A 243,793-nucleotide genomic window follows, 5' to 3' on the forward strand; every position below is an offset into this window, starting at 1 on the left:
TACACATACAAGCTTAACATCCTGCTAACCTGCATATTTTCAGTAAAATCCATAAGTACTTATACCGCCTATCTGTGCAAATTAATATTAACTGGGTTAGTAAATTGATGGTCTAAAAAAAACACTTTTCATTACCAAGGTGTCACACAAGAAACATCTCATGATGGGTAAAAGCAAAGAGCTCTCCCAAGACCTTCGCAACCTTATTGTTGCGAAACATATTGATGCAATCGAATACAGACATATTTCAAAACTTCTGAATCCTCCATTATGCACCATTGGGACCATTATCCGCAAGTGGAAGCAACATCACTTCGTCATCAACCGGCCATACACAGAAGCTCCTTGCAAGATTTCAGACCATGGCGTCAGAAGTGTAGCCCAAGAGCCAAGAACCACTTGGAAAGAGCTCCAGAAACACTTGTAGGCAGCAGGTGCCATCGTCACAGAGAAAACAAAAGGCAATGCACTCTATTACTCACGCTCACCCGCAAGACTCCATTAGTAAAGAAAAGGCATGTCGAAGCTCATTTAAAGTTTGCTACAACTCATTTGGACACACCTATGAAATACTGGGGGAGTGTAGTCTGGTCAGACGAGAGCAAAATTTTACTTTTTGGCTGTCATACTTCGCACCATGTTTGGAGAAGAAATGGCACTGTACATCACCCTTAAAACACTATACCAACAGTGAAGTTTGGAGGTGGAAGCATCATGGTGTGGGGCTATTTTTCATCGCATGGTACTGGCAGACTTCATATAATTGAAGGAGCGATGAATGGAGCCCGTTACTGGGAGATTCTTGAGAAGAACCTGCTGCCATTTCCTGTGTCATTCCTCTTTATTACACATAACTTCTTTGGTGGACTTCTTTTTATGTTGGGATTTCTTTATATGTGTGGATTTCTTACCAAAGAAATCAGAATAAGTTGCATTTTCAGTTGAGTTTGTGGAAACCACTTGAAGCATTTGTTGTGTTGAACTATTTCAAATGCTTTTGTGTGATTTGTTCATTGCAAGGTGAAATTCTGTAAAGTTTGACAATAAACCTGATTTGCAATTGGGGAGAATAATTTTGATTACGACTGTATTTGATGTTTTACCTAATCAACATCATATTTTTTGAAGATAAACGTTTATTTTGAAATTGATGCATGCAGTATGTTCCAAAAAAGTTGGGACAGGGGCAATTTAGGATTAATAGCCATGTGACAAGATGAAATAAGAAGGTGAAGAAACAGGTGAGGCAATCGTCTAATCATAGTATATAAGGAGCCTCCAAAAAAGGCCTAGTCTTTCAAGAGCAAGGACGGTTCGAGGCTTGCCAATCTGCCAACAGATGCAGCGAATAATCCAACACATTGAGAACAACATTCCCCAAAGACAAATCGGTAGGATTTTGGGCATTTCACCTCCTACAGTGCACAATATAATTAAGAGTTTCAAGGAATCCGGTCAAATCTTGGTGCATAAAGGGCAAGGCCGTAAACCAGTTGTGAATGCGCGTGATCTCCGATCCCTCATACATCACTGTTTTAAAAACTGTCATGAGTCTGTAATTGCTATCCTGACACGGGCTCAGGAATACTTGGTAAACCTTTGTCAGTCAACACCATTCGCCACTACATCCACAGATGCAAGTTAAGGCTTTACTATGCAAAGCAGAAGCCATACATCAACCCTGTGCACAAGCGCCACCAACTTCTCTGGGCTCGGTCTCATCTGAGATTGACAGTAGCACAGTGGAATCGTGTTTTGTGGTCTGACGAGTCAACATTTCAAATAGTTTTTGGACAAAACACCCAACGTGTTCTCCTGGCCAAAGAGGAAAAGGACCATCCAAGCTGTTATCAGCTTGAGGTCCAAAAGTCAGCATATGTCATGGTATGGGAGTGCGTCAGTGCGGGTGCTAGCATGGCCTGCCTACAGTCCTGACCTGTCTCTGATTGAGGATGTGTGGTGCATTATGAAGTGCAAAATAAGGCAAAGAAGGCCCTGTGCAGTTGGACATTTGAAGAAATGTATAATGGATGAACGGGGGAAAATTCCACTTGCTAAACTTAACCATCTGGTGTCTAAAGTGCCCAAACACATAATATGTGTTATTAAAAGAAAAGGTGATGTTACACAGTGGTAAACAGCTGACTGTCCCAACCTTTTTGGAGTGTGTTGTAATAATCAGATTTGAAATGTGTGTATATTTTCAAAAATAAATTAAATTCAGAAAGTAAAACATCAAATAATGTGTTAATAATGTTTTCAATATAGTACAGGGTGAATCGCATTTTCAAATGACTCTTTTTGTTTGCTTGTTTTTTGCATTTTCCATACTGTCCCAATATTTTTGGAATTGGGGTTGTACTTGTTTGCTCTATTACCTTCAGTGCAAAGCTTAAAAAAAAAAAAAAAAAGGTAACTTCAATCATACATGCAGCAGAAGCAGCAGCCCATAACCATAGATTCTGATGTGGCAAGATGACATTAATAGTGACATAACCTCAAATAAAATTATGTTGAGATGCTATCACAGTCGACTTTTGCTATAGGCTGCTGTCAAGAGTAAGCCTGTAAGAGACAGTTGAAACTTGACTATGTACAGTGCAGCAGCTCCTTTTGAGTGGTTTAAACTTTGATACAGCAGGTGTGTTTCCTGTTGCTAGCAAGGCACATACAGAAGCGCTAGTGTCATTTACCACAGTTTTCAGGTTTCAACGACATTTTTTTTCATTTCAAAAACTATTAATAAATAAATAAATAAATAACCTGACCTCCATCTAAGCCTATATATATATATATATATATATATATATATATATATATATATATATATATATATATATATATATTGATAGATAGATAGATAATTGTTGGTGTTATGAAAAGAGGTCATTAGAATTTCAATGGAATTTAAATGTATGGAGTTATGAAAAAAGTTCAGAAGGTTAACATTTGTTGAAAAACTAATATGAACAAGCTGCCACTGCTTAGATGCTTGACTACATTTAGAGTTATGAGAAAAATTCCCACTTCAATTTCATTTTCTACCGAACTACTCCTATAACCTGGTAGTCTGTTGTCTATGTATGATTTTAATAATTGGGCAAAGATAATTCTCTTCAGGCAACACTGTACTTTGGATTTCATCAAGCTACATTGGGAGGAGCAAGAAATAAAAATTCATTTTAATTGTATATGAATAAAGTTGCAAGAAGCAGGAAACAAATGTAAATAATTTTTAAAAAATAACTTAAGCTCAACCTTGTTATGAATTGTTATGAACGTGCCATTCTCAGACTATGTTGTGAAATCCTGCAGCTAAATAAACCAAAAGTTGAAGCCAGTCCCTGGAGCGCGTCCTGCTCCCTATGCCCTGCTGTACAGTCTTGGCATTTGGCTGAAGTTCTGCTTCTTAGTGAAGTACATCTCTGTGCTTGCTTCACTGCGAGATTATAAGATCCTTTTAAGCCATTATTAATTTATTATTAATATAATAAATTGTTTTGTGACTCAATACACTACTTAGCTGTTTTTTTTCTCCTGTAATATTTCAAGAATGCTTTAGGGTTGTTTCCAGTTCACAGCATGTTTTATGGGTCAGGCTGCTTTCCTGACAGCCAAGTGCTGATGAACTCATACAAACTAATTTTCCTTAAACAAGTCTAGAAATAACTCAGGCTTTTTGCACTCCCTTTATCTGTTGCAATACTCTTCTGCTGTCACAAGAGTGGCAACTGCTTGTTATCTACCTGCCCTTGTTAAATCTTAACCTACATGTCCAGGTTGTCGCTCTAACAGCCCCTGAGTCCCTGCATAACATCTTATCAATTTTTCAACTCACAATCTACCAGCAGAAGTACTCATTTATGCATGTTACACTTTGACAGGGACTCCCAAAGACAGTTAATACACCATGCACTTTTTAAGCAATCTATGTAGTCACTACTTTCTGCAAATTCTGTGCAATTTTAGACAACGCAATTTTCTATGCAACCACATACAACCCATTTAAAATAGAGCACACCTAGAACTTAAAGTTTAGAGTTTAATCAATTTGTTTATCTTTACTTTTTTCTCAACTTGTTTTACATACTTAAAACTTCAGTATCTTTTCTCTTTTATTAACATTTTCAAAATTTTAAAATAAATCCCACTCACCAGTATATATTCACTTTCAGAAGTTGAGAGCTGTGTGCTATTACAGTATGTGTTTCTTTCTGGATTCTTCTGTGAAACTGGCAGTATGAAAACTTCCTGGCCGCTTTAATGCCTTGGCTGTTCAGACAGGATCTGCGAATGGGGAGGTGTGGATGTCTCATTGGTTGACTTGCCTCCTGAAATTTAACACCTGCCCAAGTTTCACATGCTTTATGCTGACTAGGATATATATTATAGACATATTTGACTGCAACTGGCATGCTGCCATTTTAAACTTTTTTAATTGTTTGTGGTAGGTTTGTATATCTTAAATGTATCATTGTGTTGGACTCCACCAAATGTAGGCTTTCTTTAACAATAAGACATGCTGAAACTATGGAAAAGAACATGGTAGCTGAAGATTAAGGTTAGGGAATTTAATTCTGTTCTTTTTTAAATGTCACATGAATGAAGAACTTGGAAAGGAACTCGAAGCAGGTGCAAACTTCCAGAATAAAGGGTTACTGTAGTGTTGAATGCATAGTCATCACTGTTTTTTTATTAACTTCATTACAATAGCTGGACATCTTCTAAGCAATAACTGGGTGATCTTATAATTGGGGTGCTGTTTAGTACTTGTAACTTAAAATTGAAGGGGTTTTTTTGTATAATTTTCAACACCAAAGCTAAGATTTTATGATATATTTGACCATTCATAAAATGTGTTGACCAGGCAATCCCAGGCAACAGTCTCGGTTATTTAAAAGGTTACTTCCCTGACAAGTTTGCTGTTAACAGTGATGATAGTAAAACGGTTGACAGTTTTTTTTTTGTTTGTTTGTTTTTTTGTTTTTTTTAAGAGAATTAGTAATGACATGAAAACATTAAGGGAAACAATGGTTCATAGAGGCACACTCACCATCATCCACTTCAATAGGAATGCTATGGTAACTCAAATGAGCACTTTTTTACAATTGTGGTGAGCAGAAAAGCATCTCAGAATGCACCTCAACATATGAAAGTTTGGGGTGAATGGGCTACAACAGCAGATTACCTTCACAAATGGAAACCCAATTGTGGAAGTCCCCAACTAACTTTCATGATCGTATACATTTGCCTCAAGCTTAGACTATCGATCATGTACCCTCTACTTGCAGCTGACTAAAATGTGCAATCACAAACAGAAACATTGCCATATTCTCAACATTCTCAACAATTTGGCATGCAGGAAGTTATCACATTCGTCACACCATACTTTTCTTGTGAGACACGCCAAAACCACTTACTGTGTACTAAGTTATAAGTGTCATTGAATATGTACTGTAACACCAGAGGGAAAGGAACACAGTCAGCAAAAATGCATGTTATTCAAAATTTGGCTAAAAATGACATCAAATAACCAAATACAGGAACACCATCTGGAGACATTTTTAATTAAATGTGCTGGACTAGCACCCTGTCCAACTCATGATAAGCTTGCTAATTGGCTGATTATTTACATCAGATGTCTTGCCAATGTGTCATTGGGAAAACTTCTCTGTTGCCCTGCATTTGTCTGACTTTTTTAAAAACCCCTGGACTAGGACATTGTTGCCTTCATGACCTCGTGACCTCCAGGCTAAGTTTGTTTTGACAGCTAATTTATCACTGAGCACATCTCTATCCCATAATTGGTCAAAAATAAATCCTACCTTCATCCTGGCCAAAACAAGTAATTAACTCATAAAAAAATATTACCATGAAAAGGTCTCCTAAGTACATTACATTACAGCATTTGGCAGATGCCCTTACCCAGAGTGACTTACAACTATCTCATTTATACAACTGAGCACTTAAGGGTTAATGGCCTTGCTCAAGGGCCCAACAGTGGTAGCTTGGCAGTACTAAGATTTGAACTCACAACCTTCCCTTCAGAGGGCCAACTTCTTAACCACTGAGCTACCACTGCCCTTGCTATGTAAGTAACATTAAATAGAGCAGGATTTCTTTTTTTTTAATTAAGTAATTGGGAGAATTATTAAGGGAAAAAGATGAGTGGGGTTGGCCCCATTGGTCCAAATGACAATTGTGGATCTTATATTTTCCACTGACTTAACAAGCAAAAAATTGCAATGCATTGTTAAACTTGACCATTTGAGTGTGTAATTGCAAAATCAGCATAAAAAACACCCCACACTGCAAAGTTTAATAAAACCAAACTAGTTAAGCATTGAAAAAGCTGAATTTAACAGGACATGGTGTTACAAAAATGCTAAATGTTTCATTGGTGCATGAAAAATAACCCATCCATCCACAGTAGTGCTTATCCTACACAGGGTTGCAGGGAGCCTGGTGTGACCCTGTGCACAATCACACATATGTTCACACACTATAGACAATTTGGAGGGGCCAATCAGTCTACAATGCATGTCTTTGGGCTGGGGTTTGGTTGCCTGGTGGGGGCCCCCAGGGCATGGTGGGAATTGAACCCCCAACCCTGAAGGTGTGCGGCAAATGTGCTAACCACTAAACTACCATGTCCCTCTATGACTGAACAACAGAACACAATCATGCACTGATGACGGTCTAACTGACCAAAACATTTTGTATTTTTGTTTTCACTATTTTGGATTTCATTCCGTTTTGGAGTGCAATGAATTGGATGGAGGTTTTGATGTTATACTTTAAAACAAAAATCCAATTGTGATGTATACAGTCCAAGACATTACAGAAAAAATGTGGAGAACCATTACAGAAAAAAGTTGCTTTTGTTATGCTATAAGGGACATTTTTTGGTCAAAGGTTTGGGTCCAAGCATCACTGCAAATCAATACAAAGTCTGATCAGCTTTATGCTATCCTCTCATATTTCTATCACTGTGGGTTTGGTTTCTTCTGGGATGACCCCACACCATCCACTGGACATAAAGGTTCACTTAATGTTTTGATAAGGATCAAACACCATGAACATGTTGTGTACTATGTTTAATTTTTACTAGTTATCTATAATTATTACATAAGTGCATTTACTTCCTGGATTCTTCCTCACTCAATTAGACTATCCATTTTAATATAAGCCTATAACATATAGTAACCATGGCTTTGTAGTAGTTGTGAGCAAACCTTTGACATCTAAAGGAAACGATATAAACTCGAGAACAAGGCATCTATTGTTGTATAACTTGTCCCAGAGTAAGATATTTACAGTTCATCTGTGCTGCATAACTGCATTTTATGAATTTTTGAATTTTTATTTGTGCTTTATAAAGCTCCTCATCGTACATTAAATATATTTTAAACAGATTATGATTGTGAAGCAGAGTACCAGTAAAGGAGTTTTAGGATTGTTTGCCATTTGTTTTCAGTGTCTTTAATTCCCATGGAATTAACTGGAATAATTAGGACCAACCGTCTTTATAAAACAGGATGATAGAGGACAATTTAGACAATCTTAATAATGCTTCATGGAAAACGCTATTTACATGGTGTATGACATTAACTTGTTGCATCCATTTCTTATGACCTGTAACAACGTCTGGACTGAAAGAACTAATATTTGTAAATGACAAGACACTTTACTCAGTAACAGTTTGTGTTTTATGTCCATTTCAGTGCTCATCAATGAGTATACAGTAGGTCCCTTTGTTGAATTTTCTGTCTATTAGCTGTGTAGAAGCAAGCTTTGGGAGCAGAGTTCATTTAAACAACACATGTCTGACTAATAGAGCAGTGGCTTTGTATCAGTTTAATCCATGTGTCATCCTGCTTGTTTTCCCTTCAGCCCTGACATGCACAGCCAACTCGTAGCACAGCGTGTGCCACATCTCTGCGCATAGACTTGAATTGTCTGAGTGGGTAAGTTAATCCAGGGCTGCTGTATAAATGGGATACAAGCTTAACTAACAATATATAAAAGACAAAAGCCTCTATTTGGCATGATTTATTGATATAATTCTTATTGTTGGCAACTTGCCATTGCTCAATAGCAGCATTATCCTTCTGAACAACTTTTTTTCAGAAAAGTAATCAGGATTGGTGTGGTCTTGGAATTATACTAGTACTAAACCTTAATTGCACTCTTAAGTACTATTCGGATTTCCAGACATGTCCATTAAGTAATGTTGCCAGAGCAAGTATGGAGTAATTATGGTGATTCACACAAGATAAGTTATCTCTTTATATAACAGAGATGAGACTGTCTTCACAGTGTATGCATGATACATACTACATACACCTCATTTTAATGCAAACTTATTTTTTTTACATTTTTTATAATCACTTTTTGTAGGGCTTGTAGTCATGCAAGGTTGTGCTTGATCATTATGCTCATTATGCTCACATGACCAAAATACACTATATGGCCAAATCTGACCATTACAACCATATTTGTGGGTCTTCCCCAAACTGTTGGCACAAAGTTGGAAGTGGCCCAGGCCTGACTTAACATCAGTGCCTGACCGCACTAATGCTCATGTGGCTGAATGAGCAAATACCTACAGCTATGTTCCAAGATCTAGTGGAAAGCCTTCCCAGAAGAGTGCAGGTTATTATAACAGCAAATTGTGGACTAAATCTGGAAGAGGATGTTCAAAAAGCACACATGGGTGTGATGGCTTTGGCTGTACATTATGCGCATGTAGGCTGTACCTGTGCTTACCTAAAACCCCCTAGAATTCACTTCTCTGACAGGTCCTTTTAAACATGGTCTATATTTTATTGATGTAAACTTGGTTTAGTTTTTGTTTTGGCCATGTTTTAGAAGGTAAAATATGCCATAATCTTTCTAGATATGTAATTACTGACATGGTGGATTTAGATAGGACTAAAATTCAAGAGATTTTCCTTTTATAATTATAGTACATTACCCCCATCTTCCTGTGTTAAAAGTAATCTAATCCAAATATGGCTTTAGGGAATTTAGAGCCCTAAATGAATCTTTGGATGTCTCTCTGATGGAACATTTATGTTATAAACAAAAGTGTTGCCCAAGTCCAATCTTGGTGACCTACCTCTATGGATAGTTTAAGTTCAACCCTAATTTAACACACCTAATCCCTGTAATCAATGATTTTAGTAGTACTAGAATGTTAGAATTCTGGTAACATGGACTGGAAGGTTATATGTAGTATTTCGCTATTAAAAAGTATTACTAATAGTAGAGCCTTTTAGTATGCTAAGCACCCTTAATGATCTAATGAACACTTAAAGAACTGTTCAAGCCCACTTCTTAACTTATCTTGTAAGTTTATGTTCTTTCCTAAGACAATATTTATGAAAGCTGAAGGTCTAGAATTGGCTTTCTTCCTATATTCCTGTAATTACGGTATGCAAAGAGTATTGTTAAAAAGGAGGCCAAAAACACCCATCCCACACAGTAACATTTCAGAAATATGGGCCTTGGCAATGTTTGGCTTTGCCATCTGTGTGCACTGTCCATTAGTGCATAGCCAAGTGCTTTTGGTTTTCAGTATTGGTCAATAAACTGGTTGAGTAACCTGCTGATTCAGATCTTTCTTCAACAGTTAGACTGCAGGTGGAGGTGTGGCAGCATGACTTCTGGCAATATGAGCTGCCAAAGCTGCTCCCAGCCCTGAGGCCCCAGACTGTCTCCTCAAAAACAATCTGTTCAGCTACATCAGCAAAAGCTGGTTGGGCTAGATGTCAGCAAAGTCTTACATTTGCAAATACAGAAGTGTATAGACTTGTTTAGAAATGTTTTAGTTAATTAATGTGAAGTGAATCATTATTTCCCAGTAGAGACAAATTACTAGAATTTTCAGTTTTATGTGAGTCATCTGTCAGGCAAAATAAATGGATAGGGGAGGCTGTTAAACCTGAAGCCCTCTAGTAAAAGTCATTATCCTTGGTGACCTTAGTCAGTCTATTATGTCAGAAAAAGGCAGTAACAAGCCAGTAATGGTCTCGGGAAATTGTGTACTTTTGTAAAATATCACCAGTGAGAAATGGTGCTGTACACTGTTTTCAGGATTGTGCTTGAAAACTGTCAGATCTGAGATTGTTCAATAGCTCCATCTGCTGGACCTATATCCTGTTAGGCAACTCTTAAATGAATGGAACCAATGCACAGAATACTAGTTTCGAATAACTACAGACAACCTGACTGTCCCCTCATATATCTGAATACCAATGATTTTGTAAACTGTTCTTGACAGCTTTTAAATTGTTGGTTTAATAGTGACGTTATTGTTTAAACAGCACAGGTTGTGAAACAATAGTTGGTTTCTACTCAATAACAGCATGATCCAACAAGAAGTTGGAACATGCTGTCACAGTTTTGGCTTGCTCAAGAGTCGAAGAGCAGGTCATGTTTTGTGCCCTGACAAAGCCTTAGGTTGGAAGTTGCAGATAGATTCACTGACATTCAAGCAACTAAATAAATTCCACAAAAAACACCAACAGATGTTTCCAGATTGAGGTGCTCTAGCTGACAGTTCATCAAAAATAAATAAAAATAAATAACATTAGAGGTATAATTGAAACAATTTTCAACTCTATTCTGCAGTACAATTTGAATTCATAAGTGGTAAGAGCTATAGATAATCCCCATATCCTTTTAAGTCAGTTTGTTCCCTCTATGTTTATATGGAGAAAAGTCCATGCCAAAGTGACGTGATCATTCCACAAAACAGATAATGTGAAAAAAAAATACAGCACTGTATTGCTTTTCATTACTGACATGCAGATAACACCACTATGAAAAGCAAAGACCTTTATTACATTGCTCTTCCAAAAATTGATCTAATTTTTTTGTCTTGTTTTTGCTTTTTAGAATGGCTTTTTAAATAATTATTTGCTGACTTTGTGTCAGAATTGGATGTAATCCTCACCTGCACTGCATTTCAATTTTCATCATTGCAGTCGTGCCACATTGAAATGCAAACGGTGTCACCTCACAGGCCTAGGGTGTACTTGGGGCTGTGGTTGTATTTGGGAAAGAGGAGAAGGGCCTGAAAGTGTCATTTTCTAGAAGTAGTGTCCTTTATAGTTCTGTTACTCACTTGCTGTCTTTTAATTCCTACTGCACTGATTTTTGAGCAAGCTTTTTAGAATTATTACCAAAGTATGATGTGTTAATAAGACTGAAAATACAAACGCTCACAGCAGGACATAGGAGTTATGTCATGTACTGTAATGTGTTAGACTCAGGGATGTTATATCAAAAAGGAGGCATTTGCTTATGTTCTTTGAGTCCATAAAAAAGAACAAAAATTTTTTTTTGCTCTGGTGTAGAGAAGAGATGTAATGAAATGATAAGAACAACCAACATAAAAGTGCTTTGATGCAAATGATAGTGTCAATGAACGTAATACTATAATGATGGAGACAGAATACCAAGGGTTCTTTTTTGTTGTTGTTTTTTTTCTTAAATCAGCTTTCTGGGCCTACATTTCTACTATCAGGTCATATACACCCAAGTACAATCTACACAGGATAAACCTGTAAGCAGAAGTTATCTCCGAAATACATTGTTTTTTTTTGTTTTTTTTTGGAGAACACTAAGTATAAAATAAATTTCAGTTAGCATGTTCAATACTTTTTCCTGTGTCATTCCTCTTTATTACACATGACTTTATTTATGGACTTTAACATTGTGAATTCTTTATATTTCCAGATTTATTAAGTTAATACTGATGAAAATTTCATGTGAATAGCCTCATTGGAAATATATTTACTGAAAAAAAAGTTGACACATCCAATACTTATTTCCCCCGCTGTAAATATATATATATATATATATATATATATATATATATATATATATATATAAAACCGTGCCAATGCCAAAAACTTATAACCAACAGGTTACATATTTCTACATTAAAAAAAAAAAAAAATACAGTAAAGAGCAGTAAATGAAACAAAGTCAATATTTGACTTCTTTTTTTGAAAAAAAAAAAAAGAAAAAGAAAATTAAAATAGTAGTCTCAGGTAGAATTAGTGCAGTTTTATAAGGAAATGGGCTGTACGTTTTACTGAGCATCTTGCAGAATCAGCCACAGTTCTTCTGGAGAGTTTGACTTTTGCGCTTGTTCTTATTTTTGCAGCAAAATCCAGCAGCCTTCATTATGATTTTTGTCTGAAAAGTGTTATTTTATGTAATAAGCTGCTTCCTTTAATGGCATACCAACACTTTTTCTGTAACATTTAATTGTGTGCTAGAAAACTAATGTTTGGGAATCTAAACAGTTTTTTGCACTGACTTGATAATGTAGAAGTCATAAAACAAAAAAACAAACAAAAAAAAACACACTTTGTACAAAAATCAGGCTGCCTAAAACGTTTGCACAGTATATATATATATATATATATATATATATATATATATATATATATATATATATATATATATATATATAAATTCTAGTGCTTTTTTGTGATTTATAGAAGAGAACAGCTTGACATGGCAAGCCTCACATGTAATGAACCTTCTCCTAAACACAAGACAATCAGATAGAGTTACTCCTAAGAGCAGTTATTAATTTCATCAAACCTTTATAAAACCTTATGGGAATTTTTCAGCCTTTGAAAAGACTTCTGCAGAATAGAATTTTAAAGGGACTCAAAGGTCTCGACTCTCAATATTTTAAATTGAATGGTGCAAAAGGAATTATTGTATCCTCTTTTATAGAAGGATGAGTTGTGAAAGTGCTTTCTGTTCTTTGTCACTTTCAATGTGTTACGGCACATAGCTGTAATAATTTAAATAAAATAATTAAATAATCTTTAATAATGTAGCGTGTTCTGCTGCCCCCTCTGGCCTCTAAAGGAAGTACATCTCCAGACACCAGATCTTACAGGAAGGACTGGTTTTATTTGTTTTGTTTAACATGACACAGCAAACGGCAACAACAGCACTTGTTTTTGCACTCTGGTGTCAGACAGACTCATGGAGATATTAGTTATCTTACCACGAGTATATTATTTCTCCTCCATGACAATTAAACCTAGTAATTAATGAAGACAAGCAGAATTACCTGCATGATCAACATAAAACAAAAATAAAACTTTGCGCTTGATTTGATTCAGTAATAATGAAAAAACATTACATTAAAGAAAGAAGCAAAAAAAAAAAAAAAAAACATGAATGCCGCATTTGCTGGTAAAAAAAAAAAAAAAAAAAGGTAAAGCAACATGAAGACCAGAGGCCTCCACCCAGCAAAGTTTTGAGTTGACAAAACCAAACAAATCCAACCCAGGTTAATTAACGTTAATAGGTTTCGTGTCACTGGTTATCCACTTTCTCAATCAACCCAGGTTTTGAACTCTGAATCAAAGTTTACTCATCATGCTCATGCACATAAAGGCCAGATGGTTGCAGCAAGCAACCAATGGCATTCGACATGGAAAAAAGCAGGTGCATACTTTTTGGCTGAAGCACAAGAAATTATTTGCAGAAATATATTTAAACCTACACTAAGCACAGAAAGCAACACCATTGTGGCTGCCAAAGCTCAGGAAAATTGCTGTTGGAAAATGCAAAAATTTACCTTCATAGACTTTTATAGATATGAGAATAAACAGATTGAAAATTTATAACCCCAATATATTTCATGTAATTTCATTTAATATAAATGTATTTTTTATTAAATATTAATTATATATATATATATATATATATATATATATATATATATATATATATATATATATATATATATATATATATATATTAGGATAGGAATAATGCCACTACATGTACTGTAAATATGTTGGCTACCACTCGCAAAGAACCGCAAAGCAATACATACAGTTTGTGGTACAGTAAGAGTGTGGCTTTGGCGTGTCCGATTTTTAATTTGCAGCTTAAGAAGCCGCCATAGGAAAACTAAACCATCTGCCCAAAATCAATGTCTTTTGTACAGATGGTCATTGGGAAAAGCCAGGGGATTTTGTCTGTTCCTAAAAGTTATTTCCCTTCAAAGTGCCTTGCTTGTTATTTGCGCTCCACAGGATTCTCCACAAACGGTGAAGCCATCACTACAAACACTAAATGATTAACTTTGATGCGTCAGATTTATATCACTTTGCTTACAGCTGATTGGACCAATTTGGGTTTGCTATCTTTTACCCAGGATAAAACCTGCTCCAGAGGAGGTTAGCCATGTACTGTAAGTTACCTTGGCAATGAAAACCGCTTAAAACCAATCCACCTTGTTGAGACGAACAAAACCGAGTTTGCTCAAACAAAATGCAAACTTACCTGGGTAGGTAAGTTTCATGCAACATGCCTCAGAGGGCAGTCTATGGGAGAAAAGCAAGCGATTCTGAAGTTGAGAAAAGAGGGCACATACAGTAGCCAATACAACAATTTAGAATGTCCTGAAAAAGAAAGAAACCACTGATGTAACAACCAGACATCAGACAGATTGGCCAAGGAAAACAATAGCAGCTGATGACAGAATACTGTGAGAGCTGTGAAAAACAACAAAACAAAAACAACAGACACTGACATCACCAACAACCTCAACATGGCTGGGGTTAAGCTATCACAATCCACCATTTGAAGAAGATTTTGAGAACAGACATATAGAGGCCATAGTCCAGGGGTTCCCAAACATTTCCAGGGCAAGGCCCCCCAAATGGCATTAAAATTTGACCGAGGCCCCCCTTTTGCAAGATGTCTTTAAAACACATTAAAAATACAGACTTCTGAATATTTCCCCCCTTTTTTTTTATTAATAATTACATCTTACATCTTTACATTACATTACATTAGGAATTGATTGTGTGTGTGTGTGTGTGTGTGTGTGTGTGTGTGTGTGTGTGGTTGTCTGAGAGTGAGAAAGAGAAAATCATGTATTTATTTATTTTTCACACCAAATTGTTGAGGCCCCCCAGGTGCCCCCTGGTGGCCCTCACTTTGAAAACCACTGCCATAGTCTACTGAAAACCACTCATCAGCAGTAAGAATTGGAAGGCCAAATTTGGAGGAAAAAAAAAATACAGGGATGAGCCACAAAAGTTCTGGAAGCCAGAGTAACCTCTACCAAACTAATGAAAAAGTGTGCAGAAAGAAAGGATCTGCTCGTAAGCCAAAACATATGGTCAAGCATGGTGGACGTACTGTCATGGCTTGGGCTTGCATAGCTGCTTCTGAAACAGGCTCTATAATCTTTATTCATGATGTAACTCATGATGATAGCAGAATAAATTCATGAGGTCTGGTGCTACAATGAAGTCTACAAAAAAACTATTTCTACTAATTTATATTGCGTCCAATCTAATTGGGAGCATATTCATCATGCAGCAAGAGAATGACCAAAAACACACCACCAACACAACAAAGACTTCATCGGGGATAACAGTGGAAGGTTTTAGACTGCCCAAGGCAATCACCAGACCTTAACCCAATTGAGCAGCATTTCACCTCCTGAAGAGGATACTGAAGGGAGAAACCCCCCAAAACAAACAGCAACTGAAAGAAGCTGCAGTACAAGCCTGAAAAGGTACTGCAAAACAACAATGCAACAGTTTGATGATGTCAAAGGTTCACCGACTTGAAGCAGTTATTGCATGGGATATGTAACCAAATAGTGTTATTTACTTTCCATCCATCCATCCATCTTCTACCGCTTACTCCTTCTTCAGGGTCGCGGGGGAACCTGGAGCCTATCCCAGGGAACATCGGGCACAGGGCGGGGTACACCCTGGACAGGGTGCCAGTCCATCGCAGGGCATGTTATTTACTTTAATTTACTATATTTATTTACTTTCATATATTGTTCCTATACTTTGTTCACCTAAAAATTTGGTGGTCTGCTACCAAAGGTGCCATATTCTAAGTTGTATAACAAATCTAGATGTAAATATTAAGAAAAGAAAGCTGAATTTTCTGATACATCATCATATTTACCTTTTTATCCTCAGTGTATACCAAAAAATGCCTGTTTCACAAAGCCACGTTCGCTGGCTACACAGCTAGTGGTATTTCGGTCTCAACAAGGTGGATTGTTTTTTTGCAGGTTTTATCACCATGGCAACTTAAACTTCCCGTCTAACCTGCTCTGGAGCAGGTTTTATTCTGGGTAAGAGAACTCAAATTTAGCACAAAAAATAAATAAATAAAAAATAGCCAGTTCAGGTATTTCATGTGTTCCAGCTCAAGCACACCTGGTACAACTAATGAAGACCTTGGTTAGTTGCATCAGGTGTGCTTGAGACAATACATATTTTGCATATTTGTGCTTTGTGAGGGATTCTTTGGGGGAATTTGGGGGAATTACTTGAATCATTCATTGTTTTTGAACTATTTCAATTGCTTTTGTTTGATTTGCTCATTGCAAACAGCTGAAAGTCTGTAAATTTTGATAATGAACCTGATTTGCAATGGGGGTTGAATAAGTTTGATTGCAACTGTAAATTCTGTTACACTCTAATATTCTAAATGTCTTTACCATTCTATTAATAGTAATAACTCATCAGTGCTATGTTAATGTTATGATGTTATTATGATAAGAACATTGAAAAATACAGTGATATGTTTCCTTTTGGGGAGGAATTCATGAAAATCTACTTTTATAATTAATAGAATACTACATCAAGATTTCAGAAATGTATATTGTAATAAGATACTTAACAGGTGACTCATGTCAAACCAGTGGTTTGAACACCAGTCAAACTGTGGATCATAAAGAGTTAACCCAAGTGACACTATGGGGACCAATGCTAAGACATAAACCTGGCCAGTACCCAGGGGTTTTCCATCCTAGAATGGTCCATATTGGTCAGAGGTACATGAAGATGCTTTGTCATATTAAAGTTCATGAAGTTACTTGTGGCTCCAGAGTCTATGAATGCTTTAAGGGAATGTTGTTGGCTCAAACCTCCTTTTTCAGATACTCAAAGAAGCTTTCATAATCTACACAGATGATGGGCTGAGACATAGCCCCCCCCCCCCCCAAAAAAAAAGGACTAGCCTATGCCAGGGCTTTCCCAGAATGAGAACAAGCTATTCTACTAGGATATGCGGGAATCCTGTTAAAAGATCAATGAGCACTGCGCCAGAAAACCTTGACATCCTTCTAGCCAGCCAACATCTCTGGAGAAAGTAAAAGGTATTCAGGGGTGTAGTGTGATGGGGCTGGGGGCCCCGGGACTGTAGCTGGTGCTGCCTGCTGCTAGGGTCTTTGGAGGTTCTGGTGATGATGTAGTATCTCAGAAAATATTTGGTTGTGTCTTTGCACAGCAGCTTCTTGTGTTCGGAGTTGGTTCGTGGCTCCTTGACTGGACACAGTCACAAGAATGCATTCAGTATGCAATAATTCTGCCTGATTAACCATGCTGGGGCCCATTTACCTAGCTCAGTCCTGCTCTAATGATCTTATCATGAATGACAACCCAGGTCAGCATGCAATAATAGGGTTTATTCACTATGTTTCAGGACTGATGAGAAACGTTTGGACCCATATGCAGATGGCAGGAATTAACTGTAGACCAGAAAGAAAAATCTTGTGTTTTAAATTAGTCTTGTGATATACAAAACAGAGGAAGCCTTAAAAAACAGAGGTGGGCAGGCAGACAAAAGTATCCAGAGAACAAACGGGAAAAAAAAAAAAAATTAAAAAAGAGCCAAGTGATCAGTCTGTATCCAAAATTCAAAAAAGAGGTTAAGTTAACAACCAAACATTCAAAAAGGCAAGTAACTGGCAAAAATGTATCAAAAGACTTAGCAAGGAACTGAACACAAAACAAGGTTTAAATAAACAGAACAAAGGCAAACATAATGTTTAATCAACAAAGGTGAAGATAATTAACACAAAAGGGTATTAGAAAAAGAAGAACAATGCTGCAAAATGTCCTCATCTAGTGACCAAAATAAAGAAATGCAGGCTGAGCACTACATGATTTAATTTTTTTATTATTATTATTATTCAGCCTATGGTGGACTGGGGTTCAAATATTTGTATTGTTATTATTATATATAGAATAAGCAGTAAATTTCATTTTGGATCTAGTTAAGATCAAATATTTACTTGATCATTTATGTTTATAGTATGTACCAACTTGCAAATTTTAAAAAATATATATGTTTGTGTTGACATGGAAATAGAGCCCATGATTACTGTGAAAATAAAAAAAAATGTTTTACTGTTAACTATTTTATGTTACTGTTTTTTTTTTTTTTAAATAAATAAATAAATAAATAAATAAATAAATAATACATTTAAAAAAGTGTGTAAAAGACACACCTAAATGAGATCCCAATTAAGCAAGAAAATGAGTTAATACGACTTTGAACCACCAGAGGGTAGAGACGATTTACATGACTCCTTTTTCCTCTTTCTTTCTTTCTTTCTTTCTTTCTTACTTACTTTATTTCTTGTTATTAACTATCTAAAGCAAGTTCCAATATTTACCTCAGAATTAACACCAGAGTTGTAAATTATGTAGATTTCTTTTTTAATCATGGATTGAATAAACAGTGCATATTTTCTTTATATTTAAATAAACATTGATGGCTCAGTGGTAACATACTCTGTAGTAACGGTTATGCTGCCCTTCAGGTTTTGCTTGAATAGGCGATAACCTCCTCTCTGCCAGCATCCCTCCTATGTGCCAAAATGGCCCCCAAACCAGTGTCTCTGGCACTATATACAGTGAATGGGCGCTGAAGATCGGAATGGCCAAAAACGGGTGGTGAGGTGAGGCAAGACTTTAATTGGTCAAAAGCTTGCTGACCCTGAGTTGTCCAGTGAAACCGATGCCCCATTTTTTTCAGTACGTTGAGGGGCTCAGCAATCCTGGAAAAGTTCAGAACAAACCGGTAATACTACCCTGCTAAACTGAGGACACGCTGATCTTCCTTCGTTATTAGGCATAGGGTAGACATGAATGCCTTCAGTTTTACTTTGGTCTGCTGAAATGCCTTTGACATTTAAAACATGTCCTAGGAAGATGAGTTCTTGAAGACAGAATTTGCTTTTCTTCAAGTTAATGGTCAGACCAGCAGTTTCTAATCTATGAAGTACAGTTTGGAGGTCATGGAAATGCTGGGTTATTGAAGGTGATTAAACAATGATATTGTCGATATACTCAAAGCATATTTTTCTCCTTAGGTCTCCCAGAACTGTCTCCATGAGCCCCTGAAACGTTGCGGGAGCATTTTTGAGCCCAAACCTTTGAGCCTGCAGGAGTGATGAAGACCATCTTGGCTTTGCTGTTGACAAAACACAATACAATCTCAAAGATCAGCGATAACCATTAAGCTTCCATTAAGCTTAAAACAATGAATAAGCACGGATAAGGAATAAACCAATGTGCGAATGGGAATGGTGTGGGTGTGTCTGAGTGTGTGAATGAGTGTTGGTGTGAGATTGCGGCGTCTGGGCACACTGACCGAATTGGCGGATGGGATGGCAATTGGAGAATGTAATCAGCCCTCGTCAGGCTCCAGGAAGGGAGGTAACAGGCCTTGAACTTGTCTTGTGAACAGCTCACCACGAACAGCCGTTCGTAGAAGTGCTCTGTGTCGCACTGGACTGCATGCACAGAAAGCATTAGGTCAAAAAGCGGCCGTCTCCCCACTCCACACGGTAACCATATCTTTTCCTCTCACTTGACAACCTTCTCACGAGCCAAGCCAACCTCGACTGGTGCCAGTCCTCTTTTCACCTCATAGGTGAAATAGGCCTCGCCTCCATTTCCCTTTCTGAAGTTAATTGACTTACTCCACCCTTTCCGTTAAAGGTAAAAGTGAAAAATAACCATTGCACATTCCGTATAGTTTACTGCACTGTCATACTGTGTCAAAAGTCAGCAGGTGAAAACCCCAGCGCTGCCAAGCTGCCACTGTTGGGCCCTTAAGCACGGCTCTTAATCCTGTCTGCACTAAGGGTGCTGTATCATGGTTGACTGTGCGCTCTAATCCCAGATTGTTAAAAAGAAATATATGCTTTTATATGTGATGAAAGAATTTCATTTACTGTAATGTATGTGGTATGTGACAAATAAAGGTTTCTTCTTGTGTTACCTTACCTTACTTGTTAACATCACTTAAGGTGTATTAATGCTGAAGTTCATTATTATTTGTTAATGTTAACTATGTTATACTAGTTAAAGCAACCTCAATGTAACATTTTACACTTTCCCTTTTAATTTATTTTTATTGATGACTTAGTGATAGATTGTATAACAAGGATGTCTAGTTAACCGGCTGGTTAACCTTTCTCACAGTACATTGGGCAAACAATTCACAATAACATTTGTACAGAGATAAAACAGCTTTTTTGATAGTAAAACACTGTGTACACCTGCCACAATTAAATTACAACATTCAAACCTAGTAGGCTAGGTAAAAAAAAATAATAATAATAATTATGACAAACTTAAAATTCTTAAAGCCCTTGGTGTCTTTGTACTTTCTTATGAGCCATTAATAAATTCTATACTGAACACGGGCACCCCCAAAACAGGTGGAAATTTCATTTTTGGCCTCAGATAAAAGGAGTTAAATTCATAGTATTAACTGATGTTTAATTTGGTTTGAGCAAGAAAATCATCGGAGTGTTCTGGACCCCTGCTAGAGTATGACTAGAGTTGGCTGCTGCTAAAAGTAGTCATGAAAAAAACAAAGTGAATATAATACATCTGTGTATAAACTATATAGTGGCATAAACCTGGGCATTCAGTCTAAGTCAGCACTTTCTTAAACAAGGCTCAATTTTTTCATATTGTAATTGAACTATTTGTCCTAGTACATGTACAGATTGCATAATTTCGCGTGAACATGTGGGGGGAATCCCTATGACTCAAACTAACCCCACCAGTGAGAGGTGGAGCAGAACCCCTGGGACCAAGATACATTTATTGAGCAGGTATTGAGCAACACTTCTAAGGAATCAGAAACTAAAGGCTGCACACACACACAAGCACACTCACACACACACACACACACACACACAGTTTCTCATTCATGACCCTTATCTACTGTTTCACTGAATGCACTGTAACCATACAGAAATCCCAGACCTATTTTTTTCATACTCTGCTATGGATTGCGATATGCAACAACAATCCTTAGTCAAGGATATTTGCATTTTAAGTCATTGATATTATTTTCCATGTTGCACTTTAGGGTTGTGTGTCATATAGAGGCGTGCATGACTGGCTAGCATTACTCAGTTCATAAGTTGTTCATCCCACCCACGATCTGTGGGGTACATCTTGACCTTGCAAATTATATACATTTTACCAGTGCCAGGTGGTCATGAAATTAGATGGGAGGCTAAAATCTAATATATATCAATAGCTTTACATTAAAACAAGTATATCTCACTGATGACATAATAAGAATGATATGGGACAACCGATAACACAAAACACACTCACATATGCAGTACCTACAGTACCTACAGGAAGACAAATAAGCATAGTGTATATATCAATCTACCATACACTCTCTTTGTTTGTTCTTAACTTACCAAATAATTAATGTTCTTTTTGTCCCAGTTATGGCATAAAAACATTACAACACTAAACTGAGACCCTACTTATCCCACACAATCTCAATCAGATATAGGCCCGTTCATGGTAAAATAATCTACCAAGTCATCATAGACATAATCATCTCTGTTGTGATTCACTCAGTTTATAGGTGCATGCATGACTTGTCATGTCTCCAAGACTCATAACGATAGAACTAATCTTCACGGTGTATCGTAAAAACACTGACCTCAAACTTCGTAAAGCTGCAAGTATATGAATCACCATGCAAATGTAACTGTAGTGCAGTCATAACTGGAAGTATAGTGCAAGTAGTTGCTTATTTAAAATGCACAAACTAATGAGTTGTTGAAATGAAATATACCATTTTATAATTCATTACACTCTTAAAACACTTCACACAGCTTGTAAGTATCTATCCAAAGGGATCTCCAGTGATGGATATGAGAGCTTTTCATATAAGTATGCATTAATAATAACCAGAATGTGATAAATGACAAATATAGACTTAGTTTTGACCTCAGTGCTGCAGGCCGTAGTTTGCTACAAAATCTACAAAACTACAAATAAGTTATAATATTATTCAACGATCAGTGTTTAGGCTACTATTTTATACTACAACTACTACTACTACTTAACCAATTACCAATTTATTGTTATTATTATTATTATTATTATTATTATTATTATTATTATTATGTTTTTAACTATAGTTAACAATTTGAAATAGCTTGGGGTAATCTGATCATTGAAGTTGCTTAGCAACCCGTGGGCAATGGAATATTAAAAGGCAGCATGATGGAAAATGTGAATAAAAAATATATATAGCATATAAATAAGCAGAAAAAACACAATTTTCAACTGTTTGGTGAAAAAAAAAAAAAAAAAAAAAAAAGAAAAAAAAATTTAACCCTAAAATACTCCAAGCCCTGAAATACAAGTTGTAATGTTATAAAGTTGCTGAAGTACTATGTCTTTATTTTGACCTGATATCTCATTATTTGACCATTTTGACATAATATTTCAGTATATGTCAGTATATTTCAATATATTATGTTGTTATTTCTATATTACATCTTGGTATTTCAATATATTCCCTTATTATTTAAATTTACATATATTACCACATCAACAATTTAGCAATAAGACTAATTTACTGAATTTTAGCTTGTAGTTTTTTTCCAACATATTCCGATAGTATGCAAGCCAGATGCTGCTTTAGTGGAATTCAGTTGACCAATATATATCTAATGATTAGTAATCCACTTAAAGTAAATACATTCAGATATGGTAAAGATTTTTACTCCTAACACTTAAATCGATTGTCATATTGGTCATTATTGGTTATATTGGTGACATTTTGAATTTTAAATGAAATAATGAGTTATTAGAGTGAAATAATAAAACAGCAGTTTAATGTACAGTAATACTTAATAACCATTCTAAGTGAATGTTGTCCACCTTTGCTGGTTTAAATCTATCATGTTAAACTTTTGGCATGTATTTTCCATTGTCATTACCTCATTTCACTTGGTGATGAGGCCACTCAAGAAAAATCCCTGAGAATAAACTTGCAGAAAGTCTCATTTTCTCATGAACTGGAAAAATGTCATATTTCCCATTCTGTGGTTCTATTGACTAGTAAATGGCTGACTGTCAGATTCATTCTCTCTCTTGTCTCTCTCTCTCTCTCTCTTTCTCTCTCTCTGTTCACACCTACACATTACAAAGAATTTCATATAGATGACTCTACCATTCATTCTACTTTTCGCCTTTTCTATCTCTGTCTCTTTTTTCCTTCGCCTCTCTCACTCAAATTGCAGATCACGCAACCACAATTCTCAGCAATGTGTTTGCCTCACTAGCATTATTGTGGTAACTTACATTCGAGTTTTGTCATTCATGCCATTTCTGCACAGTAAACAATCTAACAGGTATATTTAACCTCATCTATATCTATTATATACAGTAGAAAATACCCAACATTTTTGGTAAAGGTAGAATGGTTTATGTATAGTGGAATGTAGAAACACTACTATACTTGTATAACAAGGGTTCCACAAAGTTTTAGGAGCGTTTATGTATATGCTGAAAATGAAAATATATGTTATCTAAAGTGACACTCCAGATGTAGAAAAAACAACCTAACCCATGATACATCTGTCCCCTAGATTTCCCTAGTTTAAATATTAGGAAGATCCACTCTGGATGATGCGTTTTAGACGTGAAAATAAAATTTTGAGGACTTATTTGGTGTGCATAATTTTGCACTTGGAGTGGTACAGAATGTAGATTTTAGGAGTATTTTTCCCCACTACCTGACTCACTAGGTAATGCCATTGTGGTAATACTAGTTGTTCACTGCTAGAAAGATAATTGCTCTTAGATCAATCTCTCCACTGTAATTGAAGGCAACTAAAATGTTTTGTGACATACACCTTGTTTGTTTCCTTGGTGTTTGTGAAGTGACTGTGGATTCTTTCTGCATAGTTGTGCTTTGCCTCTCTGATAGCCTGACAGATTGGCTCTTGCTGTGCGGAGGGCAGCCTTGTCCTCAGATCTGAAGGCAGAGGCTCGGGTTTTCAACAGCAAGCACACTTCAGCAGTCATCCACAGTGTCTGGTTTGCACGTGTGGTGATGGTCTTGAAGGAAGTTATATCATTTATGCATTTGCTGATGTAGCCAGTCACTGATGCTGTGTATTCATCCAAGTCTGTGTTGTTATAGTATGTAGCAGCCTCTCTAAATACATTCTAGTGTGTGTGCTCAAAACAGGCTTGAAGTGCTGAGATGGCTCCCTTAGACCTGGTTCTCACCTGTTTCAAATCCCTAGGAATGAAAACAAATCGATCATGTGTAGGAGCACTAGAATCCGGGAGGGGAGGATTTTTACCCCCGATGGAACTGCAACATTAGGAGGACCCGCACTAGACGCAGGGTGCACGGCCGGAAATTTTTGCTGCAGCCGCTTATTATCAGTCTGCATCTGGGCTACTAGTGCCTGTAACAATTCCTGCGTACCAGTACAATCCTACCAACTATACGCCAGAATGTGGCGAGATACCACTAAGAGATACATTTATAGGTGAAACAATTGAATTTAAATCATAATTAAAATTTAACAAATCGAATTTGAACTGTAAAGAAACCCGACTATGCCAACCTGGGAAATTTGCCCAGAGGATTGATTGATTGAAACATCAAAGATTTGGTGTACAATGAAGGGTCAGAGACATGGGTCCAAGACAAAAGAGTAAGCACTTGATATTGATATTAAACATAGTTTCACGACATTAAAATCAATTTGTGTTCCCGATCATGGATCTACATCAGCAAAATGCTGGGCCATAAAACCGTTCACAGTGTACTCAGGATATACAATGAACGTGTCACATCTCAGCAAGCAATTAGCAAAAAATGAAGAAAGAAAAAAATTCAAAGACATGTAAACACAATGCAACAAACTATCACTCCAAAGAAAACAAAGGGCTGAGGTGAAAACATGACAATTAAGGCCAGAAAGGCTTCAAGAAGACCAGAAAGGCACTCTCAACCACACACGCACACACCTACTGAGTGTGACCACATAGAGTGTTTAACACAGGCCCACCACCATCTGCACATAGAGGAAGAGGAAACTTTCTGCGTACAGCCTCAGCTTCTGAAAGAAAATACAAAACACACACACACACACACAACACAACACTATTAAACATTAATGGCTGAAAGATATTGAATTATACACACTGTAAGAAATGTTGAGGGTGCATTCAGGCCCACACTAGGTGAACCACTGCACTAGAGTACTGCTGGAACTAATGTGCCACACAGGCCATGATGCAAAAGCACACAAAAGAAATGCAAATAACACATAATACAGGCAAACAATGCTTATACAAACAAAAATACAAATCTCATGTATTATGCAAAACATACAACCATCGGACAAAACAGAGCTCACCAGCTGAATGAACAAAACAAAAACCACCACGAAATCACACAAACTCAAAATAAACAAAAAAGACAACAATAACAAACACAAAAAGCTAAAACAAAAAAAAATGCTGTCATTATAAAGCTATTATGATGATAGAAACTGTAAACACAGGAATGGCAACAAACAGAACAGTGACAATTCCTCACATGCACACACGTTCAGTAATATGGGAGGGAAACTCCTGTTGACCTAGAAAAGAACACACATTACTAATCCATGCATTCTAATTCACCACTACACCCATGCCGAACAGACTTACCACTCAATGGAAATTAGTTCGGCATCCCAACTGTCATATCACAGCAAACAAGTGACTACATTTCCCATACTGCATGGCGGCCTACAAACATGGCTGCCATGGACTGAAATTCCCAGAACACTCACATTCACTCCAAATCACGCACACCTGCATCCTATTCACAGCACTCACAACCACGCTATATAAGAGACTTTTTGAACACTATGACTTCGTGAAGTATTACGCTCAGTTGCTTAGTCTCTGTTGTATTTCCAAGCCTTATCTCGTGTTAGCTTTTCTGGTTATAGACTTTGTTTACCCTGTTGACCTCAATTCTCTGCTCTGCCTAGTTTAGCCTGTTTGCCTGATCGTTTGACCCTAGCCTCCCTTGGACTTTGTTTTCTGCCTGATCCTTTGTACTTCTAATTGTTTGATTAAACAACCATACCTGCACTTGCTTCTGTCCTACGCCTAAATTACGTGACACCACCAAACATTCCCTGGAGGGTAGTCTTCGTACACGTATTCCTCCGAAAGCACAGTCTACTGACATAAGCACTCTGGGAATGCAACAACCCTTAATTCGCCTCCCCACTAGCAAAACACAACCCAAGTCACTACAAATAATTATAACCCACCTGAGGATGAGAGCCGTACACAAGGCTAATGAAAAGGATACACCGGAGAGGGTGTGGATGAACATACACTGCACTTCAGCGGATACTGCACTTGCAAACCTGACGTATCAGACACATTTACTTACACGCACACGTAAACATTTGGCAAAACAGCTACCTGTATTCTCACTAGCACCTACCCGTCATTGTTGCAGGAAGCACCATCCAAAGGTCAACTGGACATGATGCACATAGTATGGTACCCAGTGGAACCTTAAATACTGAGTAACCTCCACTGATTGGCCCGCAACCCCATCACTCATCATGGGGAAGGGAAAAAAATGACAGTTTGCCCGGCCACACTAGTTTTATGTCAGAATGCTTTAGTACATTATTTTAATATACTCATTTATCAGTTAATTCAGTGCTGAACAATTTTCACTAAGATAGCTTGGCAAATAGGACAGTGATGACTTAAAGCAGAAATATTGGAATTAAGTCTTCAGCTAGAGAATATTGCTACAATTATCTTCTTGTACTGTCAGTGGAAAGATCAGTCAAAGGGCACACTGTTAAAGAGAAGGAAGTCCAATCAACTGCCAACAATTACCTGGCAGTATATTCGATTGTTTAGTTATAGTATTCCTGTGGTGCAGTAGAGCAGTTACCTTAAATTTATTTTTATACCATAATTCAAGGTTGTTTTCGACCCTACTAGGGCCCTATGCACCATCCTACATACAGTGCACTGTACAAGAATGTCATACAACCATCTTAACTCTTCCCACTGGCACAGTTTTATTCCATATTTCACATTCACCAAACATATTTATTTGAAATATACAGTGCCTTCACTAATATTGGCACCCTTGGTAAATATGAGCAAAGAAGGTTGTGAAAAATTATCTTTATTGTTTAATCTTTTGATCTTTTGTTCAAAAAATTTACAGAGATACTCTGCTCTTATGTGTATCAAACAATTGCAAACCCAACAGAGGTTTATTTAAAAAAATCTTTGTTAAATATAGGTGTGCAACAATTATTGGCACCCCTATGAATTCATATATGAACAATATATTTGAAGTATATTCCCCTTGATATGTTTACTTTTTTAGTACACCTGGGTGACTAGGAAGAGGAAATTGTTCAAGCGTGACTTCCTGTTTCACAGAGGTACAAATTTGAAGTAACACATAGGCCAAAATCCCTTAGTCATTTATAACAATGCGTAAGACCAAGGAATATAGCTGTGATGTGTGGTCAGAGGTTGTTGAGCTTCACAAAATGGGAAGTGGTTATAAGAAAATAGCACAATCATTGAAAATCCCCATTTCCATCATCAGGGCAATAATTAAGAAGTTCCAGTGAACTGGAAGTGTTATAAATCAAACTGGAAGAGAACGTGTAACTATATTGTCTCAATGCACTGTGAAGAGGATGGTTCGAGTGGCCAAAAAATCTCCAAGGATCACAGCTGGAGAATTGCAGACGTTAGTTGCATTGTTTGGAAGGGTTTCAAGAAAAAAGCCTACTCTCATCCAAAAACAAACTCAAGCAGCTTCAGTTTGCCAGACACTATTGGAATTTCAAATGGGATCAGGTTCTATGGTCAGATGAAACCAAAATAGAGGGTTTTTTGACAATAAACACCAGAGGTGGTTTTGGTGCACACAGAGAGGTAGCCATATGGAAAAGTACCTCATGCCCACGGTTACAGTAAATATGGTGGAGGCTCTTTAATGTTTTGGGGCTGTTTTTCTGCCAGAGGACCTGGACATTTTGTTAGGATACATGGCATCATGGACTCTCAAATATCAACAGCTATTAAATGAATACTGGACTGCCTCTGACAGAAAGCTTAAATTGGGTCGTGGTTGGATCTTCCAGCAGGACAATGATCCAAAACATATGTCAAAATCAACACAAAACTGGTTTACTGACCACAAAATCAAGTTCCTGCCATGGTCATCTCAGTCCCCTGACTTTAAACCCATAGAAAACCTGTGGGGTGAACTGAAGAGGAGAGTCCACCAGCATGGACCTCAAAATTTGAAGAATCTGGAGAGATTCTGTATGGAGGAATGGTCTCAGATCCCTTGACATGTAAATGGTCTGCACTTATATAGCACTTTTGCCCAAAGCGCTTTACACTGTGTCTCATTCACACACTCATACAGCAGTGGTAGCAGAGCTGCCATACAAGGTGCTAACCTTCCATTAGGAGCAAATTGGGGTTCAGTGTCTTGCCCAAGGTCACTTCGGAGTCATGCGGGCCAGGAATCAAACCACCAACCATACGATTAGTAGACAACCCGCTCTACTACCTGAGCCACAGCCGCCCATGTATTCTTTAACCTCATCAGGCATTATAGCAGAAGACCCAGAGCTGTTATCTTGGCAAAGGGAGGTAGCACAAAGTATTGATTAAAAGGGTGCAAATAATTGTTGCACACCTATATTTAACAAAGCTATTTTTTATAAACCTGTGTTTTGTTTGCAATTTTTGATATCCATGAGAGCAGAGTATTTTTGTGATTGTTTTTTTAACAAAAGACCAAAAGGTTAAACAATAAAAACATTTTTTGTCACAGTCTTCTTTGCTCATATTCACCTAAGGTGCCACTTTATTAGTGGAGGTAACTGTATCTACATCTTGGTAATACAAGAGATCAGAGAAACCGGGGTATTGAATATTAAATAAAGACAGGCGTGTCATTTATCAAAGCATGCATTGAACAAGTCCTAAATGTGTGTGCCCATACACACAACAAAATTGGTATTTATCACATGTGTATACACAGCTGTAAGCAATATCCATTGATAAATCCTAAATATCCTAAATTGATGTGTTTGTGTACAGCCACATTTATATCTACAAAGAAATGCCCTCAAATTGTCATATATGGTAAACAAATTCACTTTAAAAAGCACAGTAGCCTGCTTGCTCTACTGCTTATTTCAGATGACATGGAACATGCCAAAGGTCTAAGAAAATGAACTTCACTGACAATGAAGTAAAGATACTGTTGCATGACGTAGAGCAAAATAAAAATGGAGGTAAGATGTGTCATTATTGAACTTGTAGCTGGTTTGCATAATCCCACATTGCATTTTACATTCCGTCTGTCATTTGACTGCACCTTGTGAGCACTGAAATCAGTTATTACTCTCTCAATTATGTTGATATGTTGGACAATATGTCATATAGAAGTTCCACATAGTCAGTTTACCTGCAATTACACTTTTCTAACACTAGGGGTTCTTGAATACAGATGGTCAGGAATGTGTGGAAGTACAGTCCCCTCCAAAACTATTAGAACAGCATTGCCAATTCATTTGTTTGTGCTATACACCGAAGACTTTTGTGTTTGAGATCCAAATATTGGCATGAGACAAGAGTTTAGGATTTTGCCTTTCATTTCTTGGTACTTAAATTTAGATGTGTTAAACAACATAAAACATGGAACCTTTTGTAAGACTACCCAGTTTTTAGGTGAGCAAAACTATAGGAACAGCTAAGTCCTTTGATGTAAACACTTAATATTTGGTTGCATATCCCTTGCTTACAATAACTGCATCATTCCTGCAACTAACTGACATCACCAAATTGTTGGTTTCTTCTTTTGTGATGCATTTCCAGGCTTTTACCACAGACCATTTCAGTTGTTGTTTTGTTTTGGGGGATTCTCCCTTCAGTCTCCTCTTCAGGAGGTGAAATGTTGCTCAATTGGGTTAAGGTCTGGTGATTGACTTGTACAGTCTATGATCTTCCACTTTTTCCCCCTGATAAATTCCTTTGTTGAGTTGGCTTTGTGTTTGGATCATTGTCTTGCTGCATGATAAAGTTCCTCCCAATTAATTTGGATGCATTTCTCTGTAAATTGTCCCTATAAACTTCTGAATTCATTATTTTGTTACCATCCTGAGTTACATCATCAATAAAGATTAGTGAGCTTGTTCCAGAAGCAGCCATGCAAGCCCAAGCAATGACACTACCACCAACATGTTTCACAGATGAGCTTGTATGTTTTGAATCATGTGCATATCCTTTCTTTCTCCACACTTTGGCCTTTCCATCACTTTGGTAGAGGTTATCTTGGTTCCAGAACTTTTGTGTGTATTTCTTTCTTTGGCTTTCTGATTCTTACTGCTGATGAGTGGTTTGAATCTTGTGGTATGCCCTCTATATTTCTGCTCTCAAAGTCTTCTTCAAAATATGGATCGTGATACCTTCACCCCTTCCCTTTGGAGGTTGTTGGTGATGTCACTGCCTGTTGTTTTTGGGTTTGTCTTCATAGCTCTCACAATGTTTCTGTAATCAGCTGTTGTTGTTTTTCTTGGCTGACCCAGTCAGTGTATGTTGCTCAGTACACCAGTGGATTCTTTCTTTTTCAGGATATTCCAAATTGTTGTATTGGCTATGCCCAATGTTTGTGCAATGCCTTTGATTGATTTCCCCTCTTTTCTCAGCTTCAAAATGGCTTGATTTTCTCCCATGATGAGATGTGAGTTTTGTCATTAAATGCCATACATGACTTCACATCAGGTTAGGAGACTGTTAAAAAACAAAGTGAGAACTTATTTCCCATTGTAAACTTATTAATTCTTTAAATTTTGACAGTAATTTAGTTTAAGTAGATCAAGTTATGAATGTAGAGGAAGCTGTGGAATCTTTCAGTGGAAATCGAATGAAATTTTTAAGTGCAATATTCTCACCTTTCACTTTTGGGGGTAACCAGAGTTTCAAACATGCTGTATTTCAGGTTCAGGACAGCTTGTAGTTTTCAGAACTATGTATAGCAGATAATGTCAAAATTTGATCAAGCAAAGGGTTTCCCAGACCACAACATATACATGTATGTATCTCCATTTTCCTGATAACATGTGTCTAGTTGAAAGAGATATTGAAGGTCACATTGTTTCTATCTATCTGTACGTCTGTGTGCACATGCATATGGAGTCACTGTTTCAGCAAAATTGTCTTACAGTTCTCACAGTGACTCAGCTACAGGTTTAGGTTGGGGTACAGGGCCTTAAATGCTAAACTGCCAGTAGGTTGCAGGTTATACTACTAATGAGGTTTGTAAAGCATGGCTTTTGAAATTACTGTCAAGACCTCAAACCCATGGCGGTGGTCTGTTGCTTTTCAAGTGACATTTCAGTCTGTGTGTCCTCTCTAGTATTATTCATAACAGCAAACACAGTTTGTTTTTTTTTTCATTGGAGAGCAGTCAGTTATGCCACAGTGAAGTTGCAGAGCCTGTATGCCTCAAAACATCATGGTTAGATGAGGTCTGTGTAGGCATTAGGACCTATTTTAATGGTACATATTAAAGAAGGGCATCTATAGCAGAAACAGAATAACACAATTTTTATTAAACAATACACTATATATATATATATATATAAATATATATATATATATATATATATATATATATATATATATATATGTGTGTGTGTGTGTGTGTGTGTGTGTGTGTGTGTGTGTGTGTGTTAGTGTATGTAGGTATGTATGTATGTACATATATCTCAATTTAATATTTCTATTTGGGGGAAAATGTAAAGAAAAATTTGCTTGTAATAATATTCCTTTTTTTATAGCCTTTTTAGACTCTAATTTCTATTGTGTTACCTAAATCATCGCAGTTCCTTTTAAGGAACAACAAGCATGTCTATATTTTCTGTATTTCCTTTTAAACATAAATTTGCCACCTCCACTAATATCTTATTAAAAAATACTAATATCTTAATACCTTATTAAAAAATACCCCTAGAACACCAAAAATCCTATCTATATGAGATTTATGCCATGACGATAACTCATAGCAGCTGTGATTCATTCAGAGGGGAACAGAGTGAGTGCAAATTCTCCATCAGGCCGAAAATCTCTTAGTTTGCCATTGGTACTGATAGTACAGTTTCAGGGTGCATCATGTGGCCACAAAAGCCGTTGAGTACAGTATGCAAAGCCTTTCCTCTAAAATGTTGGGGGAAGAGGAGTAGTCTGAAAAATCACTGGACCATTCAGATCAGGAAACATTTTATGCATCATATGGTCTATTGTAATGCATTTCACTTCTACAAATTGTGACCGTTCCTAATTGACTTTAAAAAGATTAAATCTGTAAAAAGAACTCTACTGAATAGCCATGGCTGGATGTAAATTAATAAACAGAATCTAAAAGTGTGTAATTTAAAATAGAGACAATATAAGTTGAGTGAATGGGTGAATTTCCCACTAATGTCAAATTTGCATTGCTTTCAGAAGCTGTTGCTGTTCTCTTTATCTTTTGTTTTATCTGTATAAGTTCAAGGTCATATCTCCTTAGATTGTAGCAGTCCATTTTAATATATAAGAAGTTAAAATGGTTCTCACTTTCTTTTGAAGAGTAAAGGAAACCAGTATTTGATGGTCATACCCTCTAAGATACTATTTCCTGTTAACTACAGCCTTATCATTTTTTTTCTCACCATCACACATCACACACCACAGGTATACAAACAGCTGATGAACAAAAGGAAAAGGGTAGCATAAAACATCTCACCTTTAGAGCAAGCTGCTTGGTCTAGTTTGCATTTTTGAGAAATGCATGCCACTTCTGCAATTTATTAAAATATATGTAGTCTTCATTTGTGTGTCTTCATTTTAAAACAAAAATGTATTTTAAAATGCAGTGTACATTACAAAGACATTCACCCCCAAACTATGCCAGTAATTGAATTAGCTACATTAGTCACTAGTCACGCGCTTGTGTGTGCGCGCGTCTGTGCGCGCTTGTGTGTGTGTGTGTGTGTGTTTGTGAATGTGTGTGTGTGCGTGTGTATGTGTGTGTGTGTGTGTGTGTGTTTGTATGTGTGTGTGTGTGTGTTTGTATGTGTGTGTGTGTGTGTGTGTGTATGTATGTTTTTGTGTGTGCGTGTGTGTGTGTGTGTGTGTCTCTGTGTGTGTGTGTCTGTGCGAGCATTCTGGTGCTCTGTGATGGCCCATCTCCGTCTCATTTTCCTGATGACGATGATTACACCTGAATTAAACACAGTAGTGAAAATGGTGCTATACTGTGTGTTGTACATATAATGTGTGGTGGCCTTTACAATGGGAAATGAGTTCGCACTTTGATTATAAGCATCATCCACATCAGTCTCTGTCTCATCAGCTTTGGTCACTCATGGCATTTAAACATGAGTCTCATTACTTCACTCGACTGATCATGCTAACACCGGTAGGAGAAAATAATATCTGATTAATTCAATCAATTGGCTCTCTTGACTAAATTTCTTGTATTTTTATTAGGTTATTTAAACATTTTTAGAACTTTGTCTTAGCGCTATTCTGTGTGTTCATAATGATGTGATGTGCAGGAGCATCTCAGACAATCACCTAATTTCAAACTGAATTTATCAGGTTGATGCCCATTTCACTATGACACATAATTATTCAACAATTCACTGTGTGAGAATTCACACTAGGCTTTAGACACATTTAGTCAGACTGAGTGTTTTTACAGCGGCGTTTGTTACATTTGCTCCTTACAAAACATAAACATTGCAGAAAGCCAAGCCAAGGTAAGCAAATAGGCTAAATAAAAAAATAAATATCATTATCATAAAATACATCTGTTTTCATGAACTAGAAATGCCGTATTATTATTATTATTGTTGTTGTTATTATTATTATTATTATTATTATTATTATTATTATTATTATTAATAATAATAATAATAATGTTGTTGTTGTAGTTATTAAACTGTATTCTGGCTTAGAAAAATAAATAATAATAATAATTAGTCTTTTAAGTGAGTTATGCTAATGCTTAAACTCATCGGCTAGTCCAGATATACATTCATCACTGTCATCTTTTTTATAAAGTTACTGTACTTAGTAAATACTTCACAATAGTTAGACATGCTAGAAGATAAGTAATAACTAAGGAACAATTGAGCAATAATGGGTTACAGCATCTTTGTTCTGATAAGACCATTCGCTTAATCAGGACTCTGCAATGCATACTCTGCAGTTACAATTGCTGATAAGACCAGAGCTGTAAAAAAAAATAGTCATGATTCTGAGGAAAAGCGGGGGCAAATTTTGTAGAAAGACCATCCTCAAAATGTACTTAGTTATTCTATGAAAGGTGTGTGTGTGTGTGTGTGTGTGTGTGTGTGTGTGCGCGCACGCATGTGTGTGTATACATGTATGAGTATAAATATGAGATGATGGGAGGTGAATGTAATGGGATGATGGCTAAAGTCACCTTTTCACAAACATAAAATTTTACTTCACTTAGTTTATTTTGTTAATTATTCAAGTTAAATTGACTAAGACCCATCTCTGACCCATCTCTGTTATATATATATTGCAGGCACATACACACTCACACATGCACATTCTTTTTCCTTCTGCTTTTAGTAAAACATTAAGCATTGATCTGGATCTAGATGTAGACGCTATGTCGTATATTATATCTTGTTATAATTGCACGTATAGAACTAGCTGATAAGATCTCACACACTTGAGGACTGGGCTGTTTTTAGATGAACAGGGGGATTTTAGATGCCTGTGTGAGGGAGTGTGTACTGTTTGAGGATCTCAGTTGGTTTCATTTGAGGCTCAGCAGGTACTCGCTTGACAGTTTTCCCTTTATTGGCTATTTTCCATCTCTTGACATTTTCAATTTGTGGATTGTTCATCTCAACCCGAGAGTGGGCAGCTAAAAAAAAAAAAAAGAAGTACAATGGTGTAATGTAGGTACAATTTAATGATTAGTATTTAAGCAAAGGTTGGAAAAGAATATAACTAGTGAAATCATGCTTCTGTTCAGCTAAAAGGATTGTGAATAAAATAAAACCCTTAGTTGTGATTAGAAATGTAATCTGATAACTGTCTAGCATATTATTGTGTGTTTTGTTTTCATTAAGCATTTTGATCCACCTCTACCGATTACTGTAGCGGTACATTTTGTTACTTTTACCTCACTTGTGTTACTTCTAACTCAACATAGCCATGTATAGCCAGGGTGAGACAGTACCACTTGCTCTCAGTGCCTTTCATACATTTTACACTCATGTATGATTTCTAGATTTTCATATTTTAAAAGCCATAAAAATGGGTTAGTGATGCTGCATATACACAATGGCCCAATCATTAGTGAGGCATAAGCAACAAAAAAAATAACCCATGGCAAATGATAAGTTGGAAATACCAAAAATGATTCATGACGAGTGATAAATAATTTAGAAGTTACAAAAATGACTCAATCCAAATGATAAATAAGTATGAAGTAAGAAAAATGACCAATGGGAAACAATAAATAAGTATGAAGCAACATAAATAACCCATGGGAAACAATAAATAAGTTAATAGAATAACAGAAACAAAATGTGACAAGTGATAAATAAGTTGGAAGTAACAAAAAAAAAATCAAATGATGCAATAAGTTGTAATAAATAAAAATGACCCATGGCAAACAGTAGACAAATCCTTAAATAATACGATAACACAGTAACCAGAGGAGTACAGTAGAGTTTAGTGAGTAACCAGAGACAGCTCACTAAAATGATAAATGATTATCCAGTCATCCATCTCATGACTCGTTTACTTTTAATTCATATACTGTACATTTCATCCCCATTCTTTTTATCAAACATTTGTTACTACTTTAAAACTAACCTTCTGCGTGATCACCTGAATGTTACTTTCACTCCTCATAACAGAAAGCACTTTTTGTGTCTAACCCACATGACGTATAAGCATTCAGAGTTCATCCTACTATAGCACAATGTATTACTCTTCACCATACAATTTTTAAATTGCTTTCATTTCTGTTTGTATTAATAACTACTATAACTACTGTATGTGTTTTGTCAGACACTATCTACTTCCTTCAGTTACATTAACAATGACTCAATACTCTAACTTTAGCTATGAGATGACTTGATCAGTTTATACAGATGTGCACCAAATGGACCAATCAGAGGCAGCTGGTGAGTGAGGGGAGGGGTAGGCCAGAGGTGGCCATGCTGTAACTCACCTACATTTAATCCTCCACCAGACTAATTTCTGGGTAAAGCCACAACACACGCGCATGTGTGTGCATCTGTACCGTCGCCCACTTCAGGACGTAGCCTGAACCTCGAATGCATCGGTAGGTCTTTCTTCTATCTATCTGCTACTTGTTAAGTGAAAAACATCAGCTTAAAAGCTTCCGCGCAAGTGTCACACTGATTGTAAATGTATGTGTGTGTGTGTGTGTGTGTGTGTGTGTGTGTGTGTGTGTGTGTGTGTGGAGAGCCTTAGTTTGCAGGCCTGGAGAGGATGTGTCATTGCTGAGAGGTTTTCCCCTTTTTACTTGTAGGCCTCTCTCTGTCTGTCTCTCTCTATTTATCTATCTCTTACTGTCTGGACCTAAACTTTTTTGCAGGTTTGATTTTCTGTAAAAAGTTGTCAACCTGCCAGTGACTTCTACTAAGAGCACACTGTGTAGACTTTGTTAGTCATTATAGGATGGCAAACATGCAGTATAGTCTACGTAGCGGTTATTATTACGAGCATCGTTATGTGTTTAGTGACAATTATATGTCAGTATTCAGCAGTGGACTATTTGCTCATTTGTATAATAGCCATGTTGTTATATACCGCAGGAAATTCACAACAGGTAAGTTGTCAACTAGTTTCTAATTAGCATTTTCAGTCATAGCTGTCATATGTAGCAAGTCAGTTTCTTAACAATTGTAGCGATTGTCATTTTTTTTCTATTGTTTCTGACATAACTAAACTTAGCATGCAGACTTGACTTAGCAAATGCTTGTGGAATTACTTGTTTTAGGAGACAGCAATGACACATTTGATGACATAAACATATCAAATTTTGCTCAAAAGGCTTCAATACATACCGTTGGAAGGTAGATCCGAGATCTGCATAATTATAATTCTTCATGCTGTTTATCATTGTTATTATTATTATTATTATTATTAGTAGTAGTAGTAGTAGTAGTAGTAGTTTTAAATAATTAGACTTTTTTCTTTTTGAAACTTTAAAGCAGCACAGGATTTCACAAGCTAATGTCATTTCCTCTGGACAGTTCACGTGATTAGTAAAGAGAATTCACATATTTTCAGCAGTTATGCATTTGTACATATTTTAAAAGAATGCTTGTTCAATAATGGCCTTATTAGCATTCACCACTTTCATAAAATCCAAGTCTGCATAATATATTTGTGCTAAATAAAGCATTACTTTTACCTCAACACGCTGTTTATAGCTTTTACAGTGGATTTTGAAAATGCATATCTATTTTAAATATGTATATGCCACTAGAGCAGATTAAATGTTTTTCTCTGTTCACTTCTGTTGGACTAATGAATTCAATAAGTAGTGTAATAAATAGTGTGTGTAAAAAATGCATTAAAGAGTATTTCCTTAGCATGCTTAAGTTACAGGTAAGTACAAAAAATGAATTCCGTTGGTTTCTAGAAAGAAAAAGAAAAAAACATAAAAATGTCATTATTTCTCAGTTGTTCTACATAACCCGAATCCTGTTTTTATTTAATAGTGTTGTTTTTTTTCCTCTGAAAACCCATTTCAAAATGACCTAAATATTTACCGCAACAGAGTTTAAGTCAGCAGTTACCTTTTCCTAACAATTCAAAAATTTGCATGACTATTTAAATTTTCCACGTAGTTCATTTATTTGAATGTGCCAAAGTTTCTAATGACCTAATAATTTTATTTATTGCATGCAAAGTATAAAAAGGATCAATCGATTTGCAGAAAGCAGCCAGGACTCAGTGGAATCAGAAAAGTCACTATAATTAAAAAATGGGGGAAAAAAGCACCACCAAAAAGATACCATCAAAAATGGTGAAAAAAAAACTTCATATGTCATTAGTAATGTAATTTGATAATCAACTACCATTTTATTGCGATTTTTGTTAGCTGTATCATTTAAACAAACATTTTTCTCAGTCTAATTAATAATGTAGTGTGAATATTTTGCTTTTTGCAGTTCGTTCATTATTTAGTGTGGTTAATTTTTGTTACTTGCACCTTAATTTGTTACTTCTGACTCTATCTAACAGATATGATTGGCCACTGTGAGACCGCGACACTTTCAAAATAATAATAAAGCAAAATAAAAAGGCTTTTACAGAAATGTCATAAGCTAAAAAATTTATAACCACAACACTACATTCATATTATCACCACATCTGAAGTCATCGCGACGCATTTTGTTGTAATGTTGTCTGACCATATTTATTATATAAACTGTAGTTACCTGGGCTAGCGCAGGTTTCTAATCTTACGATGTCTATTAAGATGCGCAAACATGTTACTACCTACATAAAATAATGCAGAGTTTGGTATCATTTGGTATGGGTTGAATTTGGTATGGAAAATAAGGTATCACATCACCACATCTACTTTCCACCGAATCCATTATCATGATTAAGAACAAACAGAGGGGGAGTGATTATATCTCTTGCATATGCTCTTTTACACATATTTAGCAAATTCTTAAAGATATTGAACACACAAGAGTCAGTAGGCGTAGTGTATTGTAGATAGCAGACTGGAAATGCCACTTTGAGCACTGAATTTTGATTTTGAAAATCAATTGGATATTTGTTGATGAGCGTTAATAATAAAGTATTGTTACTTTGTTGGAATTTCATTATTAAGCCAAGGGATCTACAGTATCTACATCGCCAAATGTCAAATGTTTTATTAACATTCTGTGCCATACACTCACCATACACTTTAATAGGAACACGTGTACACATGCTGTTATCCAATCAGCCTAACAAGTGGCAGCAGCAAAATGCAAGAAATCATGCAGATACAGGTCAAGCGCTTCAGTTAAAATTTACATCAAACACCAGAATTACAGGAAATGTTATCTCTGTGACTTTAACAATGGCATGGTTGTTGGTGCCAGATGGGTTGGTCGGAGTGTTTCAGAAACCGCTGATCTCCTGGGAATTTTACACACAACAGTCTTTAGAGTCTCTACAGTACGGTGTGAAAAACAAAAAACATCCTGTGAATAGAGGGTCTGCAGGATGAAACACTTTGTTGATGAGAAAGATCAGAAGAGAATGATAAGCACTCTTTACAATCATGGTGAGCACAAAAGCATCTCAGAACACACAACACATAAAAACTTGAGGTGGATGATCTGCAAAAGCAGAAGACCAGATCAAGTTCCACTCCTGTCAGCCAAGAACAAGAATCTGAAGCTATCATTGGCACAGACTCACCAAAACTAGACTGTTGAAGACTGGAAAAATATCAGGTGATTTTTTTTTTCATCTTTAACTGCCCAGTTTCTGTAAGCCTATGCCCACTGTAGCCTCATGTTCCTGTTCTTATCTGACAGGAGTGGCACCTGATGTGATCTTCTGCTGTTGTAGCCCAACCATCTCAGTGTTTGAAATTTTGTGCATGCTGAGATACTTTTCTGCTCACCATGGTTGTAAAGAGTGATTTTTTTGAGTTACTATATACTTCTTGGCATTTGCTTCTGACCTCTCTTCTCAACAAGGTGTTTCCACCCACAGAATTGTCGGTCACTTAAAGTTTTTTTATTATTATTATTTGTTTGTTCTTCACACCGTTCTGTGTAAACTCTAGAGACTGTTAAATGTGAAATTCCCAGGAGATCAGCAGTTTCTGAAATACTCAAACCAGCCCATCTGGAACCAACAACCATACCATGATTAAAGTCTCAGTGTTCACACCTTTTCTTTATTCTGATGTTTGATGTGAACATTAACTGAAGATCTTGACCTGTATCAGCCTGATTTTTTGCATTGTGCTGCTGCCCCATAATTGGCTGATTAGATAACTGCATCAATGTGCGGGTGTGCAGGCAATCCTACTAAAGTAGGTGGTGAGTTTACTTTAATATATAATTATCAAAAATAAATATTCATTGCTTATTTCCTGTTCCATCCCAGAACAGTGAACTTGACTTCAATTCTGAAGTTTCCATTAGTAGAACATACAGCAATTAGGGGTAGTTTTTATTTATTTATTTATTTGTTTTAATATAATTCTGACATATCGCCATGTAATAAAAAATTATGTACTAGTCGCCTCATCACACTGTTACTACAGTAGATGTATATCTTAACCAACCTACTGTATCACCATTATTTGTTGATCAAACAAAACTTGGTGCTTTGTTTTATGAGAAACTGTGTACAGGCATTAGTCACAGTTTCGCATTCTGAGGAGGTATGTGGCTTTGGTCCGAGTTTTAGAGTGAAATTTCAAAGATGATGCAAAGTGTGAGTGGTGTTCTCCGGCTGTGACATGGCTAGACATGTAGACAAACACCTCCTACAGTCTGTTTTAATCTGATGACACGTCAGAATGGGTGGGAGTTATGCTTATACAAAGGCAAGACTAACAAATTGTAACACAGTCATTTCTCCTCCTGGAGAACCTGTCTGTGTAGAACCGCAGAACTGTGTCTAGGTGTAGCTAAGCCTTTACCTATCCATAAACAGTCACCCTCCCCCAAATCCCTATTTTGTATTACCAGACAAAATATTCTACCAGACAAAATATGAGTTAGTGCTATGAAACATTCAGTAAAATATTAAGATCCCGTAAAGTTAGAGCCTTTCATTTTTTAATATAAATCATATGTAATTTGAGAGAAGGGTGTTAAGATTTAGCTAAGAAGCCTTAATTATGCAAAGAACCTCTGAAGAACCCCTGAAGAGCTTAGATGTATAATTTGAGAGAATGACATACTAGACACAGTATGAGTCATTGTTATAAAACATTGTAAGTTAAAGTTTTTCATCTCTAAAAATAAATGAATAAACGAATAGAACTCAACCTCAATGGCATCACCAGGAATGCTTCTGTCGCCAACAACTCTACAGACAGACAGACGGACGCATGGACAACCTGACAACGCAATGCCTGCACCACAACAAATAAATAAATAAATAAGCTTTGAATTGTACTGTATTTCTTGCTGTACCAACTTATACAAGCTCCTCACTAACTCGTTTTTAGCTTGATTGTATTCTTGCTCAAACCTGATCTACTTGCACTAGCATGAATATATCATTATGATGAACTACAAAGCACTTCTGTAAGTCGCTCATGACAAGAGTGTCAGCGCTGAAAACATAAACATAGATGTCTCCTAACTCCTCTTGCTTTTTTATTTCTTTTTCATTAGGTTGAATGGAGATTACCCAGTACACCATCCACTGTAATCACGTTCCCCAGAATTCCTCTTACATTCTCAAGAATTTCACTTCCCTTTCTGTGCTGAGATGATCCGAATCCACAACCCCCACCCTCTGCCGTTTTTGCATCAGACTGAAATGTTTCTGAGGGAAGGTACACTGTGTGACACTGTCCTCACTGTGGATGGTTACACTTTCAAAGCACATGCACTGGTACTATCCTGGGCCAGCAAGACCTTTGAACGCCAGCTAATCAACCAGAATCCAGCTAAAGGCTACTGCTGCACTGTTGATGGTGTTTCCCCACAAACTGTTAAGCAAATCCTTGACTATGTGTACAGTGCTTGCGTAGAAGTATCAATAGGGGACCTTCCAGATTTGCTCAGGGGAGCTCAGCATCTGGAGATGCAGTCACTTTTGGAGCAGTGTGAGTTGCAAATGGGGATCCAGGACAGGGTTAAAGGTAGAGAAGAAGAGAGTTCCACCCCCAAAATTAACGGAGGAGAATGTGATTCAAGAAAAAAAATCCCCTCTTCTAATGAAGTGTCTCTCAGTTCTTCTTTAGAATCTCCTTCTCTGACACATTTTGACCATGAAAGGTCACATCATGTCACGAGCCTGTCACCCCCACCACAGAAACCCCCCTTGTCCATAACCGTAGAATCTCCTACAGCCTCTAGGGAGCCCATTTCTTCCACCCCCTCACTGGCCCAGACCTCTTCACTCCACTGGCCCCCAGTAAACCCATCACGCCATATGGTCCTTACATATACTGACTTCATGGCATTCCAGCACATGGTGGCATGTTCATACCCCACACCCATGTACCCCTTCTTACAGCACTCTCTCCAGCTCCAGATGCCCTCATCTCTAGTGGGATACACAGGGCTGCTTCATCCTCATCAACATCTTCTTCGTCCTAGGCCTTTGGCTCTTGATAGACCACTTGTCCCAGAGGTCAAACAGAAGACTGACCTCATCAGTGCAGTGCTGCCAGGAGCGGCGTCACAGGAGAGAGAAAGGTACGATCACAGTGAGTAAGAAATGTGACTATGTAGCTCCCCTTTAAATATGTGACTGTGTAAAATGTAATCTTAAAGTAAAAAAACAAAAACAAAACACATATACAGGAATTTACCAGTAACAATTGGTAGCATTTTCTGTGACACATGACGCCTGTATTAACAAGTAATTATAAATGTGATTATACCTCTTTATAAGTTGGTATTGATTTATTGTAAGCATTTTTATAAATGCTAATATTTTCTTATGAATCCCTAATAATATAATTGATATGATATGTAATTCCTCGATATCTTCAAACCATGCATTAATAAAAGTTATCAGTTATAATTTCAAGTGCTATACTGCATATATATATGTAAATTAAATATGTAAAAAAAATATTTTTTTTTTACTTGTGGGTGAGTCCTAACCACAACTTATGTTACTGTATGAATATGTATTTACTGACACTGTCTTTCCAACAGACACATTTTCCTTAGCCTCCCCTCCACCTACACACAGTTAATCACAAATGCCATCATACATATAGACCGCCCATCTTTTATACATTATAGCAATAAATACTACTTGGATCATAAAAATTGATTTGATTACTTGACACTAAACATCTGCAGAATGTACACAGAACAGATGCTAATCAGCACTCCTACATGCTACTTGCTCAAACCTCACACAGACACTGTACATCAGTGTGTGAACCCTTGCACTGTACTGCCCACTCAGTTCCTTTGTGTGAAGTGTTATGGAGCAAAAAGTGCTATTACTATCGGGATGGAGAAACTGAGGGGAGATCCCTTCATTCCCCCTGATTACCCAAATGGCACATATGAAAGTCTCTTTTCATCTCCATCACAGCACTATGCACTGTTTCAGTCTCATTTTTAGCCACTATTTGTTTCTTACATGCATATGTTCATGAAGTGGTTCTCTGACAACACTTCTTTCATATCAATTCCTGATCAGACTGAATAAACAAGCAATAGCTGAAACAAATGAACCGCAATGCTTGTGACGGCATATTGTGAAATGAGATAGTAGGTCTTGCTTAAAATATCTACAAATAGCTTGGCAATGAAGCTATTAGTGTTGAGCAATATATTATCACAAGGTCTCACTGATGGCATAATAAGAATGATGTGAGCAATAAAAATTGTGATTTCTATTTTTTTTAAGTCTGAAAAGCCCTACTGCATTGATCCTATTTTTGGTCATACAAACAAAAATAATAATAATAATAATTGTGCTCAGACTTTCTACTTCTAATTTCTCATCCAAAGGCATTTTTGGGGGCGGGAATTATGATTTTTGCATGACGTTTGCATCCATTACACCCACGACTATATTTAACATGTGGCTTCTGAATCACTGTTGATAACATGTAATGGATGTGTTAGCAAAGTTGGCTGAAAAATATCTGGCAAAATGGCTGCAAAATCTAGGGGGCATTTCATTCTGTGTAATCACCTGACACGACTGATTGGCCGCATGAATCTACAATCTGGGCTAGAAAGAAATAAACCCGAGACTTGCTTTCTCATATCATTCTGTGTATTTCTTCTGAGCAATGGAGTTGCTGTTGCACTTGGTTCCACAAAAATCCAAAATAATCTGCCTTAAGACATTTGTTAACAGAAAAAAGTCATCCCATAACAAAATGTGGATTCCCATAACAAAATCTTTTTGTTAAAAACAGTCTATGTATTACTGCCACCCCTGCATAATGCTATTCCCGGTTAATTTCGTTATGTTATCTGATATCGTTTATCTTATCTGTCATTACTTTCTGAGAGCTGCATTTTTTGCTTGTTAGATAATTTGCCCACCTATTGAGGCTAAAATTAGTCAGGTAAAATATTTATTGCGGGTGGAATTTTTCCCCCGTCATTCTGTAGATTTTAATCTGTATCCACCTTCACCTAAGAAGAGGAAATCTTCTTACCACAAATTCCATGGCTGAAAATGAGTCACCAATGTTAAATGATAATTAAAGTAATTAATTTGAAAGTTAGTGAACTCTGACTAGGAAAAAAATACAATAAAAAAATATGAGATATTTGTGGCGGTCTGGGAAAAAATCATAATTTTTTTTTTTTTTTTTTGTGATTGAATTTGGCAACAGCCAAAAATTCATTGACCCTAATTCATAATTCTATTACTCAATCAACATTGAAAATGTTTTTATTTAGTCTTTTTAATGTTTTAGGCTATTTTCTTGCGAAGATCGTGTGTGGTAAGACAGGTAATAAACACTTTGGGGTGCTTAAAGGGTCTAAAACCTTGCAAGCTACGTGTGATTTCCTGACATAGTGAATCTCATGTTAATCAAGTTGTTGGATAGCTTCATGTCATAGCAATATTGATTTAGGCTCTGCTAATGAGATATGCAGATCTGATGCAAATGTTGCAAAATCATGCAATGCAATACTTTTTCAGTTATAAAATTGCAGATTAATATTCAAACTGACAGGTTTGGTCCTAAAGCTTAAGCACATCTTATTCATTTCTGTTTGGAAGGGACTTTGTTATTGTTCTCACACTGGTCACAATTAGCTGTGGTCAGTCCAATTGAAATATTATTATAAATAATAATACAACACATTTCTACATATTTAGTCGCCTCTATTCAGTGGCCTGTTTTGTCATTGTAGGGGAGTTTTATAGATTAATAAACAAAAAAATCCCTCTCTATTGTTAGTGGTATTCTTATATTCTTCTTCTTATTATTATTATAAGAATATAGTTATTATTATACATCTAAGACGTATAATTATTATTATATGTCTATCTGCTGGCCAAACGCATACCTAGATACTTTTTTGTGGGGGAAAAAATTCAAAGATGGAAGAGGTCTTGCTGCATTTAAACCTATATTTTTTCACTCTTTACACAGGAAGTCAAAAGTGCAGTCAGATAAGGAGAGCCACTGTAGACACTGCAGTAAGCCAATGGTAGAAAACTCCTGGAGACAGAGCAGCAGGTCAGCATCCACAGGTAAATGTTACATGTGTGTGCTTTGATTTCACACATGGATTCCCAAGCAAATAGATAACATCTTATAAACACATATTGTAGATGAATATTGTTTGCAAACTTAATGTACACTGAGGTGAGTAGAACTAAATACTGCACATTTATTTGGGTTTTATCCAAAGAGACTTAGAAATGATGTTTAATACAACAAAAGCACAAAGATGTTAAAGGAGTTGACAGTGAAGCCAGTGCTGCAAGAGTTTCATTACCTGATCAGAAACAAGTGTACGATAGTAGTATGAAGAATATTGAAAGTTGAAACTGAACATGATAGTTGCAGTATATGCTCATACTCTGGCATGCTGCAGACACTAGACGCAAAGCATTCAGTAGTTACGGAGTATGATTTTATATAGGTAGTATCATTTGGTGTACTATTTATAACAGTAGTCAATTCTCTATATTATTCTGCATTATACCACAACACCGGTGAATTCTATATTGTGTTAGGTCAGAAAGTTATGATGATGATTATTACTATTATTTTTCATAACAGCAGCCTGTACGGTAGTGCAGCTACAAATCACAAGTTTATTTAAATGCATGTGTTCTAATACGTTATCGTTTCTATTGTATCAACTGACAAAGAGTCTTACATTGCAGATAATTGCATAATCCAAGACTAAAAGTGAACAACAAAGAAAAACACTATTAAAGTTATTGAACATTAATATCATTATTGTTCTAACATTATTAATGTTATTTAACAAAGAAAAAAAAACATACATTAAGTTATATGGATATTTTTTCTTTAAGGAGTTTAATGTTTAACATTTATGGATAGAGTCTCCATTATCAGTGCTTTCTAGCACTAGGTCTTCAGACTAGCTGTTTTTTTTTTTTTTTTTTTGTTTTGTTTTGTTTGTTTTTTTTTGCTTTCTGACATCAAGAGAGAAAAAAAAGAAGCTGGTGAAGGAATGCCTGTTTATCGCTGCTATTACATAAGTGATAACTTGTTGCATGGATGTTCCACAATATTAAACATAACTATGATGGGATATGAAGTATGGCATGTTCATGAATACAAAAAAAAATGCAATTGTTGGCAAATATGGATATAAGAGGAATTAAATACTTGAGGATGTGCTATTATAGGAAAAGAATGAGAAAGAATCAGGTTGGAGCTACACTTCACGCATCACACCACCCTTTCGCTAATTATTTTCTAATAACAGTATGCCCCAAGTATTCCTTACTTACTTTGGTAAGTAATCTAAGATAACAGGCAGATTAATAGATGAACAGACAGACAGACAGACAGATAGATAGATAGATAGATAGATAGATAGATAGATAGATAGATAGATAGATAGATAGATAGATAGATAAAATGTTGTGGCTCTCTCTTGTGGTACATTGGTGAACTACTGCGGTTGTCTGACTGTAGACACCGTACAGTATTTTCCACATGCATTGCACACAACATGGAAACATCACAGACGTCACCTTTTACCCTCATTTCACCCTCAACTCTATGTGTGCATGATGGATAGATTGAAATGTATATAAACTTAAATTTTTGCAACAAGTGCAATTATACTTTCATACTTGGGGAACTTTAATCTTTTTGTTTTCATCGCTTCCTTTCTTTCTTTTTTTCTTTTTCTGTGCAGCATCCTGTGTGTGTGTGTGTGTGTGTGTGTGTGTGTGTGTGTGTGCGTGCGTGCACGCGCGCGCGCGTGTGTGTGTGTGTGTGTGTGTGTATACAAGAAAAAGAGAGGGAGAGTTTAAAAATAGGTGATAACTCGACAAAAAGTTTTATGTCATTCTTGCCATATAGTACAAATTTACGCCAGCATACATCCATATGTGCTTAGTTCTCAGAAACTGTCTTGGTATCTAAACAAAGACAAAAGTGTTAACCACATTTTTTCTTCATTTGAGAGAGGATGTGGTGTGTGTGTGTGTGTGTGTGTGTGTGTGTGTGTGTGTGTGTGTGCGTGGACACATGGAGCAGTACAGAAGTTTGCACACTGAAAGCTGACACAGGATGTACTTATCTAAAAATGGGCCCCTTAGCACAGCATGGCAGCTTTGGAATGTCACTTCCTAGTTTTGATCACATTTCACATTTAAACACTAAACTAAATGTTGTACAGTGTAACAAAAAGTGACCTACAAACGGTCATTATAATGCTATAATGCTAACCTGTGGAAAAAAATTAATCTATAATAATGTGAACTAAAAATTAGTTTGGACTCATGTACATACTCAAGTGTATCTTCACCATTTGAAGTCTGACTTTTAAACAATTCTTGTACAGTATGTAAGCTGTAACCTGCAACAAAATCCGAGGGATTCATACAAATTCATACTTTTTACAGTACCTACATATATACTGTATATTTTGTTCAGATATTCAAATGATTTATTTGTAGTTAATATGCAGATACTAAGAATGTAACCGAATATCAATACATCATTCAGGCTGACAGATAAAGTGCTGTAAACTGATACAAATACGAATAGAATTTTTTCCCCCCCCACAGGGCATCTGGTTGAAAACACAGTTGTGCACCAGACATGTGACAAAAAGCTTATGCGAGCTGGGGGTTTTTGCAGGCAAGCGGTCATTTATGAACCTCTTGGGTGTGAGGGAATGGTCAGATATGAAGCTTGCATGACGAAGAAAGTTGTGTTGGTATAGCATTAGCAGTTCGGTTTAAAATAAATACATGAATAAATAAAATCAATAAATAAAATAACCCTTCAGTTTTAGGCCACACCCACTTAAGGTTTAAATCCAAATACAGATATAGATATTTGGAGTACTAAACAGTTACAGATACAGATAGTGTTTCACCCCTAGTAGATATTATCACAATAAAAAAAAGTAATCAATCCATAACAGTGTAAACATCCTCAGTGGTTACATTATAGTTGGATGTATATTTTATTTGCAACTACACAAAAATTAGAGACATTTAATATAAAGCGGGATCAAAAAGTTACCATGAAAAAGATTGTGTTTTATACTGATATTTGGTTATGCATATTTGACATGCTGTTTTTAGTAAACTGTTCAAAACTGCAAACATGCAAGCATGCAAGAACTAATAGAGAGGTGAGGGTCAACTTGAAAAAAAAATCTGTGAAATAGATAAATAGAAAGTCTGATACACAGATAGCCAAATATACAGACAGACATATAGATAGATAGATAGATAGATAGATAGATAGATAGATAGATAGATAGACTGATATACAGATAGCCAAATATACAGACAGACAGACAGACATATAAATAGATTGATAGATAGATAGATAGATAGATAGATAGATAGATAGACCTAACATGTATCGTGTAAAGAAATAGGTTAGTTGAGAGTGGAAATTGGTGACAGTTGTGTCTGTTAGTGGATGACCACAATGACCTGCTTATCTTTTTCCACTTACAGTATATGCCGAAACAAGTCAAATGCATTTCGAATATATAGTATTTTAATGATCTGAAATTAGAGAGGAGAATAGTATAATGTATATACAGTGCTCAGTACACTGTTCTGCTATGAGCTGTGCACAGATACTTAAATAAGGTTAATTTCTTTCACACCGTTTTGTCACTTGATGAAGATGTTATTTAATTTCAAAGTCTATCATCAGCTGCAGTTGTAGCCTGAGATATACACACACACGCACACGCATACACCCACACGCACATGCATGCACACGCACACACACACAAACACACACACACACACACACCTTTTTGTCTCATATGCGGCCAGCTCACAGGAATGATGTTATTTCCACATCAAAGCACTGACATATCTTGTTGCGCTCGGAAACATTAATATGCTTGTGTTAGTAGGGGAAATGACCAGTACGTGAGTAAACACCTACCTCAGTTTGGGCGTGTTTGACTTTTGGAGATTGTGCTAGCCATGAGAGGCTGATAAAATAAAGTCGTAAATAGTTATAATGATACATTTTGATTATATAGCAAGAGACTTTCTGTAGTGTTTTAGGGTGCATTTTAATATTTGCTTAATAAGGAGTGTGTACGCAGATTACAATGTTTAATTTACTGTTGGGTGCATAGTTTATTATAGAGCCACTGATATATATATATATATATATATATATATATATATATATATATATATATATATATATATATATATATATAATTTTTTTCAAGGTGTGGTCACAAATGTGGTCACAAAGCTATGTTTCTTGAGATCTATTTTCTAAAAACTATTACATGTTAATATGAGTGAGAATTGAATAGGAAAATTATGGCCACAGGAACCTCAGCATGGAGATGAATGATTACACGTACACTTATTATTATTATTGCACATTACTTTGAATTTGGAATGACGTATAAAGAAATACTAAAGTCACTGGCATGGATATACCATTAGCCCATGTCACCTTAAACAAATTCTTAAAGTTTTAAAATATATATTTTTTTCAACTGTTGCCTCCAAATGATAAACTGGAGGCCAACCCTTTCATGCATGAATTATGTCAACCTGACTCATTTTCCTCCTAAATTGTTTTCATTATTCTTTGATGATGATAAAATTAAAAAAAAAAAAAACTACTGTGAAATGTACCATTATTATTTTTTACATGCATTAAAAAAGCTATTTATGTGTCCACTCAGGAGGACAACATGCATTTGTGTGTACAATAAATGGACTAATGATTAATGATTCAATTACTAATGATATGGACTAACGAACAGTCAGTTGTGTCAAAGACTACTGGACTATTGCAAAAACAGCAACAGTAACTGTAGTCCATTACCCTGAGAAAATATTGTATATATGTAATCAAACTATAATCAATACAATAATCAATGTACTCTTCTTGAGTCTTCTTGAGAGATTTTTTTTGTATGTCGGTTCTATTTTCTATGAAAATTGCCAACACACCCATGGTTCTAGACACTGCATGCAGAAGTGTTTAGTTTTTCGTACCTTTTTGCATTTTTGGCTTCAATGAGCTGGGTGCAGTGTTTCCCAGGGCTAAACCTGACCTCAGGAGGTGCCATGGTGCCATTCAGAGAAGATGAGATAGCACTATGACTTCCTCTTCTGCATGTCTCAGCAGAACCTGCTTTAACTAATACGCATGCTACAGGTGTTTGAAAATGCAGAAGATCTTTATTTTCCAATCCTGAATTTTGATATAGGTTCCAGGTATTTTCAGTGGTCACATCCTAAAAATGAAAAGCACTCAGATGTACCACCATTTGGTCTTGCGTCTATAGAGATACAGTACTTTGAGACACACTGGTCCATGAGATCCACTCCTCTCATATGTTTATTGTACAGCCTTACTGAGAATGTCCTTGGGATGTTCATAATTTTTTTTTACTTTCTGGCTCTATCTTTGGGCTAAATCCTGCAGACACTGTCCATCACAGGATGAAGCAATGTGAGCTGTCTAACCATCATGTGACAATGTTTTCACCATTGATTATAACAGAGGATGTACCTTTCCCTGTTCTTTGAGTTGATTTTTATACTTTAGGTTCAGCTCTGCTACCACGAGCCTGTTAATTTGGCATGTCCCTGTGCCATTGATACCCTGTCATTGCAATGTCTGAAGGAGTGGAATGGAACAAAAGAAACTGCTAAAGAACACCTTGTGATTTTTCTTATTTTTTCTTTCTTTCTGGATGTCATCACAAAGGTGTCAACTACATCTGCACACATTCCTAGTGCACTGACCTGACTATGCCCAGCTGCACCCTGGTACACCTCAGATCTATACATATATCCTGAGGTTCCTGCTCTCATTCACGCTGTCAAACCCCAGAGTTGGGGAGGCTTATTTGCAGAGGAAATATAAATAAAGAATAAGCATTTTCACCTAAATATACACTTATATTGTAACCTGGGTGTTAATTTGCAATATTACTAGGATACATGATGCCCAGTTTGGTGGACACATTGGCTAAGCGTAATTTCCTGCTTATTTTAAAAAAAAAAAAAAAGAAAGAAAAAAAAATGACACTTACATGGTTCTATATGTGACTTTTTGTGATCATGTTATATTTACATTGAAGGGACTTTTCCGGTCGAATGACTGAGCATAAATCCCTTGAGTACCTAGTGATTCAGAATTTGAATTTCCTTTGTTGCATTTACAATTACTTGCCAGTAGGTGGCGATCTATGGTGTTTTGAGTGAAGTTCACTAAAGAGGCTAGCATGCAACCTTGACGACGCAAAATCATGTCTTTTAAATCTCTGTCCACTGTAGTGACCACCAAAGGGTGAAGTATAACATTCCCACAATATATTAAGTTGTGGACCCAAGTTACACAGTGCATCACCACAACTTTCATATCTCATGGCCACAACATAAAAATGTATGGCCAGATACTTATTTTGTTGCCTCAGAATATTACCTTGTGGCCTTGTGAATATATTCATTCATGTTTACAACCATGATTGTATGTCTTCACTGATCACCCTCTCTCTCCCTTATTCCTAGGATTAGAGGAGCTTCTTCATGAGTGTAAGTTCTGTCAGAGGGATATGAGAGAGAAGCGTTCGCTGCGCTCACTAAGAAGGGGCCATGGAGGAGAGAAACCCTACCAGTGCAAACACTGCAACAAGAGATTCAGCCTGAAACACCAGCTAGATACACATCTCAGGGTTCATACAGGTACAGCACATGGGCACATATTACTTCATCATTCTAGTTATGTCTCTGGAATTTGTTTATACCACTACTCTCAAAGTCTCCCAAACTGTTCAGTTGAACTGTTTCATTTTCTCATGCTCATGTCCCAAGTGGTAGAATCCCATCAAAGGGAGATGGCATGATGTTTAAGTCCCGATGCAGCTACTCATAGGCAGGAGAAGAGGATTTCATTGGAATCGCTCTATCCTAAGACATTTATACCAACATTAGAAGTTCGCCAGGACTGGTATAGCTGGGGGTCTGAGATATAATAATAATAATAATAATTATTATTATTATTATTATTATTATTATATTCTTCGTTATATTCTTCATCATCATTATTATTATTATGATTATTATTATTATTATTAATGTATTTTTTATTTAATTACACCTGTGAACATCACAACTCACCATTATCATTGCAGTTTATAGCCTATTTGACTTGTAATTGATTGTAAGGGTTTAATCAAAATCTGAATAACTCTGAATAAAAACAAGTATCCTACACATGCTATCTTCTATAGGCGGAAATTTCAGGAACAAAAAAACGACTATGGCTCTACTAAATAGACAAAATATTATTGTACAGATTGAAATAACGTTCCTGAAATAAATCTGTGCTGAAGGGTTCTGTGAAATGTAATCCATGTCTACAAACATATTGAGAATCCCTGCACTAGATCTGTATAGGGAAGAGAGCAATTAGTGTGAGCAGATGCTCTGTGAATTAGTGACTTCAAGCTTATTGAAGCAAGCATTTGTTTGACCTCCACTAGTAGGCAGAAATTGTCACTGAAAAAAGTTTATAATTTAAGTTATCTCTAATAATAATAATAATAATAATAATAATAATAATGAAGAAGAAGAAGAAGAAGAAGATTATACATATACTCAACAAAAAAGAAATGTCATTTTTCAACATAATTTTGTAAAATCCAAATAAGCATTACAGAACTTTATTGGAAAGGGTTTAAACAATTTTTTTTCAAGCTTAAACAATTATTGCATATTCATAAACAATTATTGCACATGCACCTGTGGAGCAGTCCTTAAGACACTAACAGTTTACAGGCGGTAGGCAGATAAGGTCACAGTTTTAACTCAGGACACTAGAAAGAGAAAGAGTAGAAAGAGACCTTTCTGACTCTGAAAAACATCAGAAGAAAGATGCCTAGAGTGCCTGCTCACCTCAACATGCCATAGACCTGCTGCAGGGAGGAATGAGTACTGCAGATGTGGTCAGAGCAATAAACTGCAATGTCTGTAATTTAAGACACCCAAGACAGTGCTACAGGGAGACAGGAAGGACAGCAGATTTTCCTTGCAGTGGAAAACCATGTGTAACCATGTGTGCACTATGCCTTGCTGGAAGAGTGGGGTAACATCTCACAGCAAGAACTAATAAATCTGGTGTAGTCAATGAGGATGAGATGCACTGTAGTACTTAAAGTACTTATATATTTAAAATTATGTTTAATGCTGTGGAATGTCCATGGTGCAAGTTCATTCCTGTTAGCACTTACATTATAAAGCTATAAACAGTCATTTACACCAACTTCTGTCTATTGAAGTTAATAAGTTGCAGTCATTTCTCTCTCCTTCATTCACTCTTTGTCCAGGTGAGAAGCCATTTGAATGTCGGCTGTGTGGTCAGCGGTCACGTGACTACTCTGCTATGATCAAGCACCTTCGTACTCATGGGGGTGCCACACCATATCAGTGCACATTGTGTTTAGAGTTCTGCAGTAGCCTGGTCACCATGCAGAAACACCTGAAGAGTCATCCAAGTCAAGAATTTCCCCCTAACTGGAGCCTGAGCAGCACCTACCTCTACACCTGCCATACATAAGAGCTGGAACATTCTGACCAGCCAAACTCTCTCTGTGTCCAGGATCAAAGATAAAGAAATAAAAAAGCCATATTATATTATATTATATTATATTATATTATATTATATTATGTCATAGTATAGTATAGTATAGTATAGTATAGTATAGTATAGTATAGTGTGGGCATAAGAGCCATATGGCATAAGACTAATAAAGGAGTTATTTTCTAGAACATATTAAACTCCTATAGAAAAACATAAGAACATTTTTCACAATTGCAAATTGCAGGATTTTTGAGAAAACAGCATAATGTACATAGCATGCTATGTTAAATGAGATCAGTGTTCTCAGTTTATGGGTACATAAACCAAAAGGTGTTCTTAAACAAAAGTATTTACTGAAGTACAGTCTACTTACCACAATATCGTGATCAATTCAAATATAAGATTAAATATTAAGTTAGGACATTGTATATAGAGAAAGAAAGAAAGAAGGAATCTGCTGGAGTCATTAATTACAGTATCATGCAAAGTTTCTTAAGAAATGGGACAATGGGGATAAAAGTCCTTCATCAGCTGCAGCTGTGCAGACAAAGCACTTTTGAAAGCTATACGAACCAACTGAATTGAATATTTACAGTATATATTAAATGTATTTTGTGAATTTTGCTGCTTTAAAACGTCTTCATATGCAATTTATATGCAGTAGCTCAAAACCATCAGGTTAGTTTATTTGTCTTCATGAGACAAGCTATTTCTTTTATTATTTTATATTTCACAGCAGTGGCAGGAAGATTTTTCCCTATCCCACTGTTGCTTTTTCTTAGCACTCAGGTCATGCATGTGATATATTCATGGCTTTTACAATTAATGAATTAAAGCATTATAGTTACTACCAGAATATGTATTTGTGTTAAATTTGGTTCCCCATCATGTTAATCTTTCTTCTGATTGGAAAGCTGTTGCCCACTTGTAGTCATTGTTATTGACAATACAAGTCTGAGTTATATTTGTTCCAAGGATCTCGTGTGTGTAAAGTTGAATTCAAATATAAAACAAAGGAGGGAGAATCGACCCCATTCTAGCGCTAAGAAGCCTAACTGCTTTTCTGTCTGCTGCTTAAATCAGGTATATACATGTATTACACACATTAGCAACTACTTCAGTTGTCATTCATAAACATTTCTTCACGGTCATATTCTGAATATCTCATTTGTTCATGTCTATTAATAAAGCAATAAAAAAAAGTTATTATAAAATTTTACCAGCTTTTTTAACTGGCCATCACTACGGCCAGAGTAGTTGGAAGAAATAGCAGATTATTGGCCACATGCATTGTCTTCGTTGGGTACCAGAGTTATAATGTCATGCTGTGGCTGAAACCAGCATTTCTGCCATAGATGTTGATGCTGCAGTATCTTTATTAATGAACGTATCAAACTATCAGTTCTTGAAGATGTGACTGCACCCAGTCCAGCTCTGTGTTCAGTGAGGGCTCTCAAGCTATATTAGGAAGTGATGACTAGCTGGAGGGTCACTGATTATGTGCTTTGGGGAGCACAATAAAGAAGCTCCTCAGTCAGAGTTGTGCACTTTTGTGCTGTATGAAAAAAATGCAATTTAGATTTAGATTTATTATTATCCATATTAAAAATTTAAATAAACATTGCACAATTCTGGCAATTATGAGGTTGTTTGCATCTGGAGGCAGAAAATCAATAGAACTGGGAGCTGCTTGTACATCTTGACTATATGCAGCCACAGTTAAAGTGTGACGCCATTACGTGCCAGTGAATGTTGAAAAAAATTTTTTTTTCATATTTTTAGTTTTTATATTGCAATGTTTATCTCCTACCATTGCCTTTAACTCGCTGGGCAACACACCAGAGCAGTAGCTGGCATTGAATAAAGCTCCCTAGGCCTGACCTAAGACCTGAGGCCAGATGTCATACATCTGGTTATATTCATTCACAAATGTCTTTTTTTCACACCTCACTGTCCTCATAGTTTGTTTTTCTTGCTTGCCCAGCAAACTTGCAAGCTAATTGTTTTAAAAACAATTGATGTCATTCTGATTTTCTGAAAAGTTGAACTTACCCCAATTTTGGAAGCATTGTTTATTGTTATAAGTATGTTAGTTTGGTTAATTGACATGCCTGCTTTTTTTTTTCTTTTTCTTCAAATGTGTTGTATTGCTGAGAGCTTAAATCCATTTATAGAAGCAATTTTATGTCAATTTCATACGGTACTATGGAAAAAATTTTAGGTTAATGTAAAGAAAGTCTGTAAAGCAAAAATGTCTTCAAAAATAAGGGAATTAAACATTTTCTACATTAAAAAACATTACACTAAACAAAAAAAAAGCTATATTTAGTGTAATAATCCTTCATTTTTAAAATAAAATCACTGTTTCAGGTACATTTTGTGTAGTTTTATAAAGAAATTGGCTGGCAATCAACTTTGAGAACCTGCCACAGTTGTTCTGCTGCTGTTTTGTCTGTTTGCTTTTTCAGGCAATCCCTGACATCCAGAATCTTTTTTCTATTACATAGTAAGTTACTTTATTTACTGATATACAAAAATGTAAGTTTGGTTGGAAAACTAATGTTTGGAAATGTAAAATGTTTGGGGTTTTTTTTTACCCAATAATGCAGAAGTCATCAAATGAACCTCTAAGACAAAAAAAGAAATAGAATAAGGCTTTTGCATAGTGCTGTATTTCACAATGTTTTTCATATACACATGAGATTAATACTCTGAGGTCAAATATCTGTACCTATCATTGTTATGTTTATTAGAAACTGCCCTGACATAACTATGGGAATAACAGTTGCTACTGTTCTAGTGGCAACAAGTCTAAAAACACTAACAACACACATTATGGATTGTTAGAGCAATTAGACTGCTCTCTGGATAATATATCCAAAACACTGAGGACAAGTAAATGGACTTTAATGTGTATTATTTTCTGTTGATCACATATCTGTTGATTCTGGTTGTAGTTTGAAAAATATACAAGATAATACCATGACCTGGTTTTAAAAATATATGTTTTTGCTTGTCTCAACAGCCTTGCAATGTTGCTTGAATAACTAACTGTAGCACAAACAGGTACACGTTTGACACATTTATCTAAAGCAATATTCATAAAACAGAATCCAATCAAAGTACAAAGCTGTAAAAAGTTGGGATGACAAACATGTCATAAAAGACAGCAAACTGACCAAAAGAATGTGATATTTGCAACAAAAACTGCTTATACAATATTTAGAATATGGTGTGTTAAGGACAATGATCTGTATGTTAACAGAGCATTTTAAGCCTTTGGTTCAAGGGCCTCAGTGGCAATTATGGCCCTTTCAGAGGGACAATTAGAGCTACTTATAAGATCCTTCCTATTCACAGGTGGTTAATTCTAATACTCAAAGGTCTGTACAGATAACAATGACCATAGCATAATTAAATTACCTTCTAGAACTCTCTGGTGTTTTTTTGACCAAGTCACTGGCAACTAATTGAAGAACACTTAGTCCCACTAGGCCAGCACAACATTTTAGTCCAGTATGAGTAGTAAGTGATATACATGGCAACTACCACCACACAACAGCTTTTCAGTGAGTCACAAATGCCTCCCGAACCTATTGCTAGATTCCAATCGCTAACATACTTTCTCAAATCCATATTCCAATGGGTAAAACATTCATCCATCCATCCATCCATTTCCCATCCTACACAGGGTTGTGGGGGAGCCTGGAACCTATCCCAAGGAACTCAGGGCACAAGGTGGGGGTACACCCTGGACGGGGTGTCAACCCATCACAAGGTACAACTGCACACCCATTCACACACTACGGACAATTTGGAAATGCCAGTCAGAATACAACATAAGTCTTTGGACTGGGGGAGGAAACCAGAGTACTCGGAGAAAACCCCCAAAGCACAGGGAGAAGATGCAAACTCAGCACACACAGGCAGAATTCGAACCCCCAACCTCAGAGGTGTGAGGCAAGCATACTAACTACTGAGCCACCATGCCCTATTATTATTATTATTATTATTATTATTATTATTATTACTGCAGACATTATTTTGAGGTCAATAAAAATATCAGAAACCCAGGTCATTTAAAATGTCACGTCAAAGTGACTGAGTTGACGAAGTTTAGGGTTATTTTTTGTTTGCTTGTTTTTTTGTTTTTTTACATTCCATGGAAGCAATAGTCCAGATGGTCCCTGCATCTGTATGGGATTTTTTGTTTATTTGTTTCAACTGACATGCAGGTAAGCTGCTTGGCTACACTAAATTGCCCCTAGGTGTGAATGAGTGTATGAATGTACAGTATGTGCATGGTGCCCTGTAATGGGCTGGTGAATTATCCAGCGTGAAGTTTCTGGCCTTGCACCCAGTGGTACTGGGATAGGGTCCAGATTCACCACAACACTGATCAGATTAAAGCTGTCATTAAAGAATGAAAAGAATAATGAATTTAAGTTTCATGTTTATTGCTATGTGCAAAAAGAGTGCTTTAAGCATCTATATAAAATTAAATTCTTGTGACATAGTTTCACACTCCTACCCAGACACAGTGCAAAAATGATAAATGAACTCTCGCATAGTACAGTATATACATAGATATGCAATTCAAATTTTATAGCTGCAACTAGGCCAAGCAAAATACTTTATGCCCACTTTTATATTGCAGTGACCCCATAATATATGCTTGAGGCATGTTACAGGATAAATACACTTTTAACAACTAGGTATCAAAATCAATTAAAGAAAACAACCCACAATTGTCTAATGCCCCAAAAACTCCATGTTTTAATGCTATTTTTGTTCATTTTATATTTTGCATTTATTCCATACATTCAGAGTAAGAATTACAATAGAAAAAATAACTCTAAAACAAAAATACCTTATAGTTTGCCAACATCTTTAGGTATGTACTATATGTGTGTGTTCTAACTACAGTAAGAGTTTCACTTGCACACAAATAAAACTAATGAGGTTGTTTGAATAACCTTATGTCAAACAATAAAACAACAACATGTTCAAAGTCAATCTCAAGGTACCCCATCCCAATGGCATTATTAGCAACATTGTTTATTAGTAGATAATCCATGTACAAGAAACCGGGAGACTAAGAATAAGTCCCGTAAGGTCCCTTACAATGTACCTATGTTATTAGGACCTCATTAACGGAATTCCCTATTCATCTCATTAATGAAAAGCTTGTAGTAGGATGATGTAAGCATTTGCTAAAAAAAATACTCCAGAACACAGGAAAAGCAACACGATACAACAGAGGTTGTTAAGGACAGCTTTGGTATTCTGAAATTCATGGTTGTCATTTTAAATAGGTGTTTTTCTGATATCTGGGGGCATCAAATACATGTGTTTTTTAAGTCTTTCACATCCAAACCTTTATTTAATTTATTTAATTGTATGAATGAATGTGTGTGCATGTCATCCAAGGTGCATTTCTGCCTCAGGCCCAGTGTTCCCTGGGATAGGCTTTCAGATTCACAATGACCCTGCCAAGATAAACTGGTTACAGAAGATGAATGTATGGATGGATGAATTAATTAATTAATGAATAATTATCTGAATTAGGGCTGCACAATAGTGCAGTGGGTAATATTGCAACCTCACAGCTCCAGTGCTCCTGAGCTCAGGTTACTGTTTGTGCAGTTTAACATGTTCTCCCATTGTCAATGTGGGTTTCCTCTGGGTTAGTTGGTTTCCCTTTATTGACTAAAAATATCTACATTATTGGCTACTCTAAATGAACTTTAGGTGTGAATAAGTATGTGAATATGTGTCTATGGGGCCTTGCAGTAGAGTAGCATCCCATTCATTTATTCCCACCTTGTGTTTCAGGGCCCACTCCAACTTTTACTGAAGGTGATTATATGAATTATTGAGCACTTCTAACAAACATTAGTTAGATTTTAAGGAAAAAATGACATGGCACTGTAAGATTTTTTTTTTTCAATAAACACACTCCTCAGCTGAATACTTCATTTGTTTTTCTTACAGAGGCCTACTGCGAGCAGTTTTGCTTTAAAATTCTACTACTGGGCCTTCCACTGACAACTGAAAACTTGCATATATCCTAATCTTGAGAATCACCCAGTAGCCTTCCAACAAAGTCACCTAATTATATATGGTATAGTCACCTAGTGATATAAGATATACTTTTTGCAGTAAATGCAGCCACCATACAGTAATCTTTCCCTTTCTTCTTCTGCACAAATGTTGGACCATGCACACAATATGGAGCTACTGCTTAGCAGATTGTGACTGCAATTGGAGCTACAATTATCTTGTCTTACAAAGCTGGTCTTACAAATCTGTAGCAAGCATTTTTTTGTGTATTATGAGCAAATTTTGAAAAGCCACATTAGATTGGTTTTCATTTTACATAATTTGCGTGTATTTATCTATCACTCATGTTTTATTCACAAGGTTACCTCTATTAACTTGCACCATGTAGTTTTTACCCTCTGTTCAGTAAGTCTGCTGGGGTTCAAACTGGCTTTTCTTCCACATAGCAGACCATTCATTCTTTTCAATTGGATTAAATTTCCCAAAAGTCCATGCTACATAGAGCAGTTAGGTAAATAAGGCATTCTGTAACAACTGTGCTCATGCAGCCAGTGTCTGGATTACTTGGAAGCTGAAGATGGGCAAGAACTACAGAATATGATAACTAATTGTGGAGGCTGTGGCTCAGGTGTTAGGGCAGGCTGTCCACTAATTGCAGGGTTAGCGGTTCAGTCCCCAGCCCACATTCTGAAGTGTCCTTGGGCAAGACACTGAACCCCAAGTTACTCCCAATGGCAGGCAAGCACCTTGCAGCTCTGCTGCCATTGGCATGTGAGTGTGTGTGTGGATGGGAATGAGAAACAGTGTAAAGCACTTTGCAGAACCGCTAAGGTTAAATGGCGCTATATAAGTACAGACCATTTACCTCAGCATTGACCATTTTAAGGTTTTATTTTATTTTACCTTGTGTATGAATGGTGATGGCAGTGCAGATATAGCATGCATGACTGGCAGATTTAAAACAATGGTGGCAGTGAGCTTAACTGGAATATTAACCCAAGTCCTTTATCTGGCCCAAGTCCTGGACCATGTCCTGCAGCCTAACCAGCTTGCTAGTTGTAAATATCCAAGTCAGTGAAGACTGATAAGAGCAAGAAGCTCAGAAAGTATAGATCACAAAAAGACAGCTATGGCCATAGGTCTGTTGTTGATCCCTATGTAACATTGCTGGTAGTCTCACCAAATGCCCTATTTCTATATGTGCACTGCCTCAGTTCTGAATGAAGATGCACTAATGATGTTTTTGTCAGAACCTAAATACACTAGCCACTGAAACAATCCATCTAATCTGTAGAATTTCTCTTTGTAAGTGAGATGATTGACATCTCACTCCAGGTGGTGGCACATCTAAACCATGATATGGGATGGTCTCTATTAACTTGGTTTATATACTACATCAAGTGTGGTTAACATAGTATGCTCTGCCATATGCGTGCAAGTTAACCTTGCTGAATCTGCATTCTTTAGAACTGTAACTAAAGTGGACCCACAAAGGAAGATGCAGTTTTTGGAATCACAAAGACAACGTAGCACAACAGGCCATCTGGGTGCACCTGGTCCTGTGTTTCAATACCCACTGGGGTCTCAACCGCCTTCGGCAAAAGAGTGTCATGCCCTTGTAGGTCTCTGAGTGCCCCTTGTCTACTCTGATTCAGGTCTTAGATAGTGCACCCCACCATTAAATACTGGAAGGAGAAGGGCAAGGGCTGGTAACAGGCCACATTTTAACCATTTTTGATGTTACCACAGTAAATTGATCTATCACAAAATTTTTCTAGATGACTGTAACATTTACACTTAGAAATTTAGTGCTAAATGACAAACATAATGCAAAGTCAAAAGGTTTCAAATTTCTCCAGTGTGAAGTTCTCACAGCTACAAGGTCCCCAGTTTGATCCTGGGTCCAGGTTAGTGTCTGTGTGGAGTTTTGCATGCCCCACCTTGTCTGTTTTGGTTTCCACTGGGTTCTCTTGTTTTCTATAAAAAAAAAAAAAAAACAAGAAGATGGACTGGATACTCTAAACCAGGGGTCTTCAATTTTATCTCCAATGTGTGAGTTCAGACTTATATTCCAGCCAAATAGGAGGCACACTTGATGATTGATGGAAACCAAGATGAACTGATTAAACAAGTGAAATCAGGTGTGACTACAGCTTGGTTGTTTAAGATTGTGCCAGTAATCTGCACAACATTACCACAATTGTGCTTAAGTCTGGAAATGGTATTCTCAGAGTGAAGAGCAGTGTTCAGTTTTTGCCAAACATAGTGCTTTGTAAGAAGGTCAAAATGTAAAATTTTCGTCTCACCAGATCAGAGAATATTTTTCCACCTGTTGACTGAGTCTCCAAAATGGTATGCCATATGCTTTTTTACTAGACTAGTGTCAGTTCACCACAGTCAGCAAACTCCATTTCCCAGAACAAACCATGGCTGCCATGGACTGCGGCCTCCAAGAACATACGCACTTTGTCACATTCACAATCACCTGATGACTGATCATGCATACCTATTCACATTCATCCTCAAACCCTTTATAAATGGACTTTCACCCTGGATTCTTTGCAAAGTAAGCACTCAGTTTGTTTTGTGCATATAACTTTACCAAGCCTGTTTGTTCCTGATGTCTCTGTTCTGGTTTGAACTTGACTTAGTTTCTGATTTACATGCATTTACTTTGCCTAGTATATCCTGTTTGTTGATCGCTTGACCTAAGCCAGTTTTTCACCTTGATTTTGTCACTTATTTTGGAATTGACTGCCTAACTCTCATTAAAAGACATCTTATTGCGATTGCATCTATCGCAGCCTCTAAAATAACAAGTAGACTCTTTAAATGATAGAAAATGAATTATGTAGATCACAAATGTCCAGCCAGTCAATCCAAAGAATGTCTATGTTGCATGTCAAAAAAAAAATCTAGATTCAGCTAACAATTCATGGCTGAACATTTAGGTATAATTTCGTACAACTGAAAACTATTAAATTTGTCAACCATATATTGTTGTGGTTATAATGTATAAAATTACATAGGTCTATGCAAACCAAGTCCACAAGGTTGTGAAAACAGTGATACAGGGTAGCTATAAAAAAAAAAAAAAAGAAAAATATTACAGACAAATTGAAACACTATACTGTAAATCCTGTGTCAGGAAACAAGCATCGACAGACCTAAGTGGTAGCTTGTTTGTTTGTTTGGATACTCAGATTTTTTTAAGCAAAAGCATTATTTAGTTATTTCCAACAATCATTTAATTACTGGAAACTTGTTCATGAATTCAGCTGTAAATAATGATGGTAAATTTACATATGTTTATAGAGAAAATGAAACAGGGCACCATGGCATCACAGGGCATTTAAGCACCATGGGATGGCAAAGCAAGGGCAAATCTGTCCTGGGCTATCAAAGAGGGGAAGTACAACAATGCAGAAAGAATCCACAGTCACTTCTTAAATACCAAGGAAACAAAGTGCATTGGGCAAGGCATTTAGGCCATCACAGACTGCAAAGCTACACCATTTGTCTGTGATAGTGAAGCTCCAAGTTTCTTGGTGTGCACCACCAGCAGACTCCACAACAGTTACTTCCAGAAACAGTCAGTTTACTCAATATACTGCTGCCTTCCAACACTCAGCTGGGTTAGTCAAAAACCTAACCCAGTATGACTCAAAAAACAATGCACAACTGCACTTTATTATTTTTTCAACCAATACTGCTGCTATATTTGTTACTGCTATACTACAATCTTCTGAACGAGATGGTCATGTCGAAATCACAGTTGCCAGATTGAATTGCTTGTTAAAACCACTCAAGCTTGAAAACCTGCCCAGCTATCTACAAACCATCTCAAATTAAAGCCAAACTAAATTAAGCAACAGATCAATTGATCCAGATCAAATTAATTAAAAATAGCCTACCCATACTTGTGTGACATGAGCTGTAACACAGATGGAAATGTGGACATTTCATTGGTAATGCAAAATTTACCTTTCATAAAAAGTAAACATATTTACAAGAAACACTACAAGAAAAGTTGGAATTTCCTTAAAAAGACAAAAGGCAGGTGGAATATTACATTGTTATACAATGAAAGATGTTCAGAATAGATTTACATATTCTGATTATGCTTTGTCAAATTAATTAGGCTATTACTGGGTGAATGGGATCATATGAATTGAACTGTACTGTCTGATTTTATGTACTTCATTTTGCAATCTAATCAGATTAATGATTAATTTAATTTCTAATTGGTATAACAAGAACCAAAGTAGAGCCAAAGTAGGCTCTGCCATGAGCCACTCTCATTAGGTGGTTTGTTAAAAAATGTCAGCGTTTTTTAACAAACAACACTGTTTATTGTATTGTGTTTAATTTCTGAAGGGATCTGTAGTCCTACATGTGATTCTTTTTTCTTTTTTTCATTTTTGATTTGGAATTGAAAAAAAAAAGTTTATTGTTAATATTACTGTAGCTCTTAGTTGACTGCTTTATGGTGTAATGCCCATAACTCCAATGTATTCACTTAAAATCTGAGGCAAACTCAGTGTTCTCCAATGTTTCAATAAACATTCCCTGATATACTCTAGTGACACACATGCATCACGTACATGTTCTTTGGAGGACATACTTGCATATAAATGTACCATGCCATGCTTCACTCTCGACCTAACTAGAAGACCTGCATCTTTTAACAGGTAAGTGTATTATAAGTAAACAATAACTGATTGAGTGTTATTGAATAAGGAAATATAATCAGTACTATAAAGGTGGTGTTACAAAAATGGTAAATGAACACTAACATCAGTAACTGCCTTTCCAATATTTCTTTCTGACAGGTTTTAAATGGCACTTCAATTCTCAAATAACACATTTACTTTCAACCTCCAAATTGCCAGATTTGATGTCTCACCAGAAGCTGTTTATCCTGTGTTCATCACTGGATCTTTGTGCTATTTGTTTGCAGTGTTCTGTAATGTATCTATTTTAGCATTGATTGTTACTCAACAAAGCCTTCATAAACCAATGTTTTACATTATGTTCAGTCTTCCTCTGGCAGACCTAATAGGGATCACATGTGCTCTTCCCAGGCTGCTTGTGGATATTGTAAGCCAAACAAATATGGTCTATTACCCAACATGTGTCCTACAGGGCTTTTTGCTTCATTTGTATGGAGGTAGTGTACTTTTTAATCTGGCAGCTATGTCATTTGATCGTTATATTGCAATATGCAAGCCACTCAGATATAACTCTATAATGGGTCCATACACAGTTGGTGGTGTCATAGCTCTAGCTTGGGGCCTTGACATAGCCATGGTTGTTGTGTTATTTGCCCTTCAGGCAAGATTTCTAAAATGCAGGACTTTTATTGTTAATGTCTATTGTGATAATGTATCCCTGCTGCAACTCTCATGTGATGGTGATTTTACTGTTAACAATATTTATGGATTGTCTATAACTGGAATTATGCAGGTAATAAGTATGGCTGTTCAGATATTCTCCTATGTACATATCCTTAAGGTCTGCCTTCCTCAAACACAAACTGATGCTAGAATTAAGGCTGTAAACACATGTTTAGCACAGGTAATTTCATTTATTCTGTTTGAACTAGTTTCTAGTATTGCAATACTTTCATATCGTTTTCAGAATGTAGACCCCAATACACAAAAGATATGTGGTATGTTGATTTTCACAGTCCTTCCAGTTGTTAATCCAATTATATATGGAATTAAATCAAAAGACATTAGAAAAGCATTCTTCACATTGATTTATAAAAAACACAAGGTTGGATTCACATAACTATGACACAAATAATATTTGAATGTGCAAAACATTCAATTAAAAACTGTGTACTATACTCTGTTTTTATTTAGTAAATACACAATGAAGGGATAATTGCATAAAGCATACATTTTGCTATCCTAATTTGTCTTTGATAAAAATGGCAAATAAGATATGCTAAAAAACAGGTCTGTCAGGATACATGAAAACTGTCAGCCAAAGTAAGTAAGTAAAAGTAAGTAAGTAAAATTTATTTATATAGCACGTTTCACACAGCAAAGCTGACCAAAGTGCTGCACAGAGTAAGGAAAATAACATAGAAACAGAATTAGACCAAATAAAAACAGACAATGGACAATAGAAAAAATTTATTAAAAATTTGTTTAAACAATTAAAAATTTGATCAAAAAGCCTGGCAGAAGAGATAAGTTTTAAGCCTATTTTTAAAAGTGGTAATAGAAGGTGCAAGGCGGATGTCTAGTGGCAGTTGATTCCATAGACGGGGGGCAGCAACAGCAAAAGCTCTATCTCCCTTTGTTTTTAACCGGGAACGAGGGACATGCAAAAGAAACCTATCAGAAGATCTTAGACATCTGTTTGATGAATGTGGTTTAAGAAAATCCTCGAGATAGGAAGGAGCTTGATTATTAAGAGTTTTAAAAACAAAACAAAGTAAGATGAAAATGAAACAAATTGCTGTTTCTATTGCAGTCACATACATTAAATGGCTTTCTATTTTTTGTGGATTCTGATGTACACATTTACATATACACTAGCTTTTGACATAGAATTTGCATTAGTTATTGAATGGTTTTTCAGATTATGAAGGAGAAGTATATTAATTTTGACCACATGGGCTCTGGTTGGCGGTGTAGGGATACATATTGCAATTTTAGACCTCTAAAAAAAAAAAAGATCTATTTAAAATATGTTTAATTCATGTGTTTTTTTATTTTTCAATGTTACAATAAATTGTAGAATCATTCTGTCATTAATTAAAAAAATGATCATATCACACCTTTATTAATACTAGTTTACTGAAAATTATGTGAATTTGAGGCTCAGGTTATCTGCTTATTTTCAGAACTTTCACATCCAAGATTAAATGATGTAAACTTTTGAACAGGTTGATAGGTGTAAATTGTTATTATTTTGGCTTCTGAAAGGCACTTCAGAAAAAAAACTACTACTAACTGAAAAAAAAAAAAACACAATAATAAAACAAAATATTAACAATTTACACCATCCATCCTGTTCAAATGTTTACACCCCCTGGTTCTTAATGTATTGTGTTGCCTTCTTGAACATCAGGGAATGTTTGCACCATAATAGTTGTGTATGAGTCCTTCAGCTGCCCTCAATGTGAAAAGATGGATCTCAAAATCATATAGTCACTGTTGGAAAAGGGTCAAATATGCAGAAGATGCTGGAAAAGCAAAGAATATGCAGGACTTTGAGGACTGTTCTGAAGAACAGTGGGCAGTTTAACTGCTCAGGACAAACAAGGGACCCATGAAAAACTATCATAAAACAAAAATAGTCGTTGATCATCCAGATACTAATACACAGTATTAAGAGGCAAGCATATGTAACTGTTTGAAGTGGTTTATTTGTGTAAATTAAGTTATTATTGTGTCTTGTTGACTATATGTAAACATCTGTTATGTGAAATACCTTATGCCATGCAGTACTAATAAAAGACAAAATGCAATTTTAATGATATATATTTATATTTTAATGATTAACATTTTGTAGATTCTAACAGGGGTATATAAATTTATGAGCACAACTGTAGGTACAGTAACATTTTCTACATTTTCTACTTATTTAGAAGTCCAAATTATGTGAGGCAACCATGAGCACATTACAGCACTTCACTATTCAGTTAATAACTATTAGCTTTATTATTTAGGGTCTTCAACAAATATCTTCAAGACATTCCGTAACCAACAATAGCAAACCTGTGGCGGGTAACGCTGTCAACTCACTAGCCAATTTGGAGGGTTATGATTCACAAGTTATATTCTATCACTTTGCAGGCCATTGCTATGAGACAAAGCATTTGTGGCTTCAGCCTGCCAAAAAACATTTTGGGGAAGTTTAGCACAAATGCTCTACTTGTGAGCCACGATATGCATTAAATATAGCCTAATTGCACAGCATCTGTACATATCTGGCTTGCATGAACATGGCTGTCAATAAGCATATCTGGCTTACTCGAACATAACATGTCTAGTCATGTGGCAATACTTGCCTGGGGTAACCAACCCCAGTGTAAATAGGAAAGTCTCACCAAGCAACAAAGAAAATTTTGAATTTTAATGCCAAGTGGGAATCTGGGAGTGAGTGGATCGTGTATGACTCCGCAAATAACGGAACATATTGTGAGGACTGCAGGACATATGTTTTGGAAAAACACAAAACAGATCATTTTGTCATTGGAACCAATAACTTCAAAGTGGAGGCTGGGAAAGACCACAAAAATGGTAAAAGTCACCTCCAGAACTTAGCAACAAAACGTCTGGGTTACACATGTAATCTTGTTCCCTGAGAAGGAAACGAGACATTGCGTGAGCTTCATGCTGTGACCGGTATCTGAAGCTTTGTAACATCTTGCCTACTTATAGGCCTGCCGTGATCAGGTGACGTGGCAATTGAGCGCGTTGCGTGATATAAAAACTACACCTATGAACCGCGCTGTCAGCCTTTATTATCTGAAGCGAAGACACAATTCACAGGCCTGCCCCAGTATGATAAAACTATGCAATGTCTTGTTCCCTTCTCAGGGAACAGGGTTACATGGTGATAAATCAGCCCTCCGGCTTGAGACGATAGATCCCTGCTGATGGGAATCTCACAAAGAGTGCTGTCTAGCAGAGATATTATCTCTGAGAACCATATTCGAGCTGGCCAATAAAGTGTTACTAGCAACAGACATACAGTAGACAGTCTTTGTGAACTCTCGCTAGAACTTGTGGGAGCAGAGCGATCGGGGAAAAGCATACAGACGTGACCTCGACCACGTGTGCACCGTGGTGTCCAGCCCCAATGGTGCAGGAGGAGTGAGGGAGAACCACAGCGGGCAGTGTGTTGTCTACTCAGAGGAGTGTACATTGCACTCACTGACAAAAACTTTCCCTCCACCCAGAGAAGAATTAGTTGTGCCTCCCTGGTGGTTGATATATGAGACCACTGCTGTGTTGTCTGTCACAACTAACGCATAGTGACCTCTCAATTGAGGAAGAAAGAATTTCAGTGCTAGAAATATGGCCCGCATCTCTACGCAATTTATATGCCACCCCAGATGAGGGCCGCTCCAGTGACAGTGAGCTGAACAGCCATCTAAGACCGTGCCCCAGCCCATGAGGGAGATGTCTGCCATTACTGTCTTGCAATAAGGAGATGCATACTTTTCTTGAGGTTCAATCTGAGCCTCAAGCACTTCATGTGGGTGAGAACAAGATATCGATGTTGAATCACCAGTTCCCTGGATCATGCTAGAATTAACCAGTCATCCAGGTAGTTTAGTACACAGATGCCCTGGAGACGCAAGGGAGCCAGAATGGCATTCATACACTTTGTGAAGTTGTGAGGGGATAAAGCCAGACTGAAGGGAAGAACCTGATATTGGTATGCATTGCCTCCAAACGTTACCCTCAGGAACTTCCTGTGATGGGGTGATATTTCTATGTGGAAATATGCATCTTTTAGATCTATAATCACAAACCAGTCCTCGAAATCAATCTGTAGAATGATAAGTTTGAGTGTCAGCATCTTGAATCTGAATGTCCGTAAAGTACAGTTCAGATGATGCAGATCTAAAATTGGCCTCATACTCCCATCTTTATTGTGGACCACGAAATAATGGCTGTAAAAACCTCCCTCTCTCAGGAAATGGGGTATATGTTCTATGGCCCCTTTGTCCAAGAGGGATCTATCTTCCTGCACTAACGTTGGGCTCTGCTATGTGCTGATGACTGTAGTGAGCACACCTCTGATCCCAGGGGTTTGAGATCTGAACTGGACTCGTAACTCTTTTCTACAGTAGACAGAACCCATGGAGACACATTTGGCACTGCCAGACAGTCTTTTAGTGACGTTAACTCTTCCACATTCTGTTGTAGGAAAAGCATCAGATTTTCGTTGTCCTGTGATAGCTTGCTGACCAGAGAAGACTGGAAACTTGGAACAGCCTTGGCTAGGGGAGGCCCTACAGTTGTACTGTGGGCTAACTACCCTAAAAACCTGACGTCCCCTGATATGTCCCTCCATGGCCCCTCAGGACGTTCCTTCTTTGTCTGCTTGGCCTTTATGATCATTCTCAGATGAGGCTTATTAACAGGCTGCAACTGTGGCCACACGGTCTCCCTGGCTCTCTGCCGGGGAGGCGGGCTGTCACACTCGCCTTCTGTGCCTACCTCGCATAAGCGCTGGTGAACATAAACACGACACGACAGGGAAGTAACTGGCTGAATGTTACCGTATGTAAAGCTCAATCAGCAGGTCTGCTTGGTAGGCCTGCAACACTGCCACTGTATTCAGTGACCCACAAGCGAGACCCACTGCCACATAGGCCTTGCCAATCAATGCTGAGGTGGCCTTACATGGCTTGGATGGCAAAGCCAGCCCCCTAAATGACCTGCCATTGACCTGCCTCCTCCACCTTCGACACTCTGTATACAGTCAAGAATGGTGGTGGCTTGGTGATGCTCTGGGGTTGCTTTGCATCCACTGGCACTGGAAACCTGCAGCATGTGGAAGGCACGATAGATTCATTGAAGTATCAGGAAATCCTAGAAGAAAATGTCATGCCAAGGAAGCTGAAGCTTGAGCGTCATTGGACCTTCCAACAGGACAATGATCCCAACCATACCTCAAATTCCACCAAGGTTTGGTTGCATAAGAAGTCCTGGAAGATTTTACAGGGCCATCACAGTCACCTGACTTGAACCCCATACGAAATCTCTGGTGGTATTTGAAAAAGGCGGTTGCAGCACACAAACCCAAGAATATTACTGAACTGGAGGCCATTGCTCATGAGGAATGGGCTAAGATTCCTCAGGAACGCTGCCAGAAGCTGGTGTCTGGCTATGCATTTCATTTGCAGCACTACATAACAGCAAAAGGGTGTGCTACTAAGTAGTGAAGATGCTTGCCATGAAGGGGTTGAATAATTTTGGTACTGGAGAAATCCTTATAAGTTGCATTTTCAGTTGAATTTGGGGAAACCACTTGAAGCACTCGTATGCTTAACTATTTCAATTGCTTTTGTTTGATTTGTACATTGCAAATTTTGACAATAAACCTGATTTGCAATGGGGGTTGAATAATTTTGATTGCAACTGTACCTAGATACCCCCTAAAAAAATTAAGACTGAGACTCCAATTGTTCTGTGTATTTATTGCTCTGTGTATTTGTTGACCTGTCTATCTATTGTTCTGGTCTTTGTTTTTATTGCCCTGCACCCATCTCATGGTGTTGTGGATTGCACAACAGTTTTCTCTGAGGAGAATAATCCAAAGATACATAAACCTGAAAGCCTTTATAAAGGTCACTAAGAGCAACTCTCACTAGGTAGATGTGACAGTTTACCTAGTGGAGAACCTATTGTTCTCACTATTATGAGGAAAATGTAAAAATATTGTATTGTAATTATTATTTATATGCATATTATTTTTATGTCAATATGTGAGATGAACAAACTGTGAAAGGACCAAAAAAAGAAGTAAATATTTTAAATGTACAACTATTTATATATTGAATGTATTTATGTGAACCAGTATTATTATTAAACAAAACCACAATCAAAGTTTCAGTTATTGAAATATGTTAAAAGAGTATAAATTTACTTTAGTGCAGACAAATTACAGTTTTATATTGGTATATAATGTTCTCATTGTTTTTCAATTATATTTACAGAACTGAGAAACCCATGGCTATGGCTTCTCTTGGGAATCTCTACAATATATCATCAGTTCTGTTACTTCAAGGCTTGGAATTGCCTCTGGTGGCCAGTCTTCCTGCATTCCTCTTTGCCATGCTAAGCTATATGATCATTCTTTTCTGCAACTTTATTCTGCTGATCACCATCATTTTGAATAAGAGCCTACATCAGCCGATGTATCTACTGCTGTTAAACCTACCCATCAATGACATTGTGGGATCCACAGCCCTTCTTCCACAAATAATCAATGAGCTCATGTGGGACACCAGAACCATGGAGTTTTCAACATGTGTTACACAAGCATTCTTTATACATGTATATGGAGTAGGTGCAGTGTTGATTTTGAGTGCTATGGCATATGACAGATACATGGCCATATGTTTACCTCTAAGGTATAACACAGTCATGACCCATGGCCATATCATGAAAGTAATCTCTGTTGTATGGATTCTTAATTTTATTTTAATAGCTATACTTTTTTACCTCCTTCTGCGTTTGCCTCGATGCAAGTCTCAAATGACTCACTCATATTGTGACAACCCTTCTCTTTTGCAGCTGGTTTGTGCAGATACAACTGTTAACAATATCTATGGCCTCCTTATCACAGCTATCACCCAAATAATTGGAGTGGGACTTATATTATTTACTTATCTTCAGATTCTTGTGGCCTGTTTTAGAAACAAGAGGTCTGACACAAGAAGCAAAGCTCTGCAAACGTGTGCCACCCATTTAATAGTCTTTCTCATCTTAGAGTGTTTGGGACTGTTTACAATAATTTCCTACAGATTGAAAGACTTATCTTCAAGTTCCAGAAGATTTATAGGGGTTACCACCCTCATTTTCCCTCCAATCTTGAATCCAATAATCTATGGCCTTAAAACCAAAGAAATCAGAATGAATATTATGAAGTTTTTTTGGCAAAAGGTTTTACCCTTTTAAACAATGCCTGCTCTGGTTTCATAGATGATTTAAAAGATATGTACTCCTTTCTCTGTACAGAAATTTATCTTAGCAATCTGTTCATTTGTTTTTACAGCTAGATCTGCCAGCTTGTTTTTTTTTTCTTTATATCTTGAACAGATGTGTACACACACACACACACACACACACACACACACACACAACTCAGAGGAGCCTTAATGTTCTTCTGGATTAGCAGTGGTTTTCACCTCACCACTCTTCCATGGATGCCATTTTTGCCCAGTGGCTTTTTGGAGTCATGAATAGTGACCTTTATTGATGCAAGAGAGGCCTGTAGGTCATTTGATGTTGTCCCTGTGTCTTTTGTAACTTCCTGGATGAGTAGTCGCTGTGCTCTTGGAGGGATTTTGGAAGGTCGCCCACTTCTGCAAAGGTTCACTACTGTGCAGAGTTTTTCCATTTGGAGATAATGGCTGTCACTGTGGTTCTTTGGAGTCTCAGACTGATGTATTTCAATCACCTTCTTCCTCATCATTTCTGGAAATTCTTTAAATTTTGGAATAGTGTGTTACTGAGTGAGACCTCTTAAGCAACTTCATGCTGTTGAAATGTTATATTTAAGTGTTGATTTGATTGAACAGAGTTTGCAGTAATCAGGCCTGGTTGTGTCTAGTCCAGCTGAACCCCATTATGAATGCAGTTTGATAGATTTGGGGAATTAGTAACTATGGGGTCAAATACATTTTCATATAGGCCCAGTTGGTTCAATAAATAACTATCATTTAAAAACTGTATTTTGTGTTTACTCAGGTTGCCTTTGTTTTATATTACATTTTGTTTTCATTTCTGAAACAATTTATTGTTTATTTATTGTTTATAATATTTATTATTATTTACTACGAGATATAGACAAAAACAGAAGAAATCAGAAAATACTTTTTCACAGCACTGTACTTAGTGTATTCACCAAAGATATTTGGGTAAGATCATTAGTGTGATATACTATACATGGTTGAATGTTTCTATAATTTATGTGTAATTATCACTGTAACCCGCAGATGAACTAATTAGAAAGGTCACAGCAATGTCTGAAAATTGTTCTTCAATAGCCTCCCTCCTGTTTGTCATACAGAGATGTTATTACTCATTTATGATCAGGAATTCTAGACCCACTGTTTTTCAATGCTGTTGCCATTAAACACCGCTATACATGTGTTTAATGATTTAAAAGATATGTACCCTTACCTTGTATAATAATGTATCTTAGTAATTATTTATTTAATTTTTTTATTAAGTATTATCAAATAATTATTTGATCCATAAACAATATCCTTAGACTAGAAAATGATAACATTTAAAGTAGGGATGTCAGTCGATTAAAATTTTTAATTGAATTAATTACATGATGTGCCGATTAATTAATCAAAATAATAACAATAAACCGCATATCAATTTTGTCAGAGAAATTACCCCCTGAAAATGTAAAGCATTGAATAGACATTACAATATGATTCCACATAGAATTTATAACACACAAACATTTAGCTTGTATCGGAGGACACAATTCAAAATGCTTCCATCAACCCCATTACACCACATTAACAGCAATCTATGGAAATTCTAAGCAATTATGTATTATTTTTTTTCTTTCTTGTTTTCTTGTGATCCCGACTTAATTTTCTCATGATCTCCACATAAAATAATAGATCTTTTCTCGTGATTTTGATATAACAAAAAGCTGTTTTCTCGCTACATCTCATGCCTTGTCAATGGGATTGGTGTTGCATACATGTTGATGTCTTCGCCATCGCAATCATAAATGTAATAATTACACGCAGTAGAGATTAACTTTATCTCTGCAGTGAGAGAGTGGGGCATCCCCTTCTCAATTGTTGGACACTAATGTGGAAGTAGTCAATCACTGGAAGACACAGAACTGTTTCAACTTGAATGAGTCACTGATCAAAGCAAAAATTGCACTTTTGCTGCCTCCACAACAATGAAAACATATTGTTATGTTGAGTACACAGAAAAATAAAGCTGTGATCATGAGAAAGCAACTTTGTTATGTCGATATCAGGGGAAAATTAAGTCCAGATCATGAGAAAAAAAAAAAAAAAAAAAAGATATTAATAATGCATGGCTGCTTAGGGCTCCCATAGCAATCCATTTAGCTATCACATTTGATAGTCAGTGTGGGTTGTGCTAACTGTAGAGCTCACTAAAACATGCTTTAAGTTCAGGTGGAATTTCAGAATAGAACGGCTTCAAAGGTATGCCAATTCCTACTGAAGATGGTGCAAAAGACTTTTGTCTTATCAGTGCTTCCATCTGAATGCATTTTTAATTAAATTTTTTTCTTCAGAGGGTCAATCGCCGTAAATGAACGCATTAAGTCGACAGTCCTAATCTAAAGATATCAAAGCTAGTGGTAACACAACATGATATCTGTAATATAGGTATTAAATTATTTAAAAACATACATAAATGAATGAATGTATACATAAAAACTTTTCTGGTTTCCCTTTATCCCTCTCATTTTAAAAAAAAAATGTTTATTTATTATATATATTTTTTTTTACTAAGAATCATTATTCATTATAATGTTCATTCATTTAATTCATTAAAAAAAAAATTTAAAAATAAAATAAAATAAAAAACCTCAAGTGATGCTGAATGATATGACACTGCTTAGGACCAGCTGACAAACATTCAAGAAGAAAAGCACAACATTTTCAGGACAGGACAGTGCCTGTTTTAGGAAAATCCTAAAAAAATGTTCAGGACCAGAGGTGGGAAACTGTTCACTAGAGATTAGTGTGCACAAGCACTTGTTTAAAAGATGACAAAAAAAATCCCATAATATACACCTTAATTTATGCATTGGATTAAACTGTTACTAAGTTTGCTATGGTCATGTTTGCACTCTGAAAAGAGTATTCATTTGTCTCATGAGACCCTTACATAATTTCTGAACACTATAAAGCACAGGACATTAGTAGGGAAGAGATTAGGCTATACATTACATCACAGGATGGAACTCAGTTTCACCATGAATAATGAATGGAACCCCACTAAAATGGTAGACAGGTCTTAGCTTATAGAGTAAGTATTTATTTCTGAGTACACACATTAAATTAAGCTCATATTATGGTTTGCTAGAGTTATTGCTTATTCTGATAGCTGGAGGAGAGATCTGTAAATAACAATTAGTGTTTCCTTCTTGTACTACTAATGCATTGTAATAATACTACTTTTTATATTTTATTCAACGCAACAGATGGTGTGATGTTAACAGGTGCTATAACGTTAGTATCAGACATACTGCATATTTATTTATTTTGTCATTCATTATTTTTATCTATTTATTTAACTTTACCTGTCATGATAACTAACAGAAGTATTTCTTCACAGGTGGAAAAACTAATTTTATAATGACTGATTTATCTAATATATCTACTCTGACACTTCAAGGCTTCAATTTGCCTCCTGAGAGTATCGTCCCTGCATTCGTCTTTGCAACACTGGGATACCTGACCATTCTTTCCTGCAACCTCATCCTACTAAGCACCATCATTCTCAATAAGAGTCTTCACCAGCCCATGTATATTCTGCTGTTAAACTTGCCCATAAATGATCTTATAGGCTCTACAGCCCTGTTCCCACAAATTATTAAGGAACTCTTATGGGATACCAGGACAATACAGTTTTCAACCTGTGTTATTCAAGCTTTCTTTATACATATTTATGCAACAGGTGCAGTGTTCATTTTGACTGCTATGGCATATGACAGATATGTGGCCATATGCTGCCCTATGAGATACAACACAATTATGAGCAATATACACATAGTGAGGCTAATCTCCTTGGTCTGGCTCTCCAATATATTTATAATAGCTGTGCTTTTTATCCTTCTATTGCGCTTACCGCGATGCAGATCTTTTGTGACTCACACATACTGTGACAATCCCTCTTTGCTCCAGCTGGTCTGTGTAAACACAACTATAAATAACATATATGGATTGATGACTGTAGCTGTATGTCAGGTGATAACAGTAGGTCTAATTGCATTTACATACATTCAAATCCTTATAGCCTGTTTTAGAAACAAAGGATCTGATACACGTAAAAAAGCACTGCAGACATGTGCCACACACTTAATAGTCTTTCTCCTATTTGAATGTTTGGGCCTTTTCACAGTAATTTCCTACAGGTTAACAGATCTGTCCCCCCATTTAAGAAAATTCAGCGGAGTGGCCGCTATGATTTTGCCTCCAACATTAAATCCTATTATATATGGCCTAAGAACAAAGGAAATCAGGGTCAGAGCTTTAAAATTTCTCCACAAAAGGGTTTATACCTCATAAACTACACAGGCCTTAGCATGCTGTTACTAGAAACCTGCATGCTGTTACTAGTGGGTTTATACTCCCACTCACTTGTAAAAACAAATCAGTGGGAGTAGTTCTATCTGATTTTCTTTTCTTATTTGTTGTTTAATGAAATTCACCTACTTTAATAACTTTTTCAACTCATAATCAACTCATATTTTTCTATGTGCTTATGTTAATTTGCTCCTAAAGGATTCAATATTCCACAGAAGAAATACATTCATATCGTTCAAAAAGATTGTGCATTACTTCATTTACAAGTTTTTCATTTACTGCTGATGTACCTGGGATAAATCCCAGGCTTGATTTTGGGCCCTTAATCCTCTACTAGTCAGCTTCATGATTTGATTGGTTTCTGCTTCACTTAAAAGTCTTTTTGGATACATATAAATCTATATTTTTTTTTTACATATTGCTATGTTGTATTAACAGTGGTACGTTCGTTAAAGGCCCTGTATTGTATTAAACAAAATATCAGTTGATTTGCTCTTGAATCATTAGTTACTCAAAACAAAGGATGATTAAGTTTAAAGGGTCACTTAAAACGTGCATAGGATAGCAAGTAGGTAGTATTGCTGTCTCACACCTCCGGGGTCACTGGTTCAATCCTGAGCTTGGATTACTGTATGTGTGGAGTTGTGTATGTTCTGCCCATGTCTATGTTGGTTTCCTCTGGATTCCCCAGTTCGGCTATGCTCAATTGTCCCTAACACTGAATGAATGCAAAGCACTGTTCGGATGGGACTGGTTTTCCAGGGGGATCTTAGGGAAATTTGTGTTTCACAGATGTACTTCATGATTTTAATCCTGTCAAAATATGCCAATTCTGTGTTTTTCTTACACAACTGCTGTAAAAATCCCTGAGCAAATTACCTACTGTTTTTCGGTTAACTCAGTAATCCTCTGAGAAATCTAATCCTGTCCAAATGAGAATGTCTGTGATTTCTGATAATATATTTTTTTTTACAATGCTTTTCCTTGTGTGTTTTGGCCAACATGAAGTACCATAGATGCTCTTACTCACACATTTTTTCAGTATGAATGTACATTTTTTTGCTACCAGGCGAAGAAATAAAAAATAAAATCAATAAAAAGAGCCAAATCTCGTAAATTGTTAAGACTGGCCACTGTTATACCAGTGCAGGTGATTGCTCACCTTAATTTCTGCGCTCAATTATATAATGTTTCAATTACATAAGTAATCATGTCTTAATTTCATAGGATTTATTATGAGTAGCCAGTTCTATGAAATCATGTGAAGTTTATTTTTAGTAAGATTTTTTTTAATAACTCATTTTAATAAATGAAAATTAAATCAATAAATTCAGAAATTTTCTTTTTTAAAATTTAAAAGTACATATGCACGCATCCAGAGCAGGTGATCTTCTGCAATGCCCAGATGTACAAAACAGTGTACGGTAAATTGTCTGTTTGGGTTAACTTGTTATATTTTCCACCATTATATGTAAGGAAAATTAGCTGTTTAGATTTAGCTATCCATATTCTCTAGCAAATATGTAGGAAAGACTAGCAGATCAGCTCAAAAGGGGAAATTTGGCTAGTTTAGTTTTGATCAGCTCGTCCAGCAATAAGCTGAAAACTTATTCATTCATTCAAAGCGTATTCATTAATTATTCATTAGATATTACCTCTGTGGCCACCAGCAATAATACAGTGAAACATTATTTTAAGAGCATCGTAGCAAGATCTGCAATTCAAGGCAGTAGACATTTGAAAAGTGCATAAGACACGTATGTTTAAAAACAGACAAGACTTTATTAAACTATTCTATGACACATAAACTAATCTAACACACACATACATGCACACACACACACACACACACACACACACACACACACAAACACACATACATACATAAACAAAATGGGGTGAAAATGGCTTTTAACAGAGTGAATGAAGTTCAGAGTTTATAGCACAGTATGTTATTTCACAGACCATGACCTAAACGAACCATCAACTTATTAATCTAATTTCATTTCTTTAGATGGGCTTTAAAGTTAATATTATATGCACCAGTCTTAGCTAGATTCTGGGGTATTGCATTATTCCTCGTTATGTCATGGTGTTGAGGGGATTCCCACAATGGTTATTCACCATTGGTCTGGTCAGCATTTGAGTGGCGTCTCGGAAGACCAACCGGAAGGATGAACGAAACAGCGTCTAGTATGAGGGATGTTTGGAGAGCTGGTGGTGGCTCTGTCCCTCCCATGAGATGAGTTCTTAGTTGAGTTGAGAGATGCTGAGAGTGCCAAGAGAGAAGTTTGGAGAGCTTTTATTTGGTGTCGTTGGATTTGAACTCAAGCATTGTCTTAGGGTGGGGTGTAAGCCATATTCTCCACCTCTGATGTTAATCAGTCCATGTCTCTGCAAATGGATATTCCCACACTTTTCATGATCTGTGGATCAAACTTTGTTAGAAATATTAACCTATACATATAACAACATTCTGCTTGAATTTCCTTACTCTTATCCTTTAGGAAATCATGCAATTAACACACACATACCACATAAGACATATATTTAACTGTTGTTAAGTACACTACTAATAGTAAAGCACATTAATCATACTAGTACTACTATACTAATACATGCAAAATAAATGGAACAATTAGTGGCAACTTAATGGTTATAAACGTGAAGAAAATAGAAGAGAACATGGCAGAAAATAGGTGATTGCATTTGTTTTAAAGACGTATTAATTTTCACAGTCATTGTTTCTGTCCTTCCTGTCTCCCTGTAGCACTGTCTTAGGTGTCTTACATTATGGACACTGCAGTTTATTGCTCTGGCCACATCTGCAGTCCTCATGCCTCCCTGCAGCAGGCCTATGGCATGTTCACACAGGTGAGCAGGCACCCTAGGCATTTTTCTTCTGGTGAGTTAGTAGTAAGGTCTCTTTAGTGTCTTAAGTTATTGTAACTGTGACCGTATTTGCCTACTGCCTGTAAGCGTCTTAAGGACTGTTCCACAGGTGCATGTGCAACAATTGTTTATGAAAAACGTTGCTTCAACCCTTTCCAATAAAGATCTGTAAAGCTTATTTGGATTTTACAAAATTATTTTTAAAATACAGTCTCCTGAAAAAGGGGCTTATATATACACACACTTTTTCTTTTTATCTTGAACAGATGTGTACACACACACACACACACACACACACACACACACACATCAGTCAAAGACAGGGAAACATGTCTCTGTAAGATATGTGAAAAATTTATGGAGGACAGGTTTTCCAGCAAAGACTAGCAAGGTTGAAGACTTAATGCTACCCGTGTGTGTGTGTGTGTGTGTGTGTGTGTGTGTGTGTGTGTGTGTGTGTGTGTGTGTGTTATGAGGCCATCCCAAACAATGTTTTAATTAATATGAGAGGGTTGAGTTTGGGGGTAGTGTTGGGGGATAGAAACCATCATTAGCATTAGCATTAGCATTATCAAAAGCATTACACCTTTGTAATGATGATAACTATAGGTGTAGAAACATGCATGTGTGTGACTATATTTTTGTGGGCCAAATGTAATAACTAATATAGAGAAATGTGATGACAACCAATTTGGTACATTTCACCTGTTTGTGTGTATCTCACACTGTCTTTCTCCCAGTGCTCATGAGCATCATTTTCTGTGGGGGTGGGTGGGTATACCCACCATGTTTTGAAACAAATTTGCAACTAAGTTTGTTCTCTGTGTTAATGAGGGCAATGTTTGTAATCAGTGAAAAAAGCTATGGCAGTTCTGCTCTCTCGAGCATACTTATGCTGCGTTCGAGGCAACTCGGAACTTGGCGACTCGGAACTCGGATATTCCCACCTCTGACTCATCTCAAACACGGCATAAACTCTGTCAATGCAGCACGCTGTGTCATGTGTTGGAGCTTATCTGCCCATGGAGTAGGACGGTGAAATACAATACTGTTGACCCTGACAAAAAAGTTGCCTTTCTCCCTTATTTAACATTCATCTTATGAAAGCAATGTTACAAAATAAATTTTCTTCTCACAAAAGTTCAAGACCCTAGTCTGCACACACATGTTTAACAGTGTACATTCGATTTGTAGTAAATTGCCAACTAAACTTATTTAAAGAACAAGAAGTATCTTCAGAATATTTGACAAAGGATAGCTCTACTTATTTCATATAACATATATATTTACTTATCTTCACCATGGATCAACATAATCTGAGGTCTGGTCGTCTAAGAGGGCCGTCTATCAAGTCAAAGTCAGTTGTTCTGCATCATGTGGTAATCTGCCTGGATCCTAAAAAAATGTGTTAAATTGACTAAACTCCAGATTAAGGCTGACTTTACTCAAAATTACTTCTTGTGTTCTTTCATTATTAATTAGGAAACCATAAACTCAGTATATTCGGACATATTTTAAGAAAATCTATTCTCAGAAAATGAATTTAATGAGCCAAAAAACCTCAATCTGCTGATAAGATGGATGTTTCAACAAGACAACAACCCAAACATACAGTCAAAATAACTTACATGACTTAGCTAGCTTATCTACCTATCTATCTAACCTGAAACTCTTTGAAAATTTATGAATGATTTTGAAATTGAGAGTCAATCATTGGCTATAAATTTTGTTTCAAAAGCATGTCATTGATTATGCTTATGAATATGTGCCTTTAGTTATATTTATAAGACAAAATACATTATGTGTGCGAATTTTATGTGAATATATGCACTGGAGGTATATTTTACAATACAAACAAATGTCTAAATATTAAGATCAAATCCAAATAGATCAAATCTCAGTGCTGCCAGAGAGCCAACGTTAAGCATTTAAGCAAGGCCCTTAATCCTTAACCTGCTTTAATTGTCAGTTTGTATAAATATTCTGCCAAAGAAATAAATGAAAATGTAAATATATCAGCACTGGAATTTGAATCATATATTACTTTACATATATTACAATGACAATGTTATGACTGTTATTATAGTTATGTATTTAGAACTACCACTCTTCTGTACAGTACATTACGGAGTTGACAGCACAGATGAAGGAAAACACGTTAATGGGGATAACGCACTATGACATAATGTAGAGGTGTATCTAAACAAATTTTAATATCATGGAAGAGTTTTTTTTCCTGTAATTTAATTCAAAAAGTGGAATTTTCATATATTCTAGATTCATTATACATACGGTGAAATATTTCAACCTTTTTTTTGTTTTGTTTTAATCTTGATGATTACGGCTTACAGCTCATGGAAATCAAAAATCCAGTACCTCAAAATATTAGAATAAAGAATTTATAATACAGAAATGTCAGCCTTCTGAGAATGCACTCAATACTTGACTGGGGCTCCTTTTACACGAATTACTGCATCAATGCAGTGTGGCATGGAGGTATTCAGCCTGTGGCACTGCTGAGGTATTATGGAAGCCCATGTTGCTTTGATTTAAATTGAATTATGGAAAAAAAATTACTTTTCCATCATATTCTAATTTTTTGAGATGCAGTTGTATGTGCATAAATATGTTAATTAACATTAGAACTGATTTTTGTGGAGATGTCTGAGATCTTACAATTAATTTTTTCATATAGTTTATAAGAGTGTTTGGTTATTTTAAAGGAGTACAGTAAAAGGGAAAACATCATTACATACTGAATATTATAGTTTATAGGTTTTATATGATTATTATATACATTATTTATGGTTTATAGGATTTATAGGATTATTATATACATCAATTAAGAAACTATTAATAGTGTTTTGAAATAATGTTAACACATAAAATATCAAAATATTTTATGTATTAGGTTTATAGTTTAATCAAGTTATTAGTTCAGTAGTTCAGTAGACCTTGATCAACACAATGATGGATGTCGCCAACCAATTATGCATTTATTTTTACAAAATTACACCATCAGTGCTTATACCATTATCAGGAGACTTGTTAAATGTTAGTCTCACTTGACAACCCCTTTATGTACAGTAACATAGTAACACTTTTTTGTTGTTCATTAGGTTAATTATTGTAGCTTGTTTATGTGGTTGTCACATGCCATGGGCATCTCTCCTGAGCATGCCATCATTTCTGTAAACTATGATAATAACTCTTGAGGGAATTAATTGTTTAAAGAGTTATGTTCTCCAAAGAATGATATGAGATGAAAGAATCATATATGTAACTTGATCATGTCATGTTAAGAATGTAGTGCTAAACATTTTCTTAGATATTGATTGTGTACTACTGGTTTGACTAGCTAGATATTTAAAGTAAAAAAAAAATTATTATTATTATTATTAGTAGTAGTAGTAGTAGTAATAGTAGTAGTATACAAATTAGATTAAAGCTGTCTGGCTCATGTAAATGCTATACATCAATTTCTTGACAAAACCTTATGACAATGACTTTTATTCATTTATTAAAAGTTTACAACAGATTTATGTCAGCAATCACATATATAAGCCCATAATTAAGCCAGTACTGTTTTACCCCTCTATAGTATGGATTATGAAACCATTAAAAAAAGTTTTTTTTTTTTTCTACATAAAATACAATACATAAACATAATTCATATTTATTTTCAGATACAGACACTGTATTTCTAACTATCCATCCATCCATCATCTATACCGCTTATACTTTTCAGGGTCACGGGGAACCTGGAGCCTATCCCAGGAAGCATCGGGCACAAGGCGGGGTACACCCTGGACATGGTGGTATTTCTAACTACGTTGTTTACAAATGCAATATTATATAGCTACATAATAGTTCCATTATGGCCTAGTGTGATTCCTCTATAGTACATACAGTGGTGCTTGAAAGTTTGTGAACCCTTTAAATGTTTATATAAATTTGAATAAATATGACACAAAACATCATCAGATTTTCACACAAGTCCTAAAAGTAGACCAAGAGATCCAAATTAAACAAATGAGACAAAAATATTATACTTGGTCACTTATTTATGTTAAGGAAAATGACCTAATATTACATATCTGTGAGTGGCAAAAGTATGTGAACCTCTGGGATTAGCAGTTTAACTTGGAGGTGAAATTAGAGTCAGGTGATTTCAATCAATGGGACGATGATCAGGTGTGAGTGAGCACCCTGTTTTATTTAAAGAACAGGGATCTATCAAAGTCTGATCTTCACAACACATGTTTGTGGAAGTGTATCATGGCATGAAAAGAGGAGATTTCTGAGGACTTTAAAAAAAAGAGTTGTTGATGCTCATCAGGCTGGAAAAGGTTACAAAACCATCTCTGAATAGTTTGGACTTCACAAATACACAGTCAGACAGATTGTGTACAAATGGAGGAAATTCAAGACCATTATTACCCTGCCCAGGAGTGATCAAACAACAAAGATCACTCCAAGAGCAGCACGTGTAATAGTCTGTGAGGTCATAAAGGAGCTAGGGTAACATCTAAGCAACTAAAGGCCTCTCTCACATTGGATAATGTGATGGCAGGGTTGCAAGGAGAAAACCACTGCTCTCCTAAAAGAACACTGCTGCTCATCTTCAGTTCAAAGATCATGTGGACAAGCCAGAAGGCTAATGAACACTGCCTCCCATCTTCAGTTCAAAGATCATGTGGACAAGCCACATGGAAGGCTTATGGAAAATGTTTTGTGGATGGATGAGACCAAATAGAATTTTTGGTTAGAGTTTCAGTAAAATTAGCCTAAAATGCCTATCCAAGGCATACCCAAAGTAAAATTCAAGCTGTTTTTGAACCATTTGGAGGACATGCATGGTTTTGCCAATTATTTTAAAACATGATACTCAGAAGTTATTTTCCACAGAATCACTGTACATGCTACTGCTACTGAGTAATAGAAGTTTGAACACACCGAAACAGATGGGTTTTTTTTTTTTTTTTTTTCTGCATACAGATGCCTGCAGGTGACTACAGCTGAGAGCTATTAGCGGGAAAGCACAACTGGACCAAAGCATGAAGCATTTCCTAGTCCAGTTTCTAATTTGATAACAATACCAAATAAAATTAATAAGGGTGTGTGCATGTTTGTTTTTTGTTTTCTTTTACCAAAACCTTTCCAAAGGGCCCTTGTTAACAATGTACACATAACTAGGATAAAAAGGCTGCTACTCTTTCTACTTTTTTCTTATAATATCACATATCTACCAATCTAATGTATATTCATAATTGAAACTTTTATGCATTTCTGTGCCATTGTTTACAGAGCTTTACACGGCTACTTTTAAATTGCATTGTTGAAACACACCTGTGAAGCATGATCTCATTCTTTTCAGCAGTTCAGTGGCTATACAATAGGCAAGTCATCTCTACAGCCGGGAGCATTCAGCTCATGCAATTCACATAGGAATGGGCAAAGGAGCTTCTCTTCAGCACAGACACTCATTGGATTTTGAAGCCTATATGGAAGCCCCTATTGGTTCAAATGTGGTGTCATTCAATAGGTCACAGCCAGGGAGCCATTTTGAGATCTATCGATTAGGCATGATCACACGCATGTTGAACTGATAAGGAGAAACATTGATCTTCTGAGATCATTTGGAACGATGCAGCTGCAGTTCATGTGGATTTACTGATGTAAAATGTGTTTTGGACTAAATATTTTCACATAATTAGATTGTTGGACCTTTGCCAGTGTAACAAGACTGTTTTTGTTGGAATATTATGGATCAGTGGACTGCTATAAGGCTTAAAGGGTGAGCTGCCACTGTTTGTTTGTATGCTGGTGGTCTGACAAAAACGTTGATTGTAGCTGCTGTTGTTATTGTATCTTTAAAGGGTTCATATTGCTTGAATCACAAGATTATTAGTTTTCCAACAGTATATTGCATGGGTACATATTTACTATGTACAGCTGTATAAATGGCAAAGTTTTTGTAATAGCGTTGCAAAAAGTGTGTTTAAATGCATTATGCATTAAGAAGCATTATGCTTGGAGAAAAGAAAACACTGCATTCCAGCATAAGAACCTTATCCCATATGTGAAACATCGTGGTGGTAGTGTCATGGTTTGGACCTTTTTTGCTGCATCTGGGCCAGGACAACTTGGCATCATTGATAGCACAATGAATTCTGAATGGCACTAGAAAGAGGATGTGATCAGAGCCAGACTAGATCTCAGAGGTGAAAGTGTGCATGTTTCCTCCTAGCATTATAATATCCAGCTTTTCTCACATGCTGCAACCCAATTCTGTGCCTCCTACGTCATTTCCTTTTGTTTTTCTACCACTAGATAGGTGGCTTGGTCTGTCATTGGGGATTGATGTATTAATCGCTCCAGTGGTCCTTAGAAGGGTCTGCCAGTCATGACCCTTTGAGTCAGGTTTGTGTGCAGGTGGTGACATGTGGTGAGTTTTTGTGATACCCCCCACTTTTTTCAGAGTTCCATCAGTAGCAACGATGTAAACTGGGGCTCACAATCAGAGACCAGGTATTTGGGAATTACCCATCGGGTGAAGATTTCCTCCCTGAGAACCTTCAGGATCGTAGGGGTCTTGCTGTATTATAGAGGAAACATTTCTACCCACTACGCAAAGAAGTCGACAATTATCAGCAGGTAAGTGTTTCATCATTTACTGGTGGGGAAAGGTTGATTCCCAGGGTGTACCCAGCTTCTGGCACCTCGGTGGACTTCATGAACCTGGATGGTTTGGTATTTTCATGTTTGTATTTCTGACAGGTGGTACACAGTTTCACATCCTTTTGCACTGTTGGCCACGAGGCTACTTCCAGCACCCGTAGCAGGAGCTTCATCTGTCCTAGATGGCCCCCTAGTGGGCTAGAGTGGAAATAGTGTAGGAAACGTGGGATCAAGCTTAGTGGCACTATGAGTTGGTATTTCTCTCCTTGACCTTTTAGTGGGAGCTTCCTATACAGTATGCCTTGTTGGTCATCAAAGCTGACTAGGTGTTCTTTGATGTTGTAGTGTAGCTTTTAATTGTTTCACATGTCGATGACGTTCAAGTATGGAGCTATATCCATGGAGGGAAGTTTGAAGGCCCTTGTCAAAGCATCCTGTCCGGTGTTGAGACAACCTTTTCGATAGTGCACTTTGAAGGTGAATTATTGCAGTTGCAGGGTCCATCTTGTCAGGCGTGAGGAGGTCTTTGGGCAGTTGAACACCCAGGCCAAAGCTGCATGGTCAGTAAAGACCTCAAATCCACTCCTTCCAGGAAATGTCTCCACTTTTCTACAGCCCAGACCACAGCCAGACACTCCATCTCTGAGGTAGAATAATTACACTCAGTCCTTTTTCATGTCTTTGACGCATACGCAATAACCTTCTCACCCTTCTCAGATTGCTGGGTTAAGATGGCCCCTAGTCCAAGCTCACTGGCGTCAGTGTGGACTTAGAAAGGCAGGTCGGCAAAACCCAGAATGAGATTATGGTACCATCCTGCCAACCCCAAGAAGTACTGCAGAGACTTCAAGTCTGTTGGTACCGGATAGTCTGATACCACTTGAGATTTCTCTGCATCCACTTCGACTCCTCACCGTGAGATGATATGGCCCAAGAACTTCAGCTATTGTTTGAAGAAGTGGCATTTGTTTTCATATTGAGGGTGAAGTTGGCCTGGGTGAGCTTCTGCAGTACAGCACTGATGTCTTTGGTGTGTTGATTGCAGGTCTAGGAGTATATGATAATGTCATCGATGTATACGAAGCAGATCGTTCCTCTCAGTCTGGTTAGTACTTGTGCCATCAGATGTTGGAAAGTGGTAATTGTGTTTCATAATCCATATGGCATTTTCTTGAATTGGTATAGGCTTTTGCTGGTAATAAAGGCAGTCTTCTTTTTGCTCTTCTCCTCCATCTCCACTAGCCAGTAGCCGGACTGCAAATTCAAGGTCATGAACCAGGAAGCGCCTTCCAAGGATTCCAGGATGTCATGCAATATGGGCATTGGATAAGCATCCGGTATGGTCTTGCTGTCTACCTTCCTGTAATCGATACAAAACCGGTATGATTGTTCCGGTTTGGCACTAGAACCACAGGTGAGGACCATGGTGATGAGAAGGGCTCTGTAATGCCATCTCGTAGCATTTTCTACACATGATCTTCTATAATGTTCTTTTTCAATGGTGACACTCTGTACGCTCTGCTGTTTTCTGGTGCTTCATCCAGGGTGGAGATACAGTGCTTCACCATGGCAATCTGGCCCAGAGTATTGGACATGATGAATGTCCATGTTTCCAACAGCTTCCTGAGCTCCTGCTGGTAGTCAGAGTTCCACTGGGAAGAACACTGGTCGCGAAACCATTATTCCTTCAGCATTGAAGTCCTTAAAGAATGTGAAGATAATCCCCAGCACATAGAAACTCCGAGTTGAGCGTGCTCATTCTACTGTCTCTATGCCGGTTTATGTTTACTTCCGTAAACAACACATGCCGTTACGTGATGATATAACCGGAGGTGAGTCCACATAAAGTCTTGCGATAGCGTGAGCATAAAGCCAAACACAATGCTGATGGTGTCAGTCAGACAGTGCTAATAACTAACATGTGATATTAATTAAAAATTATTAAACATACAGGTATTTAAAACATGGACATTATGTGGCAATGCTACAAAGTGAAACACAAAGCAAGTCCACCTTCTGAATGGCTCAAAAGGAACAAAATTAGGGCTGTGGTACCACAGAAAAGATCATCCAGAGATTACAAGTTTGAATCCCAAAAATGCCACAACCATCCATGGCCAGTAATACAAGAGAGCTAAATTGGACCTGCTGTCTGGGTAGCATACTCTCTTCCCTGTCAGACACAGCAGCAGTATGCAGATGGGCAGATATCACTTTCTTCTAAGTGTGTTACATCCTATAATGCAGCATGTGCAGTAGTCTGAGATGCAGTTGACTGGGTTCATGTGTCTCTGAGAAAACTTACATTTTGTTTGCTGCCTTTTAAATTAAACATTTAACACATGCACTTGCATCTGTACCTCCACTGTGATACAGTACCTTTATTTCAGTGTAAGAACCAGTGTAGGCATACATGTACATATATAATAACAATAATATAATTGAATGCATGAACCATATATGGCCAAAGGATTGTGGACACTTGCCCATCGGATCCATACATGATTTTTGAACACCCCATTCCAGATTTAGTCCCCCTTTGCTGTTGTAATAATCTCCACTCTTCTGCGAAGGCTTTCCACTTGATTTTGAAGCGTGTCTGTGGGGATTCATGCCCATTCAGCCACAAGAACATTAGTGAGGTCAGGCACAGATGGCAGGCATGAAGGACTGGGGTGCAGCTGGCATTCCAGTTCACAAAGGTGTTCCGTGGGGTTGAGGTCCTGTGAGTGTTGGCCTTTTTTCAGCTTTACCATTAAGCACTAGCTGAAATAAATAAATAAATAAATAAATAAATATTAATTGCTTGTTGCTCCAATCCTGGGGCATATCATAAAGGAACTCCATAAAGTATAAAAAATAGTATTAAAATGTATAAAACCTATGTGCAAAGAGTCATGAAACCACGCTCACTCTCAAATCAGGACTCCTTAAATTAAATGTACCATTGAATTAATTTCCGCTAATTAATGGTGGATTGCACTAAAGAGTGACGTAATGAATCATGTCCCCTCATACTGTATTTGTACACAATCAATAACCCCAAGAAAATTATCATTAGGTCAGCTTCAACCTCTTCCAATCTGACTTTGTCCTTGGTGCCACAGTTATAGATTACCTAACTTAAATTAAGTTCAATTAAATTTTATTTATATAGAGAGGCTCTAACAATGGACATTGTTTACATAAATCTGGATGCAGTCTCTGGCATGATATGAGGAAGAAACTTTGAGAGGAACCTCAGATGGAATGCACTACAATTCTCATTGTTGTTGACATATCTTCCAAGATGTGCCACCTAGTACCACTAATGGGATTACCCTCAATCCCTCAAACAAAAGAATGTTTATTTAACTTTTTTGATTATTCAATCTTCCAGAACACACAGTTTCTGACCAGGAGCAGTAGTTCATCTCCTATTTATGGAAAGCTATGTTTTACGTGTGTCAGGCAATTATATGTCAGACTATCACCCACAATCTAATGTCAAGTGGAGAGATAGAATCAAGAGCTAGATCATTACTTGTGCTGCTATTGTAGTGATCAACAGGGAGTCAGGTCAGGGTGCATGGACTTGGACTGAGTATGTCAAAAATTTGTTAAGAAATGTGCCCAGATATGGATGTTGATATGGAGAACGTCTAGTATTTTAGGCACTTGCATTTGAATGCTTCTTTGCTCTATATATCAAGAAGAAACTTTTCTTTTGTAAAAATTTGAAGCACAAAGTAAAGTGACAAGTTCAACCGATCACATAATTCAACTGCTGGCTCCATGAGGTGATAGCTTTCATACATGATGTGGACTATACTTTAAAGCAAACATTAGACCACCAGTTTTAAGTGGACCAACGATCAATATCCTGTACTGCACATAGGTGGAAAAAATATTTCACACGTGACCAAATGTAATTGTCAGTGGCCTTGGGCTTAGAACAATGTATTAATGTTAAAAGTCCTTAATGGGGTTTATTATTGCAGTTAATAATGCAGTTATTTCTCTCACAAAATCATAAATATTCTATATTATTGAGTATATGGAAAAATATAGTAGTTACGTTCTTTTTTTTTTCTCTGAGGAGAAATAGTATTTTGCAAATGCTGAAACATGATTATCCTCTAACAATTATTTATGATCTCTGTTATATGAAGAGAAACATGACAAGCACATAGTGATCCTTTTCTTTTGCCTAAATGTCACATCAGTGAATATTTCTGGTATTGAATTTGAGCACAAAAATGATACATTTACCTGCTCATTAACTGGTTCAAAAATGTGTAAAAAGTAATGACTACTAAATAGACAATTAACCCTATTTATGGTGAACTGAAGTTCTTTATGCTCTAATTAGGTACTCAAGAGAAATGTGTGGTATAATTAGGTGAACTACTGCTGTTTCTTTGTTTGTACACACAGTAGCTAATTAATCCCAAATCACCATTTACCTTTTTGTCAACGCTTTTTATTTGTGATTATAACTGGGTCTTTTGTCCAGGTTCAGTGGACTAATTGTACTTTGATTGTAAGTCAAGCTTCTATTATGTATCGCATGTAATAGAGCATTGTAGGAAGCATTATATAATTTTGCTTTTCCTTACTTTGAAATGTCATGTGCATGAAGTTTTTTTTTTTTTTTTTTTTTTTTTTTTTAATGTTTAATGAAATAAAAATTGTTATTTTTCAAATGACTAGCACCAATAGCACAGATTCATTTGATAAAGGATTCCATCTAGTTGCTTACAATTCTTTGGGCAATAAGAACTACCTGATACAGGCAATGGCAATTATTTACCTGATTACTTTACTATGTAATTGTACCCTTCTCTCTGTAATCTGGATGAACTCCAGTTTACAGAACCCCAAGTTTCTTGTGGTTTGTAATCTCGGTGTAGTTGACATTGCTACAAACAGTGATATTATTCCACGGATGGTGCCTGTATTTGTATTCAACCTCAATCACATCAGTTTTGAATTGTGCTCCTCCCGAATGTTTTTCATGCACTTTTTTGGTGACATGGAGTCATTGCTTTCCTTTGCACTAACTTCCTATCAATACTAATCTGAGGATGGTGCTTATCATAACCGGGCTTTGGCTTCTGGTATTTTTGATTGAGCTTTACCCTGTAGCTCTGGCCAGTGGTATGTCCTATTGTAGATCAAGGGTGGTGCCAAGCTGTTGTTGTGAGCATGGCCAAGTTTACAAGCTAGCCTGTACTAGCCTGAAGAGATACTTCATATAACAGGAATATGGCAACTACTAAGACGTTAACTGTTCCGTATGGCGCTCTAACATTTATTATTTGCTCATATGTCATAGTGGTTGTGGTAGTGTTGCGAGCTGCATCTACAACCCAATGCTGGAAGGCCTTCAACACCTGTCTTACTCACATGGTTCTGGTGCTTATTTATTATATGCCAGTCATTTTGGTTTACATACTAGGGAACTTGCGATTAGTGCAATCAGTTGATCTTTTCACAACAATTCTGACAGTGTCCACTGCACTGCCGGCCATGTTAAACCCTATAGGGTTTAACAGCAGTGCACCGCTGCCTGATTAATTCATAAAATGAGCTCTGTGCAGCGAGAAAATAAATTGTTATTAATTATTTTCTCACGTACGTTCAGTATCTCTTCATAAATCCTTTGGGTCTTATGGAGTTGTCCCTCCAACTTCTCCACTGACCCTTGCAGTGTTTGTACCCGGTCCTTCAGGAAGGCGTTCTCATTCTTCAGAGTACTCTGAGTGCGTGCAATTGATATGTTTTTCAGACACTACAAATTACCAACATTAGTACATTGTTGTACTCCATACATGTTTATATTAGAAGTACAAATTAATGCAAAGCTTTTCTCACTTACCTTCAATAACTTGGCACCTTTCCCGTGAGTCTCACACAGCTGTTCCTTCAACTTCTCCATTGAGTCGTGCAGTGTTTTTTCATGCGCCAACAGAATGGAGTTCTCGTACTCCGGCTGAGTGTTGGACTCTAGAGCAATCTTATCTTTCGCCTCAGCTTCAGCCAGAGAGGACTGGACGTTTAACAAAAGATGTTATCAGCTTTATTTACTTAAAATAAATGAGTTTCTCAAATTATCATCCCAAGACAATTAATTTTCATTTTTGTTACCTTTTATTGCAAATACTTAATATCTTTATCCCAACATTTGACTCCGTTATACAGGTACATGCATTATGTGTGTAAACAAAAAGTGTGCACACACACACACACCACATCATAGCTTTTGAAACTGAACATTAACTTCCAAAGACAATTTTTTTTTATTCTCATAGTCTTATTCCACTTGAAAGCAGGCTGTACAACTCCTATCTAAAACATTCCAAAACACTGCACTGTTAGTGCTTTTTGTACATGTACTGTTAAAGTATATTTATGTTTAGCTTATTTTCTTTTGAATTTGTATGTCAGTTGTTAAAAAAAAAAATATATTTTTTATAAATCTCACATACTGAAAATGCTCATTCTGACCACTAGATGGTATATGTTTTTCCATCCACTTCACACACTGAAGGGTATACCATCTGTTCAAATCTGGTTTTATGAGTAGCTACTACACCTACAGGACAGCTCATTGAGTTTAGGGCTGTATTCTGCTAATTAGTAGCATTTGAGGAATAAAAACACTTATTGGAAAATCATCCACAACAGGGCAGTGTGATGAAGCAGGATTACCATCACCACCCCAAAGGCGGTCATTTTCCTTTAACAGCACATGCCCCTGCTAAACATGTTAGGTCCTGTTCTCACTTACATTACAGTAGCTATAAACAGCCATCCCCTCTTCTGCCTCGCAAAAGTTTATTTATAGGATTCAAAGCCAACCAATAGAGGTTTACATTAGTCAGTCATCCTATGCATAGATGTACTTTTTAATTCACCCACCCCTTATTTAACCAGGAAGGTGCCATTGAGTTGTACCCTCCCTTAAATCCTGATCAAGACAGCAACACATTTAAGTTTTACAGTAAATTCCCCCCCCCATTTGCAAGTCATGCTGGATTACAGCTATGAGTAAGCACCATGTATAAGCCAACATGTATTGAGAGTACATGCAAGATATCACGAGTGTAAATGTTACTCCAGTGATCACAACTCAGAACCCATCATAGATGAATTGTGCACAAGCTGAATGTAGCCTAGACACTTGAATCGAAACAGCCAGATTGAAAGTAAAAGATATTTTATTCTCCATCACTTTAAACAAACTGAGGTGAGGAGCTTTTGGTAAAGATCACACGTCCACTAGACACTACTCCTGAGGCATGAGGAGAGCCTTCTGCAGCAGCATCTCTTCCTAATGAGGGAAAAAGAAAGAGCAAATCCATAAGCCAGTCAAACGAAGAATCAAACAGTGTTGAGGTGGTCCACCTACTTCTTCTGGCACACGTTGGTTCACAAGAGTCTTGTGCAGTTGGAAGACATACAGCTGTACTGCAGTGGATGTAGAGCTGAGGAAAGACAAATTAAGCAGTCAAACCCATTTCATGTACAGCAGCATGTGCAAGAGCATAAAGAGAACTCCAGCCTTTACCGTCTCATCCATTGGATCCATAGATTCTGGATCCACAAATGTGAACATCTTCAGGACAAAGCGTCTGTAATGGGTAGGATACGCAAGTCCAGACATCCCATTAACTGGCATCAGCTTGGTCAAATAACGGTCATCCCTGTATGGGCACCTTTGGAATACACAAGGTAGTCACTTCCTGTTCAATACAGGAACTGGACTACACAAGCAGAAGACCTGTGAAGAACTTACCCATTCACCAGAAGATCCCACTGGGGAAGGCTGTAGGGGTTAGGGGAAGCAGTCGCCCAGCAGCCTCCCAAAACCAGGACAATATTTGGATCAGTTCTTCCCACCATGTGCACTTCAACATACACTGGTTCCCTCAGAACCTTAGTCACAGGGTAGTCAACAGCACTGTAGTATGAGGTAAAGGCTACTTCATCTGATAGGTGGCAGGAGGAGGACACGGAGATAAAAATCCTGTTCAAACCATTCACAATTCAGACTGCAGTCTAATATCCAAACAGGAGTTTCTCACCTTCTGCACACCCCTTTGCAACACAGTGACCATTTCCTAGTCTTAGTTCTACTTGGAGTGGTCCAGAAGCAACAATGGACGGAGGATCAGCATTGGCTGAAGGGTCAATAGCCAGAGTGGCAAAGCTAACACCTGAATATTTACACTGGAAGTGAAGCCTACAAAGGAAACAATAGTTCAGTACAAGCCTTAAAGAATCTTCTGCCATGAGTTTTAGTTAGCTTACTCATAGTGAGTGTCTCTGGTGATTGCGCCTCGGGGTCCAACTCCAACTTCATAGGAGGAGAGCATCCTGTTTTCATAGATCACATAACCACCTTGTACCTGGACAGAGTGGAATAGCAGAGCACACACCTTCCAGACTACTTAACAAAATCAAACATCTATTGGGGAACAATTAAACACAAACCATCATGGTCGTCCCACAAGCAGTTACAGGAAACTGGTATATAGCAAAGGCTGTATTCGAGTCAACAGGACTACAGGGTCCACTGTTTCCTCCCAACATGCTGATGGACTCCAGGCTTATCCTGGGAACTGTTGTATCTCTGGCCACCACCAGCACAAACTGGCCATCAAGGGTACACTGGACAGTCACTAACAATACCAAAAAAGAGAAAGGAATCAGTTAATCATTTTTAACAATCAAAATTCAGATAGGACTCCAATCTTACCCGTTTTCCCATAATAGCACTGTCGGCCATCAAAACAGCAGTTTATAGTGGTGCACTGATCACCGTTGATACCTGGTTCTCCACAAGGAACCCTTTCATAGTCTTGCACTTGGCATTTTGCAACCTGGCCAGGCATCTGCGGCTGCAAAGTGGGCTTCACAGGAAGCTGAGGAGCTTGAGGTGGCATTTTTACAGCTTGTGGAGATGCAGATGTACTGCTCACATAGTTGAAAACCAGAAAAAGCCCCACAAGTGCAAAACATACCCTTATATTTGCCATTGCTCCCAAACAGCACACACCAATATTGAGACAATCGGCAACAGTGGCCTTTTATTGTGTCTTTCGTCTTAATTGTATCTGGAGTCTCCGCCTACTCAACTAGTCATTAATAGTGTTCCAGCCGTGTCTCACCATTAACTGCTTTAATCATTGCGTTCATGTTAATGGCGGTCATTTTGAGAGGTGTTTGAAATAGATATTTCTTCGAGCTACTTGTCACATTAATTGTCTGTGAGAGTAATGTAATGCTAACACATGCAAGCCTTAGTTATATAAATTAGATGGCAGTTAATCAACAGAAAAAATACATCCATCCTTTTAATGTATGCATTTAAATTAAAAATAAATTTTTGTCTGAAGTTTAAATCAGTATTGTGAAAAGGTGCATAAGCCGAACATAAAATTTTAACATAAACCACAAACACTTCACATTTTAATTACTTCTAATGTTAAAAGTGCCGTGGTTTTAAAATGGCTAGTGCAGACATTATTTATTTCCTTCAATATTCACATCCACAGTATTTTTTTTTAGTCTTGACAGTGAATAGCTGCTTGTAGCTTAGGTTACTTTTATTTTGACAGAGATTTGTTTCCTTGTAGGGTATCAGTGTGAAGCTACAATCACAAAGATGAAGCCAGACAAAACTACAAAATAAAAGTTGCCCTGAACAACAAACTTCATTCAAAAGAGTATATATATATATATATATATATATATATATATATATATATATATATATATATATATATATATATAATTTATTTTTATTTCTTTTAAACCTCAAAGTGCCTTTTCATGTTGGTTAGAAAGTGAAATATCATGATTATAAATATATTTTATTAAGAGCAATGATAATATTTAATCTATGTGACTATTAGTAAACATGTACTAATGCCTCCATTTAGCAACTTTAGAATGTGTTACGGGTTCAATGTGATGGTTCTTTTATTTATATGGTTTATTTATAGATTTCTACCCAAGCAAACCGAGGGTTTTTCCTTAGTTCCATTTGCCCAAATGGAGGGACCTCTCTGGCCAAACTACAGGTTCTTTTAGTCAGTGTGAAGGTTCTTTCATGCTAGCAGAAGACTCTCCTAACTCCCAACTCCCAGAATAATCAGGGTTCTTTGTGTGGAGCTTAAGGTTCTTAGAGAGCTCAGTGTTATTCTGCCCAAGCTGAGGGTCCTTCTGCACAAATCACCGGTTTTCACATCCATGCTAAAGGTCCATCTTCCAAACTGTGGGACCTTCTGATCAAACTGGGTGTTTTTCTGCTCAAAATGAGGGTTCTTTCACCCAGTCTGAAGGTGCCTAAACCATAGCTAAGGACAGTCTCAGCATAAATCAGGGTTTTTCTGTAAAGCTTTTTCATCATGGATTCTTTCACCAAAACTCAGGGTTGTACCATCTCAAACATGCCCCATTTACATTCATAAAGCGATCTAGTAGAGCTCTAGTGTTCTGTATGGTTCTGATGAGACTATCGGGCAGCCCAGATGTGTTCAGATTGAACCACTCACAGGCAAGGCCTATAGTGCCAAAATCTCTGGGTGAGGGTGTAACCCCCCCACCCCCACCTTCGACAACAGGTCTCTGTGTAGCGGAAGAGACCATATATAGAGCATATATATGATCTCCACCAGCCGGTATTTCCCTGGCCAACGTGGAGCCATTAGTATTAGTCTCAATCCCTCCTCTCTCACTATGTGGAGATAGAAGATATAAGCCACTACCGTAGTTTTGTCCATTTGTATGAGGACATGATGCCCTTCCAGGAAGGGAAGAAAGTGTCTCAGCGTTAGGAAAACTGCAAGTATTTTCAGATAATTTATGTGGAGATTGGTCAGACGTTGACCCCATCTCCCATTTATTACAATGCCCTTGGTGATCTGCTTGGTTTGGACCCCTGGTGTGTTTGCTGCCCCCGTGTGTGTGTGTGCGCGCATGCGTGGGGTTCAGTCCTGCTCACTGGTACTGCTCATCTTCTATCGCTCTCATGTCCTGAAAGTCACAAACACACAAAACACAGCGGTCAGCACACATCTGATTTCATGTCTGGGTGTAAAAGTGTTTTGCGTACATTAAAGCACATATGAATTCTCTCCATCCGTTTCTGCCCCCAGACTGGCAGTAAAACTGACCAGTGACAGAGCGCGTGAACGCTGCAGCAATAACCGGCACTGACTTCCGGTTACAGATTTTAAACTAAAAGTGACGGTTACACTGGGATTTTAAAAAATGACAGCTCATGACATCTCTCTGTGCAAACGTTTGTACACCTTTAGTTGAAAAGAACAAAGAAATGTATAATAAACTCTCTCGCCTAAACTCTCTATTTAAAGCCACACCCACTCTGTCTGTCTGCCCATTCTTTCACGCCCACTCTGCCTTTCGCTCTATAACACACAAAGAACCAGAAAGTTCATTTCAGAGTCTCTCTCTCACACACACTCACTCTCTCAGTGTGTGAGTGCAAGAAAATGGCAGAATCCAGTATTTCAGTAGATCAGTTCAGCTGTCCAGTGTGTCTGGATCTCCTGAAGGATCCAGTAGTTACTCCCTGTGGCCACAGTTACTGTAAGGTGTGTATTAATGGCTGCTGGGATCCGGAGGATCTGAAGGGCGTCTACAGCTGTCCCTAGTGTGGAGAGACTTTCACTCCAAGGCCTGTTCTACGCAGGAACAACATGCTGGCTTAAGTGGTGGAGAACCTGAAGGAGACTAAACTCCACACTGCTTCTCCTGCTCACTGTTACGCTGGACCTGGAAATGAGGAGTGTGATTCCTGCACCGGGATAAAACACAAAGCCGTCAAGTCCTGTTTGGTGTGTCAGGCCTCCTATTGTGAAGATCATCTTAAACCTCACTATCAGGCTCCTGCCTTTAAGAAGCACAAGTTAGTTGAAGCCTGTGCAGAGCTCCAGGAGAAGATCTGCTCGATTGAGATCTTCTGTCGTACTGACCAAAGATTCATCTGTTGTTTGTGTTCGATGGATGATCACAAAGGCCATGATACGGTTTCAACTTAAACAGAAAGAACTGAAAAACAGGTGAGAACTGGACATCATTATTCTGTTAAAAGTCAAAATATATCTATTCATAATCTAATTTCTATTTAGTTGTGTGTGTGTGTGTGTGTGTGTGTGTGTGTGTGTGTGTGTGTGTGTGTGTGAGTGAGAGGGAGAGAGAGAGAGATACACTACATACTGTGTAACATGACTGGAAAATTTCCAAATGTGTTTGAAGTCTCATTTGTGAGTACACACCATCAACTAAATGACATGAAAAGTGATTGTGGAATTATAAAAAGTGGGGAGAACTCTGGGAACTTGAGTTGGACCTCTGGGTGGCTTCTGCTTCATGCTAAATAACCAGGCCCCAAATAACCTCATTTCCAAAACCCTGTATCTGTTGTTCTGGGTGTAGGAGTCCTGATCAGGGTTGAGGTGGATCTGGAACTTCTCCTAGTAACACCAGGCACAAAGCAGGAGAATTCATCCTGTAGGCCACCCTGGAGCACAATGCTCCACATTCACACACTCATTCACACCTGGGGGAATTTAATATAGCCAGTTCACATATCTGCATGTTTTGTGGGAAGTAGGAGGAAACCAGAGAACCCAGAGGAAACCCACACAACCATGGGGAGGACACACAAACAGTAACCCAGGACCCTAGAGCTGTGTAGCTGTACTGCTACCTACTACATCAATTGGGAACAACTAGGGTTCAGGCATGATGTTTATCACAACTTTTAGTTATTTCATAACCCCAATTCAATTTTCTGCAGGTAAAAAAGATTAATGGTGTAGTTCAGTACAGTGAATACTGCTGAATTCTGTTAATGTTTCTGTAACAAAAACAGCATTATTTCTGCCAGCTGCCATTTTCACACAAAACTAAGCTTATTATGTAACAAGTGCTGAAGAAAATATGAACATAGAAGTTACTTTGTTTTGGGTCTCTATTTTAGTCAATGTAATATTTCTAGTTTTAATTTAATTTCTAGCACTAATGCTTTTTTGTCCAATTTATTTTGTATTTTTATGTATATTCCTTTACTACAATCATGTAGAACATAAGCTCCTGATGCAGAAATAATGAAACATATTTTATTTGGTCTCAGAATGAGCTACAGGAGGAGCAGATGGAATCCCAGCAGAGGATCCAGGAGAAGCAGGAGAAGGTGCAGGAGCTGAAACAGAGTGTGGACACTATTAAGGTGAGGAGTGAAAAACCACACACATACAAACACACACACACAAATGGATGTCTAGAGGGAGACTCTTTTTTAACCTTTTCGTGCGTGTGTGTGTGTGTAACAGAGGCATTCACAGGCAGCAGTAGATAAGAGTGAGAGGATCTTTACTGAGCTGATCAGCTCCATGGAGAAAAAGCGCTCGGAGGTGAAGGAGCTGATCAGAGCTCAGGAGAAAGCTGAACTGAGTCGAGCTGAACGACTCCTGAAGCAACTGGAGCAGGAGATTGCTGATCTTAAGAGGAGAGTCACTGAGCTGGAGCAGCTTTCACACACACACACAATCACATCCACTTCCTCCAGGTAACACTCACTGTCTGATCTACAGAGCGTGCTGTTCCTTAAAGTTTCCTCCTAAAAGCTCATTACAGCAACAATAAATGTTCCTGTCTGAGATCACAAGTGTGTCCTAGTCTGATTCAGTCTGAGATTCATTCGTTCCTCTCCTACACTTTTCTCCTTCTCTATTATGTGTTTCCTCTCTGTAGAGTTTCGTGTCTTTCTGTGACCTGCTCATGTAGCCACAGCGGCATCGGGCAGGGTAAATTAATAATAATGCTAACGCTACAAGCTGGGTCTAATTCAAACTTCTTTATTAAATAATTCTTCACCAATCATAATCAAGAGTAGTAACTGTTCAGTCTGTAAACATATAGTACACTGCCGCTCTCTCTTCACTAACTCTAATAGACAGCACATTTACTTCATTTAAACTAACGGTTGCCAGATCTCACTAGAAAAGTCAACTCCAGTTTAATTTAATCCAATAATAATTTAAATCCCCCGAAAATGCAATATTATCAGCAGACATGGCACCACTGTACTGGGAGAACTCATCTAAAACTGATAAACAAACACAAAAACAACTAATAAAATGTAAAGACAGATATGTTCTTAGTTGTAAATCAATCATTTAAGATAAATAGATATTATAATAAATTCATAAAATATAAATAAAATGAGAAATGAAATAATGTTTAATTACTATGGATTGCATTTAATATTAATTTGACATTGAGCATAGTAGGCTTCCTTAGCAGACCCCGCCAACCCCAAGAAGGCATGTACCTGTTTTTCGATGTAGGCCGGGGATAGTCTGCCTCAATTTTCTTAGTCTGGGGCTACAGTAAGCCCCGGCCAATGCGTTACCCCAGGTACTGTGCTTCGGTCAGACCCAGGTGGCACTTTTTGGGGTTGGCAGTCAGCCCGGCCTTCCGGGGCTCCTTCAGGATCTCCCCCAGGTGGAACAGGTGATCCGACCAAGTGGAGGAGTGGATGACCACATCGTCCAGATAGGTGGCTGCGAAGGTACACTGGGGTCGCAGGACAATGTCCATCAGCCACTGGAATGTTGCGGGTGCCCTGTGTAGCCCGAAGGGGAGAACCCAGTACTGCCAGTGGCTGTTCACCGTGCTGAAGGCCGAGACCTGGTTCAGCTTCTGGAAGTCATTACAGAGGCACATACTTACATCGGGCTTCGGCATGATTACGATGGGGCTGGACCAGGGGCTGTTGGACTCCTCTATGATGTTGTCCCACAGCATCCGGCTGACCACCTCCTCGATAGCCTTGCAGCGGGCCTCTGGGATACGATAGGGTCTTGATCTCGTGGTGGACCAGCTGTTTCATTCCTGGGGAGGTCGAGAACACATCAGTGAATTGGCCCACCAACTCTGTTAGCTCCTGTTTTTGTGTGGGGGTGAGATCTTCGCCCAGTTGGACCAAGGAGCCCTTGTTGTGATCTGTGTCTAGGGCCGCGAACGCAGACACTACTGGTGCTGGCTCTATCCACCTTTTCATCAGGTTCACGTGGTATGTTTTCGTTTCTGCTCGCTTACCGGGCTGCTGCAGGCAATAGTTCACAGTGCCCTTCTTCTCGAGTACTGTATATGGGCCCTGCCACCGGTCTAGAAACTTACAGGTGCTGTTCGGCACTAGCAGGAGTACCCAATCGCCAGGCTGCAACTCGCAGGGTTGCACTGGACGGTTGTACACTCGCTTCTGTTCCTCCTGGGCGGCTCTCATATGTTCCTGGATGATTGGGGCCACTCGGTCGATCTTCTCCTGCATCTCCTGTACATAATCAATGACCAATTCTTCCCATGCTTCCAGTGCCACATCCAGCAGTCCTCAAGGTCGCCGTCCGAAGAGGAGTTCAAAGGGTTTGAAGCCCGTGGATGCTTGGGGGCACTCCCAGACGGCGAAGAGGACGTAAGGCAGGAGGAGGTCCCAGTTCCTCCCTTCCTCAGTCACCACCCAACGCAACATCTGCTTCAAGGTTTGGTTGAACCGTTCGACCAACCCATCCGTTTGTGGGTGGTAGACAGACGCCTTTAGGTGTTTCACCTGCAACAGCCGACACAGATCAGACATTAACTTTGAGACAAAAGGGGTACCTTGGTCTGTCAGGATGTCTTTCGGAATCCCCACACGGCTGAACAGGAGCACCAGTTCCTTAGCGACGTTGCAGGCGGTGGCTTTACGTAATACCACTGCCTCGGGGTACCTGGTGGCATAGTCCACGATGACCAGTATGTACTCATGACCCCGGGCGGATTTTGGGAGCGTCCCGACGAGGTCCATGCCAATTCTCTCGAAGAGGACGCCTATGATGGGACGTGTGATAAGAGGCACCAGCGGGGGCTTCCTCGGGGCCCTGCGTTGGCACTGGGGGCATTGTCAGCAGAAGCTCCGTACCTCTGCATCCATGTCTGGCCAGACAAAGCAGTCCTTCAGCTTCTCCAGGATGTTTCGTGCCCCCAGGTGACCCCCGAGCGGATGGCCATGGGCCAGGTGCATTAGTGTTTGCGTTCTGGCCTTGGGGACTACCAAGAGGTCCACATTTTCCCCTCTGCAGTTGGTCCGGTGGTACAGTAGGCCTCCTCTGACCAGAAAGTCGACTCCCCCAATCTGATGCACCTGGGCCTAACAATGCTTCAGGTGGCAGTCCTCTTTCTGCTCTCAGCCGAAGTTCCCCTGCCGTTTCACCTGCTGAAACACAGATGAGATTGGGTTATGGGTGTGTGTGTGGCTTACCTTCTGTCCCAGTGTCCTCCTCGCCTCGGGCCATGTAGGCCTGTCGCCCTCGTGCTTCCTTCGATCACTGGGGCGGTTTTGGCGGGTCCAGTGTGGGGAGGACACATCCTGCTGGCCAGGTTTTCTGGGCCTTCTTCAGCGTCCCCTGGTCTGGCTCTATCGGCATGGGTCTGCCCTGGGCGTCCCATTGTCGGGGCGTCTTCAGTGATGCTGTCCGTCCTTGCCGAGCGCCAGGGTGCGTTCCAGGGCGGTCAGTAGTTCCTTGAGTGTCCCGGGAGCTTGCATTCCCATGGCCTGGCGTTCTGTGGGCGGCAGAGTCCTCAGGAACTGATCCATGGCCACCTTTTCTACAACCTCGGTGGCAGTGTACAGGTCTGGCTGGAGCCACCTCTTGGTGAGGCGCAGGAGGGCGTCCATCTGCCCACATGGAATGGCTCCCGGCCTGTAGCTCCACCGGTGGAACTCCGCCACCGCCTGGATGGGGTTTCACCCACAACATGCCAGGATCTCCCTTTTTACTTCTCCGTAGTCCCCTGCATCCTCCGAAGCGAGGGCATAATATGCTGTGCGCACCTCTCCGGAGAACAGTGGGGCGAGGATGCATTGCCACTCTTCGATGCCCCAGTTCTCTCTGTGGGCGACCCATTCAAAGGTTTCTAGGTAGGCCTCGATGTCATCCTCTGGGGTCAAGTGGGGAAGAAGGCACCTGGCTTCTCGGCCGGGATCAGGGTGAGGTGTGGACTTCGTTGGCCGACCATGGCAAGGCCTGTTCTGAGTGGAGCCTGTCCTGTTAAACTGCTGTATGGTCTTGCCCACCGTGCTGCAGCTCAGTGTCAGGGTCTTGGCAATCTTCTTATAGCCTAGATCATCTTTATGTAGAGTAACAATTCTTTTTTTCAGATCCTCAGAGAGTTCTTTGCCATGTTGAACTTCCAATGACCAGTATGAGGGAGTGTGAGAGCGATGACACCAAATTTAACACACCTGCTCCCCAATCACACCTGAGACCTTGTAACACTAACAAGTCACATGACAGCACGGAGGAAAAATGGCTAATTGGGCCCGATTTGGACATTTTCACTTAGGGGTGTACTCACTTTTGTTGCCAGTGGTTTAGACATTAATGGCTGTGTGTTATTTTGAGGGGACAGCAAATTTACACTGTTACACAAGCTGTACACTCACTACTTTACATTGTAGCAAAGTGTCATTTCTTCAGTGTTGTTACATGAAAAGATATAATCAAATATTACAAAAATGTGAGGGGCGTACTCACTTTTGTGAGATACTGTATGTATATAAAAGGTCTTTTTTTTCCTTCTTACAGTTGGAGGACATGCATGCTGAAAACGCTCATTTTGACCACTAGATGGCAGCAGATATTTTTCATCAACCTCACACAATGAAGGGAATAAAATGTTTAAATTTGGTTTTATGAGCAGCTACTACAACTACATGACAGCTGTATTCTGATAATTAGTTAATAGGATATATGAGGAATAAAACACTTTTATTTTTTATTAATCATCCACAACAGGGCAGTGTGATGAAGCAGGATTACTGTCACCACCCCAAAGCTAACCATTTTCCTTTAACAGCACGTCCCCATACTAAACAAGTTAGTTCCTGTTCTCACTTACATTATAGCAGCTATAAACAGTTGTTCTTCTCTTCTCTCTCTCAAAAACACGTGTCATGTTATCATTTATATGATTCAAAGCCAATCAATAGAGGTTTACATTAGTCATCCTATGCATAGATGTACTTTATTATTTGTATTATGTACTTGTACATGACAGTCAGCTCAATTATTCTCGCTGTGGAATTTGTACCATTCACCAGTTGCAAAGTTGTTTTGTGGTTTGTTTGTTTTTTGGAAACTTTATTACCATTACTGAAGTACACAGCAATTCCTTCCTGGCCAAACATATTACTTAGATTTATTATAGGGGGAAAAAATTAACTGTACATCTCAATATATAATTTTTATCATTAGTATGAAATTATTTGGATTAAAAATTGGAAAGAAGCACAAGGTTTCAACCTGTTGTACTGTTTTTGTAATGTAAGGATATATGGATAATTTAAGTATAAAAACATCTATCTATCCACCCACCTCTAGATCTATAATATATTAGTAGATCAAGTTCAATTCCCAGGGCATTAAAACTGTAAAACATCTCCACTTTGTGGCTACTTTTCTCTCTCTATGTCCATTAAAGGCCAAACAACAAAAACATAAACTCAAGATCCAAATCTTCCGATTGTGTGGAAACAAAACTTTATTAAACAGAGATCAGTTTAGATACCAGAGGGAGCGCTTGTGTCTCTCTCCGTCGCTACATGCTGTGAGAACTACACACACTTCAGGCCTCACACACCACACGCTGGTTTCCTGTGAGGCCTTCACTAACGCGCAGTTCCACACCAGTGCCAGCGTACGGGGGGAAACAAAAACGACAAAAGACCTCCGAGCCAGCATCGTCAGGATTCTCTGTTCAAATATACACACACAAATATACAGCACAAAAAAACAAAAACAAAACTACCGTTTCCGATGGAACAGCTGGAAAAGGGCTGATGAGAAGGATGTCAGGGATCGAGTCCCGCTCTACAGGAATGCTATTATTAGGAGTTCATCGTGATATAATGATAACATTTAAGGTGAATTAATAAACCCGGTGGAAAAGGGTGAACTGATTTTATTATAAACTTTGTTTGGATGACGAACATTAAAACAGCTCGTACGTGGTCCATCGGTTTCGATCTGATCTGTGTAAACAGAAACAATGACGTTAAATGCGGTCGAGTTTTTCGCTGAGGAATTCCTCCACGCTGTCCGTGTTCCACTTGAGGATGCTGAGTTCTTCAGCAATGTTCCCGTTATCGTCCAGCAGCTTCAGTACAGGATCCGAGCCTCGCACATACTGCGGTACACAACAACAATTCAGGATTTTCAATTGGAGTTTAATGAATTTCAAAGGCAGGAAAAACCAACCATAACAAACTGTATCCAAACAAACAAACAAATTAATAATCACACATACAAAAGATAGATTATTCTTACTTTGACTTGTATCACATGTCTGAGATGTTTTTACCTTAATCTGAAGGCCCTTGAACATCTTCGGCTTGTCGCTCCTGACGAAAGCTAAAAAAGAAAACGTACAGTTATTCTGTTCAGAAAGAAACGAAGAGGAAAACGTAAGCAGAAATAAACGATACGACATCCCAGCAGATTTATTAACACAGAAACTGTAGAGCTTTCTGAATGGTTTAAGATTCACGTGGTTCACGTGGCTGATGTTTTCGCTTTCGCCGCTGATCTGCTGCTCAAACAGCGTTTTTAATCCCTTAAATCCAACCCATTCTTTATAAAGTGTTAGATTTGACACCTGGTTGTTTATTTCGGTTTTTCTACTCTAATGAACTCGAAACTTTCCCCTATTTACGGTGACAGAAAAGGAGGACTCCACCTCGGCGCACGTTTCAACAAGGAACATCAAGCCTTATTCATTTGAGATAGATGAAGGGGGCGTAGCTTACAGAGTGTCTAGTAATACCACAGCATTTAAAACAAAACAACTGTCAATCATTCCAGATCTTTCGGAGTTGATTGTGTATTCCATGGGATGTTAAAGTAACGTACATGTTAATCAGGACGAATAGAATTGTTCCAAATTTTGCTCGCTCGTATTTCATACTTGTCCCAAAGCTTACCTTGGACTTGAGGGAACCTCCCCAGTTTTCATCCACAGACCTCAAGGATGGCTCCGGGGTAGAGCTGAACACGAAACAACACTCAGTATAACATCATCATCATCGTGCAATATGGTTTGTTGACGTTTAGTGAGGTGGCGCGTACCTTCCTGGACTCGAGCTGAGCCTCCTCCTGGCAGCACTGCCTGCAGAAGGGCTCGATTGGCGACAGGCTGAACTGGCCCAGCAAATCACACGAGCTGCACAGCAGGTTACTGGAGAAGCCGAGCTCCCTGCATGCCTCCGACGACAGCTCGGCTCCGAACGCTGCTAGCTGTAACACGCCAATCACACCGTCATAAACTGATCAACCATATATAGTTTGGTTTTGTTTATTTTATTTTATTGCTGCTATGCTACACAATAGTTTACAGCCCGTGTTGTGTATTTATTCTCCTGCACTTGTCTCACGCTGTTGTGCATTTGCACTTTATGTAGTCTTGCACCACGGTCCAAGAGGAGCGACATTTCGTTCCAACGTTTACAAGCAACACAGTAGAAAATGTTTTGTTTTTATTCAAGATTTTATTCAAAAGCACTTCTGCTGTTTAGGTATTTATAGACCCTTTAAATAAAAATAAAAAGTATAATCACTTTGAATGATTTTAGCTTTTCATTTATTCTATTATATATAAACATTTATTCTATTTCTCACATACACATATCACACCTTTTTTTTTTTACTTTCACTTAATTTGTTTTATTTCGCCCTTTTTCTTTTTTTGCACTTTTTACTACCTGACCATTCCTAATTTATTGTATTATTAATAAAAGGAACAAATATAATTTGTAGAAAACGTCACAGCTCAGCTTTATTTATTTAATAATAATAATAATAATAATAATTTAATCAAACTACTCAAATATCAAGCACATTTGTTGGTTGGACATCATGCTCCTTCAATTTTCGAGGAAAATAACCAAATTATAAACAAAACAGTAAATTATTGCAATTTCAATGTTATATGCTTTCTATAATCAATGTTAATTTACTTGGTGCGACGTAACACCAAGAACCGGAAATTTAACACAAACACATGATTCTGATTTTAATGCTATGAATATTAGTATAAATTATAATTGAGTATATAAGAGATTATAAAATATATTTTAATAAAAGATTTATCGTTAAACATTTCAACTAATCTCAATAAGCCACGTCACGAGCACTGTAGCTAGCTGTAGTTAGCGTTTTAGCATACTTCCCGATTTACAAAAGCATTCAATTGATTTGCATTCAATTATCCAATGTCGAACTAACAAAAAAAACATAACGAATACATAAATTATTTCTTTAATCGTAATTTTATGTCTCTTACCGACTGAAGCAATGGCAATAGCCAAAGTAAATACACCTCCGCCACCATCGCGTTCCGTCTTCCGCGTCCTAACTGAGCGGAAGTGGTTACGAGTTCTCAGCCGGAAGTAATTCGACGTTGACCTGGACGTTAAAGCAAAACTACGACGCAGAGAATTATTTTTGAAAACTTTGAAACACATATATGCAGTTGTGATTTCTTTGGTGTGTTTTCCTTTACTCTACATATACAACCGTAGGTCTATATTCAGTAACTTACTAATTTAACGTATCAGGGTAATTCACTGTCCGCGCAGGCTGAATCTCAAACGGCTCCTGACTTCCTGTAAAACTGCACTACATAGGGGATGACGTAACGGTTTCTGCGTACTACGTAGTGCACTAGGTGTCCACCAGGAGCGCGTTTTAGGATTGAGCCTAGATTGACTAACCATCAGAGCGACCGAGGATACAATAGTAGGGTAAATAAAAAAGCTGTTCCTCTTTCTGCGGCTGTAATTGTTGTTTCTTGTAGAATCCAGCTCGACGCCAAGAACTGAAAAGGAGATTATAGTGGATGTATTGAGTTCCAAACTTTCAGAGAAACGTCCAGAAGGAGGATTATTAGTGCCAGTAATATCGGAGAGTTGCGAGTTTTGCGAGATCTCAGCTGTTCTGCTCTCACCAGCTTCCGGGTCGTGCAGTGAAGTTCATCATGTCTTCATCTCTGCATCTGCTGGTCTGATTTCATGGGGAGTTTAAGGATCATGATGGCACCGAAGTTTCAGCTACTGGCGCTGCTGGCCTTCGCAGTGGCCATGCTCTTCCTGGAGAACCAGATCCACCAACTGGAGGAATCCAGAGGCAAACTGGGTGAGGAACAACACCTCTTTCTTCTCCGTGCATTGATGATCAAGACACTTTCCACATCCATCAAATGTATAATTATGATGTTTGGAGGTAAAATCTTCCAGAATGCACATGTGTACATGTTATTAGATGTTATCTAGGAGTTGAGAACCAGCCTAGGAACCAGAATTTCCATCCAGGAGTGGTGCTGTAGTCAGAAGGTGACCCTGATGAAGGTTCGAAAGCAATCAAAACACTGCTTAAGGGGAATAAACAAGTTTTAGATTGTAACTGATCACCTACAAGGTGAGCAACAAGGTAATAAAATGCACTACACTGCTGTTGAATTCTGGATTCTGGTTGGTCAAAAAGTGTCGATTAATTTTCTGGAACAGCAGCTCTAGGGCAGCTCTTATGCTGTAGTTTACGGTTTCTCCGGAACATGGCAACTGGCATTTGAAGAGAGAGAATAAAAAGAGGGTGGGTGAGGGAGCGACTGTTTATAGCTGCTGTAACGTAAGTGAGAACAGGAACTAAGTTGTTTCAGCAGATGTTAGATGCAACTATAAATGGATAAAAAGTATATGAGGAATAAAACTGCTGTTAAAGGAAACTTCAGGATGGTATCAGTAACTCCACTTCATCACACCATACCATCACTTAGTACTTTACTGTAAAACACACACACACAGTGGTTTCGAAGCCATTTAGTAAATTGATATTTCTGTCTCTTTGCTGTTTGGATGTCATTAATCCTGGTCTGTGGGAGTCAGAGACGGGCTGAGAGCTCAGTTCTGCCTGTAACTGTAGAGCCACTCTCAGGCTTTCAGAAATAGACCCACAATCAGTCATCTCGTGTATTAAACACGTGTTAATGAAGTTAGACGCAAAAATCGCGTCTCGTTTTACGTCACTGTTACATTTTTTTCAGCTCGTTTATCAAACATCAAGTTTACACTCGATGCTGCGAGTTGTGTGAAGGAGGCTCACTTAACGAGAACCTCGACTGATCGGCTTCTAATGTAACTATCACTATCACTTTATTTATTTATTTATTTATTTATTTATTTCAGTTACACAGTAGTTTAATGAAATTTTTTAATATGACATTTCATATTAATGACTCTGAAAGAAAGCGATTCCAAAAACCAATAATCCAGTCCATACAGGATTTCGTGAAATTTTTTTGTGATTGTTGTGGCCAAAAACTTTATTTTGCTGGGGCTTTAAAAAAAAAAAATATTGCAATACAATTTTTCAGTGTTTTTTTCTTTTTCTTTTTCTTTTTCTTTTTCAGAAAACTAGTCGAATCGGCTGAATCGCAATCGCATGAAATAATTTCGCATTGTCTTTCATACTGATGTTTGTTGGTAAATGAGACCTTTTTAGTAGGCGCACGTGAATCGAAGAATGCACGTTGTGATGATGTCACACGACACGTCTTGGCCCAAATTTGTTCCTGAGCTCCTGTGAATATTGTGGCGTTTTCTTGATTAGATTTTGTGTTAATTTCACAAAATCCTAGAGGGACTGATAAGCCTAGTATTCAGTCAGGGCAAAAGTATAAAAGGAGAAATAGTTGTTGTTGTTTTTTTTGAAAAGCTTTCCCAACAGGCGATGCATGTGTTCAGTGAATTCAACAAACAATCAAACATTAGTGAGCACAAACAAACCAAATTTTGATGCCGTTACCATATCATCCATAAAAGAACTTAAAAAGCAGTACACTGTAACTAGGGATTGGCTTTTGGGATTTATTGTACTAATTTGCATATTAATGTGTTACAAGCAACTGGATTTCAGTCTCAGTAAACTAAAAATAAACCAGTTGAGGTCAAAAGGAGACTAATTAGTTCAATGATTTAATAGACTATTAAATGGAGGAATGATTTTTGTGTTTTAAAACAACTTCTGCAATCAAATCCTTGTTACCGCTTTTTAAATGCAGACAGTAATTACAATGTCTTGTAATACAATATAGTGAACATATAAAGTGTGATTAAAAGGGTAGACATAAGAGGAATTATAAGGTTCCATGTTTTTAACATGTGACTGTTAAAATATAATAGTTAAAGTTATTGAGGGTCAAAATCTTGTCTCAAAAACGTTTTAAAATAACAGAAATGTGAGAGAATCTTGTAATTCCAAGAGTTTATAATGTTTCAGTGTAAAAATGTAATATTCGGACATTACCGCAGGTTGGAATTATACTCAATGAATCGCTCTCATCATCTGCTTAAACTAGAACATCATTATTTAAATTAGATAACTGTTTTGACTTTGAGGTCATGTGATCAGGTACACATCGCATGTTTTTCTTTGTGTGGTTAGAGCCTATTATTTACCTTGCGTTTGATAAAGGAAGCTCCAGCGATCTCATTGGACTCTACAGAAATGCAGAGCTGTTTTTAGGCTCTCCATTGCCGTTAACACCTAAAGCACGTGTCACTTTGGCACTTGTGCTCTTGAGCACTTATGGGTTCAAGTTTCCAAACAGTCAGGAGGCCTGTTCCTGTACAGTTAACTCTGCAGAACTAACAGGGTCTGAGAAGAGGGTTGGACAAAATACCACATGCATTTTACATCTTTGCAAAAGTGTCACCTCAGGTCTTTCAGAGTCTTAAAGAATCACCTCGTGGGCTCTCTGTATCCAAAAGAGTTGCCATGGGGCTCCTGAGTCTAAAAGAGTCATCTTGGAACTCCAAAAGTATAAAATAGTTTCCTTGGGGCTCAACAAGTGTAACAAGAGTCACTTCATGGATCCCAGAATCTAAAAGAGTCACTTTGGGTCTCCCTGAGTCTAAAAAGAGTCGCCTTATGGCTCCTCAAGTCTATACATGTCACCTTGCGGATCCCAGAATCTAAAAGAGTCATCTTGAGTGTTCCCAGAATCTAAAAGATTGGCCTCAGGGCTCCCTGAGTCTAAAAAAGTCACCTCAAGTCTTACATAGTCTTAAAGATTCACCTTGGGACTCTCTGCACCTAAAAGAGTTGTCTCGGTGCTCACCAAGACTAACAGACTAACAAGAATAACCTTGGGGCTTCCCAAGTCTAGGAAAAGAGTCATCTTAGGCCTGCCTAAGTCTAAAAGAGTTGGCTCCCAGAATCTAAACACGTCATTTAGGGGCTCACTGAATCTAAAAGAGTCATGTAGTGGCTCTCAGAATCTAAAAGAGTCATTTAGGGGCTCCCAGAATCTAAAAGAGTCACCTCAGGGTTCCCAGAATCTAAAATAGTCATTTAGTTGTTCTCAAAATCTAAAAGAATCATTTAGTTGTTCCAAGAATCTAAAATAGTTCAAAGCCTGCCATGCCCCTTCAGTATTTAATCAAAGGAGTCGCTTCAGGTCCCAATAGCCTAAAAAGAGTCTCTCAAACCTCCAGAGTCCTGATTGAGTCTCAAAACCCCCCTGAGTCTCAAGTCCAGAATGGCCTGAGCCAAATCGTCCATGTGCTCCAGGTTTGATTGACAGGTCCTTGTGCACCGTTTTGTCCCTTTCACCTGGTGTGCACACAGAGCAGAAAGAAAATGAGGTGCTATGATTAGCCATAGCCTCTTCATTACTCAGCAGCAGCAGCTGCTCGTCTGTTTCCGCTGCGCTAATGCTCTAATGACTCATCATCTGAATCCTTGCTCCCAGGTCCCACGAGTATTAGGTGCCGTAAACCAAGAGGGTGAGCCTGGGTTCGGATTTAGTGCTTATCGTTACACCGGATGATGGCAGGACTGCTTTCTTAATATAATGTCGGAAACCATGGTAACAGGTTAGGGAATTATTTACAGTGCTTAAAGTAGTGTTTTTGGTGAGACAGACTGCTAATTCTTCTTAGCTACATTACTGGCGTCATAGCGCCAGTGCAAAAGTAAATAAGCACCGGCTAGACATCGTTGAAAAGATGACATTATGTAAAGCCCTATTCACATGGGATTGGTTTTATTTAGATGCGGATTAGTTTTATTCAGACGGGGATTGGTTTTATTTCAGATGGGGATTGGTCTTATTCATACGGCGATTGATTTTATTCAGATGGGGATTGGTTTTATTTAGACAGAGATTGGTTTTATTCAGACGGGGATTGGTTTTATTCAGATGGGGATTGGTTTTATTTAGGTGTGGATTAGTTTTATTCAGACGGGGATTGGTTTTATTTCAGACGGGGATTGGTTTTATTCAGACGGGGATTGGTTTTATTCAGACAGGGATTGGTTTTATTTAGATGCGGATTCGTTTTATTCAGACGGGGATTGGTTTTATTTAGGTGCGGATTAGTTTTATTCAGACGGGGATTGGTTTTATTTCAGACGGGGATTGGTTTTATTCAGACGGGGATTGGTTTTATTTAGATGCGGATTAGTTTTATTCAGACGGGGATTGGTTTTATTTCAGACGGGGATCGGTTTTATTCAGACAGGGATTAATTTTATTCAGACGGGGATTGGTTTTATTTAGATGCGGATTAGTTTTATTCAGACAGGGACGCATAGTACGCATAGAACCAGACATGCATCATGAAGACACGCCCAGCTCTGTGCTTTATACAAAGATCACTTATCCCATGTGACTCGATCAGAATTACTACACACACTTCCTTCAGCAGCTTCACTTAACACACATACTAATCCCGCCCACTGTTCCTTTAACACGTCGGTAGGCGTGGTGAAGTCATCTAACAGTAAAATATCTCCATGTGGGGTAATCGATCGCTACTCTGTCTGCAGAGCGCGCCATCGCAAGGCTGGAAGTGCGCGACATTGAGGAACGTCGCACTCAGGAGGGAGTGAGGGAATCTCGCGAGGATGTAGAGAACGACGTAGTGGTCATCTACAACCGAGTTCCCAAAACAGCCAGCACCTCCTTCACCAACCTCGCCTACGACCTGTGCAGCAGAAACCACTACCACGTCCTACACATCAACACCAGCAAGAACAACCCCGTCATGTCCCTGCAGGACCAGGTCTGAGAACACATGCACACACACGGTATCTGTCTGCCTGTCTGTTTCATGCCTGCCTTTATATCCATCTGTCTTTCTATCTGTCTGTCTGTCTGTGTTTGAATCTAAATGTCTGTGTTTGCCTCCATACCTGTCTGTCTCTCTCAATCTGTCTGTCTGCCTCTAATTCTGTCTGTCTGTCTATGTTTGCCTCTATATCTGTCTGTCTGTCTCTATATATCTGTCTATTTGTTAGTCTGATCTTACCACTCTCTCTGTTTATTTATCTCCTGTGTTATAAATGTGTATGTTTCTATACATTAGTAACACACACACACACACACACACACACACTTCATACTGGTGTTGAATTGTATCTGCAGGTGCGCTTTGTGAAGAATGTGACGATGTGGAAGGAGATGAAGCCGGCGCTCTACCACGGCCACGTCTCGTTCCTCGACTTCTCCAGGTGAGTGCAGCATGTGTTTACCTGCAGGTGTGTGTGTTAGTGTGTTTATTATAACACTTAATTAATTGGCTAAAATGAATCCCTGTGGTATTCCATCCTGATATTCTCTGCACTGACACACATCACGTCACGTTTCCCATCATTCCACTGCTACAGATAATCGTCTTTAAAATTAGCGTGAAAACCGAACGTCTGGAAATATTCTTAAAAACATCTGGAATATTTTTCATGAGGAAAAAGTGAGCACCCTGCACATTAAACCTGACCTCCTGAGCTGACTGTAGTGTAAACACACAGTGAAATATAATAACTATCCAATCAGAACTCCAACGTAGACTTAAACAAAACATCTGTACTGTATATTTTTAAATCTGGTGCACCCCCCCCCCCCCCCCCCCCCCCATTGTAATCAATGTATTTTAACTAATTTAATTTTAATCCCTCTTGATTAGTTAGAGTGTTGGAGGTGTTACACATCAGAACTTTATAAAGTGAATAGAGTTTAATAAAACAGAATAATACGCTTCATGCATGTTTACAGTGAGAATTAAAAACATTTTGGTTAAGTAATAAAGAAAAACATCAAAGAAGCTTCTCTTCAATTCTCTTCTTTTCTCAGATTTGGCATGATGAAAAAACCCATCTACATCAACATAGTGCGTGACCCCATCGAGCGCCTGGTGTCTTATTACTACTTCCTGCGATTCGGGGACGATTACAGACCCGGCCTGAAACGCAGGAAACAGGGGGACAAGAAGGTTAGACTGCACCTGGAGTCCTCTCCTAATTCTTTCTTTCTTCTTAAAAAAAAAAAGATTTATCTGGAGTTGTATGTTTATTGTGGATGCTTTTATTGATCCCAATTAAATGCAGTTCCTGTTCTGAACACTGGGTGTTTTGTAAAACTTAATCAGAAAAAGTCTTTTATGTGCTGAACACCGGTATGTTTTGTGTGATATTATCACGAACATGAACTAAGAAGGTACAAAACAAAGGTTAGGCTAGTTTGTTTTGAGCTTAAATATGTGCTGTTTGAGACTCGTAGTTTTTTTTTTCAAGGTCTTTATTTCTTACACAATAATATATTCTGTATTAACCGTATATATTTTCATTATTGATTTTGTGACACTTGAAAATTGACATGGTTTTATGTGGGATGAGGCTGTCTATAGAAATGATCAAAATTAGAAATTTGTAGGTTGAGAAAAAAATCTGTAAAAAAAAAAAAAAAAAAAGAAGAAGGAAAAAAACACTTCTGTATTAAAATACAATAGATGAGGCAACTATCAGGACAAATTTATATACTTCACTTGTTTGCTCTATTCTTGTGTTGTGTCTGTGGAAAGCTCTAACTGCATGTTTGATAACTCTGTGTGTGTGTGTGTGTGTGTGTGTGTGTGCGTGTGTTATTTTCTAGACATTTGATGAGTGTGTTGCTGCAGGAGGTTCAGACTGCGCTCCGGAAAAACTGTGGCTGCAGATCCCCTTCTTCTGTGGTCATTACTCCGAGTGCTGGTCAGTCTCTGTGTGTGTGTGTGTGTGTGTGTGTGTGTGTGTGTGTGTGTGTGTGTGTGTGTGTGTGTGTGTGTATGTGTGTGTATGTGTGTGTATGTGTGTGTATGTGTGTGTATGTGTGTGTATGTGTGTATGTGTGTATGTGTGTATGTGTGTGTGTGTGTGTATGTGTGTGTATGTGTGTGTATGTGTGTGTATGTGTGTGTGTGTTGTAACAGGAAGTGTCTAACTGCACCATACGTAAGCCTGTGTATCTTTAATTCTGCCCTAGACCTATGAGGTTAATGTAGACAGTAAGTAATAGTAAGTAATTACGCTATAAGCATAAAGGGAACATTGCGTAGGTTTCGTTTTCATCAAACGTATGGTTGAACTTGGTGTTGGTGGTGGTGTGCAGGAACATCGGCAGCCGCTGGGCTCTGGAGCAGGCCAAGTATAACCTGATTAACGAGTACCTGCTGGTGGGCGTGACCGAGGAGCTCGAGGACTTTGTGATGATGCTGGAGGCGGCGTTGCCTCGATTCTTCAGAGGAGCCACTGAGCTCTACAGGACAGGTACGCTCCAGTTAGGCACGGGCCAAGCTTCCCAACTTCTCATCTCACCTTTTTACCCACCGTTTTATATACACAGTACCGTGTCTTAAATAATATAGTCTTAGGTATCTGCACAGAAATGCTGTAGAGAAAAAAAGATTCCTTCAAAAAAAATAATGAAATGAAATGTTTTACATTAAAAAGACAAACTATTATAAAGAGCAATAAATAAATAATAAATAAAACAAAGTAATAATTGTTGTGATGACCCTTTGCTTTAAAAAGAAAATGAGTAGTAGACTGTCGCACTCGCACTGATGTCGCTTTCTTAACTGACATCCAAAGATTCTTTTCGTAACATAATTTTTTTTCTTGTTGGAAAAGTAATCCCTGGAAATATAAAATGACTGGTAAACATTTATAATACTGTTTGTATGGCTAAGAGATTTTGCACAGTACTGTATATATTCGTAATATAGTTCTGTACATATAAACAATCAATTTAGGGAATATTTAAAATAGTAATTGTCTGATTATTATTAAAATTTCGTTTAACTCTTCGTTTAGGGCAGTGGTGGCTTGGTGGTTGAGGCTCTGGGTTACTGATCGGAAGGTCGGGGGTTCAAGCCCCAGCACTGCCAAACTGCCACTGTTGGGCCCTTGAGCAAGGCTCTTAACCCTCTCTGCTCCCGGGGCGTCTTTCAAGCCCATTTTATGCACAAGCAAATATTTGCGATTCACATTCCTGCCGTTTATTTAGAAACACTACAGAATACGATAATTGGCCGATATTTCAGTCTGTAACGCTACGTACTGCAGCAGCGCCGCTCAGGCATGGCTTAAAATCTAAACTTAGTAAATCTCAATGAATTTACAAACTTTATATACAGCGTTAATGCATTTGTACAACTTTAGCAGATATTTGCATTTACTAAACCAGCGCAAGAAAGCACAGAAACGATCACTCCATGTCCTGACGCACACGAGCTGCGATGCTTTTGGAATAAATTGGGATTTTAGTATGTGAAATGTAATATCAGTCTGTGTGCATCACGTTAATCCAGTGGTTTAAGGTTGGATGTAACGGCGAAGATGAGATGCACGCTGGCAAATAAAAGTTTTTTTAGTGTGGTGTGAATTATAATAATATCTATACAGTAAATTCTCTCCAGATAAAAAAAAAAAAAGAGTAGAGCAAGCTGTTTACGTCGTAGCTGCTCACATGTTCTTTTCATCCAAAGGAAAAAAATCCCACCTGAGGAAAACCAGCGAGAAGAAGCCACCCACTAAGGAGTCCATCGCTCGGCTGCAGCAGTCGGCCATCTGGAAGCTGGAGAACGAGTTTTACGAGTTTGTGCTCGAGCAGTTCCAGTTCGTCCGTGCTCACGGCGTGAGGGAGAAGGATGGCGAGCTGTATCTCCTGCCGCAGAACTTCTTCTACGAGAAAATCTACCCCAAGACCACCTGAGAGGGACGAGCACGCTGCTCTAGTGTCACTTACTGTCGTCATATTCACTGGACGGGGACGGTTCGGCTTTGAGATCAGAAAAGTCTGAAACGTGGTGCAGCGCGGCTGGATTTTACTTTTTTGTTTTTTTTATCTTTATGTTCATTCAGCTGACGCTTTTACACGTGAGACAAGGGGTGAGCTCAAGGCCCTACAGAGGCAGCAAGACTTTTCCAGGATGCATGTCGGACTTCTAAATAATAACCACACGTCACGTGAGTGTGTACGAGTTAGAGCTGCAGTTTAAGGTGATCTGATTACATTAACGGCGCAGAAACATCGCTAAATACAAACCGGCGTTAGTTAATACAAAGGAATTAAATAGAAAGCAAAAAGGAAAATAGAAAACTGTAGCTTTTATTCACCTTTATTTATTTATTTTTTAATTTAGAGGGGGAAAAAATCGTTTAAAAGAGCAAGTTGTGATGTTTAGCGCCCTCTGCTGGCTGCAAAGCGTTATAAGTAAGGAATGATAAAACACTTAAGGGGTGTACTGTTACAGGAAAATAATCCACGGTCTGATTCAGCGCGATGTGAAGCTTACTGCAAGCTGATTACTTTTATCAACGAATGACACATCATACGTTTTTGTACGTTACATTTAAAGTTGTAGAACATCCGTAAAACGAGTTCCCGTTGTCACGTACGCTATAGCAGCTATAAACAGTCGTTCCGTCACCAGCAGCGTGAGCTCCTCTGTCCCGATGATGTCATGAAAACTCAGTTACAGCTTTACCTTTGACTTTAATACTGGAGACTCCTTCCATAAATGTCCTTGTGAATGAACTGTTACTATAGAAACGATAGCATATTCGAGCAAGCGCATTAATATAAACCCGTAGCTGAGAGTAAGAATGCAAGCAGAACCCTGAGAGGATGAAATTAGCCCGGTGCGTTGGCATGACAACGTCGCGAATCTCACTTTTCCTAATATATCTTTGAAACGATGTCATTCTTACAGGGCGTGAAGCGCTTTTAAACATTACAAACTGCACCTTTCAGGCGTCATACAGGAATATCGTCTATTCGAGCTGTGATGATCGTCCGATCCAATTTGACGGTTCGTGGCGCGTCACTGTATCTTTTCCTGACTTCTTCTATTTTTTCTTCTTTTTTAATGACATTAAATGCTGTTTAGTTATTCAGTTGTAGGACATTTCGAGTGACATGTTAATTCTTTAATTGTATAATAATACTGTTAATGGTATAACTATTTTGTTTTTTTTTTGTTTTGTTTTTTTTTTATCACGGTATATCGTCACACCGATGTATTGTCACACCTCTAGCGGTGAACTCAGGGTTGGATGAAATACCTTTCTGCCATCACAACCATTTTTAAAAAGGTTTAACCTCACGGAATTCATTTTTATGTTGTTGTCACGCGAATGCTACAACTCGATCACACGTGCAGTAGTCAGTATCCTCTGTTTTACCGTTCTTAAAGACTGAAAACTAAAGAACTCTGTTCTATAACGTACTTATCCTGCGCCACTGGATACTGAATTCTCAGAAATTATTTTATTTAGAGACAGCATGTTTATAACATTTTCATTTTCACTATGGTATCGATGTTGTAGCTCTGAATATCGGACAAAACTTTATACTGACCTGATGCTGACTTTCTCACTGGAGCGAATATTCCTGATGAATATTTAATCGCTGAGGTGATTACGGAGGTCAGGAGACCTCACGGTTATCTTAAATGTATTAAAATGTGTAAGATGGACTGTGTTTTCTACATGCACAGATTCCAACAGTGAAAGTAATCAGACATAAATGTTTATACAGCTATTATTCTTTTATTTAACAGACATTAACCCACGTCGTTCCTCAGAGAGAAATTTCATTTGTACAATTGAGGTGTATACTTGTTTTTTTTTTAATTCTGTTTGAGCTGTCAGTCTGATTATTCTCAGATAATTAGGCTGCATGTAAACATAGCCACGAATGTTTTTCAGTCCCTCAGGATTTTGTCATCGCAGAAATTCAAGCAAGCTCCACAATTTTCAGAGGAGCTTGCAATTTTTCAAAATTACAGCAGATTTTCCACAGATTTGGGCCGAGGGTACGAGTATGAGTACAGCTAAAAGGCCTCGTTTACCAACAAACATCACTGCGAAAGAGCGTGCAGAACAATTTCATGCAATTGTGATTTCGCTGATAAAGTAGCTTTACGCAAAAAAAGCACAAAAAACTCCGCAAGTTGCATCACAAATTTTGAAAAAACCCACAGCAAAATCGAGCATTTTTTGGCCGCAATGATCACAAAAAAACTCCACGAAATCCTGTGCGGGCCGATTGTGGCGGATTGATTACATTTAGGATAAAGTGGAACGTTTGGGTATTAAGATAGAAATAAAAACCCAGATTGAGAGTCTTGAAGAAAACTTCACACTTTTATACAATACTAAAAAAATGTCAGTGGATCAAATCTGATCTCATTCAGCATTTCAGGTCATCGTTTGTCCATATCAGATTGTTATTGATTTTTTTTGGTTTATTTTTTTCCTCCACTGTACTTTATCATGCTGGATGGGGGAATTTTTACCCCCCTGTTTTATATATTAGCTTTTTCAGTGTGTGTGTGTGTGTGTGTGTGTGTGTGTGTGTGTGTGTGTGTGTGTGTGTGTGTGTGTGTGTGTCCTTGCACCATGTGCAAAAGAAATGTTCGAAATATAGGACGTATGTAAACTTGGGATGTCTGAAGCATTTCCTGGAAGTAAAGGCATACAGCACACAAGACTGATTTCTGATGCAACATTTACTTAACGTTTTTTGACTGGCTTCTGGGGGGAAAAAAACAATGTATACAACAGAAAATGTCGCTAGAATTGGTTATATGATAATACTTTAGTGGTTTAAAAAATAATGGCAGCTTTGGTTCTCTTTGAGATCCTGACCAATTGTCTAGGGGATGCTTATTTTCGACAAATTTTAAGGAGCGATGGTCATGGCTAGTCACCGATATTTGGTGGGTATGTTATTCAAATAGGTCGAATAGTCATGACCATTATTAAACAACTTATTAATTGCGGGGGGGGGGGGGGGGGTCGGGGGGTAATATATGTAGAAATAAATTTGTGTAAAGTAAGCATTACAGTAATTAAAATTTTCCTTAATGTTGCCAAAAATGGACATGATGATAAACATGATTAGATACTGAAATACAACATGTGGCATAGTTTGGGGAATGTAGTGTAGGTAAAAACATGTCAAAGATATCTGAACAGCACTTAAGACCTTGCTTTTGGATTATGATGCCAAGAAGAAAAGATCTACAATTCAGTGGATACAAATCAGAGCCACAATTGGCAATATGTTGATTTGGCATCATTAAAGAGATCCAACTGTGCCCTGCTGAACCTTTCAAAGATCTGGGACAACACTCTAATACACATACAAGCTGTACACCATTGTACAGTCTTTGTAGATGAGATGCTGAATGGTGAATGGGATCACCTGAGGAGCTTCTGTTCAAGATGGAGAAACTGTCTGATCTTGTGCTGGCCTGGTGTTTGATATATCGGTCATGTTGTTGTGCGATACATCTCAAACACTCATGGCACTACAGAGGCTGATGTGTAGAACTTTATATCTGTATCTGATACAGATTTTATTTTATTTTATTGTGATACGAATGTTTTATAGCTCATATATATTAACTCTTATTTTTCCAAAAAGCATCCTACACAATTTGGAAGATTACTGATAATACCTAAACCTATAGAATAGATGCAATTATAACGTTTATGACGGTCTATAATTTATTGAAGACACCAAAAATGTCTCAGAACCTGAATCTAAAATGCCTGTTTTAATACATCTCACTAATGTTTCATTTTGGATTGCATAACCTCACAGTTGATCCAGAATTGCACAATATAAACCCAGCGTATAGAGCCTGAGTGAATGTGTTGATTCTGTGGAGGAGCCTCAGAGATGCTGACAGGATGAAGGTTCCTATACTGAGGTCGTTCCTGTACTGTGATCCACATACAATCCTATTCTGGAAGACGCTGGACCTCGGAGCTCACTCTTAAAGACGGTGTGCTGAAATGGGACACAGGAAGGAGAACACAACAGACTCCCGGACCGACTCTTGCATCCAAACATACTCTTGTAACCTCATCCATTCCTGCCAATTTCTTTATACGAAACTGACATGTACACAACACCATTCACTCCACCTCCCAGTAACACTGTCCACACACTCTCCTTACACAACACCTGAGGCAAGATAATATTAAGCTAAAACATGTCCACAGGTTATATGTTAATCACAGGACTTATATCAAGAGTAAGATATTTACTGGTGTCTCTATTCTCTTTATGGTGTTCTTTAATAAATACTTTAAACATTTCCCAAAAATCAACCATTTGGCTAAGATATTTTTACGATTGAACACGAAAGATATTCTTTGTAATGTTATGTTATTTTAGCACTGCTTATTTTTCTATAGATGCTCCTGAGAACTCCAACCCCTGACTCTAATGCTCTGTTTGTAGTTTAGATCTTGTTGTTCTGACCTTTTTACCTGTTCTTGGATTGTCTCTTTATCTGTTATTTGGGACTGTTAGCCTTTTTTGTGAATAAACAGCATTTCTTGTGTTTTTAAACCTGAAGTCATCTCTGCTAAGTTTGTCAGAAGACAAGCTTTCAGAAGCCATGGTTGTGCAGGGAAAACTTCTGGGCCTCTGTTGTGAAACTCTTTAGAGATGTTCACTTGCCTCATCCCCAGTGTGACCAAGCTCACTAGCCAACTTCCCCTTGAGTTAATGGAGGAGGCTTGCCTGGCCATTAGCTCACCCCTAAAGCTTGGTTCCATAACCACGCCTTCACACTTTTATTCACAGCACTGGAAAGGTATAGTGGCGATCCTTCATGCTGTCAAGAATTTTTACTTCATTGCTTCAATGATAGATTGAAACTCATTATGAGCTCCGCAGCAGTGCCTGAGGCATCATTTTAACTCCTAAATAGAGCTCCAAAGTTGGCTAAAACACCAACATCCCCACTCCCAAAAAAACTGACATTAATAAGACCACATAAAAAAAAATGTTTTAAAAAAAAAAAACTTTTAAAAACAACAGTAAAACAACTGAATTTTTTATATTAAAGCAACTAGTAATATAAACCTTAAAACTAGTGAATGTTTAATCAAAACCAGAGTGTGCACTTCAATATATAAAATGCCATCATATTGGTGTGGGCTGTTTAAAGCTTGCTGGCTGGTTATAAGGAGGACATATTTAACATTGTTCTCTGCTTGATATATCGCTTTGCTTGTATTTTTCTCATTTGTAAGTCGCTTTGGATAAAAGCGTCTGCTAAGTGAATAAATGTAAATGTAAATGTAATGTTCACAATAGGAGGCCAGACACACCAGACAGGTATTAATTGCTTTGTGTTTTCTCCCGGTGCAAGAATCACACTCCACATCTCCAGGTCCAATTTTCTTCAGTTTCTCCACCACTTCAGCCAGCATGTTGTTCCTCATTCACCCATTCACACACACACACTCACACACCAATGGTAGCTGAGCTGCCATGCAAGCCACTAACTTGCCATCGGGAGCAACTTGGGGTTCAGCATCTTTCTCAAGGACACTTCGGCATGTGGAGTCATGTGGGCCGGGAATCGAACCGCCAACATTACAATTGGTGGACAACCCGCTCTACCACCTGAGCCACAGCCGCCCCGCCCCGCCCTGCCTCACCTCACCTCACCTCACCTCACCTCACCTCGCCTCAGTCTCTTTCAGTCTGGTGACTTGTCTGATGGCAGGATCATCCCACTGAGATTTCATGAGCTCATCCTGGCTTATGGTTGGCAGCAGCTCTGGTGCCTGTAAGGTTGAACTATTTTGCAACAGGTGCAGGACAGCGACATAAGCAACATCTCATTGCTGCTTCCTTCCCATATTGCCAGAATGGTGTCTCTGGTCAATTCCTCTTTGCATAAGTCAACATAGCTGTCAATGTCTAGTGGCAACCTGGACAGTGTTACAGTGTCCACATTTACTTTTCGTAGATGATATTTTACTTTGAACTGAAAGTTGGCAAGCTCGCCAACCCATCTGTCGCTGACAGCATTGAGCTTGGCAATAGTTATCACATGCATTAACAGGTTGTTATCCATGTACACAGTGAAGAGGAGTGTGAAGAAATAATCTCGAAATGTCTCACTTATGGCCCACTTTAACACCAGAGTTTGCTAGATTATTTACTGTTCTTGATTATTTATATCCTATTGTACAATTTCAATTTTTGACCAGTAGATGGTGAGCAAGTGTTCTGATTATTAGTAATAAGCCTATTATTTAGCAGCAGACAGATGATTTTCAGGTGTGGCCCATCAATAAAGGGCACTGTTCATGACTCCACTATCAGAAAGACACTCTGCAAAAATGGCATTGCTGACATTTATTGATGTGTGTGTGTGTGTGTGTGTGTGTGTGTGTGTGTGTGTGTATACACATACAGAGGTGGCCTTTCAATAAAAACTGGAAAAATTTAGGTGTTCTAAAACTTTTGACCGGTAGTGTAAATTACCATAGTGCAATATATTTACTTGCACTGTATGCATCTTACAAAGCTTGGATTTCCTTATAAAAAATATGCATTTGTGTTCTGATGAAGTAAGTCATATGCACCTTGGATGGCATCAGGGTAAGTAAATAATAAGAGAAACTTCATTTTTGAAACTACAGTGCCCTCCACTAATATTGGCAGAGGACCCGGATATTTTGTTAGGATACATGGCATCATGGACTCTCAAATATCAACGGATATTAAATTAAAACCTCACTGCCTCTGCCAGAAAGCTTAAAATGGGCCCTGGTTGGTTCTTCCAGCAGGATAATGATCCATAACATACATCAAAATCAACACAAAAGCGGTTTACTGCCCACAAAATCAAGGTCCTGCCATGGCCATCCCAGTCCCCTGACCTGAAACCCATAGAAAACTTGTGGGGTGAACTGAACAGGAGAGTCCACCAACGTGGACCTCAGAATGTGAAGGATCTGGAGAGATTCTGTATGGAGGAACAGTCTCAGATCCCTTGCCATGTATTCTCCAACCTCATCAGGCATTATAGGAGAAGACTCAGAGCACAAACTATTGACTAAAAGGGTGCCGATAATTGTTGAACACCTAAATTTAACAAAGATATTTTTTATAAACCTGTGTTTGTTTGCAATTGCTTGATATCCATGAGAGCAGAGTATTTTTGTGAATTATTTTAACAAAAGGTTAAACAATGAGACTATTTTTCACAGCCTTCTTTGTGCATATTTACCAAGGGTGCCATTATTAGTGGAGGGCACCGTATACTGTAAAAAAAAAAAATTTTAACGGTGTGTTAACATTTTAAGATGAAAAAATTGTTAAAGAGAAACCTGTAAATTTGCAAAGTCCAAGGAGAGAAACCAGTGTGTGAATTAACCTTAAGAAGAGGCAAAAAACAGCTTTTCTTAGATTAAAAATTTTACAATTTAAACAACTGGTTTAAAGTGAACCCAGAAGTCCACACACTGAAAAAAACTCTCTGAATTTACCTAATTCAAATTCGTACATCGGTTCCATGTGATTGAATTGAGATATATTAACATAATTTGTTTTCGTACATCAAATATGATTTGATCATGTATTTTCAATGCTTTGAATAAAATTAAACCCCTCCCTGAGCTGAGGATTGAACCCTTGATCTTTAAATATGCCTAGGCTTATAGATTATTACATTATATATTTAACATAGAATTAACATTATTATATTGTGTTTTGTTTTGTCTTGTATTACATTGTTTTCTTATGCACTTTTACCCTGCTGTCTTGAGAGGAATGGACAAAATAAGAATTTCATTGTACCGAGTATATACTGTATGACAATAAAGATCTTGAATCTTGAAAACTGAGCAACTGATCATTTCTTACTGACTTATTTTCACTCTCCCACCAGTTACTACGGTAACTAAGAAAAAGGTTTTTTTCAAAAGTTTGTGAAAGTATCTGTCACGTTTTGGACGTAATGGAGGTTGAGGATGGATGCAAGTGCAGATAAGAGCTTTTAATAAAGAGAGGCAGGCAGACAAATCCAAATCATGAGACAATAGTGTGATCAAAAACAGGCAATGGGTTAGGCGATCTGCAAACAGGCATGAACTAGGCAAGGCAAGAATCGAGAACGAGAAGCAAGAAACAAGATCAAAGAATATGAATCAAAACGAGGAACAGCTACATTCATTCATTCAGTTAATACTGCGTGAAGTGCACAGCAACACGAGGGCTTTAAATAACAAACATATTCACGCTTGAACACAGACAGTTGGGACAAATAATGACACATCCTCGAACATCAACCAATACCTGAACAGAAAGAGAACAAAATCAAAACAGTCCTCATTATGTAATCTCGTGCATGCGCGCTCTCCAGCTGGAGCTCAGGGTGACGTCCTCAGCGGGACTGGAATGCTGGACGACATCCTCAGTGGGACTGGAACGCTGGACGACGTCCTCTGTGGGGCTGGAGCTCTGAGAGACGTCCTCTGCGGGGCTGGAGCTCGTAGAGACGTCCTCTGCGGGGCTGGAGCTCGGACAGACGTACTCTGCGGGGCTGAAGCTCAGGGTGACATCCTCTGTGGGGCTGGAAAGCAGGACAGCTTCCTCAGTGGGACAGGACAGCGGGACAGCTTCCTCGGCGGGACAGGACAGCAGGACAGCCTCCTCAGCGGGACAAGACAGCAGGGCAGCTTTCTCCACTGGGCAGGACAGCAGGGCGGCCTCCTCGGCAGCCGAGACCTCCCCGCAGGTCTCCAGCTGGATCTCTGAGGTCGCCATGTTGACCTCAGGCAGAGGCTCTGAGGTTGCCACGTTCCAGCAGCGGGAAGGCACAGTAATCCAGGTGGCTCTGCTCCATGCGTAGCGTAGTGTAGTCCCTTGGCAGCGGGAAGCCCCAGTAATTCGGGTAGCTCTGCTGCCTGCATAGTGCAGCGTAGTCCTCCGGCAGCGGGGGTGGGGGAAATTGCGCGAGGGGCGACGTGGCGCATGGCCCGGCTTGCGGCAGCAGCGCTCTTTGCTCCAGAAGGCGGTCGATCTGATCTAGGTTTTCGTTTAACAATTTACTCTTTTCATAGAATGATCAATGCCACTCCTCAAACTCGGCAACTCCGGCAGCATTCATGTTGGTCTGCTGCTTCCGTGTGTCAGGCACAGTATTCTGTTATGAAATGAGACTATAAACGGAAGCAAGCGCAGATCAAAGTCTTTATTCTCAAACTGAAGTCAACAAACATAAAACATGGTCTAGACTGGAAGAGATAGTCAAGGTTTAAACACCTTTACATTCACTTATTCAGTTAATACTGCGCGAAGTGCACAGCAACACGAGGCCTTTAAATAACAAACATAATCACGCTTGAACACAGACAGCTGGGACCAATAATGACACACTCATAGTTTTAACTTCTCTCTGACAGAGGTTTAGATTGATGGTATTTTTACCCTCTGACCTTGTAATTGTATTAGCATTAGGAAATGTTTTGACAGAGACTACAAACCACTTTTTTAAGACTCTCTGGATAAGGGCATCTACCAAATGCTGGAAAATTACATTTACATGGAAATGTAAATGGCTGACTGAAATTTGCATAGACTCAGCATCAAGGTACAGACAGACCCAGAGGTAAGTTATATAGCTTGGGTTAATTGTTATATAACTATAATAATTGGTTTCATTGAATCAATTTCATGTTATAAAATAAAAACTTTAAATTGCATTGCAAACAAAGCCATTATTATTTAAAATAAACAATGAACAGCAATGTTTTTTTTTTAAGTTAGCATTTCCTCCACCAGCTTCCTCCAAGCTTGACACACCCATTCAAACACATTCAAAATAGCAAGGTACAACATCCCAGGTATCAAGCTAGCTAATTCTAAAGCCCAAGTAATTTTAGATCTTTGCTACCATGCCTAACTCATCTAATATAAATAAAGTTTTCTCTGTGCTCATGTGGATGAAAATATGGGTGAGATCATTCAGAGGGTCCCCTCAAAACTCGGGGCCCTAAGCAATGGCCTGCCTTGGCTGTCCTGTAGAAACATCTTGGCAACAATGGGGACTCTCTAACTGAGCTATTATTTTGGCCAGTGCACCTGAAAAAGATGGGAACTACTTAATTTTGAGTCTTCTGCCAACAGGATGGTTTCAGACCCAAAGAGAAGTTGTCGATTATTGAAACACAGTCCCATGACTGTGTTTAGGAATTTCTTGGGAAAAGCAAAAATGGCTGCCTGGGCAGAACTCTGCAAAATGAGCCATCTCTCTTACAGGGCTGAAGTGGTCATGAATGTATGAAGGCACATGCGGATCACTTGCTCGTCCACTGCATCCACATATGGAGATGTTCATGAATGTTCTCCAGTAGTTCACTAACTGGGTAGCCACAATGATGGGCACTCTGGAGTGGAGTACGCCCCCAGCACAATTTGGGGGAGGCCAATACAGCAGTGACCAACAGTTCTCAAATCAGTGTACCCTGGTAACAAACAAGAATTCGCAGTTCACTTAAATTTAGAAATAGAGGTGAAAAGTATTTCATTCACTACACATATTTCAGATTGATTGATGTTACTGTTTGCAAGTGTGGGTGTGGGCTGATACAAAATTGTAGTAGAATCACTGAACTTGGCCACCCTGAGAAGACCAGGGAATCCATTGGTTTGACCCAATGAACCCTTGGAGGGATCCAATGCCAACATGGTAAGAGACAATTTTGCAATTCATACCTACTCAATTTTGTGAAATATACACCAATACCAAATTTCACTCCGCACTGATAACACCATGTACTGACCACAGCAACACATGAAATCACACAACACTGTTGCCCAAGGCACTACAGAATGGATCGATCCAAGTTGGTTAGGGCACCGAATGGATGATGTTCCTGGAACAGCCAAACAATAGTTATATATTTGATAATTACAGTTGGCAAGACAATAAAAGAAAACAATTGGAAGAAAGCATGGAGAGGCTGCACTAGAGGAAAAGATAGGCAACGCAGTAGTGCAACGAACAGCGAAGCAGTAAAGCAACATAACCTTTACAAAGAAGAAAACAGTGAACTCACTGGCAATTATAATTAAGAAACCATACCCGATCCAAAGCATCACACGAATTACCTGGTACTGCTAGTCCCAACACCACCATACTTGGCAGCCTGAATCGTTATGAAACAGCCTTTTAAATTCAAATGCTAATTGTCTGTTCAATAAATTTAAAAAATAAATAAATAAGAAAAGCATAGCTAGCAAGTGCCCAGGATCCTTCATCTCAACTGGAAAGTCAAGGACCATTTCCCTTTGCCCAATGAAAGATGTCCTGTATTGACGCAGATCATCATCAGTGGTGAAATACAACCATAACTATAAATCAGGAGTAAAGGAACAACAACAAAAAAAAAAACCCAAGAAACCTACCCTGAGGTCCTTTACGGAAAATTCAAAATAGAGCAATCTTTCTCCAACAAACTAGGAAGGACATCTCATACCACGTTGCAATTTGCTGCCAAACAGCATGCAGGTAATCTGCACACCTGTGCCTATAAGCCTCGTGATCTAACATCACACACTTTACATAATCACTGCTGTTAAAGGGATAGCACTAATACACAAGTTATGCAAGACAATGAAACAATACTACTGTTCAACAATATTGTAACAACTTTGTAATAAAACAGAGGACCACAAAGGGTTTAAATGAAGAACTAGTAGCAAAAGAGCCGTGAGGAAAATGAAGGAAAAGTTCAAGTTCAAGTGGTTTTATTGTCAATTCAGCCATATACAGTTGGTACAGTACACAGTGAAATGAAACAATGTTCCTCTAGAACCATGGTGCTACACAAAACAACACACTAACCACATGAGACACAGAACTAATAAGATCCACAAACATTCTACATAAAGTGCACGAGCAGACGTGTGCTAACAACACAGGACAGTACAATATTACTAAGACAGGACAATAGGCACAGTAAGTGACAGTGTAGCGCCGAACAGTACACAGTTTTGGTGTGGACGTGTCTGATATACAGGTAGTGCAAAAGATAGTTGCCAAGGAGTAAGAATATAATGTAAAAATGGTATAAATGTAACCATAACATGCTATGACTGAGTATTTAGCAAATTAGCTTATACCAAATATGAACATAGCAGTTATAGTGGTAGCAGCCAGGTAAAGTGTATATAAAGTGTATATAGTGACAATAAACTAGATACTATATTTTTATAATACAGTAGCAGCAAAAAATGCAACAGTGTCAATGCAGGAATGTGCAAATATTTCAGTGGTATGGTGTTCAGTTCTGTGTGTGTGTGTGTGTGTGTGTGTGTGTGTGTGTGTGTGTGTGCGTGTGTGTGCGTATATCAGTCCAGTCTCTGAGTATTGAGGAGTCTGATGGCTTGGGGGAAGAAGCTGTTACACAGTTTGGTTGTGAGGGCCCGAATGCTTCTGTACCTTTTTCCAGACAGCAGGAGGGTGAAGAGCGTGTATGAGGGGTGTGTGTGGTCATCCACAATGCTGGTGGCTTTGCGGATGCAGCATGTGGTGTAAATGTCTGTGATGGGGGGAGAGAGAAAAGAGCCAATGATGGAGACATCACCCGGATGGAGACTAGACCAAAACCGAAACTGAGAACCAAAACAAAGCATAGCTACTGACTAGTTTCTTCTGACATTCACAAAGATTATCCAATTTGGATTTATAATGCAATAATGCAATGACTCATAGGCTCTTTTTCCACCTTGAGTTTCTTTCTTATCTTCCTGAAAGCTGTATGTACATTATCTGGGAGTCCCAATGCACTCAAAACAACTATATTTATATATATATATATATATAAACCCTCAAGCTGTTTCTCTTTCAATTAATCATCTCCCTTTGTTTAGTTTTGTTCAGTTGTTTTGTCAGCTGCTTCACAATGCTGACTTCTCTGTAAAGTTTCTTTAATTTTTTTGGGATTTGTTTCAATTTCTTTTTCAGAGACATTTAAAAGCTTTTGTGACCCAAGTTAATTAATCAATAATGCTGAGATTCTTTAAATAACAGAGAAGCTCGATAACACGAAAAATTATCTCTGTTGTTTAGCTACACCTTTCCTTTAAAGCCTGCACTCCCTCTCCCCTAAAAGACACGCCCAATATCATGTTACAGCACATACAACCTGAAAGTCCATTTCAGAGAAAACAAAACTCAGAACTCTCTCCTCTTACTCTCACGGTGTGTGAATGCAGGAAAATGGCAAAGGCTAGTACTTTAAAATATGATGAAGAGTTGACCTGTCCAGCATGTCTGGAATTACTGAAGGATCCAATGACTACTCCCTGTGACCACAATTTCTGTAATATGTGTATTAATCGTTGCTGGTGTGAGGATAAGCTGGGCATCTACAGCTGTCCCCAGTGTAGAGAGACTTTCAATTCAAGGCCTTTTCTACGCAGGAACAACATGCTGGCTGAAATGGTGAAGAAACTGAAGAAGACTGAACTCCAAGCTGCTTCTCCTGCTCACTGTTACGCTGGACCTGGAGATGTGGAGTGTGATTCCTGCATTGGGAGAAAACACAAAGCCATCAAGTCCTGTCTGGTGTGTCTGGCCTCCTTTTGTGAAGATCATCTTAAACCTCACTATCAGTCTCCTGCCTTTAAGAAGCACAAGTTAGTTGAAGCCTGTGCAGAGCTCCAAGAGAAGATCTGCTCTCAGCATGACAAACCGATCGAGATCTACTGTCGTACTGACCAAAGCTTCATCTGTTACTTATGTATGATGGATGAACACAAAACCCATGATACTGTTGCAGCTGAAGCTGAAAGAACTGAAAAACAGGTGAGAACCAAAAGTCTAATATTTTCTGTAACAGCTAACATAAATCCTTTTTAAAATGTAATTTCTATTAAGTTGCTTTAGTTTATAGGACAAAAAATGTCAGTTTAATGTTTCATTCAGGAAAAGACTTTTTACTAAAGGTAGAAAGTATTGTTTGTAAATAAATGTTAAACAAATGTGTCCTCCTTGTAACCAGTCAGTGAATTTTTTGAACAGCCAACACCCATTACATTTTACCATATTTTTTCTGTGAGAATTAATGTGATTAGTGGTGATTATTTTCATGATATTGAGAGCAATCTATGAATAATACTACATACTGTGACATCACTGGAATAGACTAAATTTGTTTAAGATCTCATTAATGTTCTTTGAGTAAAAAGTAAGAACTTTACCTGGAAGAAATTGAAAAAGTAGTTGTCCAGGTGACTTGTCCATGTATCTATGTAACCACAGAATAAATTAATAGCTAAATTATTCAAGCAAAAAGAAAAAAACAAACAAAATAAAACATCTGGGTTACACATGTAACCCTGTTCCCTGAGAAGGGCACGAGACGTTGCGTGAGCTTTACGCTGTGGGAAGCACCCTTGTGCATGAGACAGTAGATCCCTGTGGATGGGAATCTCCCAAGGAGTACCATCTAGCAGGGATATTATCTCTGAGAACCATATTCGAGTTGGCCAATAAAGTGCTACTAGCAGCAGACGTAGTAGCCCCTTGGCCGAACCTCTACTAGAGACTGGAGGGGATACCCAGATCCAGCTTTATCTTGCTCAATGTTGATAGGATTGACCCTACGCATGTTAGGGATAGAAATGCCCTTATCATAGTAGCATCCTATTTAACCCCTATAAAAGCTGTCCTCTGCACTGGAGAAAGCATACTTTTCTTGAGGTTCAACCTGAACCCCAAGCTCTTCATGTGGGTGAGAACAACATCTAGATGTTTAATTGCCAGTTCCCTGGATTGTGCTAGAATTAACCAGTCATCCAGGTAGTTCAGTACATGGATGCTCTGGAGTCGCAAAGGAGCCAGAACGGCATCCATGCACTTTGTGAAGGTGTAAGGGGATAAAGCTAGCCTGATGGGAAGAACCCAATATTGGTACGCATTGCCTTCAAACGTGAACCTCAGGAACTTCCTGTGACAGGGCGATATTTCTATGTTGAAATATGCGTCTTTTAGATCTATCATCACATATCCGAAGGGTCTGAAATTGGCCGTATACTTCCATCTTTTTGGTGGACCAGGAAATAACAGTTGTAAAAACTCCCTCAGTGAACGGGGTACATGTTCTATGACCCCTTTGTCCAAGAGGGATCCTACTTCCTGTGCTAATGTCGGGCTCTGCTCTGTGCTGACTACTGTGGTAAGCACACCTCTGAACCATGGGGTCGAGCTCTGAAGTGAACCCGTTAACCCTTTTACTATGGTAGACAGAAGCCATGGAGATACATTTGGCAGTAGTTCCCACACTGTCAGGTAGTCTTTTAGTGATGTTAACTTTTCCACATTGTATTGGAGGGAAAGCATCAAATTTTCTTTTACAGCTCACTGAGCAGAGAACACTGAAAATTTAGGACAGCCTTGGCTAGGGGAGGCAACTACAGTAGTACTGGGGGCTAACTGCCATAACAACCTCATGTCCCCTGATATGTCCCTCCATGGCCTCTCAGGACCGCTCCTCCTTTGTCTGCTTGGCCTTTATGATTGCCTAATTGTAAGGCGTTCACAATGTGCACAAATCTGACCTCTCCAGGGCTGCTTTGGTGTGCTCCACCCTAGACACTTCACACAGAAAGTGTGTCTGTTCCCCTGTGATGAAACGGGAACAAGCTGTAACACACTTCCTGAATTCTCTCTCACTCATACTTTTCTCTCTCTCTCTCTTTTTAAAGGGAAAGAAAAGTAAAGAAATGCTTCATTCTTTTTTTTAAAAGATAGAGAGGAAATTAAGTCTTTTTGCGACATGCAGTCTCGCCGAAGATAATAAGGCTGACAGCGTGTTCACAGGTGCCGTTTTTATATCATGTAACACTCTTAATTAGCCACGTCACCTGATCATGGCAGGCCTATAAATAGGTGTGACGTTACACAAGCTTCAGATACCAGTCACGTGCAAGGGCCTTCCCACAGCGTTGAGCTCACGCAATGTTGAGTTCCCTTTGAAAGGGAACCAAATACTTCACATTCAACACAGCCTTGAACCTTAGGCCCTATTCATAAAAACTATTTTAAAATGATTAAACAAAAAAAGAATACCACTGCAGTCAGTGTACTTTTGAGCCTAAGTATGCATATAGTTTGCATAGTAATATTTTATCACAATATTTTTTTTTCAAACATAAAAATGGTTTTTTTAGGTATTCTACTGCAAAACATTGGTTTAATAATTATTGGCACCCTAATAATTAGCATTAGTTGAACCACAGCACAGAGTCTCTTCCAGTATTTTCAAGGTTGGACTCAATTCAAATTTTAGGTTCAAATTCCAGGCCAAGTTACTGATCTAGCAGCGGTGACTCAGCAGTAAGGCTCGGGGATTCAAATCAGAAGGTTGTGAGTTCAAATCCTGGCACTGCCAATCTGACACTGTTGTAAACTTTATCCAATCAGGATTTTATGCACACGGTGCTCTGCCCCAAAAACTGGACTTCAACTAGAGTCAGACTTAGAGTCAAACTTTATTGTATATACCACCTTTAAAAAGGCCTCTCAAGGCGCTTTACATACGAGCATATAGGTATGTATTTAAAAAACAGTTAATAATAAATTACAGTTTCAATTATTAACAATAATAGTAAAAATAATTGTTAAAATAACAAAAAATAACCCAAAGTCATCCAGTCCTAAAGAAATACATTTTCAAAAAAGATTTCAATACAAAAAAGACTGGGCTTCTCGAAAATCAGATGAGAGTGAGTTCCACAGTTTTGCAGCATATCCATCACCCATATTATGTAAAGGAGTCTGAGGGACAGTTAAGAGACCAGAATTGGAGGAACGGAGATCATGTTTTGGGGTGTAATGAGTTAAAAACCTGTACAAAGATTCCAAAATAGGGGTGATGTGCTCACTTGTCCTGTATTAGTCAGGATTCTAGCCACTGAATTTTGCACATAGCGCAGTTTATTTATTGTAGACTTAGAGACCCCCAGCAAGGAGTGCATTGCAATAATCAGTGCGAGAAAATACAAAAGTGTTGATCCGTATTTCAGCCACAGAGAAAGATAACATTTTGTGCAATCTTGCAATATTTCTGAGGTGAAATAAGGCTGTTTTAACAGTATTCTTCATGTGTGGATTAAAATGCAAATTTGCATTAAATATAGCTCCTAGGTTTTTAAATTTTGTTTGAAACTCCAAAGCAGAGCCATCCACGGTTAAATTTAAAGAGCCAGTTTTATGAAGCTCATGAGGCCAATGAACATAATTTCAGTCTTATTACTGTTAAGGCAGAGAAAATTTTGAGCCATCCATATTTTTTATCTCAGAAATACAATGTGAAAGAAAAGTGACTGCCACATTATCACGAGGTTTAAAATGTTTGTCGCTTGTGTAAAAATGATAATTAAGACCAGGAGATCTTAAGAGCTGACCAAGTGGAAAAGTGTAAATGCTAAAATGTAAGGGATCCAAGATTGAAACTTGAGGGACACCCCAGCGAACTGAACCCATTTTTGTCCTGCATCCACCCAAGGAGACAAGCTGCCTATGATCTGAGAGTTAAGATCTAAACCAATTTAAAGCTACTGTTTTTTCTGGTTTTAATGGGGGTTTTTTAATGTAATTTAAGCAGATTGGAACAGGAGAATTATCTGGCTGTTCTGGGCACTTGCAGATTTCAGACTGCGATATGGGTGGATTGAAAGTGTGCTAGGAACGGTCTTTAAGATGACTGACCTATTAAATGAGTTTTCTCAGTGACATAATACAAGTGTGCTGAGGCCATGATTTAACAATGATTTTTTTTTCTTATGTGCTACATATTTTCCAGGTTAATTGCACAAGTAAAAAAATAAAATAAAAATGACTATTGCACCTTTAAAGGTTAAAAAAAAACAACTTGTAAATCAGACTATAGGCCCACTGCACATTGTGTAATTAATAGAAAGTGGACATGCCAGTACTACAATTTAAAAGGGGTATGGCCATGTGTCAGTATATACAGTATTTTCCTCTATCCTAGGCATTATTTCTTGTTTTATTATGCACCAGGAACTCAGTGTGGCAATATTAACTATCTAGCAGCTCCTGGTGCAGAAATAATGAAATGTATTTTATTTGGTCTCAGAATGAGCTAAAGGAGGAGCAGCTGAAATCCCAGCAGAAGATACAGGAGAAGCAGAAGAAGGTGCAGGAGCTGAAAAAGGCTCTGGATACTATTAAGGTGAGGACTGAATAAAGAGATTCTTCTATAAAACACACACACACAATATGGGCAATATAGGGTCACTGTAAGAGAGAGAATAATTATTGATCTTAAACAGAGCTGTTGCTAGTGTGTGTGTGTGTGTGTGTGTGATAACAGAGGCATTTACAAGCAGCAGTGGATGACAGTGAGAGGCCCTTTACTGAGATTAACTTACACTCTGAAGTGAAGGAGCTGATCAGAGCTCAGGAGAAAGCTGAACTGAGTCGAGCTGAACGACTCCTGAAGCAACTGGAGCAGGAGATTGCTGCTCTTAAGAGGAGAGTCACTGAGCTGGAGCAGCTTTCACACACACACGATCACATCCACTTCCTCCAGGTAACACTCACTGTCTGATCTACATAGGGTGCTGTTCCTCAAAGTTTCCTCCTAAAAGCTCATTACAGCAACATTTTCCTGTCTGAGATCACAAGTGTGTCTTTGGTCTGATTCAGTCTGAGATTCATTCGTTCCTCTCCTACACTTTTCTCCTTCTCTATTATGTGTCTCCTCTCTGTAGAGTTTCCCGTCTGTCTGTGTTTCTCCTGGATCTGAGGACTCACCCAGCTTCACTGTCAATCAACATCTCTCATTTGATGGAGTGAGGAAATTTCCCTCAAATCTGGAAAAACGAGTCGAGGAAATCTGTGAGGAGAAATTCAACAAAATCTGTCCACAAGGTAAAACCAGTCAGAAAATATATTTTCTGTATTGCAATAAAGAGAGATATAAAATGAATATAAGAGGAAAATGTTATGGGGAACACAGAGATGAGGGGACCCAAATACAGAACACTGACACAGGACTGAAAGTTAACAGGATTTATTAAAGGTTGTGAGGGAGTGAGAGTGTGTGAGAAAGGTGAGTTGAAATAGGGTGGTCGAGGGCTGTCGTGAACCGGCTTAAGTTGGGACACGTGAACGGATGGGTGGATGTGCCAGGATCTGTGGAGCTTGAGTCTGACCATGGAGGGAATAATGACATCCTGAATGGTAAATAGCCTAGATATCAAGGGGTGAGTTTTTTGAAGCTGTCCTTGAGGGGAATGTCTTTTGATGAGAGCCATACCTTTTGGCTTGGCTGGTTGTTGGGTGCGGGAGTATGACAATGGTCAGCACTGGTTGCAGTCAGCAGAGTGGAAAAGGGCGGAACTGGACTCCTTCCATATCATGAGGCAGCATCTGATGTGGACCTGTACAGACAGGACGGCACATAAAGGGGGAACACATAAAGGGGGACATACCGATGGCAGTACTGGACAGGGAGTTGTCGGCATACTCAATCCAAGGAAGCTGAGAGCTCAGGGTGGAGGGGATGTTAGTGGTGACACATCGGAGTGCTGCTTCCAACTCCTGATTAGCCCACTCTGCTTGGCCATTAGTTTGGGGATGAAAACCAGAAGAGAGAGTCACAGTGGCCCCTAGAGTATTACAGAAAGCTTTCCATACCTTGGAAACAAACTGGGGTCTGCGGTCAGACACTATGTCCTGGGGGATAGCAAGTAGACTGCAGATGTGGTTAGTTACAAGTTCTGCAGTCTCACGGGTTGTGCGGAGCTTGGGGAGAGCACCAACTTGTACTGCCTTAGAAAAACGATCTATGATGGTCAGTATGGTGGTTTTACCTTGCGAGGGAGGTAGATGGGTGACAAAGTCTAAGGCAATATGGGACTAGGGGTGGCTGGGAACAGGCAAGGGACACAGCAGGCTGGCAGGTGGGTGGTGTGAGGCTTTGCTCCTAGCGCATACAGTACAGGCATTGACGAAGGCCCGGGTGTCAGCTTCCATGATCGGCTACCAGAAACTTCACTTCAGCAGGCCTAGGGTGTGATTGGAGCTGGGGTGGCAAGTAAATCAGGAGCAGTGACTCCACTAGAGGACCAGGGAATGTACAGAGTCAGGGACAAACAGACGACCAGGAGGACCACTACCTGGATCAGGCTGGGTGCATTGTGCTCTCCTGACCACTGCCTTGATCTCCCATCTGACAACTCCCACAACACAGAAGGGAGGGAGGATGGCGTCAGGATTCAGGTCCTCCTCTTTGAGGGCAAATTGGCGGGAGAAGGCATCCAATTTAGTGTTCTTATAGCTCATACAGTAGGTAAAATTGAATCAAAAGACCAAAGAACAAGATGGGAATTTAGATGCTTGGCAGACTGGATGTAGGCCAGGTTCTTGTGGTCCGTCCAAACAATGAATGGGTGCTCAGCCCCCTCAAGCCAATGCCTCCATTCCCCCAACGCTAACTTAACGTCTAGTAACTCATGATTCCCCACATCATAGATAAGTTCAGCTGGGGAGATGTGGCATGAGAAGAAGGCACACGGGTACAGCTTTTGGTCAGGGATGGATCGTTGGGAGAGCACAGCACCCATGTCCGAGTCAGAGGCATCCACCTCTAAGACAAACTGTAGTGAGGGGTCAGGCTAAATCAACAAAGGGGTGGGGCTAAACATTTCCTTCAGTTTGGAGAAGGTGGACTCAGCCTCGGGGGTCCATATGAACGGCAAAGAGGTGGAGGTGAGTCTAGTGAGGGGTGCCACCACCCGACTGTAGTTTTTAATAAAGCATCAATAAAAATTGGCAAACCCCAGGAACCATTGGAGCTGCTTGAGGGTAGTGGGTCTGGGCCACTCGACTACAGCCTGGATCTTCTCAGGGTCAGCCTTAACTTGCCTGCTCTCGATGACATACCCCAGGAATGTAATTGTGGGAACATGAAACTCACACTGTTCAGCTTTGACAGACAAGCCATTCTCCAGAAGCCGCTGCAGGACTTGACGGACATGGAGAGTGCGCTCAGCGAGAATTCAGGAGAAAATTAGAATGTTGTCCAAATAAACAAACATGAATCAATTCAGGAAGTCCCAGAGTACGTCATTGACAAGAGCTGGAAACACCGCTGGGGCACTGGTGAGGCTGAAAGGCATGACCAGGTATTGAATGCAGTCTTCCACTTGTCCCCTGCTCTGATCCTGACTAGGTGGTATGCGTTCCGCAGGTCCAACTTTGTGAAGATAGTGGCCCCATGCAGAAGCTCGAAGGTGGAATTCAGCAGTGGCATGGGATACTTCACTGTGCTGTTGTTGAGGCCCAGATAATCAATGCAAGGTCGGAGGGTCTTATCTTTTGTTGGCTACACAGAAGAAGCCGGCTCCCATGGAGGTGGAGGAAGGTCGGATGATGCCGGCATCAAGAGACATCAGTTATATATTTCTCAGTGGCCTCTCTCTCTCAGGGCAGGACAGGTTAAACAAATGAATAGAGGGGTGTCTCTGACTGGGCTGAGTGGCTGAAAAACTTTAGCTTATAAATGTTGCAGGTTGGGCGAGTAGATGAGAATCAGGTGAGGTGTGAACTGGAGTGCTACACCCAGACACACACATACACACACAAGCAAGAGGGAAAGAAACACTGAAACAAAGGGAAGTAGACAGGATCTGGCTGGACTATGACAGAATAAGGAGTAACAAGACTGCATAAAATAAAACAATATTAGTATTGATTATGATGTCAAATGACTTTTACAGTGTTTAACAACTTTATGCTGTTATTTTTGTTGGCATGTCTGTCTGTAATTGAGGCTTCACATTTTTTATATTGTTTATACAATTTTTCAGTTTATGTTTCCCATTTTATCTCTGCCGCCACAGCTACATCACTTTGGATACATCTATCCCCGGAACCAAAGAGAAAAGAAGATTTTCTGAAGTGTAGGTGTAACATTACATTCTAACAGTCTACTCCTGCCTGTAAATGTCTCTGTTAGGAAACACACACACACACACACACACACACACACACACACACACACACACACACACACACACAGTGTGCACAGTGTATAAACAGGTCTGTATTGCTTATCTAAATCTGACCAACAGTTACAGTGTGACTAATTTGGGTTAATTTTTAAAATATTTAATATAGAGCAGTGTTAAGAAGATAGAAAGGTGTCTCACACACTTACTGTAAATCTTGTGATTTACATCTAATCTGTGGACATTTTATTATTTTAGATTTCTTTTATCTAACCCTGGATCCCAACACAGTACATCATCAACTCATTCTCTCTGAGAGGAACAGAGCGGTGACATACTGTGAGAGAAAACAGGGATACTCTGATCATACAGAGAGATTTGGCTCCTGGTCTCAGGTGTTGTGTAAGGAGAGAGTGTGTGGACGCTGTTACTGGGAGGTGGAGTGGAGCACTGCTGAGTTTGTGGATATATCAGTCTCATATATTGGGATTAGGAGGAAAGGACTGGGTTTCAAGAGTGGGTTTGGGTACAACAGTCAGTCCTGGAGTCTGGAGTTGTCTCGTTTTTCTGTCTTTTTTCGGCACAACAACACTGAGACTAAGATCAGAGGTCCAGTATCCTCCAGAATAGGAGTGTATGTAGATCACAGTGCAGGAACTCTGTCCTTCTACAGCATCTCTGACACGATGAGGCTCCTCCACAGAGTCCACACCACATTCACTCAGCCTTTATACGCTGGGTTTACTCTGTGCAATGCAGGATCAACTGTGAGGTTATGTAATCTAAAATGAAATCTTACTAAAATTTTTATTTCAAATTTAGTTTCTTCCTGAGCTACAATTTAATAACCACAAACTGTAACAATAGTTCTTAAAAATATATTATAGTGGAGTTATATATACATAATGTTAATGTTAGTATAATTACACAAAATATTCTGTTAGACAGTACCTGGCATTTCATGACATTCATTCATGAATTCCTTTCACTGGTAACACCCCTTCCTCTACCTCTTTTCAGTTTTAAATCAGAGAGCAGGAAATCGTGCTGGAGCAGGAAGAGCAGCTTTACAATTTGTAATTGCATTTTTCTTAGTTTAACTAGTAAGTATCTGGACAGCAGATTTTGATGTTTAGGTTGGTCTCTTCTATTTTGAGCTTACAACACGGAGAAGAAACCATCGGTCTCAGTGAGTGCAGTCAGACTGGTTATATAATTATAACAGATAAGAGCACATGTTTGCATAAAAAATTCTGTAGGATTGTGCTAACATAAATTACAGTAGATATGAAAAGTCTACACACCCCTGTTAAAATGGCAGGTGTCATTTTACGTGAGTGCAGACAGATGCAAGTGCACCCGCCCCCTTAGCAGGAGCAGGACTAGGGAGGCCTCAATGTCAGCCTCAAGCTGGAGCAGAACTTGGAAGACCTCACCATCGGCCTCAGGCAAGATCAGGACATGGGAGCCCACGCAGTCAGTCTCAAGCTGGAATAGAACTTGTGAGGCCATGCCATCAGCCTCTGGCCCTGTCAGCTTCTTCATAGTAGCTGGTGAACGGCCTCGCAGGTTCGTCCATCAGGCTGGACCTCCCCAAACAAATTCTATAAATTAAAGTCCCCCTTTCCATAAATCACCCTCATTAGGCATATCAACGTGGCTACACTTCCCTGACCAAGGTTACCTCTGGCAATCAGGAGCTCCGCCAGTTGGCAAGGTGGGCCCACGAACCAGGACAACATGATACCCATCCACTGTCCCTCCTTGGGCTTGGAGTCAAGCAAGCTCCCAAATTAAAACTGGCACTGAAGAAAGAAACCATGCAAGGAGCTTTCAACGCCAGCAAAAAAAGCCAGAACATCCATGTCGAACCATTGGGGAAATCTCACGGAATAAAAAACCGGCATGGCAATTTGAGCGTAACCCTCCTCATGCTTTCCTGCTGCATCCATGGTGGCGGTGCAGTATTCTGTTACACGAGTGCAGATGGATGCTGTTTAAGTGCAGACTGAAGTGAAGTTTAAGCTTTTATTGAGAGGCAGGCAGACAAATCTAAAAACACAAGTGGATCAGGCAACATACAAACAGTATAAACCGGGCAAGGCAAAAACCCGTGAATATATCAACAAGCAATAAGTCAAAAACCAAAGTCACAAACACAAGAACAAAGTCTGGATAATGCTCAGACTGCAAACATTGATACAATACTGCTACTAAATCTACTAATCAAGGGGGAAACTTGGAACAGGTATGAATGAACAAGACATATTAGGGAGCAGCCAATGACATGACAGGGGTGGAGACAAGACAGAAGCCAAAAAAAAACCCCACACATGGTAATGTGAAGAAACACATAAACCGGAAGCGAGCACTGTCGCACTGCCAGTTGCTTAAGAGAGCTGAGAACTTTTGCACTGGGCACTCCGGCAAGTGACAGCAGGTTTTTGTGATATAAAAATATTAAACCAAGTTCATATCATAACTTTTTCCACCCTCACTGTGAAATTGCAACTTATAAGTGAAAGTGAAAAACAATCAGAAACATTTTAGGGAAAAATAAGAAAAATAAAAAAAACTAACAATAACCTAGTTAAGCATAAGTGTGCACACCCTTTTATAATTAGTTATGTGGCTGTGTTCAGATTGAACCAATCACATTTAATCTCATGTTCAAAAGTAATTATCATACAGCTGTCATCAGTTAAATGATTCAGATTAACCCCAAATAAAGACCAGCTGTTTCTGTCGGGTTTTCATGTATCTTTTTTCCTTTCATCTTCTTTCATCTGACTGCTGAAGCCATGGTCCTCAAAGAGCTTACAAAGCATGTACAAGGTCTCACTATTGAAAGGTATCGATCAGGAGAGAGGTACAAAACATTTGATGTACATGGAACACTGTGAAGGCCATCCATTTACAAAAGGAGAAGACAAAATCTTAACACGGATGCTTCCAAGAATTCAACAGCAACATTAAAGGAGCTGCAGGAATATCTGACAAGTACTGATTACTCTCTGTATGTGACAACAATCTCTCGTATTCTTCACATGTCTGGGCTTTGGGGTAGGGTGGCTAGACGGAATCCCTTTTTCACAAAAAATATCCCTCTAAGTCCACCTAAATCACAATAAACCATGTGGGGAAAATGTGTTATGGTCTGATAAAACCAATTCCCAAAGGTATGTTTGGTGCAAAGAAAAGCACCACCAAAAGAACACTATACTCACATTGAAGCATGGTGGTGGTAGAATCATGCTTTAGGGCTGCTTTTCTTCAGCCAGAACTGAGACTTTTTATCAAGGTGGAGGTAAACATGAATAGCTACAAATACCAGTCGATTTTAGTGCAAACCTTCAGGTGTCTGATAGTAAGGTAAGATGAAAAGGAATTTCACCTTTCAGCACAACAACGACCCAAAACAAACATCCAAATCAACAAAGGAACGGCTTAACCAAAAGAAGATCAAGGTTTTTGAATGGCCTAGCCAGAGCCCAGACCTGAATCCAACTAAAAATCTGTGGGGTGACCTGAAGTGGGCAGTGTACAGGAGATGCCCTCACAGTTTGATGGATCTAGAATGCTTTTGCAAGAAATAGTGAGAAAATATTGCGAAGTCAAGATGTGTCATGCTGACAGACTCTTAGCCAAAAAGACTGAGTGGTGTGATAACACATCAGAAGGTGCTTTAATTAAATATTAGTTTAGGGGTGTGCACACTTCTATGCAACTAGGTTATTGTACAACCCCCCCCCCCCCCCCCCCTATTTTTCCTTAAAATTTCTGATTGTTTTTCACTTAATTTTTATATGTTGTAATGTCACACTGAGGGTGGAAAAAGTACTGACATGATTAATCTTAGTTCCAATTTTTTCCATCACAAAAACTTTAACAGGGGTATATAGACTTTTTATATCCACTGAATATATGTATTAAGCAATTAAATTTTTTTTAAAAAATTGCAATTTTATTTTTCACTTTACCAAATATAAAAAATGTCAAATGTCTTTAACATTCCCAGGCTGACAAAGACTTTTTCTCCTCACAGTGCTGGATCTTTCTGTGCTGATGGTGGTGTAAACACAACCTACTGTCTGTAAAAGGCATTTTTAGGCATCCGCCATTAGGTGGTGGAGGCATTATGCTTGGCGTGATGCCTCAAGAAAGAGTAGTTGAATGTTTGAAGGATTTATCTGGAATAATCATTGTAACCAGCAGATGAACTGATTAGATTTTGGAATTAATCCAAACAGGGACAAGGTTACAGCAAGGTCAAGTGGCTGAAAATTATTCAAATGCCTGAAGCTTCTGCTTGTTCTTCAATAGCTTCCTCTGAGCTCAGAGGAACTGTCTCTAGAGTCTTGAGTCTCAATAATGTCAAAGGCACAGATCTGGTTAGGGGAACAGAAATATATCTACAGCTCTAAAGGTCCCAAAGAACATAGGGGCTTCGGTTATTCTAAAATGGAAGATGTGTGAAACCAGTAAGACTCTTTCTAGCGCTAGACCCTCGCCAAAACGAGCAAACATGGAGAAGCGCCTTAGTCATGGAGATGACCAAGAACCTGAAGGTCACTCTGCTTTTCCACACACAGAACTGCTGCTCACTGGATGATTTTCTACAGACTGCTGTGTGTGAAAATCCCAGGAGATCAAACCAGCCTCTCTGGCACCAACACTCAAAGTCATTGAGATCACAATTTTTCCCCTATTTAATGTTTGGTGTGAATATTAAAGGAAGCTCTTGACCTGTATTTGCATAATTCTGTGCCTTGCGCTGCTGCCATGTGATTGTCATGTACAGAGGAGGTGAGACGGATGCAAGTGCAGTTAAAATGTTTATTACAGTGGCAGGCAGACAAATCCAAAACATGTATCAAAACAGTGAACAGGAAACAGGAAGAGGTCAGGCGATCAGCAAACAGCAATAGCAGCGACAATCTAAAATGCACAACGAGGGAACAGAAACAGCTTGGATGCATCAGGTGGGTAAACACTGAACATTATTTTGCCAAGAACAAAGACACACAATGGTTTAAATAAACAAACTAGTCAAAGGTTAAAGCAGCACTCGGTGCAAGGGGGAAATTTCTTACAGTGATTGGCAGATTGGATAATTTCATGAATGTGCAGGTGTACAGGTGCTCCTAATAAAATGGATGGTGTGTGTGCAGTGTAAAAGAACTACTTTAGTTGTATTATAGATGGTTTAAAAATAATTTTAAGTTATACTGAGGTAAAAATGTTTACCTAAATCTTCTACTTTTTATTTATGAGTGAAACTAATGAAACTATCTGTTCCTGGACCATTAATATGATGGTACCATTAAAAAGTTTAATCGTTGGATGATGCAGAGGTGAGCTCTTTTTTCCAGAGGTGAGCTTTTTCCAGAAATAAAATGTTACACCTAAAAAAAAAAGGGGATAATTTAAAGGTTACTTCCTTCCAGCATGGGCTTTGGGATGCAGTATATCAGTTTGGCCCACTGTTTAATTTAAAGTGTGAGTTGTTATATTAGTGAACATTAATAAGCTTAATTATGTCTTTGTAATTTTGTGGGAATTTCCAAAATATTAGCACTATATCTGTATATAGATGTATTCCATATGTTGCACTTTGGGTTGTGATGCAGCTTCCAGTGGTAAAATAATAATAAAGACATGAGCATCCTTGTTTCCTTGCATTTTAATTTGCTGTGTGAAAGAGTATGAAACCAGACTTCTATAACGTGATAAAAATTAAGTTCTTATTTACTCCATTAAATGCTGTAAAATAAATAAATAAATAAATAAATAAATAAACAACAATATTATATTTATTGCTAAGCTTTAGAACATTAATAAAGTTGAAAAGACAATGCTTGTTACTCAAGTGTCTTCCTTTTATCAGTCCTGTTTTAATGTTTGCTCTCTTTGCATATTTTTGAGGGACAACTCATAGCACCATACATGCATGCATGCATGTTAAAATGCAGACCTTCTACACAAGTTTGGCAGGACTGAGTTGGAGAATAAAAGTTAATTACAAATATATATGTGCTTCTGTGAACACCGAATAGCTACCAGGTGTAACATCTTGATATGTACTTGTCTGCAGCAATGTTCATAGAGCCATAGTGAGAACTTGCACTCTATTTCATCTCTTCTAACTATCAGAGGCCATGTTTAACACCTGAATAGCCCTGATCCCTGATGTTGGCATGCAGATTCCCTGGAGAGTAATGCTCATGAGGATGAAACACTCCTGGAATAGGATGACATCCAGCCTGTTCATAGGTTTATAGGCCATAAACCATATGACCTCTCAACCAGTGGGCCAATCTCTGCAGGAGGTCACCCTGTGCCAATAGTGACAGATGAATAACTTGTCAAATAAATAGCTGCCATGTGGTTTAATAAAAATTATGCTCATACTGGATACAGAAGGGAACATCCCCCACATTTGAAGAAAGCTTTGAGGTCATTCACCTGGTTCACAAACTTGGGAGACACAACCTTAAGCAGGAACCCAAGGTTTAGCCATAACATCACTCTGTCATCTGGCTCAAATTTATCACCATGACTTGCAGTACTCCAACTTGCTGAATTCTTCAACCATTCTTGCTGAGATCACCAACAAAAGCACCATTCCGTTTCTTCTGCACCACAAGATGGCTGAGAGCTCTGGGCAAACCCTTTTTGTTCATTGCAATTTTTTTTCTAAGTCTTTTTGTAAATGTCTCTTCCTTGATCAATATGATCACCAAAGCTGTCTAAACATTAGATTATTGCTCGAAATTATTTTCAGATTTTTAAGCTCATAAATACTTTCTGGTTTCACAATGGCCGTTGCAATATCCCACACTATACTCATGTCCTTGAAGTCTTACAGCGCACCGTGTCATGAATATGTTTTTGCTTCATCAAACGCCTGCCTTTGAGATTGGGTATCCACATTTCATGGTGCCTAAACCCATTTCACTTGCATCTATCTGGACTTTGAATGGTCTTGAAAAATCAGGTGCTAGTGGCACTGGTGCCTATAGCAGAGACTGTTTTAGATCTTCAAACGCATCCTAAATGCCTTGGTCCAGGCACATATATGAAGCGGTGGTACCATACTGTTAACCCAAGAAATCTTTGTACATCTTAAACTGAAATTTCACAACTGCTTCCACCTTAGCCTGTTCAGTTTTTATTCCCTCAGCTGACACCATGCAACCCAGAAATGTTAGAGAGGTTTTTAACAGGTGACACTTCTTTAGGTCCAGACTTAGCCCAGACAGTTAGCCAGTCAAACAACAGGTTCCCCAGAAATTATATTTTTCTTTCTTTATAGCCTTGGCTTGCTGTACCAACACCCAAACACACTGTCTATTGTCATCTGAAATGTTAATGTTTTCCTGAGCCAGGTATAAATGTAGAGTTGCTAGATGGTCATTAGTAGTGGTTGCTCTAAATGTAAATGACCAGGGTTCAGTACTGGAGTTGTTTGTTAGGGTGTAGATGTTTTGTAAGAAATATGCTTTGAGTGCTGATTTCTTATCTTTTGGGCCTCTGGTTAACCTGGCTCCAGTAATGTTTGGCTTCTGACATGCCTCTTTCTACTAGAATCCCAACTCTAACCAACTCATCCACCGTCTTTATGATCCCTCTAAGAAGACTAGCAAAGCGAGGATTGCATTTCTGCAAAATTGTCTGTACAGTTTCCCTCTCTGACATATAACTTCTCCATTTCAGGCATGGTGCTTGGTACTGAAATGCAAATGTACAAATGGGTTCTTGAATTCCTTGTTTCCTTTCTCTGGTCCTCTTTTCAACCTCTGCCTCGTAACAAATGAAGTTGGTATTAAATTGTGCCCACAAATGAAGGTACTTTGTTCTTGACATGCCACTAGTGCTTAGCCTTGACTGCTAATACAGAAGTAAGTGCTGCAATGACTTCAACATCACTGAGGGGTTTGATTGCCATGAACTCTTTCATTCGATAAAGATCAAGTGATATTCTTTGTCTCCTACTCCCCAAAACTGTGGAATCTCTACCTTAATGGGTGACTTGTAATGGTATCCTGTACATCCTTCAACAGGGTAATTCCAAATTCCACTGTGATTTGTGGTGACAGTGGTGATTGAGGGATTGGTTGGATGTGTTTCTGGTACCTGGGTCATGCAGTGTTGAGATCGTGGGGTTGTGCGACTGCACCATACTTTTTAGCTGAATGTCTAAATTTGCTTAAGACAATCCACCACTGACTGTCCCAGTTCTTGCATTTCCAGGTGCAACCGCCTCTCAAGTCTGCTAAAGTCTCTTCCCTATTGGTAGTTAAATTTTTGTTCCATAGCTTGAATCTTCTTTTCCAGGTCTGCCAAGCCACCACTATACTGTGCTGGAATATCCACCATCTTTTGATGAGAAACGTTGACTACATGTGCTGTTTTTTGTTCAAGTTGTGAAATCTTCTTCTGCACTTTATCCAATGTGAGAGAAAGAAGTGTGTCACTTGGTTCATCCATTGCTAGGAAAGGTGGAGGCCAGTTTCCCTCTTGTTCGGGTTCAGTTTGAGCCTGTCCTTCACTTTCGAGCTTTATCTAAATGCAGATAAAGTTGGCCGAGTGCACAAATGATGTCCTGAAGATGTTCTCTTCTGGTTACAAATGTACTTGCCGTAAAGTTTGGATTAAGGCTGCATTCCCCGATTGTTTCAGACTCATGCCCATGCACAGCCATTTTAACTGACCCTCCCACAAACGAGTAAAATGAGGAAAGCAAGCACACTAGGACTTGGACTAGGAATGCAGCTAATATTGTTTTAATATTGTCTCTAGAAAGGTCTTGCCCCTATATGGACCATCAATTTTATAACCCCTCCTTTTTTTTTTGTTTTACATAAGAAAAAGGGGTGCTAAGAACATTCTAGATAGTAAGAATATACCAAATGTGATGGTAGGAAACAGAAAAAACACCCAGAAACAAAATTTAACACTTGTATCAGAAGTGTATACTTATATCAAAAATTGTATACAGTACATACAGAAATGTTTACCTCCACCTCACCACACACACAGCTCAACATCCACCTCTTATACACAATATTTACAAAAGAGAAGAGTCTTCATCACTGAAGTCCTCGCCAAATTTTCCCAGTGTTGCTTGTAGTTATGTGAGTTGGTGGGCTGAAAGATGTCAAACCCTAGAAACAGTAGCCAGTTGCATGACTGGGTTGTTTTGCAGATAGCTTGATGATAACTGGAGAACAACACAAGCTACAGAGGATAAGGTTAATCGAGAAACTGAAGATAAATTCCAAGATAGATTAGGAACAACGTAGCTGGTGTAAAGAGAAAGTTTAAAGGTGGCTGTGTTATTTGTTTTGGTTCAGGATGCTTGTTTGGTATTGCAATGTCACCAGAACAACTTTTATAGCGCATTATAACAAGGAATAACATAAAAAGGAAGGGAAACCATCATCGGTCAGACGTAAGAGAAAATATTGTGTACAGTTCACGTGAAAATATTTAGTTTCTCATCAAAACTTGATTTCAATGCTTATACTAAATGTAATTTAAACATTGTAATTTAAAAATGTGCTTTATTGATGCACAATGGATATTGAGGGGAAATAAAATGAAACTGCTGAGGAGAGGTTTTCATCTTGTGGTATGGCCTTTATATTTCTGTTCTCAAAGTTTTCTTCAAATGGTGGAGGTGAGCTGTGGAGGTTGGTGGTGATGTCTGATAGTGACTACATCAGTGGTTTATTTCTTTTTCTAGACATTCCAAATTGTTCTATTGGCTATGTCCAATGTTTGCGCAAAGGCTCTGATTGATTTTCTCTCTTTTTCTCAGCTTCAGAATGGCTTGCTTTTCTCCCAGAGACAGCTTTCTGATCTTCATGTTGGTTTATCCTTTTTAACAACAAATGCAGTCTTCAAAGGTGAAACCCAGGGCTCAAACCAAGAGTAAACCTTCAGAGCTATTAATTGTTTAAACAGTCAAACTAACAGGTCACACCTGGGCAACAAGAAGCACTTGTCAGTCACATGTTCCAATATTTGTGATCACTTGAAAAATGGGTGGGTTCAAACAAAAGGTGCCATGTTCTAAGTTGTTTAACACATCTAGATGTAAATATGAGGAAATCAAAGCTTCATCTTCATCTTTTGACCTCAAATCCAAATTTCTTCGGTATATAGCAAAAACAAAAGCAATGGCCTAGTCGTTCTGATACATTCAGAGGGGACTTTTGTAGAAACTAATATGACTTAATTCTGATTATTTATTTTAAAATAAGATCTTGGTGGCTGCATCAACATGGAAACATGGGATAAAGTTTAATCAAGGTGAATTTTGACTGTGCAATTAGAGAACAAAATGTTGAGTCATACGTATTCTTTCATTAAAAAAAAATAACAAACAATTTCAAAATGCTTTCATTTTGGATGATGGCGTTGTTGTTTTTTTGTACTCTCACGGCACCCCTTGTTTAGTTTTGTTTGTTTTTTCACTCCTGCAGCTGTTTTACAGTACTGACTGTACTGATACCTTTGCTTTGGTCTTTTTTGGATTGTTTTTGGTAATTTAATTTGGATAAGATACACCTTAAATGCTTTTATGATATGAATGTATCCCACTTGGCCCTGCAATGGATTGGCACCCTGTCCAGGGTGTACCCTGCCTTGTGCCCGATGCTCCCTGGGATAGGCTCCAGGTTCCCCGTGACCCTGAAAAGGAGTAAGTGGTAGAAGATGGATGGATGGATGGATGGATGTAAATGTAACGGACATGTTAATGTCCTGACAATGATATCAGTGATGTTGTATTCACAAACATCATTTCTTTGCTTGCATTTCCTCATTTGTAAGTCACTTTGAATAAAAGCATCTGCTAAATGAATAAAAGTAAATGTAAATTTCAGTGATGATGTAAAAACACATTCAAATACACTGGAGCAAAGATATTTGGAACAAATTAGAATTAAATTAACCTGACTCTTTAAATCACTTTTGTCCTGTAGCTACACTTTTTCTTTAAACTCTGCACTCCCTTTTGCTTTAAAGCCACACCCGCTGTCTCTGTCACAGAACCAGGAAGTTAATTTCAGAGGAAACAAAACTAAAACTAGGACTGACGCTCTCTCTCTCTCTCTCTCTCTCTCTCTCTCTCTCTCTCTCTCTCTCTCTCTCTCTCTCTCATTGTGTGAGTGCAGGAAAATGGCAGAGGCTAGTATTTCAGTAGATCAGGATCAGTTGAAATGTCCAGTTTGTCAGAATCTCCTGAAGGATCCTGTAGTTACTCCCTGTGGCCACAGTTACTGTAAGGTGTGTATTAATGGCTGCTGGGATCAGGAGGATCTGAAGGGCGTCTATAGCTGTCCCCAATGCAGAGAAACTTTCACTCCAAGGCCTGTTCTACGCAGGAACAACATGCTGGTTGAAGTGGTGGAGAAACTGAAGGAGACTGAACTCCAAGCTTCTGCTCACTGTTACGCTGGACCTGGAGATGTGGAGTGTGATTCCTGCATCAGGAGAAAACACAAAGCAATTAAAACCTGTCTGGTGTGTCTGGCCTCCTTTTGTGAAGATCATCTTAAACCTCATTTTCAGTCTCCTGCCTTTAAGAAGCACAAGTTAGCTGAAGCCTATGCAGAGCTCCAGGAGAAGATCTGCTCTCAGCATGACAAACTCCTCGAGATCTACTGTCGTACTGACCAAAGCTTCATCTGTTATTTGTGTGCGATGGATGATCACAAAGGCCATGATACGGTTTCAACTAAAGCAGAAAGAACTGAAAAACAGGTGAGAACCAAAAATCTAATATTTTCTAGGGCAGCTCATACAAATAATATATTTAATGTCATTTCTGTAGTTAATTTGCCTTAGTCAGGTATAGGGCACGGAACTCCTTAATTTTAAGGATTTTTTAAGGACATTTTAATGTTTGCATTGAAGGAAAGTTTATGAAGTGCTACTGGTAATTAAATGTTAAATAAATGTGTCTTCCTCATAACTAATTGAACTTTATACAGCTGACACCCATAATAATATCCACACATGACAGGGTAATTAGATTTGATTTTATATTATTTAATTTTTAGTATCATGTCATTATTTAATTGTTTAATTTATTTTACAAAGTGGTTCTTAACTGATAACCACCCTAGATCCACTACACTCGGTGTAGTTATTAGAAAGCAGACATGAACCTTCTGCTTAAGATGCTTATATTCAGAATATTTCCAAACCGCATGCCAGTAGCTACTTTATGCCAGTGAACATCTTCCTTCTTACCTAGGGAATATGTGTAGGTGTGATTTTATTTTTTGTGTTTTAATTTTTTTATTATAATTTTAACTTGTTCTCTGCATTTAATTTCACCACACTGAGCTCCTGATGCAGAAATAATGAAATGTATTTTTATTTGGTTTCAGAATGAGGTAAAGGAGGAGCAGATGAAATCCCAGCAGAGGATCCAGGAGAAGCAGGACAAGGTGCAGGAGCTGAAACAGACTGTGGACACTATTAAGGTGAGGAGTGAACAGAGACTCACATATACACAATGTATACATTATATGGTAAGCAAAAAAAAGTTCATCCGTGTGTGTGTGTGTGTTTGTCTAACAGAGGCGTTCACAGGCAGCAGTAGATGAGAGTGAGAAGATATTTACTGAGCTGATCAGCTCCATGGAGAAAAAGCGCTCAGAGGTGAAGGAGCTGATCAGAGCTCAGGAGAAAGCTGAACTGAGTCGACCTGAACGACTCCTGAAGCAACTGGAGCAGGAGATTGCTGATCTTAAGAGGGGAGTCACTGAGCTGGAGCAGCTTTCACACACACACGATCACATCCACTTCCTCCAGGTAACACTCACTGTCCAATCTACAGAGGGCGCTGTTCCTCACAAAGCTTCCTCCTAAAGCTCATTATAGCAACAATAAATGTTTCTGTCTGAGATCACAAGTGTGTGTTTGATCTGATTCAGTCTGAGATTCATTCGTTCCCCTCCTACACTTTTCTCCTTCTCTATTACGTGTTTCCACTCTGTAGAGTTTCCCGTCTCTCTGTGTTTCTCCTGGATCTGAGGACTCACCCAGCTTCACTGTCAATCAACATCTCTCATTTGATGGAGTGAGGAAACCTCTCTCAGATCTGAAAAAACGAGTCGAGGAAATCTGTGAGTCCTTCATATTGTAAAGAAGGTGTCCTGGTGGAAAATATTAATTTGCTCTAAAGCTGGTAAAGACAGCAATAAAATTCATACAACAGGAATAAGGAATGTCTAGACTGCAGAAACGTTTGATGTATGATTATGTAAAATTACCTTTACAACAATAGCCAAAGCTGTTAGACTATTGAAAAGTGTAAACTTACCTCACCAGCAGTTATAATCCAATGATTTTGGCTCCTTCTGCTCCCTGCTTGATCTCTCACGATGCGTGGAGCCTTGCTGACCTGAAAATCACTTGCTGCTGCTGAGGATGACCCTGCATAGATAACATACAGGTCACCATGGGTTTACTGAAGATGGTACCATATGGGCACCCTAAAGTCATCTGTGGCTGTGCTTCCTTGGAGAGCTTTAAGATGGCTATTGCTAAGAATAGTTTACTCTCGAGTCTCCATCACTGAACAGTTAATTACTTCAGTTTGATATGAGAAACTTAAATGTAAAACTCTGATGATGCTCATACTCAAGTTCCTGTTAACACACTTAGAGATTTTTGACTTTATTTATTGTAATACAAAATAAATGATTTATAATCGCACTATCCGGTATGACCCAGATGAGGACAGGTTCCTCTCAAGGTTTCTTCTTCATGTCGTCTCAGGGAGATTTTCCTCGCCATTGCAGCTTCTGGCTTGCTCCTTAGGGATAAATTTGAATTATAATTTTATTAGCAGATTTCTGTAAAGCTGCTCTGTAACAACATCCACTGTTAAAAGTGCTAATTAAGTGCCTTAATTTCCATCAGAATTTTTTTTAAACTTATTTTCAAAGCTTTACTTTAATAATTCTTCTAAATGGTGCAGATTTTTTTCAGACAAAATTGTCTGTCTGAAGCTTTCAAATCATTTTTCCGTTTCCATTTTGTCTCTCCATCTCCACAGTTGCAGCAGTTCAGATAATTTTACCCTCAAACCTGAAGAGTAGAGAAGATTTTCTTCAGTGTGGGTGTAAAATACACACACACAAACTTACACACACACACACACCTGATTTTACCTGATGATGTTAGGTAATATTTAAAATATTTTATATAGAAAATAGGATAGACACGGACAGGTGTCTCTGACATTTGCTGTAAATCCTGTGATTAATATCTAACCTGTGGACATTTTATTGTTATAGATTTCTGTTATCTGACTCTGGATCCCAACACACCACACCGTCAACTCATTCTGTCTGAGAAGAACAGATCGATGACATGGAGTGAAAGAGATCAGCGATACCCTGATCATCCAGAGAGATTTGACTCTTACATGCAGGTGTTGTGTAAGGAGAGTGTGAGTGGACACTGTTACTGGGAGGTGGATTGGAGCGGTGATGGTGTGTACATTTCAGTCTCGTATAAAGAGATCAGCAGGAAAGGGCAGTGTTACAAGTGTATATTTGGATACAACAGTCAGTCCTGGAGTCTGTGGTGTTCTTCTTCCTCTGTCTCTTTCCGGCACAACGGCATTAAGACTGAGCTCCAAGGTCCAGCGTCCTCCAGAATAGGAGTGTATGTGGATCACAGTGCAGGAACTCTGTCCTTCTACAGTGTCTCTGACACGATGAGGCTCCTCCACAGAGTCCACACCACATTCACTCAGCCTCTATACACTGGGTTCTGGCTACCTTTTTATAACTCAGCTGTCAGGTTATGTGATCCAAGATGAAACGTTAGTAAATGTTTAGTAAAAATTAACACTGGAATGTCAGATTTAATTTCTCCCTGAACTACAGTGCCACTTTTGGATGCACAACCTGTAAAATACCAATGAATTATTAGTAGTAGTAGTAGTAGTAGGACTAGTAGTATCTAAGCTTAACCATCCTATACTGTGCATCCGGAAAGTATTCACAGCACTACACTTTTTCCACATTTTGTTATGTTACAGCTTTATTTTAAAATGGATTAAATTAAAAATTTTCCTCAAAATTCTACAAACAATACCCCATAATGACAGCGTGAAAGACGTTTGTTTGAAATCTTTGCAAATTTATTAAAAATAAAAAACAAAAAAAGCACATGTACATAAGTATATAAAGCCTTTGCTCAATACTTTGTTGAAGCACCTTTGGCACCAATTACAGCCTCAAGTCTTTTTGAGTATGATGCTACAAGCTTGGCACACCTATTTTTGGGCAGTTTCTCCCATTCTTCTTTGCAGGACCTCTCAAGCTCCATCAGGTTGGATGGGGAGCATCGGTGCACAGCCATTTTCAGATCTCTCCAGAGATTTGGAATAAGGCTGTATCATAACAAAAGGTGGAAAAAGTGAAGCGCTGTGAATATTTTCTGGGTACACTGTACATTAAGTTACACAAATAACCTCAGTATTATGTCCTCTGCTGTTGCCCCACTATAAAAAACAAACTCGTAATTATCCACATGTTCATACTCAAATTTATTTACACAGAAAGAGCAAAGTTGACCGTTCGAAGAACTAGTTCATTTAGCTTTCACAGGATTTAAACAAAAGAAAGAAAGAAAAAATAGTTACCGATATGACTGTTTGTCCGTCATCTTACATCGCTGATCCTGGGATTGCCTGTGCAAAAAAAAAGTATTCTGCACATGTTCAGTGACCTGTAATTTTTTTGGAAGGGGATGACTGTTTATAGCTGCTATAATGTAAGTGAGAACAGGAACTAACAGCTTTCTCTTTTCATGCACCTTGGGTATGGAATGAAATGCCAAATGTAATCAACTTAGATATCCTTCTCACTTTGAGTACTTTTAAAGGTCTTTTGCAAACTGCTTTAAAGGAAACGTGCAATTGTTTTTATTGATCAGTTTTTATAGATTGAGTGTATGTTTTTTTTTTATGTATGTACTTGTAGTATTTGCTATTTCTGTTTAATTTTACTGTGAAACTTAAATGTGTTGCCGTCTTGATCAGGATTTAAGAGATTGTACTATCTCAATGGCACCTTCCTGGTTAAATAAAGAGGGGAAAATAAATAAAGTACATCTATGCAAAGGATGACTAACTAATGTAAACTTCTAATGATTGGCTTTGTATCATATAAATGATAACATGACCTGCATTTTTGAGAGAGAGAGAGAGAGAGAGAGAGAGAAGAGAGGAATGACTGTTTATAGCTGCTATAATGTAAGTGAGAACAGGAACTAACTTGTTTAGTATGGGGACGTGCTGTTAAAGGAAATTTATCAGCTTTGGGGTGGTAACAGTAATCCTGCTTCATCACCAACTCTCTCCAGCCTGGGCATCACTGGAACGGTTCTGTGCTGGGTGAAATCCTATCACTCTGACAGATCCTTCAAGGTATCATGGAGGGGAGGTATTTCTGAAACTCAGCAACTCACAACTGCTGTTTCACAGGGGTCAGTTCTGGGTCCACTCCTCTTTTCTATCTACACTACATCTCTAGGGAAGTCTCATGGCTTCTCATATCATTGCTATGCTGATGACACCCAGCTCTATTTGTCCTTCCAGCCAGACAATCCATCCGTCTCTGCACGTATCTCTGCTTGCCTGTCGGACATCTCGGTCTGGATGAGGGAACACCATCTTAAGCTCAACCTGGCAAAATCTGAGCTTCTCGTTATCCCAGCCTGTCCCTCAATCAACCACAACCTCACTGTACAGCTCAGCTCAACCACACTCAAGCCAACCGGGACGGCCAGGAACCTTGGGATGATTCTTGATGACAGCTCGACCTTTACAGACCACATCTCAACAACTGCACGGTCCTGTAGGTTCATTCTGTACTACATCAAGAAAATCCTACCCTACCTCACCGAACAGATACTAGTCCAGGCTCTTGTTATCTCAAAACTGGACTACTGCAACTCACTACTTCCGGGCCTCCCAGCCAGCTCCATCAAACCCCTTCAGATGATTCAGAATGCAGCAGCACGCCTCGTCTTCAACCAGCCCAAGAGAACCCATGTCACACCCCTCTTCATCTCCCTCCACTGGCTTCCTGTAGCCGCCCACATCAAATTCAAGGCCTTGATGCTCACCTACAAGACCTTGTCTTGTACCCTTGTCTTGTACCCTTGCACCCTCCTACCTCAACTCTCTCCCGAAGGCTTACATTCCCTCACGCAATCTGTGATCGATTAGCGACCGGCGTTTAGTAGTTCCCACTCAGCGTGGCTCAAGGTCCCTTTCCAGAACCTTAACACTAACTGTTCCTCAGTGGTGGAATAGAATTCCAACCTCAATCCGGACCGCAGAATCTCTCACCATCTTCAAAAAACAGCTAAAGACCCAGCTCTTCCGTGAGCACATAACCAACTCATAAAAAAAAAAAAAAAAATTAAATTTTGCGCTTACACCTCTTCTCTGTGCACTTTGCTTCTTCTGGAACTCAATTTATGGATCTTGTATGGTAGCACTACTTGTATTGTTCTCTGCTTGATATATCGCTTTGCTTGTATTTTTCTCATTTGTAAGTCACTTTGGATAAAAGCATCTGCTAAGTGAATAAATGTAAATGTAAATATAAATCACACCGAAGTGTGATTCATATAAAAAAAAGTGTTTATTATAAAAAAAAAGTGTTTTATTCCTCATATATCCTACTAACTAATTAGCAGAATACAGTCCTAAAGTCCATGAGCTGTCATGTAGGTGCAGTAGCTGCTCATAAAACCAAATTTAAACTTTAAAAAAAAAAAAAAAGAAAGAAAGAAAGAAAGGAAAAAAAAGATTTTACTCCCTTCAGGGTGTGAGGTGTATGAAAATATCTGCTGCCATATAGTGGTCCAAATGAGTATTTTCAGCATGCATGTTCTCCACCTGTGAGAAGGATAAAAAGACCTTTTTTAATACAACTAACATACAAATTCAAAACAACAAAGAAAATAAGCAAAACAGAAATATTCTTTATAACGGCATATGTACAAAAAGCACAAACTCAACAACAGGGCAGCATTTCGGTGTGTTTTATGTTTTAGAGAAGACGATGAGTCGTACAGTCTGATTTCCAGTGGAATAAAAGATAAGATATAAGAATTTAAAATAAAGATTGTCTTTGGAAGTTATGTTCAGGTTCAAAATTCAAATGTTTTTAATGGAAATTGTATTAGTTTCGATGGAAGCAATTAAAACAATGCAATTATAATGGTATTTGTTGTGGAATTTCTATTCGACCCATCATCTCAAAAATGTACTCATAAAACACACCTGTGCCTCAAGTAACATCAACCAACAATCAGCAACACATTTATAGCATTTGTTCATCAGTATTGTCATTTTTTTTTTCTAAACATACTAAAATAATACTATTAAGCTAAATAAATAAATGAAATAAAAATAAATGCAGAACAAAAAAAATTAACTTCACAAATATTATCAATTCATAAATAATTAAACATATTAATTAATTAATTAATTAAACCAAATTTAAAAAAAAAAGTCTTATTCTTCAAAAGGCAGAACTGTCCCATCATCACTGTCTCCATGTTGTTGCTGCTGTTGAGCCAGTCTCTGGTCCTGCTGCTGAAAATGTAAAGTATATTTTAGTTTTACAGAAATTATCTACACATTAGTGTAGATACTACGCTTACAATGTTTTTTAAGGAGCACTTGTGCCCCTAATTACAAAAACCAAAGGGCAAAATAAAAAATTTTAGGAGCACAGTTGAAGTTTAGGGTTTTTTAGTGACCGCACTAACAGTAAAATACACTTCAGGAAAGTGAACTGCATTAGTGATGGTTTCTTTCTTTCTTTCTTTCTTTATTTTATTTTATTTTACACTGATTAGTGTTTGATCACGATTTCTATTGTTCCGTGTAATAACCACCAGAGGGTAGTGCTGTGCAGAGTTAGCATTTTATTTGTGTATTGACATTTGGTCTAGTGAGGGCGTACAGAGTAAATGTTTGTTGAACTTTCTTGAAAGCTTTAATGGCTCTAAATACAATTGTTAATAAAGTTATATTATTCCATAAAGTCCTGGTGGTGTGATGAACCCTCTGTTTTCCATAAATCTGGTTAAACCTCTTTAAATATATATATAATATAGAGAGTGGTTTATTACAAATTTATTTCTTTCCCAAATGAACAAAAAGACTTCAATAAAGATTCGTTCATTTCATTTTGATGAAAGCGATTCAAAGGTCCAAGTCAGTGAAATGATCCGATCTTCCCATCACTAACTTCTGCGTCAGACCTACACCATAAACTCTGTATATCTACAGCGGTTTTAGATTAGCCTACACTGTAGCCTGACCTGCACCTCTTGACCTCAACTGCTGTGATTGGTCTGCTGTATCCAGAGACCCTCCCCAGGATGATAAAAATATATCTATAGTATTTCACACTGATTAGGAATGAATGTAATAGAGTCTGATTGCTTGAAGCTTTTAATGAAAGCGCTGAGGCTCGTTACACAAACGGGTTGAACAGAGCAGCTCATAAACCATAAATTAATCTTGTGATCCAAAACATTCATAAACATGTATTGATTCATATCACAACAATGGCCGTCAAAACGTGACAGATATTTATAACAGATAATTTATATATTGGGGATATATACCGCTCGCGTCCCTGTACACCTTGCGGAGTATTAGAGTAGATATAGTATAGTTAGATATGTTGTTAATGTTATGTTCCTTGATAGATTTAGTTAGTTTAAACTATAGATTAGTTCATTTAGTCCCCGCTGGTTTTTCTGCTCCCAGTCCATAGTACTAGTTCATGTTTCTTGTTTTGTGTTGTGACCCTGTTTTCTGTGACCGCGACTCTGATTCCTGCTTTCCCCCGTTTATGCCTGTTTGCCGATCGCCCGACCCTTTGCCTGTCTTGACTATGTTTTTTGGATTACGATTTGGATTTGTCCGCCTGCCCTTAAATAAATACGTCTTTACCTGCTTCCGTACTCTACTCCCTTACGTCTCGCGACGTGACAGAATACTCTGGAACAGAAAAAAAACAAACCCACGTCCACGCACGTTTACTATCCACAGTAAACATCCGAAGAGCACGTAGCTCGTGCACGTAGCTTGTGCATGCGCACGCCCCCTAATCGAGGTCGTGACATTCGCGCGTATCACTCTGGTTGCTAGGCTGTTTGGTCGCGTCATCAAACACGTCATTGTTCGGTCAAATTTATTCGGCCTTTTCACTTATTCAGCCGAACACCGAAAATGCTTTTTTTGCTATTTTCGGCCGAATAATTTCGGTTGCCGAACATTTGGTGCATCCCTAGTGTTTTTCTTACACGTTGTCTGTGTGTGTGTAACAGAGAGTAAATGTCCGCTTTTTTCTCACACACTGTCACAAACTCTCACTGTGTGTGTGTGTGTGTTTTACACCTACACTGCAGGAAATCTTCTCTGCTCTCTGGTTCTGAGACTAAAATCATCTGAACTGCTGCAACTGTGGAGACACAGAGACAAAATGGAGACGGAAACAGTTTAAAGCGTGAAAATGAAAAAAAAAATATTTTATTTAAATTAGATTAGATTAGACTTCACTGCTCCTAATCAGACACGTCTCCATGGAGTACTACTGGATTTAGAGCTTCATCAAGTTATTGGTCAAAAATGTCCCAACACTGTGCGGCATTTAAATGTAAGAATCAGCGACACCGCAAAACCTTAAACCATGAGAACAAGCAAACACTTTTCCCAGGTGAAGCTCTGACAATATGTGTGTTTTATTTTCTCATGGATTTATGTAGGAATTAAGGCCTCAGTTCTTATCTAATCTTCATAATATTTGTTATGACAAATGTTTGCTTGTTTACATTGTGGACGGATTTTGTTGAATTCCTCCTCACAGATTTCCTCGACTCGTTTTTTCAGATCTGAGAGAGGTTTCCTCACTCCATCAAATGAGAGATGTTGACTGACAGTGAAGCTGGGTGAGTCCTCAGATCCAGGAGAAACACAGAGAGACGGGAAACTCTACAGAGAGGAAACACATAATAGAGAAGGAGAAAAATGTAGAAGAGGAACGAATGAATCTCAGACGGAATCAGACCAAACACACACTTGTGATCTCAGACAGGAACATTTATTGTTGCTGTAATGAGCTTTTAGGAGGAAACTTTAAGGAACAGCACCCCCTGTAGATCAGACAGTGAGTGTTACCTGGAGGAAGTGGATGTGATCGTGTGTGTGTGAAAGCTGCTCCAGCTCAGTGACTCTCCTCTTAAGATCAGCAATCTCCTGCTCCAGTTGCTTCAGGAGTCGTTCAGCTCGACTCAGTTCAGCATTCTCCTGAGCTCTGATCAGCTCCTTCACCTCCGAGCGCTTTTTCTCCATGGAGCTGAACAGCTCAGTAAAGATCTTCTCACTCTCATCTACTGCTGCCTGTGAACGCCTCTGTTAGACACACACACACACACACACACACACACACACACACACACACACAAACAGTGTATGTCTAGAGGGAGATTCTTTATAATATCTCTCTCAGTGTGTGTGTGTGTGTGTGTGTGTGTGTGTTTGTGTGTGTTCACTCCTCACCTTAATAGTGTCCACACTCTGTTTCAGCTCCTGCACCTTCTCCTGCTTCTCCTGTATCCTCTGCTGGGATTTCATCTGCTCCTCCTATAGCTCATTCTGAGACCAAATAAAATACATTTATTTATTTTTTTCCAGTTTCATTTTTATTGAACATTTCTGCTGAAAATTTCTGCTGTACATTTCTACTGAACATTTCTGCTGAACATTTCTGCTGAACATTTCTGCTGAACTAAACATTTCTGCTGAACTAAACATTTCTGCTGAACATTTCTGCTGCACATTTCTGCTGACCATTTCTACATTTAAATATATTTAATCATGATCTACAAAAAGAAAGGAAATAAAAAACATTTAAAAAGAAAAATAGACATATTGCTACTAGAATGAACTAAAATAAAGATACCCAAAACAAAGTAATTCTTGTTCATATTTTTTTCACCAATAATAATAACAATAAACTTTATTTTATATAGTGCCTTTAAAAGGCCTCTCAAGGCGCTTTACTGTTAACAATAACAGTAATAATAATAGTTTAATAAGAAAAAACAAAGTCATCAAGTAAAAGCAATCCTAAAGAAATAATTTTGGAGAGAAGATTTAAATAGACTAAAAGACTGGGCTTCTCTAAGATCGGATGGGAGCGAGTTCCACAGTTTTGGAGCATAAGAAGAAAATGCCTCATCACCATTACAGTATGTAAACGAGTCTGAGGGACAGTTAAGAGACCAGAATTGGAGGAACGGAGATCATGTTTTGGGTGTAATGGGTTAAAAGTCTTGTATGTACTCCACTTGTCCTGGAGCCATCCGATTTTTCACAACAATAGACAGATAGATAGTGTCATGGAAAATCAACTTAGTCAAAACTAAAATCTCTCAGAGTCCAGGGGTTTAAGATGCCACAAATCAGACTTTTATTGAAGAATCATAAAAACCGAGAAGTCTGCAGATCATCTGATGAGTACAATCAGCGTTCATGCTTTTATACAATACTAAAACAATATTCTCATTAGGATGGGTTTCCCATGTTTTCTTTTGATCACATTTCTGATGACTCAGCACAATTATGTTTCTTTCTTCATATCTACAAAGGGGGCGCGAGTCCAGTCAGCTTATTTTTTAAGAAGTTTTTATTTGGCTGATCTATGTCATGGATTTCAACAATCCAGCTTAAGAAATCCCTAATATCGAACGGTCTTTAAAGATACAGACTTAAAAAGACAGTACACGCTCAGGGTCTTTATGCAGGTGGAGGGAGGGATTTTTCTTCCGGGAAATAACAGCGCAAGCCTTGAAGAAAAAGATCCTTTTGTAACTGAAGAATAGGCGCTCAATCATTTCACTGACTTTAGCTTCTTTGATGAACACAGTCTCTCTTATGATCTCATATACTGGTTACACATGATTGGATCTTACTTTTGATTTCTTAACATATACCAACTGATTTCTGGCGTGTACCATTTGCTTTTGAAAATATATCATACTAACACACACACACACACACACACACACACGTCCTTGAACACTGGTGAATTCACTACTACAGGTGACGTTATCAGTACTTGCATATTTGCGCACTCAGGCCCTTGCCTACGACATTCTGTACTTATCTAACTTCTGCAGATTGAACAATAGCCCACTCATAAAGCCTGGCAATAATAGTGGATACATGCTAAGGAACGACAGATAACAAATTAACATGCTAGGAAGAAATGAGGAATGTGTGTTCAGTGATTCCTCACAAGCTGCAGTTACATCCGCTTGTCCTGGTTTATTTGATTAATATACATGAATATTCTCTTATATCGTCTACATCGATTATACATGATTGGATTATACTTTGATTAAAATATTCCATATATGATCACAACATAAACATATACTTAATATGTTTAAATGCTAGTTTAAAATTAAGTCACTCTCTCTTCATGACTGAAATACATTTCTGAGTCATTATTAGGCCTTTGATGGATTAAAAATTGTCTTATCACTCTTTTATTTTTCAATTCAATTCAATTCAATTTTATTTGTATAGCGCTTTTTACAATAGACATTGTCTCAAAGCAGCTTTACAGAAATATCAACATGGTATACAGATATTAAAGGTGCGAATTTATCCCAACTGAGCAAGCCACTGAGTGGCGACGGTGGCAAGGAAAAACTCCCTAAGATGTTTTAAGAGGAAGAAACCTTGAGAGGAACCCGACTCAGAAGGGAACCCATCCTCATCTGGGTAACAACAGATAGTGTGAAAAAGTTCATTATGGATTTATATGAAGTCTGTATAGCCTTAGGAGCAGCCGTAGTCCCAGCAGTCTGGAATTAGAGAAGATTTGAGCTCCATCCAGAGGCAGAAAGGATCTGGATCTCTAGTATCTCCATAAATTCATGTGGGGGTATTTTAACTTCTGATAGGACCTGATGGCTTGCATAATAATCATATTTAAATCATAATCTGATCAAAGAAATTCTTCTATAATAGATAGATAGATAGACTGTGGTTCAAAGCCTGCAAATTTAAAATCAAACAATTCCGAAATGAAGATCTATTTGTTAATTAATATAATTTATTTTTGTTTCACTGCTATTATCTTAACACACACTGTTTAATGATTTTTGTTAGTTGAGCTAATGATAGTATTTTTTATATAGATTATACATTTCTTTTCATGTAAAGGTGTACAAACTATTGCACAGAGAGATGGCACGGGCTGTCATTTTTTAACCCTTGTGCGTCCTTATGGACATTTTTGTCTTTTTCATTAAAAAATAATAATAATAATAATTTTGTCTGTGTTAATGCAAAAAGCTTAAATTTTGCAAAAGGTGTGTATTTTTTATTGGAATTTTAATATTTCACCCTCATTTGCTTTCATAAATCTATATTTAAACTAGGTACACAACATAGTTACACTCAGGACCTTAAGGACAAAAATGTCCCCACTGAAACCCATTCAAACTGCAATATTTAATCCCCGTGACGTTTAAGCATAAAATCATGTGTTCTGTGTCAATAGGCTTTTATTTTGTTGACAAGGTTTCAAAACATTGATGATTTTTTTTTTCTTTATTTTCTGAACTGTGTACTATTTTCTCAGGTTTAGCCTCTTGGGAAAATACAGGTGCGTCTCAAAAAATTTGAACATCATGGAAACGTTCACCCCCCCCCCCCCCCCCTTGAAAAAGTGAAATATTTCAAGCCTTTTATTATTATTATTATTATTATTATTATTATTATTATTATTATTATTATTATTATATCGATGATTACAGTTTACAGGCTTACAGGAAATAAAAAATCCAGTATCTCAAAATATTAGAATAAAGAATTTATAAAACAGAAGTGTGGACCTGAGAAGAGTTCTAATCTAAGTTTCTAATGATATAAATGTATAAATGTAAATGTGTGTAAATGTGTGTGTGAACAGTGTGAAAGAAAGAAATGATATTGCACTGGAAATCACAAATCCTATCCCATGTATACTGAGCTTGGAAAATTTTTGCATTATGTAAATAAAAGCGTTTAAAGGGTTAAAACCCTGAAAATGAATGAATGTTTGGTAACTATGATCAAAACTGATGCTGGTAAAAAAAATAAAAATAAAAATAAATCGACGTCAGTGAAAGTGGGGGGAAAATAATATATAATATTTCTATGACAGTTTTTTTGTGTAACTTTATTTTAATTGACGCACGAGGATTAAAAACCCAGCGTAACCGTTACTTTTAGTTTAAAATCTGTAACCGGAACTAGGTGCCGGTTATTGCTGCAGCGTTCACGCGCTCTGTCACTGGTCAGCTTTACCGGCAGTTCGGGGACAGAAACGGATGGAGAAAATTCATATCTGCTTTAAGGTAACACAAAAATCTACAGAAAACCAACCATTCTGATAGAAAGCCAAATTTTAACTCTTTAATTCCGACATGTTAAATAATTTGACGTCACTAGTTAGCTTTCTAAGCTAGGAGAAACCTGTCATGTTAGCATGTTTGCTAACTTCGTTTGATTAGCATCACAATCCAAAGTGCCTGATTTTTATTAGCTGTTTAAACCTAAAAAACTCATTTTATTACAACACAGGACAGGAATATTGCTTGTAGTTTGTCAAAGTATGTAGGAATAAATATTTTCTCACAGTTTTTGTTATCTGTTCTTTACAACTATTAGCTGTTCTTATTATATTTATACTAGATGTCTTTTATTTCTTGTTAAATATTCATCCAGAAATTATATTAACTCATTAAGATGCAGCTGTACTCATCAGATCATTCAGAAATCTCTTTTTTTATATTGAAATGCTTCATAAGTCTTTATTTTCCTGTAGTAAAATGATCTCAGAAGATGTATTATTCATCTCTCTATTGTTAAATATTGCAGTTTCTTCACAAATCCTAATTTTTCTATAATAAAGTATATAGGGGTTGTTATAATTTACAGATTTTTATAGTGAAATATATAACGTGACGTGTCTGTACGAGAGAAATGAGGAGGAGAAATGGGAGAAATTTTATCAGTTAGAACTAATAAAACAGGCTAATATTATAGACATGGTTTCAGCAAATAAAAATAAAACGTTTTCAGTTTCTTTATTCTGAATCGTTTGTGGAGTCGCGTGTATTCAGGGAAGTAGGATTTCTGTTACATAAAGCAGATGTGTGTGATTATTATTGATGTTTATTTCTTGATGTTACACCAGCAGGCTTTTACACTCAGACCTGAAATCAGATGTGTGCTGACCGCTGTGTTTTGTGTGTTTGTGACGTTCAGGACGTGAGAGCGGTAGAAGATGAGTTCACAGCAGTATCAGCGAGCAGGAATGAATCCTGCACACACACCGGGGCTCCAAACCAAGCAGACCACCACAGGTCTCACTCTCACACACAGACACACACACACACAGAAACAAAAGTTCCACTATAGATATCCGTATCATGTTTTTTGTAGCTGATTTTTTGCTGCATTTCTGCAGGTCATGAGGATGGTGGACGTGACTCGGGTCTCGTGTCTTCCTCCAGCGCAGCAGGTCCCATCAGAGACGATAAGCAGGAACCGGTGGTGGTGCGACCGTACGGAGCGACGCCCTCCGCCCTTTCGTCGCTGCCTCAGCACCTCCCCGTCACCTTCACCGAAGGACCTGGCAAGGTACGGCTACAGCGTCACCTCACTCGAGCCTCCTTTATATTCACGATTAAGTTTTCTCTCTCTCTTTCAGCCTGCCCTGAAGACTCCTATACCTAGCCGTGTAATCGCCCCAGCCCCGACTCAAGGGCATCTCGCCCTGCCGCACAAAGTACCTGGGCACATCACGGTCACCGTAGAGAGCGCCATGCCGCCGGCGTCCGCGATCCCAGTCGCCACCATCAGCGGGCAGCAGGTGGAGAAATCCTTTTATTCGTGCACCATGCAGGCATAACTCATTCAACACTCGTTCCACGTATAAATGATCTAATATCCTTCTAAGGTAGATGATTAGAATGGTTTTGTTTGGTAGGGTCACACCGGAAACCTGCACCGCATCATGGCCACCAATCTGCAGATTATCCGTAGCGGGGCTCCGGCGCTGCAGATCGGATCCCCGGCGACACCGCAGCATCAGTTTCCCTCGCATTTACCCAGAGGTCAGCAGGAGAAACGTGTCCGAGCTGTTCGATGAGTCTGATCACTTTGTGTTCTTTACTACATTTGTATTCTACGTTTTTTATTATTATTATTATCGGTTAGTTAATTTAAGACAGAAATGCTGGCTCAAAGGCAAAATGTAGCATTCTGGGATGGGACATGGGTAACGTTAATCATTTTTCACAATTATTGAGCTGTTTAAGTAATTACTTTGTAAAGAAAAATGACATTTAGATATCTTTCCATAATGTGAGTCAAAGTGATTGAGTGCGTTTTGTAAAAAATACTGAATATAACCAGAATTAGGGTTCGTAAGTAAATAATAAAATACTGTGTCATGCTTTTAAGGGAAAATGATCGACAATGGAGGTGTTTATTTATTTATTTGTTTGTTTGTTTGTTTGTTTCCCCCCTACAACAGAACATCCCAAACTGTTTTATTCCTCTTACACCACAGCAGGCTGTCAACAATTACAGTTTTTGTAGCTTTTAAACAGTTGTTTTGAAGTTAATAAGACAAAAAAAAACACTCTCGAAACTGTAGTGTAAACTCTTCTGTTCTGAAGATATAACAGGAACCGAAATAAATAAATAAATTGCAGATTTACCTCTGGCTGTTACAAAGCCCCGACACTGGAGACTTCTTACATACGTGTTAAATAAACACCTCCTTTACCATAAAGAAAATTCACCATATTAATGACGCAGTTTTTAAAATCTGTTTATTATTCGTTTGAGATTATGCGGTGTGTCCGTCATTCAAGTCCCTGTGTATGTGAAAGGGCTGTTGCTATAGAAACGATGACGTATTCATATAAACCTGTGCTGTGCAGCTGAGATGCTGTTATAGAAAAGGAATCAAGACCTTCTGACCAATCAGAATTCAACGTCGAGCAGAGTTAATAAAATCTGGTATATAACCAAAGAAATAAGAAAAGTGATTATTAAACTATGATGAATTATATTTCTATACTCTTATTGAGTGGGCATTAGATTACATGATATCAGGTGTGTTATATATGACAGAAGTGTCAGCTGTAGTGTGTACAGTATGGACGGGATGTACCGGTGTTTACTCATGTGTTTACTCATGGTGTTTATTAAAGTCCTGTGTGTCGGTGTTGAGTGTAGGAGCTGCGGCCGCTGCGGTCATGTCCAGTTCAAAAGGAGCGACGGTGTTGAGGCCGGCGTCAGGACCGAATCCTGCAGCAGGACAGCCGACGGTGCAGCACATCATCCATCAGCCCATTCAGGTTCCTCCTGCTTCACTCGTATCCTGCTCTCGTACCGGTTCAGTTACATTACTGCTTTTCTAATAACTTAAATCATTTATCTTCCTTTTTTCCTTCCTTTCTTTCTTCCATTCTTTCTTATTTCTCACTCACACCTTTCCCTTTCATTTCCTTTCTGTCTTTACTTTTTCATATACTTTTTTAATTTTCCTCTTTTCTTTATTTCTTTCCTTTCTTTCCTCTTTGTTTTTTCTTTCTTTCCTTCCTCTTTTTTTCTCTTTCTTTCCTTCCTCTTTTTCTTTCTTTCTTTCTTTCCTCTTTCCTTCTTCTTTCCTTCTTCTTTCCTTCTTCTTTCTTTCCCCTTTCCTTCCTTTTTCTTTCTTTCTTTCCTCCTTTTTCTTTCCTTCCTCTTTTTCTTTCTTTCTTTCCTTACTCTTTCTTTCTTTCCTCTTTCTTCTTTCTTTCGTTCTTTCGTTCTTTCTTTAGTGACTTAAGCCTTAAACCTAGTGTTAATAAATAATATACACCCCGTATTTTATTGACGCTGGTCAATGCAGCTGCACATCACAGGTGTGTGTGTGTGTGTGTGTGTGTGTGTGTGTGTAGATTTTACACACACACATTTGCACCTACACCAGTGCAAGCAGTTCGTAACAGTCCGAGGTAAAGCTGTAAGTTTAAGCCGCAGTGGTAGAGGATAATCGACTTCAGGGTGGTACAGTAACTCCACTTTATCACCCCACCCTGTTGTTGATTATTTTTCTGTAACAGCGCACCGTGTTGGACTGATGTATGTTTGTGTTCCAGTCACGTCCGATAGTCACCACGTCCACGGCGGTCTTGCCCACAGTGGTGGCTCCGGTCTCGGCCACCAGGCCCCAGTCTCCTGTTATCAGCACGGTGACTGCTCACTCAGGAGAGCTAGTTCACGGGTAAGAGCAGAACTCCACAGCACCCTTCCCCTTTACCCCTACACCTGCACTCACATTAGGGTCTGTGTTTAATTACGGTGTTTCTCTTTTAAACAGACGCTCAGCTATTACCATCCACCCTCCTCCTGCTACCCTGAGTATCCAGCGGGCTCCTCACGCTCGGGACACACCCACACGCATCACACTTCCGTCCCACCCAGCTATCAGTGCTCAGAAGCCCCTCCCACACTCCATGGCACAGGTCAGTATTTTAAACTTGGCTGTAAAGCAAAGTCAAGTCTTCTCTTCATTTTTTGTACTTTTTTTAACATGCTTTTTATGCCGTTTCTTGCAGAAACCAATCTTCAGCACCATGACGCCTGTCGCTGCGGCAACCGTGGCCCCCATACTGGCCACCAACACAGTTCCATCGACCGCAACTACAGGTACGAGAAGCCTGAAGCCCCCAAGCTCCTGATCCAGCACGCTCACTTCATAATACACACTCTGTAGTGGAGTATACACTCTTCATGTCTCCTCATCTTTCTTTCTTTCTTTCTTTCTATCTATCTATCAATCTATCTATTCCTCTTCTGATTTACTTTCACTCACATTTTCTTTTTTCTTTCTTTCTCTTACTTTCACATTTTCTTTTTCACTTTCTCCTCTTTTGCTCTTTCCTTTTTTCTTATTTTTTTTAAATGTCTCTTTCCATCCTTTCTCTCACTCTCCCTTTCTTTCCTTCCATCCTTTTTCTCTCACTCTCCTTTTTTCTTTCTTTCACTTTTTCTCCATTTTTATCTATTTAATTTTTTTCTTCCTTTTAACATTTTCTTTTTCTTTTTTCATTCATATGGAACTTGTTCTTTGTTTTTCACTCACTCTTTCCTAATTTACATTTTCTTTGCTTTTTATTTTTCCTTTTTCATTCTTCATAATTTTTTCTTACATGCTTGCGTTCTTTCTTTCTTTCTTTTTCATTTTCTTTCCTACCTGCTTTCCTCTCTCCTTTCCTCTCCTCCCTGTGTTCCAGGCTCCGTGACCCAGTCCCAGGTGTCCAGCAGTAACATAGTTACAGTGACCATGGCCTCTCATTCCACTCACGCCACTACAGTGACCACCTCCACCATCCCCGTGGGTAAGACTCCTCCTCCCAAACATCTGTACACGCTCTCGCGCACCTCCACCGTTCCCGTGGGTAAGACTCCTCCTCCCAAACATCTACACACACTCTCGTGCACCTCCACCGTCCCCATGGGTAAGACTCCTCCTCCCAAACATCTACACACACTCTCACGCACCTCCACCGTTCCCGGGGGTAAGACTCCTCCTCCCAAACATCTACACACACTCTCGCGCACCTCCACCGTCCCCATGGGTAAGACTCCTCCTCCCAAACATCTACACACACTCTCACGCACCTCCACCGTTCCCGGGGGTAAGACTCCTCCTCCCAAACATCTGCACACACTCTCGCGCACCTCCACCGTCCCCGTGGGTAAGACTCCTCCTCCCAAACATCTACACACATCTACTCCACTACTAGTCTTTCTTCTTTCTTACTTTTTAGCTTTCTCTCTCACATGTTCTTTCTTTCTCTCCCCTTTCATTCTTTCTTTTTTTGGTTGCTTTTCGTTCTTATTTTTCCCCTCCCTCCTTTCTTTTTTTATTTCTTTTCTTTCTTTTGGCATTCCTGCCATCCTTGCTTATGTATTTCCTTCCTTCTCGCTCTCTATTTTTTCTCTTCCCTCCCTTATTTATTTTTCTTTCTTTCACTCTCCCAGTTCTTCCTTCCTTCCATATTTCCCCTCTGGAGCAGCTTTGTTATTATCTAAATCTGTATCATTGGTAAAATAATTATTTTGGAGTTGAGTAATGATAAGAATATAACTGAAACAATAATATTTGAGATCGTTACCATGCAGCTGTAATACTGGGGTCATTTTGTCTTCCATTTTAGCGAAGGTGGTGCCCCAGCCCATCACACATACCTCTTCTCGAATCCAGTCTGAGTTCAGTGGAGAAAGAGGGAACCTCATCCCCATCTCTGCCCACCGCGCTTCCCCCAATCCTGCTGCTGCAATGGAGAACCGCAGTGATGCCAGGTACACACTCAGAACCTAAAAGGGGTGGCTCAGGTGCTAACATTCTCTGTCTGTGTGTGTGTGTGTGTGTGTGTGTGTGTGTGTGTGTGTGTGTGTGTGTGTGTGTATATGTATTTACTGTGTGTGTATATGTATTTACTGTGTGTGTATATGTATTTACTGTGTGTGTATATGTATTTACTGTGTGTGTGTGTGTGTGTGTGTGTGTGTGTCTTTTCACAGACAGTCTGTTCCTATGCAGTTTCAGTACTTCCTGCCAACCTACCAATCAGCTCCTTACCCTCTGCCACACACCTACACACCCATCACCAGCTCGGTGTCCACCATACGCCCCTATCCAGGTAACGCACGTCTTTATTCAGAGGCCACGCCCCCTTTCACAGGAAGTTGTTTAAACAGATGCAACAGTTCACTTTCAAAAGATTCTCCATGCACTAGTAGAGCTGTGCAGTTATTAAAATGATATTTTAGTTCAAGTGAACCGTCATTTCTCCAGCATTCGCATGCAAGCAGCATTTTATAAACTGGAGCCCTAGTTATTCTTTATGTCCAATGACTATTGATGACGTACCACATGACCTGAGGTGCTTGCATTTTAAAAATCTCTTAATCTTAACGATCTGTCTGTTTTGAGTACCAGTCTTCTGAATTTTCTAGATTAGAAAATACGCTTGAATGTATGTTGAGGGGTTTGGATTTGAGATGAGGATCATGGCAACAATCATGATGACAGCAGTAAGTTTTAAAGAGGAACGGAGCTCATCGGTGTGTTTGAAATCAGAAAACTTTACGTTTTGACTTGGAAGCCAGAATGGACAGAGATGTTTTGGCTGTTGTGGACGCCGCTTTTAAACCTTCAGATCTTATTTGTTCATAAATATGAAGTAAACTATTGTATTGGTTCAAAAAGTGCTGAAATGAAAATGGTGGACCAGCCCTAATGGTTTATATTACACTCCGAGCTAAATCTTAACACGTTGTCCTGGGTCTCCGTGTACACGTGTGTTGCAGTGAATGCTCAGTCTCCCTCTGCCGCTCAGCCCAGCATGGGCGTAGCCTCCGCCGTCCATCTGAACTCCATGCAGCTGATGACGGTGGACCGCATCGCTCAGATCAACACACAGAACATGCAGCCTGCGGCTGTGGCAGCACAAGGAGGTCAAAATGCAGCCATCTCTGCTCAAGCACTTCACACCAACGCCCCGATCGCACCGCAGAGCATCCAGGCCGCTCCCATCAACCCCCAACAAAACCCAAGTGAGGCCAAGACTTCAGGTCAGGAGCTGGACATGAAGATAAGATTTGTTTATTTAACGAAACTGTCTCACTGTCGTTAAATATTCTGTCTCCTCAGTGGTGCTGGCCGATGCCTCGGCTCTGGTCGCCAACTCCATCAACGGCACCTTTAACGCCAATCAGCCCGTCGCCACAGTAACTCAGGCGCACTCGCAGGGAGGCGGATCGGGGACGCCGACGCTAGTCTCGTCTCCTCGACCCAGCATTCTCCGCAAAAAACCTGCCATTGATGGGTGAGTGTCAAATCGAGACCACTGAGTCACCACACACACACCTACACACACCTAAACACAAACATCTCACAGTGTCTCGGACTTGCTAATTATTTAACTTTAGTTATTATTGTTCACATTTTATTTCCATATCCATTTATTTGACCTTAACTGTTTGCCAGATATAAAGTTTATTTTTTTGCTTTTTTAGGTTCCTTACTCTTGTGAACTCTTATATGTAGATCATTCATCGGTTAAATTTGTTGTAAACTTGAATTTTTTATTTATTTATAAATATAATTTAAAACAATATTAACTTTAAAAAAAATTGAACTTTTAAAAGACATGATGCCTGTATTTAGGGCTGATATCATGAAAAATTGGTACACGATATAAAATGATATTGCAATAACTGAGTAAGTTTTCAATATTTAAAACTGTAAAATGTAAAAAAATAAAAATAAAAAAAAAATAATAAATTTCCCTCGCTCTACTTTTCAGTGTAAGATAATAAATTTCTCTAGATATTAAATAAAAGTATCAATTCAACAAATCAACAAAATATATCGTGATGCATATTGTCTATCGTAGAAACATGTGTGATCTCGATGTTTTCTGGCATATCTCCCAGCCCTACTTTTTTGCCGAAAGTATAATAATTCCAGCATTTTAGGATCACGGTGCATAGAAAAATGCCTTCAAGTGTCATATGATATTTTTTTGCTGTATCGCTCACACCCTACCTTTTTCTCCACATTTTATAATAATAATAAAGTCATCAAAACTCTGGAGTAACACAAATGGAACTATGGGAATTATATTATGATAAAAAAAATCCAAAATAAATCAAAATAATTTAGTATTTTAGTATCTTCAAAGTAGATGCCTTTTTTGCCTAGAATTTCCAGAAATGTTTTCTCATCCGATTTCTTGAAGAATTCCCCCGAGATGCTTTTTAAACAGTATTAAAGGAGTTCCCACCTACGCTGGACTCTTATCTTATTCACTCCGAGTCATCCGTTTAAAAGAATATATATATATATATATTTTTTTTTGTAAATAAAATGTTAGTTTTCCAATGAAAGAAATGAAAACGTCGGCACAATTATATTTTTTTTTACGACACCAATTTCACAAATTTAATCATACACCTTCAGATCAAAAGGTTTTTAAGATCATGAGAAACATTTCAGTTGAGTGTCCACAAACACTTGACCTGTAGTGTGTGTATAATGAAAACAGAGCTGTGTGTAAAGCATTACAAAGTACATCTTGTCTTATGCCAGAACATATTTACTCGAGTAAGATTAAGGAACGGCGTATGAACGTGTTGGCGTATGAATCGGGACTGAGGAAAAAAGCTCACATGTATCTCCCGCTCAGTAAGAAATTGTGAAACAGTCTGGTGTGTATATGGTCTGGACATTGTTCACGCTTCTGTGTTTTAACACGCCTGATACAGAAGAGCTTCAAGAAGAGTGTTATGAGTTAAAATCGGGTGGAAGACGTGAACGTACTATCTCTGTGAAGAAATAGCTTTCGCAGTATAGTTCTGGGTGTAGTCTTTTGCACAACAGGATCTGTTTGTGGTCTGGGTAAGACTGATATGAAGTTTTCCCAACAGCTGTGTTACCTTCAGACTTCCAGACTTCTGACCTAAATTGTCTCTAGTGCTGAAAATCCATGACTCGTGACACATTTCCAAGTATCTGTGTTTTTCAGTTTAGACTGAAATACCGCTTCCTAAAGCATGTTATAAATTCATTGGTGTGTGTGTGTGTGTGTGTGTGTGTGTGTGTGTGTGTGTGTGTGAGAAGCACTGCTGTGAGGAAAAATCTGATGGCAGCTCAGCTCGGAGACTCTGCCAGGATGGACGGAGGTCTGAGGAACGCTGCAGGATCACCACGACCCGCTGGGTACAACTCTCCCCCTGTTCCTCTCTTTAAATCAACATGTTTTTACTTCATTGGATATCGGGGCAGTTTGTTTTTCCTACAGAGTAGAGATATTAGCTGGAGATTACATTTTGCTAATTAGTTCGCCCATAAACCTGCGACCGGATTGGTTGAGATTTTTATTTTTTTTTTTCCAACTTAACATCATATAATATAATATTAAGTATAATATTAATTAACATAAATATTAATGTAATATAATATAATTAGAATGAACATCACCGGACGTCATGGTGATGTAATGTCATGTAGGAAGAATAAAACTCGTTATAATGCGCACATATGTGTATATATACTCCATAATTTGGCGAGTTATTTCCTTTCACACTGGTTCAGAACGTTTGTGCTTCTCAGTGTTTGATGAGTGAAATTCTTTGATGTGGTCTCCTCTGTAAAACTATAATTATAAAACACAAAATCAACAGTTCAGATCTATAACGCTCCTCTTTTCCTCCATTTCAGAGTAAAACCCAAACCAGACATCCTCATGGGTTTGGCTCCTCCTGTCAGCGCTGCAGTGGACGCTGTCTCCGGACAAAGCGGTGAGCAGAATGTAGCCCCGCCTCCTTCTCAAATCCCAGCCCAGCCCGTCTCTGCCCTCCTGGCTTCAGTCACACCTCCTTCTCAGCCTGTCCCTGCTGCCATGGCGGTAACTCCGCCCATCCCATCGATGGCCAACGTGGTGGCGCCGCCTTCTCACCCGGCAGCCAGTAGTACCGCGGCCTGTGCCATTAGCTCCGCCCTTCCAGAAATTAAGCAGGAGGTGTCACCCATAGACACCTCAAAACCAGGTAGTGTGACTGTTATAATAATAATAATCAGAATTTTAACCATTTTCTCAACATGACACACTTTTATTTCTGCCCATATTCTTGGTCAGTGGCTCCACCGCCACCTAGTGGCACTCCTGCCCTTTCAGCGCCTCCTGTGGATCTCACGCCCGGAGCTTCGCCCAGGAAAAAGCCCCGCAAGCAGCAGCACGTCATCTCCACTGAGGAGAGCGAGATGATGGAGACCAACAGCACAGACGAGGAGAAACCTCCTGCTAAACCGGTCAGCCACCGACCCGAGAAACGCAAATCGCCTCCTAAAGAGTACATCGGTCAGTCCTTTTCCACTGCTGTGTGTGTGCGTGCGCGTGTGTGTGCAGGAGGAAGTTAGTGTGTAGTGTTTAATAGATCTATGTTGATTTGCGCTTGTTCTAAAGTGCACAGGGACCAGTTAGGTCCCAGAGATAAAAACAGCATAGAATTCTCATCCATTTATTAGTACATTCAGTGCAAAATAAAAAAAAATAATAAAATAAAAACTGCTTCCATGAATGTTAAGTAAACATAATGAAGATTATACATGTAAACACCTTCTGACCAATCAGAATCCAGATACAAAGGTCTAGAAGCACTTTTAAATTGAATCACGAACTTTTCGCAACTTGGAACCGAACGAATAAAGAAATGCTTTTGTGTGTTATATATATATATATTTGTGTGTGTGTGTGTGTGTAGACGAGGAGGGTGTGCGATACGTTCCCGTCCGAATCCGTCCTCCGGTCACTCTTCTGCGTCATTACCGTAACCCCTGGAAAGCTGCTTATCATCACTTCCAGAGATACAGCGATGTCCGGGTCAAAGGTCAGACCGCACTGCGGACACACATCTGTAAATAGTAGCTAGACGGAGTTTAAGTGTCTTGCCTAACGAAACGGTGGTGTTCCTCAGAGGAGAAGAAAGGCAGCCTGCAAGATGTGGCCAATCAGAAGGGGGTTGTGTGTCGAGCTCAAGGCTGGAAGATCCATCTGTGTGCCGCTCAGCTGGTGCAGCTGGTGAGAAACGTCCTCCAGAGCAGAGATCTGACCAGACTGGCAGGAATTAATATGAATATATAATGTTTGATAAAACCAGCGTAGAAAGAATTTAAAAATCAGGTCTCAGGTTGGTGGTTAAAAGTGAGGAAAAACAAAAATGAGGACAAAACGCCCATGTCTTGTTAGTGAATGAATACGACTGTTAATTGGCGAATAACGATGACGTCGAGAAGGACTACAATGTCACCTTGCAAGCCTGTTAAATTATTTACACACAAGTTTAAAAATATAAAGGTCATTTTACACACAAGTTGTCTCTCCTTTCTGGATAGTAATCGATTTATAATCGACAATATGACTTTTTGTTGTAAAATTTTTACAACAAATGAATTTTTGTTGTTAGTATAACATCTAAAAACGCCTGCTTTTATATAGCCGGCTAGTCTAAATCAACCGGTGTGTGTTTGTTCAACTTTGGAGGAAGTGCGTTAAGTTCTGTTTTTCCCGTTTAACCGTCCTACAGACGAACCTGGAGCACGACGTCTACAGCCGTTTAACGACTCTGCAGGAGGGCCTCGTCCCCAAGAAAAAGGCCGCAGCAGACGACGATCTGCACCGCATCAGTGAGCTCGTGCAGGTGACCTTCTTTTAGCAAGAGACATATTTATCACGTACGTTTGAAAGGTGTATAAAAATAACCCAAAAGTGAGGTAAGCTCACAGGCTCACATACTGAAGTCCAGGAAAGGACTTCCTGCTTCTTCACCTGTCAATCAAAGTGACACCAGCCAATCACAGGCTTCTGTTGGGTTATACACTCGCCGTTCACTTTAAGAGAAAATCCTGTACAGTGCTCACGTAATGCAGTTATCCAAACAGCCAATTATGTGGCCGCAGCACAATCCATAAAATCATGCAGACCCAGGTCATTCTGTGTAAACTCTAGAAACTGCTGAGTGAGAAATTCCCAGGAGATGAGCAGTTTCTGAAATATTCAAACCAACCCATCTGGCACAAACGTGAACGTTAACTCGACCTGTATCTGCATGAGTTTATCAGCTGGTGTACAGGTGTTCCTATTAAAGTGGACGGAGAGTATATGTGTACGTAAGTAAGCTGCTTTGCAGATATCATTGGTCCTGTCTGGGAAACATGGCAACCAGGAGTAACCTCGAGACAGAAATTTCGATTAGGAAGCGACATGGAGGCGGCGTGTTAAATCACTGAGAACAGTGTGAGAGTCGTGTTTGGGTTTCTCCACAGGGTAACATGCAGCGCTGTAAGCTGGTGATGGATCAGATCACGGAGGCTCGCGAGGCCATGATGAAGGTGCTGGACCACAGAGAACGAGTCCTCAAACTCCTCAACAAGAACAGCAGCACCAAGAAGCTCCACAAGCTCCACAAACGCAAAGACCGAGCGTGACGCGGCATCCGGCAACCGTCACACGGTCACGTCCGGCCCAGATTCGCAAAAAAAAAAAAACCCAAACACAAATCACACGGGAATGCATTACAACTGGGAGAAGCTTCTCTCTCGATGTCTGTCCTGGAGCTGGATGGAGTTAGCATTAATGTTTATCATATAAAAGCCTTACCTCCACTACAGAACGCACACACGAGGGACAATCACAGTCACGCTGCAGTATGCTGTACATACACTAGGGGCGGAGTCACTAAAGGAAGACGGAGATGGTTAAAAAAATTTAATACACAATACTTTCACTAATGATTATTTTGTGTCTCGTTAAACGTTTATTCAGTAACAAAAAAAAAAGATTATAGGACAATACTTGAAGACATTTTCACAATATACAATATGTGTCATAATGTTATTATATTACCAATAGTTCCGTATTAAAAAAGAAAAATTATTATTTAACATCTAATTAAAAAAATGAATTATTCATGAGCTATATCATTCAGCCAGAAACAAACACAATGTTCCCTTTATCCCAAATGTGGTCCAAACCGCATGTGTGAAATCGTTTACGCGAAGGCCACGCCTCCTTCCTGAGTCCGCCGTTCGCGACCCGGGTGAGAAAGAAAGTCATTCAGCTTTGATCTTTTTTGCGCCGCGATGTTTTCTTGGTCTGTTTGAGACACCAAAAGCCTCAGCAAAGCCGATTGATGAGATGCGATGTCACGCTGTGATTCTGATATGTTGTCATGTAGGTTGTAAGCTTCTGATATTTGTTAGTAAGTTTAACAAACTGATCCAGGGGTGGACAAATCGTTATTAAATTCTTTAGTAAGCCTGTCAGGAAAGCCGACGCGCCATCGTGATGATGCCCAGTCTCGTGGTTTAGTTGACGAGGCTAAAAAGTGGTAGTTAATTTAATCTGATAAAGTATGGTGGGGGTAGTTAGGTAGTTAATCGCATTAATATATACGAAAACGCGGGAACAGACAAATGTATACGATCGAGTCGTGTTTGTTGGCCAATTTTTTGGGTATGAGCTGGGGTGTCGTGGCTAGATCTGCTCGATATTTGTCAGCATCTCTACAAACCTCCATGTTCCTGATTCTGATGATAATCTTTTGATGATCATATTTCAGAAATTGTTGTATTGAAGCAGGTGGTGGGTTTCAGAACGAGTGGCGCTAGCTGTAATTACAGCATCGATGTTCATCACACCACTTCGAAGAACATCAAGTTTAAATATACACTTCCATACGTGCTTGTTTGAACATCTCATTCCAGATTTATTCCCCCTTTAGTCTTCTCCGAAGGTTTTCCACTAGATTTTGGGGCGTGGCTATGGGGATTTGTGTTCATTCAGTTACGAGAGCATTCGTGAGGTTGAGGTCAGGTGCAGATATTGGGATGGTGAGAAGGCTCCAGTTCCAGTTCATCCCAAAGGTGTTCAGTGGGGTTGAGGTCAGGGCTCTGTGCAGGACACTCCAGTTCTTCTACCTTCTTCCAACCTTCATGCACCACGTTTTCATGGAGGTGTGGGCCTCTTGTAATGCTACAGCGTACAAAGGCATTCTATACAGTTAAGTGCTTCCAACTTTTGAGAAGAACCACATATGGGTGTAGGTATCTGCAAAAATTTGGCCATAGAGTGTACATACCAAATCAAAATGTTTGTTTTGTGGAAGTCAGGCGGAAGTAGGGTTTTTCTTCTTCTTTTTCTTTTCTTCAAATATATTTGTCTACATCTACAAATAAAATAGGAATGCATTGATACTGATACAGGTAACAAGTCTGAGTCGGATACTATGTTGTTGGTTTTTTTTTTTTTTTTTCTTTTTCTTCTTTTTTTTTGTTTTTTTTTTTAAAACTACTACTCATAATAAATGCTCCAATGCCAACAGCGGAACAAATAAATGCGTGTACGCTGTCAAAACAAAAAAAAAAAGAGCGTAGGTATCGCTGTATCCCTGGAATAAAAACACTAACCTCCTGGACAGTATCTCCTGAGCTGCTGATTTGTCCACCCTTGCAATCGATTACATTTGGATGAAGTGGGACATTGTGTACATTTTTAATGTTTCTTTAATAAAGAAATGAATATATTTGGTACAGAAATAGCTTTACACATCCGAACAGCTGCTCGTTTGTGCAAGTAACAATAGAGTCGCTCAGTGTTTGTAAAAGTATTAACGATGCACTCAGATCTATCACTATATCGATATTATACCTGTTGTATTGTCCTACTTTGATGAATTTCAGAGGCTTAAAATCAGCAAGGCCGTGTCTCAAATCACACGCTTACTGTATTAGCATTACCGTTCTACATGGATACTTTTAGCTCTGTCCCTTCTCCCATCATGCACCACATAATGTAAGGGGCGGAGCTCGGTTAATGAGGCACCAGTTTCAACTAATTGACTCTGTTCATTGTTGTCGTGTATTCCACGGTAACATCGTGCACTTTTTTTTTTTTTTTTTTTTTTATAAAAGTGTGAAGTCATCACAGATTTGAGACACAGCCTTGAGCATGGTGAATGGAAAACTAAACCAAACCAAAAGAAGTCCACAGCGCACTGTCTGTACGTTCCTGTCACTTCCTTGCGCAATACCGCACAGTATATCCGACTCTCTGTTCTTTATGTAAAGTTCTTCTATTGGACGGACACTGTGAGAATCGAAGCACAATGTGCTGCATTTATCTGTGAGAACTAACAACCAATAATAGATTTTAATCCCTGTATGGGTGCCTTGCGTTGCCCGTGACCTGCTATAGCCAGTGGAGCATGCTGTACGAATAACTCCTGTGTGTTTGATGCAGCATGAAGGTGTGTGCCGATGTTACATGTAAGATGATTCTGTCCACCATGGTTTATAAAAAAAACTGAGAATAATTCTTAGAACAGCTTTTTAGTTTCCTTTAAAGTAAAATCGTGGAATTTCAGATCACTTTAACACTCATCAGGAGTTTGGGAGCCTACATAGGTAGCTGGTGATGAAATATTAAAGCGTCGATGATAATAGTATGTATCGCGATCATTGAGCCAAGCATTCATCGGCACATGCCTTACAGAGTGCGATAAAGAATAAGCTCCAAACCTCCGGCTTTAAACCTCCTGCTTCGTGATCTTACAGGGATTCTCCAGCGCTTTTTCAGCCTAATCTCTATTTACAAAATCTGTAGTGTATGTGAGATTTAAAACATAATCCGACTATCAAAACTGACGGGAGAAAAAGTTAATGTTGAGGTTCAAGAAAGTATAAAGTAACAAGGGTGACTTTTCATTGTTCACTCAGACCGTGTTTTAATATTTGGGTAATATAGTCGTGTATCTGAGATATTTAATGACACCACGACACCTGCCCTGAGACTTCCATAATATATAAAACAGGGCTGGTGGTTCATTTCGGTAATCACACACACACACACACACACACACACACACACACACAGGTTGTAGATAGAGATCAGGTTTTAAAAAAAAAAAAAATACAGTGTAATGGAGTACTATTTGAATCTGAGCCTGTGCTGTATTTTTCCCACAGTGCATTGCATGGAAAGGCAGAGTCATCTTCCCTTGTGCCTCCTCACTGTCGTTACATTTACTGTGAGCGCTCGCGGATGGAAACCTTCTTCCGAAAGGATGAGAAATCGATAACGTTGACGAAATGATGCGCGAACGTCTCGTTTTTTGTATTTGTTCGTATTTTTTTCCCCCTTTCGGTGTGTTTGTACGTGTTGCGGTCTATCAGACGGTTCTCAGAGCACGTCATCGCCATCGTCTTTCTGCCTTAGCTAATCTTTATTCTAATCATGGTCGAAATCTATATGAGTTTTAAGATAAGGTAATAAGGATTGTGTGCGTGGGTAGAACTGTGCATGTGAGTGTGTTCATGTATGTATGCAAATCTTTGGTTTAAAAATATGTTGGTTTTTTTTTTGCATTATATATTAAACTGACAAGCTTGTGTTGTTGTGTAAGTGGTGGTTATTATTAAAGCCATTAAATCAAAGTCACACGGATGTAACGATGTGGTTTAGGACACAGCGGGACTTCCTGTCGTCTGTCTATAAACATAAGTTAAACTCGAGTCGGCCATTTTGGAGACACAGAATCGCTTTCTTTCCTCGGCGCTTTGGTCTATCGCTCTGCCCTCCTGCTCCGTTTATTATAGCGGGAGGATGCTATTCGATGGAGGAAGTCTGCCAGATGCTGTATATAAATATAACTCTGTTCAACAGAAGCAACTGAACCTGATGAAGCCTAGAAGATGATTAACACATTGTACTGTACTGCTCTAAAGATCTACAATGTGACCAGTGAGGTAGAAGTGTGGAATATTTAAGGAATAAAATACACCTCATCATGTTGTAATGGTAAAAATAACAGCATTTCCTGAAGTGTTTTATTCCTTTTGTACCAGTATGACGCATCGTACTATATATCTGTTTAACGTCGGGGAACATCTAAACAAGTCGTTTCCTGTCCTCACTTAAGTTAAAGCAGCTGTAAACAGTCGTTCCCTCACCAGCCCTCTCTTTATTCATCTCTCTGGATGTTAATAAGACCAAAAAAAAAACATAAAAAGAGTCAGCTCCACAGTTACAAAGCACTGACACTGGAGACTCCTTCCACGAACGTTAACCCTCTCCTTATACATCAACGTCCTCGTGAATGAGCTTCTACTATAGAAACGATGAGGTATCAGAACGAGCTTGTGAATTGTATATGCACTATCATCACTGTTAAAGAGCACTGATTAAACAATCGGCTTTTCTGATGAATCCGGTTGGAGAATTTGGACAGTACAATGTGGACTAACTCGGTACGATCATTATTTCATTGAGAGCAGAGCAGTGATATAAGAGTGTTTTATAGAACTATGGCTATACACGTCCGTGTCTTGAGGAGGAAACGAGTGCTTCTAGATAAGAGCTATATCTTAGGGTGTGCCTTACCACGATAATGCGCTCTTATGTAAATCGTCGTCACCAGGTCCCTTCTGGTTTATTGATTATCAGAAACCCGTCTCGTGCGCTCATTTCTCTGTATACACCATGGAGATAAATAACAAGGAAGAGAAATGCGGCATCATCTTTGGACCTGGCCTGTTTTTTGTTTTGTTTTTAAACATGCGTTCATGTCACAAGCAGGTTTTCTGATACAGCTGCTTCTTTTATTTCATTAGTAACAAAATAAATAATGTGATATATATTCAAAGGACAGCAGTCAAAACATGTCAATATCTCTCGAGTGAGTTTTAGTGTATATATATATATATATATATATATATATATATATATAATGTGTGTGTGTGTGTGTGTGTATATATATATATATATATATATATATTAGTATGTAATGTATAAATAATGTGTTATTCCTAGGCTCCACGGAGTCTCCTGTATTTAAGTGCCCTCATGTTTTTGAGCTTTACGCCTTTATTGTGCCGTTTTTATGCCCCGGCCTGGTGTATTCCCCAAGTCCAAAAGGCCACCTCCTGTTCGTGATATGTCATTTTAACACTCAGGTTTTGTCTCCTTCCTCCTGGAAGCTGCTTCAGTGCCCTTTCTTACCTGATCACGTGGTCTCCTCTCTGGATATATTATCCAATTTACAGTGACGTTGATGAACCCAGAGCTGATAAATGCTAAAAGTTAAGGTGCCATAAAGAGAACCACGTGTCCACGTCTAACGTCTACATCGACGTCTTCCTCATTCTTCAGCGAGGTGGAAAAATTCCGGGACACTTTCAGCTTCTTCTTGGATGTGGCAGCAACTCAGGGACATCGCTGGGTAGAGGAACAGTCCTTCAAGGAGAAATAATGATCTCAGGAGCTTATTATAGCTAGGTTAATACATACATGTTCAATGTTCAGTGTTTAACCTGCGTGGTTTAGTTTGTGTGAATCCTGTGTCCGGAGAGACGTCTCAATGGTGGTGCTGAACAAGGTACATATTAAAGTTTTGTCATTTTAACATCGTATAAATCACTATTTAATCACATTTATTAAGAATTATGTGCCATGAATAGTATTACTTTATTATTTTTGAACAAAATCAATAAATGTTCAAGTCCAGGTGGAACTTGTCCACAGAAACGAAAAAAAACAAAACAAAAAAAACGTAATTTTATCAGTGAGAGTGTAAACATACAACAAAAAAATGAATATAATTATTTCAGGTTCACTTACCTATCACCAAACACATAATTATTAACCGGATTCTTAGGAAATAAACTTTGTGGTTAAATTCCTTCTGCGACACAAACTGAATTATGAACGTTTTTGTTTTTGTGTTTGATATTGTGTCATTTTGTATGAAATTTAATTTACTCATCTACAAAAATGTTTAGTAAACGAAACGCCCATTCCGTAGCTCTTAGAGTCTACAAAGTAGTCCATTATGCATTTGGTGCCATGTTTAGTACTGTACTCTCAAATTTGTGGCATGAGATCAGAAATATATATATATATATATATATATATATATATTTCCCCTTTTTAAAAAATTGACAATCTTGTCAATTCAGAGCTCAAAATAAAACAATGGTTTTGTTTTGTTTTTGTTAACAAGATGGTTTTTTAAATTTATTTATTTTAGTTTAGTTTGTAATATGTATTTTAGTTTAATTTGTTAACTAGGTTTGTTGTTGTCATTAAAGTGATTTGATTTTGGGATGAATTTATTTCATGTGTGAAGATGAAAATGTCTGTGTTACGCACGGTGCCCAAACGTAGTGCTTGTCTTTAGGGTGATTATGTCTGGGTGGACTCCTGGATCGGGGTCCCTATCGGGGCTCGGGTTAAGGTGTTGGACGGCAAGCAGGTGCATCTGCTGGATGATGAGGGAAAGGTAAGGATGTGTGGAAATTTTAATAATCTTTCGATTTAGTCTGGAATTGACACTTTCCATGTTCTGTACATTACACACCACACTACACTATCAGAGGCTTGTACATGCAGTAGATCAAAGCACTCGTCCGAGTAATAATCTCAAAGTTTCATCACTTATCAGTTCTCAGGTTGCAAAAGATCTTTCTTGACGTTCAGTGGCTTGGGTTTATTTTTAACACTAGACCTTTAAATCAATGTTCAGATTTCTGTTGTTTACCCGGGCGGGGCATAGGCGCCCCAGAGATTGCTCGACTGGATGAGTCATCAAAATTTTGTCCACTGTTTTCTCTGAAACGATAAGCTCTCAAATGAAAATAAGTACATCTACAAAACACATTTTTGTCCTTTTTAAAAAAAATAAATGTACGTTAGCGTAATTGAGTCCACAGCTTTAAGGAACACACAAACAAAACGCCCTAAAGCACCAAGTGTATGTTTTCACTGACACTTTAAAGTCCTCCTCTTCTCAAAAACGATTTTGAGAAAATCGTTCTCAAAATCATAAAAACATAACGGTTTTCACAAAATATACTCAGTAGTGACGAATTAGTCATTGCTACAGAGCTTTAGCTACAGAACCTGCATGCTAAGTCAGCTAGCTAACTGACTTAGCTAAATCGCTGAGAAACTGGTGATGTAAATTCAGACTCTGATACTGAAATCTCAGCGTTTGACTGAAGCAAGCTAATTTACCAGGAGTTATCTACTGTAGCAATGTGCTAGCCAGGTGGAGCTATGCTAGCAGCAAGCAGTGTCAGTGATTACAAAATTCCATAAATGATCTTTCTGTCATCAGTTATCTAATGTCTCAAATTGAAAACTCTAACTTTACATTCAAACGTATTTACTAATCTAGAAAATCCAGAAGACTGGTACGCAAAACTGAGCTTTAGGTAGGTTTGAAGGCAACACGAAAGTTTTGAAAAATTCAAACACTGACTTCAACAGGAAAACCCGGTTAGAGTTAGAGTTCAATACCTGTCTGGAAAGTACATAAATACGCGACTCGAGACGCAAATCTAGTGTTTTTAGCGGCAGTAGATGGATGGAGAGATTCCTGTTGTTGAATCCTATGCCAGTTCAGCACATGCGTTCTTCATTTAAATGCCGATTGATTGAATGCGACTCCAAGTAACATTTCAAAATACAAAATATACACTCACCGCCCACTTTAATATTAACCCCTGTACACGTGCTCGTTTATGCAGACGTCTAATCATCCAATCATAATACAGCAGCACAATGCATAAACTCATGCAGATACAGGTCAAGAGCTTAAAGAGTTAAAGTTCACATCAAACATCAGAAATGAGTAAAAAAGTCTGATCTCTGTGTCTTCCTGTTCTTGGCTGACAGGAGTAGAACCCGATGTGGTCTTCTGCTGTTGTAGCTCATCCCCTCAAGGTTTGATGTGTTGTGTGTTCTGAGATGCTTTTCTACTCACCGCGGTTGTAAAGAGTGCTTTATTTGAGTTACTGTAGACTTCCTGTCAGCTCAGACTTCTTCTTCATTCTGATGTTTGATGTGAACAGTAACTGAAGCTCTTGACCCGCATCTGCATGATTTTATGCACTGTGCTGCTGTAACGCGATTGGATGATTGGATAACCGCGGTAAATGAGCAGGTGTACAGGTGTTCCTATTAAAGTGGACAGTGAGAGTATTTTTTATAGTCCGAGCAATATTTCTAATATCACTTTGTAAAATAAAGGAATAAAACAGAAGAGACTCATTTTTAAGTCTCGTGACCCCTAGTTTGGGAACCACTGGTTTAGAAGCTCACGTCTGCAAAACAAACAAACAAAAATGGTGCAACCCAAAAACATGGTGTGTTGTTGGAGTTCTCTTGGAATCGGAGCGAGACCATTTCATTCAGACGGTTGTTTTGGTTTTGCTATGTCACAGCCTTCCCCACTCTCGCTTAATGAGTTAGCTATTAATAATAGATTTCTGTTAATGTGAGAATGTTGCCATGGTTACCGTGGACGTTCCCCCCCCCCCCCCCCCCCCCCCCCTTCAACAAATCCACTTGCTGTGTTTCCTTACCTGAGGTAAGAGAGAATCAGATCTTCAGGTGGACTGTGGAACTGGGTATTCTGTTGGAAAGGTGCATTCTGTAATATTATAATATGTATTAATTTATGTATTTTGTAATCAGGCTCCAATATAAAGGGTGTAGCTGTGTGTTCCATTAAAGGATTTATTACTAGTGCATCACTTCCTTGTGTATTCTGTATCGAGTGTTTATTATATGCTGTATTACATGGCTGTTCGATACTTTTGGACCCGTATATTTGATATGCATTATATATTTTGCTTGTAGGAGGTGTGTGTGTGTGTGTGTGTGTTATACACTAGATGTTTGATATATACTTTATTTGGCCTGTTTTTGCTTTGCTGTACATGGCTGTTTTGTTGTATCAGGAGCCGTATATCCAGCAACGGAGAGGTGATATGCCATGCTGCGTGTGTTGTGTGTATTAATAGCGGTATTGTGGGTTCTGGAGAATGGTTATACAGTGTGTTTTATTGTTTGAAAGGTAGTGGATTCTGTACAAGGGCTCTGATGTATACTATTATATACATCAGTGTTTTCTGTAATAAACGTTTGATACGCTGTGCATTTAATATACAGTATATTTGCCTCATTTGTTCTTCTGTCAGCTGTAAGTAAGACTCTGAGATAAAACACTCCGCGTCATGGTGTTATATTAAAATAGCCAACGATGGGGTGGTGTGATGATGTTACCAAGCCAGAGTTGGTTATTTTCCCAAGACAGCACACCCTGAAGTGTTTTATTCCCCTTACACTACAGAGACGTACCCCAAATTACAGTTTTTTTTTTTATTAACGAAAATACAAATCTGTTTATGGTTATATTTAATGGTGTGGAACATCTGCGAGACTCTCACTTACGTTGTAGCAGCTATAAACAGTCGTTCTCTCTCTCTATTGAAGTGAAAAAGCAGCTTGTCATGTTACAGAGAAACCACAAAGTGTAAACTTTTCTCTCCTGAAGATGTCGGAGAACTTAAATGAGCCGTTGAAACAATAGAAACAATAACGTCATCTGGATGTACACTGTTTTCTGTCTGGGGTTTTTTATTTTATTTTATTTGTAAGAACACATTGATATGGGGACAGTGGTGGCTTAGCGGTTAAGGCTCTGGGTTACTGAGTAGAAGGTTGGTGGTTCAAACACCAGCATTACCAAGCTGCCACTGTTGGGCCCTTGATCAAGGCCCTTAACCCTGTCTACTCCAGGGGCGCTGTATCATGGCTGACCCTGTGCTCTGACCCCAACTTCCTGACACGCTGGGGTATGCAAAGAAAAGAATTTCACTCTGCTGTAAAGTATACGTGATCATTATCATTATATATACTGTATTTGGCTGCGTTTGTTATGTATACTGTAGTAGCTGTATGTTCTATTTGCTCTGTGTAATAATAATAGGCTGTTTTTGCTGTGTTCAGGAGCGGTGCGTGTCAGAGAGCGAGCAGGCGTCTCTCAGACTCATGCACCCCACGTCGGTGGAGGGAGTGGACGATATGATCAAACTGGGTGATCTGACCGAGGCCGGCGTGCTCAGGAACTTGCTGATCCGACACAAGCAGGACATCATCTACGTAAGCATTCTCATTCTTTAATCTTCTTCACCTAAACAAAACCTCAGCTATGCCCGTAGCTTTCTGTTTTGGTCATCGCAGCCAGTTTGGTGGATTGGATCAATCCGGATGAGAAGCCAGGCTAGTGTGTGGTTTCGTTGATATTCGGGTCAATATGTGGTCATTTGGTGGACACGGGGTTTGAGAAAATGCTGTAATAGGAAATTAACCCGCGACAGTGCAGCAATTTTCCAAGAATTTAAATTGTTCTTAAGAAAAATGACGTTATGTTACATTTAAAAGTTCGTTTCTGTTCTGTCTTACTTCATAGCAGCCCTAAACAGTTGTTCCCTAAACCTCGTCTGTCCTGAGGATGTCAGAAAACATAAAGTTACAGCTTTACCTCTGACTGTTACAAAGCGCCGACAGTGGAGACTCCTTCTGTAAACATTACGTAAATAAAATAAATACTCCTTACAGAAAGCGTCACCTTTATCAACGGTTACTCACGGGTTTTTAATCTGAATGTTATTAGACTTAGATTGCGACGTATGAGTCCCTGTGAATGAGCTGTTACTATAGAAACAGTAACGCATTAGAATGAGCACATTAATAGAAACCTATGATTTGCAGCTGCACTACTGTCAGAGCTGCTGTTATAGAAAAGTAATCACCTCCTGACCAATCAGAATCCAGGATTCAGCAGCACTGTGGTGTAAGAACAGAACTTTGACCCTCATCAGCTTACCTCTGTGATTAAATTGTACACCACATTATTATCTTCATTAAACTCTGGTACAAGTGTTCAGAGGAAAGACAGCAGGTGTGGTGGAACAGCAGGGTGGGGGATGAACACTGAATCATCCCCGGCCTCTGCCCTATATATATATCTCGTTTTATATCCAGGGAGTTCACGGAGTGTTGATCAGTTTTGCTTCTACTTTACTGAACAGAAACTAGTTGCTTGTTTGAAGCAGTGTATAGCAGTATAGCAGGAGATGTAGGATGGGCAGGGTTCGCTTAAACTGCTTTCATTCAGCTTTTCGAAATGTAAGCCTGAAAATCTGGAGAACAGACCGTTTTACTTTTGCTTAAACAAATTACTCAGTGTGAAGAAAGTGAATCTACCACTAAAGCTCATCTTCAGTTATAGGCCTGAGCATTTAATACTGATCCTAATTCAGTTAATCCTAATCTCACTCAGTGCTGGCACCTGAAAAATCAATCCAGCCTGGCTGCAAAAATCAGTGCCTGAAACATCCTTAAATATCCCAGAGTAATGCAGCAACTATTCCAACTTGTATTCCAGTTTGATAGTAATATAATGAGGCTGATAGTATTTCAATTTTATTTCGAGGCTGATAGTATTCCGATTTTATTTTGAGGCTGATAGTATTCTGATTTTATTCCAAGGCTGATAGTATTCCGATTTTATTCCAATTGTATTCCGAGGCTGATATTATTCCGAATTTATTCAGAGGCTGATAATATTCCGATTTTATTCCGATTGTATTCCGAGGCTGATTTTATTCTGATTTTATTCCGAGGCTGATAGTATTCTGATTTTATTCCGATTGTATTCTGAGGCTGATAGTGTTCTGATTTTATTCCGATTGTATTCCGAGGCTGATAGTATTCTGATTTTATTCTGAGGCTGATAGTATTCCAATTTTATTCCGATTGTATTCTGAGGCTGATAGTATTCTGATTGTATTCCGATTGTATTCCAAGGCTGATAGTATTCTGATTTAATTCCGATTATATTCCGAGGCCGATAGTAATCTGATTTTATTCCGAGGCTGATGGTATTCTGCTTTTATTCTCATTGTATTCTGAGACTGACCGTATTTGGGTTTAATTCCAGTTGTATTCTGAAGCTGATGGTTTTCTATTTAATTTTACGCAAGGCTTCGGTTATTTCGTGACTTAATTCATTGACCTCTGTCCTGTTTCTGTTTCTCTTTATAATCAGACGTACATCGGCTCTGTGCTGGTGGCCGTGAACCCGTACCAGCTGCTGCCCATCTACACTGCGGACCAGGTGCGTCTGTACCACGGGCGTCATCTGGGCGAACTGCCCCCCCACGTCTTCGCCATCGCAGACTGCTGCTATTACAACATGCAACGAAACCAGTGTAACCAGTGCTGCATCATCAGGTGAGCAGGAGAACGCTCATCCCTGTGAATCAAGTCTGCTTTTGTTTATGGTTCCTGTAGTTAAAAGAGTAAAGCATCATAAAAAAACTCATAAAAACCATGAAGCAGGTGGTTGTGTGTGAGGGTAACAGGTTTTACAGTACCAGTCCTTGTAGTTTATCGCTGTCAGCATTTAGGCCAGTGCACTGAGTACCTTTAGGCCATGCCTCTTAAAGTATGAAGGCGGAGTTATGGAAAACAGGACATTATGCTCATATGCTTCATCCAAAATTGTGGTTTATCAGACAGGTCTTTGTTTTCAGTGAATATTTTGCCTGAATGCAATATATTGACGATTACTGATATAAATACATCATTTGAATACTTTTATATATATTCTGATTCTGTTAACTACACTTATCATTAGTTTTAATACGTATTGTTTGTTTTTCCCAAGTAAAAGTTCAACAGGCATTTTTTAAATCTCTCAGTATTAAATGATTACCTTACAAATTATTGTGAAGTTTATTTTTTATAGCAAACATCTAGATATTCCTTTCTAATGATTTCTAATAAAAGATTAATTAAATTTATTGCTTTGGTTTTTTGGGGGGTTTTTGCCCAAGTGTTTTTTTTTACCCGGGTACATTCACAGAATTTCACACACTGGTTCAGATCTTACAGATACTATGGTTTTTTCCCCTTGAGCTATTCCTTTACTGTGTTTGTGCACTAGTGGGGAGTCGGGAGCAGGAAAGACGGAAAGTACGAAGCTGATCCTGCAGTTTCTGGCAGCGGTGAGCGGTCAGCACTCGTGGATCGAGCAGCAGATTCTGCAGGCAAACCCTGTGCTGGAAGGTAAAGTGTCCATTACTTCCTTGTTTACAGCGCTGTGTGACCCAATTTGGAAACACCAATCAGCCTACAGCGCATGTCTTTGGACTGGGGAGGAAACCCCTGAAGCACAGGGAGAACATGCACACACAAACTCCATGTACACACCGGGTCGGAGGAGGGAGTCAAACCCCCAACCCTGGAGGTGTGAGGCAAATGTGCTAACATGCAATGAAAAATAAATGAATAAATATATACAGTATATAAATATAAAGTATTCCTGCCCCACCCCCAGTGTTCCCGGGGTAGGTTCTAGATTCATTATGGCCCTGACCAGGAAGTGAGTGAGTAATGAAATGTGATTTTAAATGGGTTTCATTTCATTCTGAGAATATAAATACTATTAAAAATATTATAAAATGAAATGATAAGGCTTAAAAATCCTTCTGTGGATGTGGGCTTGCATTATTAGAAAGATATTTTTGAGAACTACTTTTCCCTAAAAGTGTACAGTGTTGCTTAGCCAAAACTAGAACATTGTTAGGTTTAGTTGTGCTCAGCAGCGTCGTGTTCTGGATAGCTGTTGTTCATGATAAAGTTAGGAATGTGCTAGGAGCAACAACAGAGGTAGCGATGTAATGTAACATAGCAGATTAAACACAGCCAAAATGTGCTGTAGTGTGATTTAGGGCGAGCCCAGGGGTGAGTCGCAGCAGGACACAAAAGGTGTGAGAACCGCTGGAGTAAGGAACTTGATCAGGTAAAATAAATAAATAAATAAATAAATGGGTAGAGAGTAATAAACAAAAATGCAGATTAATCAGTATATTGAACAAAATGAAACTAACTGTAATGCCGCAACAACACGACTTCTCCGAAAAGTTTCCTGTAGGAATCTAACATCTTTACCCAGCCTTTAACGAATGTAAATGAGTTACGTACATTTAACGTCAATCACGAATGACCTTCTCGTCTCTGTGGTGACTTTCACAGCTTTTGGAAACGCCAAAACTACGCGTAACGACAACTCGAGCCGCTTCGGGAAGTACATCGAGATCATCTTTAATACGGACGGTGTGATTGAAGGAGCTCAGATGGAGCAGTACCTGCTGGAGAAATCTCGCGTCTGCCATCAGGTGAGCACCTGTGCAAAAATTCATACATTTTTGAACATGAATTAAAATCTGCTTGACTCAATTTTTCCTCTGTGTATTTTTTTCCCAAAGGCCCCAATGGAGAGGAACTACCACATTTTCTACTGCCTTCTGTCAGGGATGCCCAAAGAGCATAAAAAAGTCCTTTCTCTCGGCGATGCGGCACAGTTCAACTATCTCACTGAGGTTTGAACTACTACAAATCATTTCATGCCAAATGGAGTCAGTCAGTGAAGTCATGCTTAGTGTCTGTAGCTGTGATGCTAATGAAGCTAAAAACCAATCGGAGCTCTACTAGTTTAGCATGCCCGAAGCCCCTGATCAGCTAGAAGTAAACTGTACTGTAAGGCATTGTATAAATAAACTAACATTAGCTAGCTAACACGCACCAAAAAATGCTGATTTTAAAATGACCCTACTTTATTCAAATGATGTGACAAATTTTTAATGAAATGCAACACAATTTATTTTAACTAACAAACTTACCTCACGAACACAAGCATACCAACCAAATTGCTAGGTTTTAGTTAAATCTAGTTAGCTAGCTAAGATTACCCAAGTTAAGCAAAATGCTATTGTTTTTAACGGTTATTTCACTAATTGTATGTAAAGTGTGAAGAGTTATGATTACAGCAGAGCTTTTATGAAAGACCTGTAAGAAATCTCACCGACAAGCCTTGTTAAAGCTTTTAAAAAAGGTGTATTTTTATTTTATGTTAATAGAAACATTGTTTCAGAGACTTTATAGGAACGATTTTAGCTTATATAGCTAGCTAGCTGATGGTTAATTAAAAAATGTAGTATAAAAGTATATGTCGCTACGTGGCTGCAGTATGAACAAGATATTGTTGATATTTATTGTGTTGTTGATATTAAGTATAAATAGCTATCTAGCTTGTACTTAGCCAGCTACTATGACTCCATAATCGAATTCGAATAATATTTTTTCTAGCCTCGTAGGTCGTAACTACAAGAACCATTAAACTAAAACTAAACTAACTTTATTCAAGTTAAATAGTAAATTGTCTGCGTTTTATATTTTTGTTCAACTGGTCACTTTGTTCTTCCAAAAATGTTCTGAGAAATCGTCTTTTTTTTGATCGTCCCAGGGAAGCTGCATCACATGCGACGGACGGGACGATACGGAGGACTTCGGCCGCATCCGTACGGCCCTCAAAGTCCTCACCTTCTCCGACAAGGAATGCTGGGATATATTTAAATTACTGGCGGCCATTCTTCACCTGGGCAACGTCAAATTTGAAGGTGAGTCACGGCGCCGTTTCGAGACGTTTTATCAATTTATCGGTGGTTTAAAATGGCGGCGTGTTTACCGTTGTGGTGTTTTTGCTTCTCTTGTAGGTGGCACGTTGAATAACATGGACTCGTGTGAAATTTTATCATCGGACCACTTCACTGTCGCTGCCAATCTGCTAGAGGTAACACACGGGATTCATCCTGACCTTTACTTCACAGATACTGCCATTAAAACATGCTTTCAGATGTAAATATATATATTTTTTTTTTATTTAAATACAATGTGAATGTTACATACCATAATATTTTTTTTATTTGTTTTGGATTTTTTTTTTTTTGTTCAGGGTTTATTTCTTCACAACTTTCTTAATGGAAACTCTTTCACACCAATACAGTATACGATCTTCATCTTCATCTTCTCCTCTCCAGGTTACTAAAGCACATCTGGAAGTGAGTTTGACCTCTCGCACTTTTATGACCAAACAAGAGCAAGTGACGAAACCTCTAAGTTCAGAACAGGCTCTGGACTGCAGGGACGTTCTGGCCAAGGTGATCACTTTAACCCGTTCATTTACACCACAGTGCTGCCGAATTCTGGATTCTGATTGGTCAGAAAGGGTTCATAAATTTTCTGTAACAGTGGCTCTGACAAGCTATTATCGTTTCTATAGTAACAGCTCATTAGCCGAAACTTGCACAACAGATTCTCCACATAAACATTGATATGGTAACCTTTTCTTGAAGTAAGGAGATTTTTATTTCACATTTACGGAAGGAGTCTCCAGTGTCAGTGCTTTGTAACAGTAAAGCTGTAACTTTAACCTTTCTGACATCTTCGGGACAGATGTTTTATGTCTTATTATTGAAGAGAGAGAAAAATGAGACTCTGCTGGGGGTCACCTGCGTCTTTCATTCTTTCCAGGTTGACTCTGTTCAAAACTTTTCCTTGCACTAGCATGTTGCTAATTCATTTATTAGCCATTTTATTGTATTCTCATTTTTACCTAGTAACGTAGGGGTGTGACATTCAGAATTAGCTGCTACATTCCTATTTTCACATCTAAACTGTTGGACTAAACGTATACTAAACAGTATTTTTATGACTTCCAGCAAGGACTTAAAGGTCCTGTGGCTTTTTCTTATAATTCAGCGTTGTGGGGGTTTGCTGTTTTTGTGTCAACCCATTTCAATGTTAAAAAGTTTTCCCTGGTCAGGACCATCGGGACTATTGGGAAAATAGCTATTCTCCTTTGTAGACTCGATTTCAGCTCACATTTGACACTTTATAATGAAAAGACAACTTGTTAATTTGCAGGTGATCATGGGAAAAAGGTGCAAAAATAGAAAAGGAAGCAGTTTTGATCTTTGTTATTAATTAGATTATTTGTGCTACTCTGATTCAGGCTGTTTACACCAAACTATTTATATGGATTTTTGGGAAAATAAACAGCGCCATCCATAAACAGCAGACGAGCAGCTCCTACACGCGGAAGTCCATCGGTCTGCTGGATATATTCGGCTTCGAGAATTTCCAAGTCAACAGGTACGACACGGAACGCCAGACCGAGCGAATCCCACACATTAAGAATGAATGAATGAATAAATAAGTGTGTGGTGTTGGTGGGTTGTGTTTGTGCCCAGTTTTGAGCAGCTGTGCATTAACTACGCTAACGAGCAGCTGCAGCAGTTCTTCGTGGAGCAGATCTTCAAGCAGGAGCAGGAGGAATACCTCAAAGAGGGCGTCACATGGAAGAACATCTCCTTCACCGATAACCAGCAAACGCTTGACCTGCTGGCTTTAAAGCCGCTCAACCTGCTGTCTCTGATCGACGAGGAGACCCACTTCCCCAAGGTCCAGTATACGGGATTACAAATAAGTCACAGGATAAAATAAACGAATCAGATGAATAAAGAAAATACACAGTAAAACTGTCAAATCCAGGAAGTGGATGTGTTTTATTTAATTTTTTTTCTTTTTCATTTCTTATTTTTAGGGCACAGACACGACCATGTTGGAGAAAATGAAGAAAACACACCAACGTAGCAAGATCTACATCTCACCCAAGACCATCCACACCCTGCAGTTCGGAGTTAGACATTTTGCTGGCATCGTCTTCTATGACTGCAAAGGTACTGCATGTTACCATACCTATCACGGAGACGTGTTTCACACCACAGCGCTGCTGAATTCCCAGTTCGTCCAGAATAGTTGTGCGAGCCATTGGTGCACCATAGAGTGTCTAACGACATCTTTGGTTGACAGCGGCTTTTAATTTAGGGATGGTAAAGAATCTCACACAATTCTTCGAGTGGAATCTTCTAAAGGCCCTGAAGTTTCTGTTTATTCTCTGCGTTTGTTATGTGTCCTTCATTCTTCCTCTGAAATTCGGGACTTTGTTTCTTTGTCCCATTTCTGTGCTGCACCGTGAAGATAGGTCTATAACCGTCTCATTATAACGCTTCCTACAATTTGCTCCTCATTCAGAGGATTCATGCTGAAATTCATGCGAAGTCAAAGCTTGGAATTATGTCATGTTGAAGCTCGGCATGTACGAGCTATGTACGCCTCCATGTTGGTCTTTTGTGAGAAGCAGTCTCGCAAGATAACTGTGATGAGTGATGTATATTTTCACCTCAGAACAGTGATCTGTATAGTCAGTTTAACAAGTGAATATGGCTCTGTGTTGATGGATGTAAAGCTAATACTTATACACAGTATAGCTCATTTAAAGCTAAGAGGTGCTGCTTTGTTTACTGTGAGCAGCCATGTTGATTTGACATCACTTGCTGAACTCGGACTTGAGGAGAACAAGCTGACGGGGAGTTTTTCTTTTGTTTGATTTTCCGAGTTATAAATTTTACTCGAATGCATGTACTTTAACCTCCTCACATCTGAAAATCTGTCTCTCCATCTCCCATAAATGCACAGGGTTTCTGGAGAAGAACCGGGATGTGTTGAATTTGGATATCCTCGCGCTGATCCAGAAATCCTCCAGCAAGCTGCTCAAGCAGATCTTTGAGAAGGAGCTGAATGCCTGCCGAGCCGTACCCGTTAACAACAACAACAACAATCACCGCAGGATCATCATCACGCAGAAGAAACCCACACGGGTAGGTTCTGTTCCATCACTGTCACTTTGACTCACCGCAAATACGCCGGAAGCTAAACACCTTCTTATTGTGTCAGCCGTTACAGCAGGGGAACGAGCAGCGGAGACCGATTTCCACGCTGAGCGGGCAATTCAGACAGTCGCTGGACACTCTGATGAAGGCCCTGTCTCTGTGTCAGCCTTTCTTCATCCGCTGCTTCAAACCCAACGACAACAAGCTCTCCATGGTAGATACTTAGATGTGCTCAATTACTGTGCAGTTCCTTTCATAAGTATTCGCACCCCTTGGACTTTGCAACATGAAATTAAAATTCATTTATTGGGATTTTTTAATCATTAAAGTGGAGAACAAAATCTACCGCAAAAAAAAAGCTAAATTACTTACAATTAAAAAACTTTATTGCATACATTTTCACCCTTTATGTAAACTCTGGTGCAACCTTTATATATATATATATATATATATATATATATATATATATATATATATATATATATATATATATATATATAAATTTTTATTTATTTTTTTCAGAATCATATTTTAAATGAAATAAATCATTAAATAAGTAATTCAACACAATAATAATAATAATAATAAAAGATGAATAATATCACTGAGTTAAATAAAATAGATTAAAAGACAAATAAAAAAAAAAGGAACTATGTTACAACCTGAAATTGAAATGAATTTTATATTACAGATTTCAGATCATAGATCACAAATTAAACATATTTGCAATGAAAAACTCTTGCATAAATAATCACCCCCTACACAATCACTAGTGAAAGCTTTTAAAATATATATTTTACAATGTAATTATTCTGAAGAATTACAGCATACATGACTGCAGTGAGTAATAGGGTAAAGTCATAAAAGAGCAGCAGGATAAAGTGAAATAAATCATTCAAACTGACAGAATAATCAAAACAGAAAGTGCAAGATGCTTGTGTGATGTTTTAGTCTTCTTCACCCGAATGCTCGATTTACACTTTAAGCACAGATCTGATAGCTTTTGTTAGCTCAGTAGCTCAAACAGCTGCCATCCGAAGCCACATGATCAGATGAACAAATCCTCCAGCGTGCAGTTAAAGTGTTACACCATTTCTTTGTCTCCTTGTAAGTCATTGACTTGTTGATATGTTGTTGATAAGGCAAGGCTAGTGAATAGGTCTCTTATTTCTTGTTCCACTAACATCCAGTTTATTGTTTCTTGATCCTAGTACACTGATCTTTATCTCTGTGTTGTTTAAGTCATAAACCTGCTGTGTGCTTGGTCCAGGTGTTCGATCGGGACCTGTGCATGCAACAGCTGCGTTATTCCGGCGTCCTGGAGACCATCAAAGTCCGTAAGCTGGGATATCCGATCCAGCACAAGTTCAAAGAGTTCCTGGGACGTTATCGAGTTTTACTGAAGACCACTGACTGCGACCCCAGCAAGGTCCCAAATCATACTCACTGTGTGGTTTGTTTCACTGTACCGGTGTTGTGCTGTGAATGCTGATCTGGTGTGTGTGTGTGTGTGTGTGTGTGTGTGTGTGTATAATAGGAAACTGCATCTAACTGCTGTAACGCTATCTGCAGAGCTGTCATTAAATGCCAAGATGACTGGAGGATCGGCAAGACCAAGATCTTTCTCAAGGTGCACACACATGAATATTTATTATTATTATTATTATTATTATTATTATTATTATTATTATACACTTATTGATTGGAAAAAGGTTATCAAAACTTTTCAATATTTTTGTAAAAACCTACACTAACTTTATTTTTTTTATCCTTTTTTTACTGATTGTAAATTTTGTCTGCTGTAAAGTGGAAAATGTGTGTGTTTTGTTAATGCAACATTATTATGTAATATTATAATAAAAATGACCAGGAAAGGTGCTATATAAATTAGAGGTAGTAAATTGTTTATTAATTAAATTAAACATAGTTTCATTTCAAATTCTATTTAGAATTAGTTTTTGTTTGCTCAGGCATCTGATATCATGACATAGTTTAATATTGAAATGAGGTACGTGCTCTTGATCTTTTGTGTGTTGAGTTGTGTTGAGTGGTCATTGGTTCGGGCTTTGTCTCTCCTCAGGATCATCACGACTCGTTTCTGGAGCTGGAGAGAGAGCGGGAGCTCAATAGGAAAGCACTCATCATCCAGAGAGTGATGCTCGCCCACAAAGACAGGTAACTAAACTCTAACTCTAATTCAACTCTAATTCAACTCTAACTCTAATTCAACTCTAATTTAACTCTAATTTAACTCTAATTCTACTTTAATTCAACTCTAATTCAACTCTAACTCAACTCTGATTCAACTCTAATTCAACTCTGATTCAACTCTAACTCAACTCTGATTCAACTCTAATTCAACTCTGATTCAACTCTAACTCAACTCTAACTCAACTCTGATTTTAGCCCAACTCAACTCTAACCCCAACAGCTCTGATTCTAACACCAACTCAACTCAAACTCAACTCTAACTAACTAAATTCTAACTCAACTCTAACTCAACTCTGATTCTAACACCAACTCAACTCTAACTCGAGTCTAACTCAACTCTAATTCAACTGTAATTTTAACCCAACTCAACTTTTTACTCATCCCCAACAACTCTAATTCTAACCCCCAATTCAATTCTAACTCTAACTTCAACTCAACTCTGATCTTAACCTCAGCACAACTCTAATCACAAATTATGTCATCTCAACTCTAACTCTAATTCAACTCTAACTCAACTCTAACTCAACTCTAACTCAGCTCTAACTAAATTCTAACTCAACTCTGATTTTAGCCCAACTCAACTCTAACCCCAACAACTCTGATTTTAAGACCAACTCAACTCTAACTCGAGTCTAACTCAACTCTAATTCAACTCTAATTTTAACCCAACTCAACTCTTTACTGAACCCCAACAACTCTAATTCTAACCCCAATTCAATTCTAACTCTAACTTCAACTCAACTCTGATTTTAACCTCAGCACAATTCTAATCACAAATGATTTCATCTCAACTCTAATCACACTCTTTCTACTCAACCTTAATTCCAGCCCACAATCTAACTCTTCTAATGTCCATGCTTCCATTTGGTCCAAATCATTTCTAGGAAAAACTTGATGTGCACTGTGTAGGGGAAAGGCAGGGATAAAGACTTTCTTTTCATTCATTGGTCACTGAGATCACACTCTTATGAAGAGTTTTGTTCTTGGACAGTACTGGGACAAAATATCAAGCTGTAAATGTCATAAATTACATTAGTGAAAGATAACCTAGCGATTAAAGGCTAACTTGGTGTTTAATTCTGCCTAAGAAGGCTGGGAGCCTCAGAAAAAGTGCTGTTAATGAATTGTGGACACTTGAATATTAGGCCACGCCCCATGGGACAGTTCTCTTATGAGTCTGATAAGTGAGATAACTGGTGTTTCAACAGCATTTGATCACATGTTTTGTTTTTACCTACACTTTGCTGGGTGTTTACTAGATTGCTGTGGTTTTGTATTGCTCTGTAGGAAGAATTTCATTAGGAAAAGAAGTGCAGCTGTGACTGTGCAGAAAAATTGGCGCTCTTACAGAGACCGGAAAGAGTTTATTAAAGTAAGTGACCATTTCATTCATCGTTAATGTTCCATTTATATGTAGTAGGCTGTCTTTAGCAGTGGCTTCCTCTCTCTCCTCTGACAGCTGCGTCAGGGATTGGTGCGTCTCCAGGCAGTGGTGCACGCAAGGCAGGGCTTCCTGCAGTATCAACGCAAACAAGCCGCCGCAGTCACACTGCAGAACCACACACGCCGCTACCTCGCCAGGAAAGACCTGAAACGCAAACGAGATGCTGCCGTACTGCTGCAGGCCCAAACCAGAGGCCTGCTCGCCAGAAAACAACTCAAATGTCTTAAAGATGAGGTGAGGCCTATGCACACTCGCACACAGACACACACACACACACACACACAATTCATTATAATTACACAACAACAAATACATATTAATAATGCACTTAATGGTACATATTGTCAGCAGTGGTCCCCGCAATAGACACTTTTGTTGTTTGGTGTACTAGGTTGGGTCTGTTTTATACTTTACATGTCAAAAATGAAATATATATAATCAAACCAAACAAAAAATTCCTGCCAGGTTTACAAAAAGTTCGCTGATTTTCTTCGTTCTCATGAACATGTTTTGATACAATCAATCAGCTGTAACTTACCAAGCATGTTCATGGCACAGCTGATTTGCATGTAGTGACGCCCCCAAAACTCCATAAAAGGCGAAGTTTACAGGGACTAAATTGTGAAAGAGCGCCTCTTATGCACAGTGTGTGCACTAAACCTTCCAGTAATGCAGCTCAGCCATTGCAGAGCACAGCTACCATAGACACACACTAAAGCTTCCTCCTTTTACAGGGCTCCATTACTTTTGTACTAATTGAATGGCTAAACTTATTTGTCTGATAATATAACATTTTTATATTATATATTAGTATGTCTACATTTATACACGCTTAGGCTTGAAACATAGATTATGAATATTTTCCCAGCTAACAGAATTTAATACCACATTCAGTACCACATTCCTCCTACAAATCAATTATGAATAAATTTCCCATAAAATGACCGAAATAACTCTGTACTGAAAATAAAAACACAAACCAAAGGTTTCACTTCTAAAGTACAGTTGTGTTAAAGTATCATATTTTTCTAAACATTTTCTGTTACATGATATTTAGCCATTGGCTGATGCTCAATTTAATTTAACGGTCTTTTCTGTATCTTGGTTCCGCTTGGTGATGTTCCAGGCATTCTCGTCGGCCCAGGAGCGTCAGGAACGGGAGCTCGCGGCGCGGGAGCTCGCAGCGCGGGAGCTCGCAGCGCAGGAGCTCGCGGCGCTGGAGCTCCGGCGCAGGCTCAACGAGACCGTTAGCCAAACAAGTGAGACTCAAGATAAACAAAAGGAGGACAAGCATGATGAGAAAGTAGTGGAAGACATGTTTGGATTCCTTACAAACTCCACAGAAAGTCAGAAGGAGCCGAGGCTAAGGCGCACACAGGTAACGCCACTGTGACGCCGTAGAACCAGGAACAAGGAAACGAATAATAATGAATGATAAAATCTTATTTCAGAGCCTGAGGGCCAATAGTTCATAGTTTGAACTTATACCTCTTATGTCATCTTTCAGCTTGTGGTGCACTTAAAACACATGTTGTTTAAGTTGTATTTCATTTTCTAACGACTTTCCAACCGTTCTTTATCCAATCAAATTCAACTGGCTGATTTTTGCTACTGTGCCTTTAAGAACCGATATATCATATATGATAAATGGAATTAAATTGTCCTGACACGTCTGGCGTGAATTGGCCTTTAAAAAAAAAGTCTAATTAATTCAGTACTTTCCAAAGAATCAGGAAGCTTTGCGGGGATGATTATGAAACTGATATAAACCAAAGTCTAACAAGTTGATGGAAAATGATGGTTTTATTGTTCCCATAAATGCAAAGATTTAGCAGTGTGTGAATGTCTTCCGTACTGTTTTACTTTTACAGGAAGAACAAACCGTGGAACTGAAGAAGAATAAAGAGGTAGAGAAACCCGTGCAGATTGTAGTAAAAACAGCTTTAAATGACATCATACCTGAAGAAGAGGAAGAAAAGGAAGAAGAGGAAGAAGAGGATGAGGATGACGACGAGTTTGCGTTTGAAAAGTTCTCTGCCATGCATTTCCAGCGCTCTGCTACTCACACACACATCCAGCAGAGACTGAAGCAGCCGCTGCTCTACCACGAGGACGAAGGAGACACGCTGGTGAGCGCCGCTTTATTTTTCTTCTCATTCTGTCATTGCTCTCCTATTTTATTCCTCTGACCTCTCATCCTGTCCTCCTCTCTGCAGGCCTGTCTAACTGTTTGGTGGATCATCTTGAGATTCATGGGTGATATACCTGAGCTGAGGCAGGCTCGTCAGTCTCTAACCCCCGACCTCATCCAGCAGCACCTGGGCCAGCACCTGGGCCAGCGCCAGGGCCGGCGTCTCAGTAGCCTCGTTGGTTTGGATCAGGTGAAAATCCACCTTTTTTTTGTACATTAATAAGTTGATGATGATTGTCTTCAAGCGTGTGCTGTACATGTTTTAATAACTGCTGTAATAACTTGTCTACAGAAAATCCTGCGTAAAAAACAAAAACAGAACAAACTCAGCAACAATAAGAGGAAACACTCCGCCATTATAGAGGAGGTCAGGCATTCATACACATATTGTATAGTATTATAGTATTATATGAGATGTATATGTACATTATTAAACACTTTTTGAATGAAGCAATAAATTCACGCTCAGGGTGTATGACTCCCAGTAATTAATCGATTAAATGTTGATTAATTTCCTGTCTTGCAGATGGAAGACATGCACGAAGAGGGTGATGTTCTGATCGGAGAAGGACCCAGTTTGGATCGTCCCATGACCTCCTTGGAGAAATTGCAGATCATTGTAGGATATGCCTTACGCAGACCTAACATTCGGTACTCTAAATTTATCTTTTTTATTTTAAAAATTTTTTTAGATGTGTTTTTTTCTTCTCAGACATATTTGCAGCCGAAAACTGTACACCTTTTCTGGCATTTGTTTCAGAGATGAGATCTACTGTCAGATCTGTAAGCAGCTGACGAAGAATAAGAACCAGAAGAGCTGTAAGCAAGGCTGGCTGCTTCTCTCCATCTGTCTCGGGATTTTCCCTCCAACTGAGCTCCTGATTCGAGTAAGAACGCACCGAACAATTATACACACTACTCTACTCACACTACTATTTTATTCCAATCTATCTTTCTTTTTCTATTCTCTATTCTCTCTGATGTGCTTCATTCTGTGCTTCATGAACTCCATCGTTTATAATGAACTCTGTCGTTTATAATGAACTCCGTCGTTTATAATGAACTCTATCTTTTATAATGAACTCTATCGTTTATAATGAACTCCATCGTTTATAATGGAATCTATAGTTTTTAATGAAGTCTAGTTTATAATGAACTCCATCGTTTATAATGAACTCCATCGTTTATAATGAACCCCATTGTTTATAATGAACTCCATCGTTTATAATGAACTCCGTCGTTTAAAATGAACTCCGTCGTTTAAAATGAACTCTTTCGTTTATAATGAACTCTGTCGTTTATAATGGAATCTATAGTTTTTAATGAAGTCTAGTTTATAATGAACTTTATAGTTTACAGTGTAATAAACTCCAGCATTTATAATGAACTTTATAGTTTACAGTGTAATAAACTCCAGCATTTATAATGAACTTTATAGTTTACAGTGTAATAAACTCCAGCATTTATAATGAACTCCATCGTTTATAATGGAATCTATAGTTTATAATGGAATCTATAGTTTATAAAGAACTCTATCGTTTATAATGGAATCTATAGTTTATAATGGAATCTATAGTTTATAATGAACTCTGTCGTTTATAATGGAATCTATAGTTTTTAATGAAGTCTAGTTTATAATGAACTTTATAGTTTACAGTATAATGAACTCTATAATTTTAAATGGTATCTATAGTTTACAGTAGTGTAATAATTTACAATAATGGACTCTCTTGTGACTTTGTAACTGTAACGCTACTACAACTTTGTTGTGCTCTGTAGTATTTTGTCCTATACTAAATTCTATAATAAACTCAATTCTGTTCTGTGCTGAATTTTTGTATACTCGTTTCCTCTGTTTTTCTTCTGTTGAGTCCAGATGAACTCAATGATGATTTTTTTTTTGTTCCATTCAAGTTAAATTTACTTTTGTAATGAACTTGTTTGTGTTCTGTTCCACTGCGGTCGAACAAACATTACGTTCTATTCTGTTGTGCTTAAATCTATCTTCCTATCGCCCGCTTCAGTTCTTTTCCTTGTACTCTATTCTCATTCTCTTTTGGATTTTTATTTAATACATTTACTCCATTTCACTCATTTCTAATCTAATCCAAGCTCTTGTGTAAAACAGTACCTGGAGTATTTTATTCATCGTGGACCTGCTGAGTTCTCCGCTTCCTGTGCCGATCGCCTCCAGAGAACACTGACTAACGGCGAGAGAAAGGAAGTGCCATGCTGGACCGAGCTACACGTACGTTTTTTATCCTTAACGTTATGGCGCATTAATGCAGCGTATTGTTAGAAATAAGAGCATAATCCAGCCATGCTGTGGTACAATTCAGGCCATGGAGATGAAGAAGCCCATTAAAGTGGAGGTAACCCTGATGGACGGGCGTGTCCTCACTCTGCCCGTGGACTCTTCCAGCACTTCTTCAGAGCTCTGCAGCGCCATCGCACAGAAAATCAATCTGAAAGACACATTCGGATTCTCGCTCTACATGACCTACCAAGACAAGGTTCGGGCCAAATTTGGCTTCAGTTGTTCGTGTCAGTTAAATGTGTTTAGCTTTCAGACGTTGCAAGTTTCGCTCCGTATTCATTCAGCTGTAGCTGCTAATGAGACAAAGATGGGTCCGTCCTGTAGCTCTGATCCAAGTGTGTGATATTGTCTGTGCAGAACTGGTCTCTAGGCAGCAGCAGGCATCACGTGCTGGACGCCATCTCTCTATGTGAGCAGGAGGAGAGGAGGCAGGGACAAGAGGAGAAGGGAGCTCAGTGGCACCTCTCTTTCAAGAAAGAGCTCTTCACTCCGTGGCATGACTGCACTGTTGACCCCATCAGCACAGAGCTCATTTACACGCAGATCATCCATGACCTCAAGTCTGGAGACTATCACTGTGATAAGGTCATCATACACACTGGTTCATTAAGAATAAATAAATTAAAATATACCTGTGATTCTCCAGAAAAGGGAGATCTTTTTAATCCTTTCAGTCCAACATTATGAGCTTTTAGCATTCACATGCCTTTATGTTTTGCATGTCCGTGTCATTTTTGAGCTGTAACATCTTAAGTAAGGAATAAAACCCTCTATGTTGTGTGGTTATAGGAAAACAATCAACAAGTACGGTTGCTGCAATGGCCTTGGGACTGTAATTACCACATGCAGTTTTACACTCAGGTCTCCTTTAGTGAACAGTGGACTAGTTCAACAAAACAGACTTCATATAAAACCATAATGAACTTTCCTTTACTTTCACACTATCCGTTGTTACCCAGATGAGGACGGGTTCCCTTCTGAGTCTGGTTCCTCCCAAGGTTTCTTCCTCATAACATCTTAGGGAGTTTTTCCTCACCACCATCACCACCGACTCGCTCAATAGGGATAAATTCACACACTTAAAATCTATATCCTGTGTTTATATGTTTCTGTAAAGCTGCTTTGAGACAATGACAGCTGTAAAAAGCGCTATACATATAAAATTTTATTGAATTGAATTGAACAAGTATACCGCTACTGTTCATACCCCAAACTTAACATTCCTATCACAGTGCATCCATAAGTGTTTCATTCCTCTTACTTTTATCCCTTTAAAGTTACTATGGAAACGATAACATGTTAGAATGAGCGCGATAATATAAACCTGTGCTGTGCGGCTGCGTTGCTGTCAGAGCCGCTGTTCTAGAAAACGAATCAACACCTTCTGACCAATCGCAATCCAGAATTCAACAGCACTGTGATATAAACTGTTGAAACCACTCGCTCTGCATGTACATTTTCTACAAACTGTAGATTGATGTTGTGAGGAAACATAGACAGCGGTACAGCACGATTAAAAACAGCGCTTATAATCGTGTAATAGCGTGACTATTACTAACCAGCCATCTGCCTGACCTCGGTTTACTTTACTATATTATCCAATTAAACATGCTTATGACATTTATATATCCAGGTTTTGAGTGGAGGTTTAATTTAATTCAATCCTTGTTTGTACCGAGTTATGAATCTTTATTAATAGGCCAAGATAATGATTTTTATTGCTTGTTATTCAGGAGGACGACTACGTGCAGATCGCAGCAAAGCACTATTACATCAAGTACGGCAGGGAGAGCAGCAGGGAGAAGGCTGTAAGTATCGTGTGGGAGTGTCTGAGCCTCCATCTGATCGAGAACAAGTCAGAGATCAAGTTGGTGCAGCTGGTCAGCTCCGCCCACCAACAGGTATTTTAGCACTTTTTTTTTAAATGGACAATATATTAACACAGTGCATTGCACACGATGAACAGATTTACCATATTGTAGTTATATTTCTATTATTATATCAAGAATTCAACATTTAATATGATGGAGAGATTTAATATGAGATGCGATTTGATCTCCTGATACAGGGCTCGTATATAAACTCCGGGGTGAGTCCCGATAGTGTGAAAGCAGAAGTGGTCGGGTACGCCCGTCTCAACTGGCCCATCTACTTCTCTAAATTTTACGAGGCCTCCATGATTTCAGGTACACGAGCTCTGCTGTGTGTTTATACCTCTAGGCTCTAACGCTACACTCTTCCACGTGGACATACTGATTGCGTTTCTTCTTCCTGCTCCAGGTCCTAATTTCAATGAAGAAAAGCTAGTGGTGGCTGTTAACTGGTACGGCGTCTCGTTTCAGGAAGGAAAAGAGAAAATGTACCTGAAGCTCTCTTATCCCGAGGTGACCGGGGTCAAAATAGTCAGGTCTGTGGTTTTTTTTTTTGTTTGGTTTTTTTTTGTACCAAAACTGCTCTTACGTTTGGAAATATGCTAATATGATGCTAGGTTATAGTTTTTGTAAGCTGTGTTTCCATCCACGTACTTTTACGTGAATTTTGGGATGTCACATGAAAACATTTTTTCTTCGATAACAAGACATGCGCGTAAACAATGATGGAAACACATCTACTGAATAAATTCCTTAATGCGCATCAAAAAAAAAGTCATGCGACTTTGCCTCAACAAATCATGTGATAGGATAATCGGCTCGGAAAAGTTCAAATGGCGGCGAGCGAGATGCGCTGGTTTCCCCGGAAGTGACGATTATGTTCTTTTGAACACGCCTGATGGAAACAGTGCTTTATTCGCAAATATTTTATTCGATATTCCAATTTTTAAATTTGCAACTTGGATGGAAACATTGCTACAGACACAAAAACACACACACACACACACACACACACACGTGCACCGCTGTATACACATACCTTCACGCAATGATCTTTCTTACTTCCTTCTCTTTATGTTTCTCTCTTTCACATCATCTTTCTTTTTTCTCTTTCTCTCTACATTTTCCCCCTTTTTCTCGCCTCCACTGGACAGCATACTGTAACCGCTATAAAGTAACACCTTTGTTGACCCGCATCTCTCTCTTCCTCCCCGCAGTGAGGGTCGGATGAGTGAGGTGGTGCATCTCTCCACGCTGAGAGGCGAGTATAAGATGGTGGCAGTTCATGCTCACAGCATGGTGGAGCTCCTGTCTATGTTCCTCGATGGGCTGAAGGAGCGCTCCGTCTATGCCGTGGCTGTACAGGACTGCAGCAGACAAGGTGCGCTGCAAACACACACACACACACACACACACACTCACACACACACAGTCTAGTAGTCTTCCAAGTCATTTCACAAGTTTAAACACTTACAGCTAAACACTTTCCTTCTGTAGATGACGCGACATTCCTGAGCTGTAAAAAGGGAGATCTCATCAACATCATCAAAGACGGACAGTACGCTCCTGAGGGAGGCTGGATTAACGGGAGGAACGATAGAACAGGACAAAGCGGAGCCGTTTCTACAGACACTATTATGATCCTGCCGACCCTGAGTAGACCCTCGGATGACATACTGGTATTGATACTGGTAGTGATGTAACAGTGACGCCATGCTTACGTCACGTGCTAAATTTGTTTTCAGCGTGCACTTTAGTTAGCAAAGGTGTTAGGACAAAATACTATGACGCGTCTTTAAAGACAACTCTCATACCACATGACATCACATCACTCCACTCTGTTTGCTCTGTTTAGCATTATGACAATAGTCATGAGTGCTTTATGATGCTTCTAACCCTAATCCCAACCTGATATAATAGAATTTGAATGAATACCTGACATTAGGCTGTAATGTCGTATCAATATCATAGCAAATGATAATAATGGTAGCATTAGAAAAAAAAAAACCATTGTTCCTGGCATGTTTATGACATGATTATGTCAGTCTTATGACAATAAATTATGACTTGATGTAACCTTTTACAATATCCTGTCATAAGCATATCATAATAGAATTTCTAATAACCTTTTTACCCAATATAATCACTACGTGACGTTAGGTTGCTATGTCATTCACTGTCAACTGTCATAGCGGTTTGTAATAATGTCATTTTGTAATTAGCTGCAGGTATCATGGGTTATGACATGTTTATGGCTTGGGTATGACGTGACATGATTGTCAGTCTTATTACATTTGTTATGAAAAAAGTGCTTTATGATGCGGTTATAGCTGTGGTCAAAACCTGTCATAAACATGTCATGATAGAAATTTCTCAAGACAAATTGTGATAATGCTAACATTAGAAACAACTGTCATGAGAGAAAATGACATGATTGTCAGTCCTAGGAGAATATGATATGGCATGATTATGACTGACTTATGACAATTCTTATGGCAAGTATCATTATAAGTACTTTATGAAGCTGCCATAGCAGTGGGAATAACCTGTCATAAACATGTCATAATAACATTTATAACAGCCTTTTTTCCTCCCAGTAAAATTAGTACCTGACTGTACCTGAGTTATATCATGAATGTCTAACCTGACATAAACAGGTCATAACATAAACTTGTGACTGTCAGTGTTATGACAATATATTTTAATAACATTACATGACTTAATATATAATCTGTGCTCGTAAACATTTTTAATAACGTTTTTTAGTAACCCAATAAAATTATTACCTGATATAGAAGGTTAGGTCATGAAATAATACGTCACCTGTGATGGCAACTGTCATGATGTGTTTATGACACGCTTATGTCAGTCTTATGACACAGGGTTTTAATGTTCCGTCTTTTTTTCCGTCTCAGTCTTTGTGGTAATAAAAATGTTGCTTTTCTGTTACACTGCCATCTTTAGGCTCTATTGGACCCAGATCAGAAGAAGGCGGTGCTGACGGCTCCACCGAAGGAGGACATGACCACAGATAGAGTGGCTCATATGTCACTCAAAGAGTTCTCCTTTGAGTATTTCAGGTATCGACTCTGCCCCGGTTGGATTTAATAGTGTTAGAGGAGACAATCTGATGCCCAGTGATTGGCAGTGAGATTAACGATCGGCTGTATGAAACACACATTTAGAACCCGCGCTGATTCAGTCCGGTATAATTTTGAGTCGTTTCAGTGGTGTGTTGTTGTATTGATCCGCAGAGAGCCGGCTAATCAAGCAGGACGTCATGGTAGACCCGGTGTGCGAGAGAAACTGTGGGTGCGATCGAAAGAACCGATGAAACAGCCGCTTATGAAGAGTCTGCAGAAAAACTCTGAGCTCAGCCAGCTGGCCTGCAACACCTTCATTGATATCCTTTCTGCTCACTGAAACATTCACAGCCCTTCTATACTCTCCAGACGCACATCAACACACTTCAGTACTCCAGGGGAAACAGTGAAAGGATTCCCAAGTTCACTGTTCTCTATACTGTATGTCCGGCAGCTATTTGAGAGCAGCATGTCCATTATTGGACTTCAGAGGTTATTTCTTGAATAGAAATATCAGAATATGAGCATTTGTAGTTTATGATGGTGTGGACATCTTTTCCTATTGAGTAAACTGGGAATATAGGACAATGGAAACATAGGGCCCCTGGAACATAGGACAATAAAAACATAGGTTTCTGTGAATATAGACCCATGGAAACATAGGGCTCAGGGAATAAAGGACCATGGAAACATAGGGCTCTGGGAATATAGAACCATGGAAACATAGGGCTCTGGGAATAAAGAACCATGGAAACATAGGGCTCTGGGAATAAAGAACCATGGAAACATAGGGCTCTGGGAATAAAGGACCATGGAAACATAGGGCTCTGGGAATAAAGGACCATGGAAACATAGGGCTCAGGGAATAAAGGACCATGGAAACATAGGGCTCTGGGAATATAGAACCATGGAAACATAGGGCTCTGGGAATAAAGAACCATGGAAACATAGGGCTCTGGGAATAAAGGACCATGGAAACATAGGGCTCTGGGAATAAAGGACCATGGAAACATAGGGCTCAGGGAATAAAGGACCATGGAAACATAGGGCTCTGGGAATATAGAACCATGGAAACATAGGGCTCAGGTAATATAGGACAATGGAAACATAGGCCTCTGGGAATAAAGGACCATGGAAACTTAGGGCTTTGTGAATATAGGACAATGGAAACTTAGGGCTCTATGAATATAGGACAATGGAAACTTAGGGCTCTGGGAATATAGGACAGTGGAAACTTAGGGCTCTGTGAATATAGGACAATGGAAACTTAGGGCTCTGGGAATATAGGACAGTGGAAACTTAGGGCTCTGGGAATATAGGACAGTGGAAACTTAGGGCTCTGGGAATAAAGGACCATGCAAGAGGGCTCTCTGAAGAGGGCCAAATTAAGATGTTAGGAATATAGTTTTCTTGTCGTTAGAAAATGTAATTAAGTTGTAAGTGTTTTCTTTAACATTCCTGTACCTATTCTCAAGTATATGGGTGACTATCCCATCAAAATTGCAAGGAACCCCGTGGAGCTGACAGACCAGATCTATGGACCTGTGCTGCAGCACCCTGAACTCAGAGATGAAGTTTACTGCCAGATCATGAAGCAGCTCACCAACAACAACAATGGGTAAATAAATCATATTTTTATGTATATATATATATATATATATATATATATATATATATATATATATATATATATATATATATATATATATATATAGTTTGTTTGTTTGTTTGTTTTGTTTTTTTATGTGTTTCAAACACTAGAACATAAGTCAGTAATTCCTTGTATACCTTTTTTGGCTCACAGGTTTAGTATGGAGCGAGGCTGGCAGCTGTTGTGGCTTTGTTGTGGACTTTTTCCCCCCAGTAAGGATTTGCTAAAACACACCCAACGCTTCTTAGAGACCAGACCCAGAGAGCCGCTCTCAGCCGCCTGTCTGCAGCGACTACAGGGGATGCTCAGGTAGGCTACCAGTTTGGAGCCCAAACTGAGCTCACGTGTACCACTAGTGACCTGAATAAACATGCTTAAGATTTATATTTCTTAAATGTTTGTGTGTTTAAAAGATTGGAATAACCTGACGTACGGTATGTAATATACTATATGTCCAAAAATAGTCACCTGATTATAGAACATTATTTTGAGAGTAAATATGCAGTGCACTCTGAAATCCTGTGTTGTATGTAGATTGTTCTGCAGTATTATAGAATATAGTGAACAGGGTGTGTTTGTGATGTGCCCACGGTGGACTGAATATGTACAGTATATATGTATATATTAACTGCATTTCATTAATTAAACTGGTCCAGCTGCGTTCAGCGTCTTTTATATATATATATATATATATATATATATATATTTCTTTTCACAGATTGGAAGCCAGAACAATGGCCCCTCATCAGGTGGAAGTGGACGCCATCCAGCAAAACAGCTCCCAGATCTTCCACAAAGTTCATTTCCCTGATAATACAGAAGATGTACGGAAACAGCATAGTCTTTCCGGAATGATATTATTTCACTTCCACCTTCCAGTAACACACTTAATAACTCACTTTTCTTTTTTCTTTTTTTTCTTTAGATCTATGAAGTCACCACCACTACGAGGATCCGTGACCTGTGTCGCAATATCGCCAATAATCTCATGCTGTCTTCTGCTGATGGCTACAGTCTGTTTGTGAAAACCACAAACAAGGTTCGCACATCTGGACCTTTTGATGCTGTTCTCACCTGACCGTTTCATAAGTCTTCACTCGATCAGAGAAGAATTTAAGCAGACGCATTTACTAAATTTGTCTAAAATCCTGTTATTGTATCATATGTAAATCATATGCTCATAACACTTGAAAGCCAACTTCATAGTATCCCCGTTTGGCCGATTGAGGTAAATCTTGTTTAGACTTAGCATATCCTTAAAATTTGCTGTTCCTACAACTTAATGGTTTGGGCTCCTCAAAGAATGTGGGATTATTAACAGGTTGCAAGCAGCAATTAACGGGGTCCAAGCACCATTTGCAAATAGTGAACCAAGTTATTTACCACTGATGGAAGGAGTCTCCAGTGTCGGTAAAGCTGTAACTTTACGTTTTCTGGCATCTTCACGAATGGAGGAGCTTATGCTTTGTGGTTTCTCGGTAACATGATGAAAAGAGGCTGGTGAAGGAACGACTGTTTGTAGCCGCTATTACGAAAGTAAGAACAGGAACTAATGTGTATCACAGATGTTCCACAACACTCAGGGACACACTGTTATTGGAAAATAACATCCTTCAGGGTAGTGGTAACAGTAACTTCGCTTCATCACACCACACTGTCCCTCAGGATTTTACTACGGAATGTTTTATTCCTTACACGAGGTGCATTGCTACATGTAAGGTGGTAGTACAGTATGTCGGCTAGTAAAAATGTTATTTAGCTACTACATTTAGAAAACCAGCTTTGCTACGTAAACATAATCCAGATACACGAGCAGCCCTGAAACAATCTGGTGTAAACAAGGGATTTCATGATACTCTGATTTCAAGAAACTCTGGGTACTGAAAAATATTCCCGTCACATGATTTCAGGTCGTGAGCATGAACGAGCAGCAGTACTTTTTCGACAACCTGAAGGAGCTCACAGACCCTCCCAAGAAAGGAAAAAAAGCCAAAGAAGGTGAGTTTTACAGAGACGGCGCTATACAGTAACTGCACTGACGCTGCAGTATAAAACTTCAGAATGTGGCGAAGGAGTCCGTATTTTTCAAACTACTTCCTTTTTGAGGACATTTTTACAGTTCACATGTAATCAGGGCTGGGAAATATGAAAAATTATATAAATGTTGAAATCAGTCGTTACAAAGGACGTGCGCATCGTTTCCATCACATTGTTAAGTAACGTTTTACAGTCCGATTGAAAGTTAGACGTTAGGTGTGACTAGTTTTTAGATTGTTCAGATTGTAGCAGCTCTGCCTTTACTTTTACCCTTTTTTTTTTTTTTTTTTTTTTACACTCAATATGTATTGATTTTTCGGAAGTTTGTTATCAAACCTTCAAATGAAATCGTGATGCATATTGTGTTTTCTAGAAATATCATGAAAGTATCGTTATATGTTTTTGTCACATCTCCCAGCCCTAGCGTGTAAAGCGGAACATTAACAACGCTCCAATTTACATTACATTAACGCCATTTGGCAGACGGCTTCTTCCAGAGCGACTTACATATTTCTCATTTATACAACTGAACAGCTGAGGGTTAAGGGGCTTGCTCAAGGGCCCAACTGTGGCAGCTTGGTGGTGCTTGGATTTGAGCTCATGACCTTTTGATTAGACTTCCAATGTCTTAACCACTGAGCTACCATTATTATTATTATTATTATTATTATTATTATTATTATAAAAAGTTCAATCATGTTTTAAAAAGTTTGTTATCAGAATCTGTGCTGTTTTAAATAATTACATTTATTTATAATTACTTTATAATTTATAATTACTTTTTTAAAAAAATATTTTAATATACTCATATATATATGTGTGTGTGTGTGTGTGTGTGTGTGTGTGTGTGTGTGCGTGTGTAGCGATTTCAACAACCGTTCCCTATCTGGTGCTGTTCATGAGGAAGCTCTGGTTTAACGTGATTCCTGGGAAAGATCTGAAGGCTGACCTCATGTTCCATTTTCCTCAGGTGAGTTTAAATCCTCAAAAGCTCAAATCCGAAAAGCTTTATATTTGATAAGGACCTGTTCGACAAGTGAAATCCGATTTCATCTGTCTTTTTAAATTATGACAATGTTATACGATATCTGTTTTTTTTTTCCTTTCTGATACTGTTACTGAAACCCTGACTGTCAGCTGATATCGATACTCATCCGCTAATGTTTTATTACAAAGCTACAAAGCTTTAAAATGATTATTTTTTAACTGAAGCACTTCAATACAGGGGAAAACGTACATAGTTAAAACACAACTTTCACAAAACCACTGCTTTCACACAAAAATCCATATAAAGTTTCTTTACATTTACAGTTCTATACAAAACAAATCTTTTCCAGATCTTTTTTTTTTTTTTCCATTTGTTACAAGACTAGCTCTTTTTTTTTTTCATTTGTTACAAGACTAGCTCTTTTTTTTTTTCATTTGTTACAAGACTAGCTCTTTTTTTTTTTCATTTGTTACAAGACTAGCTCTTTTTTTTTTTTCATTTGTTACAGGACCAGATCCATTTTTTTCTGCGATATCTGATCAAGCATTATTTGCTGGTATCGGCCCGATGGTGATCCTGGGTATCGGATCAGTGCCTTGTCTAATACGTTTGTTTACTTTTAATTGAAGTAAACCCATGATGGCTGTGTCACCTGCTTGTGCTTGACCTCTGAACGGTGTGCCGGTGTGTTGTGTTTGTTCAGGAGTTGCCGAAGTATCTGCGTGGTTATCACAATGTGGAGAAGGAGGACATGATCTCTCTGGCCGGACTCCTGTTCAGGGTGCAAGTGGACGCAGACCGATCACAGTTCGTCATGATCCCCAGAATGATGAAAGATCTCGTACCCGCTGATCAGCACAAGCTCATGTCCACTGAGGACTGGAAAAAGGTCTGAATGTCTATCTGTCCAGTTATGTGTCTGTCTGTCCATCCCTCCATTCATCTTCCCATTCAGTTATCCGTCTGACTACCCGTCCTTCTGTCTGTCTGTATTAATGCCTGTCTGTCAGTCTGTCTCTCTATTTAAAACAGCCGTGTGTGTGTGTGTGATTTATGTTGCAGCACATAATCAGTGTGTACAATAAGCAGGCGGGAATCACAGTGGACGAGGCTAAAGTGCGCTTTCTGAAGGTCATCGCTTCTTGGCCCACGTTCGGGTGTGCGTTCTTCGAAGTGAAGGTAAACACAAAAGAATGCTACAAACTGAGCTTTTTGTAATTATTGTAATTATGTGGAGACTGAGGCCACGCCTCTATTTACTCAGACTGACAGACACTGAGGCCACGCCTCTATTTACTCAGACTGACAGACACTGAGGCCACGCCTCTATTTACTCAGACTGACAGACACTGAGGCCCCGCCTCCGTTTACTCAGACTGACAGACACTGAGGCCACGCCTCCGTTTACTCAGACTGACAGACACTGAGGCCACGCCTCCGTTTACTCAGACTGACAGACACCGAGGCCACGCCTTTATTTACTCAGACTGACAGACACCGAAGCCACGCCTTTATTTACTCAGACTGAGAGACACTGAGGCCACGCCTTTATTTACTCAGACTGACAGACACTGAGGCTACGCCTTTATTTAAAATCAGTTGATTTATACACACCCACTAAATTCTGTCTTTTGGGGAATAATAAATTAGTTTAACGTGGTGATTTGCTTTGTGTTTCATTAATAAAGATCGTTTTCTTTATCTTTCACAGCAAACATCTGACCGCTGCTATCCCAGCATCATCATGATCTCCATCAGCAAACAAGGAGTCAGCATCATCGACCCCAAAACCAAGGTAACCCAGTCCTGCAGCTTGCCAGTGTGCAGACTTCCAGTCTACACCTTCCATTCCTGCTGTCTTTCAAACAGACCGGCCCAGTGGTTACAGTTCTCTTTAAAACAGCTCTTTATATTTAGCTGAGGGACATACACATTCTGCAGACCGTTACTTCAGTGTGTTTATAGGAAATGACCAATTATAAAAGTAAATAGGGGCAGTGGTGGCTTGGTAGTTAAGGCTCTGGGTTACTGATCGGAAGGTCAGGGGTTGAAGCCCCAGCATTGCCAAGCTGCCACTGTTGGGCCATTGAGCAAGGCTCTTAACCCTCTCTGCTCCAGGGGGCGCTGTATCATGGATGACCCTGCGCTCTGACCCCAACCTCCTAACAAGCTGGGGTATGAAGAAAAGAATTTCACTCTGCTGTAATGTATACGTAATTAATAAAGACTCATTATCATTCAAATTAAAGTTAATATGTCTACAAGCACCGCAATATACATACTGTATTATTAGGCCTGGGCGTTATGGCAAAAAAAAATCCTCTCATGTTTCTCACAATCTCATTTTTCTACAATACATGACATACATCACGACATATAGGTTTGCTGTAGTAATTGACTTTACAGCACATTTTTTATTTAAAAAAAAACACACCACTAAAAAGGAAGAAATATTTTACAATTTGGAACATTACGGTTTACATTGTAAAGGATTTTGAAGCTGGATTTATACATTTTATTTTTGAGCTTGTGTCAAAGTGTAGCGTATTTTGTACAAATTAAAAACTAAAAAAAAGAGAGAGAGAGATCAAGTGAGAGAAAGAAAGAAAGAAAGAAAGAAAGAAAAAGACTGTTTTGATGTTGTCCTGTAGGAGGTGCTGGTTATGCACCCGTTCAGCAAAATCACCAACTGGTCCAGCGGCAGCACCTACTTCCACCTGACCATCGGCAGCCTGGTGAAGGGAAACACCCTGCTCTGTGAAACCTCTATGGTGAGACCACTTCGACTCGGCACTCGTTTATTTACAAATGTCCGCAGTTAGTCACCTCTTTAATCGTATGAATTTACACGTAAAAATGTTATTATTTTTTTCGTGTGTCACAAACTGCAGAATTCAAAGTCAGTTCAACATCCAGTTTCAGACGCCGTTTAAAAATCCTACGTTTTAAACATCCCTTTAAATTGAAATTTTCTTAATTTATTTATTTTTGCATTTTATTTAGCATTTGAATGAAAATATCTAAAGTCATGATTGCAACTGCGCGGAAACGTCGTCTCCACGAACCGGATTCCAGACCAACGTTCTTCGTATGTCGATGAACACGTCTAAGATAAAAACAATTTACTGACTTGTCTGAGTTACGAGCGTTAAGACATAGAGTTAGTTCGTTTTCACGCGAAAGTCCACGATTTATTTACCGTTTATGAATCTCGACTAGCTGATTTATTATTTTATGATATTCTTTTTTTTTTATAAAGGAATTGAAGTTGTAAATGTTATAGCTTTGAGCTAGCGCGCTAGCTTTGATCTGCATTGTTAAATACTGCCGTTGACCTTTGATCTCTACAGTCGTGAGGACATATGGACTTTTCGTTTCAAGTTTCCGCCGCATGTCTTGATTGACAGCTGACGGATCCAGTGTGACACTGTTATCTCTCTGTTTTTCCTTTTTTCCTCCCTCACACACTTCTCATTGTGTTTTTCTCCGAGTTCATCGTGTGTGTCCTGTGTGTTTTAGGGACACAGAATGGACGACTTGCTGAGCTCTTACGTGAACATGTATCACCATGAGAGGACGCTGGTGAGACAAAGAAGCAAGCGTTTCTTTTAATGAACACACACACACACACATGCTAGCACACTATATGGGAGTTAGCGCTACATCTTATTTAATAAATTCTATTTAAAATTATGACTAAGGTTAAAAGTCCTGGACTGTTCATCAGAATTGAACCCAAACGAAGCTTTACATGTTATTGATGATTAGAGTTCACTTTGTTTTGTTCGTGATATGATGTTTGTTATCAGTTTAAATTCAATTTTGTCCTCAAAGTTGTCGTGTTATATAAACCTTCCGAAAACATCCCCGTGACTGCGTCCGAGTCTAAAATAAAAGTCTGATTATTACGACGTACGGTGTTTGACTGTTTTCAGTATAAAGTGTGGATTAAAATGTTATAAGTTGTGATGTAACGTGTCGTTTCTTCACCAGAGTAATGAGAATGTTTTGATCCAGATTCCTCTCTCACATACCGATCACATTAACTCGACTGTACTGACACGTCAGGAAACATAACATAAAGCATCACTGATCATGGGTATGGATGGATAGAACAAATGGATGGATGGATCTGACCACCAGGCTGATCCATCTCTGTCTGTTTGGGAATGGATAGATAGATGGATGGACAGAGGGATGGATGGATGGATGGATGGAACATATGGATGGATAGATCTGACCACCAGCCTGATCCATCTATCTGTCTGGAATGGATGGAACAGATAAATGGATGGCTGGTTGGATAGATGGGCAGATCAATGAATGGATGGATGGAACAAATGGATGGACGGATGGATGGATAGATGGAAGGAAGGAAGGATGGATAGATGGAAGGAAGGATGGATGGATGGATGGAAGGAAGGATGGATAGACGGATGGAAGGAAGGAAGGATGGATGGATGGTTGGAAGGATGGATGGAAGGAAAGAAGGAAGGAAGGAAGGATGGATGGATGGTTGGAAGGAAGGATGGATGGATGGTTGGAAGGAAGGATGGATAGACGGATGGAAGGAAGGAAGGATGAATGGTTGGAAGGATGGATGGAAGGAAGGATGGATAGACGGATGGAAGGAAGGAAGGATGGATAGATGGGTGGAAGGAAGGATGGATGGAGGGATGGATGGAGGGATGGATAGATGGATGGAAGGAAGGATGGATGGAAGGAAGGAAGAAAGGATGGATGGATGTGTCAAACAGAGAGATTTATGGATGAGTAAATAGGATTGATGAATGAAGTTAGAAGAAAGTTTGGTGTAAGTTCTGTGCGTGGTTGTGTGTGTGTATGTGTGTGTGTGTGTGTGTATCTGTGTGTGTGTGTGTGTGTGTGTTACACAGACTAAGCTGCATTTGTTTCTGAGACAGACGACACACACTGCTGCTGGAACAGGAGTTGGTGTTTGTGTTTAAGGCGTCGTCTCCACGTGGGCTTTATTTTAGTAAAACACATTCCTGTGGCAGTGAAGTCATCTGTGTTCTCTCTCTCTCTCTCTCTCTCTCTCTCTCTCACACACACACACACACACACACACACACACACACACACACACACACAAACTTGAGTGACGTTTTTGCTCTGGCACTGACAATGACACCCCTGTTCATTACATACTGCGTCTGTGTGTGTGTGTGTGTGTTTGTCTGTGACTGTGTGTGTGTGTGTGTGTGTGTGTGTGTGTGTGTGTGTGTGTGTGTTTGACATGAGGCCCCGTGGGTGTGTTAAAGCAGTGTGTGTTTACTGCACAGAGCTTCTGTGGTTTTACATAATACAATAAAAGACCAGTATTTTTAGTCTTTAATTAGTCGTGTGTGTGTGTGCGTGTGTGTATTTCCTCTGTCTTATACACTGCACATGAGAATACAGAACTTTATTTGTCATCTCTGTGTCTGTTTGTCCAACTATCTTCCTGTTTATTTGCCTGTCTGTCCATCCAACCGTGTTTATCTATCAGTCTGTCTTTCTGCACAACAGTCTGAGTATCTGTCTGTCTGTCTGTCTGTCTGTCTGCCACAAATCAATACTGCACAGCCAGGAGCCAAAAAGCCATCAATCTCCTCGCTGACCAACCCGAGAGAGAGAGAGGTAGATAGATAGATAGATAGATAGATAGAGGAAGAAGTAGACACAAAGAGAGAGACAGAAATTTAGAGTGAGTGAATGAGAGAGACAGAAAGAGAGAACGGAAGAAAGATTGATAGACAGAGAGAGATGTGGAGACAGACAGCGAGAAAGAGAGACAGATAGAAAGAGACAGAAGGAGAACTATAGATTACTGGAAAGACAGAAAGCAGCAGACAGACAGAAGGCAGGCAGGATGAGTGTGATAGAGAGAGACAGAGAAATAAAGACACATACAAAGAGAGTGACAGAAAGAGAATGATAGAATGAATCTGAACAGATGAAAGGATTGATGTAACAGACAGATGGATGGATGGATGGATGAATTGATGTATGGATTGATGTAATAGACGGATGGATGGATAGAACAGATGGATGGATGAATTGATGTATGGATTGATGTAGCAGATGGATGGATGGATAGAACAGATGGATGGATGGATGAATTGATAGATGGATTGATGTAGCAGACGGATGTAAGGATAGAACAGATGGATGGATGTAACAGATGGATGGGTGGATGGATGGATGAATTGATGTATGGATTGATGTAACAGACGGATGGATGGATAGAACGGATGGATGGATTGATGAATTGATAGATGGATTGATGTAACAGATGGATGGATGGATAGAACAGATGGATGGATGAATTGATGTATGGATTGATGTAACAGACGGATGGATGGATAGAACAGATGGATGGATGAATTGATGTATGGATGGATAGAACAGATGGATGGATTGATGAATTGATAGATAGATTGATGAATTAATAAGATTGGTGAATGAAGCCAGGAGAAAGCCGGTGTAAGTTCCATCTTGTCCAGAGTGAAATGATATGATGAGGTTAATGATTTATTTTCACTTCTGTTCCTGTATGAATATGTAAATCTATGCTAATGAGACGATGTTGTTTATAAGGAGACGGTTATATAGAAACCCGAGGCGTTGATCAGGTTCCAGGTTGTTTTTGTTTGCGGTTGTTTTGGTGTCATTCAGGTCACCAGTATACGATCTTCACATTCCACTCGAGAGGAATTAAGCTCTTACATAATGTCTGGGCTTCAGTGTGTCACATCATTAGAGTGGAATCAGCTCTGAGTCACAAAACACGCACAAGAACCTGATCCCCATGTAGTCGGGGTCATGAACTTTCCCTTCTGCACGGCGTCGAGCCGAGGCTTTTATCATCACGCTGCTGCAAAGTCACGGCTGACGAAGCGTGAACGTTTTATTCTTTTCTTAAAAAAACTAAATGAGGAAAATGTGTTTTATTCGTGATTTTCTGAATTGTCTAAAACATCATATAATCATAAAATACACACCACATAAAGTATGGAACTTTACACCTGATGAAAGTGAACTTTCATCGTTTATTCTTTTACAACAAAATTAAAATTAGGTCCTTAAAATTTCATGTAACAAGTATTTTTTTAGAGAGAGAGACAAAGAGAGCGAGAGAGACAGAGAGAGACAGCGACACAGAGAGAGACAAAAAGAGCAAGAGAGACAGAGACACAGAGAGAGACAAAAAGAGCGAGAGAGACAGAGACACAGAGAGAGACAAAGAGAGCGAGAGAGACAGAGACACAGAGAGAGACAAAAAGAGCGAGAGAGAGACAAAGAGAGCGAGAGAGACAGAGACACAGAGAGAGACAAAAAGAGCGAGAGAGACAGACAGAGAGAGACAAAGAGAGCGAGAGAGACAGACACAGAGAGAGACAGAGAGCGAGAGAGACAGACACAGAGAGAGACAAAGAGAGCAAGAGAGACAGACACAGAGAGAGAGACAGACACAGAGAGAGACAAAAAGAGCGAGAGAGACAGAGACACAGAGAGAACAGAGAGACAAAGAGAGCGAGAGACAGAGACACAGAGAGAGACAAAGAGAGCGAGAGACAGAGACACAGAGAGAGACAAAGAGAGCGAGAGACAGAGACACAGAGAGAGACAAAGAGAGCGAGAGAGACAGACACAGAGACAAAGAGAGCGAGAGAGACAGACACAGAGAGAGAGACAGACACAGAGAGAGACAAAGAGAGCGAGAGAGACAGAGACACAGAGAGAGACAAAGAGAGCGAGAGAGACAGAGACACAGAGAGAGACAGAGAGCGAGAGAGACAGAGACACAGAGAGACAAAGAGAGCGAGAGAGACAGACACAGAGAGAGACAAAGAGAGCGAGAGAGACAGAGACACAGAGAGAACAGAGAGAGACAAAGAGAGCGAGAGAGACAGACACAGAGAGGGACAAAGAGAGCGAGAGAGACAGACACAGAGAGAGACAAAGAGAGCGAGAGAGACAGACAGAGAGAGACAAAGAGAGCGAGAGAGACAGACAGAGACAAAGAGAGCGAGAGAGACAGACACAGAGAGAGACAAAGAGAGCGAGAGAGACAGACACAGAGAGAGACAAAGAGAGCGAGAGAGACAGAGCGACAAAGAGAGAGACAGAGACGCAGAGAGAGACAGAGAGAGACACAGAGAGAGACAAAGAGAGCGAGAGAGAGACACAGAGAGAGACAAAGAGAGCAGGAAACAGAGAGAAAGAGATAAAGAGACAGAGAGACTGAGAGACAGAGAGAGACAGAGACACAGAGAGAGACAAGGAGAGCGAGAGACAGAAATAGACAGAGACACCGAGAGAGAGACAGAGAGAAAGAGAGAGAGAAACTGATTACAAATTCAGTATACAAGTAAACTTGTGGGGTTTTTTTATAGAACATTTGTAAGAACTCACACCACAAAAGAAATTATACTTCAGGGCTTTTTAAACGTGTTTAATATTTTACTACTATTGTGTGTTTTGTTTTGTTTTTACAAAAAAAGAAAAAGAAAGAAAAATATTAGGTTACAATAATAAGTAATTCCTGATTTTCTAAAATTGTGAAAATCCACAACACAAAAGATTTCTCTTCAGCGCTGGTAGTGTGTCGATTTCTTTTCTCTTTTCTATCCCAAAAATGAAGAAAGTTTTTAATTCCTGATTTCTGAGGGCTGATAAAGAGTGAATAATCGCCTTCTTTATATTGAGAATTCTCAGTGAACAGTAGCGGGTTTATATGCTAATTTATTAAACAGAAACGAAAAGCATTTAATGTGGTACAATAAACCCATTATTTAGTGAAATTATTTTGAACAGAGTTGAGTCTCACACACGATGGATAAACTGAAGAGGTGTGTGTATCTCCTTGGTGATTATAAGGTCAAACACCCTCACGGACCCATCCACACACACTCTTCATCATCAGTGAGAATCAGCACCACCACTTCATCACTTCGTTTTTACGGCTCTGCTACTGAACTGTCAAATCAGCAGCTACGTTCTTCCTGCATTCGAGACTTCCCGTGGTCCAGCTACACATTTGTTGAATTCTGGATTCTGATTGGTCCGAAGGTTTCGATTCATTTTCTGTAGCAGCAGACATAACGCAGTACAATACCGTATTCATCCTGACCTTCCTAACGCATGGTAGGATGTTCCAAAAACAGAATAGGACCCAGAACAGAACCTTGAGGGATACCATATATTAGGGTCACCTTAGAAGAAAAAAACGTTTCCGATATTCACAGAAAACGTTCATTCTAGTACGGTCCCTCAGATGCCGACTTCATACTCGAAACGCTCTAAAAGAACCGAGTGATGAACAGCGTCGAACGCGGCGCTGAGATCCAAACATGATCAAAATGATTCAAACACACAGCCGAGTCAACCGCTACTGACAGATTATTCACAGATTTTAACAGGGCAGGTCTCTGTGCTGAGAACGTCTCCGAATCCGGAGTGAAATCTGTCCAGGATATCATTCTCTAATAATTTGTTTTTTTAAAAAAAGGGGTAATTTGCGATGAAACAGCTTTTTCTATCACCTTTATTAAAAATAAGAAAGGTAATGCCCTGAGGACATGTTGATATTGGATACAGCCGGTCGTGGTTGATGGCTTGATGCCGAGCAGAACGTTTCTCACGGCCGTGTCGGTTAGAATGATTCGGCGGATGCGAGTCAGAGGCGAGTCATGCAGGAGTGACGAGGTATTTAAACTCATTTTTTACATTTCATTCCGTGCGAAGGAGAAAGAAAGAAGCACAGAAACACATTTTAAGAAGACAGTTAAATATATTAAACACCTTTATTTGTTTATTTTGACACATGTGAAATGTTCCAGAACATTCACATCTTTCACATACGAAAGCTGGAATGAATGGTTTTTAGTATTAGATCTACTAATATAAAATAGCAAATATATTAATCTTACATCATGTGTTATGACGCGGTAAACAAAATATACGGAGTAAGCACAGCTCGGCGTGATTGTGCGTACGACACACTGTCCAGCAGATGCATTATACAACGGGGAAGGGGATTACAATTCAACAATTTTTCTGTAAAAGTCATTACGCACCAGGTCTCTGCTTCAGGGAGCGCGAAAGAAAGAAAATGAAAGGAATGCGCAGTGAAGGCGGAGCTGTAAAAACCACAACAGTTTCAGCCTCCAGAAAAAAACATTCGACAGGATACCAATGTGGTGAGATCAATGGTGAGAGAGTGACCTTCGTTTAATGAAAGAAAAGAAGAAGAGAGGACAACAGTCCAGAGATTAAAAACAGATAACATTCTTAAATAAAATTAATGAAATCTTTTATAAATTCATAAACGTGCCCGGTGTCTGTGTAACTTGATATCTGCAAGATATTTTACAGCTACTGGTTAAACGTTTTTAACGTTAAGAGGCGGAGCCTCAGTGAGCCGACGGGGAGGGGCCGAGAATTTGCCCGAGGTTGTGTGGCTGAAGCCTGAAGCTATACGAGTCGCAGCAACAGCTAAAGTATGAAAAATAAGCGTAGGCGTTCCCGTTCATTTACTTCAATCTCCGGTTGCTCTGTATGCGTCAGCTCTTCAGTGATTCTTTCTGAATCGAAACACAACACTGCCTCATTTTCCTCAAAACACAGTTCACGTTCACAAAACTCCCCTTTGTCTATGTTTTTTTTGGCTCGAGTTTAGAGAGCGCTCCACGAGTGAGAGGAGAGGAAAGCTTAGCTTCGGATCCTCCGGACATCTCGGGTTCTCTTCTACGGCTCTGCAGAGTTCCTGCACTCCGTCAGTTACTCAGATGAAGATTTCCACTGCCTCGGCTTCCACGCTGTCCAGACCTTCCAATGGATTCTGCGGCTTCTGTTTGTCGCTTTCTGTTAAAAAAAAATAACAACAGCGTGTATAAGTAAAGAAAGCATCTGTAATGTAAATACATACCAAAACATACATACATACATACATACATACATACATACATACACACACATATATATACATATTTTACATATAGTATATATATAAACTCTGGAGTAAAACAAATGGAACTATAGGAATTATGTTGTGATAAAAAATCCAAAAAAAATGAAAATAATTTAATATTTTAGCATCTTCAGAGTAGACCCCCATTTTTGTCTAGAATTTCCAGAAATGTACTCTTGGCATTTTCTCGACCGATTTCTTGAGGAATTTCCCTGAGATGATTTTTAAACAGGATTAAAGGAGTTCCTACGTCGCACACTTATCGGCTGCTTTTCAGAATTTTTCACTCTGAGTCGTCCGTTTAAATAAATATTTTTTTTGTAAATAAAATGTTAGTTTTCTAATGAAAGAAATGAATACGTCGGAAATGATACATTATATCAATGGGAAGTGTGTGCACTGTTATTTTCAACACCGACAGCATCCATGTTCCTGAATTTCAGGTGAATATGAAATTCTGTGCAACTTTACAGCGCTCACGATCTCGTCTTCTCGCGGTCCGTTTAATAAGCGCACTTTGTTGAGACAGAAATAATATGAAACTCGTTAAAAAAGCCTTGCAAGTCTTCTCATTATTATATTTGAAGATTTCGTACAGTTAGGATGCGTACGAACAGCTCGATTGGCACGTTAGCGAGTATAAATATCTTGAATATATTATAATTCGACTAATATTTCTCTTTATTAGCTCAGAAACAAATGAGATTATTAAGCCTGATTTTTTTCCTATGGGTGGATATTTTAGCTTATTTTATTTCTAGAAAGAAGCGAAAATTATCTACCAAATTACATAATCTGTAGATATATTCAAGATCTCTTCACTTGCCATGATCTAATTTTTCGCAGTGAATCCATACCTTTAACACTGTAAATATTTCTTTACATCAGTGAGCTCATATGCTGCTCTGGTCTCTCACACACACACACACACACACACACACACACACACACACACTGTGGTAAATCAATAACCACTGGAATGCAGCTCGAGTCTAATCGACGTGAACTCTGCTTTCCGTCTCTGTGCAATGATCCATGCAGAGCTTATACTAATCACTAACTCATTCTGTTTTTCCATTCCTCATCATATTATGTGTGCGTGTGTGTGTGTAAGAGAGCGCGTACTGACCCAGACTTCAGAAAAAATATACTTTTTTTATTTGAACAAAAACATGGTTTTGACTATGTATTCACAATATTAGCATTACTCCTACTATTGCATTTTATTCTTACCTTTATTGTAGGAGGAGCTTGAGCCAGGGTGGGTGGGGCAACTCAAAGGCACACCCTCACCCTCTTCACAGTGCTCCGGTTCCTGTTCCTGCTGGAGCCGGTAATGAAGGACACTAATCACGGCGTCCTTCTCCATGATCTGCCCGTACAGATCGCGGATCCTGATCGAACACACACCGTTAGATTCAGGATTAAAGACTTGCGTCGTTATCTTTAATCGCAGAAATATCAAACCCCGAACGATCCCGTACCTGTTTTCTACTTCCTGGCTCTGAATCCGAGGCGGATCCTCACCGGGGCTGGTTTTAGATGAGTGACAGGGCGAGCGGTTGTTGATGATGGTGGTGTCTCTGTGAAAACAAATGCATGCGAGATTTTTAAAAAATTTTAATTCTAAAAATTTCTATCTACATTTATATGGATGGCAGTGTGATTTTGGGTCTTGACCTCTGTGCCGCAGCGGTGGCCGCCGTGTCCATGGCGAACTCCATCATGGTTTTCTCCTCCAGGTATTTCTGCTCCCAGCGAGTCATGTCAGCCTCCATGGCCAAAATCCGTTCCTCTCGTTCCCTCAGGCGCTCCAGCAGGACGCTCACGTTCGCCGAGGATGCCGTGACGCCCGGACACGCTCGGGTCTGCCTCTATTGGAGTAGAATCAGAGAAATACCACCGTTACTGCACAATCGTTAACGTCGTCGACCGTCTTAATGTACGATCATAATACATATACTCCCGTACACACCTGCTGGTTCCTGAGTGTGCGCAGCTCCGCCTCCAGCCTTGTGCGCAGACGAAGCTCCAGACCCTCTCTCTTCTCACAGGTGGCCTGTAACTGAGCCAGCGCCCCCTGCAGACGCTCCACCCTCTCCACGTACGCACTCTTCCTGTGCAGCTCGGCCTGCAGCTGCCGGCTGCGCTCCTGCACAGTGCTCATCTCCTCACGTAGAAACTGCACGTCGCGCTCCAGTCGCGCACACTGCGACTTCTGCTCCTCATCTGAGAGAGAGAGAGAGAGACAAAGAGAAACTGATTACAAATTCAGTACACAAGTAAAGTTGTAAGTGTTTTTTTTTCAAAGTGTTTTGGAATCAGTGTTACTACTGCTACTACCACCAATAATGCTTATTTTTGTCTCCATACTTTCCCCACACACGTTACAGGGTATCAGGGTAGTACGCAAGTCGGACATGTTGCTTCTTAATGCAGCTGGTTTTTATATTTAAACCTCATGTATTCTACGTAAAGTATTTCATCATTGCTGTAGTCAACGTAACAAGTCCCACACCACTCAGAGTCGAGGGGACATTTTTATTTGTTTTATTTCTCTGGTCAGAGGTTATACATTTCCCTCTATATATGTATATACACATATATAGTATTTAAGTGTATAGATAATTCAGTGAGTAGGCGAGTATAAAGATAACGTTAGTATAAATGTCTATAGTTGTATTATGTAAGCATTTTTATGTAAGTAAGTAGTTTATTCTGCCTGTATTTTGACCCCAGCTCTGGACTTTGATTACGTTCTCTAATTATCCCTAATAAACAACACGTTCAAAGCCCTGGAATATTCAGGTCTTCATCTTAAAGCAGATTATTTAGTAACTACCATGAACTATTCCGTAACTACAGCCAAGCTAATAGGAACGGCTTGAGGGGTTTACATCTACAAGCACCGAGTTTACGTATCGTTAAGCTCGTAACAGCTGAGATGACTAAAACCAAGCCTTTTCATGGGACGCCGTGTTTGTGTCAGGACTTCCTGTTTCCTCATATCCAAAGAATTCGGTTGGGAAATACCGTATGGTGGGAAGCATATGCGTATAACATGTACACGTTTTCTGCCTAAATATTTACAAGTGTGATGTTTAACAGTCCTAATGTACACTACACTGGTTTAAAACATCACTGAGTCAATAACACCACCGATGAACTCACTCTGCATGCGGAGGTTAGCGATAACCTGCTCGTTATGGTCTGCAGCTTTCACATCTTTCGCCGCCTGAATGCTGCTGCTCTCCAGGCTGTCTGTAAAACAAACAAACACATGAGCACTGATTTAAGACACATGATCGATGAGTTAAGATATCTCGGGATTTGGCACCTCTTGGTATGTTTGTATAAATGAGATACGACTGTGGCAGTGCTTTACGCATTTATTGTTCTACAGAACTGCCTAAAAGAAACCCTGCTGACGCTTTCCCTACCTCTCAGGTCCGTGTTCACGTCCTGAAGCCTCTTGATTTCTGCCATCAGCTTGCTCCTGAGCGTCTGCTCCAGTGTTTCTCTCTTCAAGCAGCCCTGCATCAGAGTGTCATAGGCCTCAGAGATCCTCTGGATTTCCTGCTCCAGCTACGAGAGAGAGAGAGAGAGAGAGAGAGAGAGAGAGAGAGAGAGAGAGAGAGAGAGGAAGAAATTTTTTATTTACAATGATAGAAGACATACACTAATCATGTATTATACCATATACTTTATATACTAGACCAATTTATCAAATAATTTACAAAAATAATCAAATAAAATACATAATTAATATGACTCATGAATAGTTAAAGAATGTGTTGAATAAAATGAATGAATGAATAAATACACAGATAAGTGAATAAAATAAATTAATGAATGAAATGAATTGTGATTAATGAATTTAATAAAATGAAAATTAATTAATACATGTACAAAATAGTAAAAAAAAATGATATAAAATAAAATGTAATAAAACGAATACATGGATAAATAACTGAAATAAAGAACAGGAATGGATGAACAAGCACGAATAAAAGATTCCATAAACAAAATAACAAATTTAAATGAAATAATATAAAATAACGGGGACAGATCCATTACTCCACTTTTATAAAGCGATTAAAATATAACGCGACATCAGTCCGACGAGAGATCGGGCGATTATCATGGTATTAAAACTGATAATCAGCACATGACCGTAACAGATCAAACCAAGCCCCGCCTCCTGATTTTATATGTGCATAATTGTACACTCGTCTGTAACGTTGATACTCATCCCCATGGCACTGAGTGATGCATTCCTGTCTGAAATATCTACGCACACACGCCTAACTGTACTCATATGGAAACAATGAGGCATTATTCACCCCCAGGTGAGTTTACACAAGGCGGTGCCTCTCTCTCTTCCCAGCAATTATCATTCCATCAGAGTGAGAGAGCGCTAAGCTATGTTGACGCAACCCTGGAAAGAAAAAGGAAAGGTTTATGGGCACTTTGAGCTAAGCCTAAGTTAAACACGCAACTGCCGAATAATTCGGTCACCTGACAGTCAGCCCAGCTGGAGTTATGCGGTGACCTCATTCGAAATAATAGAAAGGAGGTTTTCATTATCGCAGACGCCCGAACGCTAACGAAAACATTCTACCTACCTAGACAGCCTCCTCCTGAACACACTAAATAACCAATTCATCATCAGAATGCCTGGTATGTCAACTCTTTAACTTAACAATTCGCTGTAAATATTTATTTACAAATTCGTAGGTTATGCGGGTGTGCACTGATAACGGGGCGGCTCCTTTTAACAAACGTGCCATTCGTCACCATAAAAGTTTTCGCGATACGCATCCGAAACACGGTAACGCGAAATAAGGATTATGATGAGGGGAAAACCATACCTTCTGAATCCTGAGCGCCTTTTCTGCGTGGCCTTCCAGCTCCTGCTTCAGCCTCTCGTTCTCCTTCATCAGCAGCTCCGTCTGTGGGGAGACCTCCCTGCCAGCAGGGGGCGCGCTTAGAAAAAGCACGTGGCGTGCTTCAGGTGACAGCGCGGGTGGGACGAGTCTAAACGGAAAGATCGTGTCGTTAGTTTTTAATTATGAAAGCAAACGAAAAGGGCTAAACGAGCCTCAGAATAAATGGGGTCTGTAGTAGGTCTATAACACTATAGCTCTGATTTGACTTTGGTGCTTGGACCCCTTAATTATTTATATAATCAAGATCTGTTCAGTCTGAATAAAGTATTCGTTTTGTCTTGCGGCCATTTTGAGTTTAAATCTGAGGTTTGGAGCCCTAAACAATTTTGTATAATGTCTTTGATGATGATGTCAACGATGTCATTAAAAATAGCTGTAAAATGCGATATAATCGTGACAGCGGGAACGCAGTCGGTGGTTTGTTTGCATTACCTGGTGTGTTGGGAGTGGAAAGGTGGTGGTGGTTTCGGGTAGAACGCTTCAATCTCGTGGGCGTGATCAGACGTGGACGCATGAGGCTGAAATCCTATATGATGCTGTCTAAGTTGATAGCCGGCTATTTGCGGGTAGCTAGAAGATGAGCTCGCGGAGAGCGACTCCACGTTAACGTCTTTGCGTAGAAGCGAGAGCTGCATGAGACGCTCGCTGAGCGACCTGGCATGGCTCGGTTTAGGGTTATCCTCTGGATAAATCTGCCTGTCCTGGCACCACTGCGAGGCCACGAGCTGCGAATTCGCTTTGGCCTGCTCATACGTGGGCAGCTGTTCATGGTGGTAGGGAAGATAGATCTCCGAATGCTGGAAGTCAACATGGTGCTCTTGGCCCTGCGGTTCCTGACGTTCCTCCTGGGAAAAGCTGTCTGAAGAGGAGCGAGGGCTTCCGGTTCCTCCGTTCACCGCGCTCCGTAGGGCCTGCTGCTGGATGGCCAGAAGGGTGCGAGCGTCTGTGGGATTTCCGTAACGCAGCTGCTCCTGGATCAGTCGGTGCAGCACAGTGCTTGACGCATCCTCCGTTCGCATTTTGTTTGGGATAAAGGTGAATTATTCCTTGGATCAGTGCAAACTAGAGACCTGAAGAAAGGCATAGACGGGATAAGAGTTCAGAAATAGAGTTGCGGAATTCAAATACATTGGATGGATATTCAAGGTGGGCGATAACACAATAGGGTATCTATATATCGCAATTACTTAAGTTGTGATACTTTTCAGAAGTACTGTAAGTGTCAGAACTCCGATACAAATAATTTATTTTTCTCACAGTAACGTTTATTTTTTGTGGAGGTATATATTTAATATCTGAATATGAACTCATACTGACTAAACGGATTTTAAATGAAATGGAAAAAAGGACAAATAAAAATTACAAAATGAAGGACAGAAAAATGTGTATTTTTTTCATAATTAAGGCAGCGACTTGTGAAAATGATAAACAAACAAACAAACAAACAAACAAATCAATTAATTCCAGGAACCTTGTCTTTATCTGGTATTTCATTTATTTTGTAACTTAGCATTTATTTCTATTTAAAATAAAAAAATTGTAAAGCTTAAGAGTGCACAAAAAAAGAACAACATAAGGAATAATAATAATAAATGAAATATAAAGGACATTCTTGTTGATGTCACGTGACTAAGGTTAACGCCAGACTATCCTCATGTTGCATTCCTGAGCTAAAAGGAGAATTAATCTATCGCTTAACGCCATAAAAACAGCAATTTCGTCCGAGTAAAACGATTTATTCCATATTTTGAATATCCCGAGCAACGTTTACTTAGCTATATGAAATATAAACATGAAAACATCCTTTAAAAATTAGCCAAATTTTCAACTAACATCAGAGTCTCGCGCCTTCCTTTGAGGAAATATTTCTGAATAAATTTACCTTAATTATTCTTCTCACATCGAGTCAGAGGTCCTCTGCTGGCTTTAAAGTGCGTGTAAGCAGTCCAACAGGTGTGTTTGGAACGTCCTTTTCTTATTTATCTCCTGTGTTTGCACATTATTGAGGTGTAACGCTGTAACTTGTGCTGTAATGAACACTACTCTGCTCTCCAGTGTCTCTGTGAGAGAGAGAGAGCTGCGCGCGGGTCATAAATAGCTAACTAACCGCGAGCGCGGCGGGAGAGAGAGAGGGGGGGCGGGGTTTTGTTAACTGCGAATGTGGTATGTGAGGAATGTTGAGCGCGCGCTCTTTCTCTCCCTGCTTATCTCCCTCAGGGATCGTAATGGAACGCCGCGCGCGCTTAAGCGAGAAATGAATTTGAAAAGGGGGAGGGGGCGGCCGTTGGTGTCGGTTAGAAAGATTATAATGTAAAGTTAGCTTACAAGCTAACGGACCTCACTTAAAAAATAATAATAATATTAGGAGGTTGATGAGATTTTCTCTCAAAAAACATGTAATAGAATTCAGTCAGTTTTGGTGAACAGCCGCACAAAGGGAAATGACATTAACGGACCCTAAAATACCTCAAATAAAATAAAAAGTAGTAAATGGAAAACAAATACATACAAGCAAAGCCATTCAGTACACCTTCAGTATTTTAGAATACATTTGTTATATGAGAACTGTCCAAACCTAGACATTTATTACTCTATTTACATTTGTAAGATAAGATAACACTTTACTAATCCCAGGTGGGAAATTCCAACAGGAGACAATCAAGCATATAAAACAAAAGACAACATAGCAGAAGAAAATAAATACAAAACAACTATACAAATGTACAAAACTGTAGGGGATATATATATATACACAGAATATAGATCAGGTGCAACTTGGGACAGAATATAAACACATACACTTGTGTACAGGCTGTAAGTGTGCCAAAATGTCACTGTACAGTGTTGGATGGAGCAAAAAGTATGATGTTTATCCTCCAAGAAGTCAGACACCCTTATCCCAAGCAGCTCATAGAAGTGCTTTGTAGTCAAACATTTCCTCATGCTAGTTCAGTAAGTCAGGGACCAAGAACAGGATCAAGATAAAGCCTTGAATGAAAGCCAAGATAAAGAAAGGGAAACACACAAGGGGTTTAAAATAGATTTTTATAGAGCCAGTTGTAGTGGAAATCTAACCAAATTTTGCACAGAAATTGCTTTGACTGCCCTTATTTGTGGTAAGGGGAAAAAAACTGTACGTTTGTGACTACTTGATTTAATGACTACATAATTTTGACGATTTTAAGTGCTTCAAAAAATATATTATTTCCAGCTATGGCTGGGCAATATGACTTTATATTGATGCATTGATTAATACATCACAATATACAAACAAAATCTAATAAAGCAGGTATAATTGATACTTTTATAAAATACGCTGCTTTTCTACGTAACACACACTTCAGAGGATGTTAAAACCATAAAGTTCTTGCCAAAAGTATAGGAACATATAGTCTTAAAGTAAATTAAAGTAAATAATACCTTAATATTTGGTTGCATGTCATTTGCTTGCAATAACTGCATCAAATTGGCGAACCACTGACATCACCAAAACTGTAGCATTTTTCTTTTGTGGTGCTTTTCCATGCTTTTAGCATAGTCGTTTGTTTGTTTGTTTTTTGTTGTTGTTGTTGTTTTTGTTTTTGTTTTTTGGGGGCGGGGGGCTATTCTCCCTTCAGTCTCCTCTTCAGAAGGAGAAATGATTGATGCCCAATTTGATTAAGATCTGGTGATTGACTTGGTCAGTCTAAAACCTTCCACTTTTTTGCCTGATGAAGTCCTTTGCTGATTCATGATGAAGTTCCTCCCAATTAGATTGGATGCATTTCTCTGTAAATTACAGACAAAATGTTCCTGTAAACTTCTGAATTCTTTCTGCTGCTACCATCATGAGTTCCATCATCAATAAAGATTAGTGAGAATGTTCCAGAAGCAGCCATGCAAGCTCAAGCCATGACACTACCTCCACCATGTTTCACAGATGAGCTTGTATGTTTTGATCATAGAGTAGATCCTTTCGTTCTCCACACTTTGGCTTTTCCATCACTTTGGTAAAGGTTAATCTTGGTTCCAGAATGTTTGTGGCTCATTTCTGTATTAATTTGCACATTCCAATCTGGCCACTTGACTTGACTTGGCCTTCTGTTTCTAAATGCTAATCTGTAATATATATTCTCTGTTTGTTTATATAATAATAATAATAATAATAATAATAATAATAATATATTTAAAATGATTATCAGTATTGCCATATAAGAGGCTTTTCTTACTTTCCAAGTTTCTGCTTATATTTTCTGGTCCAAACTGCTGCTTTAAGAAAAAAAAACACACACAACATAATGAATATATTCCTTAACCTATTGCTAGCAAACTCATAAATATGTAGGATACAATGGAAGCAGGATGGGCCATTTTATCAACAGGCTACCAGTACAGATATGCAATTTACCCCCAGTGGTATTTACGATGCTGCTGTGCTACAATACATTACATTAAAAAAAAAAAAAAGCTGTAAATAGTCTTGAATTCTAGAAATGCCAAGAACAAAGAACAAAGAAAACAATTCAAGCAAATGCGTCCTTCTCAGTGTTGAAGACTGCTTTCTCACCTGTAAGAAAATGTGTTAACTGTTGACCTTTATTCTAGTCGTATAACAATAGTGGTAGCCTATTCATTCACGGTTGTCTCACATTTCAATGACAGACGTACAAGCTTATTCGTTACCTGAAAGTAATTAAGAAGGTTATACAAGCCCTATACCACTCATTCAAATCAGAGACCCACCATAGCAACCTTTTTTCTGTGATTCTTTTGGTCTTTCGGTAGCTTTTTACACAAAGCAAACACACACTCAATGACCTTTCTAAAATTACACCCATTGTCCCAAACCACCACCGCATTCATTCTTCAGAACACTTAAACTCTATCAAAAAATCCACTTCGGAGTTTAGCCACTACACCGTGTACACACTGGAATTCTCTACATATAGATCTGATATCTAACCAATTCTAATTGGTCAGAAAGTGTGGATTCATTTTCTATATAATATGTGTAATTGCTAAGAAGTGTCAGATGTTATGTGACTCTGTGGGAAATAATCTGAACCAGTTCATGGCAGCAGACAGTAGGAATGTGTCATTTGTATGAATCTGCCCCACTCCAGATGTTGAGCAACATATAAACATTGCTGCAATGAGTCTGATTGATAACGTGGGTATTTCCAGTCAGACCTGAGACAGCATGACTCAATGGGAAAAAAAACACACATCCATGTGTAGTTGCAGGTGTGAGTAAAGAATGTTGGTCATTGGCAAGTCTCTACAAATATGAGGAGGGACTGATCTTTCACTAAGTATGAGAATATTAAATCAGTTCCTTATCGTCAGGAATGCATGCTTGTCACTACAGGATTTGAACTTGTTCATTCTTCCTCAGTATCTCAACTACAGTTGGTATTGGGTAATCAGTGCACCATCTTAATATTTACCAAATATAAAACGTGCCTATTGTAGTGAAGGAGGTGTGACCTCAATGCCAGTCAGTCCCAGTGAAGGAGGTGTGGCCTCCCACTCCTCAAAGCTTACTTTTACAGTGCCCTAAACTAATATTGGCACCCTTGGTAAATATGAGCAAAGAAGGCTGTGAACAATTGTCTTTATTGTTTAATTTTTTGATCTTTTGTTAAAAAAAATCACAAAAATACTCATTCATCAAAATATTCATATGAGAATAATATATTTGAAGTATATTCCCATTGATTGTTAAAGTATGGTTAAATGTAGTAAATGACCTACTACTGGCCTCTGATCAGGGTTGTGTCTTGCTGCTTGGGTTACTTGACCTTAGTGCAGCTTTTGATACTATAGGTCATACTATAAAATATACTAGAAAATGTTGTTGGCATTAAGGGAACAGTCCTCTCCCGGCTCAGGTCTTATTTGACCAATTGTTGTCAGTACGTAGGTGTAAATGGAGACTTTTCCATGCATACCGAGGTTAAATTTGGTGTTCCACAAGGTTCTGTTTTAGGCCCACTGCTTTTTACTTTATATATGCTACCTCTAGGTCAAATTATTCGTAAACATGGAATTAGCTTCCACTGTTATGCTGATGATACACAGTTGTATGTTTCAGCGAAGCTAGAGGACAGACAGCAGCTTAATAAAGTTGAGGAATGTGTAGCTAGAAGTAAGCTTTCTGATCACATAGTAACTCTGGATGATCTTTCTGTTTCATCATGTACAGCAGTAAAAGACCTTGGTGTGATTATTGACTCCAGTCTTTCATTTGATGCTCATGTAGATAATATTACTAGGATAGCCTTCTTTCATCTCAGAAATATTTCTAAGATAAGAAATATAACGTCACTACATGATGCAGAAATATTAGTTCATGCTTTCGTCACCTCTAGTCTAGATTACTGTAATGCCTTACTGTCTGGATGTTCCAGTAGGAGCATAAACAAATTCCAGTTAGTCCAGAATGCAGCTGCTAGAGTCTTAACTAGAACCAGAAGATACAACCACATCACCCCGATCTTATCAACACTGCTCCCAGTGAAATCTCGCATTGATTATAAAATACTATTATTAACCTATAAAGCACTAAATGGTCTCACACCACAGTATCTAAGCGACCTTTTGGTTTTCTATGAGCCGCCACGGCTACTTAGATCAAAAGATGCAGGCTATTTGATGGTACCTTGAATAGCAAAGGCTACAGCAGGGGGAAGAGCTTTCTCTTATAAAGCCCCACAGTTATGGAACAGTCTTCCAATTAGTGTTCGGGACTCAGACACAGTCTCAGTGTTTAAGTCTAGGCTTAAAATGTATTTGTTTACTCAAGCCTACCATGCCTAGACTTTCTGTTACGCTAAGCACAGTCCTCTTCTCTCCCTCTCTCCTTCTGTCGAGCCACACAGGATTTTATGGAGATACTAGAGATCCTGATTCTTTCTGCTCTCCGGACCTGCCTGATCCGTTTCGGATGTCCTACCTCTGGATGGAGCTCTCATCCACTCCAATTCCAGATTGCTGGGACTACGGCTGCTTCTAAGCTCAAACAGACTTCATATAAAACCATAATGAACTTTTTCACACTATCCGGTGTTACCCAGATGAGGATGGGTTCCCTTCTGAGTCTGGTTCCTCCTAAGGTTTCTTCCTCACATCATCTTAGGGAGTTTTTCCTTCCCACCGGCTTGCTCAATTGGGATAAATTCACACTTTTAATATCTGTATACCGTGTTTATATATTTCTGTAAAGCTGCTTTGAGACAATGTCTATTGTAAAAAGCGCTATACAAACAAAATTGAATTGAATTGAATTGAATTCAATATAGCTGTGATGTGCGGCAAAAGGTTGTTGAGTTTACAAAATGGGAAGTGTCTAAAAGAAAATAGCACAAGCATTGAAAATGCCCATTTCCACCATCAGGGCAATAATTAAGAAGTTCCAGTCAACTGGAAATGTTATGAATCAACCTGGAATTGGAAGCGTGTGTATGTCGTCTCAACGCACTGTGAAGAGGATGGTTCAAGTGGCCAAAAAATCTCCAAGGATCACAGCTGGAGAATTGCAGAAGTTAGTTGCGTCTTGGGGTCAGAAAGTCTCCAAAACTACAATCCGAAGTCACCTACATCACCACAAGTTGTTTGGAAGGGTTTCAAGTAAAAAAGCTTCTACTCTCTTCCAAAAACAAACTCAAGTGCCTTCAGTTTGTCAGACACTACTGGAACTTCAAATGGGATCAGGTTCTATAGTCAAAATAGAGCTTTTCGGCTATAAACACCAGAGGTGGTTTTGGCGCACACAGAGAAGTAGCCATATGGAGAAGTAGCTCATGCCCACAGTTAAATATGGTGCTGGATCTTTAATATTTTGGGGCTGTTTTTCTGCCAGTGGACAGGGACATTTTGTTAGGATACATGGTAGAATGGACTCAAATATCAACAGATATTAAATGAAAACCTGACTGCCTCTGCCAGAAAGATTGAAATGGGCCGTGGTTGGATCTTCCAGCAGAACAATGATCCAAAACATACATCAAAATCAACACAAAAATGGTTTACTGACCACAAAATCAAGGTCCTGCTATGGCCATCCCAGTCCCCTGACTTGTAACCCATAGAAAACCTGTGGGGTGAATTGAAGAGGAGAGTCCACCAGCCTGGACCTCGAAATGTGAAGGATCTGGAGAGATTCCGTATGGAGGAACGGTCTCAGATCCCTTGCCATGTATTCTCCAACCTCATCAGGCATTACAAGAGAAGACTCAGAGCTGTTATCTTGGCAAAAGGAGGCAGCACAAAGTATTGACTAAAAGGGTGCCAATAATTGTTGTACACCTATATTTAACAAGATATTTTTTTATAAACCTGTATTATGTTTGCAACTGTTTGATATCCATGAGAGCAGAGTATTTTTGTGAATTTTTTTTTTTAACAAAATATCAAAAGGTTAAACAATAAAGATAAATTTTCACAGCCTTCTTTTCTCATATTTACAGGGGGTGCCAATATTAGTGGAGGGCACTGTATATTGAAATCAAGCTATTTGGACTGAAAACAAGCAGTGTATCACATGATATCACATTAAAACAGCTCTGTCTCCTTCATAAAATCAATCGTTAATTAAATTCGTCAGGGAAGGAGAAATAAACAGAAATGAGCTATTGTGGTATATAAATGCAATCACAAAAAAGTTACTGTATTATAAGGTTTATTAAACAGTTGTTTGGTTTAAAACAGTGTTCCTGCATTGTTCTGATAAACTACATCCCTCTTAATGAGTCCATTTTTTATAAATGAATGATACTAGTGTTATACTGCAAATAATGTTATTGATATTGACTCATGTGTGTATACCTAGCATATTTATTATCATCATTATCTTCACCAAAATATCATCATCTCTCAGCACTAAACTGGGTTAAACTCTGTCTCTATTCTTTCTGTCCTTCCCCTGATAGCGGAGATGTTTATAGTTCCAAATTTAAAAAATACATGTTGACACGAATCACGTTCATTCCCAGATGTTTTTCTTCGTTCCTCCTTTCTCTTTTGCTGAAAATTCAGCGGCATAATTTTAATATTCATCCATTAAATAAAGTATTACCTCAGTCAGCATAGTCACTTCCAAGACACACAGTTTTCCCCGTAAACATGATCTCTGAAAGCTTCCTCTCATAAATGATAATATTCGGTTTGGAATTATGGAGCAGCAATTAAAACTTAAGATCACACAAGTCTCAGGCATTCGCTGTAGTTCTCTTCTTCTCTTCTGTGTAAAAAAAAAACCCCAGTGAGAAGTCAATCATTAACACGAACATTGCTGTGTAATCTGTGTGATATCAGACAGGATCAGTGTGAAATGTTTTTCCACTGGGACAATGACGTTAATGCAGGCCTCCATTAGTGGCCCTGAACAAACAGCGGTGTGCGTCTCTGTCGCTGAGTCAGCACATAGCTCCAACTCGGTGGCTTTGACCACCAGGGCAGCAGAAAAAGAGAGAGAGAGCAGGGGCGGGGGGACGGGGGGTATGTATGCATTCAACTTAATATTACAACCCCAATTCCAAAAAAGTTGGGACGCTGTGTAAAATGTAAATAAAAACAGAATGCAATGACTTGCAAATCTCATAAACCCATATGTTATTCACAATAGAACATAGAAAACATATCACATGTTCAAAACTGAGTAAATGTACCATTTAAAGGAACAAATAAGGCAATTTTAAATTTGAAGGCCACAACACATTTCAAAAAAGTTGGGACGGGGGCAATAAAAGGCTGGAGGAACATTTCGCAACTAATTGAACTAACTAAATTTAACTGGATTAGAAGGTCATTCTTTAAAAAAAAAAAATTTTTTAATTTTAATCGTTGGAAAATCACTGTGGTATAAAATGAATAAAACTTTGAGATATTCTATTACATGAAAATTCAAGTTTGTGACAGTAACTCTGCTTCATCCCACAGCCTCATTGTTGACTATTTTACTATAATAGCACCACACTGTTTTTTATTCATGTATAATCTAATAATAATATTCTACATATCCCATGTACCTGAAATGTAGTTGATGTCTGGGTGACAGATTAGTTCCAGCACCCAAACCTCAGTTAAACCAAACCTCAATGAAACCAATCCTCAGACACCAAACATGTCTTGGTTGATTGACTACGTTTGGGATGATAGCAAAATTGTGTACATGTGATTTTCCTCTAAATTATTCCTTTGAGAAATACACACACAGACACACACACACACACACACACACACACACACACACACACACACACACACACAGACACAATGCATCAAAACATTGGTCTACTGTAAAAACCTCAGTTCATCATAGTTCCAGTCATTATGTATGAGATTTACAATGGGATGTCTAAAAAGAAGTTTTTCCCCCGAGCTAAAACATAATTATAGCTACAATTTGAACAGAGCATTTAACCATAGATGCAGCATCTCACCGTCTTTGAACAATCGGACCACTGAGTCGACCTGCTCTGCAAGAATGCAGCGTGACGGTGACGTTAACCATTTCGACTGTTTTTGACATGTGTAAGATTAAACACGCGTGTTCTGGGGCAGAGACAGAGTCGGCTGTGTGTGAAATGAAAACAGGCCTTTGTCATGCTCTTTAGAAGGGAACTATTGTGTGTCAGCACTGCAAAGCTATTTTTACCCCCGTGGAAGAATTTCCGTGAATAGAGGAGCTATTTTAACTGAAACGAACCCCAGGGCTTCGTGATAACGAGCTGAAACGGGAACATTTCAAAACAGGCCTTAAACAAACTTAACAGAATGAAAAACAGTTTACACATGCACCCAGCTTATTACTAAATTTTAGTAAAGCATTCAAGCTGCTCTCAGTGTTTTGAATGACATTATTAACATGATTTAAAAAGAAAATAAAAGGATATGAAACAATGAATATGAAAATCATTGAATAATTTTTTTTAATTAAATATGAAAAAGAATAGCAATGCATTATGGTTAGCATGTTTGCCTCACAGCTCCAGGGTTGGGAGTTCAATTCCCACCTCCGCCCCATGTGCACGGAGTTTGCATGTTCTCCCCGTGCTTCTGGGGTTTCCTCCAGGTACTCCAGTTTCCTCCCTCAGTTCAAAGACATGCATTGTAGGCTGATTGGCGTTTCCAAATTGTCCGTATTGTGTGAATGGGTGTGTGATCGTGCCCTGCGATGGGTTGGAACCCCGTCCAGGGTTTCCCCTGCCTTGTGCTCCAAGTCCCCTGTGATAGGCTCCAGGCTCCCCGTGACCCTGTGTAGGATAAGCGGTACAGAATATGGATGGATGGATAAAATAAATACTTATTTACAAGCAAGAAAAACCAGTACTCTTAATTACCTTCGTAAACAATAAAAATATTAGATTATAAAATTACAAAACAAAAATTCAAATATTATGACATGATAGAAATATAATGCTGCTACTAGAAAACTGAATAATTTATTTAAACTAGTTAATTTTTTAAATTAGATCAACGTTTGTTGGGTAACTATGAAGAAGAATGAGTTATAAAAGTCTGCATAATTTTAAGCTTAAGTTTAAACATAAAGAATAATAATACAATAATTTTTTTCTAAATAAATTTTTTATGATTTAATTTTGCATTTGAACAACTGGCAACCCAACCAACAAGGAAGGCTAGATACCTTTCTATAATCAGAAACCTGAGCTTCTTCCCATTATTCTCATGAGAGAGATTTTGCCAGTGGCTGTGTTCACATGAACTCCTGTTAGACTGCAGTAAATAAATAAGCTTACAGAGTTTACTGACTCTGCGTGTGGGTTGATATTGACATCGGTGTGTTTTCACAGAAGGCGGGTTACATTAAGCACCGATAAAAGACTGGCATGAAGCTCTAAGCTTCCGTTTCAGGAAGCAGTTACATCTAATACCTTCAAATCTAGCTCACATGAAAATATGTTAATCATCTGGCAGCGATCGGAGTCATTCGTAACGTCTGCCAAATAAATAAATGTAAGTGGTTCAGCCTTCACAGAAAAAGATACCTGTAAGTAAGAAATAAAGCACAGTGGGGCGTGCTGTTAGGAGAAAGTAATCAAAGACGGCTATTTAATGTTGTGGAATGTCTGCGAAACAAATTAGTTCCTGTTCTCACTTACGTTATAGCAGCTATAAACAGTCGTTCCCTCTCCAGACAAAAAAAATCGCAGCTTGTTACATCATGTTACAGAGAAACCGCAAAAAGAAGCATAAACTCCTCTGCCCTGAAGATGTTGAGAAACTTACAGTTACAGCATTACCTCTGACTGTTACAAAGTGCTGACACTGGAGACTCCTTCCTTAAATCTTAAATAAACACTTCCTTACAGAAAACTTCACCATGCCAACAGATTATACAATATTCATTGCTAAATAACATCACATTTTTAAATCTGTCTATCATTTAAACTACAGCAAGCACTACTGTCAGAGCTGCTGTTATGGAAAATTAATCAACAACAGCTATATGGTGTAAATCTGTATAAAACATCATTTCAGAGATGTTCTCCTTTTTTTCAGAGGGAGGAATATGTACTTACAGCGCCCTCCACTAATATTGGCACCCTCTGTAAATATGAGCAAAGAAGGCTGTGAAAAATTGCCTTTATTGTTTAACCTTTTGCACTTTTGTTCAGAAAATTCACAAAAATACTCTGCTCTCCAAAAAATTGCACAGAATTTAGAAACTCTCACTTCAGAGGTCACTTGTTGTGCAGTTGCTTTGTTGTTTGTCTTTCAAACACAATGCACTATGACACCTATAAGCTACACAGTAACACGT

General features: G+C 38.8%; 14 protein-coding genes, 2 long non-coding RNA genes and 1 pseudogene across 23 annotated transcripts in view; 11 read left to right on the top strand and 6 right to left on the bottom strand.

The window, feature by feature from the left end:
* Window positions 1–4,282, bottom strand: part of si:dkey-262k9.2 (uncharacterized) — a 22,683-nt gene extending 18,401 nt beyond the window's left edge. The window contains exon 1 of the mRNA XM_053647327.1: window positions 4,156–4,282. The gene's annotated coding sequence lies outside the window, so the exon portion shown is untranslated. The remainder of the gene's footprint in view (window positions 1–4,155) is intronic.
* A 32,117-nt stretch (window positions 4,283–36,399) lies between these two features.
* LOC128621682 (uncharacterized) lies at window positions 36,400–42,110 on the top strand. The gene is made up of 2 exons (XR_008388303.1): window positions 36,400–36,573; window positions 41,630–42,110. It is a non-coding gene; the product is annotated as an uncharacterized LOC128621682 (long non-coding RNA).
* Window positions 42,111–42,351: 241 nt separating this feature from the next.
* zbtb32 (zinc finger and BTB domain containing 32) lies at window positions 42,352–54,256 on the top strand. Its single transcript, XM_053647635.1, has 4 exons — window positions 42,352–42,661; window positions 45,556–45,656; window positions 52,149–52,322; window positions 53,966–54,256. Exons 1-4 carry the CDS (start codon window positions 42,396–42,398, stop codon window positions 54,193–54,195), a joined length of 771 nt encoding a protein of 256 aa, XP_053503610.1. The 5' UTR covers window positions 42,352–42,395; the 3' UTR covers window positions 54,196–54,256.
* Window positions 54,257–65,061: 10,805 nt separating this feature from the next.
* Window positions 65,062–66,075, top strand: LOC128621757 (olfactory receptor 52J3-like). The gene has a single exon (XM_053647717.1). The coding sequence runs from the start codon at window positions 65,122–65,124 to the stop codon at window positions 66,073–66,075; it is 954 nt and encodes a 317-aa protein (XP_053503692.1). The 5' UTR covers window positions 65,062–65,121.
* A 5,841-nt stretch (window positions 66,076–71,916) lies between these two features.
* On the top strand, window positions 71,917–74,018 carry LOC128621785 (olfactory receptor 52B2-like). The gene has a single exon (XM_053647744.1). The coding sequence runs from the start codon at window positions 71,946–71,948 to the stop codon at window positions 72,939–72,941; it is 996 nt and encodes a 331-aa protein (XP_053503719.1). The 5' UTR covers window positions 71,917–71,945; the 3' UTR covers window positions 72,942–74,018.
* Window positions 74,019–75,660: 1,642 nt separating this feature from the next.
* Window positions 75,661–77,290, top strand: LOC128621383 (olfactory receptor 52E4-like). Its single transcript, XM_053647109.1, has one exon. It carries the CDS (start codon window positions 76,358–76,360, stop codon window positions 77,288–77,290), a length of 933 nt encoding a protein of 310 aa, XP_053503084.1. The 5' UTR covers window positions 75,661–76,357.
* A 14,645-nt stretch (window positions 77,291–91,935) lies between these two features.
* Window positions 91,936–92,440, top strand: LOC128621758 (olfactory receptor 1L4-like; annotated as a pseudogene).
* Window positions 92,441–93,702: 1,262 nt separating this feature from the next.
* On the bottom strand, window positions 93,703–96,071 carry LOC128621249 (zona pellucida sperm-binding protein 4-like). The gene is made up of 8 exons (XM_053646874.1): window positions 95,625–96,071; window positions 95,360–95,547; window positions 95,177–95,274; window positions 94,951–95,108; window positions 94,662–94,854; window positions 94,434–94,581; window positions 94,275–94,350; window positions 93,703–94,196 (listed from the first exon to the last, which is right to left on the bottom strand). The coding sequence occupies exons 1-8, from the start codon at window positions 95,902–95,904 to the stop codon at window positions 94,099–94,101; spliced, it is 1,239 nt and encodes a 412-aa protein (XP_053502849.1). The 5' UTR covers window positions 95,905–96,071; the 3' UTR covers window positions 93,703–94,098.
* Window positions 96,072–105,457: 9,386 nt separating this feature from the next.
* On the bottom strand, window positions 105,458–108,433 carry selenof (selenoprotein F). The gene is made up of 5 exons (XM_053646891.1): window positions 108,278–108,433; window positions 107,065–107,232; window positions 106,920–106,983; window positions 106,301–106,350; window positions 105,458–106,126 (listed from the first exon to the last, which is right to left on the bottom strand). The coding sequence occupies exons 1-5, from the start codon at window positions 108,323–108,325 to the stop codon at window positions 105,995–105,997; spliced, it is 462 nt and encodes a 153-aa protein (XP_053502866.1). The 5' UTR covers window positions 108,326–108,433; the 3' UTR covers window positions 105,458–105,994.
* A 133-nt stretch (window positions 108,434–108,566) lies between these two features.
* Window positions 108,567–121,049, top strand: hs2st1a (heparan sulfate 2-O-sulfotransferase 1a). Its single transcript, XM_053646889.1, has 7 exons — window positions 108,567–109,128; window positions 113,824–114,059; window positions 114,422–114,507; window positions 115,127–115,265; window positions 115,925–116,022; window positions 116,420–116,577; window positions 117,798–121,049. The coding sequence occupies exons 1-7, from the start codon at window positions 109,005–109,007 to the stop codon at window positions 118,022–118,024; spliced, it is 1,068 nt and encodes a 355-aa protein (XP_053502864.1). The 5' UTR covers window positions 108,567–109,004; the 3' UTR covers window positions 118,025–121,049.
* Window positions 121,050–131,022: 9,973 nt separating this feature from the next.
* Window positions 131,023–136,967, top strand: LOC128621260 (E3 ubiquitin/ISG15 ligase TRIM25-like). The gene is made up of 3 exons (XM_053646890.1): window positions 131,023–131,948; window positions 136,246–136,341; window positions 136,483–136,967. The coding sequence occupies exons 1-3, from the start codon at window positions 131,268–131,270 to the stop codon at window positions 136,717–136,719; spliced, it is 1,014 nt and encodes a 337-aa protein (XP_053502865.1). The 5' UTR covers window positions 131,023–131,267; the 3' UTR covers window positions 136,720–136,967.
* Window positions 136,968–151,129: 14,162 nt separating this feature from the next.
* LOC128621538 (E3 ubiquitin/ISG15 ligase TRIM25-like) lies at window positions 151,130–155,594 on the top strand. 2 transcript variants are annotated; one of them, XM_053647384.1, is made up of 6 exons: window positions 151,130–151,897; window positions 152,530–152,625; window positions 152,723–152,956; window positions 153,144–153,270; window positions 154,206–154,265; window positions 154,447–155,594. In XM_053647384.1, exons 1-6 carry the CDS (start codon window positions 151,313–151,315, stop codon window positions 154,974–154,976), a joined length of 1,632 nt encoding a protein of 543 aa, XP_053503359.1. In that variant the 5' UTR covers window positions 151,130–151,312; the 3' UTR covers window positions 154,977–155,594. The 2 variants fall into 2 exon arrangements, with proteins under 2 accessions (XP_053503359.1, XP_053503358.1); XM_053647383.1 differs by lacking the exon at window positions 154,206–154,265 and having other exon boundaries at window positions 151,240–151,897.
* Window positions 155,595–158,693: 3,099 nt separating this feature from the next.
* On the bottom strand, window positions 158,694–161,831 carry LOC128621760 (tripartite motif-containing protein 16-like). Its single transcript, XM_053647720.1, has 6 exons — window positions 161,757–161,831; window positions 161,376–161,609; window positions 161,030–161,189; window positions 160,600–160,659; window positions 158,862–158,869; window positions 158,694–158,774 (listed from the first exon to the last, which is right to left on the bottom strand). Exons 1-6 carry the CDS (start codon window positions 161,829–161,831, stop codon window positions 158,694–158,696), a joined length of 618 nt encoding a protein of 205 aa, XP_053503695.1.
* Window positions 161,832–165,122: 3,291 nt separating this feature from the next.
* Window positions 165,123–182,275, top strand: sap130b (Sin3A-associated protein b). Of its 5 annotated transcripts, none has more exons than XM_053647218.1 (21): window positions 165,123–165,610; window positions 166,453–166,621; window positions 166,726–166,898; window positions 166,969–167,130; window positions 167,248–167,374; window positions 168,507–168,628; window positions 169,415–169,539; window positions 169,636–169,780; window positions 169,874–169,964; window positions 170,552–170,656; window positions 171,479–171,623; window positions 171,846–171,964; window positions 172,635–172,898; window positions 172,978–173,152; window positions 174,949–175,047; window positions 175,549–175,877; window positions 175,967–176,188; window positions 176,592–176,717; window positions 176,805–176,908; window positions 177,414–177,527; window positions 178,153–182,275. In XM_053647218.1, exons 2-21 carry the CDS (start codon window positions 166,543–166,545, stop codon window positions 178,312–178,314), a joined length of 2,988 nt encoding a protein of 995 aa, XP_053503193.1. In that variant the 5' UTR covers window positions 165,123–165,610; window positions 166,453–166,542; the 3' UTR covers window positions 178,315–182,275. The 5 variants fall into 5 exon arrangements, with proteins under 5 accessions (XP_053503193.1, XP_053503194.1, XP_053503191.1 ...); XM_053647219.1 differs by having other exon boundaries at window positions 166,456–166,621; XM_053647216.1 differs by having other exon boundaries at window positions 166,524–166,621.
* A 1,430-nt stretch (window positions 182,276–183,705) lies between these two features.
* Window positions 183,706–185,660, bottom strand: LOC128621194 (uncharacterized). The gene is made up of 3 exons (XR_008388239.1): window positions 185,033–185,660; window positions 184,195–184,250; window positions 183,706–184,117 (listed from the first exon to the last, which is right to left on the bottom strand). It is a non-coding gene; the product is annotated as an uncharacterized LOC128621194 (long non-coding RNA).
* Window positions 184,165–219,525, top strand: myo7bb (myosin VIIBb). Of its 3 annotated transcripts, XM_053646784.1 has the most exons (47): window positions 184,165–184,259; window positions 185,061–185,162; window positions 188,678–188,830; window positions 190,782–190,966; window positions 191,682–191,803; window positions 192,773–192,915; window positions 193,006–193,119; window positions 194,043–194,196; window positions 194,293–194,369; window positions 194,617–194,736; window positions 195,591–195,730; window positions 195,829–196,039; window positions 196,182–196,317; window positions 197,117–197,298; window positions 197,375–197,524; window positions 198,581–198,739; window positions 198,848–198,940; window positions 199,391–199,485; window positions 200,809–200,893; window positions 200,981–201,199; window positions 202,092–202,343; window positions 202,837–203,094; window positions 203,182–203,346; window positions 203,449–203,523; window positions 203,683–203,807; window positions 203,917–204,043; window positions 205,285–205,404; window positions 205,496–205,669; window positions 205,831–206,058; window positions 207,207–207,374; window positions 207,542–207,659; window positions 207,754–207,880; window positions 208,562–208,725; window positions 208,842–209,023; window positions 210,309–210,424; window positions 210,599–210,747; window positions 211,892–212,045; window positions 212,232–212,387; window positions 212,797–212,902; window positions 213,004–213,117; window positions 213,989–214,076; window positions 214,979–215,085; window positions 215,807–215,992; window positions 216,166–216,282; window positions 216,815–216,898; window positions 217,755–217,874; window positions 218,623–219,525. In XM_053646784.1, the coding sequence occupies exons 1-47, from the start codon at window positions 184,242–184,244 to the stop codon at window positions 218,713–218,715; spliced, it is 6,531 nt and encodes a 2,176-aa protein (XP_053502759.1). In that variant the 5' UTR covers window positions 184,165–184,241; the 3' UTR covers window positions 218,716–219,525. The 3 variants fall into 3 exon arrangements, with proteins under 3 accessions (XP_053502759.1, XP_053502758.1, XP_053502760.1); XM_053646783.1 differs by having other exon boundaries at window positions 194,043–194,369; XM_053646785.1 differs by lacking the exons at window positions 184,165–184,259; window positions 185,061–185,162 and adding an exon at window positions 187,266–187,309 and having other exon boundaries at window positions 194,043–194,369.
* Window positions 219,526–224,598: 5,073 nt separating this feature from the next.
* Window positions 224,599–233,191, bottom strand: amotl2b (angiomotin like 2b). The gene is made up of 10 exons (XM_053646786.1): window positions 232,910–233,191; window positions 231,460–232,097; window positions 230,950–231,115; window positions 229,519–229,663; window positions 229,250–229,339; window positions 228,054–228,307; window positions 227,759–227,952; window positions 227,563–227,661; window positions 227,312–227,472; window positions 224,599–225,972 (listed from the first exon to the last, which is right to left on the bottom strand). The coding sequence occupies exons 2-10, from the start codon at window positions 232,044–232,046 to the stop codon at window positions 225,893–225,895; spliced, it is 1,776 nt and encodes a 591-aa protein (XP_053502761.1). The 5' UTR covers window positions 232,047–232,097; window positions 232,910–233,191; the 3' UTR covers window positions 224,599–225,892.
* Window positions 233,192–243,793: the final 10,602 nt, after the last annotated feature.

The sequence above is a fragment of the Ictalurus furcatus genome, chromosome 17 (assembly GCF_023375685.1).
Source record: "Ictalurus furcatus strain D&B chromosome 17, Billie_1.0, whole genome shotgun sequence".
NCBI classification, from domain to species: Eukaryota; Metazoa; Chordata; class Actinopteri; order Siluriformes; family Ictaluridae; genus Ictalurus; species Ictalurus furcatus.

Excerpts from the sequence above, each read along its gene's own strand:
- zbtb32 (XM_053647635.1), top strand. The coding sequence starts at position 42,396 with ATGGTCCTTACATATACTGACTTCATGGCATTCCAGCACATGGTGGCA. Across the intron at positions 42,662-45,555 it reads GCGTCACAGGAGAGAGAAAG|GAAGTCAAAAGTGCAGTCAG; the intron begins GTACGATCACAG and ends CTCTTTACACAG. Across the intron at positions 52,323-53,965 it reads ACATCTCAGGGTTCATACAG|GTGAGAAGCCATTTGAATGT; the intron begins GTACAGCACATG and ends CTCTTTGTCCAG.
- LOC128621757 (XM_053647717.1), top strand. The coding sequence starts at position 65,122 with ATGGCACTTCAATTCTCAAATAACACATTTACTTTCAACCTCCAAATT.
- LOC128621785 (XM_053647744.1), top strand. The coding sequence starts at position 71,946 with ATGTTCTCATTGTTTTTCAATTATATTTACAGAACTGAGAAACCCATG.
- LOC128621383 (XM_053647109.1), top strand. The coding sequence starts at position 76,358 with ATGACTGATTTATCTAATATATCTACTCTGACACTTCAAGGCTTCAAT.
- LOC128621249 (XM_053646874.1), bottom strand. The coding sequence starts at position 95,904 with ATGGCAAATATAAGGGTATGTTTTGCACTTGTGGGGCTTTTTCTGGTT. Across the intron at positions 94,855-94,950 it reads TGCAAAGGGGTGTGCAGAAG|ATGAAGTAGCCTTTACCTCA; the intron begins GTGAGAAACTCC and ends GCCACCTATCAG. Across the intron at positions 94,351-94,433 it reads TGGATCCAATGGATGAGACG|CTCTACATCCACTGCAGTAC; the intron begins GTAAAGGCTGGA and ends GTCTTTCCTCAG.
- hs2st1a (XM_053646889.1), top strand. The coding sequence starts at position 109,005 with ATGGGGAGTTTAAGGATCATGATGGCACCGAAGTTTCAGCTACTGGCG. Across the intron at positions 115,266-115,924 it reads GGAAACAGGGGGACAAGAAG|ACATTTGATGAGTGTGTTGC; the intron begins GTTAGACTGCAC and ends GTTATTTTCTAG. Across the intron at positions 116,578-117,797 it reads CACTGAGCTCTACAGGACAG|GAAAAAAATCCCACCTGAGG; the intron begins GTACGCTCCAGT and ends TTTCATCCAAAG.
- LOC128621260 (XM_053646890.1), top strand. The coding sequence starts at position 131,268 with ATGTTACAGCACATACAACCTGAAAGTCCATTTCAGAGAAAACAAAAC. Across the intron at positions 131,949-136,245 it reads CTGAAAGAACTGAAAAACAG|AATGAGCTAAAGGAGGAGCA; the intron begins GTGAGAACCAAA and ends ATTTGGTCTCAG. Across the intron at positions 136,342-136,482 it reads AGGCTCTGGATACTATTAAG|AGGCATTTACAAGCAGCAGT; the intron begins GTGAGGACTGAA and ends GTGTGATAACAG.
- LOC128621538 (XM_053647384.1), top strand. The coding sequence starts at position 151,313 with ATGGCAGAGGCTAGTATTTCAGTAGATCAGGATCAGTTGAAATGTCCA. Across the intron at positions 152,957-153,143 it reads ATCACATCCACTTCCTCCAG|AGTTTCCCGTCTCTCTGTGT; the intron begins GTAACACTCACT and ends TCCACTCTGTAG. Across the intron at positions 154,266-154,446 it reads TAGAGAAGATTTTCTTCAGT|ATTTCTGTTATCTGACTCTG; the intron begins GTGGGTGTAAAA and ends TTATTGTTATAG.
- LOC128621760 (XM_053647720.1), bottom strand. The coding sequence starts at position 161,831 with ATGAAATCCCAGCAGAGGATACAGGAGAAGCAGGAGAAGGTGCAGGAG. Across the intron at positions 161,610-161,756 it reads AGAGTGTGGACACTATTAAG|AGGCGTTCACAGGCAGCAGT; the intron begins GTGAGGAGTGAA and ends TGTGTCTAACAG. Across the intron at positions 160,660-161,029 it reads CAACAAAATCCGTCCACAAT|TTGCAGCAGTTCAGATGATT; the intron begins GTAAACAAGCAA and ends GTGTCTCCACAG.
- sap130b (XM_053647218.1), top strand. The coding sequence starts at position 166,543 with ATGAGTTCACAGCAGTATCAGCGAGCAGGAATGAATCCTGCACACACA. Across the intron at positions 167,375-168,506 it reads TCCCTCGCATTTACCCAGAG|GAGCTGCGGCCGCTGCGGTC; the intron begins GTCAGCAGGAGA and ends TGTTGAGTGTAG. Across the intron at positions 171,965-172,634 it reads CACCATACGCCCCTATCCAG|TGAATGCTCAGTCTCCCTCT; the intron begins GTAACGCACGTC and ends CGTGTGTTGCAG.
- myo7bb (XM_053646783.1), top strand. Across the intron at positions 194,737-195,590 it reads GCAGGGACGTTCTGGCCAAG|GCTGTTTACACCAAACTATT; the intron begins GTGATCACTTTA and ends ACTCTGATTCAG. Across the intron at positions 196,318-197,116 it reads CGTCTTCTATGACTGCAAAG|GGTTTCTGGAGAAGAACCGG; the intron begins GTACTGCATGTT and ends ATAAATGCACAG.
- amotl2b (XM_053646786.1), bottom strand. The coding sequence starts at position 232,046 with ATGCGAACGGAGGATGCGTCAAGCACTGTGCTGCACCGACTGATCCAG. Across the intron at positions 229,664-230,949 it reads AGGCGCTCAGGATTCAGAAG|CTGGAGCAGGAAATCCAGAG; the intron begins GTATGGTTTTCC and ends TCTCTCTCGTAG. Across the intron at positions 227,953-228,053 it reads GCACACTCAGGAACCAGCAG|AGGCAGACCCGAGCGTGTCC; the intron begins GTGTGTACGGGA and ends CTACTCCAATAG.